We start from the raw sequence: 221,975 nt of genomic DNA on the forward strand, positions 1-221,975 counted from the left end.
TGTATAACGTGTGTAAACAACGATAAGAACCCCGTAGACACATCAATTCAACAAGAAAATAGCGAAAAATAAGGCCCGAGTTAGACCCCTTTGCCACCCCGTAGCTCGAAATCGGTTCCTATACTTATCCTGAATCTTTTTCTTGAGTTTTCTGTTATTATAAGCTTCCAATTGAACCATGAACCTTGGTTCGATGGTCGAATCGAATAACGAAAAAGGGGCGAAAGTCAGCCCTTATTTTGGGAGGCTCTTTGTTTGTTTATTTTGTCACATTTTAAACTTTTCTAGGTGTTTTTGAAAGAAAATTTCACGAGAAAACCAATGGAACCACTTTTAGGGCCTCAAAATTGTGTATAGATTGAGTTATAAGCGTTTCAGACCCTCTCCTATTGACTGGATCCACAATGCGACGATATCAGGAGGACAAATGCTGGCGCGTTTGAGGACATCATTAGCACAGTGCATCCTCGCAACTGTCTGCTTCTAAGCTTCTTTCCTTCGTTTTCTCTTTTCGTTTTTCTAAGTATTAGGAGATAAATAAAAGGGATGCACCGATAATGTTCATATTTGGTCGATGATATAATCTTACATACCTCTCGAGGCCTTAAAAATTACACGGACTCTATCAAGTACAAGGAAAATTATTAATACTTGACATTGATTCCTGATTACCCACTTAATGAGAAAAATTAGCCTTGCAAATGATAAAGGAATACATATGCATACTAATGGCACGGAGTCATTCATGAATGCTATCTTCCACTTCAATGTGCGTGATTTACCTGCTCCGTGAAGCAGGATACCTAACCGTCCCCCAAATTGACATTCAGGAGATGCATAGGGTAGGTCAAAGTTGAAACGTGTGGTGGAAATATGTCGACTATTATTCGAAATATCGATGACCAAAGTGCGAAACCACGTGTCTCAATTGCGGTGTTTTAAAATGTCCACAAATTTTAATTTTTTCGAAGAGAAACAAGCCAATTTCTTTGCTTGAAATTCATACTGAATATCTTGCTAACAGAAAGCAAAAATTAAGGTCACGAAATTACGTTGACTAGATTTCCAAATAAAGAATAAAGTATGACAGTACGTCTGCGACTTCCTGAATGGAAATAGGTGGTTTGGCATTTTGGCCATCGGTAAGAAGCTGTAAGGACCCTCAGCAATTGTCTTTTTTATAGTATACACATTTTTAGGGCAACTTATGATTAATTATTTTCGAACTTTTGAGAGAATTGTAGGTATTCGGTGTTTTATCCGAGGTGTCTGAAAATTTAAACAAAAAATATTCATAACTTCCTTCATAAAAAAACATTGTATTGGGAGAACCCTGTCCAAATGGTGTTCCTCTTTTGCACGGATGTTTTGTATGAATGCATATCAATGATACGAAGAGACTCTTTTCAAAAGTATTTCTCTGACAGTGGACCAGTTTTTTTGTTTGCAATGAACTAAGTGCATTTAGGACACTTTGGAGCGGCTTTAAACAACGGACATTTACATATTCAACATTTTGCACATTGAACTCTTAAAGGAAAATCCCGGATCGTCACTATGGGAAAAAGAGTGTGGAAAGCTCGGAAAATTGTATTCCGTGTTTTCTTTTCAGGGAGCCTTAAAAGCCATTGAGTACTGCGGTGCAATGTAAATTGCATGCTCCCTTTTTGAAGGCGTTTCCTACCTTTCATCATCGTTCACGCAGCACTTTCAGGCTGATCGTGCCGTGAAAGAAAATACGATTCTTTTTTGGATGCGTTTATTAAAATATGGATAACACGTTGCAAAAAGGAATTTATACCATCGCAATGACGCCAACATTCTGAAACTTCTGTGTTTACGATAAAGTAACTGAAAGCAAATCAATGACCGAAATATAAAGGATGGTTATCTGTTATGAGTACCTGATGTTTCAAAACGTTCGTTTTAATTGTAAGAAGTTTAGTTTTGATCAAACGGCTAGAGTGTTTTTGACGCTTGAAAGAAAAACATGCCCAATGATGACGATACGAATGAATAGTGGGCCCCAAAATTAGATCTTCTACGGAGGACAGGTTAGAAGTTTGACCATCGAAAGAAAATATTTCAACAATTATATATGACATTTATTTACAAAAAAAATACACGAGACCACAAAAACAGACCAATTGAATTTTCGGAAGGATGAGCAGAAATTTCAGAGTGAATAATTCGGCTCAAAAACAGGTTAACGGATTTTAAATAATGTCCGTTTCGAAATCGATTAAGCTATCACATTTTATCATGCAAAGACAAAAATAACATATCAGAGATCAACAGAGTATTTTTGTCTGCGGTACATGTTATAGCACTGCTAAAAATAAATCATCCCCTCAGTAATGACGTAGCCAAAGGTAAGGGGGCTTGGGTCATGAGATAGAACGATTTTACTCCTTGATTCTGATCCTCTTCTGATTTCTCTTCTCGTTTTATGACGTCCATGGGTAAGATGATCACAGCGCTACATCGAAAAACTGTTTTCAAGTCGAATAATGTACCTTTACATAGAGGTGTATTTAATACATTCTTGGCTCCAAAAATGCCTAAAAGTATGTTGCAATATTCATGGGTGCGGAACTTCGAAAGCACCACCTCGGGTTTGAACGCCTTCAAACCCGAGTGATACTCTCCGCTTTGCCAGGCAGTTAGTTTAGTTGCCTATTCAAACAAACCCCAACCAAAGTCACTGATTTTACTATGAACAGGCATAGGCACTGCTAGTTGGCGCCACGCATTAAAGAAGAAAACAATTCTTTGCAATCTGAGCTTAACCACCAGTAATTTCTACCTTGGTGCTTTACGTCTGAATTTTTACATTGTCTTACTCAACACAAATTATTTTCATTTACATTCAATTTTGACCTTTTTGCTGATACAAGTATAATTTCATGCAATCCCCTGGCATAAAAATGAACTGAGCTAGAGTACCTATATAAGGACAACAGACATGCCGAAATGTGGAGCTCTAAAGAAGCCCAAAAGAACAGCCAACCTTTGAAAACGAAATTGTTACCACCAATCTGCAGATTCCAATATCAAACTAAGATGGCCAAGAATGTTCATAAATGAGCGTTCTTCCGAAACATAAGTAAATTTGTGCATAAACTAAGTCAAATGCGTGCTTCATTAACAATGGATCATAACAATTGTAACAATGAATGTCTCCGGGGATCGGCAGCCCTTTTGGGCCCCAAGAGCTCCATCACCTAACCTCAATATAAACAACATGTCAGTCTTATCCCTATGTAAGTTACCTAAACAAGGCCGCTCGCATTTAGGGGCTTAGAGGACAAGGTGCATAAGTGCAGTTTTTGCTATTTCGAGAAATGCGTGTTCAGTCACGGAATTACATAGATCCTTATGGCGGAACGAAAGTTCAAACTGACATTTGATGCTTAAAAAATGGAAATTTGGAGCAAACTTTTCATAAAATATCTATTAAGACTAGTTTCACTTGAAATCATTAATATCTCCTTTTTTAAAAAAAAAAAAAAAACTGCACTTGTGCGCGTGAAACTCCAAGCTCCTCGTCTGGCATTTTCCCGTCCGTGCGGTCACATTTTGAGGGGTTTTGCGCCCCTCAAGTGACTTTTTCAGTTTTTCTTCGATGCGAATATAGTCCGTCATCCCCCTCAAAATTCCTCTCGGTGCGTTACTGTCTTAATGGATTGTATTCGATAGTGATTCGATGTATCGTTTGATTCGAAACAATAGAACATAACCTCAAATCAAAATTTTAGGATATTAATCGGAAAAGCCGAAAATAAGAAATTTCGTTGCAATTTCATCACTCTTGCGCCCAATTATTACTCATTCATACTTATGGATCTTCATTATTACTCGTTCATACGAATAGAAAATCTATCACAAAAAAACCCGTTCCGTTAGATCACTCAATTGAAAACTTGAGTAAAATTGATTAAAATTGAAAAATTGACTTTAAGGTGATTCGATGGACGCCATATTTTGTGTCAGAACGGCATGCAATATATCGCATCAATTGGTTGCATTTTTTCAGCTACTCGTCATTTTTCTCCAATTTTAAGATCGCAATTCCGTTGTCAGGAGACTGAAGCATTTACTTACCAATTTGAACAAAGAAATTCAACTTAATAAAAGGCGTGGTTTTTTTAGAGAGAAAAAATCGCATTCGAGTGCAGTTTCGATATCAGTATCGAATGCGATGTTTTCTCTCTGAAAAAACACGCCTTTATTACGTTGAATTTCTATGTTAAAATTGGTAAGTAAGTGCTTTAGTCTCCTGACAACAGAGTTGCGATCTCAAAATTGGAGAAAAATGACGAGTAGCTGAAAAAATGGAACCAATTGATGCGATATATCGCATGCCGTTCTGACACAAAATACGGCGTCCATCGAATCACCTTAAGGGCTATGTTTATGTTTTGAACCAATCTATATCGGTACAATCTCATCCGTTTGATACGTCCGTGTGACACGATCTATTTCATAAACTTTAACAAAAACGGGTAGATTTGTTTCAGCACGGCAATATCGGCTATCGCTTACTTTGCGACCGCTCTCGTTTTGAAACTTTGAGCCGCTTTAGCTCGTATTTGTTGAGTTGGTAGGCTGAATTCCCCTCGTTCCACGGCTGCAGCCGCGAATCGGCGAATGCCAAGTGGATGAGACCAGGAACTATCATAGACGCCCCGGATATGATGAACACCAACTGCCATCGATCAGGTGTTTGCTGAAAGTAGACCGTTCGAATTGAAATTCTAATTAAATCAATACATTGGTAGGGATGGCGATTTTTTCGAGTCGATTTGATTTTCGGTAAAAATCGATTAGATTTTAAAATCGGATGAAAAAAATCCATATTGGAGAAAATCTAAAATCGATTTTACAACACTTAAAAATCCAAGCGCCAAAACATATCTACTACTAAAACTGAACTTAATTGAAATGAAACTGGGGTTTCACAGAACTTAAGCCTTATGTGACACACTAACGTAGGAAATTTTGATTTTTTTTCCTTTTTTAATAATTCGATTTCGGCTCGAAAAATCGATCCGATTTAATCGATTTTCCGGCGCAACAAATCGATTTTTCAAAAAATCGATTAAAAATCGCCATCCCTACACATTGGACATAATTGTTAATGGAGTTGCAGAAACTCGTATCTTGATTTGTTAAAGTTCAAATTTCTCGTCATACTTTATTTTTAAAACGCAAACATACCTCACCTCATTTCTTAGAAACTTTTCTGATTTTTCCCTCCTATGTGAAGAATAAGAAAAAAATACTAAAAACAAGAAGATACAATAGTGCAGCACTATTATGGATCCAAAAAACTCTGCCGTGTGAAGTAAGAACGGCGTAAGAGCCATCAGACGTCACCCAAATTGCCTTCAACAAATCAAGAATTTTCATACGAACTTGTAAATATTTCTCCTCCAATTTTTCATAGGATTTCATGCGTAATTTGATGAAAAAAATTCTGCAAATTTTAAGGAAAAATATTCACATCTTTCCTCAAAAATAAATATTTTCAATAAAGCATTTTGGCAACATTCGAATGCTTATACGGCGATAGATAACCGCACTGCGATACCAAAGTTCCCTCATTTCGTTGAGTTTGTAATGTGATCTCCGGAGAATTAAAATAGTACGTTGCTTGCAGCCAAAACGCACTTTCATCCTCATACGTAAGGGTGAAGAAAAACAGAAACAATGATAAATGAAAAAAGGCGGAATAATTCTCAGAAATTTGCCAAGTTTCGGATTGGCAAACTCACTGAAAGTTCTTTCACTTCGTTGGATATGCAATTTGATCTCCGGGGAATTAAAATAGTTGCTAGGAGTCGCGGCGAACTTCGAACAACAGCCCGATGGGATAACGCGGCAATATCGAGATGGATGGTGGATTAGCGATTGTCTCCACATAGAGAAGAAAAATCACGGCAGTTCTAAGGAATTGTCGTTGAGTAGTTTTCCGTTTAAAAAATAAAGTATGACAGGAAGTCTGCGACGTCACAAACCGAGTTATGTGATTGCCGACTTACACCGTCGAAATATGTCACTTAAAATAAAAATAATTAAATTTAATTTGGAGACAAAATGGTAGAATTGATGTTTGAATTTACGTTATTGCATGAAATTGCAAGTTATTTAAATTTTTTCGTTGTACTGTGGTGCTACGGTGGAAAACACGGAAAGGGGGCTAGAAGTGGTGATGAGAGCTGTGATTGGTCCTAGGACAGGGGTTGAAGTAGAGAGGGGGAGAGAGAGGGGGAGAGAGAGAGAGAGATTGAATGAAGGAGAGAAATTTCCCAGAGTGTTTTTACTTGCTAACGACATGCATCAATGCTTTCATGCAACTCTCTACTTTTCTATCCTAGCGTTAAAGTCTCCAAGGATATGCGTATTTAAAAAAACGCTGGTGCCGTAAGATTATAATGGTGCGTGTTTCGTGTTTAACATTTTACGCGCCTCGGTGTTTACACTGTGACCTTACTACAAATTTTCGAAACCTCGTTACGAGAAATTGGTCTTTTTTCTTGTTGTTCGGCTCAATTTCCTCACTAGCCGAACAATCGTCGTCCATTTAATCCTAACTGCACATAAAAGTAATTTTTGTAACATTGATCCAGGATCAGCCGCCTTTCTTCGTAAAGAAAATCTGTCTCAGAAAAAGAGGGCAAGTACTGAGATTTTGAGGAAAAAATATATAATTTTAGGATTTTATCCTGCTTCACGGTGCTGCTGTGCTTACGGTTTCCATTGAATATAAATGCATAATACTTCAAATGAAAAATACTTCAAAGTATACTCACATTATTGTAGGTCAGATATCCAGCTAGCATAGGAGATAGAAATCCTGGCCATACGTTTACGGTGCCAGAGATACCTTGCAGGATACCTGAGGAATAAGCATAAACAGACGCTCGGTAAGTTGTGCATAGATGAATAGAAAGCATAGTCTGTCATCAAGATTTTGAAGTCATATAAATCAACGAAATGTAGTTGTTATGTTTGTTTCAGATGTAATTGAAAATCTCGCTCAAAACATTTTGAGACGAGGCAGATTTTAGCGTGAGGAAAACCAGGCTATTGAAATCTGCCGCGGTTTCCGTAACAGTAAGTGCAGTGGCAATTTTGCAAGTTGGCGACACCATATTCTCTCCATTCAAATCAATTAAAAATATCGATATTAGGCAAGGCAAGCTGCCTCACCAAGAATCGATTGTTTTACATACATTTAAACGTCGAAAAAACAGTGTTGCTAACTTTCAAGAATCATCACTGAGTAAGTGTATTCTGGGATGAGCCTTGAGACACATAAGAGCATGTGCTGACCATGGCCGTAGTGCGGCAGATACAGGGTCGTTCATAAAATACTCCAATTACTCCAAGGGGTACGTGGGAGTTTTCGATCGCACACGGGAAAAAAACACATTGGATCTAGAGTCCAGACTCTTGAAAACATTGACAAGAAAAAGGACCCTTGATTCAATCAGATTTAAGCATAAATCAAAAGTAAATCCGCTCAAATTAAGAAGCTTGGTTCTTGATTTAAGCTTAAATTTGACCACCAACCAAGCTTCCAAGCTGAACCAAGCTTCTTAATTTGAGCGGATTTCCTTTTGATTTAAGCTTAAATCTGATTGAATCAAGAGTATTTTTTCTTGTCGATGTTTTTAAGAGTCTAGACTCTAGATCCAATGTGTTTTTTTTCTTTTTTTCCAGTGCATCACGGTTTGTTGGAAAAAGCCAAGGGAAAACAGGCTCATCAGCATTATATTTGCATACCAAATTCTGATTTTCTCCTCGGGATTTTTCCCCCTTTCTTTTTTGGCGCCATTTTTATGAAAAGTAATCCCGACCAGCAAAAAAGATTTAGATTAAAATTTGAATATATAAATGAGGCCAATGAGAGGCTCCTTATTTTTTTAAATCAGTACTTGAACTTTGTTGGGACGTGTTGCCTTTGCGTCCCATCCGCGCCGAACTGGCCATTACTATGGAGTTACATCAATTCACCTTCTTAACGAGAGTTTACTCGCTATGTGCAACTTTCTCTCCAATTGAAAAGATTTCCTGATTATTTAGAAAATTCGCGCACGTTGGCCAAAGAAAACCAACTGTTCATACTGCCGTGCTGAGGAAGAGTGCCGTATGAAAATTCGAGAATTGCCGAATTTCCTCAGATAAAACATGTTTTTTTATAGAACGAATATGCGTGTTTTTTCTAGAAATTTTCAGACATTTTATTTATTTGAAATTGCGAACAAAATCGTCTGAAAAAATTGAAGAAAAAAATTCAATCTTTTCCCGGTAAATTAAGGTTTTACCAAAGGAAATTTGGCAACGTCTGAGGGCTCATACGGCGTTCTTTGTTGCAGCATAACACTTGTGTGTTCAAACCGCCTGTGGTCATGGTTGGTCCGGAGCATGATCTTTTGGAGATGACAAAATTACATATCAACAGTGAAACTACCAGACTGCGTGTCTAGTTTGCGGTGTTTAAAAATCTCGGCTCCCATTTTATTTTCTGACGGAGAACAAAGCAATGGACATGTTGCATGTGTGAGGAATTTGCGATTTGACTGTTGATTCTCATGTGAAAGTTCGCGAGAAACACGATGTGGCCACTGGTTTTCTCTGAAATCGACTCCCAAGCTCAAAAAAAGATCTCAAGTTGAAGCCAAAATGGAGGGGATATCCCATGCTATCCTGAGAGTCCCCCTCTACATCAAGACGAACTCTCCATGCAAAGATAGAGAGCAAATACATTGACAGGGCTGCCACTTTATTTGGGGACTCTAAAACTGAAAACACGGCAACCCTGCTAATGTATTTGCTCCCTATCTTTGCATGGAGAGTTTGTCTTGATGTAGAGGTGGACTATCAGGATAGCGTAGGATATCCCTCCATTACAGCCTCAACTTTGAGAGGGTTTTTTGAGCTGGGAGTTGATTTCCGAGAAAATCAGTGGGACCATCGTGTTTCTCGCAAACTTTTACATAAGTATTCACAGTCAAATCGCAAATTCCTCACACATGCTACATCTTCATTACATGCTCTAAAGTTTTCACAGAGTTTTCTTTGTAAGGAGAAGAAGTTTTATCGAAAATTTTCAAAAATTGACGTTGAGTGGTTCTCAATGGAAAAAAGAAAGTATGCCAGGAAGTCCAAAATGTGGCAAACCGAGGTACGTGATCCGGTAGTTTTACCGTCGATATTACATTTATGTAACATCAGAAGTGTTGAATCTTACTCGCAAAATTTGGACTGAGATCTATGTAGCTTGTTATTGGTCCGGATGTTACAGCACCGTGAACCATCGTGGCGACGATCAGGAAAAACACAGCGCACGAAACATTGGTGCTTGAAAACGCTAGGCCAATAAGTAAGAACCCTTGTAGAGTGATACCTAGAACAAATGGATGATTGTCAAACAATTATGAGACCTTCTATGAAGAGCTAATCAATTTACCAATAATCCATATAAACTTGACGATGTAACGAAAGAAATCAGTATTGGTTTGCTTCATCGACATACTAGGCAACGCTGGAATTAAGTTAAAAGTAAGAGAAAAAATGAAAGCTTCAGTTAGTGTCGCAAGCGACGGATAGGTACTGAACGAATTTCATTATAACGCCCGGATGCATGCAAATATGCGGGCTCTATGGATGTCCGTGTTGCATGCGCACGAGAGTGAAGGCGTTTTAACCTCAGACACTAGCGGAGCGAGTCAAGAAGAGGAGTCATACAAATTACAACATTTGGAAACATTTGGCAAACGAGGCTATAATCCCTGTTCGTTAGTCCCACTCGTCCCACGTTGAAATTTAAATTGAAAACAGAACCTTGATAGAACATTCTGAATAAAAAGTAATGTTACTAGATTTTGGTACATTTTATTTTCCATCAAATGAATCTGGCATGGTTTTCTCCATATTCTTGATCAACTCGGTAACAATAGACTTTTTTTGGGGTTTCTTATTCATAGAGCAAGATATGCAAAATTTCATGAAACTTTATTAAATGGAATATCTAAACAAAATTAGGATCAATTTTGAGCTTCTGAAAAAAAAAATCATGAGTCTAACTTCGAAGTTTCTTGTCGAATTCGCAATTAGTTGTTGCGGGTGCCAAACGCAGCTCCTGAAAAATTATTCAAATTTCAAGGAAAATAAAAATTAATTTGTATTTATGCGCACAAATGCGTACCGAAAGCATACAGCGCGCACAGATCATAGAGTACATAGAGTCGTAATGTAATTGGGAGAGCTGGCGCCACTTTTAAGCATTTTCCATGTCCCGAACTCCGAGACTCCTGTGTGACGCCGGGTCACTTTTTCGATACATAATCGATTGTTTGCGATACACAGGTACCCGGTCATCCGATGACAACAACAACAACAACAACGGAGATAGGAATTACCATGTATTCCACACCGCCATTTTGGATCGAAAATGTATCGAAAAAGCGACCCGAACTCGGCGCACACCGGGCTCGGAATTCGTCGAGCAGAACATGGCGCCAGCTCTCCCATTTACATTACGACTCTATGTACTCTATGGCACAGATGCAATATGTGCACGATGGGCACATTGTTTCACCCAACTGTTCCCAGAGGGCAGCACTCTCGTACGAAAAAGAGCGGGAAAATCCATTTCCTGTCAGACATGTTGACTTGACCGGAAAGGAATATATTAGCAGGATATCCGGTCTAATTTGAAATTCCCGCCGTTTTTGGTTAAATTGGGAACGCATGGAATGAACCGGTCTTGACCAATCAAAATGCCTGGTTCAGAATTTGCCGTAAAATTCCAGTCATTTAAAATCCGGAATAAACGGAATGAACTAAGTCAATTCTGGCAATCCGGCAACCTCGACAAGCCGATTTTGTTATTGTTTATCCTTATCAGATTCAGAATTTTCACGTGTGTGTGTGTGCATGACCGTGCATTTGTGCATTTTGCATTTGCAGTATTTCGCGTATTTTGATGAATGCACAACGACTGTATTTAAAAAGTAATCGATCATCTTTCGTCCTAATATGTTCGACCATGGGACTTTCATTTCTCGTGGCTTTTCGTGTGATTTCTCCGCGATTTGTGTTCGGGAGTTCGGTAGCGAGTCAAGTTTCACCAAGTTGTATTCCCGACTTCATTACATCTCTACTCCTTCAAACGTAAGGATTGATTAATTTTCTCTATTTTTGATACATATTGCGCCCATAGCATCCCTTATGATTTTGTCCAATCTGACCTTTCTGGAGGTTCCAATTTCAACCTTTCATGAGCCACTAAAGTGTAGGGTCATCTCAAAGCTGGAGTCCGACAGTTTAGATCAAGCGAACTAAATAAACTATGCCCGGGACAGATGAAAGGCCAGATTAGAGTTGTAACTGATGCAAGTAACTTGGCCTCCAATAGGATCTGCTCTTGATGAGGGATATATGAAGCCTGCAAATCTGAAACCTGTGAAGCGTTGCAAGGTGTGCTAAAATTGTGCAGCCATCTTTCTCCTTCAAGGGAATACTACAGCCTAAAGGCAATGGTCCTTGTCATGAAAGCTATACTGAAATTTAGAAGGTATCTGCCAAGAATGCCATGAAGCCAAAAGACGTCCAGGCTCCTTTACAATGAGAAACACCATGCACAATCTTAGTAACACCTGTATGTAGCTATGAGATAACACAAGACATAGCGCTATCTGCGCCGTGTAATATGTTGATTTTCAATTCTTGTCGTGCTGACATAAATTTCAATAATCAGGCTGCAGATCGCACTTACCAGAAGATTGATTGTTGAACCACTGTCACATGACTGATTGATCAATCCTTATCTTAACAATTCATTTATCAATTGAAAAAGGGCACTGTTTGGTAGGTGGCAGGCTGGTCATTTCATTTGCCTGGTTGTACATTTTGGAGTCATGTCGGGGCAAATTTCTTGATATGACGAGAGAGAGAAAAGAGGCTGGAAAATTGTCAGATGCAGTCTCAGCTTGCTTCTCTTTTGCTTCTCACAGAGGGAAATGAAATGTTTAATCAACTATGGAAACGACCTGATCGATAATTTCACCGGTGTGCGCAACCATTTCGCCATCTGCCTTATTTCACCAAAAGGGAGGTAAATTTCATAAATGGAAAAAAAACTCATCACTTTTTGCCCAGCCCTGCGAAAACCTGAAGTGGCGCCCTTACAATCTAGGCATCAATTCATATTCCTCTTTAAAAAAAGTAACATTGATGCATCAAATTGAAAACAGCATCATCAATATTCGTGTCGAATCTTCTCTAGTGCTTTCAGTTCACTTACTGTTGCGCAATTCAAATAATGTACTTAAATACCTGCAGTACCTATTCGTTTAATGTGAATCCGTGCTGTGGGTTTAATGTGTGGAATTTGCAGAACTGAAATAACTTATGTCACTTACCATCCTTTGGTTATTTCAGTAAAATATCAGTCTTGATAGGTAGGGAATCAGTTACAGTCCATACAGGTACTTCCATAAAGCCATTAGGAACTTTTAAGTTTACTACATATTTGATGTGGTTCCCTTGATCTGGTGTTATTGTAATTACCTCTTGCTTCGATAATCTACAGTCTAACTTCAGCAGTCCATGAAAGCATCTAAAGCCTTGTCAGGTACATACATGACACTACTCAAACGTTACTCAGAGTAAATTACGCACAAACATTCATATTGTGATATGGGTCCGGCTCACGTTAGACAATCTAGAACTTAAGTCTTGTGAACAGTTGCCCTGGCATTGCATGTAAATGGCAAAGGAAGAGATTTTATGTCCTGGTTGTTTTTTTTTTTTTTAAAAAATTTATTGCAAAGAAATCAGCATCAGGCTTTATCTAGAAGTCAATTAAGAAAGGAACAGAGTCTAACAATAACGCACAGGCGCACAGTCAAATGAAAATTGAGCCAATAAAAAGAGGTTTGAGGATTTACTGTCAAGTACAAATTTTAACGATTTTTTTCTTGTTCAAAATACTTTGTCTTGACTTTGAATTTTAAACAGGATAAAAATAACGGGTAGCTAAATTAATTCAAAACTACTCTCAACTAATTTTTTCCTATACCTGCAACTTGATATGTGTCTCTTAAACTTGGCCCAACAAAAAAAAAAATGTCTATCAGCAGATCATTCTAGTTTATTTCGTAGGTAGTCTGAAGGCAGACAAAAGGCAGTCCTAGCTATTCTGTGGAAAATTCCGTGTATGGGTCCCATTAAGGTGATGGAGCTGTTTGAGGAGCAACCATGAATATGACTTTGAGTCTTAAAAATGAGAACCTAGCAAATTATAAGTGCCTCCTATCACAGGCGTAATTAGGATCGTTTTGTTGTAGGTGGCGGGGGGGGAGGGGGGGGGGGGGGGGAGGGGGGGGGGCAGTAGAACACCTTATAGATTGCAATAAGTAGAAAGTCCATTGTAAAATTATTAAAATTCCACTGACAATTTTACGCGTTGTGTATGTTGCCTATAGCTCTATTTGAAGGGGCCCTATTTACCTTTTGAAACTAATTGCAATAAGTTGCAACTTTTCATTGCATTGCGTTTTGCCTATCTTTCTGACACATGGAGCCCACTTTGTTGATCCCTTAAACTTGGCATAATTCGACTAAATATTGTAAAAATATTGCAATTTAATGGTTAAAAAAATCACAATTTTATTGAAATCGAATTTTAATTTAATTTTAATATTTTCGTTGCATTGTGCTACTTGGGCACAGAGGGCTCTAAGGTCAGAAAAGATATTCCACCTAAAAGCGTGTATGAGGGGGCACAGAAAAGCACGTCCCATCAAGAGAGACCCCAGGGGACTCGCCCAGCTCTAAAGGGGAGAGGGGCGGCGCCTCCCCGGAAAGTTCTTGGAAATTGAGAAATTTTAGAGTATTTTTAAGCTGTTCCAAACGAAACACCGGTTATACACCGGTATAAACACCGGAAACGTTAGATAAAGAAGAATGTATCGCGATGTTATCGACGTCGAATCACTGCAATATTATCGGATATAAAATTGCGATTTCATCACATGATCGTGCAACAAAATCGCAATATTATCGAACAAAAAATCGTGAAAAATTGAGGTAAAATTTCGATTTTTTTCGCTTGGGATTTTATAGAGATGCAATTTCGACAAGATCGAGGTTATTCGCTCAGATGTTGATGATCCTAGCGATTATATCGTCAAAACATTGCAAAAAAATCTCAACTTTATTTCTTTACACTGGAAAAAAAAACACATTGGATCTAGAGTCCAGACTCTTAAAAACATTGACAAGAAAAAATACTCTTGATTCAATCAGATTTTTGCTTAAATCAAAAGGACATCCGCTCAAATTAAGAGGCTTGGTTCTTGATGTAAGCAAAAATCCGATTGAATCAAGAGTATTTTTTCTTGTCGCTGTTTTAAAGAGTCTGGACTCTAGATCCAATGTGTTTTTTTTTTGTTTTTTTTCCAGTGTATGTCGCGATTTGTATGCTACTTGAGGAGATGCCATGAACTATACTCGCAAAATCCCGTACTTTTCGTGGAGAGGGCCAGGTAGATTTCTATGGGGGCTACAACTTCCCTTTAGTTTCGCCCATGGCCTATGTCCTCAAAGATAAAAAAGTCCCCGGGCTTATCGGAAAGTCGTCTTCACCGAAGGGCGTGGGTTTATTGACTCATGAAACTATCTGAACATTTATGATCGATTGTTGGCTTGATTGATTTTTTATTCCTTTCGAACGATGGTAGGTACCTACATTAGTGGCGTGTCGTGCTTTGCGATTATCGATTGTTCTGTCATTTAAACCCATGGAACAGGATCGATAAACATGGTGTGCGCAACGAACACTTTAATAGTCGATTCTTTACCGTAGCTTCAAATGGGGAAATATCAATAATCGAAAATTCGCGCTTCGCCATGGTACATACGGATTACTTACACACGAAAGTTGCCAGCTTTCTCACAGCCGTGCGTCCTATCCTTTGACTCTTCAGCAGTTTGTCCGTGTAAATTGCATACCCATAGGCGAACGCCGTTTTGAAAAGGTATGGAAGGCCCGAAAATAATCCATTCTGAAAACAAAAACGATGCTGTAAGAAACGCTTAATTTGTATGGGTAATTCGAGGATTCAAGCTATACCGCCGTGCTAAGGAAGAAAGAACGCCGTATGAGCCTGCAGACATTGCCAAGTCTCCTTCAACAAATCAGAAATTTTCGGGGAAATTAGTTAATACTTTTCTTCCAATTTTTCATGGAATTTTGCTCGTAATATGATCTAAAACGTTCAAAAATTTTAAGAGAAAGAATTCATAAAGTTTTTCGAAAACAAATCTGATCTGAGAGGCAATTCGGCAACATTCGAATGTTCATACGGCGCGCCGCGAAAGTGCCGCGGCACTTGTCCTTAGCACAGCAGTATAGTTTAGTTCAACACAATGTTTGACGCAATCAGCGGCGCAGTCAGGCGTTTTTCATATGGGAGGGGGCAGGGTAAAATACCTTGAAAAAAATATGCGCGAGTGGTTTCAGACTGTATGAGTAATCCCCCAGACTTACACCAGGGTGCTATTCGCGGTAAGAGAATAGTTGTCAAACATTGTAATAATCTAGATTTTGCCGTTTTTGCATTGAGGAGATTCCAATGGTTGGCAAATTCCCTCGTTTTGTCCGTCGAAAAAATTGAAAATAAGTAAATAAGTGAAAAGAACGTAAAGCCTTTAGGTAGGTAAGTCAAAAACCTAGTGAAATTTTTAAAAAATCCTCATTTGGATCGCGTTAAGCAGGAAGCAATCAAGCCACATTAGTTATTGCCTTTAATGGACCACTAGACAAGGTACGAATTAAGCAATCTGATACATGTTCCTTAACCAGAATTTTACGTGCATGATTCGCGCAACGAAAATTACTGAAACCAACTCCTAACGAAGATATTAACATTTTTATTTCACATTGGTTACGAGAAATTTGAACTGCCCGCTTACAAGAAACTCAAAGCCCTACGTGAGTCAAATCGCGCACTACAACGGTTTCAGCAATCTTCTCAATCGAGCAATGTTCATTTCCCACCATGTGTTGTTCAAGCTATAAGCAATTTGCTACAGCTGAGCCAAAGCGTCAAGATTGAGGTTGCCAGATTTTTACATCGCAGAGACTGTCATGATAACGTCTAGCGCGCGATGTGAATCACGTAGAGCGTTGAGTTTTAATGAGCGGGTGATTTGAATTCACGCATCAAGAATCATCAAATATCTTAGTAAGGAGTTAATTTCGGTAATTTTCTATGTGCGCATCGTGTTCTACGTGAAATTTTAGTTACGAAACTTGTATCAGAATGCTTAAGTTTGTACCTTGTCTAGTGGTCCATTGTGGATTAATTGCTTTGTGGATTCTTTTAAATATTTTAAAGCATTTGCTTCCAGCTATGCCGAAAATTCATTAACATTTTCAAAGGAATCTGCGCAAACGTCCTTTTGTCAAAAATGAAATTACCCAATTAAATTTGGCAATAGCTGATATGGTTTGGTTCATCTCTGCTGAACGCGGTACATTTAATCGCCATTTAAATTTTTCTTTACACTTTTCGTGGAAATTTTGTGAAAAGTTTTGACTCGGAAAGGAATGGAAAAGGCCTCAAGGCTCTCTTCCGGTAATGTAAGATGATTTCTGACCGAAGTTCCTGGGTCAGATCTAGCCGACCCTTCTGTTCTAAGCTATTGAATATAGTGGATAAACCTTTTGCTTCTCCAAGCCTCTGCATTTTCGTAGATTCTAACAAATGCACAGACCCCTTTTACCTTCTCTCTGAACATGAAACCGATTTATGATAAAATGTACTTGCGTTTACGCTAAGTAAACTTCGCCAATAAACAACAAATTCAAGTACGCGCGAAGTGCTGGCAATGATATTTATACTCCTCACACGTGATTTGTATGTATAGACACGTGCTATTTCTCATACAGTGTACTCTTATCAGTGATTAATTTACTGGATGAAGCAAGATTGCACCAGCACAAATATTAGCTAGACTGCTCATTTTTTTCTCGGTGGATTTTGCCTTTCAAGAAAAATTACGACTTTTGCGCGTTTTTATCAATGGTGGAATGGCTAGCTTCGAAAGGTCCACATTCACACCTCTCCCATTAAGATACTTTTTTATACATGCATGCCCGTAGTCGCCCCACAGTGGCAGGAGCCTTTGAGAGGAATCGGACATGCAATTTTTCACTACAACTGCAAATTTTGCTGTTTATCCCGTCACATCAAGTCAAGTCTCAGCGGTGTTTTTAGCAGTAAATTTTACGAGAAACCCAAATTATACAACTTGTTAACCGCTATGTTTCGTATTAAGAAGATGAAGGCTTTTAAAGTTTCCACATTATGTCTGATCACTCCAAACTCCAAGGCGATTTTGCAAGTTGGCAACACTGTTTTACTCCATTTAAATGAATGTAAAACTCTCGATTCTCGATGAGTTGCCTTGCCTCGCATGAAAAAACATTAATCGAGAAAAAACAGTATTGTCATCTTGCCAAATTGCCACTGAATCTCTAATATTGATTCGCCTCACTGCAGTCGTGCAGGCAGATCCAGCAATTTGGCAACAGAGGATTTCCTCAATTTAAACCTATGTTAAATAATCGATTCTTGTCGGAGCTCCTGGCCCCTCCAAGCATCGATACATAGCTCTGTTTGCCGGATCTGCAACTCGCCGCTAGTTGAACTGCATTTTTCAATTAAGAACCACGATTTATGGCTCCTCGATAAAAACACTTATCTGCATAGGAAAATTAATAACACTTATGTTGTTTCTATAATGAGCCAAAAATTATAGTTCCTACCCGCTAAATGTGGTCCTATTAATGGGAATTACTAAAAATGGCAAAAATGAGTTTACTCACTAGTTGTATATTAAGCCTGTGCACTTGCTTGAAGTACGAGGGTGCCTGGGTGAGGAGGGTGTAGAAACCCCACATTCCGCCCCATTGCGCCAAAATATTTATCCATAGAGGGCGTGACGTCAGAATAGCCCTCCAGGGAATCGGCGGCTGTAAAATGGAAGAATTATTCAGTGAGACATGGGTGACAGGTCTAAAAAAAATCATATCAGTTTTCCTGAAACACGAATTGATTTCCGGAATCATTTTTCAACATTCTTTTCGTATGAAATATCTTTAAGGGGCCATCTCCAAAACTACCAACCCTGCAGGGTTTTAGCCCTCTCAGCCATTTTTTAGTCTATAGAAATGAAAAACACTTCAAAACTGTCCATGGAAAACAATTGGATTGTCCTATCGACGACCAGTGTAAGAAACCACGTATCTCCGTTGGCGACAACGCAGACTTCCTGTCATACATTCCTTTTTCTTTGGAAAACTAGTCAACGTAATTTCTTGAAAACTTCCTTGATTTTATTTCTTTGTTAGCAAATTATTTTGATGAAAGTTCAAGCTATTAAGTTAGTTTTTTCCTCTTCGAAAAAATTAAATAGGATCGGAAATTGTAACACGGCAAAAGAGAGTCGAAGTTTCACATTTTGGCCGTCGATATTATTTACCGACATTTAAATAGACGAAAGCCAGTGTTGTCAACTTATGAGAATTGCAATCAGCCACGTGAAACATTTCGATGGCTAAAGTGATACAATTGCAACATCATGTATATCTATTGCGGTGTTTCAAAATCTCCGCTCCTAGTTTATTGTTTTGAAGTGGCACAAGTCAACTTCATAGCTTGAAATTAGTACATAATATTTTACCACCAGACAAGAAAAATCAAGTAAGTTTTCAAAATGTACGTTGCTAGTTCTTCATGGGAACAATAAAGTATGAAAGGAAGTCTACAACGTCGCAAATGGAGATCTGTGGTCTGGCACTTCAGCCATCGATATATATGGGAACGTTTAAGTATTTTTTTTGCATATCAGCTGAATTGAAGGCGTTTTGTCTCTCCTCCCAACATAAATCGTCCTCTCTCTTTTTCATTCCTAACTGTTTCGACTGATCTCACGTTATTTCAATTATTGCAACACCAACTGATCATGCCGCAAAACTATTATTTTTATCGAGTTTTAACGAAGCTACCTCTCGATTGCTTTTCACTCAACCGCAATTATTAGCTCTGTGACCTTTTCGAATATCATCATGAACATGACTTGCTATTTTACAGCAACTCGTCGTAAATCCCAAATTCCAATCTGGCTGTTACCAGTCTTAATTGTGACTGCAATCGTTTCAAAATTATTCCTCCTGGGCTATGGAAGGAAAGAACTCTCGTCGTCCGCGGTTTAAGTGACCTGATTACACACCAGCGGGCTGATTATTGAAATCTATAGACAAAACCAAGGAAAAAGAAGACAAAAGGGATAGGGAGGGATCCTATTGGTGCAAGCGGGTAGTTGCGATGGACGAAGATAGACTAACTAACAGTAACTCACGTGAGGCCCTATAGTTTGTCCATCATTTTCTCCCTCAGTCCGTAGGAACCAATTATTTCAACCAATAGGACCGCTCTATACCCCTCATGTCTTCTTTTTTATAGCTTTGTCCATCAATTTCAACAATCAACCCGCAGAAGTTGCTACATTTTACTCAGGAATTTTACGGTTGGATTACATTTTGCATTAAGGAACCACTATCTCTGGCTCTTCCATAAAATCACGTATCTGCATGAGTAAATTAATAGCATATATGTTGTTTTTAAAATGAGCCGGATTTATTGGCTTCTCATTGCTAAATGTAATCCAGTTATTTTCTGCAAAGAAATTGAATTTTTTTAATGACTTTCGCAACCTTGTAAGGAAGATACGTTCTTTTGTTCAAAGAAGGGACGATTGGATCGCATTATACAAAAAGAAATCAATTAAAGTATTTTCAAAATTGTGCGACTTCTTCTATTCATTTAAAAATACTTCATTTATGTAGAATATTAAAATTCACGCCATTATTTTCCTTTAAAATTAATCCTTAAAAATTCTCCCGTTGACTTGTTACCATAATTCTAAAAAATCAAAGAAATCAAAAACAGAGTAATCTATCTCTTTGATCAGTGAACCAGGTCTTACCCGTTTTCTGTCGATAGAGAAATCCGTGCTGGTCAAAATATGGTTCCGCTCATCTTTCGTTATGGTCGGATGCTGCAGCGGCGAATCGTACACGAACCATAGCCACAAAATGCACCATAGGGCCCCCAAAGACCCTGTCACGTAGTAGACGTATTGCCATGGGAAAAAGGATATTATGAGACCACACAGCGGGTATATCAACGCAACGCCCATTGTGTTACCTGGATGAGAGAATATGAATTTTAGTCGTAATCTAATGAGTAGAGACAGCCTGAATATAAATCCTTTAGAATGTCTAAAGAGATAGCTATACCAACAATAACTAAGCGAGAGGGTGCGTAATTTTGTCAACGTGCGCTCAAAATTCAGTCTTAAACTGAAATCTCAGCAATGAGAGAAAAAAACCCATCCGAGCACAGAGTTTCTAGAGGGACTGTTTGAGGGAAAGTGTGTGCTCGGATGAGATTTTCCTCTCTATATAGCGAGATTTCAGTTTTAGACCGAATTTTGAGCAAAATTACCAACTCTCTATACGACTTGTGGTCAATCCGCGTGTTTGTGTACACAAAAATTAAGTATTTTCCCTCTCATACTTTCCATTCTATCGAAATTCATCTTCATTTTTATATGGAATTTAACCTACCTACAGAAAATATTTCAATCATTTCCTGTCAAATGTCAAGAAAATATGTTGGAAAATCTAAATGCGTGGACTCGTTGATTTTTCCATTTCCTCGCCGGTTGAAAATCTGAATTATGATTCCTTTGCGTCAAAGAACAAACTTATTGCTATTATCGTGGACCCTTAATTATTGTAAAAAAGGAAGGAAGAGAGAGGAAGGAAGAGAGGCACTCTCCATCTTTTTTACTATCCTCTACCGCCTACCCCTCTAAAATAAACAGATTTTAAAAAAAAAAAAAAAAAAAAAAAAAAAAAAAAATATTTTTTTTTAAAAAATTGAATAAACAAACTCACCGAGATAAGCGGAGACGAATTTACTTCTCTCATTAGCAGGGATCCATTGAGCCGCCATGTGATGCACCGCAGGCCACATCGTACCCTTTAATCGGGATAAAGAAAAATTCGTTTCAGTTCAAAATGCCTAAAATATTTTCAGAATCTCATCACATGGGAATACTTGGAGTGGTGCCATTTACCTGCAGATGTGGACAGAAAAAACATCACAGTAATTAGCGATCATTTCCTGTCGAATTGGATATATCGACGGCTACTCGCGAAAAATGCACAGCTCAATCGCAATAATAAAAATTTCCAATTATGTTTAGTATTTCTCTCAATGAAAACGAAAATCGAAATGCTTCTCTGTAACATTCTAAAGTTTTTTTTCTTTTTTTAAGAGTGAAGCAAATTCCTCCATAAAATTCAAAAGAATCGGTTGAGGGGCTTGGAGGACCAGGCGCATAGGTGCAGTTTTTAAAAAAATTGAGATATTAACGATTCCAATTAAAACTTGTCTTGACGCATACTCCTAGAAAAATTCGCTTCCAAATTCCAATTTCAAGCATTTTAAAGTCATTGGCGGACTCAGCGAATCGGCAGCATCGGTACTTTCCATTTAAACGTACAGAAATGTATCAATTCTTGTCGGAGCACATCATTTAACATAGGCTTAAATGGAGGAAACCCGGTGTTGCCAAATCGCTTGACCCGCTTCTGCTTAAAGTCAGTTTGAACTCTCTCTCCGCCTTAAGGATCCATGTAATTTCGAAAATTGAACACGTATCTCTTGACGTAGCAAAAGCTGCACGTATGCGCCTTTTCCTTTAAGAACCTTAGTTTTCCTTTTAAACATTAAAACCCAAGTGGAGGAGGAGGCTTACTAACAATAAGTTGCCGCATTTTTTGACTATGCATCACCATGCATGGTTTTACTCGCATTATACTTCAATAATTCAAAAGAATAATCAGCTCACTTCCCATTCAATCACGGTGTCATTTTGAAGATGCCCTCTTGCTGTTTGGATCCAACATCGTTGTAATCTCTACTATTTATCATCGCCCTCGGTCGTTCGTAATCTTAATGACGTTTTCCCAATCAAGATTTGACTCAAAATTAGGGCAACGTCCGACTTGGGTCCCGTGGTCCCGTGTCGGTGATTAAGTAACCGACTTGGGTCCCGGTGGACTTTGCTCCCGATCGAGTTGGGTCCCAATGGACTTGGGTCAGTCCTAACGTTAAAGGAAGATATTAGTAAATTCGGCAACCGTGCCTCGCTTTGGATTCGCCGAGAAGCAACACAATCTTTTTTCTTTTTAATCTTTTATTTTTCTTTCATAGAAAAAACAATACATTTGTTCCTATTCATTTTTATAAATCAGGGAAACAACACGGAGAAAAAAACTTCGTGCGTGGGACCCGAAGTTTAGGTCATACGGATCTCTGAAGTTTTCGGATTGAGCATCTGATCACTATTTGCACAGCACCACCGCTCAACGTTTTTGCATAGTTTATTATGGAAACAGAATTTATAATTGTTAATCACTAATAACTGTTTGCCTTTCGAACTGAACATATGCTCCATAGCTGCTCCGACGCTACGTCAGACTGATTACTGATTACTGATGAAGTGTGTAAACGACACCTACCATCACACGGCCGAATGACTGGGAATCTGATAATACGTGAGACATTTCATCGCTTACGTAGTTGCCAAACTAGCAAACTTCCTGATTCAATGCCGATTACGCGGGACTTAATTAGGTTGGAACATAAATGCATTGGGACCCAAGTCGGATCTCCTTAATTGACCGCGGGACCCAAGTCGGATATTTTTTTGGGGAACGGGACCCAAGTCGGAAACTGCGAAAATTAGGTCATTGGCTGAGTATTTTGGAACCGAGTATTCCTTACCGTGTCAACCCATTTACAATCATATCGATTTTGAAATCTTACTCTAGTGGGAGTGCGCATTAAAGTAGTTGCAGCATGAATTACTGACTTCAAGGTACCAATCCTAGTCCTCATGGAACATATTATGACTACAGGCTACAGCTCAGTTGCAAAACTTCAGTACCATGGGATTTTACAACAATAGATGTTGGCCAGGGCGCTACGATACAGGGTGACCCAGGGTAAAACGGCCAGACTGCAGGAGAGTGTTCTATGGGTCACAAGAAGACTTTTTGTTTTATAAAGTTTTTTTCCCAAAAGTGCCTCTAGTCGAAGCTACCCCCCCCCCCAAAAAAAAAAATTCGAATATTCCCTGGCATAACGGTTGTGAACCAAATCTTATGAAAATTTGTACTTTCTTGTACTTTTATGCTCTGAATTCATAAATGATCTAAAAAAAATCGAAATTCTCAAGAAAAAGAAGGGGTTTGGGGGTATTTCGGTTCCTGCAGTCTAGCCGTTCAACCCTGGATTACCCTGTATATCATCAAGGCAGCTCATGATTTTGGGTTAAAACGAAAATCGTACTCATAGATAATATATAGAAGGACCGAAACAAGAAAGCACATTTGAAAACAACAGGACTGTGGTTCTGGTGTACTTTATTGAGAACGCAGATTGGCATGTTTCCAAATTATCCTTTTTTGCATGCAGAAGTTTCTTCAGTGCAACATCTGGATCAATCGTTGAAAATCTGCGTCTCAAGTTCAAGAAAAAAAATAATTGAATTTTTCCTGCTCACTCCTCTCAAGTATGCCCATGTGATTTAATGCAAGTTCACGTAAATAAGCCTCCTTAACAGCGAGAAAAAATAGATTCATCTCAACATCAAAACGAAACCAAAAAAGCTCCTCGGCAGTTTTTCCGAAAACCGACTTTGCACGACAGATTAAATTTTAATTGAGACAGCGAAAGAGTACTTGCCATGAAGAAAAATCTCTGGTTGTCACGACTAAATATTTTGTATTGTGGCAAGTGCGTGAATTTTCTTCGTTTCCATCAACATTTCACTCACCTTAATAAGCCATTTCTCTCACCCTACCACAACAAGAGACTAATAAGCAGGGGTTTCTTTTCATCATTACGTTCAGATTGCAAACGTACATCTCTCGTCTTTTATAAAAAAAAAAAATAAATAAAAAAAAAAATAAATAAATAAAAAAAAAATTGACATGTTTTCGCTAATTTTTTTATCGACTATCGACTCGTCAATTATTTAGTCATGTTTATCGATATTGATCGACGTATCTGGACGTGGCAATTTTTATCTTTCATTCAAAGAACTTCCGAAATTTAGTTTTGTCTTCTTTACCAATACCTCTAGACATCTTTTTACATTTTCCCTTCTTAATAAAAACTTAATTTGATTTTTCTCAGTGCAATTACAACCTTACTCGAAAAATCCGCTATCGAAACAGAAATTTCACCTTCACGGTCTTATCCTTCTTATCAGCGCACGCACTTCATTTTCATTTTGATTTGCAATTGCTCGAAGGCGAATGGAGGAAACCTCGCATAATTCTGAACAGAGGCTAGGCTCGAATGATGGATTATCGATATTTCCCCATTAGAAGCTATGGTAAAAAATCGATTACTCTAGGGTGTTCGTTGCCAACATCCTGTTTATCGGTGGAGAGGCGTATACGATCGATTATCGATATTTCCCCGTCTGAAACTATGGTGAAAGATCGATTGTCAAGGTTTTCGTTGCGAACACTCAGTTTATCGATCCTTTGCGATAGGTTTGAATGGAAAATCAATCGATTTATCGCTAAGCATGCCACGCCACTGCTGTCTATCGATTCTTTTCCATAAGTTTAAATGACAGAGCTATCGGTATTTCGCAAAGCACGAACATTGAACAGCCTTTGCTGTTTATCGATGATTTTCCATAGGTTTAAATGGCATGTCAATCGATACATCGCAAAGCACGCCACGCCACTGCTGTTGATCGATCCTTTTCCATTAGCTTAAATGACAGAGCAATCGGTTTATCGTGAAGCACGCCACGCCACTGATTCTGGACAAATTTATGTATGAACTTCCCGCCACGGGGCCCTGGCCTATTTTGAGGCCGATCAAAGCTTGGACTCCGCACTGGACAACCGCAGGTATAGCCAACGTGGTAACCGCGAGGATTATTATCGATATTTCCCGTTTGAAAGTATGTTAAAAAATCGATTTTTAAAGTTTTCGTTGCGAACACTGTTTATCGATCCTTTTTCATAGGTTTGCATGGCAGAGCAATCGATGTATCGCAAAGCACGCTACACCACTGCTGTTTATTCACTTTTCCAAAAGTTTACATGGCAGATCAATCGATAAATCGCAAAGCTTACTTACCGCCACGAGGCCCTGGGCTACTCTGAGGCCGACCAAAGCTTGGACTCCGTACTGGGCAACCGTAGGTATAGCCAACGTGGTAAACGCGAGTATAAGACTACCCAGGCCGAACAGAGCTTTGGTGCCCCAATATCGCACCAAAATCCCTGATGGGATACCCGTGGTCCATTGCAGCCAGTAGATGGATCCCAGAATGACACCCTGCTCCTTCGCATTCCAGTTGTACGACATTTCCTGCATCAAAAAATAATTAAAATCAGGATGTCTACTGAACGGAAAAAGTACGGTACACTGAAAAAGCACGGATTTAGGAGGGTCGGTGCGGAAGTACGGGAAATGTACGGATTTTCCGTGGGAAAGTACGGAAATTCGAGGGTGCTCCGTGGAAATGTCCTATTCTAAATGTCCAATTTACAAAATGTCCAACGAGGAATGTCCATTGCAACATTGTCCGCTCTAAAATGTCCAATGCATTTTGTCCATAGTAAGTAAATGACCAGAAAGAGAAATGTCCAATAGTAGATTTTTTCCATGAATCCAAAAACTCCAGGGTGTGAAATATTTCGAAGGAGGTGTTTAAAGTCAGAAATGACGGAGAAGGTCAAAAGAAGGAATGAACGTGTGCGTTTTCACGAAGCTGCTCTAAGACGAAGAACACAGTGGACTTTTCGGGCGTGCTTGCCTAGTCGACGATTGGGCACTACTTTCAGGGCGTTCATGTAGAATGGACGAATTTTACATTTGACAAGTATTTATCATGGACTCCTTGTAAATTGGATATTTTAAAGTGGACATTTTTGTGATAGGCATTTCTTCTTGGACATTTTGTACATTGGACATTTTAAATAGGACATTTCCACCTGTCACCAATTCGAGATTTTCTTGATAAACTCTTAATGAATGTTGCAATTATTTCGAGGCGGAAGCACCCTCTTTTGCCTACCCGCCAAATTGAAGGCGACCCGTGCTCTGTTTTTGACCTAAGTGCCACATTCTGTGACGCTAAACGTTGCTCGCTCGTCAGTATTGTTCGACGTTGGAGACCGATGGCTCACTTTTCAGTTTTCGGTACTAAAGGCTCTTTTTTAATGATCGGGCATACACTATAGTGTTCCTTTAAAAATTGTAGGAAAATAAATGAAATCGGTGAGAAAATAATATTCTTACCTTGTCGATGAAGTGGATGATTTTTGAAAGGGTGATACCCTGGGTAGTGAAGTCCGTCGAATTGTGCGGTTCAAGGGTCGTGTCGTTCTCTGGCGGGATATTTTTATGACCGTGTGATTTTACCATGGCGATTATTGTAAAATTTATGCTGCTCTTTAGCATTGTGTTTATGGCGAACCCGGTGAACACGAAGTACCATAATTTCGTTCGTACTGGAACAAATTCAAATAATTTGAAAAATCCCAAGTTTAAAAAAGGTATATAGCATCTTAGACGCCAAAAATCTGTCTTGCTACCCCTAGATGCTGGCTTTAGGGTTGCCGCAGACAGGGAAAACCGGGAAATGTCAGAAAATTTTAAAAAGTCAGAGAAAAATGGTAAATATCAGGGAAAATGACGAAAATGTCAGGAAAAATTTGTTAGATCACCTTCATTTGCTTTCTAGAATGGGTTAGAGATCTTTAACAAGAAATTTTGCCCGAAAACTATTTTCAATTATGCCCTTAACCTGTCCGTCACATCTTCAATTGTCAAGGAATTTCATCAAAATGTGTCAGGGAAATCAGGGAAATGTAAGGGAATTTCATTTTCTAAATTCTGTGGCAATCCTGTGGCTTAAGCGCCCCCCCCCCCCATTAATTTCAAATCATGCCAATTAAAATTCAACTGTAAGGGCAGTCTGACGCGAGAACGATCTATCATCGATATTTCCCCATTTAAAGCTGTGGTAAAAAATCGATTATTGAGGCCTTTTTATCGATCTTTTTACATAGATTTAAATGGCAGATCAATCTATGTATCACGTAGCACGCGACGCCACTGGGGGATATCACTATTAGTCATTCACTCGACACATTTTTGACATCCTAGACGCTGAAGCAGCACAATATTTTTTCGACGAAGTTTTTTAATCAATTGACGTTGATTTAACTGTCTCTAACGGGTTTTTGTTTTGTAATGTCATGTCCTTTTCACAGGATACATAATCGTATACAAATAAGTATAAATTACGACGTTTGATTTCCTTGTCGTTTACCGTGCCAACATCACCAACCTGGGCGTTAGGTGTTTACATGCGGCGCGACGTCTGCAGTGAGCGCCAAAACAGAAAGTTGCCAAGTTGCACAATCAGGACTATCTTTTAGCTAATTCTCAAACTTTGACGCAAGGCAGAGATAGAAATACAATGAGACACTGGAAAAAAAACACATTGGATCTAGAGTCCAGACTCTTAAAAACATCGACAAGAAAAAGTACTCTTGACTCAATCAGAATCTAGCTTAAATCAAGAACCAAGCGTCCTAATTTAAGCGGATTTCGATTTGATTCAAGCAAAAATCCGATTGAATCAAGAGTATTTTTTCATGTCAACGTTTTCAAGAGTCTGGACTCTAGATCCAATGTTTTTTTTTTTTTTTTTTTTTTTTTTTTTTTTTTTTTTATATTTATTTATTTTTTTTCCCCCATTGAACGCTTAACTTCGTGAAATGATCAAATTAATTTTTCAGCGGCAGTACGTTAGTGCAATGATTGAACGATTCTTCATTATAGCGAAGCACCCCAATCTGGGGTATTTCGATGATTGTTAGTATGTGGGTCATATTTCAATCACACGAACTCACAGGAGCAAATGTTTGTGATTATTTTCACTAAAACAATTTTGAGGGGAAAAGGGAAGGAAAAATCTCACAGGCTATCGCGTTCAGGCCAGTTTTAACGTCGTGAACAGCTCTTTTTGACCGTATGGAGATGCAGCTTAGCTCAAAAGTTTACTCGACACGTCTTTATGAATATTAACTTTTGTGAGCTGATTATTGAAATTGATAGACAAACCGACAGAAAGGAAAATAAAGCAATCCTACTGGATGAAAGGTGTGGTTGTTAAAAACTGAGGGGGAAATGATGGACTAACTATAGGGTCTCTCGTGGGTGGTGTTAGTTAGTAAATTATTACATCACCTCTTCGTCAATTGCAACCACCCGCTTCCACCAGTAGGATCTCTCCATTTTTTCTTCGTCTGGTTTGTCTATCAATTTCAATATCAGCCTGCTGGTTTCCTTATAATTCAAAGGAACTTGTCACCCTTAGCAGAATTGCCGATTGTCTGCAAAACTGAGAAAGTCAGAGAATTCGTCGAGAAAGTTATGGAATTTCTGGATTTACTAATCCCTAAAATTTATCTTCAATATAGTGTATGGATAGTCATTCGTCATCTTTTAACCTTTAACTGAAGGTTTTTATCGATCATTTGATCTCCAAAGAAGAAAATTTGGTCCAAATTTCAGCAAAAATCAGCGTATTTTCAGAAAAGAAAAAAAAGAAGGTGGAAATTTCGTTCGAAGGTCAGGGAAAGTCAGGCAATTAGAAAATTTTGGAGTCGGTGAAAAGCAAAATTAGTCAGGAGAAAATCAAAGCAAATTAAGGGAATTTGAAAATAAAGAAATTATGGCAACCCTGCCCTCGTAGTAATCTTGGTTGCAGGACGTTTTGTCTTAACTTAAGGTCTGGATGTAGGAGAGGCAACTTTGAGAAAGATTGATGAGTTTTGCTCTCTTGTTTACACGGAGACTACCTTTTTGGAGCAGGACAGCTAGGACCAGGCCCGGCAGAAAACGCTCGGGGGCAAATCGTAACACGTCCTCTTGTCTAGACCAGTGGCGTGGCGTGCTTTGCGATATATCGATTGATCTGCCACCTAAACCTATGGAAAAGGATCAATAAACAGGGTGTTCGCAACGAACACCTTAATAATCGATTCTTTATCATAGCCTCAAACGGGGAAATATCGATAGTCGATCATTCACGTCTCACTACTGGTCTAGGCCGAGCCTCGTCCGATGCGTAACGATCCCATGATTAACCTGTTCCGGGCGTGTCGAGACTTTCGTCAAATTGAGTTCTTCTCTGATGAGGTGTTGCGAAGTTTATAGGATCACACAGAGGAAAAGTTTTATTGGGCTCGCATAAACTTCATTCTTTTAATTTACCATAAATAGATTGTTTTTTTCCTTTTTTGGCGCGTATACGTAGTATACCGCCTTTGCGATCGTTTCGAACCCTGCTCGATACAATAACCGAGTCCCTTAGTTCCTTACCGAAAAGTGACTACCGCGAACTTCTGAGATTTTCCAAAGCGTGTAAAAAGTTTATTTATCCATCAATAATTATGATTTAAAGTTGTTTCTCATTCTGGGGCTCATTAGTTTATGTGCAGTGAATACCAAGAGTCTACGTTACTTGGTTTTTTCAAAAAAAGCCTAAGAATGCGACGCGCTGATTTAAAATATGCATATATAAGCAGAATCAAGCGAATTGATTCGAGGATGGCTGAGCAGGTCGGCACTCTCGAAATGAGAATTTAACTCCTCCGTTTTGTTCAAAACGTTGCTTTGACAGATCTGTAACCTCGGTTATACTTTCCAAAAGTTGGTACCCGTGCTCTGATAGTGCAATCTGTGTAAGTGCAATCTGTGATGAGCCTCGAGACTCATTAGACCATAAGCTAAACGTGGCTCATACAGGAATCCACTTACCCCTCTCTTTCCCACGCTCCTGCTCACTGCGTCGGCGTCTCGACGAACAATAGCTAATGACGGTTGCCAAGCGATGCCGGGATCCTCAGCCTCTCGCCCAATTACTTACGCTTCATTAACCATTTCACCGTCACGCTAGGATTCGTCCAATTTTCAAAAAAAATTGTTTCGCGAGTTTTTAGCAATTTTTTCCTTACTCTCCGTTAAAACACGAATTAAAAGAGGTCTCATTCATAAAAATCGGCCAAATAGAAGAGAAGTTACAGTATTCGAAATCCGAAGAAATCAATAAAACTTCTCCAAACAAAAAATAAAATGAAGGGGGGGGGGGGGAATGTATAAATTACAATTTAATATGATTGACCTCAGAATGTGACAAGCAATTCAATTATAAAAAGGAGAAAAAATTGAGTGAAATTACAAAAAATTAGCCTCTTGCAAGGGGCTTCCTTGTATGAGTTTTGACCTGAAGACAAGTAAATCCCGTTATATTATTAAAACGAAATTGACTCCATAGTTTAATGCCTTAGTTTCTTGAATACGATTATTTTAAGCACTCGATTTATATCAGCAATTTTACCCATGAGGTGATTTCCTGAGAGCTGATAATATCACGAATTTCTCATAGAGCCCTTCAAAAATGGCTTGCTTTTTGGGCAGCCGATTCGGCCATCAAACCGGGGTTTAAATGGAAGCTGATAATAACACAAAGCTCTGAGAACAATTTTAAGATGAGTATAGGAACGGTTTGTACATTACGAGGAGAGGCGGGCATTCTGTTCAGCATATCGATACATAAGTATTTTCACACGTAGAATTCAATTTTCACGTCAGGGAGTCGACATATTTTGATTTTTTCGATTTTATACGGGAAATTTATGGTTTTTCGGGATTGAAATTACTTACAATTGTTTCATGAAAAATGAATGCACCCAAAATGACTATAGCATTTTGACTTTCACATACCTACGTGCACTCACTAAATTGATTGGTAAATTCAAAGAGTGGGTACATCGACCTGGTATATCAAGTTTCTGCGATTTTTTACGGCAAATCGGTAGATTTTTGGGATGTGGATTGCTTACTTTCAATTCATGAATGAATAAAGCATGGACATGGTTGAGCTTCTTTGCATGAAAAGACGTTTAAAATAACAAAATCAAGACATATTTAATACAATTGCATTTATATCGAGTCAATTTCTTTTCAATAATATAACGGGATTTATAATACCGGTGATTTGGGTATTTTAGCCCCAAAATACCTTTAAATCGACTTTATCTTCTAGGAATTCGACAGAATTTTTCCTTTCTTCGCTTAAATTTTTCCGTAGCACTTTTCTTCAAGAATCTGATAAGATTTTGCTTGAGGCGGATCAAAAAACTTAAATTTGTTCGAATAGCTTTCTAGATTCACAATACACGGTCTCGTCAAGATGCGTCGTTGACCTTGCAGTGTTGGATCGTGAATTCTCTTGTTGTGCTGCTTGCCTTTTTTGAAATCTCTGTAAATGAAAACTAAAGGGGTTGATATGTGCGAGTTAAAGACGCGCCTTATCAACACATTGTGTTGGAGTTCACTGCTTGTTTTCTCAATACTTTCCCTGACAAATTTCTTCAACCGAGACACCCGGAATTCGCACTGCAGCCATAGAAAAAATAAGAGGTAGGGATCAAGTCCCAACTAAGACATTTCCCCCATCAATTAATCGAAGCGCCGGGTGCAAAAAGGGCATTTCTTGGTTGCGGTGTTTCAGAATCTTCGCTAACGTTTCATCCATTACAATTGAAGCAAAAGCATTGAATTCGTTGAAGATTTTACTGAATTTTCCTCCTAATTTTACAATGCTGAATTCGAAAAATTGCAGAAAAATTCACCCCATAGTTTCCTTTCTAGAATGCAAATCAGCAGTGGAGATTTTGAAACATTCCAACATAATGCCTTTTCTGCACCCAACGCCTCAATTGTGGTAGTGCCCAAATTAATTGCGGTAGTGTCCCGCTGAATTAGATTACTAACCCAAATGTTCCGGTAGAACTCTCTGGACTTAAGGAAGGTGTCGTGGCGAATAGTATAACTAGAAATAAGAGACCATCCACTGTCCTCTCGGCGACAGGTGGACGTTGTTACTTTTGGGGATCCAACACTTTTTTATAGACACTCTTAAGGGAGCAACAGTCATCTTACCTACTAACTAATCTGTCATGTGCGCATAAAATCACCCCAATTCGCCAGGGTGAAAATACAAATTTACTCCCTTTACTGTCGAAAAAATGAACGGAAATGCTCGTAACCTACTATTTAAGACTTTTAAGAGGGTTTTCCCCGAACCATTTTGACATAAATCGCTCAAAAGAAAATTCGGTCAGAAATCGTCATAGTAGTGTATGTTCCTCAATCCTCGGAGGTACATCCACCCCCACCGGCCGCAACGCGGCCCAACCCCTGGCAGGCGCTTCGCGGGCCCTCGATAATTGGTCTATACTTTGCAAGGAGCACTACAATTTCTGAAACATCCGTAAATACACGTATGTACATAGGAAAACTAAGAGCACATACGTTGTTTCTGAACTGAATCAAAAATTGTAGTTCCACATCGGAAATGCCGTCCACTTAATCTAGATAGAGCGGAGCTCGTTCAGGGACTATCTGCTATCGTTAGCTGCAAAAATAATAGAAATCGGCCGAGCGGAACGAATGGTGACGAAAATTAATATTCAAGGGGTCGGAGAGCTTATCGTGATGATAATTCGCAGGGTGTCTACTGTACGGGGAAAGTACGGATACACTGAATTAGCAGGGATTTCAGAAGGTTTGTACGGAAGCACGGAAAAGGTACGAATTTTCGGTAAAAAGGTACGGAAATTCGAGATTTTTGTGACAAACTCTAGAGAGTAGCATTCGTCGTGTGTGATTTCCTAACATAATCTATTTATCAACATCCCGGTTTGATTCCTCGTGTTTTTCGGTTTATTTCTTCGTCACTCCATCATTCCACTTTTCCAATCCGAATATAGTTAAAAATGCGTGTGAGGCAAGGAAAAAGCAAGGATTTTTGAGAATCGCCAAGAAAGGAATTTTCGGGGAAGCAAGGAAAGGGAACTGAAAAAGCAAGGAATTTGGACGGCAGGGTACCAATAGACACCCTAATTCGTTACTCACCGAGAACCATTTTGAGTCCAGCTGATCCGCAACTTCGTAAAAAACATCCAAAACTCGGGAAACTCGACACCGGGACAGACCCAGGAACTGCACGAAAGTATGCTTCCCAGGGCGGGAGGATCTACATGACTGGCTGTGTCATCTCGGATCGCCCCGTGAGTCCAAATCAATTTTCACGTTCGATAAGATAAGGAGCACTAGACGTCTTATCACCATCTCCGCGGGCCTCGATGCGGTTCCGCCAAGCGCCACGATCTACTGATCCCACTTTGCATCCGTCATCCCGCCCGCCAAGCGCCCATCCTACTCGCCCGACAACCTTGCGGGTCGTTTCGAGTCCACTTTACTGCCGCGATAGCGAAGAAGCCAGTAAGTGCATTTCTGTATGAGCCATGATTAGCGCATCCTTTTATTGGTCTCGAGGTTCATCTCAGCATGACAACCTTGCGGGTCGTTTCGAGTTCACTTTACTGCCGCGATAGCGAAGAGAGCAGTAAGTGCATGTCTGTATGAGCCATGATTATCACATGCTTTTATGGGTCTCGAGGTTCATCTCAGCATGACAACCTTGCGGGTTGTTTCGAGTCCACTTTACTGCCGTGATAGCGAAGAGAGCAGTAAGTGCATTTCTGTATGAGCCATGGTTAGCACATGCTTTTATGGGTCTCGAGGTTCATCTCAGCATGACAACCTTGCGGGTTGTTTCGAGTCCACTTGACTGTCGTGTTAGCGAAGAGAGCAGTAAGTGCATTTCTGTATGAGCCATGATTAGCACATCCTTTTATGGGTCTCGAGGTTCATCGCAGCGTGGACTTACTGCTCTCTTCGCTATCGCGGCAGTTTATGCCTCCCGTTCGGCTACCAGCTCTGCCAATTTATTCTCCCAACACTGGAAAAAAAAAAAAAAAAAAAAAAAAAAAAAAAAAAAAAAAAAAAAAAAAAAAAAAAAAAAACAACACACATTGGATTTCAGGAGTCCAGACTCTTGAAAACATTGACAAGAAAAAATACTCTTGATTCAATCGGATTTTTCTTGAATCAAAACGAAATCCGCTTAAATTAAGAGGCTTGGTTCTTGATCAAGAGTACTTTTTCTTGTCGATGTTTTTAAGAGTCTGGACTCTAGATCCAATGTGTTTTTTTCCAATGAAGAGTAAAAGAAATTAGCAAATAAAAAGTGTTGGGCTCATTATTTTGTGGGGACAAGGCTAAATAGTTCAAAATTAGAAATAGAGTAAAACATTTTGAGCTCTAATGAGTATCAGTACATGACTGTACTTATGCAGTCAAGACTGTATCCCCACAGTTTTGTACGATACTCATTAGAGCTAAATATTTTTGACTCTGTTTGACATTTGGTAAGTAACAATGTGGTGAAATAGTGCTGTGTCCATACTATTTTGTGGGGAAAACAATGTCAGGCCAAAAAGTTCAATAATTTCAAATCGAGTAAAAAATTTTGAGCTCTAATATGACTGTACTCAGTCAAGACTGTATTCCCTCAGTTTCGTACGATACTCACTAGAGCACAAATTGTTATACTCTCCCTGGTAAAAATTGGCGATAAGAGCTGCGTTTCAAAATACCATGGGAATTCTTATAGCCGGCTAAAGAAGGCTACGGAAAATCACATAGCTGGCTGTAGAATGCGGAGAAAATCATACGGCCGGGCTATACGAAGGGATAAAAAATTATGCAGCCGGGCTATAGTTCCTATCGCCGGGCTTTACACTTTATCGCCTGGCTGTTGCTTTTTCGCCATCGATTATAAAAGGCTGTAAGAAATTGCTTTGGAAATGCTTGAAAATGCTTTGGAAATCATTAAGTTTGATACGGAATCACCTTAATATTTACAAAACACACATTATATTTTCCTTTAATACATATTTTTTTTCATCAACTAAAATGAGAATAATCCATACAGGATGTGCAAACATTTCAAAATCATGAGTTGAATAACGCTGACTCCGCCAGATTAAATATTAGAGCATAACACAAAGCGGAGCGGCGACGCACTGGCGCCTATAAACCTAACAGGGATACTTCACGCATTGCGCAACGCGTGAAGTATCCCTGTTAGGTTTGTAGGCGCCAATGCGCGTTCCGCGCTGGCTGCCCGCCTGCCGCGCCGCAGCGTGCCACGGCCCACGGCGCTTGAAGCAACTATTTCACACCAAACGTATTGCACAACATCATACGAAACTGAAGGCGCTCTAATATATTAGGAATGGCAGGCACCCATCAAAAGTACGGAGCTTTCCTCGCAAAATAAATCAAGATACTACGGCCCAAAAAGAGAGCAGTATTCCAAAAACTCACTAAGTCCTAGCATCCGTAATTAGTAACGTTTAGCACACACTTTATCGCCTGGCTGTTGCTTAATCGCCATTGGCTGTAAAAGGCTATAAGAAATTGTGTAGCCGGCTATAGAAGCTATTGGAAATCTTACAGCCCGCTGTAGGTCTATGGTATTTTGGAACACAGATTCTACTGCCAATTTTTACCAGGGCTTTTTGACGTTTGGGAACGAATGAGGTGGTGAAATAGTGCTTGGTTCACCCTATTTTGCCGGAAAAACAAGGCGAAAATTTCAAACGGAGTCAAAAATGTTGAGCTTGAAAGAGTACATGACTGAGGGGGTAGAGCCATGTACTGATCTCATTAGAGCTCAAAGATGTTGACTCTATTTGGATTTTTGAACTTTTTGGCATCAATTTCCCCGCAATATAGTGTGAACTCAGAACTATTTCAGCACCTTGTTACTTATAAAAATTTCAAATAGAGTCAGACATTTTGAGCTCTAATTAGTATTAGTACAAGCCTGAAGGGTTACAGTCTAGACTGAGTACAGTCACGTTATGATACTCATTAGAGCTTAGAATTTTTTACTCAATTTAAAATTTTTGAACTTTTTAGTCTTGTTTTCCCTGCAAAATAAAGTGGACCCATCACCATTGTATCCTCTTGTTACATACAGTTCGGACCACATTTTTTAGTGTTTCCTTTTTTCTCGTAAATAATGGGTCCCAAGTCGCATGAGCGTGTCTTCTGGTCCGGACCCTCCGGAGATATTTTTCATTTCTACTGCATTCATTTTGTATGGAAGGAGTCGTTGAATTTGTTGTTTTCATGGGTGACAATTTTACCTTTGCGCCAGCTCAGTCTTTGTGTCTCTAGTATGCCATTGTGGAACTAACATGAAATGTGGATGTGGATGGTTTATTGGTAACTTGGCCATTGCGATTTCCTCCGGTTTCTAATTTTCCTTACTTTTGGAAAATTGTGTTTTTTTTTTACATATTTACATGTATGCATTAACGCACCACAGACGACGACCTCGCACTGTCTTCAGATATACCTCAGCACGATAATAAAAAATAAACTGTCACTCTTGTATGTACTGTGACTCTGAGTTGCATAATGGTATAGGGGCTACTATCGTCATGCGGCATGCATAGCGCTACTGTTGGTGAAGTTAACAGTACATTCTGGTTTTGGTCGCTATCACCCAACCCTAAAATCGTCCCTAAATATCACCCTAGATTGAAATATTACCATTGAGTCGGGTGGTTTTGGGAAATGAATCAAAAAATTTAGAACGTTACTTAAAGTTTTATTACAAAAAAAAAACAAAAAAACAATAAAAACAATTCACTATTTCTTAGCTTTTTCTATTATCACATTTTCTTATCAATGAAAGGCTGCAAACATAATACAACCACCATTAGTTTACGCTTCAGTTTTCGTAGCCTCTGTTTTTAATGTATGCGTTCAGCTTAAATCGTTTCAATTTTGGCCAATTTTCTAACATCGTACCCCACATCAATAGTAAAACCGCGAGCCCACGGTTCAGATCTCGGATCTTACTATAGGTAATTTTTTAAGGGATAACTTATTACTGATCATATCGATATTTCACAAAATTCTGTGTATCTTTGCTTTTCCCTTTCAGAAGATACGCCGAGAATTCCGAAAAAAATCTCGGTATTATGCTCTTTAAAAAGTATGGTAGGAGTGAAATTGTTGAAACTAATGCAATCTAGTCACGCGTTTGCGTGGCTTCACGGCTTACATATCATTCAGCTCTTCGTATTTTTGCAATTTAAATACCGTGAATTTAATTTTGACAAAGCCGAATTTGGACCGTCCTAGATTTGGACAAAACGTAACCTGTAATTAACGTAACTATATCAGACGGTGCCCAATTTTCTCTGATGTTTTATTCTCGAAACAGAAAACCAAGCAGCACTAAAACTTGGAATTTTTAGACTATTTTCTCCATAGTCCATGGTAAACTCTCAAAATGTTTAGAGGCGTTAGGTATAGTTTGGTTCTCTGTTAAAAAACTGGACATGATAGAAAATTGAGCAACGTCAAATGCAAGTAGAGTGAACCCGGTTAAATCCGTAAAATAATAATTTCGTCGGTGGGATGTCATGTCACCCTGGACGGAAAACCCTGGGATTTGGTGCCGGCTCAATTGTTTTATTATATGATATGATGTTTTTACGACCTACTAAGCACGGTGAGCTTTTAAAGTTATACTTTTTGTCCCAATTTTGAGAAAAGCAGTGTTGAAAAAGGTATATTTCGGCATTTCTTTACGTGTTTTTTCATGAAGTTATGATTGAGAATGCGGAGCCTTTTGTTCTGAAGCAGTGAGAAAATTGACATTATGTGGAAACCTTGAGAGCTTATGAGTTTCCTAATACGAAACATAGGTACAGACAAAGAAGACAAAAGAGATATGGAGGGATCTCATTGGTGGAGCGGGTGGTTGCTATGGACAAAGAAGGTAGGTAATAGACTAATGCACGGCAACCCACGAGAGACCCTATAGTTAGTCCATCATTTTCTCCCTTAGCCTATAGGAACCACTCATACCAACCAATACTGCCGTGGTAAGGAAAAACGCCGTATGAACCTTCAGGCGTTGCCAAATTGTCTCTGATAAAACATGAATTCCCTGGTAAACTTATGAATATTTTTCTTCCAATTTTTCAGGGAATTTTGTTTGTATTTTGATCAAAGCCTCCTGAAAATTTCAAGGAAAAATATTCATAATTTTCCTCAAAAATAAACATTTCATCAAAGGAAACTTGGCAACTCTCGAATGTTCATACGTCGTTTTTCCTTAGCGCGGAAGAATAGGATCGCTGTATACTCCCTATGTATTCTTTGTCTATAGCTTTGTCCATCAATTTAAATAATCAGCTCACGAGGGATCGTAAAGAACATCATATCAAATGAAAACGAAAAGCCGGAGGCGTCTCCGTTGCTTTTATGTCAAGGGTCCTTTCAAGAGAAAATTTTCCCTAAAAATCTTCCTCTTTATCATGGTCTGTTGGTTTTTCATTAATCGGTAGTATTCTGACAATTTGGCTTTTAACGATAGGTTGCACAATTTTCATTTTTTCGGCTTTGTCGTCAGTAGATTTGCTTCCGTCGTTCCACGGCTGCAGTTCGGATGTGGCGAAAACGTCGTATATGACTCCTGAGATGACCATTATCGCCGTCGACAAGACGAATACTTTTTGCCATTGCTCCACCGTTTGCTAGAAAAAACACGAAATTATACATTTTTAATACTACGTACGTATTACATACTTTAAGCACTATCATTGGCATTAAGAAATCCAGAGCGCCTTCAATTTATCGTATATGCAACATGGACGTCCCTCGAGCACGAATAGTTGCATCTTAAAAACTACACATTTCTAACAATAATTACATCCTTCAATTACGAGCAGTCACACTCAAGTGTTGGCCTGTTGGCATTAAGAAATCCAAAGCGCCTTCAACTTATCGTATATGCAACAAAGACATCCCTCGAGCACGAACAATTGCATCTCATAAATTATACATTTCCAACTTATTACAATAATTACATCCCTCAATCTCGAGCAGTTGCACTCAAGTGTTGGCCTGTTGGCATCAATAAATCCAAAACGCCTTCAATTTATCGTATATGCAATATGGACATCCCTCGAGCACAAATAGTTGCATTCCAGCGTTTTCATCCACGTCGCCGTCGCCACCCATTAGATATGTTAATCGATGGCATCTTGTTACACGTATCGAAAAGACTCGGGGTATCTCTTCTCTTTTTTCTCTTTTAATGTTAAAAGATCGTATTCGGCAAAAAGTAGCAATGACCTCCGACTTTATGTTTTGCCTCACTTCATCCAGAGGCGGGTCTAGCAATTTGGCAACACCGAATTTCCTCCATTTAAACGTATGCTAAAGCAATCGACTCTTGCTGGAGCACCTGGCCTCTCCAAGAATCGATACATTTCCACAGGTTTAAATGGAGAAAAACAATGTTGCCAATTTGCTGGGTCCGCTAGTGACTTGATGATACATTGCTTAGATTGTTAGTGCGGGGTTGGTAAATTATTCTGTCTCTGAAACCGCCTCTCTTTTTTCACGAAATATCTAGCTGCACGGTTCGTTACAACCCTTTTACGATTTGCTCCTCACAGTGTCAGCGTAAAGCGATCGAATGAGGAATACCTTTGGACTCGACCCTAAAGTATAAGACCTCTTAAATAGCGTATACTTACACTTCCTAATGTGAGATAAGCAACCGCTACCGGAGAAATGAATCCAGGGAACACGCTTATCATCCCACTTATCCCTTGCAGCACACCTGAAACAAAGTATCAATCAGTGTTTGTCCAAAAATATTATGACTTCAATTGAAAGGATCAATGGAGTATCGGATAATAGGTCGATCGCTCATTTGTAACGGTCCACGGTAAACGGATTTATCATCATAAACGGAAGTTATTTTTTTAGCACTCCGGGTTAAGTTTTCCTTCGAAATCTTCAAATCCAATTTTTTCACTCATTGTCAGCTCGACAAAAAAAACTGCTTTTGTGGATCAGAAATTAACCTTAGCGGATCGATTTGAAACAAGTCTGGAAATTAACTCCCGTGGTATAAGCGCTTACAGTTAATTAACATCGGTTCAAGGCAAAAACACAAATGACGTCATTTGTATCATCAAACTTTCATTTGATCTGTTAGTCGAATTAGATTGGAGAAGAGGGGATTAAAAACCGTCGAAAATAATACAGAACGCACTTTTTCGACAATTAAAGAATAGTCTTACTAACCTGCGAAATTTGGACTGAGGTCAACCAAACTGGCCAGAGGCCCGGAAGAAACGGCCCCGTTGACCATGGTGGCTGTCACGAGGAAGAATATTGCGAGGGGTGTGTTGTGGCCTGAATACGCCAAACCCCACACTAACAGCCCTTGAATAATGGTACCTATCGAAACAAAAGAGAATTAAAATACATCAATGGTACCTCCACCCTGTATTCCATGCTTGAAGCATCGCACGTTTCTATAAATTTTCTTTCCGACTATTATTTCTATAAAATCAATAGTTTCAACATGGCATATATGCACGACAACCCTGTTTGATGACATTCTTAATAAAACTCGTATAATCTCGGAATATCATCTTTTCAATTTTCAAGTCCCGTTTAGTTCTTCAATTGCTCACTAATTCGTATGTGGGAAAGCTCTCAAAAAAGAAAATAAATAAATAAATCATAAATACACAATACGGTCTCAATTGACATACACTTTTAAGCCCCTACACCTTTAAACGCTTCACCTGAGATCAGCTTTTTTGGGACCGCGTACATGCGCAAGTTAAATCTGTTGTGTCAATGATTCCATTGCGGAAGGGGACTGTTTTAACGATTTCTCGCCTATGTTTAAAATGTTTTATGTAAGTTAGTAAATACACCATCTTACTTCTTGTAGATAGGGGTCAGCATTTACAAAATCCAAAATAAATTGTTTCTCTACTCTATTTTTCTTGCCTCCACTAAAAAAACTTATCCAAGAGCAATTCTCAAAGCGAAAATTTTGAGAGTGAACTTCCGCGTATCTGTCTATAAATGGCTGTAGATTCCTATCTAAATAATACAAAGGAATAGAAGCCACAAAACTCAAAAAAAAAAAAAAAAAAAAAAAAAAAAAAAAAAAAAAAAAAAAAAAAACTTCCGCGTCCACGGTAGTCATTACCTTGTAAAATTAATGGGTCATTTGTCCATGTGCAAAATGGGCCAAATTAATGAATCGTATTTTCCTCTGTATTCAACTTTCGATTTGCAATCATTAAATCTAGCTCATGCTCTCAGCGCAAGTCGATTCGCGTATTTCGTATATAAATTGTTTACCACCTAGAATTTTGAAAAGGAAATGCTGAAAGCCTTGATTATTGGCCAATGGTAGTGCATTAAAAATCTACTTACTGAACGTTGTTGCTATTTTTCGGACTAGAGTTTTGCTAAATCTACCGCTTCGTAGTAGTTTATCACAGAAAATTGCAAACCCGTATGAAAATCCCCACCGGCATAAATGAGGTAATCCGGAATAAATGCCATTCTGAAAAAAGAATCATGACATTCTAAGTTTTCAAGAGTGCCATCTTATTCTCTTCGGGAATAAGTGATTTGGGAAGAAATCGGACAAACCTTCGAAAAATTGCCATTTCTAAGCGCGAATAAAGTTTGAAGTCACAATTTTCCAGCGTCAATTCAACAGAACTTTTTAGTTCAGTTTTTATGGCAGTTTCGTCGGATTTATTTGCTCTACGCATAAGTAAGGAAAAACAAAAGTATGAAAGAGATATTCAGTTAATTATTTCACGATAAATGGGTTTATGAACATGTATAGTTTATCGTATCAACTTTAAGACATAAAAATTAGATTAAATGTATCACACAATAGTGTCATGAGCAATACCATCAAAAAATGATGGATTCGACTAGAATTTGTCTTTGCGTGATTTCCTTCCCAGTTCTAGATTTTTAACAGAAAATTAAGAGAGAATTCTGACATTGATCCTGACATTCAATTTCATGAGTATGCACTCGTAATAATCTAGGGCAAATGAATAGAAAATTTCAACATAAAGAAAATAGAATCGCTGCTCCTACAGCGCTCATTGTGGTATCCAGGTCCTGTCCACTATGTCAGTCGTAGGTACAATGTTATGCCCATGGTAACAAATAGAGTACCTTTATAGACAGAGTATGGCCATTTCTGTTCCGGTTTTTCATTGGTCGCGAGCGAATAGGCTGACACGATGCTCTTAGGGCCGTAAATAAACAAACAAGATGGCCGTTATCAGCAAGCAAGATTGAGGTTATGCACATCTTACATCCTCCTGTGTTACAGATGAAAGGCAATTTAACAATGTTTTTATGTGTTTTTCGTGTGCTATATTCGTAGATATGCTCGTTTAAATTGTTACTGCCGCATAATTGAAATTTTTGTCAAATTTAGCTTCTCATCGATGTTACGGTGAGCCGCCATCTTGTTTGTTTACTTACGGCCCTAAGAGCATCATGAAGCCTAAAAACTCGTTGACCAATCAAAAAACGGAACAGTTTTCCTGTAGTAAAAATATACGAACGGCCATACTCTGTCTATAAAGGTACTCTAGTAACAAATAGTTCGGTCTTGGTTACAATGCAGCACTTGAAAGGAACTATTTACTACCATAAAAGAAACCCTAGTCAATACCAGAAACGCAGATATAACCTAGAATTGGACTTCATTTTGCATTTTGGAACTATGAATTCTAGCCCGGTTTAAAAACAACGTATTAGGGGAACAACGTTTCCCTATGAACATAAGTGTTTTTCCAGAAGAGCCAGAATTTATAGTTCCAAATTGCAAAGTACAGTCCAATTCACCATGAGTATTGCAAGAGCAACGATTCTTTTGCCTTCTCGAGGGCGGTATGTTGTACATTTTTCTGTTGAAAAATGAAACTTTGATCAGGTGACCTGAAATGTAGTGCAGCTGATTTTGCCGTGTATTCCGTCCAAAATTTAGAAGTTCACACTGGTAAAAAAAACCTCTTGGTTCAAGAGTGCAGTTTCTTGTCGCCGGATTTAAGAGTCTGGACTCTTGTTTCAATGCAAAATCCGCTTGAAACAAGAGTTCAAGACTCTTAAATCCGGCGACAAGAAACTGCACTCGTAAGTCAATGCAATGCGGCATTGGTCCAAGAGTTTTTTTTTACCAGTGCAGAAGAAGTCATCGGTAAGAAGTTGGTTCGTTTTTGATTAAGTTGGGTTCATTATCACTACTTATAGCTTTATGATGATTTATTCTAATGTGTTGCAGGTGTTAATTGTGTGTCGGTCTACTTGCCATTTTAATGTTGATGCCATGAATGACTTTGAGGTACGTTGGAGCCTGGGTCATAAGGGTGAACAACCCCCATATGCCGCCAAACTGCCCGATGACATTCATGTTCACAGCGGTGGACGTCAATATCTCTCGCCATGGAACTGGAGGTAACTGAAAAAAAAGTTTATTTCATAATATTACTTATTTTCATTTAGATTTTCAATGAAACTAGAACTCTCTGCGTTAAAGGCATCGCGTAAAAAGTATTTTTAGTCTCAATTTCCTTGAAAAGTCTGGAAAATTTTCGTTCCTAAAACCTGAAAAACTGAGAAAATTCTGAAATAATAAAAAACTTATCGTCTCATTTTAGGATAGCCCGTGTTTGCAATTTGATAGAGGTTTTCTGCAGCCAATTTTCGTAAAGTTGCCTTACACCAGAGCTTTTTGCCACCAAATGAGCTCATTCTAAGTCTATAATTCGCTCAGAATCCTTCAGCAGATCACATTCTCATATCTCTTCTAATAGTCTGTCACTAGTTCTTTAGTCTCCATTATACAGCTCACGCTAGTAGTTCCATACAACGACGACATCTACAAGAATGCCTTGAGCAACTATTCGTGCGCAACGGATGTGCGTGTCGCATTCAAAAAAGTGAAGGCGCTCCGGTTGGCGTTTGTCCTCCCTTTATTGCTTGAAGTGAGAGCACCTTTTAAAGTATAATCCTCCTCTCTTTCTCATTCTGTCTCTCTTTCTCCTTGTATCTTACCTCTATCTCCCCTTCACTCTCTCTTTCTTCCTTTTCCTCTATTTTACAAAATGACTGTTAGATTTAAAACATCGAAATATTACGGTATTCGGTGTGGCTCATTTTGAATACCTTTACTTATTTCAATGTCCTGACTAAGCATCAGTTGGATCAAGTGTGAAAGATAGGAAACGAACGTTTTTTATAACAAGGGTGTTCTCGTTAGTTGCTTGGAAGAACTCCGTACACACCAGTATACAGTTTGCATATTTTTCCGAATTGTTGTGGCAATAGGGAATCTGAGAGAGAATGAAGTGTATACTCGGTTCCTTCTCTGCACCAATTTGGCCCTCGGTGCAATTAAGAGAAGTCGACCAAGTCATCGAGAAGTCAAACAATTTAATTATTTTTAAAGTAAAATTGACTTTTTCGGTCCGAAATGAGCGAAAATGCGAACAAGACCCCTGCACTTTACCACAATTGGACCGAGTTCATCAGAAAGGAACCAACCCACATTTTTGAAAAAATTGAGATGATAATGTTTTTGAGTTCCTCTAGTTGCATATTCTCTTCTGCCAAAAACTGGAAGTCGGAAACAAATATTAGTGTGTGAAAGTAAAGGGTTAAAGTTTACTTTCCACATTGAGTCTTATGGAGGAATAAAACTTCAAACCTCTTTTTCGTAGTTTCAACTTGATGTGGGTTAGTTCCTTTCGGATGAACTCGGTCCAATTATTAAAATTTTGAAACGGAATATCATCTCTACGAACAATAAAAAGGGAACCCACGGGAGATCCTATATAGTTAATCCATTATTTTCCGCCCTAGTCTATAACAACCATCTATGTCAACCAATAGGATTGCTGCATTTTCCCTATGTCTTCGTTGTCTGCTGATTTGTCCACTTATCTCATTAATCAGCCCGTCGATACTGATACTACTGATTCTTTTATCGTCGGTTCTTACCATCTTCCTCTGATGCGTCATTCCCCCGTTGCTCATGAGGATATACTCCCTCTCCTTGGCCGAGATGGTCGGGTGTTGGGCGGGGGTGTCGTAGACCAACCAGCACCAAAACGCGTACCACACGACCCCTATCGTCGCCGTGATGTGGAACACCCACTCCCAGGACAGTTTGTCCATGATGAACCCGCATAGAGGATAGGTCAGCGCTGCTCCGAAAGAGCTTCCTTAGAATCCGCAGCGGAAACAGAAAAAAGAAAAAATTAATACCTCCACGCTTCGATAACATATCTATTTGCAAATAGCAAAAGCACGCATTTAATCAGATGTCCTACGATCTGATCGCTGAAATTGATAGACAAAGCAAGGGACTAAGAAGATGAAGGAAAATACTGCGATCTTATTCGTGGAAGCAGGTGGTTGCAATAGACGTACTTTCGGCAACCCGTGAGAGAACCTTTAGTTATTCCACAATTTTCACCCGTAGTCTATGAGGACCATCCGTTTCAATCAATAGGATCACCGTATTTTCCCTTGATCTTTCCTGTTTATCGCTTTGTCTATAATTCCAATAATTAGCCCGCAAGCAGATAGTCAAACCTGTTCGTTTACGAGATTTTGTATGTTTTTGATGAAGTAGGTACTCTCAAGCCTCAATGTTTTGAGAGGAACAATGGAGACTTTGCAGGTAACATGAAAACCTTATCTGCTAAAATACATATGTTCCAATAGGAAGTGCCTCTAGATTACGTCATAAGGCGGTACATTTTCTCACATCTAAATTTATTTGTTTACAATTTTTCATATAAGAAAAAAGTTTGAACAATTTTGCAAACATAGCTCACTAAGCACTCCTACAATTAGATGTAGCAGTAAAATGTTTTCGTGCAAATTCTTCATTATTGTTTACGAACTTTCCGTACGTTTTGCTATTCAAATGCCCCTCATATAGTTTTTATCACAGAACTTTTAATATTCTGATCATCTGATCTATGGCAAGAAATGGCAACTCTAATAAGAATTTTAGTGTCCTAAAAGGCCAATCTAAGCGTATAAAAATTTTAGTTCAAGCTCATGCACAAATTTGTTTTCAGTAAGGAAAATTTTGAAAAAAACTGAATGAAAAATGTTCCTTTCTTTTAAGCGAATAATACTATCATAAGTTACATATTTTGTCCTCTTAGGCGCTTGGGAATTCTTGCCTAATGCTCTTAACTTTTTAAACTTGAGAACCGGTTGTTGAAAGCTATTAGAAATACCAACCTAAGTAAGCAGAGACGAATTTACTCCTCTCGTGTTGTGGAATCCATATCGCAGTCATGTGATGCATGGCAGGCCATGAAAACCCCTTCACAAATAAATTTCATTATATAATAAATAGGCGAGCATATTTTAGAAGCAGCATCAAGTGGGTTTCGAGATATCTTCAAGATTATTACTGAAATTCTGTAAATATGTAATAAAAGTTGTGTCTTATTGTAAGATTTTTTCATCATTCGATCTGAATTACAGATGGGCGTATCCACGCTATAAAGAACTGTGTGAATAGAATTTGTATGTAACGTAGTACATTTTTACTCAAAATTCAAAAATTCGCAATTCAAAACGGAAATATTTCAGACCAGCAAAAACTTGCCAGCTCATGTTATCACGCGGCACAAATCCAGAAACCATTTTTCCAAAATCTCAACGGATGTTCTATATTTTTAGGAACCAATCCTTTTTTTGCAAAATATAAAAAAAAACGCATTTCAGGGATCTGGAATGAATCATATGCTCTTCTTCAATTATCCAGCTTGATATTTGAAGAAATAACAGCCTATTCGCCAAACTTTCGTCCTCATGCAGACTCTTCAGCTGTCGATTTCTTTTCCTGAAACAGCGGTTTCTTTTAACAGAATAATCCTGATTTTGTCTTCACTGAATCAGTGAAAACTCTGCAATGTAATTTTTCGATTGTCTCTTTGATCTTTTGTTTTAACTTAATTTGATGATGCATGTTCCTAGACCAAGTAACTGTTTCCAATAGGAAACTAATTAACCAGGAATTAGAAAAATAGAAAAGAACTTAACTTTCTAGTTTCTAGGAAACGAAAAACCAGGAATTGTTACTCGATAACCAACCACAATTTTAATCGCATGTAAGTACGTGTGTTACAATATTGGTTATATTTTAGGTTTTGAAGTAAAAATCAAACTATTTAGTTGAATAGACGCAAATGTATTCCAACTTACGCTGACGATCCCTTGTAAACTTCTAATAGCCACCAAAGCCCCAAAGCTCCATTTTGCGCAGAAGGGTATGAGGTAAGCCATGAGACTTATGCATAAATTGGCCAGCCCAAAGACTTTCTTCGTTCCGTATTTACGTGCCAACATACCGCCCGGGACTTGCGACACCCAGTGCAACCAAAAAAATGCTCCCAAAACATGACCTTGCTGGATCTCGTCCCATTCGAATAAGTTGTCCAGCCTCTGGAAAGAACACATTTTCTTAAATTAGAAACCAGTAAACAACCATTTAAATGCTCCTCTCTCCTTAATTACAGGTTGTGAGCTCATACTGAACGGAAAATACGGAGAGAAGGCAGGTTATGCAATAGATTCTGTAAGAGGTTCTCCGCCTCCTGCCCTCAGCGGGTGGGTATAATATGCAGGTTTATACAGGGTGTTCCTGATTACCCGTAACAAGATTTTTGCTAGATTATATTTTAGCCTGTACAAATTCAGAAACCGCGGTGCTTGATAAGAAACCGACGTCGCAAATCCAATTTCGGTAGTTTTCAAGCCCTCGGGAAGGTTTGAGAATGTACGAACAAGTAATTCAAGGTCTTTATAATACTTTTGAGATTTTTTCGTATGAACAAAAAAATGCGGAAATTTTTGTCTAAAAATAATTCTTCGGTATCAATCTCAGTTGAAAGTGTCTCTTACTCGTTGATGTTTTCAAAAACAAATCAATAAATATACAAAGAAAAAAAATCTTAAATTTTCGATCACCCCTAAAAATACGGATGATATTAGAACTTATGGGAGCTTATAAATGGACTGCATTTTGCAATTCGGACAAACAACTTAATAAGCGATTCTTGACTATAGCTTCTAATGAGGAAATATCGAAAATCGATCATTCACGTCTCGCCACCGATCGATTATTGATGGTTCCAACCACAACCATAATGTATAACCTCAAGTCCAAAGTCTATGAGGAGTTCATTGTGATGGTTCATCGTGATTTTGTCATTAACAAATCATAAATCAATCAACGACTCATTAAACACAAGAAATTTCGGCTGCAAGGAACTTGACGCATTCCACTACTGCAGCATGAATGAAACTAGGTTATGTGTCTGTTTACATTAGAAGTATCGAACAGCAATACACGACGAGTAGCGTATAGCTACTGAATCAGTCCATAGAGAAAAAAAAGGAGGTGTTTGCATCTTGAGGATTTGTACCCACCTACGTCATCAATGTAAACAAGACGCTCGTTGAGGGTTATGTTGACGCTGTAAAAACGGACCATAATGTCCGATTTTTTTACTTAAATCAACTCTTTATTTAATTTCAAGCACTTTTTATAGAATGACTTTTTCCCTTAAATTACACCATTTCCAAGAAAATCGACAGGATAAAAACGTCGCTGTACCCAACGACGTCATCAAAGCTATAGATACTCTATGAAAAATTCCAAGATGCCCGAAATGCAAACACCTCCTTTTTTTTCTCTATGGAATCAGTCTACATATACAGCTCCACAGGGTTCCAATCTGCGAGCACCGCCACCCAGTGGATCGAGTCAATAGGAGAAGTCGGACGTTTAAGGAGAAAGTCGGAAATTTTGATGTTTATTTCGTCACATTTTAAATTTTATGGGGTGATCTCCAAAGAAAATTTCAAGAGGGAACCAATGAGACCACTTTTAAAACCTCAAAGTTTAGTATGACCGGAGTTATGATGCTTTTAAAGTTTCAAAATTTTATCCGACCTCTCCTATTGACTCGTTCCACTGCGTGCGCCAGACCCGCTGAAAAATTACAGAGTTGCCGGCGGTCTGGAAAACCGGGAAAATCAGAAACAATTGGGAAATTTGCGACGACCGGGAAAAGTCGGTCACTCGTGGAAAAAGTCAGGGGATGTCTGACACATCTACTAATCACTAAAAAATATCACTAAACTTTCATCTGTTCACTCTTTTTAGTCATTTTTAAAGTTTGTCATCTTTTAACCAGCTATTGAATGGTTTTTTTCTTTCATAATTTGGTCCCAAAACGAGAAAATTTAATAAGAAAATTTTGGAGTCAGAGGACAGGAATAAAGTAACGGAATTGTCAGGGACTTCGTGAGAATAGTCAGGAAATTTCTGACCCATCTACTAATTACTAAAACACATCACTGATCTTTCAAATGTTATTATCCTCTCTGATCATTTTTAAGGCTTGCCATCTTTTAACCAGCCACAGAATGACTTTTTCCACGATTTGTTCTCTAAACAAGGACATTTGTCCGAAATTTAGCAAAAGTCAGCGTATTAAGAAAAGAAAGAAGAAAAACAATTTTTCAAAGGTCAGAGAAAGTCAGGGATACTCAGAGAATTTAAAGTTGAAGAAAATATGACAACCCTTAAACAGGATTCCTCGGTTACTTGCCTTTAGATCATTCAAATTTGTAGCTAAATCCACCTCCGTAACGTTCAGGCTGCCTTTTAAAGGTCCAGTCAGGAAATGTGTCGTCTCCAGGCCAGAGTGAGTAACATTGTCTTGTTGTGTATCAGTTGCGTTACCCACGTGGGCAAAATTCGTCACTTCTATGCTTTGACGTTTCGGTCTCACCATGCCAACGATGGCAATGTTTATGTTGAGCCGGATCATGTAATTCACCGCGAATCCGCAAAACGCTATGTACCATAGCGTGGTTCGGGCTGCAGAACATACAACAAGAAAACTTTGTTAAAGTAAAATCAGTTTCATGTAGGTAACTGAATCGGTCGATGTTAAAACCGGAACCTTGGTTTCTTCCATAGGGGGATCTGGGGCGTAGGGGGGCGCAACCCCCCCCCCCCCCCCCCCTCTGTTCGCTCGAAAAAGAGGAAGAAGAAAAATGGAAAAAAGAAAAGGGGAAGGAACGAAGGGAAGTAGGAGGAAGGACGCGCATTTTCATGACGAAATTGACTCAAACTGCATTTTAGATGCTTTAAAATTTCGAAATTTTTCAGGGGAAGCCCTACAGACCCCCCCCCCCCCCTCCGTTCGAAGTGTCTGGATCCACCTATGGTTTTTTTCCAAAATTAGAAAAGCAATGCTTAAAATTCGTATACGTCGGATTCTTTAAATTTTATCCATTTTGTTGCAGATTGAATTCGATAGTCTTTCATGCGTCACAAGACTAAATCCTCACCCTGAGAAAGTCACCCTTTTGTCTCATCTTTTCAAATGAAAGAAAGGTTGATAGGGACGCCACGCAAAAATATTGAATGGTATTAGCTGATAGATGGAGTATAACGGAAAGGGACTCATTGTAAGTGATATGGACTTTGAACGAAGACACATGGACCGCGTTTAGCAGAAAGGAACCAAGCCACATCAGCTATTGCCAAATTTAACAGGGCAATTTAATATTTTAGAAGAGAACGTTTGTGCAGATTCCTTTGAGACTTCGTACTATGCCGAAAATTCACTGAAATTTGCTCAAAAACCCGCATAACCGTTTTTATGTAAAAAACTGAATTGCCCAATTAAATTTGGCAATAGCTGAAGTGGCTACGTTACTTTCTGCTTAACACGGTCCAAATGAGTTTGAAGTTTCATCTATTCGTATGGCTCAATGTAAAATGATATAACTTCAAGATAAATTTCACTTATCAAATATTTTTTGCAGACTTTTAATTTTTCGCGGGCGTGGTGTGTTGCTATCCTACCGTGCCTACCGCAAAACTACCGTTCATTACATTTATTTTTGTCGGAAAGTTTGCCTGCTTCCCTTTAACTTTAACGCTACCCCTACGGTTTCGAGTAAACAGAAAATTTTTGAGCAACAGTGAATTAAGAGGAGTTGAATTTTGAATATGAAAATAGACGTTGGATCTTATCACCAACATAGAATCTAATGGAGGAATGAAACTCTTTTTCTCGGTTCAATCATGATGTGACAGTGTTCTTTTCCATGAAACTCGATCCTTGTCTTCTATAATAAACGCACGCGAAGAAATAAAACACGAGATGATATCATAAACATTAAATGCAGTTAGGTCGATTCTGGTTAAAACCGTTTAGTTAATGACGGAGAGGTCTAAACAGAATCAGTCTAACTGAATCAAACGTCGCTCATATATATGTTTTTGTCATCAGCAATGAAAATTAGATCTTTTATCCTAAACGAGTAGAAAGAGTAGACGAGTAGACCCTAAATTTTTACACTTTTACACTTTTATACTTTTATACCTGGCTTATGAAGCTGTTGTTTTTTTTTTTTTTTTTTTTTTTTTTTTTTTTTTAATGAACCTCATATAATTGTCAAGAACCTCTTTTTATAAACCCGTTATTTTGGGTAAAATAAAATACTATTCTATTCTATTCTATTCTATTCTATTCTAATGACGGAGAGGTCTAAACAGAATCAGTCTAACTGAATCGGACGTTGCTCATTTCTTCTCGTGTTTTATTTTTTTAACATATAAATATGCAAAATTCTGATTTGCAATTTTGTAAGTATATGCTCGATAATTTGAAGAAAATTTAGAGGAAGTTCCAGTGCGTTGAATTGTTTAGTTTTTTGAAACCTGAGATGAAATTAGGCAACGCGAAATTCAGTTGAGTTGATTCTGGTTAAATCCATCCATTTGCCAGTCGCTGCAATTGTGATTCGTCTTTTTCCGGACGAAAAAACGTAACTCCATTCCAAGGTTGCAAAATTGACTCGATTAATTTGATTTTTCACAAGAATATACCTGTACAATGTGCAATCTTTGTCCAAATTTTTTCTGATTTTTGTACGAGATCGGAGAAAAAAAATCAATGAAATTTACAGGTAGAAATACCCAAGATTCTCCTGGTAAAAATAAAATGCTGGAAGTTTGGTGACATTAGAATGCAGTTACGCTCTTTCATGAGGAAAACGACGTATTGTGCTCCAAACCGATGCGTCGTTTTCCGCGTGGAGACAAGGAACAAGAAATAATCAACGCGAAGGTCAAACATCATGTCAATCTTGGGTGAAACTGATTTAGTGTCTTATCTCTGCATAACGTAACTACTGAATTATTGATTCGTCGTATTTATTTTTATTCTACAAACCCATTGCATCTGGAAAAAGTTAAACGTCCCTCCCACTGCACACAGGAAAAAAAATTCGCTTCGATCGAGAGTCCAGACTCTTGAAAACATTGACAAGAAAAAAAATACTCTTGATTCAATCGGACTTTTGCTAGAATCAAAAGGAAACCCGCCTTAACTAAGAGACTTGGCTCTCGATTGAAGCGAAAATCCGATTAAATCAAGATTATTTTTTCTCGTCGATGATTCTAAGAGTATGGACTCGAGATCCAAGCGACTTTTTTCCAGTGCATCGAAAAAAGAGAAAATAAACTCACCGAGAACCATTATCAGTTAGTCCTGTTTCGCACTGCATAAAACTAAATTTCACCGATCAACCCCCGAACATCTCAAGAGCGGGAAAAATCACCGAAACTTTCACACACGAAGAAAAATCACTGCAACGATGTTGAAATCAATCCGAGGAGCACTATACTGACGAACTATCCTAACGGTTCCGAACATCAATTTGTGCGTCCAAGTACAATTAAGATAAGATAACTAATAATACCGCTCTCCAAAATGATGTTTGTATCGTTTGGTCGCGTAAAGCCTCATGACTTTTTTTTCTTTTTGCGCTTTCGCACGAGTGCAGTTCGATGCAAAATCCCTGCGGAACGCGGAATCGGATCTGTTTACGCGGGATGAATCGAGTCGGAGGCACGAGGAGCGGAGACGCACGTGGGGCAAACGAGACTGATTTATAACCATCAGCTCGGCCATCGATGATCGCGCCGAGTTCGGAAAGCAATTATTTATCGCGCTTGTTTTTATTTTGACACATTCTATAATTACTCCGTTTGTCGCCCGTTTGAATCGTCGCTGTCCGGCTCGAGAAATTCATTGTTCCCCGAACGAAGGAACCTAACTCCATTCCAAGATCGAAAAATCGGCTCGAAAAATTCGATTTTTTACAGGATATACCCGTGCAATTTTTGTCTGAAATTGTATTGATTCCACCTAAGATTAGAAGGAAAATCAGTGTAATTTTCGGTCGGCAATGCTCATGATTCTCCTGGTAAAAATGACATTTCGGGGAATTTTGTAACACTGAATCGTAGTTAGACTCATTGCAAAATTGTTTCGAAAAATTCAATTTTTTACAAGAATGTACTTGTGTAATTTTTGTCCAAGATTGTATTGATTTCCACCTAAGATCAGAAGAAAAATCAGTGAAATTTTCGGTCGACAATGCTCAAGATTCCTCTGGTAAAAACGAAATTTTCGAGGTTAAATTTGGCAACATTGATATGTAGTTAGACTCTTTCGTGAGAAATTCGTGGTTTGCCGAACGAAGGAACCTAACTCCGTCTGAAGATTGCAAAATTAACTCGAAAAATTGAATTTTTTACAAGAATGTACCCGTGCAATTTTTGTCCAAGATTGTATTGATTTCCACTTAAGTTTAGAAGAAAAATCAGTGAAATTTTCGGTCGGCAATGCTCAAGATGCTCCTGGTAAAAACGAAATTTTCTAGGGAAAATTTGGCAACATTGAAATGTAGTTAGACTCTTTCGTGAGCGAAACGATGAATTTAGTAATCGGGTGAGCAAGTGTCCACCATATACCTAGGTATACTAAAAACTTGAGCTCAATTGTCGCGGCAGTAAGCAATGGTCGACATTAAATGTATCTCTGATTTTTTTCCGTGACTGGTTCATTCTCTTCGTATTTTAGCTCCCTCTCTCTCTCTCATCCGCCTTTTCCTCTTTTTTCCTGTCCGTTCCCTTTCCTTTCACTTTTTGTATACCTCTTTTTATTTTTTTTCTTGCTCAATTTTATCGAGCCTATTTATTGAATCGATCTGGATGTTCCTTTCTCCGAGCTTGTCAACAAATAATATTGATTTTAGGAGTATCACAATTAATTCAGCTGTTGCGAAAATACATGTCCTGCAAAATACCAATTTTCGGTGAGCGTGGGGAAAATTCCTCGAGTAAGTTTAGTCAACGCTTTTCAGCCCAGAGGACTCAAATCTCAGTCGTGCGAACCGCGATCTCATTTGTTTACACTGCCAACTTCAGATCGGTAAACCAGAGATTTAGTTCAACGCTCCGAATTTTTGGTTCATTCGAACTGAAAACTTCAGTCGATTTGGAATTTAATACACGCAAAGCATGGTTTTTCGGTGTTATTAGCCGAATCGGTTGATTTAAGCAATTAACAGCTCAGCTCTCTGAACCGAATAGCCGAGGTTTTTTCTCGTGCGAGAATGAGATGAGTCGAATTTAGTAGAAACACACCGAATCGTATTTTTCTATGTAGAAAAAATTGAGTTTAATTCAAACGATAGTCATGCATTTTCATCTGTCTGAAATTTACATAGAGTACATAGAGCCGTAATATGATTGGGAGAGCATGGCGCCATGTTCTGCTCGACGAGTTCCGAGCCCGGTGTGCGCCGAGTTCGGGTCACTTTTTCGATACATTTTCGATCCAAAATGGCGGTGTGGAATACGTGGTAATTCCTATCTCCTTTGTTGTTGTTGTTGTTGTTGTCATCGGATGGCCGGGTACCCGTGTATCGCAAACAATCGATTATGTATCGAAAAAGTGACTCGGCGTCACACAGGAGTCTCGGAATTCGGGACATGGAAAATGCTTAAAAGTGGCGCCAGCTCTCCCACTTACATTACGACTCTATGTACTCTATGGAAATTTAGTCCAGAAATAATGTTTTGAACGTTAAAAAATTCGCTAAACTTCGTCCTTATATAAGTCTTATCGAGAAATAACTTCAAACCTCTTTTTCCAGTTTCAAAGTTGGTGTAACTTTGTGCGTCTCGTTAAAATCTGTCCTGATTTCTGACTGCTAGTGGGAGCATCACCAAACTCGTATTCAAATTTATTTTTATTTATATAATTAATTAATATCAATATGTTTGTCTTCATCGTCTGAAAAACTGCGTTTCGCAAATGAAAATAGTGCCTGAAAGTCAGCCAGCGGGTTGAAATCCCGTCGTCGAAGCTGAGTTTCCTCCGCAAATTCGCGACAAAACACTCAACCAAAATAAATATTGTGTTTTCAGTTGCCGCATGCACTTGAAATTATTCGTAGCACGATGCGAAAGCGTTCTAGGAGTGGAAAAACTAGTCCCACGTCGGTTTGGAGTTCCTTGTTCATCGGTCATGTTAACTAATGTATTAGTAAAAAATACTAAAATAGCGGAACAGCAGCGTCAAGTGGGATCGTGCTCAAAGATAAGGATTTTTTTATGATAGTCGCTCGCTCCAAACAAGTTCCATGTCTCCGTTTTGACGTCCCATTCGCGTAGAATCGTTGACGTAACTGACATTGAGACGAATCAGAATTTCAAAGTGTCCCTTGCGGGCTCGAACACTCGCAGATAGGTTACGTAGCAAATTGAACGAATTGCGTAAATTATTTTTCCTCGGTTCTTCCGAGACTGCAAATCTATTTCCAAAAATTTCGGCCCCTCTTGGAGAAAAAAAACTTCGGCCTAATGAACTTGACCTAAGGGCATATGGCCTGTCCAAGTGTCGAATGCAGTTACGTGACGTTTTGGAAGCGAAAATCAGTTTCTGTGACTGCACTTCGGAGCCAAAACTGAGGTTACGGTTACGGATTCAGATTCCGGTCACTAAAATTGAAATCGTAACGACTATAACCTACTTTAATACAGATAATCAAAAGCTCATATGTTACCTAAGCTGAAACTGAAAATTTAGACTTATGTTGTACTGTACTTCAGATCATTGTGCACAATACTTATCCAAAGTTGCATTACCAGTACAACCTGTTATACAAGTCACAAAAGCCATGTTTTCACTCAAAACTAAGCCTGTCACCGGAGGTTACTAGTTGTGGCTGCGATGAGCAATGAGCATATGCATTTATTTTGATTGTCTCGGCGCGGCTCATTCGATTCTGACTTTAAAACCATAGTGCGCATGGCTTTTAAACGTGAAAAAATCAGTGCCCCTTCAATATTACTAATATGCAACTTACCCGACCGCTAAGGACGAATAGTTGCATCCTAAAGTTGCGGTATTTTTGCTGTGTACGGAGAAAGCTAGGACGCCTTCAGTATTTCGTGCATGCAACACGGACAACCGTTGAACACGTATAGTTGCATCCAGGCGCTGTCATGCAGATCGGGTCGATCGCGTTGGAAGAAATGGACGTATTTACGCCAAAAGGAACTATGTGCATAGGGTTTGCATGAAACATAGTTCCTTTTAGCATAAATACGTTCAAATGTCGCCTTAGTCCAGGCAAATAGGGAAAAGAGCCTGAAAAAATCCCGGGTAGCAATGTTTTAATTGATTCCCATGTAATTTTTGACGCTATATCCGAATTTTTTTGGGTTCTTACAGTTTGCTTTTACTTAACCAGTCGCAGTTGAAGAGGCCAGTATTTATATCGGTTCATTAGTATTTTCTAGGAAGAAACCTATGCATCTGATGTGCGACATCTTGACCGTTTTGTTACAGATCTTCCAACGCCCGGGGCAGATAGTGGTCACTTAAGTACCCCCAAAGCGTACCAGAGGGCTTTAACCTGGGATTCAATGTTTCATCACAAGGAATTTCGGGTCGGAGGAGTGGATCGCCATCGGGAAGGAGACTCCATTCTACAAAGGCAACTCTCAAGCGTAAGTTAATAATTAAGAGACATTTCTTAGCGTTTGCGCTCTACTTTTGTCCTTTTTAAATGGGACGCAATTTTTTTTCTTTTCTATTATTATTAATCGTAGCTGATTGATGGAGAAGGCCGGTGACATTTTTAAGTTTACGTTGAAGCTTATGGCTCAAAAAAGTTTTTTCCATTAATCACTTGCAAAAAAGTATCAATAATAAAGGCAATTTCATCTGGAATATAAGTTCATTTGAATTGAAGGAAATATGCGCTAAAGTCAAAGCTAATTTATTGTAGGCCAAAAAAACGTCTTCACGTCGAAGAGAAAATAATTTTTTCTGGATCATAGAGAGTATTTTCTTTTCATTTTCAGTTTTTTTATTCATTTTTCTAAATTTGAAAAAAAAAATGAACAGTAAAGAGGTGTATTTTAACAATTTTATTGTTTTTTTTTCTGGAAAAATTTCATTTATCTATAGGAATTCTCTTCAATTGTGAGGAAATTTTCTGTCATTCAAAGAATTGTTTTTTTTCTCGCGTAATAATTTCAGTTTTCCATTAAAAAAAGTTTTTTTTTTTTTTTTTTTTTTTTACATTATCAATCAATCAAACCAATCATTAAAGTCATGATCAACCATTTAAATCAAAATTTTCCGGGTTTACCTCAAGCAATCCGTGTAATATAAGGAAGAAAACATAATTCAAAGGGCGAGTATTTTCTCTCTCGGTTTGGAATCGCAAGGGGCGGTGCCTCGTGGTTCAAGCGTAGCGGTTGTGACTACTTTAACCCTCGCAATAATGGTGTGAAAACTCATTGATGGAATGGTTGTGATAATGATAATATCTCAAGTAATGCACTCTTGAGCCGTGGTCACGCGAACGAAATCAACGCCTTTCGAGTTCCGACAGGTACTCGAACAACTTGACAGATAAAAAATGACGAATTCAAGATGGGGCGCCATAATTTCAAGGGCGCAACGAAACCTACAGGGTGTTTGTCATACGAATAAACTGCGGATGCACTGAAAAAGGAGGGATTTTAAACGGTCGGTACGGAAGTACAGAAAATTGTATAAATTATTTAAAGCCACGATACTTACGACGATTAATCGCCACGAGTGAAAGACGAAAGCCAATGGAGAGCCTTGATTTCGATCCATTGACGTCGATATATCGAAATCAAGGCTCTCCATTGGCTTTCGTCTTTCACTCGCGGCGATTAATCGCCGTGAGGCCTTTACCGGAAAGACTCGAGCCTTTGACGTTTAGTGGTGTACTTACCTTCACTGTCCATTGTCCATTACCTCCATTATCCATTGCGACCACTCACTTCCACCATTAGGATCGCTCTATTAACAGTTTTTTTCTTTGTCTATTGCTTTGTCTATCAATTTCAATTATCAGCCCGCTAATCAAAGATAAAATCTATTAACTTAATTTTGGCTTTGCTCGGGCGAACGTGCAAGGTCTCTTTTCCGCGGAGGGTCATATGGACTGCATTTTGCAATGGACCACTAGACAAGGTACGAATTTAAGCGATCTGATACATGTTTCTTAACCAGCACTTCACGTAGAACACGATTCACACAACGAAAATTACTGAAACCAACTCCCAACGAAGATATTAACGTTTTTATTTCACATTGGTTACGAGGAATTTGAACTGCCCGCTCACAAGAAACTCAAAGCTCTACGTGAGTCAAATCGCGCACTATAACGGTTTCAGCAAGCTTCTCAATCGAGCAATGTTCATTTCCCATCATGAGTCGTTCAAACTGTAAGCAATTTGCTACAGCTGAGCAAAAACGTCAAGATTGAGGTTGCCAGATTTTTATATCGCAGAGACTGTCATGATAACGCTTAGCGCGCAATGTGAATCACGTGGAGCATTGAGTTTTCATGAGCGGGTGGTTTGAAGTCACGCATCAAGAATCATTAAATATCTTCGTAAGGAGTTGATTTCGGTAATTTTCGTTGTGCGCATCGTGTTTTGCGGGAAATTTTAGTTATGAAACATGTATCAGAATGCTGAAATTCGTACCTTGTCTAGTGGTCCATTTGGAACTATAGATTCTGGCCCGGTTTAAAAACAACATATGTGCCATTGGTTTTCCTATGCTACTAAGTGTTTTCTCAGTTGAGCCAAAATTTACAGTTCTAAATTGCAAAATACAGTCCATATTTCGACCACATTTTGCAATTAGGAACTAAAATTTCTTCCTCACCCTTAAAAACACCTATATGCATGCGGAAACGACTAGTACATACGTTGTTTGTAAACCGAGCTCTAAGAAATTGTAGTTCAGTGATCCATTTTATCATCGTCTCGATACACCCGACGAACGCTTCAAGTAGCGGCATCCCCCGGCGAAACCGCGAATCCGAAGCTTTCAAGAGCCCCCGCACCGAGCGCTGACGTGACGTGATCTGACGTCACGCCGCGGGAAAACGGGAGCGCCCGCGCATGGCGGGAACGGGGCGCTGCGCCGCGGCCGGGAAAGCGCCCCTCGCGCGGGGGAGGGGGCGGCGCGGGGGCGGGGGAGGCACAGGTGCTCGATAGATCCGCGGCTCAGGACGTTACACTCGGGCATCGATTCGCGGCGTGATGACGTCACCGGGCCGCGGCGCGGCGGCCGAGCCGGCCACTAAGTCATGGTGACCAGTTAGCGCGTGGTGTCGCCGTGTTTTTCGCCCCCGGGGACCATCGTCAGGATGCCGAACGCCGACCTGGAGCTCGACCAGATCGCCGGCCCGGACATGACCTAAACCCGGTAAGTGACCACCCCCGAACGCCCGTAGCCGTAGAAAGAGAGGGTCGAGAATCTGGCACCCACCGACGTCACAAAGCACTCAAAAGAATTAGCCTAGGTGTTGTACCTGGTCACTTTCTTTCAACATATTCAGCAGTAACTTATATTCTAGGCAGTTTTGTAGTCTAGATTTTTTTCAATAGATTCAGAGTTAATGAGATATTTGCGGTCAAAAGAGGGTTGAGAATCTGGCACCCACCGACGTCACAAAGTACTCAAAAGAATCTAGGTGTTGTACCTGGTCACTTTCTTTTAACATATTCATCAGTAAATTAAATTCTAAGCGGTTTTGTAGCCTAGATTTTATTCAATAGATTCAGAGTTTATGAGATATTTGCGATCAAAGCTGTTCTAAATGACGTCATTTCGCGAATGTTAACTCGCGGTCGCCTTTTGTTCTTACCTGTGCCTGGAGGCACTCCCTCCCAGGACGGTTTTGCTCAACGAGTTGTTGATTGGCGTAGAACACCTGGGAGTATCAATAAAGCCGACTTTTTTAGATATTTCTTGAAACTTTCTCCTCGTGGAGTATCTGCAAAGTGTAGACAATCTTTGTCACCTGAAGTTACACCCTCACGGGACGGTTGCCCTTTGTGGGGTGAAAAGGTGGCCGTGCTTTTTAGAAGTTCCTTGAAACTTACTCTTCGTGATTTCTCCTTGATACTGAGACATGATTTGTAGAAATGACGTATGAGCTGTGCAATGTTGTTCATATTGTACATGTGCACTTATAGTATCTAACAAACCAAGAACGTGCACATGCTTTTCATTTGCGGGGGAAAAGACCTGAACCCGGTCAGTGGCGCCTCTTGATCCTCCCTAAAGTCACTGTCCACAGGGGCGGTTTCCTCTGAGGGATGAAAAATTCTTGAAAATGTACAGAAAATTTTAATAAAGCCGGAAAGCTGAAATTTTGAGGAGCTCCTCACATGAAATCTCCTCGGAATTAAGACATTCTTTTTAGAGACAACACACAGGCTTTGTAGCTCTGCTCAATGTGTTCAATACGATTCTAATTTTTAGCAAACCAGACAAACGCAGATACTCATTATTTTTGGGGAGGAAGCTACCTGAACCCGGTGAATAACGCCTCTTGAGTCTTGATCCACCCTTATGTCTCTCCCTCTCGAAACGGATTCCCTCAACGTAGTAAATAGTACTTGGAAAGGGTCGGAAAAATCAGGAAGGCCAAAGTTTTGAGAAGTTCATTGGAATTTCCTATTTTTGTCAAATCTTCTCCAAACTGCCTCGATTATAAAAAATTGCAGTGAACACGAAAAACGCTATACTGCCGTGCTGAGGAAAACCGCCGTATGAATATTCGATGGTTTTCAAATTTCTTCCGATAAATTGTTCATTTTGAAGAAAGTTATGCATATTTTTCCTTGCATTTTTCAGATGTATTGGATTAAAGTGCGAACAATATTGTACCAAAAATTGAAAGAAAAATATTCACAACTTTCATAGTAAATTTGTACTTTATCAGAGGAAATTTGGCAATGCCTGAAGGTTCATACGGCGTTTTTCCTTAGCACGGCAATGTAGAAGATTTATCGTCGAGGTGCTTTCATTGTGTGTGTGTGGGTCTTAAAATTCAAGCCACGTCTTTTCCTTTGAGAAATGACGAATTCAGATCGATTCTTGAGTCCCTTACATGCAATTGGACGTATTTCTACCAAACAGACCTACGTGGAGGTGAAAAATATGGGGTATGCTCGTTAGTTCTCTTTGCGTAAGAGTGAATGAGAATAATAAAGCGCCAGTGACGTCAGCGGCAACGAAGCCGCTCGCCTCCGCCGCCGCCGTCCACCCGCCGCCGCCGTCCACCCGCCTCCGCATAAACTCATGAGCCCTGTCCACAACGCTCTCTTGCCATGCCCGCGGCTCATGAGTTCCGCATTCAGTTGCCACATAGGTCTGTTTGGTAGAATGTAAAATCCCGCTTTGCCAACTCTTCAAAGAGAATCACGTCCACTTTTACATTGTTTCTTATGCAGCTTCGACGAGCACACCTCATATTTCTCACCTCCACATAGGTCTGTTTGATAGAAATACGTCCAATTTATTCTCAAAATTGACTGAAGAATAAGAATTTTATCGAACAACCAGGGTTCCTCCAGCTTCCGCCTTTCAATGACCATAGGACACTCTCAAATAGGATTTAAATTGAGGCGGTTTCAGTGAGCGTCTGGAAATCCCAGTTTTTTGTAATTTTCTAAACCGTAAAAATTCGATGAAAATTCAAGACATTTTCCCATCAATTTCAGAATTTGCTATTTGTGTCAAAGGTTTTGAATCACTCTGATTGCTACCTCGTTTTCTGTCAGCAGAGCTTCAATTTTTCACTAAACATCGCCCTCTCTTGGACAAAAGATCGACTACATTTCAGCTTTGCAAAATTTCCTCCTGCAAATTATTTTTTTTTACCAGAGAGTTCTTCAGCGATCCTTACCAAAAATTTCTTTTATATTATCCTAATTACAATAAAAAAATCAGAACAATTTTGTGCAGACATTGCAGTTATATTTCTGTAATAAATTGAATTATTCAAGCCAATTGGAATGCAGTTACGTTCCTCCATCTGGCAATACCCACATGTCGCTTGAAAATTATCGCCAGATTTAAAGCACCATCGAATCAAAAATATTATTCATCATTTCATTCCGCCAAAATTTCCCTCCAAATTTTCTCGCACATTTTCATGCCCAATGTTCTCGGAAAGGAAGTCACTCTCCCTTGGTGCAATGTCATAAATCAGCAAAATTGTTTTCAAACAACATTTTTTAAACTTTGCCCAACCATTTCTGTGTAGAAAAAAAAAAGAATTGTGCCCAAAGATTTTGCAACCCTGGAGATGTAGGTACGTTCCTTCGGCCGGAAAACAGAAAAAAACGGAACTTTCACACCAGGGTTTCCGCAAAAGCTCGTAACGAGATATTTTCCAAAGTCTCCTCGAACGTTATGTAACTCCACAATTTTTGGCGGTCCAAGATAATGTGCTCGTGCTAATTTAAAATCAAGGCGTGAGGTTGAAGAGATTGAACGGGGCGAAGTTCAGAAGCCCTAAAAATGACTGCGAAGTGTCAATCCGTGTGAAATGCCCACGGATAGCGAAGTTGCCACGATGAAAGTTCAGGAAATTCCGCCCATCAACGACCGGTATAAAATCGCCCAACATTCTTGTGCAACCTGGCGTCCTCGCAAAATAATAACCTTCAGTGAATTCTCAACCCTTCCTTTGGCCTCAAACCAACTCTTGACCTTAGATTGAAAACTTCAAAGAGCTTTTACCTGCATGGTTAATTACTTCGCCATTCGCCAGACTGAATTGTAAACTTTCAAGTGGAACCGAAAATACCCTCTTACAGACGTTTATGTTGGTAATGTTACATCGAGTAGTCTTTGTTATTCCAAATTGAATCCGAACAAAAACGAGGACATAATTTTTTCCGACCGCAGAATATTTTTTGTTAATTTCAAGCGGTAAAGTTGGCTTGCTTCTATTCGAAAAAATAAAATATTAGCAGACATTTTGAAACAACGCAATGGATGTATGTGGTTTCGAACTTTGGCAATCGATCTATCCACTAGTTGGAGGTATTTCCTTCTAGATATGTGACGGATTCGAACAATAGACAACTTCGTCGCCCCTTCAATATTGTCATCCTTCGAATGAGAACAAAGTTGCTTCGGAGTCAAGCAGTGACATTGCTTCGTCTTATTTTGAAGGCGCATCGTCGACTTGCAGCTACCTTAGTCTCCTCTGCTGGAGCTCGCGCCAAATAGTTTTCTGGCCGACTTTCATAACGAAAGGGAAGATCCGCCATCTTTCCTGTTGTATTTTGCTTCAATCTTAAAATAAAGACTACAAATTCTTTGTTGCACTGTGAAAGTTTGCCTATAAAGTGAGAACTTTAATGAACCGGTGCGCGATGTGGATTAGAGTTTCGGCAGTCACTCTTCATCGTCTAATATACTAAAAATCTCACGATGGGTGGAAAGCTTACAAATCAAGTTTTACTCTCATTCTATATTATATGGGTGGGACAGGGGCCTTTCTTTATAATGCCCTCTTGCAGAATTCAGCATATTGGCAAACTTGTGTTTCTCCATTTAAACCTTTAAAAATGTATCGATTCTTGGAGGAGCCAGGTGCTCAAATCAATTATCTAACATAGCCTTAAATGGAGAATTTGGCTCGCAAATTTTTTATTGCTTCATGTGAAAGTGCCCGAAGAGCTGATTTTGCAGTATTTTTTATAATTTCTTTCGGCGATGGGAAATAGCATATAAATATATTTAAAAGTGAGAAAATCCGCCGCCTAATGACGTCATCTAGCGACATATCGACGGTGAGATTCCCAAACCACGTATCTCGGTTTGCAACGTTGCAGGCTTACTGTCATACTTTATTTTTTGAAAGAAAAACCACTCAACGTACATTCTCTAAAATATCTGTGATTTTTCTGCTCTGTGCGAAGAAAATTCTGTGAAAACTTCACGAAATGATGTTGATTCGCTTTCAGAAAAACAGTAATAATAGGAGCGGAGATTTTTAAACACCGCAAACGAGATACGTGGTTTGGGATTTTCACCGTCGATATCCCATTTAAACGCATGATTTTGATCATTTTGTCATATTTCCTCCAATAATTGTTCAATTTATGAACCAAAGTCATCCTCGTATTCAGCTTACTTGGTAGCGTCCATTCAAACACGGAATTCATCAAATTTCAGACACCTGCAAATTCTCCGAAATCCGGTGTTGCCAAATTGCTGGATCCGTTTCTGTCCACTAATCGTGGAGTATCATTCGTAGGAAACCTTGGGAATCCGCGTTCCGGTGAAGAATGCCCGGTCCGGCGACGAATCCGAAGGTGGGTGATTGAATCAGCGGCGGGAATGAAAGAGTGACGACACGAAAGAGCGTGGCTTGCACAAGCGGGCTATTAATCTCGGCTAATGGTCCCTGTCAGTTCGGCGTGTCGCTTTCCAAGTCGGAGTTTCCTCGCCACCGCTGTCCCCGGAGCCGGATCAAACTTTCAACTCTCTCCACATGAGCTTTGTCCAGCTTATGTTCTCACTTACTCAGGAACGCGCGAGCTATCCCAGTAGCGACTGCACGGTGTTTAGCGACCTAGGAAACCGGGAAATCTCAGGGAACTTTTTTTTGTGTCAAGGAAATCAGGGAAAACGTCAGGGAATCCGCAAAAATTCAGCATGTCAGGGAAACCGGGAAATGTCAGAGAATTTTTGTGTAGTCAAGGAAATCAGGGAAAACGTCAGGGAATCCGCAAAAATTCAGCATGTCAGGGAAACCGGGAAATGTCAGAGAATTTTTTTGTAGTCAAGGAAATCAGGGAAAACGTCAGGAAATCCGCAAAAATTCAGCATGTCAGGGAAACCGGGAAATGTCAGAGAATTTTTTTGTAGTCAAGGAAATCAGGGAAAACGTCAGGGAATCCGCAAAAATTCAGCATGTCAGGGAAACCGGGAAATGTCAGAGAATTTTTTTTTTTAGTCAAGGAAATCAGGGAAAACGTCCGGGAATCCGCAAAAATTTGCCGTGTCAGGGAACCGTCAGGTAATCGAAAAACACGGATTTTTTTTTCTCCAGAGGGCGCGCAAACTATCCTAGTAGCGATTGCAGGGTGTCTAGCGACCTGGGAAACCGGGAAATCTCAGAGAACTTGTGTCAAGGAAATCAGGGAAAACGTCAGGGAATCCGCAAAACTTCAGCATGTCAGGGAAACCGGGAAATGTCAGAGAATTTTTTTTTTTAGTCAAGGAAATCGGGAAAAGTCAGGGAATCCGCAAAAATTCGCCGTGTTAGGGAAACGTCAGTAAATCGAAAAACGCGGATTATGTTTTTTTTCTCCAGAACGCGCGCAAACTATCCCAGTAGCGATTGCAGGGTATCTAACGACCTGGGAAAACAGGAAATGTCAGGGATTTTTGAGCGATTGCAAAAAAACGTGTCTTGAGGTCGACTGGTGGTGATTTACCATCCTTTACCCAAGACTGTTTTCTGAAATTCAGAGAAAATTTTGCCTTTTGACTTACAATCGTTCCTCGAACCAAGTGAAATGAAATCTTGATAAAGCCATTTTCCCCCGATATTATTGTACTATTTCTGAGCAGAGCAGAATTCAAGCATTATGTCAAAGAATCATATTTCCTAGTTTTCTTTTTAACAAAAATCAAACCTAAGAGGAAATTCGACCGCGGTAAATGCAGTTACGCCATGATACTTGTTAAATCCGTCCTTATTATATAATCATCCACTCCCCAGCGTGTTTCCTAACTTCACTCTAACTTTAGAAAGCCAGGAACCCTGACGGAGACAGCTCTTTCCGAAACCACCCGTAGTTAATTATTCAATAATTATCCAACCGCAGTTGTGTACGAGGTCTGTTAGATTAGAAACCGGATTTTGGTCATAACTAGCCCTTAATGCGTCCAAATTAGGTTTTCTTGAGCTTTCCTGGTAGCTGGAAATATACTTAAGAACGCTACGTTCACAGATTTTGTTTATTTTGATCAGTGTTTATTCTGTGTCATCTTGAATACGAGTAAGTCAGTTGCGTTTTGCGATTTTCATCATGCGATCTCTGATAGAGCAAAGATTCAACATTAAATTTTGTTTTAAACTCTGTATACCTTGTACCGAAACTTTTGGTATATGCTAAGTAAAGTTTACCATGATCATTGTATGAGATGTCCCCACTGTTTTGAATGGGTTAAAGGATTCAAAACTGGTCAGGAGTTCGTCAAAGATGAGGAGCATGGGAATCGACCCTCAACAGCAACTGACATTTGTCACGTGGAAGAAATGCGGGCAAAAGTGCTCGAAAACGGTCGTTTCGAGCTTGTTGAACAGAGTAATATTTCTGAAGGCTCTGTACATACAATTTTGATAGAAAATGTAGACACGCATCGAGTTTCAGGTACAATTGCCCCTTGATTGTTGTCCGTTGAACGAAAATCCAACCAAATGTCAATTTCCCTTTAGCTGCTTGAACGTTCTAACAGTGATCCTACATTTTTGGATAGGATCATTTTCGGTGACAATACTTTAGTGTACGGCTACAATATGGAGAAGAAATTCCAATCGTCCTTTTGGGTTGAAAAATGTAGTGCAAGACCGAAAAAAGAGAGACAAGTTCGGTGAAACATAAAAATCGCAAAACACCCTTGAGGTTGCCTTATTTCAAGCCACATACCAACGACACTAATCAGAATTTTTCAAACTCGTGAACGTAACGTTCTTAAGTATATTTTCAGCTATCAGAAAAGCTCAAGAAAACGTAATTTGGACGCATTGTGGGCTAGTTATGACCAAAATCCGGTTTCTAATCTAACAGACCTCGTATTTTATTACCCCCGATTTCCCCTAGTTTTTCTCTAAAAAACCATTTAAGAAGAAATTTGACAACGTAAAATGTAGTTACGCTTATCCCAGTTAAATCCGCCCAGTTATCTAGTTATCTACTCTCCAGCTTGTTCCCTAACTTAGTTACAACTTTAGAGAGCCAGAAAACCTAACTGGAACAGCTTCTTCCAAAACTACCCCTAGTCAATTATTCAATAAATGTCCAACTGCAGTTCCTCCTCATGTAAATTCTCAGCCCCCTAACGTACCTTTACGGCCGTTCAAAAGCCGGCTCCCCATCGATTTTCGATCTCGTTAGCCCGGGGGAGAAGCTCAACCCGTCAACGACTCAACTTGCACGAAAGCTTCGCCGCCAGGTTTGGCGAGGGCTCTTGAATGACGGGTCAACCTCGAGACACTATTTTCGGAAATTTGGCAACAGGTACTCGTAAATCTCATAGCCGTCATAGTATATCGATCAGGCTTCTATGAATCTTTCATAAAGCATCTCAATTAAACCTCACAGTTTCCCGTAAGTAATACGAGACCAGGTCGTTAGGTTAAGTGCATTTACTTCGTTACCGTGAAATGTATATCTACCGTAAGTTGCAGGAAGCTCAAATTTCCCGCACTTACGCACAACCTTATTAGACGTTACCGAAAGCCGTTATAAAAAGTGACAAGGAGGTAAATTTAAAGCATCGTGTAGTAGAATATTTTATGAATATTTTGGTGGACATAATGCCGCCAAATGACAATTTAAACCAAAAGTATGCAGGCTCGAAGTTAACAATTCTGAAAACGTAGTTTTGAAGCGAGAAAAAAAGCTCACCATAGTTCTATTCTTATTTGCTTGAGGCTTTAAACTGGAAGCATTCATGTATATGTAAGAGAGAGCCATCTGCATTGGAAATTTAAGAAAGGACCTATCTGTTTAAGAGACGAATCGGATTTTAGAGCGCAACCACGCATGACGTATTTTCTAAGATGTGCACGATGTTTTACGTTGATTATTAAATCAATTTTTCGACATGACTTAACAAAAGCTGCTCTCCTGAAAAATTCGTATATCCATGTACTTAGATCTTTCTTCCTGTTGACGGCCTCATACTCTCTGGAAAAATGGAGGCGTACGACGAATATTCTGAAAACGAGAAACCGCGGTACGGAGAAAGATTTATGAGACCCCCTCGATGGCACCAATAATTCGCTGATATCAATAAGTGACCCGCTTTTAACACCTAACTGAAAGGGAAATGCCAGCGCTCATGCTTGTGAAAGTCGTTGAAACCCGGAATTCCAGAGCATGACCTAGTTTTTCTGATCATTTTCCTGCCTTCTTAACGATGCAGATCTCTAAAGCGATTATGCAGCAAGAGCGAGGTGTATGCATGACATCGATTTATTCCTGGTCTTTAAATTCCAATCCCTTTGCATGAAGGACAATCGACATAATACCCCCTCTATACACCATGACTCCCCTCTATAATTCTTTCGGTGACCGAACAAAATCCCTTTTCGAATTGAGGCTTGAAAGTTACCTTGCAAGATGGCGCGTTTTTTTTTATTTTTTTTATTTTTAAAAAAAAAAATACGGTTGATGATCTCGATATCCGCGATTTTTGGGGCATTTTGATACGCTCGCAGAAGTGCCTTTATATCGATGGTTAAAGTACGAAATCACGCATCTCCATTGCGGTGTATCAAAAGTTCTTTTTTAGGACACTCACTTTGTCCCCAAATGTCGCAGAGTAACCTACGGTTTCGGTTGATTTAATTAAAGATTTAGTCGATCAACCAAATCCGTTCGGTTGATCTGACCGGAAAGAAGTAACTCACAGTAACTCAACACTGGAAAAAAAAACACATTGGATCTAGAGTCCAGACTCCTGAAAACATTGACAAGAAAAAATACTCTTGATTCAATCAATTTTTGCTTGAATCAAAACGAAATCCGCTTAAATTAAGAGGCTTGGTTCTTGATTTAAGCTATATTCTGATTGAATCAAGAGTACTTTTTCTTGTCGATGTTTTTAAGAGTCTGGACTCTAGATCCAATGTGGTTTTTTTCCAGTGAAATCATCCCTAAACATGGAAATTCTTGACTGTGTCTGTCGATGAGGAAGTTTAAAAAGTTACCCTCATCAAAAATGACATTCGTACCCAGTTAGGTCGAATGCACAGAGTTTAAAACTCATCTATGCAATCGTAGATTCGAAGGTGCTCCAAATTAAACCAACTTTCGTCCCGATCTAGTTTTTCAAAGTGTCGAGTAAACGCGCCCGGGAAACTCTCTCCGCCGCGCGTGCGAAGCGAAAAAAGCTCTTAGCTTCCAATTACCTGCCGCCGTAAAAAACTCACCCTCGGAGCGCAACAACCAAAGCATTCGCTCCTACAATGGAAATGAAAATTAAAGCGAGCGAACTTTCGAAAGTAGAAACTCGAAGCTTAGCGTTGTTTTAACCGAGTTGCTTGCTTCGGGTCCGTGATTGTCGGGAAAGCGGGAAATACGGGCTTCGCGTAAGGTCAGAGGTCGTGCCGCACAGGGGAACAATGAAGTCAAACGTGAGTTTTTTTTATCGAAACTTCAAAGAACTTGGAGGACAAATTGCACAAGTACAGTTTTTGCTACTTATTTCGAGAAATACACGTTGGAAGTTTAAAAATTACATGGATCCAAATGGCGGAAAGAAAGTTGAAACAGACTTTTTGATGCTTAAAAATTGAACCTTCGGAGAAAATTTTTCGCGAATTATGCATTAAGACTACTTTCACTCGAAATCATCGATATCTCAATTTTTTTCGAAAACTGCACTTATGCGGCTTGTCCTCCAATCCCCTCATTGTTTTTTTTCGGTACATATGAATAGACCACTAGACAAAGAACGAATTTAAGGATTCTGACGTATGTTTTCTCTTTCAAATTTTACCTAAAAGACGATTTGCGTAATGAAAATAACTGATATAACCGATTTTACTTAGCATTGGTTACGAACAATTTGAAATTCCCGCTTGTATGAAAAACATGAGTCTACGTGAATCAAATCGCGCACTACAACGATTTTGACAGGGTTCTTAATCGAGCTGTGTTCCTTTCCCACCATGTGCAAAGTATGAACAACGCGCAGTAGCTGAGCCTAAGCGTCGAAGATTGAGGTTGCCGTGTCTTCATATAGCAAAGACAGTCACGGTAATGTGCGATTTAACGCAAGTAGATTATCGTGTTTTCTATAAGCGGGCAGCTTGATTTATGCTCCAAAAAATGTTAATATCTTGATCAGACGTTACTTGTAGTAATTATTATCGTACAAATCGTGTGCTACGTAAAATTTTAGGGAGAAATGGTGTATCATAATACTTAAATTTGTACCTTTTTTGGTGAACCATTCCTAGAAGCGAGGAACTAATGGAACTTTATTAAAACCTCTATGTTTTCTTTTTACAAAGTTATAATTTTTTAAAGTGTCCGCACATCAGTTGCGATTTTGCAAGTTGGCAGCATTATTTTTCCTCCTTCGAAACCCATTAAAAATATCGATTTCAGGTGAGATAAGCTACCTCACCAAGAATCGATTACTTTACTTACATTTTCACAGGAAAATTAGTGTTGCCAATTTGCGAAATAACCTCTTCCGCAGATCTGCCGTGCTAAGGAAGACCGTCATATGAGCCGCCAGGCGTTGCCACATTTCCTCCAATACAAAACAAATTTACTGGGAAAATTGTGAATATTTTTCTTCAAATTGTTCAGAAAATTTTGTTCGCTATTCAATCCCAAATATCTGAAAATCTCAAGGAAAAATATGCATAACTTCCCTCCAAAATACATGTTTTATCCAGGGAAATTTGGCAACTTTCGAATGTTCATACGGCGTTCCTCTTTAGCATGGCAGAGGTCATGTCTAACTTCTCCCAATGGTTTGTTCGACCGTGAACCACAATGATTCTGCCGTGTTACGAAAGAAAGCCGTAAGTGCATTTCTATACGAGTCACGGTTAGCACATGCTCTTATGTATCTCGAGGCTCATCCCAGAATGCACTTACGGCTTTTTTCCGCAACATGGCAGGATCGGCCCCCGGGGGCGCAGGGGCTCCGCTCCAGAATCGCAGAGGGTTGAAGCAACAAGCCCTGACCTGACCCTCGCCTCCCCTCCTCCCCCCGAACCCCTATCCGAAACCGATCTCGCTACTTCGTGTTTATTGTTGCGCACCCTCTAGCCGCAGGGCGCTTCCACCCGGAGTGCAAACTCGATTTCATCGGCGATCGATCGGCTGAAAATTGCAAGATTGAAAAGGGTCAAAAGAAAAAAAATAGATAATTTGGACGTGGGCGGATCCAAGGAAGGGCGTACGCTCTCCCCGTTCGCCCGACAAAAAGGAGGAAGAAAAGGAGAAAGAAGAAAGAAGGAACAAGGAACAAAAAGAGAAAGAAGAGGATTTAGGAAGGAAAGACGCTTACATTTTTAATTATTCACGACAAAGTTGACCCAAATCACATATAGATGCCTCACAAATTCAAAACATTTCCGGAGGGAGGCCCCTTCACCCCCCCCCCCCCTTACGCCTTACGTGGTTCGACAATCTCAACTTTACCATCGAATTGTTCTCTGTTCCCCTCGCTCAGTTTTACAGCCGATGGATGCGCGGAAAGAGGCGAAGTTTATCACGGCGCTCGGGTGCAACTATTCGTGCTCCATGGATGCGCACGTTGCGTCGAATACATTGAAGGCGCCCTAGCTTTCCTTGCCCGTGTCAGAATGCGGGTGTTGCAATGGTGCGCTGGTGACTAATAACAACAGCGGAGGCGAAACTACCGAACCATGACTCTCTAATAATACGGTCATTGATAATCTTTACTCGTTCTTTTTTTCCTGAAAATACTGCTCGACATATCTACGCGAAATTTTTTAAAAATACTGTCAAAAAACGAAGAAAAACAAATGATCGGTTGAGCAAAATCGATAACCAGGCTGTCCACGGAAAGTTAATTGAGAAAGGAGGTTCGCAACGTAGCAAATCCAGTTACGTGGTTTGGTAATTTCAGCTTCAGCATCGAATTGTTCCCTGTTTCCTTTAAACCATCTAGCCCTTTTTCCCCCAGAGATAGATTTTCATTAATATTTCACGGGCACCGTGCAAATTGGACCACATTATGCATTTAGGAACTAAATATTCTTGTTCAATTTAGAATTAACGTATTTACCTTTAGTTTCCCTATACACATAAGGGTTTTTATGGAGGAGCCAGCAATTTTACCTCCCAATTGCAAAATGTAGTTCAATTACATCTGTTATCAAAAAGGTTTTGAACAAAATTTAGCAATGTCCTCCATTGTACTACTCTATAGACATGTAGAGTGTAGAGTAGAAAAAACTACCAAAAACTAATGAAAACAGATAACAAATAAAGAACTAAAAACTAATAAAACAAGCTGAAAAAGACCAATAAAAAACTTTTTTATTTGAAACTTTTGAAAGTTCCCTCGCATCGAGGTCACCAAGCGGTGTAACGATTAAAGAGGAACACGTGCCAAAAGCAGTTGATTAATGAGGGTGAGATCCGAGGGACATAGGTTCAGCTTTGAGTCAAAAAGCGCTCACGGCGACGCGACATCAGCGGCGGAAAAAGGGGTGGCGGGGGAGGTACCTCGCCGGGGTGGTGGACACGGTTAATCGGCATTTAAATCGATTTGGGAGTGCTTATTTGTCAAATTTGGCTCGCCGCCAACTCTGGGACTCAGTCGTGCCAGCTACAAGGGAAAAGGCGGATAATTGAAACTTCGCGAAATCAGGGTGAAATTATCTTCGCGATGGTAACGCGTACCTTATACGATATTCAAGAAAAATTTGAGATGACTAGTCCAGTTCTACTATGCGAGGATTTAGCCGTTAATATCATCGAGTACACATGAATGTTATGGAAATTTGTATATATACAGTTACTTTTTTCAACTTCCTCGTCTGAAAAATTTAATTTTAAACAGTTTCCATGGAAATTTTCTTTCCAATAGATAAACCGTCTCCAAAAATATTTGTAATTTGTGGTCTTAAGACGTGAAGAGTGTAAATAGAAAGTATACTGGCAGTTTCCACTTTCCACCTATTTTTCTTTGAGTAAAAAACCTGTTGGGTCATATTTCGCAAATTTTAATTATGCAGAAAGAGTGAATGATCCAGATTATCCTAGAGCAGGGTTCGGATTAAATAGCCGCTTAATTAAGCGGGGAAGGGTTAAAAGAGGCCCCAAGAGATGCGATATTTTACAAACACTGGAAAAAAGTCTTTTGGATATAGTGTTCAGACTCTTAAAAAATTTGACAAGAAAAAATATTCTCGATTCAATCGGATTTTTGCTTGAATCAAAAGAAATTCCTCTTGAATGAAGAGGCTTCGCTCTCAATAGGACATATTCCTGCTAAACGGAACCATGTGCATTATGACGTGAGCCCTATTATGCATATATTCTTATGGGTCTCAGGGCTCATGTCTTAATGCACATAGTTCCGTTCGGCAGAAATAGTCCCATTCAAGCAAAAATTCGATTGAATCAAGAGTATTTTCATGTCAAATTTTTTGAGAGTCTAGACTCCGGATCCAAGAGCCTTTTATTCAGTGAAAAGTGTTGAATGGAGTCCTTTTTGGCCGGAAAAGACCCTCTCCGGCTACTTTCGACTACAATCCAGGAGGCAATCGCCCTATAGTCCCTCGGGCCAATTCACTCTTGCTGATAGTCGTCAGTAACTAAATCTCTGGTCAAAAGTTATACCTGGAGATTTACTTGGTATGGTTTTATCATATACTCATTTTTGTCATACTTGTATCATAAAGCTATGACGAAAAATAAAAATTTGGTGAGTCCGAGCGTTTGCGAGAGTAATATTATAAGTTTTGAATATTATAAATCCCTGCAGGCTCAAACGAAAAGGCGTGCACGAAAACGGCATCACTGGCAGCTCCACGTCATGTTGAGAGTGATGCATACGTTCACGGCGCCGTGCTACCGTACAGACAACGTCTCGAGTACGAGAGAATGAACGGTCTCAGCCCTGAATAGGACGCGCAAATATTTGCCGTCCGCCCCCTCCCCTCTCCCCCGCACCCCCTCGTGTGACGCCGAAATCGGTCACCTAAGGGGGATGGGGGATGAATATTCAGGGGACCAAGCGGTGCTGCCGCGCCTCCGGGAAAATACAGGAGGTGAAGTAAATTGATCGAATAACTTTTTACGTCAATTTACCCGTCGCGAGAGAGGCGTACACTTGGTATATAGTCATGTGGGGCGCCAAAATACGTCGAGGTCTTTACCCAGGGACCAAGAATTTTATGAAATTTCATCACGATTTTTCGAAAATTCTCATCAAATTTTGTATAACTTCTGCAATGGACTCATTGTCAGTATATTCTATGAAAGGCACACAATTTTAATTTTGAAAACCAAGAGGGGAAATAGATAAAAAAGGCGTCAAATTTCGAACTGAAGTTTTACGGGAAAAAGAGTGTAAGGGGTTAACCTCCAAAATTTTTGTATTACCCCGATGTGCTGGATGATTTGGACGTCCAATGAATTGTGGTAATGTTGCAAAATTTGGGCTAGTAATCTAATTTATTGGGTTACTACCGCAATTTATTGGCACTTTTCAAGTTGGGACTTAACCCATACCCCTTTTTTTCTGTATTATCAAGAATTCTTCTCGAATTCTCGCATAACTTTTGCGGTCTGCACAAGCAGCCCCTGAAAATGAATGAAAAAAGTGGAAAAAGAAATATTACCTTTCAGCAAAAGTCAATGTCATGTGAAACTTCATGACATTTTATTCTGCATTATCTTTACCCTCACCATCTATCTCCAACGAACATTTTCCATTCCTCTGTCTCGTGGCCTATTCGAGCAGACACCAATAATAAGAGACTTGTCAACAGTGCAATGATGTTCCACCCACGGATTAATAACTCTTCATGACACTGTTTTGTTTATTTATGCACGGCAATGGTCTCTCTGTTTTTCTCAGCAACGGAACTTTTTGAGGATCGTCGAAAAGAAGGCTCTTGAACGGAGCTTCAGTGGATGCACCCTTCTAGAATTTAGAGGTGTGAAGATTTGCTTAGAGAATAGGGTATCTACAGAGCATACATCGGCTTCACAAAAATTTAAAAATATAGAACGAATTTCCTATTTTGAAAATACCCTAATGACGAACGGTGTCAAACGCACCAATGGTGTCGCTGTGAAAATCTTGATTTAGCGGTGTTCATTAGGGAACGGAAAAATCTTGGAAAGATCAGTGAACATGTGTGGGAATTTGTTTTAAAACCCGAATTTTTTTATCCGCAATCATATTATTTTTAAATTGGTGAACCAATTTTACACGGCTTCAAAGCATCCGGCAGAAGATTTTTCTCTGCAACCTCATGAGAAAATCTAGTTTTTCCTCAGTGACTTTAAGGGAAACGAGAGAAAACCGTAGCTAGGCTTTAATCGGGGAAATTTCCCCTAAACATTAGGGAATGATAAGAAAAATTAAAAATTTTTGACACCATGTATATGCGCACCGTGCGTTTCAGGGTCAGGAGCCGTTCGTTCTTGAGTTCGAAATTAAAGTTCCGGCTATCAAGGCCGGACCAAAGGCTGCGATAGGATTGCGAGAATGCCTCCTTTATTACCTTTTTAGAGATGCATAGGATTGCGCGATTGTCTCTGGTACTGAAAACTCATATGTTTGCGTGCGCACTACTCTAATATGCGTTTCACGCCGACTGACCGCTGCGTTTGGCGCAATGCGAGAAGTATTCATGCAGTCTTGTAGGCGCTAATATGGGCTTCTGGCGGAACGTACTGTTTGGCGCAATGCGTGAAGTATTCCTAAAGTCTTGCAGGCGCTAATATACGTTTAACGCCAACCGCACTGTGCATGTCTTTGGCGCGATTATTCGAACTACTCTCAGGTTTAGAACTGAAACTCAAAACTAAACTCATGTCTTTCAATCAGAAGGGGATGGTATATATCTGATTAGCTCAAAATTACGGCTCTCCGAGCTGTCAAACCCGGAGATTTTTCTCGGTGACCCTATAGTGAGATTATTTTGCAATCCCTACTGTTGTCTGCCGCTATAATTCGACGGTGTAATCAATTTTTAACAGCCATTAGAGGATTCCGAATCCACGCGCTCGCTACGGAAATGACTTTTGACGATGAGTTCATGTCCGGCCTCAATTAGGGATACGGCAGTTTCCACGTCCCATTCTATCCATATTAATGGGGATGTGCATGAGTGCTCACTAACGGACTCAAAGGTAATAACTAGCGCGATATAATGGGCCACTTAACAAGGTAGAACTGAGCTTGTTATGTCCGAATCAAAATTTTACACCGGAATACACCGAAAGAAATGGCTACCAAAAAAAAAAATTTAAAAAAAAGTCTAAATTAAAGTGGACAGTTTTCTTAGCTTTAAAGAATAATTATTCGGCTTGATTTTTTTTTTATTCGAAGAATTATTTTTGAGAGGCAGACATTTATTTTAATTCAGTTAAAGGCTTTTTCTCACACATTTCAGCTGTTTCCTGGCAAATTATCTATTTTGCAAACCCTAAAATATAACCAAAAATATGCGAACATGAATTGGACTTCATCTGGCAATTCGGAACTATAACTTCTGAACCATGTTTAAAAGCACTTATCTGGATAGAGAAACTAATGGTACATACGATGGTTTTAAACTGAGGCACAATTTATAGTTCCTTATTGCAAAATGCAGTCCAATTTATACACGCGATTTTATACATGATTAAGGGGAAGGGGGATTAACTGCGTTTGGCGCAATGCGAGAAGTATTCATGCAGTCTTGCAGGCGCTAATATGCGTTTAACGCTGAAATGTGCCTTTGGCTCTAGGCGTAATAAATCCGTTCTAAAAATGTTTGGGTGAAATTCTCCGGAGTCAGTATAGCGCCCAAAAACCCCGAGTTGTATGAAAGTGGAGCAGAATTTATTTACCTTGTGGAGTGACTTTACCATCACTAAGTGGAATCTACTCTTTTTGCGGAGTTTCATATGCTTTCATGGTGCTAATTGACCGCGTCAAGCCGAAAGGAACCAAGCCACATCAGCTGTTGCCAGATTTAATTGGGCAACTTAATTTCATACTTGAAAACGGTTGGGCGGATTATTTTCGCAAATTTTAGTAGTACGAAGCAGATTCCTTTAAATTTTCGAAAAAAATCCGCAAAAACACTCTCTTGTAAAAAATTAAAGTGCCCAGTCAAATTTGAGAACAGCTGATGTGGCTTGGTTCCTCTCTGCCAAACGCGGTCCACTTTTACTTCGCATAAAGTCCAAAAAAACATCGCTCGAATATACGGATAGTAGGGTGGGAATTAAAACATGGATAAAAAAGGCTAAAACATTAAAAAAACACTAAAAGGCAGGACGTTTCGAGCTGTTACCAGTTTATTTTCAGCCTTAAAAAACACGAAAAAGTAAATAAAAAATTGACTGGCGACCTGACCCGAGCCGTTATCACGCAACCGACCCAAAAGTTATTAGTGATTATAGTGATGACGGCTGAGGTCAGGTCGCCTCTCAATTTTTTATTTATTTTTTCGTGTTTTTGAAGCTGAAAATGAGCTGGTAAAGGTACGGCAATTAAACAGCTCGAAACGTCCTGCCTTTCAGTGTTTTTTAATGTTTTACACTTGTTTACCCATGTTTTAATTCCCTCCCTATTGTTTCAATTCGCATTCATACTACTTGGGGTTGCTTTATAGACTCCGGCACAGAGTTTCGTTCCTCGATTCTTAACTGTGTAGTGTGTATGCCAAAAGTGTTCAGTGAAACGAGTCCATTAGAAAAGAACAGTGGTGCCACAGTCAGAGAATACCGGGAAATGTCAGGGAATTTAAAAAATTCGGGGAAAACCTGGAAATGTCAGGGGAAATGCCAAAAATGTCAGGGAAAATCGTTGGGTCACCTTTCTTAGCTGTCTGGAATGGGTTTGACGTTTCGAACAACACATTTTATCTAAAAATTATTCCTAGTAATTTCTTACCAACCAGTTGGCATATCTTCAATCGTCAGGGAATGGAGATGTTGCTTGTGTGAGGAATTTGCGATTTGACTGTCGATTTTTGTGTAAAAGTTCGCGAGAAACACGATGGTGCCACTGGTTTTCCCTGAAATCAACTCTCAAGCTCAAAAAAAGCTCTCAAGTTGAGGCCAAAGTGGAGGGGATATCCCACGCTATCCTGAGAGTCCACCTCTACATCAAGGCAAACTCTCCATGCAAATATAGGGAGCAAATACATTGACAAGGCTGCCACTTTATTTGGGGACTCCAAAGATGGAAACACCCCAACCCCGCTAATCTTTGCATGGAGAGTTTGTGTTGATGTAGAGGTGGACTCTCAGAATAGCATGGGATATCCCCTCCATTTTGGCCTCAACTTCAGAGCTTTTTTGAGGCTGGGAGTTGATTTTAGGGAAAAGCAGTGGCACCATCGTGTTTCTCGCGAACTTTTACATAATAATCATCAGTCAAATCGCAAATTCCTTACACATGCAACGTCTCCATTAACTGCGTTTGGCGCAATGCGAGAAGTATTCATGCAGTCCTGTAGGCGCTAACATGCATTTGACGCCGATCGCACTGTTTAGCGCAATGCGTGAAGTATTCCTACAGTCTTGCACGCGCTAATCTTAATATTTAATTTGAAAAATAGAATGAAATTGTGAATCAACCACTGTACTAATTGCGAGGGGCGTTGGTTCATTTGAAAGGTGTTGTTCTCAATGCTTCGGGAAAACTATAAATTATTTTCTGGGGTTCGTCCCCGATTTTTAAATCCCTAAAAACTCATAAATTGGATGAGGGGAAGTGGGGTTTTTTTGTTTTTTGTTTTTCGGAAAAGTTTTGTTGCTACGCATCTTACTTTACTGTTTGCTGTCTTTTTATCAGCTGTTTTCATTCAACAATCATCATTAAGTGAGGTTACTTCCAACACTCAACTGCCATCAACTTACATTTTTCTTTTCCCGCGTTTTTTTTTTTTTTTTTTCACGGTTTTTCATGATTGGTTCCATCTTTTTCCTATTGCCAATTTTTCCTCATTAAGGCAATAACCTCCAAGTTTTTTTTCTCAGAACTTTTCACGCTGTTTCTTTTCAATGTGTATAAATATGTTTATTATTAATTTCCATTTTCATTTCATCCCTTTTTCTTCTGATTTATTTTTTTTAATTTAAATATTGAACTTTTCAGTTATGATTTGTTTAAAATAATAATAATTTTTACTAATTTTAATTTTAAATTTAACAGTTGTTATGAGTGAAATTTTCAATGACCGAGGCGGTCGTCCTCCAAAACATGGTCGCGTTTTCCAGAATTCTTCGCATGTTCGTTTAGTGAAGCAAGAACTTAACTCTGTTATTAGTATAGAAAATCAAAGTTTCATTTCTTCATTTCGGAAGTATAAAATTGATGATCAGAACTTTGATGAAAATTTTGTTACCAAATTTTCAGTCGGTTCAATGAATATAATTTGTCATCATTGTGATGCTCGCCATTTTCAGGGTGAAATGTCCAATGGTCATTTTAATAACTGCTGCCAAAATGGCTTAATTTCTTTACCGAGTATTCGGACAAATACCGATTTGAAATCATTATTTTTATATTCTCCAAATTTCATAAAGCATATCAGAAATTATAATAGTGCTGTTGCTTTTGCCTCTTTCTCTGCAAATCGAATTGATATTCCGGGTGATGGACCTTATTGCTTTAAAGTTCAAGGATCCATATATAGGTAAGTTTATTTAATATTTACCGTTACGTAACGTACTTTTTTCAGTTTCTCAGTCCGTCCCTCCCTCCTTCCCACCCCTTAACGCATCCGGAATGCGTTTAAATCTTTCCTCCTCTGTTAATTACTATTTGGACTTTGTCTATTCCGTTTTGTTTTTAAACATTTTAAAAATAAACAGTTCAAACCCCAAATCGTGATTGGCTCCATCTTTTTCCTATTTCCAATTTTTCCTCATCAAGTCAATAACCTCCAATTTTTCTTTCTCACAACATTCATGTGGAACAGTAAGATGAAGAAACTGGAACAAGAAAAAACTTCTGAAACAGAAAATACGGAAAACGGAAAGAAAAATGAACAGGAACAAGAAGAAGAAAAAGCGGAAGAATTGGATGAAGATAAAAAGGGAGCAGAAAATGAAGAAGAAAAAGAGGGAGCAGAAAATGAAGAAGAAAAAGAAGAAAAGAAAAAAGGAGGAACGAAAAAGAGAAGAGTTGAAGGAAAAATTGGGAAAAAAGCAGGGTAGAAATCGAAAAAGAAGAAGCAACAATTAAAGAAAAACAGAGTAAAGTATTTAGAAGATAAAAAACCGATACTTAAAACTTAGTTTAAAAACAAATGTAAAACCTAAAAAATAATTTTGAATGAAGATTAAAACAAAATTTTAGTTTAAAGTTTACTAAATAAAATTACAATTTTTGAAAACATTTGTTATATTTATTCTCTCAAAGAAATAATTAGACCCGATTCAAAGACAAAACAGAAAATTAAATGAAAATAAATAATAAAAAAAAAAAAAAACATGTGAAAGTGAAAAGTGTACAGGCAAAATAAGGGGCTGCGAAGCAGCCCCATAAGCCCCTAGTCTTAATATTTAATTTGAAAAATAGAATGAAATTGTGAATCAACCACTGTACTAATTGCGAGGGGCGTTGGTTCATTTGAAAGGTGTTGTTCTCAATGCTTCGGGAAAACTATAAATTATTTTCTGGGGTTCGTCCCCGATTTTTAAATCCCTAAAAACTCATAAATTGGATGAGGGGAAGTGGGGGTTTTTTGTTTTTTGTTTTTCGGAAAAGTTTTGTTGCTACGCATCTTACTTTACTGTTTGCTGTCTTTTTATCAGCTGTTTTCGTTCAACAATCATCATTAAGTGAGGTTACTTCCAACACTCAACTGCCATCAACTTACATTTTTCTTTTCCCGCGTTTTTTTTTTTACGGTTTTTCATGATTGGTTCCATCTTTTTATCTTTTTCCTATTGCCAATTTTTCCTCATTAAGGCAATAACCTCCAAGTTTTTTTTCTCATTTCCGATCAGAATTTTTCACGCTGTTTCTTTTCAATGTGTATAAATATGTTTATTATTAATTTCCATTTTCATTTCATCCCTTTTTCTTCTGATTTATTTTTTTTAATTTAAATATTGAACTTTTCAGTTATGATTTTGTTAAAATAATAATAATTTTTACTAATTTTAATTTTAAATTTAACAGTTGTTATGGGTGAAATTTTCAATGACCGAGGCGGTCGTCCTCCAAAACATGGTCGCGTTTTCCAGAATTCTTCGCATGTTCGTTTAGTGAAGCAAGAACTTAACTCTGTTATTAGTATAGAAAATCAAAGTTTCATTTCTTCATTTCGGAAGTATAAAATTGATGATCAGAACTTTGATGAAAATTTTGTTACCAAATTTTCAGTCGGTTCAATGAATATAATTTGTCATCATTGTGATGCTCGCCATTTTCAGGGTGAAATGTCCAATGGTCATTTTAATAACTGCTGCCAAAATGGCTTAATTTCTTTACCGAGTATTTGGACAAATACCGATTTGAAATCATTATTTTTATATTCTCCAAATTTCATAAAGCATATCAGAAATTATAATAGTGCTGTTGCTTTTGCCTCTTTCTCTGCAAATCGAATTGATATTCCGGGTGATGGACCTTATTGCTTTAAAGTTCAAGGATCCATATATAGGTAAGTTTATTTAATATTTACCGTTACGTAACGTACTTTTTTCAGTTTCTCAGTCCGTCCCTCCCTCCTTCCCACCCCTTAACGCATCCGGAATGCAGCTGCATTCCGGATACTGCATTTAAATATTTCCTCCTCTGTTAGTTACTATTTGGACTTTGTCTATTCCGTTTTGTTTTTTAAACATTTTAAAAATAAACAGTTCAGAGAAAATAATAAGACTTAAAATTCTGTTTAATAGTGTTGTTATTATTTTATTACTCATCTCTAAATTTTATTTTTTAATTTTAGATACATTTCTGACCTTTTGCCCCCCAATGAAGAATCTCCAGTTTACGGACAGCTGTATATAGTTGATACGTCTACATCTTTGAATGTTCGTATTAAAAGAAAAAATTAAATGAAATTAAATAAGTTTAAACGATTGGATATGAAAGCTTGGAATACTGATAAAAATGTTACATGACAAAAAAAAAAAAAAAAAAAAAAAAAACATTAGTAAATCATATTTTAACATTTGCCAGATTGACATAATCCTGTGAAACGAAGCTACCAATGAAATTGAACACGAAGACTTGGGAAAAACCATTTTTATCAAACAAGTTAAGCTAGGAACATACATGGGTAATAAACAACTGACTTATATGTGGAATAGTAAGATAACGAAACAAGAAAAAGATAACATACAAGCAAATACGGAAACCAGAAAGCAGACTGAACATGGAAAAAACGAAGAAGAAAAAGCGGAAAAATTAGATGAAGTTAAAACAGGAGCAGAAAAAGAAGAAGAACCAGAAGGAACAGCTACTGAAGAAGAAAAAGAAGAAGCAAAAAAAGAAAAGACAAAAGGAGGAAAGAAGAAGAGCAAAGTTGTAGGAAATATAGGAAGAAAAGCAGGACAGAAATGGCAAAAGAAGAATCAACAATTTAATCGAAAAAAAAGCAAAGTATTTAAAAAATAAAAAAAGATCTTCTTTAAAATTAGTTAGAAAACAAATGTAAAACCTAAAAAATAATTTTGTATGAAGATTAAAACAAAATTTTAGTTTAAAGTTTACTAAATAAAATTACAATTTTTGAAAACATTTGTTATATTTATTCTCTCAAAGAAATAATTAGACCCAATTCAAAGACAAAACAGAAAATTAAATGAAAATAAATAAATAAAAAAAAAAAAACATGTGAAAGTGAAAAGTGTACAGGAAAAATAAGGGGCTGCGAAGCAGCCCCATAAGCCCCTAGTCTTAATATTTAATTTGAAAAATAGAATGAAATTGTGAATTAACCACTGTACTAATTGCGAGGGGCGTTGGTTCATTTGAAAGGTGTTGTTCTCAATGCTTCGGGAAAACTATAAATTATTTTCTGGGGTTCGTCCCCGATTTTTAAATCCCTAAAAACTCATAAATTGGATGAGGGGAAGTAGGGTTTGAAAAATAGAATGAAATTGTGAATTAACCACTGTACTAATTGCGAGGGGCGTTGGTTCATTTGAAAGGTGTTGTTCTCAATGCTTCGGGAAAACTATAAATTATTTTCTGGGGTTCGTCCCCGATTTTTAAATCCCTAAAAACTCATAAATTGGATGAGGGGAAGTAGGGTTTTTTTGTTTTTTGTTTTTCGGAAAAGTTTTGTTGCTACGCATCTTACTTTACTATTTGTTGTCTTTTTATCAGCTGTTTTCATTCAACAATCATCATTAATGAGGTTACCTCCAACACTCAACTGCCATCAACTTACATTTTTCTTTTCCCGCGTTTTTTTTTTTTTTTTTTTTTTTACGGTTTTTCATGATTGGCTCCTTTATCCAACTTCAACCAAATACTGTGTCTGTAGATTGTTGTTATTTCACTCAATAAAAAAAAAAAAATCTTTTTCCTATTTCCAATTTTTCCTCATCAAGTCAATAACCTCCAATTTTTCTTTCTCATTTCCAATCAGAACGTTCCACGCTGTTAGTTATTTCCTTTGCAATGTGCATTAATATGTATATTGTTTTACGCTATTAGTTATTTTCTTTTCATCCTTTTTCTTCTGATTTATTTTTTTTAAAATTTGTAAATGAACTTCGTCAGTTATGATTTTGTTAAAAGAATAATAATTTTTAAACGTCTAATTTTAATTTTAAATTTAACAGTTGTTATGAGTGAAATAATCAATAACCGAGGCGGTCGTCCTCCAAAACGTGGTGGCGTTTTCCAGAATTCTTCGCATCTTCGTTTGGTGAAGCAAGAACTTAACTCTATCATTAGTATAGAAAATCAAAGTTTCATTTCTTCACTTCGGAAGTATAAAATTGATGATCAGAACTTTGATGAAAATTTTGTTATCCAATTTTCAGTCGGTTCAACGAATATAATTTGTCATCATTGTGATGCTCGCCATTTTCATGGTGAAATGTCAAATGGTCATTTTAATAACTGCTGCCAAAATGGCACAATTTCTTTACCCAGTATTCGGACAAATACCGATTTGAAATCTTTATTTTTATATTCTTCGAATTTCATAAAGCATATCCGAAATTATAATAGTGCTGTTGCTTTTGCCTCTTTCTCTGCAAATCGAATTGATATTCCGGGTGATGGACCTTATTAAAGGTTTAAAAAAAATTTCAATTTAAAGTTTACAAAATAAACTTACAATTTTTGAAAAAATTTGCTATATTTATTACTTCAAAGAAAAAATTAGGACCAATTCTAAGACAAACCAGAAAATTAAATGAAAATAAATAAATAAATAAATTAATAAAAAAAAAGACATGTGAAAGGGAAAGGTGTACATGAAAAATAAGGGGCTGCGAAGCAGCCCTCATGAGCCCCTAGTATGCGTTTAACGCTGAAACGTGCCTTTGGCTCTACACGTAATTAATCCGTCCTAAAAAATTTTCGATTTTTCAATGCTCGCTTACTTTCGCTGAAACAATAAACACGGGACTTTGGCGCCCGGGAGGAAAACCCCGCGCTCAACACGGCGACAGTCGCGATTGTTTTGACGTCTCGTATTGCCACCCTCAAGTTTACTCCACCACCACCGTCGTCGTCGCCTTCGCCGTCGGCGTGAAATGACGTGGCCGACCGATAGACGTGTTTCCGTGATCCCCGTCTCGCGTGTTCCCTGGCTCGTAGCGAGCGGCGCGGCTATTGACAATGACTGCAGTTGCATGCCACGCCGGGTCACCGTGGTCACATTCCCAGTCGAACACGAAATCCACAGGATATTGAACCAGGAGGATCCTCACTTTTCAGTTCCTCCGATTCCTATACCATTTTGATATTGTTGATTCTAGAGTCCCTTTAAGCTGAGAGTACAGACAAAACGAATCCATTTCTGATTGGTTCCCTTATTTTAGGCCTCCATAGTGTCACAGACGGGAATAAAGATCGCATTTTCACCAATTGCAATAATTATAAACGGGAATGGACCGGGAAATTAGAGGCGCGGCAAGGAACATACGGAATAAGAGGAGGAACGGAGATTACGAAAAACGTTCAATTCGTGTAATCTATATTCCCGTTTGTGACATAACGCTCTCTACAAAGGAACTCTAGTAGATCCAAGCCACCATGAGTACTATTCTCAGGGTTGCTGGCGAGTGGCAAGGCATGAATGATCGATTATCGATATTTCCCCATTTGAAGCTATGGAGAAGAATCCATTATTGAGGTGTTCGTTGCTAACACCCAGTTTATCGATTTAAACAATCAGGCTGCAGATCTTTCGACTGCTACCCTTCCTACGGGCCGATTATTGAAATTTTGTGTTTGTCGATCGGAATTAGGTTAAACGGCGGATCGGCTATGTCTTATCGCTGCTTTGTCGTGCCTTTGTCAGGTGGAATTCACGACAAGCTAAAGGCACCCTTGAGTTCTGACCAATCACGATCCGCCGTTGAACTTATACGTCCGCCCGACCAACACAAAATTTCAATAATCGGCCCGCAGGTCATTTTGCCATCTTTTGTCAGCCGTAAAATAAGAAATTTCTCCATCAATAAAACATACTCAGATAGAAATTTTCCAGTTGAGTTCGGTAATAATATTTCAAGTTAGATTATTTTTTTCTCTCTCTCTCCTTTTCTTTTTTAAGAAAAAAGAAGAAGAGAGAAGAGAAAACCCGTTATCGTCCTCAGTCAGTAAATTGTTTTTTAATCAAGTAAAAAGAAGAGTGTATAACCACAAATCTTTATAATACAATTATCGTTCAATAATCCAGGCTAGCTTCTCGCTATTCGATCTAATCCAATCAGTACAATCAACTTTTCCCCGAGAGCTCTCCATGTCATTATAACCCGTTCAATGGAATTATGCAACGGTCACAACCGCTGGTTGTATGCAAGTCTCCCACAGCTACGTTAAATTTTTAAACAGGAATGCATAATGCAACGGGAAATCGAACGCCGTTTATTAATGAAAGAGCCGAAGCGCCTTATTTTTTCGAGCCTCGGTTCGTTTCAACCACAACGAATCCCACAAGGGATGATTAGTTTTTGACGCTTGGACTCTCTCAAAAACAAACATTTCTATTGAAACTTGGTCGAGAAGTTTGCTTTTTTTTTTTGTTTGACCGTGTCATCACGATGTAGCACTCGTAGCCGCGTCAACCTCTCACCCACCGCTCTGCCGTGCTAAGGAAAAACAACGTATGAACATTCGAGAGTTGCCAAATTTCCTTCGATGAAATGTTAATTTTTGAGAAAAGTTATGGATATTTTTCCTTGAAATTTTCGGAAACTTTAGGTGAAATTGCGAACAAAATTACATGAAAAATTTGAAGAAAAATATTCACGAATTTTCCCGATAGTTCGTGATTTGCCGAAGGAAATTTGGCAACGCCTGAGGGTTCATACGGTGTTTTTCCTTAGGACGGCAGCGCTGACCTCTTCTTTCCGCAGGGCCGTCAAAACAAACACGTCAACGTTCTTGTCCGGTCGTCAAGAAGCGCAGGAGACGACGATTTGTCACGGCGGTGCATCTATTGGATTCTGCATAATTTATCGCCCTCCGAGGATTTTCCGTCTGGGGTCCGATTATCTGCGGGTGTCCCCCGTTCGGCCGCGGTTTCATAGGCAGTGCGCGACGCAAAGTTGGACGCGCGAAGTCAATAGACCGTATTCGATAACGGTTCGATGTATCGTTTGGTTCAAAACAATAGAACATAACCTCAAACCAAACTTTAAGGATTTAAGTTGGAAAAGCTGAAAATGAGAAATTTCGTGACAATTTCACTTTGTATTGGCATTTGGTACTCAAAAGAATATAAAATCTGTTACAAAAGACCCGCTCTCTCAGATTTCTGAATTTACTTTTGAGGCTAAGTTTATGTTTTGAACCAATCGATATCGATACAATCTCACCCGTTTGATGTATCGAATACGATCTTCTGAGACGGGGTGCCATATTGGCGGATCCATCAATATGACAACACTATTTTCCTTTAAACCTACGGAAATATATCGATTCTTGGAGGGGCCCGGTACTCCGACAAGAATCGATATATTTCCATCCGTTTAAATGGAGGATTGCCAGTGTTGCCAAATTGCCGGATCTGCCTCTGCAGGGTGCTATGATTTTGAATCTTCCGTTGACGTAGACATTTGGCGCCAATCACCTCATCAATGAGAAGCAGGTTTAAGGTGGATATTCAGCTTTTGCGCAAGGGCTTTTCATTTTGAATAGAATCGAGATACGTCGCAGGCAAATAGTGAAATTATGCATTTTGTCAATTTCCCAGGCAAATATTCAAACATTCTTTCTTAGATTGTAATTTTTGATTACTCTCTTAATTTTGGACAAAATAATTCATTGCTCCTTTAAGATAGAATTCTCTGTAAAAAGCATCATAGAATAGTAATTTAAACGATTTTTAGCTCCTGAACGATTATTTATCTTCACATTTTCAGCAGTTCATAAAATACAGAATTTTTATCACTTTAACATTTAAATACATGAGAAGCATTTTTAAGAGGAAGGAATAAGGAGATTTCGTAGATTTGATGAGTTTTTCCTTCCAAAATATTGAAAAAATTGAGCTCTTCGCCATAAAATTACAAAATTTCGTCAACTGTCAAAATTTGACTATTTGCCCAGGCATTTAATATAATGCTTGATTCGACTAATTGCCTGCGACCCAGCGATATCAATAGGTCGCAGTACTTTTGACTTTGTTTTAGGACTTTGGAAGATAATTTTTGGCGCGAACTTTCCTCAATTTTTATCTCTTGACTGAAATTTCGTTTTTCTGAAAATAATCCACCTGAACGTCAAAATTTGAAATATATCAATCGCACCCAGAATACTTTGCACAAAAACGGAAGATCCAGCTTAAATCATCGCACTCGATAATCGCGCGACCAGCTCGCGTCACGGGCTGTCCGTGGAACCGTAGCTTTCCGTTTTCCCGCCGTTTGCGCGTCGTGACGTCACACGTTGGCTCGCGCCCAAGAGGCGTCGTGGCGCCTTGCGGTTCCGGGTCCGTCGCACCGCCGGAAACTCCAGCGCAGCACCTCGAGTTTTCCCGGCGTCGCTTGAGTTTGACCGTCTGATAAGCGGGCCGACAAATTCTTGAGAAGTTGGGATTTTCCTTGTTTTTAAACAAGGTTTCGTCAAGTCCGGTATTTTCGGAAATGGTCCTGACTTTTTAAGGGGGGGTTCGGAAGTTCTGAAAAAGTGCGGAAATTCCGCAAGAGGTCCGGAATTGTTTTCATTTTTGTCTCAATTTGAGCGAGAAATTCAAATTTTTGAAATTTTGTCAGGGTGCCTACAAGTCCGGAATTTCCGGAAAGTCCAGAAATTGTACTGATTTTTTAAGGACGATCCGGAAGTTCTAAAAAAGTGTGGAAATCCCGCGAGAAGGTCCGGAATTTTTGTTATTTTTGTCGCAATTTGAGCGACAAATTCAAATTTTTTAAATTTATCGAATTTCGTCAAATGGAGGTACTGAAAAAGTACTGAATTTGTCTGTTAGGGAGGACTGAATTTCTTCGGAATGTACTGAAAAAGAACTGTGAAAGTACTGATTTTCGGCCTGCCTGTTTTAGTAGACACCCTGTTTTCGAATTTCGTCAATTGGAGATACTAAAAGAGTACTGAATTTTCCTGTTGAGGGTTTCTGAATTTTTGGGGATGTACTGAAGAAGTACTGTAAAAGTGCTGATTTTTTGCCAGCCTGTTTTAGTAGACACCCTGTTAAATTTCCCCTCTGACAAGTGAAATGCGAAAGGAACTCTGCAAAGTCGCAAACCGAGACACGCAGTTAGGTAGTTTCATCCTCGTTACGTTTCTGTTTACATCAGAAATATCGAGCAGCTAGTATGGGTCTAGCTAAGTATTTTTGCCGGGGCAAAAATTAGAGCGAACGTTAGGCTGGGGGACTTGCGAAAAATTTTTGTAATTTGACATGTTTTGCGGGAGTATTTTGAGCTATTCGTATCGAAATTTTCCTGAGATTCAATTTTAAAGTTGACAGAAGTATCACGCCTTTTTTTCGCAAAACCCCTTTCATTTTCTGAAAGAGGTCGAGTAGATTTTTGGGAGGCTAGCCTTCTCTGCTTTCAGACACTTAGCAAGGAATTTGTTGGTCGTTTTTCTTCCAATTTCTTCCTCTCTTCCTACTCCCCACTTCTCTTTTCTTGTTCTTTTTTTGTTGTAGTGGAGACTAAATCCCCTCAAGTCCCCCCCTGTCTTCATGCCTGCCCCCCTCTCCTAATTCCGCAAACAATAACGATGTATTATTCAATCAAATGGGCGATTGGACATTCAAGAAGAAATGAACCAAGCCACATCAACTATTGCCAGATTTAATTGGGCAATTTACTTTTTTACCTGAAAACGGTTGTGCGGATATCTGTGTAAATTCCAGTGAATTTTCTGCATAGTACGAAACAGATTTCTTAAAATTTCCAAGGGAATCCACACAAACGTTCCCTAGTAAGAAAGTAGATTGCCCAGTTAAATTTGGTAATAGCCGATGTGGCTTGGTTCCTTTCTGCTAAACGCAGTCCAAATGGCGTATATAGCTATTGTCGATGAAGCAGTGTACATCCTACAGTTAAATAATTTGTCTACACCGAATCTGACTCCCTCGAACCGAACCCTACCCCCTCGAATTTCACAGCACGGCACACAGTAGAGCGAGTAAAATGAAGAAGTCGGACATCATGCTGAAAAAAAATAATTTGAGTAAGTTAAGTAATTTGTCTTGATTACAACAAACATAAGTCCAAATTATGAACTCTGGAAGTTTCGAAGTATTTCTATTGGTCTCCTCGATTCCCTCAAGAAATACCCCTTACAGTTGGACCGCGCGTTAAGCAGAAAGGAACCAAACCACATTAGCTATTGCCAAATTCTATCGGGCAATTTAATGTTTTGTATGAGAACAGTCGTGCGGATTTTTGTAAAAATTTCAGTGAATTTTCTGCATAGTACGAAGCAAATTCCATAACATTTTCAAATGAATCCGCACAAACGTTCTCTTGTACAATATTAAATTGCTCGGTCAAAAATGGCAACAGCTGATGTGGCTTGGTTCCTTTCCTTTTTGGTGCTAAACACGGTCCAATTTATAACGTGACGACGCGAACATCAAAAGCTTTCCGGGTAAAACATTTCATATTTGAGCCGAATCGACTTTTTTTCTCTTTTTTTTTAAGTTTATAGGTAATGTAAGTTCATTCTTTAAAATACAAATATACAATGAACTGAATCCACTGTGCGGCGTTGTTCAACGCGAACACGTCCAGCATCGATTCTCGAAATCTCATAGATTTCCAACCGTCACGTCGCGTGGGTCAACGTGAAAAACCGTTCCCTTCCAGCGTGAATCGTTGCGGCTTTCGCGATTTTCGGTGTTGGAAGTGTTGCGTAACGTACACGTGGACCCACGTCACGACGTCACGGACGAGCGTCCGTTCGCGTGAGTTTTTGGCGAGAATCGCTCGCCGGGTGATGTGCCTTGCTCGAGTCCGGTGTCTCTTTTGGATTCGTATCCATGTCTTAATCCGTGTTTAGACAACTCGTTTCGGAATCCGCCTTGGAATGGACTGATTATTTGAGTTTTACAGTGTATCTCTGGAAAAAAAACTTGGAGTGTTAAAAATGAGGTAATTGCAAATCAAAATGATAGTTGGTCTCCTCATAAAAAATATCTAATTCCTATTCTGAGGATTATTTCTTCCTATTCCTTTTCCTTTCTATTTCTATTTCCTTTTCTATTTTTTCGCTTTTTCCTATTTCTGTAAATTTAATTTAAATAGTAATATAGTAACTGAATGGTTAAAAATTGATTTCATGGTTGTTTTTATTATAATTATGATTAAAATCACCGTTAAAAATTGGTGTTTGTTTCAGTGTGAAGGTGTGAAGCGGGGTTTGGCGATCCAGGAGGAAGCATGGCGACTCCGGCAGCGACGGACAACTCGTCGGTGCCCTCGCTCCAGCTCCAACCGAAATTCTGCTTTCGCAGCCTCCAAGGTCTGTTCCCACAAACCGTCATCAAATTCCACATTAGCTATTCACTTATACTGTCCCTAAATATCAATTGGACCGCATTTAGCAAGAAGGAGCCAGCGCGATCACAGCGTTTTCAAAATCGTGCAAGTTCTTCTTCCCTTTCAAAAATACTCAATATAAGTACAGTATAAAAATTTACAGGATTCTTGTCCTTTAAAATTGGATTTTTTTTTTTTTTTTTTTTTTTTTTTTTTTTTTTTTTTTTTTTTTGTAGGAATCAACGGCAATTTGATATTTTTAGAGATTTTCCGATAATTTTGAAGAAGCAACATTTTTACAACTCTGTCATTGCGCTGTTTCCTTTTTGCTAAATGCCTCTCCAATTGATTGTCTTTTGCTATTGTACAGAAAAAGTGACTTCAGTCCACTTGGAGGGGAAAAAAGTCGATTCTTTCTGTTTCCCTTTGTTTTTATAATAGTGGAGTTTTTAGGCTAGATAACCGAACTCTGAATCGTATAATTTTCAGGCGGTCAATCGTCCGTAAAAACCAGAAAATATCTGAAAATTCAATGCCATCAGAAAAGTCAAAATTGAATTTTAGTAGACACTCTGAACCGAAGTGTTTGTCAGCTAATCTATAACTTGGATTCCTAACCGAAGATTCCGGTCATAGAAACTGAAGTGCGGTTTCGATGACCGAAAACTCATAGATCTTCTAAATGAACCGAAGCTCGGTCCTCACATGATCGAAGTTTGTTTTTCTGTGTGTCGAATTAAGTAAAAAATCCTGGTCTCGAGTTTTAGATGGTACCCTAAAGAAATAGTCAAGGGGGGTGCAGTTCAATTTTGTGCCAACTCGAGGTTTCAAAATGATTGATGAACTGGAAATTCTGAACCCGGAATATGACAGATTAAAACTTGAAATGCAGGTAAACGTCCAAGGTGAATAGGATCTTGCTGCTTAAACACAGAAAATTTAATTACTGAGACTAGAACTTAGAGAAGTGCTCTACGTACCTTTTAGGGCAAAAAATGCCCGAAAATGTCAACCCAGCCCGAAGTTATGGCGCTTTGAAGTTTGTATGAGAAGAAACGTCTGCCGCATTGCCATATAGTCCTTCCCTCTGCAAACCGTGGCAATCCTCCGATCCTCACAAGTTGGCAACATTGTTTTCCCTGGATTTAAATCTATCATAAACAGTCGATTGTAGGAAAGGCAGCCTGCTTCGCACAGAATCGATATAAGTCGATAGTTTTACATGGGCCAAACAAACTTTCGAAAATCGACAGTGCTTCAAAATCGACACTTTACAAGGTTTTCCATTACATTCATCGATTTCTTCGGAATGTTTCGTCTTTAAAGATAAGTGAATGGGTCATAAGCTTTTATCACATATGACGGGCAGTCTTCAGCTCCTAATTAACAACACTGAACCGCATTGTATGGAAGAAAATATGCTGCTTTTATGCGGTAAATTATACTTTTTACAATGACGAAATTTAAGTGGTGATTGTATGTAAATAGGGAATAGAACGTTTAACGTTTTAAAGAATTAGAAATTCAGTTTGTAGTGCTCTATTTGTTAGGATTTCAAACGCACATGTAGTCTCAATGAGACGTTTTGATAAACGAGAATTTCGGGCGAATATCATCAGAATACTGCCGTGTTAAGGAAGAACGCCATATGAGCATTCAGGGGTTGCAAAATTTCCCATGGCAAATCACTAATTTTCAGGAAAATTTTTGAATGTTTGTCATACATTTCTCAGATAATTTTGTTTGTAGTGTGATCTAAATTGTCTGAAAATTTCAAGTAAAAATATTCATAATTTCCCTTAAAAATAAAAATTTTATCGAAGGAAATCTGGCAAATCTCGAATGTTCATACGGCGTTCTTCCTTTGCACGGCAGAATATTAAACTTGTTCGCATCATACTTCTCATGACCAAATGGTTTTTGCAATGCCCTCTGAAAATTCTGTTAATAGTTAAATAAGAATACCCACTCTGAAGGGAATGCCTACCTGTAATGGAAAAGAGACCTTAGCCAGTAAAAACTGAAAATTGATTTATTAATATTAGAATGTAGAAGAGTGACCTGCCAAAATTGTAGTATCAATAACTTACGGAGGAGAAGGCACCGCGGCGCAGCGGTCAAGAAGATTGATCATGACGCTTGGGCGACGAAAGCTAAAATGCCTTCATTGTTTTGTTTATGCAATGAGCACATCCGTCAAGCACGAATAGTTGTATCAAGAATCTCATATGTATCGGCACGGCGTTTGAGGTTTGTTTTCCCTTTTGTTTAGGAAAACGACTCTCCGTCCATTTTAGAAGCCTGTTTGAGTGTTATTTGTTCGCCGAATCAAAAATTTACTGTACAACCTTGCTTTCATCCGAGTTACACGTTGAGTAACCAGTGCAAATGTGTGTTTCCCTGGCTGATGAGAGCAAGGTGAAAGAAAACATGGTTGTCACTACCGCGGTGGATAAAGTCATGGATAAACCGATTTTTTGAAACCGCGATATTTTGGTTATTATCGAACTTAGAAATAGTTGCCGTTTGGACAGATCTTTTCATCGTCAGCTAATCCACAAAAATCAAGCATATTAAAACACGAGTCTGTGAATAGCGCAACTGACCCTTTGAAAACAAAACTCAATGGAAATGCTCGATAGTTTGAACAAAATCCTGCCTAGAGTCAATTTTTTGCATTCGCCTTGCCATTACCCTTAATGTCAGCCAAATTTTGTACAATCCTACATGCTGCAGTATCCAAAAAAAGAGATACCTTTTGTGGGAGCTCTTTCTCTGCAAAACTTACAGTTGCCCTCACCATAAGCTTTCATTTGAGCCATATTTCATTGAACCGCTCCAATATCCATGTAAAAGGGGAGGTCGATTTTTGCGAAGGCTGTTTCCAGACATTTAGAACAGCATAAACTTGTCACGAGAGTCGTATAAACTATCCGAATACCACAACTTACGCGGAACGTTTTCAGGCCCGTGGCACTTCGGTAACTTAAAACCATACTGTCTTGTTAAGGAAAAGCGCCATATGAAGCCCGTGGCACTTCGGTAACTTAAAACCATACTGTCGTGTTAAGGAAAAGCGCCATATGAACATTCAAGGGTTGCCAAATTTTCTCCGATAAAATGTTTATTTTTGATGAAATTTATGAATATTTTTCCTTGAAATTTTCAGGAAATATAGGCGAAAGTGTGAACAAAATAATCTGAAAATTGGAGGGAAAATATTTATAAGTTGACGTAGAAATTCGTGTTTTATCAAAAGAAATTTGGCGACGCCTGAAGGTCCATACGACGTTTTACCGTAGCACGGCAGCAGCTGTGCTGTGGAAGTATGTTGTATGAGCCTTCAGACGTTGCCACATCCCCTTTGATGAAAAACGAATTTTCAGGAAAATTTGTGAATATTTTTCTCTCAATTTTTTAGAGAATTAAATTCGCAATTGATTCTAAGTAGTCTGAAAATTTGAAGAGAAAATACTCATAAGTTTTCTCAAAAATCAAGTTCTATCGGGGGCAATGCGGCAACGCTTGAATGTTCATACTGCGTTTTTGCTCAGCACAGCAGTACACAAAAAGGGGCCACGTCGCGTCGTCACGTTTTATGGCTCGGGGAATAATAAAACATGGCGGAGCAGCATGAGCATTTCTGGATCTCTCGCGCCAGTTCCTCTGCAACGGTAAACTTTTGACCTTTCGCATGCTGTTTGACGCATGAGTTTTTGCATCCCTCGAAACGGAAGAGGTCAGTGGCGAAGCGCGAATGATCGATTATCGATATTTCCCCCATTTGAAGCTATGGTAAATAATCGATTATTAGAGTGTTCGTCACACATCCTCTTTATCGATCTTTTTAGGTATAAATGGCAGATCAGTCGAAACTTTGCAAAGCACGCCACGCCATTGGAAGAGGTTCTCCTAGCCAGGATCGAACGTTTATAAAGTAGCGTGGAAATTGACCTACATAATATCTCAATTCATCCCTGTTTCGTCCATAGGGAATACGTCGGAAGTTGACCGATCACACGACCCTTGCCGAAAAAAAGGAGGGTTGATTTTGAGTTTGTATTCCCATAATTGCAATTCGAGTGAATAACTGGTCGAAATAAACTCCTTAGAATTTCCGCATTTTGGACTGCGTCCCTCAGTTTTTCAATATAATCTAATCTTGAGTGTTCATCCGTGTACTTCTTATCGCAGTGGCGTTTTCTGACTGAAAATTTGAAAAATAATGATATTAAAGAACTAAATGATATGAAAACGAACTAAGAGCCAAAAATTTTAAATCTAATCCAATCATGAGTGTTCATCCGTGTACTTCTTACCGCAGTGGCGTTTTCTGGCCGATAATTTGATAAAAATAATAATATTCAGGAACCAAATGATATGAAAACGAGCTAAAGGCCAAAAATCATGCAGCGTTTTCAACTATTTACATTATTCACTGAAATATTTTTGACTTCCAGCTCGTTTTTACATCATTGACCATGTTCATAACAGCGTAGCTAGACAAATTTGGGATTAAAATGTAATAAAATCCCGGTCTTTTATTGAAAATGAGATCGAGTTAACTTATTTTCCTTCTTCTCCCCCTGTTTCTTCTCTTATTATTCCTTGTTTCCCACGTTCCATTTTTTTCCGTTTCCTTTTTTCTTTTTTTTGAAAATCGCACTGAGGACACCACGGCATCGCCCAAAATCGATCGCCGCGTCAACATCCGCGGTGTAGAGCACGGTCGCGCCCGGCATCTCAAACCCAGTGGCGTGGCCTGAATTGCGATGTATCGATTTTTCTGCCATTTAAACCTTTGGTAAAGAATCGATTATTAAGATGTTCAATGCAAACACCCTGTTTATCGGTCCTTTTCCATAGGTCTAAGTGGCATAACAATCGATACATCGCAAAGCACGCCACGCCACTGCTCAAACCGAAACACGACCGCGCGTCACGTCACGCACGCGGTGGCGCCGCCGACGTCACGTACGCATCTCGGAACGTATTGTCCGCTGCTGTGACGTCCAGTCGTCGGAGCAATCCATTAGTGTGGCGTACTTCACGATATATCGATTGATCTGTCCTTAAACCTATGGAAAATAATCGATAAACAGGGTGTTCGCAACGTACACCTTAATAATCGATTCTTTACCGTAGCTTCAAATGGGGAATTATCGATAATCGATTCAATCCGTCCCGCGAAATAATAGCCGTCTCATTGATTGAATCGTCTATCTGTCTCGCAGTCACGCGACTCCACTCCACAAAAACCCATATTTATTGTCCCCCCGCACCCCCCTCATACCCCCGCGGCGGGGGAGGGGTAGGACTGGTGTCGCGTTTCTTTCAATACTTCTCGGCTGACCGCGTTAATTGATAACACTGCCGCCGGTTTTGCTACCCGATGAGATTTTAATTTTGGACTCGTAGAGTGCCCTCGACTTGGGGGCCTTCCCTGCGGACCGATTAATGAAACTGATGGAGAAAGCGATAGACAAAGAAGACATTTGGAGGATGGAGCGATCCTATTGGTTGACATGGTTGGTTCTTATAGACTAAGGAAGAAAATGATGGATGTCGGGTCTTTACTGGGTTGCCGTTAGTTAGTCCATTACCTACCTCCTATGTCCATTGCCACCACCTGCTTCCACCCATAGGATCCCTCAAAATCCCTTTTGTCGTCTTTGTCTATAGCTTTGTCTATCAATTTCAATAATCGGTCCGCAGGCCGCTGAGAGGCCCAACCCGACGAGCACTGCACGACCTCGAAGGACCACTCTGCCGTGCAACGCAAAAACGCCGTGAACGCAATTTTAATTTTTTTGGAAACAATGTATCATAGCAGAAAAACTTGTGTACTTCAGGACAATGTTTTTGCAGATCTCTTTCAAGAACTTAACCTGAAAATGTCAGGTGCATGGGTAAAACATTTTTTTTTTTTTTTTTTTTTTACAAAGTGTTAATTTCCAGAAAACGCGCACTGGAAAAAAAACACATTGGATCTAGAGTCCAGACTCTTGAAAACATTGTCAAGAAAAAATACTCTTGATTCAATCAGATTTAAGCTTAAATCAAAAGGAAATCCGCTCAAATTAAGAGGCTTGGTTCTTGATTTAAGCAAAAATCCGATTGAATCAAGAGTATTTTCTCTTTTCGATGTTTTTAAGTGTCTGAACTCTAGATCCAATGTGTTTTTTTTTTCCAGTGCGGGGAAATTTTGATGGATTTACGGCTTTTTTGCTTAGCACGGCAGCACTTTGCAAGGATACTATCTAAAAGCGCAAAAATGCATGAACCCCAAAGCGCTTTTAAATACAAGTACAGTTTGTCTTCTTTGTCTATAGATTTGTCTATAGATTTCAAGAATCAGCCTGCTGGGGCTCATTTGAAAGTAGAGATACTTGCTTACGCCAGGAGGACGACGAAAATTCGAAACGGCGCCGTTTTCATGTCACTACCCTCCCGTGAAGTTACGTCAGAATCGAACAGTTGTTCCACGTCTTTGTGACGTCACCCTCAAAGAGTCTATTGAGTTTGAGTGAGATCCGAGGAGCTTCGCTCAACTTGACTTGCGGTGGGGTCGCGGTGTCCTGAATATTCAAAAACTTCCCTGGCTTTGTGCTCAGACTTAATGAGTCGGGGCGGGGAGTCGCGCAGAACAAGGAAATATCGAGGGGTGGGGGAGGGAGTTCAGTGACGTCATGAAATATTTTGTCAGCAGGTTTATGCCCCACCCCTGTTCCCACCCCCGCCCCCGTCCGTTCGTTCGTAGTATCAATTATCACCACTCCAATCGATCACGCTACTTTTCTCGATGACAGATCGTCATTTCCCAGACGAAAGAACATATCTCCCTTTCAGGGCTGAAATATGGACTCAAACTGCTCAAATTTTTATAAAAATTTGACCGGGCAGTTTTTACCCTAAAATTGGCAAATTTGTGCGTCTTATCAGGAGGGAAAGTCGGTGAAATTTTCAGTGGGAAACGCCCGAAAGTTTTCCCGTAAAAATACATACTTTGAGAGTGGAAATTTAGCACCTATAAAATGCACTTACGTTCTTCCGCCTGAGAACGAGAAAATGGCATCGGTCGTGCTAGGTCGGGTTTCCTCTTAGGCCCGAAATATGAAGAAGACGTTTTAATGAAATTATACTTGTCTCGGAGCTTTTATTCTGGAAAAATTTCAAGGAAAATTCCGTGGGCATATTCCTGTATTTGAATGAGTCGATGTTAAAACCTAACTTATCCAAATTCAAAATTGTTCTTTCAAAAGTCTGCGCTTCCTTTAGAAGGGCCCTACAGGGCAGTATAGTATTCCATTAGCTTCTAGCCATAGCTTCTGTGCATCGTGTGTCGCAAAGTTTTAAAAAAAGGAATAAATGAACAGTAAAACCCGACAACTTGCACTTAAAGAAGTTCTCGTCGCAAGCATGCGACGATTCTTTAATTCGCCGCCATGAGTAGTTGCGAATTGATTCAAGCTGAATTTCTGTGGGGCTCTATTAACTTGTACCAACCCTGATAAGTCGGTAAAATTTAGGGAATTTTGCTGCGAAATGGGCCTGTTGCAAACTTTTGCTAGAGCAAAACTAAGAGTTGTTCCTTACAGATAATGCTTCAAAAATCACGATGAGCGCATCGGCAAAGTCTGAAATGCACTCATAACTTCACAATCTGCCCAAGAAATTTGCGGTTTTTTGAGCTTCCCGCTTCGAAAACGATACTACGGTACAGGTGAACATTTCGTTAGAGGAGTCGTTCCATTGGCGGCAATACTCATCATGGCCGACGCCAGTCCGCCGAAACACCTGTGATGGGACGAGATAACATCTGAACAGGATTAAACCAGATAACAATCGGCGTTTTTACGTTCATATTTTCCTCGCCCGCCTTAATTGATCTTGAACTCTCCTCGAATTACTCGCGGAACTGCGCAAGCGTCGGCCATGATGAATATTGCCGACGATGGAGGGACTCATCTAAAAAAATGTTCACCTGTGCAGTAGTATCGTTTTTGAAGCGGGAAGCTCAAAATAACGCAAATTTCTTACGCAGATTGTGAATTTATGAGTGCATTTCAGACTTTGTCGATGCGCTCATCGTGATTTTTGAGGCATCATCTATAGGGAACAACTCTTCATTCTGCTCTAGCAAAAGTTTGCAACAGGCCCATTATAGTTCCTACAGCCAAAACATTGCATTTTTTCACACTTAAGACACTTCGCGCTAAGAATTGTTAGTGATCAGCATTTTCATCAGAAAACGATTGGGGGGGGGGGGGGGGGGTAAAAAATAAAAAACCATACACTACGAAGCCAGGGAAAACTTGGGGATTGTTCAAAATATCTAAAAAGTCAAGGAATGTTTAAATCCAAGTAAATTTGCCACCCTCCAAAGAGCGATGATCACGATAGCTCGTGATTCCGCTCGATTTTGCCGACGGCGCACCTAGAATCGAGTCAATCGGAGATAGGTCGGACATGAAATTTTTTACTAAAACTGCAAATTTTGATATTTATTTTGTCACATTTTAAATTCCAAGGGCTACCTTGACAAGAACATTTCACGAGAAACCAATAGAACCACTTTTAGAATCTCAAAGTTTTGTATAAACGGAGTTATAAGCGTTTGAAGTTTCCAAATTTTGTCCCATCGACTCGATCCACTGTGCGGCGGTCCCGAAAATTGCACCATTTGACAACTCGGTCTCTTACGGAAGATGGAATCAAAAGGAAACCATTTTCTTGATATTTCTATGTATATTAAATGATAAGATTCAGAAGAAGGTTAAGTGTGTAAGTGCCGATAAAGTCAGGCGAGTAATTTTATTGCACTGCATGATAGTCTACTTTTTATTTGTACATTATTCATCATTAATTTACTAATTTCTTTTTTTTCAAGTTGATTAAATACTCAATCCGCCGTATCTTGGTGCAACGACGACGTATTAATGCGACGAGCGACTTATTTTGTTATCGTAAATGGAAAAAATTGAAGGCGCCCCGGCTTTTTCTATGGCAAGGTCTGGATGCAACTATTCGTGTTCTCTGGATGTCCATGTTGCTTACCAAAAAATTGAAGGCGCTCTAGGTTTCTTAATCAGAATGCATGGCTGCGGGGCGCGAGCGTTAGTTCTCAAGGGTTATGTAAGTTGCACTTACAATCCTTTTTACCTCAGAGTTCAAATAACTCGTGTTGCATCACGGCAACGTTGCCAAATGGTGCCAATTTTCCACCGAAAACATTCCTACAAAGACATCGTGAGTGTTATTCTCGCAAATTACAACCGTTAACATTTTGCACAATTTGACAGCGCTGCCGTGGTGCTACACGACTCGTCAGGGTGTCTACAAGTCCGGAATTGGAATGTCCGGAAATAGTACTGATTTTTCAAGGGCGGTCCGGAAGTACTGAAAAAGTGCGGAAATTCCGCAAGAGGCCCGGAATTATTTTAATTTTTGTCGCAATTTGAGCAGGAAATCCAAATTTTTCGAATTTCTTCAGTTGAAAGTATTGAAAAAGTACTGAATTTTTCGGAAATGTACTGAAAAAGCACTTTAAAAGTACTGATTTTTGGCCAGCCTATTTTAGTAGACACCCTGCTTGTCCAAATTTTGAATATTCAATACTAAACACGATTGTGAATGCACTGTAGACAACCCGCAAAACCAACAACGGTCGCAGCCATGTTACGCCGAAGAAATCCAGAACGCGCGCCTACAATGTCTTGTGTATGCAACACGGACATCCAAAGAACACGTAAAGTTGCATCCAGACCTAGCCGTTGAGAAAGCCGCAGAGCGTTTAATTTTTTTCGCTCGTGATGTCAAAATATGTCACTCATTGAATTCATACGTCGTTTGCTCGACGATCAAAAGAGAGAAAATAGAGAAATGAGTAACTAACGTGGAACGTGAAAGAAAATAAGAAAAAAAGTAGCTTTAATTAGGCAGCACCATTCTTGATTCAAGAAAAAATTATCTTTGTGGCTTAAAGTTTTTTTCCAGTATATTCTCAGTCTGAGTGTCCATTACTTTCATCGGAAGACGCAATTCGAAAGGGGTTAACGGCGTGTTATTGCGTTTAAAGAAAACTTCGCCCAAGTTCAAAGACACTCGAACCAAGGCGAGAGATGAACAGGCAGATGATTGATGACCCCCGAACAACCCCCATCGCTGCCGGTCATTTATCCCCCTTCAGAATTCAGCGCCCAAGTATATCAATTTGTGGGGATGATCAAATCAAAGATACCGTCGGGAATCTGACAGAGGGGTTTAGCGTGACGTCATTCAACCGAACAACTCGACAGAGAATCGATGCTTTAACGAATTAGCGGTATTTTTCGAGACGTGATACTTTAAGCCACCTCTCACTGGTAGCCTCTTATTGTAAACGTTTTCGGAGGAATCGTCAATATTAATGAAAGAAGAAAAGTGGGATATTTCAGGGTGTCTACGCAAGTCCGGAAATAGTACTGATTTTTAAGGGCGGTGCGGAAGTACCGAAAAAGCGCGGACATTCCGAAAAGAGGTCCGGAATTTTCTCCATTTTTTTTTTTTGTCATTGTCGTCGCAATTTAAGCGAGAAATTCAAATTTTTCGAATTTCGTCAAATGGAGGTTTTGAAAAAGTACCGAACTTTTCTGTTGAGGAGGTACTGAATTTCTCGGTAATGTACTGAAAAAGTACTGTTAAAGTACTGATTTTTGGTCAGCCTCTTTCAGTAGACACCCTGTATGTTTTCCATGCTCTGTGCATGAAGCAGAAGCGATTCTTGAATGTTGGCAACACTGTCTTTCTTCCATTTAAATCCATGTCGAGTCTTGGTGAGACAACTTACCTCACCTAAAATCGATATTTTTAATGGATTTAAATTGAGGAAAAACTGTTCCAACTTGCAAAATCACCACGAGCATCGATGTAGCCGCCTTTTGATTTCAGGATGCTGATCCGATATAAATGGTCAACAAGCGGCTTGTCATTTTTACAAAATTTCTTTCTACAAGTCAGAAAGAATTACTTATGACTTTTTGGGTACATAAATATTTCGAGCTGGAGATATCATCACGCGCAGCTCAATCTACAATACCCCCCCTCCCCCTCCTGAAAAATTTTCGGCTGCCTTGCTTTGACCAAAATGACGTCACTGTCCGTAACTATGTCTCCATGAGCATACCCAACCCGAAAATTTAGGTTGCGCTATCTCTCTCTGAAAATCATACGAGAGTCGAGGGCACGCGGTCTAAAACGAACGTGAATGCGACGCTTTGTGCAGATGAAGTGGATTCGATATTCAGTCCGACTGCAGTCTGTTTGAACTTGTTCCAATTTCCCCTTCAGATGTGCACAGATCACCGAGCAGAACCGTCCTGCATGATTGAGGCAGGGGTAACGAACAAAACACCGGGGTTGGAGCTAGAAAAACATCCATCACGATTATTGCGATTCGCAGATCTCCCCTTGTATTATTTTTCCAGGTGTAAAAGCTCAGCTTTTCCGAGAAGAAGGTTCGAAGACTGAACATATGGATGTACTTCTGTCGAACAGAACTATGTGAATTATGACGTGAGCTCTGTTATGCATATATTCTTATGGGTCTCAGGGCTCATGTCTTAATGCACATAGTTCCGTTTGACAGAAATACGTCCATATGATCGTTCGGTGCTCTTTATCGATCAAACCATCTGGATTGTTAAGCCGAACATTCGGTTCGTGAGATCGGATCGGACGCTTTGATGGTCGTTGATGGACACGTTGAATGGTGAAGTTCGGTCACACGAATCGAACGTTTAATCTCATGAACCGAAATCTCATTCAATACGTACCTAGGTCATTTTGCAAGGGGGCCTAGCCGCCCCTCCCCCCTCTACCACCGGGGGTCTGGGGGTTATTGAATACTACTCAGCTCAGAAGGGGATCCGAGGGGGCCTCCCGTGGAAAATTTATGAAGTTTTGAATACATTTGGACGCATAGTGAGGCTTCCGTAACGCAGATTTTGCATCCATTTCTGCGGAAAAATTACGGTTTTTTTTATACTTTCAGCACAAAATATTTTCTAAGTGCTGCATTTAAATGATCCAGAGAATTTTTGTAATTTTAACTCTATTTGGACGCATTTTTAAGTTTTCATGACGGAAATTTTAGAAAATACTACTTGAAAGGACACGGTATTTTCACTTAAGACTCGACATTATAAACGATAAATATCCTCGACAAAGATTTCTCTCCACCATCCAGAATTTCGAGGGGGGGGGGAGGGGCAGATGATACTATTTTCGATTCTAAGGGGGCCTGGCCCTTTTGCCCTCACCCTCTTTGCACGCCCATGTTTCATTCTGACAAACCGAATAGTTCGATCAATATGAAACCCCGACCGTTCAGCTCAAACGATATAACTATTTCCTTCAGTATACCCGCAAAACGATGACGTCGTTTTGCGGAATTTTCTCCAACTTTCCTTTTCGCGTGTGAAGGAATGGCGAATTTCCGCAGAAAAGTATTGCCTATGTAACTGGAAATTTTGAACTGGGTACGTGTCTTCTTTCAGATATGGTGCCAGCGCGGGTGGTGCTGTACATGCTGTCGTTCTCGGGGTTTCTGGTGAGTTTCATGATGCGCACGGACATCAACATAGCCATCGTGGCCATGGTCAAGCTCCCCTCGACGCCGACCAACAGCACCGAGGCCCAGGAGAAGTACTGCTTCGTCCCGCCCACCTCCAACGTATCCGAACAACCGGACGTCAACATCACCTCCTTATCGGTAAGAAGTCGTCCATAAAAGTTTCTCCCGTTTTCCTAGCTCCGAAGCAAAACAGAAAGACACAACCCTCTTCCCTCTCAAAAAAAATCCTGAAAATGAAAGAAAATCAAGAACATAACGCAGGTAATCTGAGTTTAATCATAAAACTCAAAGGATCAAAGAGGATAATGGAACGAAAGATAGCATTCCAAGAAATATCATAATAAAATAAAATTTAATTTCAAAGTATGAAAAATTTAATACAATAAACAAGTGCATCTCATGTTGTATATCTTATGGTTTACTGGCCGTGCATTTTCTCTCGTGAAAAATGCAAAACTGTGAAAATTATTTTGAACCATAAAAATGGCGTTGCTGTTCATCTCTAAAATCGAGTCTCATGGAAGAATGGAACTCAAAACCACCCTCTCTCTGTTCGATCTCAAAGTACGCAACTTGTTCATTACTGTCAAACTCGATCAGTGGCGTGGCGTGCTTTGCGACGTATCGATTGATCAGCCAATTAAACCCATCGAAAAAAAATCGATAAACAGGATGTTCGCTACGAACACCTTAAAAATCGATTCTTTACCACAGCCTCAAATGGGGAAATATCGATGATCGATCATTCACGGCTCGTCACTGAACTCGATCCATTTTCATGTTTTCCAGGAGGAGGGTGAATTCGACTGGAATCCAACAACGCAGTCGGCCATCCTCGGGTCATTCTACTGGTGCTACATCTTGTCACAGATAATCGGTGGTGTTCTGACGCAACAGTTCGGCACTAAAACCGTGTTTGGGTTCTCGCAATTGGTCACAGCTGTCTGCTCCTTGCTCATCCCACAAGCTGCTGTCTTTCATTACTCCGCGCTCATAGTCTTGCGCTCAATACAAGGCTTTGCCTCGGTAAGTTCAAGTTGAAAGCGCTTCGATGTCAACCTAAATTTTCGATATAATTTTATCGAGAATGGAGCAGCAGGGTCGGATTTACCTAATTGCCGCCCATGGGCCGCCTATATTTTGCCGCCCCCTTCTCATTCTTTCCGAAACATCAACAAAAACTATCAAGTGAACGTGCCAGAGGGGGAGGGGTGCATAACACGCGTTTACTCGTGTTGGACACATTTTTTGGAAAGCCCTGTCAACACTATTAGCAAAAGTTCACGAAACATTGCGCGGCAGTTAAGTTCCGTAAACCTATCTCTGTGTGGACAAGGCCTTCCATTTACAAGTATTGAACGAAACAAATATGAGAGAACAATCATAAGGTGGTTTAATAATTTTAACTTCCGGCGCGCTGCGCTGACCGTATGGGTGACTGTATTTGGTAATGCGCGAAGTATGCATGCAGTCTTGTAGGCGCCATGCGTTTCACGCCGACCGCTGCTGACCGCACACTGTTTGATGCAATGCGTGAAGTATTCATGCAGTCTTGTAGGCGCTAATATGTGGTACACGCTGACCGCCGCGCCGCGCCGAGGGCTTCTCCTTTTCATCTCAAGTCCTCGTCATCATTGCTCTCCACACGCCACGCCGTTCCAAGCCAAATTGCGTGTTTGGTTTCTCTCTTAACTCGACTAATTAAAGGCGCTGCATTTTATATCACCGAAAGACGTCAAAATTAGAAATTACTATACTCTCAGGAAATGAAAAATTTTGTCGCGTTTTCTAGTTTGTAATTTTTTTTTTTTTCTGAATCCGACTTTTTTTTAAACCTACATTTAAAAAAAATTCAAATTTGCCGCCATGGGTCGCGATCATGATTGATTTAAAAGACCAACACTTACTTTAAGTTCTTTAATGATCTTGAATTTTCCAATCAAACAGAGAATCCTTGGTTAAAAACCACTTCTACCATAATAGGCATAAATCTATATGGTTAACCCCGCAGATTCCCGGCCCGGATTTCCTCTAAATCCGGCCCTGCAATTGTATGTGTGAGGAATTTGCGTTTTGACTATTGATACGTATGTAAAAGTTCGCGAGAAACACCATGGTGCCACTGGTTTTCTCTGAAATCGACTCCCAAGCTCAAAAAAGCTCTCAAGTTGAGGCCAAAATGGAGGGGATATCTCACGCTATGTTGAAAGTCTACCTCTATGTTAAGTCGAAGTCTCCATGCAAAGATAGGGATCAAATACATTAGCGGGGTTGCCGTGTTTTCAGTTTTAGAGGCCCCAAATAAAGTGGTAGCTCTGTCAATGTATTTGCTCCCTATCTTTGCATGGAGACTTCGACTTAACATAGAGGTAGACTTCCAACATAGCGTGGGATATCCCCTCCATTTTGGCCTCAACTCGAGAGCTTTTTTTGAGCTTGGGAGTTGATTTCAGAGAAAACCAGTGGCACCATCGTGTTTCTCGCAAATTCCTCACACATGCAACATCTCCATTCTTGCCTCAAGTGACAGTGACTGCTCGTGGATGCTTCTTGCTTTGGGAAGGCCGTCGATGACAACAGGATTGAAAAGATGCACATGTACACTAATTTGCCTACGCTGTAATTTGAAGGCTTTTCAACGGCTAGACACTGTGCTCCTTGTGACATTAGTTTGTACTCTATAAAGAGTGCGTTTACCGAGCATACGAAGGAGCACCAAGTCTGTCCCTATAAGTGCCTTCGTATTATAGGGTAGGCAATTCGGGGTACCATGATGCAAGAATAGTTATCTCCTTGATCTTGCTTTGTAACGGACAGCCTTCCACAACAAGTGCCGCATATTGCCGTCTTGTAAGAAAACTTTTGCATCATGACTCATCGTCTTGAATACCACTTAAAACCTCCGTCAAAAGCAGAAGTAAGTGACTTTTTTTCTTAAATAAAAAAAAAGGGAGCTATCAGTGATATCTAGTAAAACCGACTTCGAAGTAATCTTGACAAAGAAATGAACCTTTTTCAGACTTCAGTTACCTGTAGGAGAGCCGCAATACGTATGATTAGTATGATGTAGATTTTGTACCGCACATCCTTTTCAGACATTTTATCCCTCCATTCTTTCATCTTTTCCGTCTCTTAATTTTGTGCCATTTTCCTCCAGCTGTTGTTGATCTCGATGTAACTTGAAATAGACGTCTCTGCCAAACGGAACTATGTGCATTAAGACATGAGCCGTGAGACCCCTAAGAATATATGCATAACTAGGCTCATGTCGTAATGCACATAGTTCCGTTCGGCAGAAATACGTCCAAATAACTATTCTCATCCTGAAAAAGTGCGGTTCTTGCTCTGTCTTCCTTCCAAAGTCCAGCTTTTGATCATTTACTTAATATTGGTACATTGTGTATCGAACCGCCAATTTAAACATTGCTTGCAACATTCACTATATTATTTTCTTTGGCGTATGTTTTTTTCCATTTTCCTTCTTTCAACATCTCATCAGGCACCTGGCTCCTTCTCTTCCCTTTCAGAGTTTCAAGCCTTAAATTTTCAATGTTCAGCTCTGCACATAAAATGTCAACTTCTTGTGAAGTGTTCTTCCTCTTGTATAGTTTTAAAATTGTTAACCCTTTTTTGTTGAAATTACATAAATGTCATCCCGCTACCTTCATTCAGTGAGGCTTCAATCTTTCTCAAATGCAGCAAGAACAGATTTCTATTTGAGCCAAGATTTGATGTATGTGTAGGTATACCCTTTTTATACATTCTACATACAGTACTTTTAATTGTTCATATAGCTCTGACGAAAATTGTTCTTTTTGTAGGGTTTAACGTGGCCTGCAATGTACGCTTTAGTTGGCCACTGGATTCCGTCCAATGAGAGAAGCAGATTTATGTCATCATTCCAAGGTGAGATTGAACATTTTTCTCTGATCTCCGCATAGAGAGGGGGTAGTATGTCAAATTATTACAAGCAAAAAGAAAAAAATTTTCCAACTTGTCAGTGCCCCCTCTGAAAAGTTCCCGTCTTTTTTCCCCATTATAGATAACTGAAGTTTATACTTTTTTGGCCAGCAACAGTGCAATAAGAAATAATATCTCAGTTGCTGCGTTTCAAAATTTTCACTCCCTCCTCCTACTATTTAAAGAGTTTTACTGCACATTTTCGCACACTTTTTAAGATAATTTTGAAAAGTAGAAGAAAAATCATGTGAAACTTTGTGCAGTTACATTTATCATTCATCATTCCGTACAGCACTCTGCAGTGTTGCAAGCCAAGATATCGCTGTCCAAAGTGAAAAGCAAAGTATCTCCATTGTAATATCTCAAAATTTCTGCTCTTCGTTAATTTTTTTTTTTATAGAAGAACAAGCCAACTTTATAGTTTGAAATTTATACAGAATATTCTACCAAGAGAGGAAAAACCAAGAAAGTTTTCAAGATGTTATGTTGACTAGTTTCCTGCAGAAAAAATGGAATATGACAGGAAATCAAAGTTGCAAATAGAAACATGTGGTTTCACAGTTTAACCAGCGATTTGTGGTTTTGTAATTTCATCAATTGATCGTAACCATCGATCTTGGGAAACTTTATTTATTCAAAATTTCCCTGTGAGATTTTAGGATTTTGATGAGTATTTAGTAACCGCCTAACCATATGCCTAAATAAATTATTGTGACATCTCTGTGTTCAACAGCCTCTAGCTCAGAAGCTTTTGCTTTCTAAAATTCATGTGTCAAACATTTATTTTTCAATGTTAAGTCTTTTTCTGTCCGCACCAAAAATTATCTAAATTTTACATAATTGTTGCTTCATTCATTGTGATGTTTTAATGTGGGATGTTAATTTCCGGCATACAGACATTTTTTAATCATGAATTACCCAGACTTTATGGAACTGAAGTGTTTCATTTGTTCAGAAACTGCTTGATATTGCTAACTTATTTAAGAAATTAGGAATCTATTTATCTGAGATAAAAGCTCAATCTCAATTGAACTTGTCGTTTTATCCCCAAATTTTCGCTTGCGTCTGGGCTTAGTTTTGTTCTCATGAGTCGTTAAACATTGTTTATGGCGGATTTTTCTTTCTTTTAACTTTCTGAAACATTTTTGACCTGTGCTCACATATTAGGTTAGTCAAAACTAAGCTTCTTTATATGTGTTTGACACCAAAGTGAAAGAGATAGTCATCATAAAATGTGCGAGAAGTGAGACCATAAATTCATCACCTTCTTTTTAAGTATATAATTACAATCACTCTACCAAATTTTTGATCGCAAGACTTTAATACAAGAGCTTTGCTTCCAATGTTTATGTAAAAAATCGGATTTTAAATAATGTAAAAAAATAATCTTTTGCACCAGAAAATGTTCAAAATTTCCACTTTTTTCACTAAATTTGTCCTCAGATTATGTTTTTTCCAACCTAAAATTGAATTTTACTCATTTTAAATTTGTGTCACCCAAAATCAGGTTTCAAAAGTAGCCCCAAGCCTTAAATTTTTTTTCCCAGAAAGCTTGAATAAATTAACTGAGGTAAAAACGCTTGACGCTTATATCTGCTTGTCTTATTTATTATCTCAAGCCAAATCCTGCGTATCAAAAATGGCATGAAAATATGATTTGTAATTGTCAAAAACTGGAATGAAAGAGAAAAAAAGGGGGAAACTCATCCTAATCCTTAGTTTTGTATCATCTTATTTTAACAGAAGAATTTTTTTTCCTTTCTCTATACTTTTAAATAACGCAGGGTATAATGGATATGTATGTTTACCAATAAAATCTTAACAAACCTTTCTTTGATTGTTAAAAGGGGAGACCTAAGTTTATGGACAATAAAAAATTTCAAAAACCGCAATCTTCAATTTTAACGCAGAGCTCAAACTAACCGCTAGAACATTTGAAAAACTGATCAGAAAAACATAGTCTTCATCTCAATCCACAAAACAACTCTGAGTTTTATCAGTTTTTTTAGAGTAAGACCAGGAAGAGCTGACCAAGAGTGACTTCCTACGTTTGAAAGCCAAAAAAGCAGTACCTATTAATTGTTTATGGAAATTAACATCTAGGTAGTGGAGTGGTAATAGGTAGCCTGGATGTCAGGTTTTAGTTTCGGGATTGGGCTGACGTACCCGCTGTGTGGCTTCCTGATCGCGCATTATGGTTGGCGCATTGTTTTCTACACAACTGGCTCAATTGGACTTAGTTGGTGCGTAGTCTGGTGGCTTCTGGCGTTCGACTTGCCGCGCAAACATCCTCGCATCACCCGATCTGAGTTGGCGTACATTCAGAGGACTATCGGCAACACTGTCATTGGTAGAAAGGTATTTTGCTTGAATTTTCCAATGTTGTTTTAAGTTTGAATGAACCTAGGCACATAACAGTTTTGGTTTCAACAATTTTTACTGTTGTTAAATTTCTGCTTGGAGCAAACAAATATTAGGCAGAAGTCCTAACACATTCCTTTTAAATCATCATCTATTTTTTTTTTATAAATTATGTTCTGTAGTATCCTGTGCCTCAAAATGTACCTTAAATCTGGTATAGCTTATCTCACTGATGCTAATTTAATCCAAGAGATCAATAAATGGTTAGGCATCATATGATTCCATGATCTTACCGGAGAAGTAGCAATTCAAACTTTTTAAAGAAATTACTGAAGTTAGTAGAAAAGTGCTTCTTTTTCCTGTGTAGAATATTACTCATTTATGCTCTACTGTCTTTGTATTCTCAGGAAATGAAAGTTCCATGGATGTCCATTTTAACATCTCCGCCCGCCTGGGCCATTGGTGTCACTACTTTTGGCAGAATTTGGGTTCATTATGTTTTCATCATTTGTGGACCATTGTATATGAAGACTGTTCTGGGCTTCAGTATACAAAAGGTACAAATTTTAATCATGAAGTAGTGATCTCATCTCATCTTGCTCGGCAATTTTTTCAAATGATTCGGATGAAATACTTATGTAGTGTTTAATCGAGAAAAGAAAATTACCTTAGTCCTAGTATACCTAATGAACTGATGTGGAGGTTGCAGATTTTTTCATTAAAAGCATACTTTCTGCGAACATCATACCTGTACACTTGCAATGCATGTCTAATAAATTCAAAGGTTAGTGTCTTCCATAAGTGTAATTTTGTTTGATACATCAGCGGTGAATTCGCAGTGGTGTGTACCTTGTTTGGGGTGTTTTAAAAACTCCTCTTCAATAGAAAGAAAACAAATCAACACTGCTGCTTGAAATGTTCACCAAATATTCTTTTTGCAGAGAAAGAAAATAAGGGAAATGACTTTAAGTTTTTTTCCATTCACAAAGTATAGTATGACAGGTGGTCTGCAACGTTGCAAACTAAGATATGCATTTCTGCAGTTTCACCACCAATATGCGCTCCAGGAAAAATAGTTTTTGTCAGCCACTGATAACTGAGGCAACTGTGACAGCTCGAACTAGAGTAATAAAACATTTCTCCAGGATGCTCTGTTAAGGGATTTTAAACTTCAAATTTTGGAAAAATGCATTCATTAGTACATGAAGTGATATTCTTTTAAAAATTATGTAGAACGCCATTAGTTACTGGTGGCCCAACATTTTATGTGTCTTCTAATAAAGTTGTAACTTGGAGTAAGATAATAATCAGAAAATTTGCTATCATCAGTGTGAAGTGAGGGAGTTTTGGTAACGCTAGTATCCTTATTAGCAGTAATCTACAGCATATTACTCGCTTTTTACGGTTTCTTCTCGTGAAATGCATTTTTCTCTGAAACCAATTTATAGAAGCAATACTTATTTATGGATCTGGAAAAATTTTTAGTGTACTTATATATTCAATGAGCCTTGTTTGTCCTAATATATTTTTCCTCATTTACAGAATGGTCTTTTAAGTGGAGTCCCCTTTTTGTGCAGTTACTTATCATCAGTCATATTTTGTTACCTAGCAGATTACCTTGTCGTTCATGAGATATTATCCTTAACCAATGTGCGCAAATTGTTCACCGCTGTGTGTAAGTTTCTCTTCAAATGACATTAAATTTGGTTTAAAAATGATTTCAAATAAAGATTAGAAAAACTCCATTGGGAATCTACACAAGGAACAAGGTTGCCCTAAAGTGCAATTATATGGTAAAATGATTGCTACTATATCAGAGTGTTCTGTGTGCATGTACACAACTTCTTCACAACTCCGTGTTATTGCAATTTAATGCAAAAAAATTAAAATAAGTTGCAAATTTTTTTGTTTCATCACAAATTTCTCACCTCCCTCCCACTCGGAACTCATTTTATTGATCCTCTTAAATCGATTTATTTGATCCAATGATGTAAAAATATCGCAATTGTATATGATAAAAAGATAAGAAGAAAAACAGGCAATCTTATTGCATTTACATGAAAAATCGTTTCAATATTTTCATCGCACTATGCTCATTAGATAGCCCTGTAAGGAGGTCATCTCACGCCACAATTTGCATATTATCTTAGTTTTAATAAATTTTAAATTGAGAATGAGTGTAAGTTATGTGGTAAAACATATCTGTGGCATGACATACCTTAAGCAGCTTCCTAAAATTGATAAATACAATTTGGAAAAAGTTGCGAAGGTTTTTTTTGTGCAGAGAGCAGTCAGATCCTATTGCAATGAACTTAAAAGATGGATTCTGAGCATCAAAATTGATTGAAAACTTCTACTCTAATCACAAATTGATTTCTTTGATTGGCTTATTTTTCAGCTCAAATCATTCCAGGCCTCTTGTTACTTGCAATCGGTTACCTGGGTTGTGAAATCAATTTGGTTCTTGTCACTTGGTTCATAGCTGTTACTCTAATCACTGCAGCTTACGCCGGAGCAATGGCAAACGTCGTCGATATCGCTCCTAACCTAGCGGGTAATAATTGCTTAAGTTTCTTCCAAAATGCCTCCTCAACATTTTGCACCATCATTAAGGCCTAAAAGCTGAGGATTTTAGATTATAATAAGATAAATTTGTCGATGAATTAATGTGACAAATTTTTAAAAAAATTTGAAAATGCGTACTTTTGCCCCCATTTAATGGGGCAAAAGTATGCAGGTGAAATTTGTTTTTAAAAAACATCTCCCGCTTTCCAAATCCCTGTTACATCCCGGAAAACGTCTGAAACTGGTCTCAAAGGGTTCCAGTAGTGCCTAACCACTTTTACTGTGAAAAAAAAAATAATAATTCAGTCTCCACAAGCTCCCAAATAATTTTCGAAGTAATTTTTTTTTTAAAGAGGAAAAGAACAAAGTTTAACTGCCCAAATTGAACAAAGGAACATTATAATTTATTAAGATACTGAGTTGCCTACATCCTCTATGTTGAAGTTCCTATACACCACCACCCCCCCCCAACTACGCCCCACTTTTGGGCGCGTACTTTTGCCCCATTCTGGCTGCGTACTCTTGCCTCATTTGTGAACATTGGACAACATTAACCAAAACTTTGACCCCAAGGCCCAAGGTGTGAAAACAACTACGGATTATTAAAGCCAACACTGTAACACTTTGATATGGTGCCTGTCCGATTTTTTCCATCAACTATTCTATTCACAACAGACAATACAAGTACTAAAAAAATCGATCTTTTTCGCATGAAAAGTGAATAATTCTGTCAAAACACATCTGCTTCGCACAAAACTTTGTCAACAGGTGAAACTCAATGTTGCCAACTACAAACACTGTATATTGCCATCATAAATTCAAACAAAGCGCGCGAAAAAATTGCGGTGCGTACTTTTACCCCGTGCGTACTCTTACCCCCACCTATCTTACTCAGAAGTATTTTAATTTTTGATTCTAACATTGATTACATGTTTTTTTTTTTTTTTTTTTTTTTTTTTTTTTTAATCAAAATCACAGTTACTCTCTAAATCTAGTTGAACTTAATAACTCAGAAATTCACCTCTCACTTATAATGATGCGGATTGTTTGTCCCTTTTGTTAAGAATCATTATATTGGTACTTTTGACAAATAACAGGTTAAACTTCCTCCGTCTTTGGTTTTAGGTCCAATTCTCGCATTTGCACAAACAATACATATGTCTGCCAGCTTCTTATCACCTTTGGCTGCTGGTTTTATTTTAGAAGAAGATGTAAGTTGGTGATGTTATTTCTCTCTCATTCGAAGATCCTAGCCACCCTTTACAAGTATTTCTATCCCTATTAAAATTAATCTTATCTCAGGGAACAAGTTTACTGGTGCATTACTTTTTTCTGTCCCAACTGTGCCACAAACGCAGTAAGAAATGCTCAGAAAACATTAATGGATTCTCCCCTCAAAGCAGCTACCCTCACTCTTTAACTCATTTGCGTACTAGCATTCTTTTACTCATTGCACCCAGCAGTACAAGCAATCAGAAAATGAGGGAATTTGAAAATTTTGGAATCAAAGAAAAGAAAAAAAAGTCAGGAAAAGCTAAGGAATCCAAAATGAAGATATTGTGAAAACCCTGCTATTAAAACTAAAAGGAGGTTTTTCTTCAAACAGTGTATGTTTACCACAAATTTCGAACTGAACCAGACTCTAAAAATACTTTTGGGTATTTTTTGCGCCAAAATGTTTATAAAAAATTACTCTGTACAGTGATGCCCATCTCCCAGCCGTGAATTTTTGTCACTCAGGACCCTTTTTCAATTGATGGTCATTAGTTTAGAAATTTTAGAAAATTTTTTACCTCAACTTCAAGTCTGTAATGTATGAGACTTTAATTCATCTTCATTATTGTTCGCAGACAAGTTTGGTTGCTTGGCGCAAAGTATTTGGAACGGCTGCTGTAGTTGCAATTGGAACGTACTCAATGTTCCAGTTGTGCGGAACAGCTGAAGTACAAAGCTGGAACTACCCAGATGGTAAAATCCCAGCCAAGACTGCACCGGAAGATCTTCACCCCCTCAGTGCCAAACCCCTAGAAAAAAATAATTGTGAAAGTGCCGTAGAGAGTTGAGCAACGTCTCGGTAAAGTCTGTTTGAGTTACTTTTCATTCCCTTTATTTTGTTACCTATTATTTTTTCTTCATTGCTAAGGATGTAATCTCTATTTAAGACTTATTTTTGTACTCTAGTTGAATTTAGTCAAGTATAGTCATTATATTTTCTACCTTATGAATTTGTTAATATTTTATTTTGATTGGAGTTTAAGAGTAGATAAAATTATTTATATTAGGTCAATTTCTGATCATTTGTAGCAATTTTGACAACTGAAACATCTACAAATTAGATAAGATTGTATGATCATCTAAAAGAGTGTAAACACAAGTTGGACGAATTCAACCGGAATCGGCTGAACCATATTTCACATTGCCTAATTTTCTCTCATGTTTTATTTTTTTTACAGAAAACATAACACCTAAACGCCATTAAAATTTATGTGAATGACCCTAGATTATGGAGATTATACTTGCAAAATTTCAGTTTTTTCTGGTTTTCTGTTCAATAGATAAAAAATCAGAGAAAATCAGACCTCTGTTATAGTTAGACTGATTTCGGTAAAATCGTCCAGTTAATTGACTGAAAAACGGCTTATATCTAAAAGGACCAACATTTTTTCAAAGATCAAAATTCTTGATTGTTTCATTATCTCAAAGAGAAAGATATGCTAATGAAATTGAATTTTTGTGAGCCTCAAAATGATAATGATTATAAGCTTTCAAGTTTTTATTGGGAGAAAAGTCGTTTCAAATTGACAAAGTTGTTGGTCAAAAAATACAGTAAGCCATCAACTGGCGTGTCATACGCTGAGACGGACATTTTACTCTTACAACTTCTAAAAATCAAAAAGAACAAAAGTTGTACATTTTTTCTAACTCTTTCAATGACAGTCAACTCAAACAAGTAAAGTGCTCAACCATATTAATATATATTTTAAGTTCTTTTCAGTGCAAAGACTTTTTAATTACAAAGTCAGCGCATCTTACTGTATAAATTTAAACACCCTCTACCGAAGAATCAAACCATTTCCATATCACCAGACTTTTTTCAGTGAGATATAAGTAAGTAAGACAGTGAAACTGCAAAAATGTATAGCAAAGTTTTCAAATCTCCATTTTATTTTTCAATAGGCAACGTAACCAACCTTTTGACTTGAAATTCTCACAGAATACCCTTCACATAGAATTAAGAAAAGGTGTTCAGTAGCTCTCCATGTAGAAAATCAAGTATGACGGAAAGGCCCCAACACCATAAACAAAGATATGTATTTCTACAGTTTTATTATGGATTTGCAGCTCACAAAACAATTACAGTCACAGAGATACAACACTCTAATTGGCTCAGTTAATCAGCCGACATTTGCATAGAAACAATCAAATCAGCAATTTTGTAAATTTTCAGTCGTTTTTGGCAATAATATTTTACTCCATTTTAATGATTCTTTGGTATTAAATTTTGATTGTCGTTTCATTAGTCTCATACTATAGTTGTGGTTCAAGTTACAAAAATATATTGGAAGTAGGTACCTATCTAATCAGTTAAATTTTCTAACTCTGCCTTGTAATTTTTAGTCACAGTTTGATAAGTTTCTTTCGCCATCATTGTGGTAGCATTGGTCAGTCATGTCCACAGTTTAATTTCGGACGGATATTTGACTTTTACGTACCCTACTGCTCGAAATTTGTGGAGAAGTCCTGTATTTTTAAGAGACGAATACCTCTTTTCGAAAAAGTGAAATTATTTCTTGAAGAATAAAAATTTGCTGGTTCAAAATGTAAGTAACTGTAGAGAGGTCAAGTTATCCTCGTCCTTAAAATTCCATTGGAAGTCTTAAAGAAGACTATCCTCTTATGATGTTTGAGCCATTCAGGATGCGTCACAAGTATGTAGACAAGTCTCAAGAAAAAATGACACAGCATTAAACAAGAAAGAACTTGGCAATAAACTAAATGGGGACCTTGATTGGGTTGTCACAGATCCACGTCAAGTTATCAATTGAAATGTTGAAATTTACTTTCTTGAGGAAGCTATTATTTTCCTGTAAAGCAGTGTAAAAGATTAAGGTGCCTTTTTTTTAGAGCTAGTCGCAAATTTTAGCATACTGCTGAATTCCTCTTGCCAAAATTTCTAGAGGAAGATGAAATGTGAGGATTCTTGGATTGAATTTTCTTCTTCAACAATCTTCCCCCTTTTTCCGTCATTATTCCAACAATTTACACTCAAGTTTTAATTGATTGTAAAGTGGAATTCGTTTACAAAAATCTTAAAATTTTTGGATGAATGATTTCAAATTAGATTGATTTTGACAGAAACGCACCAAGTCACAACAAGTTTTAACGAGGAAAAGAGTCATGAAGTTTTATTTCTAACGCTTAGGACTAAGTCCAATAGCTACTTTCACGTTCAAAATATGCTTTCTCGGTCATACATTTTTGACAGGAGAGAATTTTTGACTAATTGAATGGGCCATTATTAGAACTGATTTTTACGTATTTTACAATGGTGAACTGTTTTTTCTCTAGATTTAAGATTTAGTACAGATATCATGTGTTAGAAGAAGAAGGAAATATGAGGGAAACTAAACTATAGTTAGTCCCCTAACAAGTGGGTTGATTTTGATGCCTAATTCGTCAATTATGGTTTATTCTAGAGCAGGAAGTTTCGATTCACTATTTATGATAGGAGTTTTAGATGTTAATTTCTCACTTATAAGTCGACTTTGAATGTTGCCAATATGTTCAATGCGTTCTGCGTGAAATTTTGATAGAATAATTATATGCGGCTTGGCGCGTTTCTATTCATTTTGGTCTGATTGACCTCTTTGCAGTCAACTTGTTTGTACAGTAAATTTTCATTAGAGTTAAAAGTTAGGATTTTGTATATTCCTTTGATGCCCTCTTTAAGTTTTTAAGAATATTTTGGGATGTTTCTTTCCATCCTCCTCCAGAACACTGGTTTAAGTTTGAGTTGAAATTTGTTTCAACAAATTTGTAACTCATAAAATTTGCCTTATATATAGTTACATAGAATGAATCAACCCAATTTTGTTTAAATTTTTAATCGTAAGTTTGTCAAGTTGAAAAGTATGCCATCTACATATTTTGGCATCAAGTCCATTTTTCTTTTTCTTTTGAAGCTCTTAAGACTTTAAAATACTCTGAAGACTTGTAATCTGTAACAATTTGTAAATATTTTTTGAGTTAAAGATGTAGAAAAAATTGTAGAAATGGACTCTTCAGTCAAAATTTTTTTACTGTCATCTTATTTACTGAAACTCGTAGCCATCAAGTGTACTCATCAGACATGTATTCATTAGTTGAGAAGGATCTCTGTATTTTTGACCTCAGCAAAGGTTAAAATATCAGAAGTTATCAATGTCCAGGGAATTGCATTTAGAGGCAATTCAATGAGCATTTATCTCAAGCAATGCATTTAAAATCGTTGGATTGCTTACATTTGTACGATAACGTTCTGTCTCGAAAAATTATTTAGAAGGATGTCCTTATAAATGTCTTTCTAACTGGGGTAGTGCCGTTTTGGGGGGCTAGTGGGAGCAACTCAATACTGTCCGTTGTTCAGAAGGTCATTTTTGATCGAAAATTGATGCTTATCAATAACTAATTATCAAAACCCTATGGATTGCAAAAGAGCTAAATGGGTCTTTTTACAAGGCATCAACTAAAACACTACAGAACTCCTTATACATTTTATGAGGAGGATGAATCACACGACAGAAAGCCTAGAAATCAACTCTCAAATAAGATATAAGTGTTCAGGTTAGGTTAACCAATGTTAATGAACATTGGTGAATAAGGAGAATACTAATGATGCCATTTGCATAATGTAACTTCCATTTGATCAATGTTCATTTTTGTAGATGTACAATTTTACTCACTTGGAAGTTGAAATAGTTGTATCCCGTGTTTTGCCTCATCCAACTTTGCTACTCCGCGTTAAAGTCTCTGAGCGAAAAAGAGACCATTTTCTCCTTCATTGTTGTAGGTACACAATTTTACTTGGAAATCGAAATGGTTGTATCTCGTTTTTCGCCATATCGGACTTTTTTACTCTGCGTTAAAGTCTGAGTCTGTTGATACTTAGTTGAGGAGTTGATCTCGTAGCTTACCATTGTGTGAATTATTTTGTACATATATAAGAATATGAAGGTAAAATAAGTTATACTTTTTCCTAGTTAAAACCTTATCTAGTAGCTCATAGACAGTCAGTCAGTTTTCAAGCTCCTACAGATGACTCAAAACTCAACAACATTTAAAATCCACAAAACACTCAGAAATTTTGAATGTGTTACTTTTCTCAATTCTCTCATTTTGCGTGAGGAAAGAGGAAATAGGTTTTGAATTATCCGATTTTATACTCCTGTTAAAAGTACAGAGATTTTTCTTGAAAGAAAATTTTTTATGTGTTTCTTTATTTAAAATGTAATTGTTTCCAATCGTATGATTTTGTATAATAAAATCAATGCCCCATGAATTTGAGAAAGTAACTGTTGAACACCTCAGGAAAAAGACAAAATGGCACTAAATTTCAATGCAAATCAATGAGTGATGAAGAAAAATTAGCAAAAGAAGAAATGTAAGAAAATAAAAGCAAAGAAAATGAATAAATATTATGAGTAAGTATACTGGCTTTTTGTCGTCCTTTCTTTGCTGCATGCTTTGGAATCTAATCATACATGATCTAAGTCTAAGGGTTGAAATACTTGTGCAGAATGACGTAAAAGCTTTGCATTGGTGCTCAGCGTATGCAACTATCAGGAGGCCAAGAAATAAGAAAAAAATAAGGTAGATATTTTGGGGGAAAATCCAGGGAGAATCTTTGTATTGTTATTAACCACTAGGTTTACTATTGCTCATCAGTAATTTCGCCTTTTTCATCAAATTATGCTGTACGATTCTTTCCTCCTAATTTTTCCTACATCTTTCCTTATCTATCAAGAATATCAATTTTCAGCTTGGAACTTCTTTTACGCATTTCAAGTTATTAGTTTATACATCCTTCCTTCAATAATTTTTGTTTTTTTGTCAATTTCAACTTCTTTTTTGTTTATATTTTATTTTATTACCATCATAGCTTTTCTTTTTAATTTGAGTTTCCTAATATTTTCAGATTGTATTTATGTCACCCCCCTGAACAATTTTATACCCCAACAGCCCTCTGACCCTGTAAATTTCACCTCTGGTAAGCTTTTTTTATGTTTTTTTTTCTTTCTCTCCTATTCTCTATCTCTTTCTTCGTTTCTATTTTTATTTTACATCACAGAGAATTTTAATTTCCAAACTGGGAGTCAAGGAAAAGTTTGCAGGAAGATACAACTGAAGGGATGAAGTACATAAAGAAATGCATACAATTAAATTCATTCATCAAGTCTGCAGAAAAAAATGTTTCAGCTGGAAATGAATATACTTCTTTAACTTCCAGCTTTTTTTGGATAACTTCTCTTGGTCTTATTATATTCTACCAAAACAAAAAATCGATAATAAGAAGAATATACACCATAATGATAAACCAGATTGGAGATAGTAATTTAATAATAGCAACAATAATTTAAATTCATGAATATTTTAACACATCAATTTTGAAGGCATTCCCGATTTTCCTGTTATAAGGAGTTTCAGAAATTTTCCGAGATCCTTTTAAGGTCTCTCCTGATTTATGAAGATCCACTGAACCCGGATTGGTCCTCCACTTATCTCTGACAACCCCCTGTCCGATTTTTCTGGGCCAAAAGCGTTTCTGGACTGCTCCCACTTCCAAGGAAATTTAAAAAAATTTCCGCGTTTGTGATATATCGATTCTCATGTTATTCAAGCTAAAATCCCCGAAAATGGCCTCAGAAATTCGTTATCCTCTACTTCTTTCTGGAAACCCCGATGGAAAACTCGATCTCCGAGAAAAATAGACTTTTCCAGCAAAATGGAGGGTGATAAAAAAATTTGGAGATAATAGTCGGATTCAGCATCTTAGAATGCATACGAATCCCTTTCTCAAGGATCAAGTAGAATTAATTAAATCAAAATTGAACACGATCACTCGAGAAGAAAGCATACAAGAAGGTATACTTCTAAACAAAAGGAAGTTTGCTCTACCTTCTTTTGCCGTACATTAAGAGTGCCAAATAAGCGAATTGACACTACTTTAAAAAGACAAAGGTCCACTTAATTGTTGGACCAAAGAGGTACTCTGAAAAGCGAAATTTCTGCAGAAGAAAGGGGCGAAGTACCTGATCAATCAAATAGGAAGAATTCCAGTGTACGAAAGTCATTACTGTGGGAGCCAGACAGAGGTAAAGATCTCGCCGCATGACATGACCCTGAAAAAAATGTATGATGTGCACAAAGCAGAAGTGTCGAAGCCAGTCTCTTTGTCATTGTGTAGGAGAGTACCCGTCATAAAATTTAACCTCCGGCGGAAGCCATTTAAAAAGGACACGCGCCAAAAGTGCGACACGTACCTTTGCGCTATGAGGTCTGCAAGTACCGAGTAAGACAGAGAAAAGGCGACTGAAGAACACAAGTTGCAATTTTCGCTTGCTGAAGAGGCCAGAAATCAAATGAATACAGATCTCAAAGCCAAAGGTAGGTAGTGCTTCTATAGTCCAGTCAATCTGCGACTGAGCACAGGGGAGAATTTCATGAGCGCGGCGCACTATGCTCCAAAACTCAAGAATAGGAAGAAATAAGTCGGATAATGAATGAAAGATCACGAAAGTTTCGTAACTGATGTTTTCTGAGTCGCTAATTTCGAATTTGATGTCAAATTGCCTACATTTTAACACCCTGACCTATTAATTGTAGGCAAGTTTATGGCACGCTGCGGCGCTGCGTGCTGCCGCTGCGCTGCCAGCTCGAAATGTACACTGACGCCTACAAACCTGAAGGGATACTTCAAGCATTGCGCAATGCGTGAAGTAGCCCTTTAGGTTTGTAGGCGTCTGTGCGCGTTCCGCGCCGCACACTGTGGTATTTGACCGAAAAACCTGGCCAAAACCTCAATTTTAAATTTTTTTTTATTGGAAAACCAATGTGATATTCGAAATCTACACTGTTTTTTACCCTGGTAGACATGTATGCGCTATTTTTTGAGTGGCTCAATTTCCCGCAAAGAGACAACGAAGTTACCTATTTCTCAGCGATTATTTTGATAGTTTTCGGCGCGCTACTCGTCGATTAGTTTACTTCAACTGTGCGATCATAAGAGGGAAGTTCGGCAATATGCAACACATTCTTAGGGGTATATTCTACACAAGTAACCACAGTATTTTCGAAATTTCCTTTTTTAGTGATTTTCACAGGAGGTTGAAAAGTGATGTAAAAGTAAACGTTTTTTTCGAAATTCAGAGGCCGATTTCTTTTTGCTCTCAACTGTTCTCAAGCGGTTTAAGGCAGAATGATATAGTCCGAAGTGAGTATTTTCAGGATTTAGAGATGACAGACTGAGGAAATTGAAATTTTTGACTTTAAAGTTGGACTTTTGAGCGATTTTCACAAACACGAATGGGAAAAATTATGTCAATACTAACGACTGAAATTGTATGGGTTAGGAAGGAACCCATCAAAATGAATCATTTTCACAGGTGCTTTCTGTCCTTACAATGGTTCTTATTATGATAAAACTCATTTTCATCTTATAATTTATCCTCAAATCATCATATGGAGGCCCCTGCACTTTCATACTAGCAATAATTTTGATTCAAAACTGTCAAAAATCTGATATCCAGAATGATTCATATTAATTTTTTTGAGAAATGTACAATTACTCCTCAATGTGAGAGATCGGCTGTTTCGTCAAAAATTTTGAAGTGACTTACGCTGTTTTTTTTTTAAAAAAAACATTAATGAGGTAACAGAAAGTCCTTATTCCGAAAAGTAGACCATAGGTGAAGGAGAAACTCGTCTAAATGCACAGCTTTAGTCAGATACTTTGGGTCCTTTTAAAGGCTTTTTGGAGTACCCTCTTTAAACTCTCCGCAAATTGTCATAAGATGTGTTAGGTGGTTCAATTGTGCATATTATCACTTAAGAAGAAGTACTGATTGTAAAATATTTTTAAAACTCGGCGATATCTGGTGATAAATAGTTTTGGCCAGCTTTTCAGGTCCAATACCACAATGTGCGCCGCGGCGCTCCCGACGAGAGCGGGTGGCGAACGATTTCTTGGAAGGAGAGCTCCCCGGCCGAAAAAATCGCAAATCGTGTAATTTTTCTTTTAATTTTCAATTTTGAAAATTACACCCTGGTCGTGTGAAGTAGTAAGTGAACTCTCAACGCCAGATGAATGAAGGCAGGTCGTGCGCCATGCATGCGCGCCACGGACGGACGGCGCGGCGCAGGGCGGCTCATGAAATTCTCCCCTGTGCTCTGTCGGTCAATCTGTGATTTTATTTTGCAAAAATCTGAGGAGAAAAAAATAAGACGGATTCCTCTAATTTCGGTCGCTGAATCCGAAATTTGCCCACTAAAATTTGGCCCGGAATGGCCGCCGTTTTGGAAAAATAGCGCAAAATCACGTCCCCCTCCCCCCAAAAAAAAAATCTCGCTTATTTTGGGGTTTTCGACAAAATAAATTGTTTTATTTTAAAAGTACGTAAAATTTCCTATCCAACGGTCTTTAGATTTTTGAAATCGGGCAATTAGGGCAAAAGTTATGGGCAATTGCGTTCGGGGTAGTTTTATGGGTTTATGAATTTTTCGTAAAATTTGCTGCGTAAAATCGCTGTAATGTTTTTTTTTTTTTTTTTTTTTTTTTTTTTTTTTTTTTTTTTTAATAATGTAACTTTATGTTTTATTATTGTACTCATGTATTATTGTTTAAAATTATACATGAAAGTACAATCATGTGAGAAATGTCACAATCGTTACATCGATTTATGGAGAGTGTCATAAAAGTAATTATATATCCCTCTGTTTCTGCATTGTAAAAAAGCGAACCTATGCGATTCTGCTTGCTATAAAGTAGCATTGAACGAAAATAAAAACTAATTCTGCTGAGCTCACATAACTCATAAGCTCTGAAGAAATCATCCTGAGAATATCAAATTAACATTTGAAAGGCTACAATTAAATTAATACTTTAAATAATGTTATTTTAACCACTTTTGTAATACCTCATTGAAATCCCTCTCCGAGTCAGAGGCCCCCCCTCCCCGAACCCCAGATCAGAGCACCCCCCCCCCCCCATCACTGTTTAATACAATAGGACACTAAGTCGCAACAGCCGATTAAACTACATGGCAGAAGTACGCATCCATGAGGTAGGGGGAGAAGAAAACCAGTACATGCAAAGACGAAAAGTGAGGTAATAACTACTTGTTAAAAAGATGCATTAGTGCATTTCTCCGCGTGAAAAAAGTTCCTCCGTTATATGAGTGATGAGTTTTTTTTTTTTTTGTCCCAAAGAAATAATCTCCGTTTGAAATCCCTCTAAATCATAGAAACCCTCCAAGGCTCCGCACAGAAACAATCACCCATACAAACGTTTAACACAATAGGACTAAAGTCACAACATCCGATTAAACAATGGTCAGAAAGCTCATCATGAGGCCGAAGTCGAGGTCGCCAAGATCCACAGGGAACCGTAACTCTCCGTGTTGTCCGTAATTCAGTCATAATCACCCACCGTGTCGTGAATCTTTGTCTAGCAGTAGCAATTTGTTCTTGAGTTGCGTTCGAATTTTGAAAAATCTGAGCCATTGGAATCAGGTCTGGGTATTTTAAGAACACTTTTACGTCTTTTTTTACCTTTGCCGAATGTTGCCGAAGTTGTGTCACAACAGGTAAAAGAGTGCAGAAATAGAATATTCTCAACTAACGTTTCTTTATCGAGGCTAACTCGGCTGTCAATAGTCACTGGAGTTTTTGATCTGCCTGGTTTCATGAAGAAAACGTTGTTAACGTTCATAGAATGAGCCGTTATTAGAATGAGGAGGTCAACGTCTTCTCCAACAATTACAGAGGAACTCAATTGCTTTGGATGCAGTTCCCAAGTAGCATTTTTCAACGGAAAAATCGCGATTTGTTGCGATTTTGTCGGCGATAAAATCGTTAAGATCATCAACATCTGAGCGATTATCCTCGATCTTGTTGCAATAAAATCGCGATTTTATCGCTCGGTAATTTATCGCGATATTATCACGCTATCCTGAGAGTCCACGTCTACATCAAGACAAACTCTTCATTCGAAGATAGGGAGCAAATACATTAGCAGGGTCGCCGTGTCATCAGTTTTAGAGTCCCCAAATAAAGTGGCAGCCCTGTCAATGTATCAGCTCCCTATCTTTGCATGGAGAGTTTGTCTTGATGTAGAGGTGGACTCTCAGGATAGCGTGGGATATCTCCTCCATTTTGGCCTCAACTTGAGAGCTTTTTTTGAGCCTCGGGGTTGATTTCAGAGAAAACCAGTGGCACCATCGTGTTTGTCGCGAACTTGTACATAAGAATCAATAGTCAAATCGCAAATTCCTCTCACATGCAACATCTCCATCAGGGTGATATAATAGAAAAAAGTGCACTTTGAATGAACGGCGCGGGGGGGGGGGGGGGAAGGTGGAGGATTTTTTCATGGCTGAGGGTCACTGGTATCAAGGGGCACCTGTGTAAACCATTCTGATTTTTTTTCACTTCCAACGGCATTACAGCGTTTTTACGCAGCAAATTTTACAAAAAATTCATAAACCCATAAAACTACCCCAAACGCGATCGCTTACAACTTTTGCCCTAATCGCCGGATTTAAGAAATCTGAAAGCCATTTGATCGGAAATTTTACGTTCTTTTAAAATTTAGAGTCGGATTCAGCGACCAAAATTACATGGGAATGCGTCTTACTTTTTTCTCCTCAGATTTTTGCAAAGTAGACCCCTTTCTTGGCACAGATTGACTGGATTAATGGTGTTTATGTCATTGTTAGTGTGAAGGTGTGAAGCGGGGTTTGGCGATCCAGGAGGAAGCATGGCGACTCCGGGAGCGACGGACGACTCGTCGATGCCGTCACTCCAGCTTCAACCAAAATTCTGCTTTCGCAGCCTCCAAGGTTTGTTCGCACATACCATCATCAAAGTCCACCACAGCTATTTCTTTATACTTATCCTAAATTTCAATCAATGGGTCAGGTGCGCTGGTCACAGAATTGTGTTTTGATGCTAGATTCTTGCAGATAAGCTAAAAATATCTGTCCAAACCGCAACATTCTACGTTCAATATTAACCGAGATAAGTATCGCACTTTGAAAGGTTGGGTTTTTGACGTCATCCACCGCGGTCGCCGTATCTTGGTGCAACGACGACGTATTAATGCAATGAGTGACTTATTTTGTTATCGTAAGCGGAAAAAATCGAAGGCGCCCCGGCTTTTTCCATGGCAAGGTTTGGCTGCAACTATTCGTGTTCTCCGGACGTCCGTGTTGAATACTCAAAAAATTGCAGGCGCTCTACCTTTCATAACCAGAATGTACGGCTGCGGGACGCGAGTGTTAAAGTTCTCAAGGGTTACGCACGTTGTATTTACAATCGCGTTTACCTCGGGGTTCGAATAACTCGTGTTGCATCACGGCAACGTTGCCAAATGGTGCAAATTTTCCAATAACAACATTCCAACAAAGACATCGTGAATTTTAGTCTCGCAAAATTACTACCGCCAACATTTCCGCAGTTTGCACAATTTGGCAACGCTGCCGTGATATTGAATGCGACGCTTTGTGCAGATGAAGTGGATTCGATATTCAGTCCGACTGCAGTCTTTTTAAACTTTTTCCAATTTCCCACTTCAGATGTACACAGATCACTGAGCAGAACCGTCCTGCATGATTGAGACAGGGGTAACGAACATCCATCACGATTATCGCGATTTGCAAATCTCCCGTTGTATCATTTTTTTTAGTTTAAAACTCAGCTTTACTGAGAAAAACGTCCGAAAACGAAACATATTATCGTTCGGTGCTCTATGTCGATCAAACTATCCGGATCGTCAAACCGAACATTCAGTTCGTTAGATCGTATCGGACGCTTTGATTGAACCGACATGAAAGAAGTTATTGGTCACAAAAATCGAACGTTTAATCTTGTGAACCGAAATTTCATTCTGACAAACCACATAGTTCGATTGATATGGAACCCTAAACGTTCAGCTCCCACGATCGGGCTATTTTTTTTCAGTATACCTCATCGTTTTGCGGAATTTTCTCCAATTCTCCTTTTCGCGTGTGAAGGAATAGCGAATTTGCGTGAAAAAATATTGCCTATACAGGGTGATCCAGGGTTAAACGGTCAGACTGTAGGAGCGTGTTCCATGGGTCAAAGTCAGACTTTTTTGTTGTTTAAAGTTTTTTTTACAACGGTGCCCCCCGTCGGAGCAATCCCCCCCCCCCCAAAAAAAAAAAATCGGAAGGTAAATCGTTTTTCCTGAACTCTGGCAACGGTTGTGAACCAAATCTCATGAAAATGTGTACTTTCCTGTACTTTTATGCCCTAAATTTATATACGATTTAAAATAATTCGAAATCTCAATTTAAAGGGGGGGGGGGGTATTTCGGCTCCTGCAGTCTGGCCGTTTAACCCTGGATTACCCACACCCTGTATAATTGGAAATTTTGAACTGTGTGCGTGGTTTGTTGCAGATATGGTGCCAGCGCGGGTGGTGCTGTACATGCTGTCGTTCTCGGGGTTTCTGGTGAGTTTCATGTTGCGCACGGACATCAACATAGCCATCGTGGCCATGGTCAAGCTCCCCTCGACGCCGACCAACAGCACCGAGGCTCAGGAGAAGTACTGCTTCGTCCCGCCCACCTCCAACGTATCCGAACAACCGGACGTCAACATCACCTCCTTATCGGTAAGGAATCGTCCGTAGAAGAATCTCCCGTTTTCCCAAGTTCCTAACTCCGAAACAAAACAAAAAAATGTAACCTTCTTTCCTCCATAAAAAAAATCCAACAAATGAAAGAAGGGACCATTCGTAAAGTGCATGACACAAAAAATTGGATTTTTACTCCGCTCTCAACTCTTAACGCTACCGTAACGCAGATCTATAAGCCTCCCTTAAAAAATACGTAATGCTCTTTTGAAACTTCCCATAAATACGAAAATCACTGATGAGCCTCAGTTCTCTCCTCACTTTTTTCTGCATATTTGCGGGCAAAAATTAATGCAAAAATGCAAAATAAACGGCCCGAGTTACAGGGCCGGATTTCCCTACTTGCCGCCCATGGGCCGCCTGTATTTAGCCGCCCCTTCTCATTCGTTTCGAAACATCGATACAAACCGTCAAGTGAACGTGCCGGAGGAGGAGGAGTGCATGAGACGCGTTTACTCGTGTTAGGCACATTTTTTGTGAAAGCCCTGTCAACATTAACAAAAGTTCACGGAACTTTGCGCGAAAATTAAGTTCCGTAAACCTATCTCTGTGTGGACGAGGCCTTTCATTTATAAGAACAGAACGAAAAAATTAGGAAAGATTAAACAAGAATCTATCTGGTTTAATGATGTTAATTTCCGCCACCGCGCCAACCGCACTGTGCTTGACGCAATGCGTGAAGTATCCCTACAGTCTTGTAGGCGCTATGCGTTTCACGCCGACCGCTGCTGACCGCACAACGTTTGACGCAATGCGTGAAGTATCCATGCAGTCTTGTAGGCACTATGAGTTTCACGCCAACCGCTACTGACCGCGCTACGTTGAACGCAGTGCGTGAAATATTCATGGAGTCTTGTAGGTGCTAATATGTGTTTCATGCTGACCGGCGCGCCGAGGGCTTCTCCTTTCCATCTTGAGTCCGCGTCATCATTGCTCTCTGCGCCGCGCCGCTCCAGGCCAAATTACGTGTTTGATTTCTCTCTCAACTAGACTAATGAAAGGCTCTGTCTCTTGTATCACCGAAAGACGAACAAATTAGAAATTACTTACTACACTTGAACTCTCAGGAAATGGGAGATTTTTCCGCCTTTTCTCGTTTGTAATTTTTCTTCTGAATCAGATTTTTTTCTTGATACCTACATTTGAAATATTACAACATATGCCGCCATGGTTCGCGGCCCATGTGGCCACCCCCTTAAGCTGGCCCTGCCCGAGTATTGTTTTATCATAAAATTCAAAGGATTGAAGAGGACAATATGGAACGAAAGATAAAATTCCAAGAAATATGACAATAAAATAAAATTTAATTACCAAAAATGAAAAAATTAATCCAATAAACAAGTGCATCTCATGTTGTACATTTTATGGTTTGAAAATTATTTTGAATTATAAAAGTGGCGTTGCTGTTCATCTCTAAAATCGAGTCTCGAGGAGGAACGGAACTCAAAACCACCCTCTCTCTGTTCGATCTCAAGGTACGCAACTTGTTCCTTCCTATTAAACTCGATCCATTTTCATGTTTTCCAGGAGGAGGGTGAGTTTGACTGGAAGCCAAAAACGCAATCGGCCATTCTCGGGTCACTCTACTGGTGGTACTTCTTGTCGCAGATAATCGGTGGTGTTCTGACGCATCAGTTCGGCACTAAAATCGTGTTCGGGTTCTCGCAGTTGGTCACAGCTGTCTGCTCCTTGCTCATCCCACAAGCTGCTGTCTTTCATTACTCCGCGCTCATAGTCTTGCGCTCAATACAAGGCTTTGTCTCGGTAAGTTCAGCGCGTTTCGATGTCAACCTAAATTGAAGAGTTTGCCCGTAGGATTACGTAGCAAACTGCCCGTAGGAGGACGTATTATACATAAAATTGCTCTTTGTTTTGAAAATCAATCATTACTTGGTTCGAGCGACCAAAGGCTCAGATCCTTAAAAGTTCCCTTGTATAATAGGGTATGCAAATCGGGGCACCATGATGCTTGAATAGTTATCTCATCGATCTTGTTTTGTCATGGACCCTCTTGCCTACCAAACTCCGCACTTCTCTATCATTATTCTCTTGAATATCACTTGAAACCTCCTTTAAAGGCAGGAAGTAAGTGACTTTTTTTCTTAAATAGAAAAAAGAAGCCATCATTGATATCGAATAATACCGATTTCAAAGTAATCTTGGCCAAGAAATCGACCTTTTTCAGACTTTGGTCACCTGTAGGATAGCTGCAATATAAGTATGATGTACATTTTGTACTGTATATATTTTTCTGACATTTTATCCCTCCATTTTTTCATCTTTTCTTACTCCTACTTCGCATCATTTTCCTTCAGCTGTTGTTGATCTCGATGTAACTTGAAATAAGAGTTCTTATCCTAAAAACGTGCAGTTCTTGCTCTGAATCCTTTCAAAAGTGCAGTTTTTGATCATTTACTTAATATTGGTACATACATTGTGTATCGAACCGCCAATTTTAACTAAGCTTGCAACATCCACTCCATTCTCTTTCTTGGCGTATGTTTTTTTTTCCATTTTTCTTCTTTCAACATCTCATCAGGCATCTGGCTCCTCCTCTTCTCTTTCAGAGTTTCAGACCTTAAATTTTCAATTTTCAGCCCTGCTCAATCAATTTCAACTTCTCGTGAGGTATAGTTTTAAAATTGTTAACCTTTTTTTGTTGAAATCACATAAATGTCATCCCGCTACCTTCATTCCGTGAGGCCTCAATCTTTCTCAAATGCAGCAAGAACAGATTTCTATTTGAGCCAAGATTTGATATATGTATAGGTATACCCCAGCTTCTATACATTTTTACATACATTACTTTTAAACGTTCTCATGGCTCTGACGAAAGTTTTTCTTTTTGTAGGGTTTAACATGGCCTGCAATGTACGCTTTAATTGGCCACTGGATTCCGTCCAATGAGAGAAGCAGATTCATGTCATCAATACAAGGTGAGTTTGAACAATTTTTTCCCGTCTCCTCACAGAGAGGGAGTAGTATGTCAAAATATTATACGCCAAAGAAAAAACTTTCTTACTTGTCAATGCCCCCTCTGAAAAATTCACGTCTTATTTCCCCATAACAGGTAACTGCTTCCTCGGCATGGAACAGTGCTACATTAAGAAATTATTCTCAGCTGCTGCGTTTCAAAATTTTTACTTTCTTTTTGTCCTTTTTAATGAGTTTTACTGTTCATTTTTGTACGAAACTTTCTAAGATGACTTTGAAAAGTAGATGAAAAATCATGTGAAACTTTGCGCAGTTACATTAATCATTCATCATTCCATACAGTATTCTGCAATGTCGCAAGCCAAGATATCGGTGGCCAAAGTGAGAAGCAACGTTTGTTCATTGTGATACCTTGAAATTTCTGCTCCTATCTTTTTTTTTATAGAAGAAACAAACCAACTTTATAGTTTGAAATTTATACAGAATATTCTACCAAGAGAAGAAAAATCAAAAAAGTTTTCAAAACTAGTTGAAAACTTTACTAGTTGACGTGAAAACTAGTTTCACGTTGACTAGTTTTCCACAGAATAAATGGAGTAAGACAGGAAATCAAAGTTGCAAATAGTAACAAGTAGTTTTACAGTTTGGCCAATGATATGTGGTTTTGTATTTTCACCGATTGATCGTCACCGTCGATCTTGGGAAACTTCATTCATTCAAAATTACTCTGTGAGATTTCAAGATTTTGATGAGTATTTAGTAACCATCCAACCATATGCCTAAATAAATTATTGTGACATCTCTTCAACAGCCTTTAGTTCAGAAGCTCTTGCTCTCTAAAATTCAAGTGTCAAAAATTTACTTTTTTGATGTTGAACATCAACATTTGAAATACTAATCAGGGAAACAGAGTCTTCAGCTCAATCCACAAAACTACCCTAAGTGAATCAGGTTTTCTTAGAGTAAGACCAGAAAGAGCTGACCAAGATTGACTTCCTACGTTTGAAAGCCACAAAAGCAGTACCTATTAATTGTTTATGGAAATTAAAAACTAGGTAGTAGAGTGGTAATAGGTAGCCTGGATGTTAGGGATGTCTTTAGGGATTGGGCTGACGTACCCGCTGTGTGGCTTCCTGATCGCGCATTATGGTTGGCGCATCGTTTTCTACACGACCGGCTCAATTGGACTTTGTTGGTGCGTAGTCTGGTGGCTTCTGGCGTTTGATCTGCCGCACAAACATCCTCGCATCACCCGATCTGAGTTGGCGTACATTCAGAGGACTATTGGCAATACTGTCATTGGTAGAAAGGTATTGTGCTTAAATTTTTCGATGTTGTTCTAAGTTTGAATGAACCTAGGTTCAAAAGTTTTGGTTTCAACAATTTTTGCTGGTGTTAAATCTCTGCTGAAAGCAAACAAATATTAGGTAGAAGACCTAACACATTACTGTCATCTAACCATCTATTTTTTTAAACAAATTATGTTCCGTAGTATCCTGTGCCTCAAAATGTACCTTAAATCTGGTATAGCTTATCTCTATAAAAAAGTGATATATTGCGCTAAATTAAATTAAATCAAGACGCGTTTCGGGGTCAAGATGGCCCCATCATCAGCTGGCAGCAAACACAGCAAGTTCACTGCGGGCTGATGATGGGGCCTTCTCGACCCCGAAATGCGTCCCGATTTAATTAATTTAGCGCAAGTGAGTACGCCATTTTTATCACTTTTTTACAAAAATTGTTTTGTGACTGTCCCCTACAAAAGTTTCTATAGCTTATCTCTGTAATGCTAGTTTAATCCAAGAGATCATTGAATGGATTAGGCATCAAATGATTCCATGATCTTACCGAAAAAGCAGCAATTCAAACTTTTTAAAGAAATTACTGAAGTTAGTAGAGAAGTGCTTCTTTTTTCTGTGTAGAATATTGCTCTCTTATGCTCTCCTGTCTTTGTATTCTCAGGAAATGAAAGTTCCATGGATGTCCATTTTAACATCTGCGCCTGCCTGGGCCATTGGTGTCACTACTTTTGGTAGAATTTGGGTTTATTATGTTTTCATCATTTATGGACCATTGTATATGAAGACTGTTCTGGGCTTCAGTATACAAAAGGTACAAATTTTAATCATGAAATAATGATCTCATCTCATCTTTCTCGGCAATTTTTTCAAATGATTTGGATGAAATTTTTATGTAGTGTTTAACCGAGAAAAGAAAATTATCTTAGTCCTAGTATACCTAATGAACTAATGTGGAGGTCGGAGATTTTTTCATCAAAAGCATACTTTTTGCAAACATCAAATCAGCACACTTGCAATGCATGTTTGATAAATTCAAAGAATTCTTCGATAATTCTTCCATACGTGTAATTTTGTTTGATACATCAGCGGTGAATTCGCAGTGGTGTGTACCTTGTTTGGGGTGTTTTAAAAACTCTGCTTCAATGCAAAGAAAACAAATCAGCGCTGCTGCTTGAACTGTTCACCAAATATTCTATTTGCAGAGGGAAAAAATCAGGGAAATGACTACAAGTTTTTCTCCATTCACAAAATATAGTATGACAGGTCGTCTGCAACGTTGCAAACTAAGATATGCATTCCTGCAGTTTTACCATCAATATGCGCTCCAGGTAAAATAATGTTTGTCAGTCACTGATAACTGAGGCAACTGTGACAGCTCGAATTAGAACAAAAAAACATTTTTCTGGGATGCTCTGTTAAGTTTAAAATCCTTAAATTTTGGAGAAATGCATTCATTAATACATAAAGTGATATTCTTTTAAAAATTGTGTAGAACGCCATTAGTTACTGGTGGCTCAACATTTTAAGTGTCTCCTGATAAAGTTGTAGCTTGAAGTAAGGTAAAAAACCAGAAAATTTGCGACCATCAGTTTGAAATTAGGGAGTTTTTGGCAATGTTAGCATTCTTATTAGCAATAATCTTCAGTTGCTTTTTCCAGTTTATTCTCATAAAATGCATCTTTCTCTGAAATCAATTTACAGAAGCAATATTAATGAGTCTAGAACATTTTTAGCGTACTTATATATTTAATGAACCACGTTTGTCCTAATATATTTTTCCTCATTTACAGAATGGTCTATTAAGTGGAGTCCCCTTTTTGTGCAGTTACTTATTATCAGTCATATTTTGTTACCTAGCAGATTACCTTATTGTTCATGGGATATTATCCTTAACCAATGTGCGCAAATTGTTCACTGCTGTATGTAAGTATCTCTTCCAATGACATTAAACTTGTTTTAAAAATGATTTCAATTAAAGATAAAAGAACTTCGTCGGACATCTACACAAGTAACACAGCTTGCCATGAAGTGCAATTACATGGTAAAATGATTGATTTTTTTTTTTTTTTTTTTTTTTTTTTTTTTTTTTTTTTTTTTTTTTTTTTTTTTTTTTTTTCATTACAAATTACTCACCTCCCTCACACGCGGGACTATTGATCCTTTTAATCCGATATTTTTTTCTCTAATGATGTAAAATTATCGAAATTTTATATAAAAAGAAAAAAAGGCAATTTTATTACATTAATATGAAAAATCGTTTCAATATTTTCATTGCACTGTGCTCGTTAGATTGCCCTGTTTGGAGGTCATCTCACACCACAATTTGCATATTATCCTAGATATAATATAATATAAATTGAGAATGAGTGTAAGTTATGTGGTTGAACACTATCCGTCACATGACATACCTTGAGCAGCTTCCTAAAATTGATAAATACAATTTGAAAGAAGTTGCAAAGGTTTTTTTTGTGCAACGAGCAGTCAGATCAAATTGCAACGAACTTTAAAGACATATTCTTGGCATCAAAATTGATCAAAAATTCTTACTTTAATCACAATTTGATTTCTTTGATTTGCTCATTTTGCAGCTCAGATCATTCCAGGCCTCTTGTTACTTGCAATCGGTTACCTGGGTTGTGAAATCAATTTGGTTCTTGTTAGTTGGTTCATAGCCGTTACTGTAATTACTGCAGCTTTCGCTGGAGCAATGGCAAACGCAGTTGATATCGCTCCTAACCTAGCAGGTAATGATTGCTTCATTTTCTTCCAAAATGCCTCTTCGACCTTTGGTATCATCATTAAAGTCTAAAAACTGTGGGTTTTGGGTTTTAATAAGATAAATTTGTCGATGAATTAGGAAAAATCAAGATTATTTTGATCATTAGGTAGTTATAAGTAAAAGGCCTTATCTTGTCAGCTTTGTGAAATCCTAGTGTATGACTAAGCATATATCATGCAGGCATAAATTAAATTGCTTTATTTTGATGATAAGTACACAGAATTATTTTTATTTTTGGCTGTAACATTGTTCACATTTTTTTTTTTATCAAAAACAGTTGCTCTCTAAATCTTAGTTGAACTCAATAACTCTCAGAAATTCATGAAGATAGACTGTTTTTGAGGCACTATTTAAATGTATCAATTGAAGAAGTAGGTAAAAGGTGAGTAATCCTAAAACTGATGTGGTTTATGTAATAACGTTCTGTATTTTACAAGAATCAATGGTTTATTTTTAAATTGACCCTCTCTATCATAATGACATTTAACCGCTTGTCAAGTATCACTATATTGGTACTTTTGTCAAATAAAAAGTTTAACTTCCTCCGTCTTTGGTTTTAGGTCCAGTTCTCGCATTTGCACAAACAATACATATGTCTGCCAGCTTCTTATCACCTTTGACTGCCGGTGTTATTTTAGAAGAGGATGTAAGTTGGTGATGTTATTTCTTTCTCATTCGTAGATCCTAGCCGTCGTTTACTAGTATTTCTATCCCTATTAAAATTAATCTTATCTCAGGGAACAAGTTTACTGGTGCATCAATTTTTTCTGTCCCAACTGTGCCACAAACACAGTAAGAAGTGCTCAGAAAACATTAATGGATTCTCCCCTCAAAGCAGCTACCCTCACTCTTTAACCCATTTGCGTACTAGGATTCTTTTACCCATTGCACCTAGCTGTACAAGTAATCAGAAAGTCTAGGAATTTGAAAATTTTGGAATCAAAGAAAAGCAAAAAAAGTGAAGAAAAGCTAAGGAATCCAAAATGGTATTGTGGAAACTCTGCTATTGAAACTTAAAGCAGCTTTTTCTTCAAACATTGTATTTTTACCACAGATTTCAAACTATCATTAAACCAAACTCTAAAAATACTTTTGGTCATTTTTTGGGCCAAAATGTTTATAAAAATTTACTCTATGCAATGATGCCAATCTCCCAGCCGTGAGTTTTTGTCACTCAGGTCCCTTTCCAATGGATGGTCATTAGTTCAGAAATTTTTGAGAAATTTTTACCTCAACTTCAAGTCCGCTATGTATGAGACTTTAATTCACCTTCATTATTGTTCGCAGACAAGTTTGGTTGCTTGGCGCAAAGTATTTGGAACGGCTGCCGTTGTTGCCATTGGAACGTACTCAATGTTCCAGTTGTGCGGAACAGCTGAAGTACAAAGCTGGAACTACCCAGATGGTAAAATCCCAGCCAAGACTGCACCGGAAGATCTTCAACTTCTCAGTGCCAAACCCCTAGAAAAAAATAATTTCGAAAGTGCCGCAGAGAGTTGAGCAGCGTCTCGGTAAAGTCTGTTTGAGTTACTTTTCATTCCCTTTATTTTGTTACCTATTATTTTTTCTTCATTGCTAAGGATGTAATCTCTATTTAAGACTTATTTTTGTACTCTAGTTGAATTTAGTCAAGTATAGTCATTATATTTTCTACCTTATGAATTTGTTAATATTTTATTTTGATTGCAGTTTAAGAGTAGATAAAATCTTACTCTATAGTATAAAATCATAAGCGCTCCGCGTCACACTGAGGGTGTCATGCTAAAAATATCATAAACCGGTTCCTCCTCAACTCCCCGCCCCCCTCCCGCCGCACACGCTCACATGCTTCCTGCCGTCTCCAGAAGTCCAAAGTCCAAACCGGGTTTTCCTCCACTCCCCGCTTTCGTGCTTTCCGCCGTCTCCTGCTCCCCTCTGGCTCGGAGCCCTCCACCACCTGTGCCCCTCCAGCTACCGTTGCCGCTACCCCTGTGACTCTTAATTACCTCCCTCCGTTACCCTGCCCATCAATCACCACTGTCGTTTTGGCAGTATTTTGTCCGTTCAGTTATCTCGGCGATTTTGCCGAAGCAAGAACTCTCACAATTCCTTAGTCTACCTCTCCCTCTTACACTTCGCCATCTAATCCAACTTCCTTTTTTACCTATCCAACCTTTCTTACCTTTTTTTTTTCTTTTTTTTTTTTTTCTTTTTTTTTTTAGCGGGAATTAGTTCCAGGGCCTTCTCGTTTTAAGTTTAAATATACAGGTTCAGCCTCATTGTACTTGTTAAACGTTTTGAACCCATTTCCGAAAATTATTTTTTCAACTGAAACTAACGAAGTGAACAATTAAGTAATGAGAGCTTTTCTCTCCCCAAATTAAATGTGTCTGTTGAGATTTAGTCGAGGAGTTGATTTCGTAGCTTACCATTGTGTGAATTATTTTCTACATATGTAAGAATATGAAGGTAAAATAAGTTATGCTTTTTCCTAGTTAAGACCTTATCTAGTAGCTCTTTGACAGTCAGTCAGTTTTCAAGCTCCTACGGATGACTCAAAACTCAATAACATTTAAAATCCACAAAACACTCAGAAATTCTGAATGTGTTATTTTTCTCAATTCTCTCATTTTGCATGAGGAAAGAGGAAATAGGTTTTGAATTATCCAAGTTTATACTCCTGTTAAAACCACAGAGATATTTCTCGAAAGAAAATTTTTTATGTGTTTCTTTATTTAAGATGTAATTGTTTCCAATTGTATGATTTTGTATAAGAAAAACAATGCCCCGTGAATTTGAGAAAGTAACTGTTGAACACCTCAGGAAAAGACAAAATGGCACTAAATTTCAATGCAAATCAATGAGTGATGAAGAAAAATTAGCGAAAGAAGAAATGTAAGAAAATAAAAGCAAAGGAAATGAATAAATATTATGAGTAAGTATACTGGCTTTTTATTGTCCTTTCTTTGTTGCATGCTTTTGAACCTAATCATACATCATCTAATTGTAAGTCTAGGGGTTGAAACACTTAGTGCAGAAATGATGTAAAAGCGTTGCAGGGGTACTCAGTTCATGCAACTATTAGGAGGCCAAGAAATTAGGAAAAAATAAGGTAGATATTTTGGAGGAAAATTCAAGGAGATTCTTTGTATCTTTTAGTTTCAAACTAAGTAGAAAGTTGCACGATCTCAGCAGCATTGCAAAGCTTGTATGTTGTTTCTACAGAGGATGGCTCTTTGTGATGATGGCTCCTCTTCATCTAAACTGATTTTTTCAAATAATTTTTAAACCTTGATTTTAGGGGTTTTTCTTGCATACAAAGTGAATTTAGATGATGTATTAAGTTGCTTTTTTTTTGTTTGTTAGTTAACCCATCATAATAATTAAAAATTTAGTCAGGAATTTTAAAAGTTGAGACTTTCCTTCCCATAAATAAGTGAGTTACCTATTATACAATCAGTTTTTCCAACAAAATTCAACGGACACTTTTTCTATTTTCAATGAATTTCTGACTTACAAATGCATATCATATCTTGATATTTATTTGAATAATCCTCTCCTCCCTCTCTAATCATTCCTCATTTGGATAATGGGTTTAAAAACATCGTGAGAAACGCAGATAAAAATTTCTTATACCCCTTGGTTGGACACATGAATTTTTTATTTTTGTTATTAACCACTAGGTTTATTATTGCTCACCAGTAATTTCGCCTTTTTCCTCGAATTATGCTGTAAGATTCTTTCCTTCTAATTTTTCCTACATCTTTCCTTATCTATCAAGAATATCATTTTTCAGCTCGAAACTTCAATTACACACATCAAGTTACTATTTTATACAACCGTCCTTCAATAATTTTTGTTTGTTTGTCAATTTCAACTTCTTTTTTGTTTATATTTTATTTTGTTACTGTCATACCTATTATTTTTAATTTGAGTCTCCTAATACTTTCAGATTGTATTTATGTCACCCTCCTGAACAATTTTATACCCCAACAACCCTCTGGCCATGTGAATTTCACCTCTGGTAAGCTTTTTTTATGTTTTTTTTTTTTCTTTCTCTCCTATTCTCTATATCTCTTTCTTTGTTCCTATTTTTATTTTATTTCACAGAGAATTCTAATTTCCAAATTGGGAGTCAAGGATCAATTTGCATGAAGATACAACTGAAGGAATGAAGTACATAAAGGAATGCATACAATTAAATTCATACATCAAGTCTGCAGAAAAAAATGTCTCAGCTGAAAATAAATAATTATCTTCACATCAATTTTGAAGGCATTCCCGATTTTCCTGTTTTAAGGAGTTTCAGGAATTGTCGAGATTCTCTTAAGGTCTCTCCTGATGTATGAAGATCCACTGAACCCGAATTGGACCTGCACTTATCTCTGACAACCCCCATTTTCTAGAAGGTCCGATTTTTCTGGACCAAAAGCTTTTCCGGACTGCTCTCACTTCCGGGGAAATTTAAAAAAATTTCCGCGTGTGAGATATATCGATTCTCTCGTAATTCAAGTTGAAACCCCCAAAAATGGCCTCAGAAATTCGTTATCACCCACCTTTTTCTGGAAACCCCGATTTTCCAGGAAAATTGTCACCAAAATACCAAAAAACTCGATCTCCGAGAAAAATCGACTTTTCCGGCAAAATGTAGGGTGATGAAAAAATTTGGAGGTATTATTCGAATTCAGCATCTTAAAGTGCATAAAAATCCCTTTATCATGGATTAAAACAAATTAATTAAATGAAAATTGCACGTCCGACAAAAATAAGTCAATTTTGCTCATTTGCCCAGAAAAAAGTGTCTTTTCTAGGAGACTGAGAGGTGATATAGAAGATTGGATGCCATTTTCAGACTCAGTAACTCAAAATTCATAGGCGAAGATAGGTGTGGACCGCGTTTGGTTCGGCACCGATTTATTACGAATTTTCAACGATTAAGGCGCGCAGTGTAGTGAACAATTTGTTCTGAGGCTGCGCGGAGCCGGCTTCAGAACGAGTCTGGGTTCCCTAACTTTTTGAGGCGAGATCGTGATCGAAAAAAAAATACTAAGAGATGAATGAGTTGATTGAAAAGAAGTTTTACATAAGAGGCGGAAGGCCAAGAAAATTAACTGATGAATGGCTGGAAGAGCCTCAATAAGAAACTAAACGAAATTATACGAATTTTAAAGTGACCTTTTAATGAGAGCAAAGAAAACCTAACTAAAACGCGGCACCTCTGGAAACCAGAGGGAAAAGTCTCTACTGGGAATCCAGTAGGAAAACCGAAAATAAAAAAAACCTACTTAAGAGAAAATAAAGCACTGCTGGGAACCAGCAGGAAAAACTTATAATGTAAAAATACTTACTTAGCTGCTGGAATCCAGCAGGAGAGAGAGAGAGCTTGAGCCGAGAGGTGAGTGACTACTGGAAGCCAGTAGTTATGGCAAGAGATCGAATACCTACTAATTGGACATGGACCCAGAGGGGACCCTAGTTAGAGCCATGCCAATCCAATTAATGAGAGACGTGAAAATAAAGCAGAAAAAACCAACTAGAAAACAAATGATAAAAAAGCTGGGCAAAGCAAAGGCAAAAGTTACATACCCTAATCAGGGTGAGAAAATAAAAATGTTGCATAAATGTAAATAAAAATTTAGCAATGCGTGAAGCATTCTTACAGTCTTGAAGGCGCTAATATGCGTCGCGCAGCGATCGCACTCTGTTTGACGCAATGCGTGAAGTATTCCTGCAGTCTTGTAGGAGCTAATGTGCGTCCACCAGCGGCTGCACTATGTTTGGCGATTTTAGAAACGATGATACAGCATTAGATTTGAAAGAAAGTGTAGGAATAGAGTCCAGATAATCAGTTTGAAGAATGGCTGCGTAAAATTGATGCAACGGTTCATGCAGAGTGCAGGCAAAAGTATTCAAGTAATGAGTCCATCGATACTTGGATGATAACAAGAGGTAGATTTTACCTAATTTTTAGATTGACCAGGAAAGAAATGTAAACCGATCGACGCGACTGTGCAAGTCCGCAACCTCGCATCTCGTTTGCGGTGTTTGAAAATCTCCAATTTTATTTTTTTAAAGAAGGACAAATCAACATCATCGGTAGAAATTTTCAAATAATTTTCCTCGCACAGTGAAGAAAAATCACGGCAGTCCTCAAGAATTGCCGTTGAGTAGTTTTCCATGTACAGAATGAAGTATGACAGGAAGTTTACATATACAATGTCGCAAACCGAGATACGTGGTCTGGTATTTTCACCATCGATACGTCGCAAACCGAGATTTGTGGTTGCAGACTTACACCGTCGATATGCGATGTAACATGGGCCCTGTCATGCATGTATTTTTATGGGCCACCGGGGTCCCTCCCAACCCCATAGCCCCCTTTCTCTGGGGATCTTTTCCACCAGCGAGCTTTTCCCAATGGAGCCTCTATGTGCGTCAGAGATTTCAGATCTAAGTACATCATCCTACGTTAAATTTTGCGTGATTTTCTCTGAAACGAGCTCCCAAGCTCAATTAGATGCTCAAGCTACAATTTAGAAGTAATTACCCAATGAAAACCCTATGAGGCCAAGACAAATAGGTTCTCTCATAGCTAGGAACATCGCACCTCACACGCTCAGCAACTCCTGATGGCATTTATGGGGTTTGGCGTTTCCACTTCTCATTTCCAGCACAGCGCCACTTACTTAGTGGTTTTTACCTGGGAGTGTGCGAGAACTTGATACTCAGAGGTTTGCTGATCACGATTCAGTGGTGAGACATGAATGATCGATCATCGACATTTCCCCATTTGAAGCTGTGGTAAAAGATCGATTATTTAGGTGTTCGTTGCGAACACCCTGTTTATCGATCCTTTTCCATAGGTTTAAATGGTAGATCAATCGATGTATCGCAAAGCATGCCACACCACTGTCATCATCGATGCAATGTATGCAATCAGCGTCGCGTCGGTCTCTTTCATCGGTGTTCTCCACTATCCAGGTATATTCCAACCACCGTAGGAACGCTGAATAAGCCGGATTGCGTGTCGGGTGGCCCGGGTGCTACACCATCGTGCTAAGGAAAAACGCCGTACGAGCCTCGAGGTGTTGCCAAATTTCCTTTTACAAATCTTTAATTTTCAGGAAAATTGGTGAATATTTTTCTTTCGAATTCTCATATAATTTTGTTTGTAATTCGATCTAAAGTATCTGAAAATGTCAAGGAAAAATATTTTCAACGTTCCTCAAAATTTAACATTTTATCGGAGGAAATTTTGCAACTCTCGAATGTTCATATGGCGTTCTTCCTTAGCACAACAGTACAATTACACGCCGACTCTTGTGAGGAAACCGCCCGTGGGGAAGTCTCAGCCGTGATTAACTTTTTCTAGGAGTTCTGTTTGCAAAATCTCAAGGATATCGTTGCTTTTTTAATCTACCTTTGCTTTGGCCAGAAGTCGATGGGAAAAATTTTTAAACAAAAAAATTATGCTGAACTCAGCTCGTGAAAATTTCCGAGAACACGTAAAACAAGAGTTCCTCGGCGAATTGATAGAGCTCGAGTAGTTTTGAGCGGAGCTGTAATCTGCCTGATCTCGCTGTATCCAAAAAATTTTCACCTTAGGTGGTTAACTCTTAACTCTAAAGTGCAACGATCGCGATTAGTATCACCATTCGATCGGGAGTATTGCTAGATTACTGTTTATCGGTGGCATTTTTATTGCATCGTCATCGGAACGAAGAATCGCGTCGTATTGCGATTATTTACTGTCGTGAAATCAACAGTCTATAGAGGTGATGTCACGGGTGAAATATCTTCGAAAAAAAATCGAATGCATTCTCATTAATTTTAACGATCGCTGCGATTTCGTCGCTATGCGTAGTAGCATTAAAATCGCTACTTAATTCCAGTAAAATACACATTTTTCTTTGAAGAATGCTAATTAGGGACGGAATAGGGACTAACTGGACTGCCGTTTGTAATAAAAAAAACCACTTCTTCTGGCTCAATTTAAGAACAATATATGTAGGTATACCCATTCCAAGTAGCAGTGATCGCGATAAATAGCGATTCTATCGGTTGATTATTGCGATTACATCGGTGGCAATTTATCGCAATATTATCGAATAAAAAATTGCAATTTATGGCGATGGAATCGCTATGCATCGCAATTTTTTTTTTTTCAATAAAATCGCGATCAATTTTCATCGATAAAATCGAGATTAAATCGCCATCTATCGCGATTTTTGTTGCGATAAATTACCGGGCAATAAAATCGAGATTTTATTGCAACAAGATCGAGAATAATCGCTCAGATGTTGATGATTCTATCGATTTTATCGCCGACAAAATCGCAACAAATCGCGATTTTTCCGTTGCAAAATGCTACTAGGGATGTGCCATTAATATTCCCATGGCAATAGGCGCTAGTCTTTCCTTGCTGCATAATCTAATCTAGTCCAATTGCGTTTTCGCTGTGCGGAGTGATTCACTGATACAGTTTAAAACAAAGAGGGCCCATGGAGCTCAAGAAATGTCAAGCAGATAGTGTTTTACGGTTAAAAAAAGGGGTTTTTAAAATTGATACTGAACTTTCGTCAAAATATCATTTTCCAAATATTATAATAATTAGCAAAGAAGGCAGAAGGGGGGCTGGTAATGAGCGACTCAAAACTTTTCCCAGGGGCCCGACCCCCCGTGCCCCCTAGCCCATCTGCTTCCTTGTTCCATAACCGCAAATTATAGCAGTGCCCACTTTAATTTTTTCTCAACGAAAAATCACGAGGTCAAATATGACCGTAAAATGCGCAGCGCAAGATCAAAGTACTTTCACCTGCGATTCTCAACCGTTTAACGAATCGTTTATTTTTCCTCTCGATAAATATTTTCCCGTCGCTTCGTTAGTTCTCCACCAGCGGAAGACATTTTATTTTCGCACGTCACCGGACGAGCTGCTGCGTTGGAACAATGGTCGTCGCTCACGGTTGACCCGCGGCGAGGAGTTGGGCAAGAATTTGTTGACTCCGCAAGTTCGGTTTGTTTCAAAAATACTGGAACTTTTACGTTTTGATCGGGTTCTGAAGCTCAAAATTCGCGAATTCGAGCTGGTGTTGAATTTTTCCGATCCCGCAGTCTTAGCTCGGATTACCCGAAATCACTTGGATTCATGTAACCGAGACTCGGTGTTACGAGCCAGTCGGGTTTTATTGAAAGCTAGAGGCATTGCACATGTTGAAAAATAAAAATTGAGAGGAAGGGAGAAAAGTCTCTTAAAAAATTATCTAAAAAATAGTGAATGCACCCAAAGGGATAGTATTGTGAAGAGAACGGGGGGGAGGGGGGGGGGGCTTCTATTTCTCCAGAAATCTACCTTGGTTCCCGTCAGAATACGTTTTTCGCAATACTTTCGTGGCATCCAGCTGTCATCTTTGAAATTGTATTTCAATCGATTTTTCGATAAGATTAGTTCAAAATCGATCCTCAGAAATTTCAATTTTCCCAAAGGATTCCCACATAGCCCTTTTAAGTCAGAAAAGTCCCCCGCCCCCCTGGGGTTAGAGAATCTCTCAGTTTTTGAGAAAATAAGTTAATTACCGGATGAACCTTTGCAACTTTGCAAATGCAAGTAAGCCCCTTTGGTTCTCGCTCTTTTAAATAGGCTGGACGTTGCTTGATGTAAACGAGTTTGATGTCATTAAGCCAACACAAATCGCTCTACTGAAATTTTGTCTCTTCGGACTGAGGTCCCTTTTCTCTAGCGAGGTCTTCATCGAAGTAGACTGCCTCACCCAAAACCAAAGCTGTATCCAGGACTGGTGGTAGGGGGTCGGTGGCGGCGGAGATCATAAGTAGAGTTAATGGGGTGTGGGACCTCTCATATATTTTACGTACCCTTCGGGGGTATCTAAGGGGGCGATTTCCCTCTTTGCCCCCCCTCGCTGTAGCCCTGTCCAAAATCGATTATTTATGATGATTTTAAATGGAAGAAAAACAGTGTTGCAAATTTAGGAGAATCGCCCTTGCAAGACTTTAACTCCTCAGTCGAGTCAAGGGAATAAACAATCTGAAGCGCGATCAATAAAATCAATAGATCAATGCCCCTGTGCTTCTAAAATCCATCTCTTTCTATTCTCAGAAGCAAAGAACAATCGAGCGACGCTCTGTCGCAAATCACGCACCTTTTTCCCCGTAAATATTGAACATCCAAGCTGTCTTGGAATCATCATCGCCGGTTTTCCTCTGTGAAGTAATTGGTTAGTCAGTGGCGTGAAGAGGAGCACTTCTCTCGAAACACACCAAAGGGCCTTGATGTGAAATCGCCATTGTGATAGTTTTCCTCAAAAAGTCGAAACACCGCGTTGAGTGTCAAAGTCTGAGCTGAAACATCAATTTAACTCAAAACGACCGTCAATACTTTCAAGACTTTCATCAAACTTTACAACGGAATATGATGAGAATAATCCACTTAAATTCAATGATTAAAAACCATGGGCGCGGAACTAAAAATTTCATCGTGGACACAGAAAGGTACCCTATCAAGAGAGGTTTCGGGGGCAGAGGAAAACCATTGTACGAGTAATTAAGAGGTTTTTGGGGCGCCCCACTAGTTTTAAGTAGGTTTGAGGGAGGCCTATCAGGGAAAATTCTGAACATTAAGACTGCTTAGAAGCAAGTTTAAAATTTTCCTACCGAAAAATGTATTACAATACACTTTTAAAGATGACACAAATATTGGTTCACGGCGTTAATCGCCGGATTATTCTTTGAGGAAGTGTTTGTTAGGTAGTGTTTTTCTCGTTTTCTTTTCTCTCTTTGAGGAAGTTAAGAAGACCTCTGGGATGGACAGGGAATCCGGCTGCCTCTTGGCTACGCCAATGTTAGAAACAATTACCTCGATATAAAAAATATACAAATAAAAATAGATCAGCAAGGAGAATGATTCATTGACGTAAAAATAACATTTCAATAAAAGCAGATCTACGGTTTCAATCAGATTTTTTGCTAAAACCGTTCAACATGATAGAAAACGTTCCTCGTTTCTCGCCAAACAGTTTGAAACACTTGTACACCTCTTGAAAGACGTAATACACGATACAGAGTAAGGAACACATAAAATGTGTTAGGTAAGATCGTCAACAGTCCAGCAAGAAAAAATGAGATGCCCATGCATATCCAAGATTCCACCTACCTCAGGTCGCGACACTATCATTTTAAGTCATCGTTAAAATCCTCTATTGAGTTCCAACCTATGTTCTCTCCACCGTTTTGCGGCCAAAAACATGGTCAAATGGGAAATAGACGAGAAACGGTCAAATACTGCGTGCTGCACTGCTGCAGCATTCGATCGCGCGCTGTAGCCAGGGGCCATTAGTGTAGCCCTCCTGGCTGCGGACCTGTTTCCCGCCGCGACTTTTTGAAATTCTCCGCGTGTTTTCGTATTGTAGAAATTCCCGCGCGCGCGCAAATCCAGAGACTCACTGAGAAAAAACTATGGCTTATAAACCTATTAGAGGTAAATATGGAACACCACTAATAGTAGTACCTCTACATATAATAATAGCACATATACCTTAGTTATGGTACCTGTACCTCAATTAGGTACAGAGACCTTAGTATGGTTCACAGACCGAGAATCATTAGTTTATTTACGACTATTATAGGTGTTCCATATTTACCTCTAATAGGTTTATAAACCATAGTTTTTTCTCAGTGTGCGCCGCTTCCTGATTGGTCCACCAGTTTTGGGTAGAGTCCCTTTATACTGAGAGTCAAGACAATGCGAATCCATTTCTGATTGGTTAACCGGATTTTAGGCCTTCACAGTGTCACAAACGGGAATAAAGATTACATTTTCACCAATTGCAAAGATTATAATCTGGAATGGACCGAGGAATTTCGGGTTCGACAAGGAACAAACGGAATGAAAGAAGGAACGGAGAGAGGAATTTCAGAATGAGCCGATCAAAGATTACGAAAAACGTTCAATTTCTGTAATCTTTATTCCCGTTTGAGACTCCATGAGGGGTGTTGTCTTGACTCTCAGTATAAAGGGACTCTAGTTTTGGGATTCTCACGGTGCCCTCAGCCCAAATTATACCAATCTAACCCAGAATTTTTTTTATTTTAGACAAGGGAGAACGATTTTCGCGGGGAAAATGTGTAAATACCGATCATAAATCAAATGCGATAGTAGATCAATTTATCGTTTGGTTCAAAACAATAGAACATGACCTGAAACGAAAATTTAAGGATTTAAGTTGGAAAAGCTGAAAATGAGAAAATCCTATCAATCTCACTTTTCATTGTCATTTTGCTCTCTTAAAATTCAAAAATCTTTCACAAAAAACCCGTTCCCTCAAATTACTCAATTGACTTTTGAGGCTATGTTTACATGTTGAACCCATCCATATCGATACGATCTCACCTGTTTCATGTATCGAATACGATCCAAGCTCATGAACATACATTATAATACGTGAAAGCACGTATAAGCCTTTGGCCCTTCTAAAGTACCTTGTATAGGGAGAGCAGTCACAGGGACACTACAAGATTAATATTTTTGATTGGCTCAGCCATCTTCGGCTGCATGTAGCTGTTTATGGTTCTAGTATTACGGCAGACCATTGGAGCAGAAGCAAGTTAAAATGACTGAAATTTTAGTCTTTTTCGTACCTATACCTCTTTTGAGAAGCTTACATATTTAGATTCCGGAAATTCGCCAAGACAGAGAAGCTATTGCGATTTTGGTTTTAATTCTTACTATACCTGGCCTCTGGCGAACCCGTCAATGTATGTGTATGTATGAGCCGCTTTTACGGCGCACTAGGGCGATCTGCGACGCCTATTCTCCACAGGAATCTGTCATGGTAGAGATCCTCCGGACCCGTCAATAACAGAAGAATTTAAATACGGCACGGTCAGTCCCGGTACTTTTGTGCTGTAGCAGTTGGTTTTGAGGCGTCTCTCTTAATTCCTGTGTTGGCTAGTATTTTTGATGGAATAGCGTAAAAAGAGCGTAAAAAATAGAGGGAGGAAGGGAGAGGGGAGCTTGGATTGGCGGGTGTTGCGGAACGCGTTGCTCGTTCCGTCCTATACTCGCAATGTTTTTCCATGGCGCTTAGTTCCGTTTGACAGAACGCGCTATCCGGGATTCTAAAATCTTCAAAAGGAACTCAAATTGGCGCTTAGTTCCGTTTAACAGAAATGCGTCCGATTGTAAAGCTGGATTACCTACATATAATAGCAGCACGAACTAATGATTAGGATGAAAATGTCATCGATAACACTGTGTATGTGACAGAACGCGCTATCCGGGATTCTAAAATCTTCAAAAGGAACTCAAATTGGCGCTTAGTTCCGTTTAACAGAAATGCGTCCGATTATAAAGCTGGATTACCTACATATAATAGCAGCACGAACTAATGATTAGGATGAAAATGCCATCGATAACATCTGTGTATAGGCTCGTAATTTGATCGTGTCTCAAAAACCGTGATCGTGAGTTACACACTATAATCTTAAGATGCACGAAGGGAGAAATGTCCCCATTTCTTCTGTAAATTTGGCCGAAGGTCGTGGATTGAAATTTATTTTGACCGCGAGCAACTATTTTAACTCTCCGGAGATCAAATTGTATACCCAATGAATTGAAGGAATTTAGTGATCGCGTTGATCTGAAGCCCAGGGGTTTAGTTAGGAGTTTAGTTAGTTAAACCACGGTGCGGCGCCAGGCCCCGCACCGTGGTTTGAAGTCCGTTTTGACTTTGAGCAACTATTTTAACTCCCAGGAGATCAAATTGCATACCCGCGGGATTGAAGGAACTTTATGTGATTGCTGTCCTCTGCAGCTTAAGAGTTTAACTTAGGCGCGACTCCAGGCGTCGAAGTTGAAAGTTCGTCTTGTGTTTTAAAATGTTCAAAAAGAAACAAAGTCGGTTGTCAGACGGCTCTAGGAGCAATCAAGTAACACGTCAATATTATTCAACCTTTGTTTTTTTTGGCAGTCTTCGTCCAGTCTTGCGGTCGCACGTGACTTACGCTGTGTCATCGACCGTAAACTTTCAGCCGGAAGAAGATCCATCCAAAGATCCTTGGCGCCACTAGCGGGGGAAGCCGTGCTGCGTTAACAAATTATGCATTTTCGGTCGGTGACCCAGGAACCGTGTTTAAGTCGACTCATTACACGATAGTTTCTTCCAGACTTACTGGATTGAGTCGGTTGTTTGCATAATTTTTGACTCGGGCTCTTTCTTTTATCTTTCGAAAGCTTTTTTTTGGATTCATAAGAAATGAATCTGATGATAGTTCTTATATTTAAGTCTAAAATGCTGAGACGAGAAATAGGAGCAGTGAGGAACTATTTAAATGAACTACTCGACATTTACAGGTGTGATCCAAAACAATAAAAAACTTTGAAATTCCCACCCATTCAATGGGGTTGGTTCCATTTTATTTTGTTCAGTTCTGTTCTGCACCGTTGTACAAGTCCTGTTCTTCTCCGTTTCTCTGTTTTTTCTTTTCAAATTTTAAAGTCGTTGAATATCCTTTAATTTTAAGAAATGGCCGGTATGTACTTAAGAGTTCTTGAATTTTATACCTCTACTAGAAAAATCAACGCTGTTGCTTGACATTTTCACAGAAATTTCTTTATCTAGACAGGAAAATCAGAGCAATTTTCAAGAAATGACGTTTATTATTTTTCCCATTAGTAAAATCAAAGTTGAATATGGCGGGAAAGCGTAAGCGCGTTCCTGCACCTCTGCATTTGCCTCTTAGCGTGGAGCCTACAGATCCTAAAAACTAGAAAACCTCCCATCCATTTTTCAAGGCCTTCAAATTTTTCTTGCACACCCTAAAAGGAACTTAACATTTTTTTGAAAATCTTCTCGAGATCCTTGAAAGTCTTGATCCCTCGGAAAGTTCATGTAACCCTGGTAAAGCCGATCAGCATGATATCATGTTGAAACAATATGATATCATGCCTAATCGGTACGATATTATGCAGCTCCTTACATGATATTAATATGACAACATTCTGGTAGGGAAAACTAGCATGATTTCAGTATAGTACCAGCATGATATCATACTGATATGCTGATATTATACTGATACCGTATTAAGGTGATTCGATGGACGCCATATTTTGTGTCAGAACGGCATGCGATATATCGCATCAATTGGTTCCATTTTTTCAGCTACTCGTCATTTTTCTCCAATTTTGAGATCGCAATTCTATTGTCAGGAGACTTAAGCACTCACTTACCAATTTTAAGAAAGAAATTCAACGTAATGAAGGCGTGGTTTTTTTAGAGAGAAAATATCGCATTCGAGTGCAGTTTCGATATCAGTATCGAATGCGATGTTTTCTCTCTAAAAAAACCACGCCTTTATTACGTTGAATTTCTTTGTTAAAATTGGTAAGTGAGTGCTTTAGTCTCCTAACAACAGAATTGCGATCTCAAAATTGGAGGAAAATGACGAGTATCTGAAAAAATGGAACCATTTGATGCGATATATCGCATGCCGTTCTGAAACAAAATATGGCGTCCATCGAATCACCTTAACATCATATCATATAGGAGAGTCGGCTAATTTCCACTATGATAACTTTGTTGACCGACTCCACCAGGGAAGTCCGGTTTTGATTTTAAAAATCTCTAATTTATCTGATATCAGCTTTTCACTAGTATCATCTTCAAAAACCGCAATTTCTCTCCCCCCCCCCTCCCCTGTAGGCGCCCTCTCGATCTGAGGTCCATCGGCCGGACCCACGACCGGCGGCGCGGCGAGTCGGCGACCACCTCGAAGGCGGGTGACAGAATTTTGTTTTTCCGAAGCGACGATTTCAGCTCTCGAATTGCCCAATCTGCGTGCGCTTTGTCCGCCGGTTTTTAGGTCAGCAATTCACCGGTTGTTTGGAATTGACGTTGCGGCCGTTTCAGCCGGCATCAGCAGAAAAAATAACGTCCGCCGCCCAGTGTCTTGTCTTTCTCTCTCTTTTCCTAACCTCCTTCCGCCAGCGCAGTTGACAGGCGGCAACGCTCCCTATTTTATTATCACTTTTGTAAATATTTCGTAACAATGGTGTCGTAAACGATTTCCCGAGTTTATGTATTTTTGTGGGTGTGCGGTTATGGTGTTCGTGTTTTTCAGCCACATGCGCAAATTTTAAGGATCCTTTGCTAACTTGAAGGTGCGTACCTACCGTTGAAATACCTACTTACCTTTCCTGGTTTCAATTTATTGAATTAAGAACCAAAAATTTTACGGTTTGTCGTTGACATGTTTACAAAATACCGAAATAAAAGGGATCTAAGTGCATCGTATCATTTCGAAGATTTTCCAGGAAGGTTTTTCAAGAAAGTTGGACCCTCTTGTATTTTTTCGCAATTTGTATGCAACCCGTCTAACACTCATTCATACACTTGCCACCAATAATATGATAATATGTAATGCAATGTTGCAGTACCTATACATTCTTCGGTGTTTCCCCTTTCGCTTCTCCTTTGTAGTGCACAATTATTTTATCGATTTACAGTAAATTACCTGGAGCTGTGGACATTATTTTATTAATAGGTCATTTGTCATGATTATATCATGAAAAAATTTAAATAATAAAAAAAAAACATCGGTTCATTATCACAACTTTCTCTCCGTCATCTGACGGTTTTACAAAACGACAGACAATAATGTTTCGACCTCCTTCAAAGTTTTCCCCCGAGGACGCTGACTTTTCTTTGAATCTTTTTCGAAAAGTCGACTACCCATGCAATTTTTTAAATACATGTTTATGAAATCATTTATCTAGATCAGGAAATTAGTAAAAGGTAATTTTTTTTTCTCAAAATGAGCTAAACGAGCTGATTCCTCTCATTACGAAGTTTATGTTAGGACTCGGTTACGTCATTTTTCTTCGAACGAAGAATGAGGTCAGTGTGCTGTGCCCTATCCTGCCGCTTTGAAGAAATATACCGCGTGAACGACGTCGACGTTATCTCATTTCCTCAACAAAGTGTGAATTTTTAGTAAAATTGGAAATTTTTTTGGCGCTCGAAAATCGGCAAGAAACACATTTAAAACTTTCCTCAAGAATGAATGTTTTATCAGGGGAACTTTTGCGACATTTGAATGGTCATACGTCGATCTTGCACAGGACGGCAGTGTAGGAGGACACCGAGTCTGACCAACGCATCAACTTAAACAGACCTTGGGGGGGGGGGGGGGGGGGGGGCACACAGTACGCATTTTCGCAGGGGAACCAACGTTTTCGCATTTTTTTTAAATTACTTAATTTCTCAGAGATTCCCATATCTTTTCCGCTTCCTCTCTCTCTCTTTTTTCCCTTCAACTTCGTCTTCTTTTTCTTCTTGAATTTTTTTCCTCTTCATCCTACTCTTTTTCTTCTTACTCTTCTTCCTCTTTATCCTCTTTTTTTCCTAATTCCTCCTCCTCCTCTTCTTCTTTTGCTTACTCTTCCTTTTCATACTTCTCTCTTCCTTCTTCCTCTTCATACTTCTCTCTTCCTTCTTCTTCTTCCTCCTCTCCTCCCTCTCTTCTTTTTCTTCCCTTCATTCATTAGTCTGAGGGAGGGGGGGATTTGACAATTCACCCTCACGATGGTTCTGAGCTTAAAGTAACTACGTGAAGCGTGCGCACGGGAAAACGCCTTCAAATAGCAGGATAGGCAAAATTGACTACCGGAGAGTACGAATAGTTATCTCATCAAATTTGCCACTCCCCATGCAGGCTTTCCTTCAAGGTGTGCAGCTGTGAGTTGCATTATTGCTCTGCTCTACTCTCCTCTCTCGAAATTTAGTTAAGTTTGGTCTGCACGCATGACGAAACAACTATGTATAAACATTAATCATGGGTTCCGAATAAGTTTTTCACACAAATTCAGTCTGAATCGCATTAAGCATCACGCGGAAAGAACCAACTTTTCTGTTTCAATTTTTAAAGCATCTTGTTGAACAAGAAATTAATAGCTCATTGCGTTATTGTCTGAAAAATAAACCAACAAATTTATTTCCCTCGTTTAAGCAGCTCGTAACGCAAGCAGAGGAAGGGATTAGAGTCAACAACATTGTGCGTCACGAAAAGGAGGAGCTTAAAGGGATATTGTCAGGTAACAATCCTTTGAAAAATACTGTAATTTTTTGGGCCTCATATCGTTCCAAAACCTGCACAAATGAGAAGGGCACGGGGGCGTTCTCGTTTGTATTACCATATCCATGAAGGGCGGGGCCGCGGGGGGTCCGAGTTTGCGTTAAGGGTGCATCGTAAGGTTTAGGGGTTTCAAGGAAAATGAAAAAAGTGCGTTATAAAATAATTGAATGTCCCGTAAGAGCTCGCGAGTTTTTACTCCTCTGTTTCCTCAACCACTCCCTCTAAAATATCTATTATGTCTAATAGGCGGTGTTAAAAGCACGTACCTCGATTGCGACGTCTCAAAGTCTCCATCTTATGAAACACAAACGGGTGGACTTTAATTTTTGATATTTTTGCCGTATAAACCAGCAAAACCCAGTGAAAAGTCCAAGGAATAATCTGCATAATTTTTTTCGAAAAAATAAAATGCGAGCACAATCGGCTACGTCTCAAATTGAGATACGTGTTTTTTGACTCAAGAGCCGCTGTGATACGTAGCACTGGAATTCGAATTCTCCTCCCTTTCGCTCCCCCGTAATGCACCCGTAACACGGGTCCCCTTAAAAAACCTCCCCTTCAGGAAAAAATTACGAAACGCTCAGTTCGCCGACCAACCAAGTAACGTTTTGCAGTGAACTTTAATCAAACATTGCCACTTTGCGTTAATTTTTCATGCCAGGTTTTCGAAAAATGTGTGCTACTCATCCACTTTGGCGTTACTTAACCTAAGTAGCATAGATGGTAAAAATATTGCAATTCCACTGAGTGTTGTGTATGTTGCCTAGCTCCTATTTGAAGGGGCCCCATTTACTGACACTTATTGCAATAAAATTGAGACGAGTTGCAATTTTTCATCGCATCGCATATTGCGTATCTTTCCGACACATGGAGCTCATTTTGTTGATTGTTTAAAATTGACATAAATCGACTACATGTTGTAAAAATATTGCACTTTAATGGTAAAAAAAATTACAATTTTTTTGAAATCAACGTGCAATTTAATTTCAATCATTTCGTTGCACTGTGCTACTTGGGATACAATCCTTAACTTCCACCGTGTAACGCACCCGGAATATAGGTTCAGATAATCCTACCCTACCCCCTCTAAAGCGTTACCTATTTTTCGAGCGGCCTCATTTCAGCATTGTTTTGTGTGTCGTGAAAGTGAGGCAATCAGAGGGGATTCCGCATGAAACCATCTGCGTTGCAAAAAATTTCACGGGATTATTTTCTTGTTATTCTTCTTATTCAGACCTGAAGATCTCCAAATTAAAACGATCGGTTAGAAATCCGAAGCTGGTCGAGATTTTGCGCACGATCGCATTTCGGTATCTATGACTTGTGTCTGAAGCTATGAACTCATTGATGCTCTGATGCACGAGTTGATGATCTAATTTTGAGAATTTGAGCGCCAGCTCGTATGACAACTTTTCGGCGGTTTTCGAATGAGCCCACGTAGTCTCAAAGAATTTCTCAGGAAACCGCGACTGCTTTGAAATGCTCGATCATATTATTGGAATATAAACACGAAACAATTTGAAGCGTGGTTTGATACCATATGCCCTATTTTTGACATAGTTAGCGCCAATAAGGCTTAACAATTCTCAAACAATTTTCACCTACCATATTTTCGGAATTTTTTGGTTGGTTCAGTCGATATAAGTTAACTGTGCGCAATTCGTTCCAGCTTTAATTCTCGTTTTCCCCATCGGATTCAAGCAAAATTCAGTAACCATCAGACATTGCCTAATTGTATCCCATGTTTTATTTTTTTTAGAAGAAACTAAGCACTTTGATTCTACCTTGATACTATTAAAGTTTATTTTTGATAGTCGAGGGTTGATTCACAGAAAATCTCAAGGCACTATCTCATTCAGTTCTTCGTTAAAAAATTATACGCGAGGAAATTAGGCACTGTAAATCGCAGCTGGACCGATTCTGGTTGAATTCAATCTATCCAATTCACTCCTCAAGTGTTCCGCTCTTTTCTCTATGTAGTTTTAGGTGTGTGGAAAGTTCGATCTTGTCGAAAGTTTTGCACGTAAACTCCCGAAACTGCAAGCATTGAATACTGCCGTGGATAGGTGCAAATACCTTGGGGGGAGGGGGGATTAGCACCCTCTTTGCTGGGGGATGAATCGGCAGGTGGGTTATCGTGACTCAAAAAATCGATGTTCTTCTAATGCGCGCTAAGTGAGAAATAAAAAACGGAAAAGATGATGCGGTGTTTTGGTAACGGGAAATTTTGTTTGTAAATAAATGCGAGAACTCGGCTGTTAAAAATTCCGCTAATTTTATCAGGAGCGCTGAGACTGAGGAAAAAAACTTCAAAAAGCTGAGAAAACTCTAAACTTGTTGCTGTATTTAGGAATTGAAGTAAGAATCTTTGGTGAGATTCCGAGGAAAGAGTGAAAAATTGCGAAGATTTTGCGAAGATTTTCGTGGAAGTAAATGTGTTTTTTAAACTCTGTTGTGCTTATCCATTTCTCCATTCCATACTTCCCTTCCTATCTTTAAGCAAGGGGAAGGAATGGGCTAAATCCTAGAGTAGGGTGAGAGGTATTTACTGGGAGAGGCAAAACGTTCAGAGTTGCGGAAAAGATCTTAAATTGTTCAAAATTGACCGAAAGTGGCCAAAATAAAGCTCGAATCAAAAATACATGAAGGATAGGGCAAATTTCCTCCCTACCCTCCTCGCCCAGATCATGGCCCATCCTCTTTCCCGCCGTCCTTTTTGGTGTTTCATTACGTTCAAATTGAAAATCCCGCAAAAGTATGAAGCACACATGGATTGCATTTTGCCAAAAGGAACCGAGAGCATTCCACTGTCGCTAAGATTATGCTTCTCTTTTTACCTTGCAAATATAAACTGATCATCTAAACTATTCTTATATTTACTCCTAATCAAGTATAGATTCAATACGAAAATTACCTTGATCAATTGCATTTTTTGCACGATTCCAGTACTTTAATTGCAAAGAATATAAATTTCACAATCTTAGCAACATTGGAATGATCTTGGTTCCTTTTTGCAAAATGCAATCCACATGATCACCTCTAAAAGTGCGACTAGTTCAACGCGGGAGTCGAGTTTTGCCTAATGTTTTAAATGAAGGGGAATCACTCTTTTGTATACTCAAAACCTTGTTCTCCTTCAATATAGGGATTAGGCAGAAAGAGCACCGGCCCGAGAAACAAGTCGCATCCTCAGAGCTGATATCAGGCCACCCATGTAAAAAAGACCCAGACCCTTGGGCCTCTGGATGAAAAATTACTAGAATAGTAGTTATAGTGCGGCATATTGATGATGCATGAAATATTTCAATTTATCAGTAATCTGAATGCTTTCTTTCTGTTTAATTTGTTTCAGATGATGAACTCAAACTCTGCTGATGGAGAGGCAACAGAGATAAGGTTCAAACGCATTATCACCCCTGACTACACAGCTCATCTCTCCTTTGAAAACAAATCCTGTAAGTTTCGATACTCATTTTTTTCCTCTGCAGGATAGACACCTTGTATATCTAAAAATATTGATCCCTCCCTCTCCCTTATTTGTAACATAATCTCGATCACTATGTAGAATTTTTCAGTGGTATGCCCTGTAAAAACTTAGTAATTCAAAGAGTTGAAAACTACACATCTCTAGAATACATTCTTGAAAAATTAGAATTCTCGACATCTAAATCAAAGTCACAAATGCAAGTCAATTGATCTCAGGAGCTAAGTTTTACTTATTTACGTAAGAAATGAATAGTAAAAAATTACATTATTGGTAGGTAATCAGATTTTTTGCAAAGTTTATGAATCATAAAAAATCAAAATCATATCCATAAAATGATCAGAGAGACAATGAAAAGAAAAAGAATCAACAGGACAACAGGGAGAGGAAGCTAGAAAACGAAAGTTTTTTTCTATAGCCATGAGCCAGGTATATTTTAGCTTTAGTTTGTTTGGGGAAAAAAGGAGAAAAAAAAAATTATTATGAATAATATTATCAAATTAGTCATTAATGCCTGAGAAACTGGAGTAACATCCCATGTTGGTCTTTAATTGTTATTTTCTAGTTTCATCCCTGTCTTTTTGCCTCTCTTTTTTTCAGTGTTTCTTCGTTGTGTTGTAGGACTGCCATAGCTAGTATGCATGCATACAGCATGCACCCAGAATTTATGTATTCAATGCTCAAAGTAACTTTTTCCTTTGATTTCAACAGGTAATCTATGGCGGAGCCCAGATTACGAATGTCGTCAAATTATTCAATCAAAAACAAACTGCAGGAGATCTGCCTGTCTTTTCGTTCTTATCACCATATGTATATTATCGGCTCTAACAGCTAGTATATTTTACTACATTAGTTCTATAAATGGTAAGTTTTTTGTAAAAATTAACGTTTTATGTAAGATGCATCACATTTGAGAGGGCCTTAGTTTTTCATGATCAAACTGAGTTAATCACCAAACTAATTTGCTTTCTTAGATATTTTGAACAAGATTTATTTATTTGAAGGGCCTGCATTCCCGCAATGCAGAAGGACCCACGGCCATAAGATTCCCACTTCCCAGCTGGAATTTTTAAAAAAAAAAAAAAAAATTAAATATAATCCCTTAATCAAGCCCGGGGGTATTGAGGGGGGCCTAGAAATACAGTCCGCGGGCGGGCCGGCGCCTAGTGAGTTACGCCATTGGGTAGAAATTTTATCTCTAATACAACTAGACACACAGAATTACTTTTTTATCAAGTCTCCGATTTCAATCTCTAGATGTACCTCTGTTTTAAATCTCCAAATTTGATTGAATTTATTTAGTTCCTGCTCTCTCTTTTTCCAGAATTTCCTGATGACAATTCAACTATCAGAGAACTCTACAGAAGTTTGCATAATTCTATAGGCTCACCTTCCCTGACGGTTGGAAGCACTGAAGAGCTCAATAAAAATTATTATAAGTCGGAGTATTCCCCTAATTCCTTGGATCTTTCCCCTCCAAAAGGAAAGAATCTAGTCGTAAGTAAAAAGCTTTCTCATGAAAAAATAGGCATCAAAGTTGATCCTGAAACTGCGACAGGTCGCAACTCAGTGAGTTTACTAAGAGAAAAAAGACATGCCGTAATTAATGAGACAGAGTTATCAACCACGATAGACTCCTTGAAAAAATTATGCAATGATGTCGGAGAATGTCAGGAAAAACTGCTCAATTTGACCACACTGATCGAAAATTTTAAAGATGATTTTGAAAAAATCACAGCTTATCTAGAGTATTTGAAAAACAGCAAAAAAAATAGCACGCATGGCCTCGATGTTACGCACCCACCCGAGGATTTGCCCCATGGAAGTCACATAACAACTGTGGCTGAGACCTCAGAATTAATTGACAACCTGACGCACATTTTAACGGATGATCTAGACTTCACCTCCCCATCAAGTGTCTCACCTTCCACAAGCAAGCTAACAACTGAAAATCCTATCAATGAAAAGCCAACTTATAATACTAATGAGCCAATTGAGAATCCTGATACAACAGAGGCAAACACCGAAACACCAAATTCCACTGAAAAACCATTTTCAACCAAAGCCCCCAATGAAGTAAACGAACCAAGTGAAAGTCCTATTACAACAGTCACCCGCCAAGTGCATGAAGTTAGTGAAAATCCAACAACTACTGCCATTCATGAAACCCACAAACCAAGTGAAGCTCCCATCACAACAGTGGAAGATGTTGCAGAAACAGTTCCGGAAAAATATGAGCCTGCTACTGTAGAACCCGAGCCTGTGACACAAACAAATTATAGCCAGGGGATGATCAGCGAGCCTCGACCCGAAGACCAGCCTGGTAATACGGACTCTGATGTAGCCTTCATTCACTCTGTAGAAAACGAGCTGAATAAAGAAATAGTCACAACACCGTTTGAGGATGATAAAGTTATTTTTACTCCTGCTCCGGACGTCACACCCCAAAAAATTGATCCGAACGAATCTGCATCCCCTGCGAATCTTATAGAAGATGATAAATACCTACCGTCTACCCCCAAGTACCAGGGCACAACTCCACCTTCGAAGCCCAGCCTCCATGGCCACTCCAACAATTCACAAATAACGGATGAAGTACTACACAACCCAATTCATTCGCTGGAGACTAGCCAACAAGTTTACTACTCCCCGCCCAAATTGGTCTGCAGGCCAGACGGGTCATTCTGTTACTATCCGCAACAAGCGCTTCCTTGCTGTAATGCTGGATTTTCTCAGCCGATTCCTCATCATGCGCCACAAGAACATGTTCTGAATGTCCACACCCCGCAAGAAATTCATTTCCCAACAGCCATAGCGTCACCCAACCCTTACCACAGTCCATCAGGCTACCAGGGATCTCAAATTCCAGGAAAAACTTGTGTTCAGTGTGCTGCATCCTACGCACCAAGTGCACCTGCATCTTATGCACCAAGTGCTCCTGCGTCTTATGCACCGAGTGCGCCTGCTCACAGCCCCATGGGTGGGTATGCAGGGCCATCACCATACTGGAGTATCTTTTCGAATTACTACAATCCGCCTCCTGCTTTTGGGTATGCTCTTCCATATGCTGGGAATGTATATGCATCACCTCCAATTTCGGGAATATCGGAATATGGTGTCCCTGAATTTCAAGACCTTCCCTATCTGAGGAATGTGCATGGATCAAATGCAACCGGTCGTGCCTCGAGCTTCCTTCTAAGTAAGTCAAAGTCTGGTATTTATTGTATGGATGTTGCAGTTTAATTTGATCATTCGAATTGAAACGGTTTTTTGCCAATTAATAGAGGCATCACCTTTACAAAATCGACAAATGTAGAAGGAAAAGTATCTCTCATCTGTCGCCAATAGCAGCAGTTTGATAAAAGTATGATAGATGGAACGTACTTTTTTCATAATACTGACTTTTAAATTGAATAATATTCTTCCTCTCGCTTTTATTCAGTGTGTAAAAGTCCTTCTTTCATTAATCGGAAAATAATCGGTCCAACTATACCACGAGATAATCAGTGAATTAATTTATTGATCCATACATTTTTATTTTGATAGTCTTGAATTTTCAAACGGTGCATTAAGCCAAATATTTGAGCTTCAATAATGATGACATTTTTTAATTAAGTTGATTGTTAATTGTTTTTACCATTTAGTAGCTCAAGTTACATCCACTTTTTTTTATCTTAGTCATTCTTCAGCACTCTGAATCTTAGGGAGCAATAGAAACTGGTGCTCAAGCTTTTTACTTCGAATATTTTTTTCCTTTCATCCTGCTGAAATAGTATTATCTTCGAATGGAAATTTTCAATATTTCCTATTGTACCCATCTACCCATTGTATGTATTTTATTCCAAAATTAACTAAATTTTAACTGTATTCTCAGGTGGTGTGATGTGCTCACCGTTTGAGCAAGCATGTGCAGATGGTTCCAGTTGTCTGTCAACTATCAAATGGTGTGATGGTGAGGCCAACTGTCCAGATGCCAGCGATGAAGCTCAGTGTTCATGCAAACAACGTATTGATAGGACAAAACTGTGCGACGGATATTTTGATTGTCCATATGGAGAAGATGAGCTGAGCTGCTTTGGTAAGCTTTTAAATGGAAGGAAGGAAGTTAATAATGATGTAAGCACCAAACTCTCACAAGGCGTAGACACGCTAAGATAGTAAAAATGAGAGCTTTTAAGTTTTTGCTGCTAACATCATGTTTTCCTTCCGTTCCTCAATATCATTATTGTCAATTTTCTAGTAGTATCTGTCTCTTTAATTAAACAAAAATTAAAATTTAATATATCATTGAAAAATTTTCCTTGCTAAATATCTAAAAAAAGTGTGTCTAACGGCTGTTGTTTCAAAACGGTTTCTTCTTATCTGTAGATTCAACGACAGAAGATGTCACTGAAAATAAGGAAAAGGCTCCTCAAAACGGCTATTTCATTTTGGTTTTCAACATTTTAGGCACGTTCCAGAACGGTTAGGCGTTCAATGAAAATTTTGTGATTTTAAAGGGGGAATATTTTTTAAATACCTATCAAACATCTCACGGTACTCCATGGCTCAAAAAAATCAAGTGTGGTGTTTTAAACTGAACTCCAATATTCTATTATTTAATTTTTATTCCTTGGAATGTGTTCTACCTGAAATAATAATCTCAATTTTTACTAAAATTTCACACAACACCTTCCTTCTATGAATATATTTGTCCCTTTTATTTTAGATCAGTGGCTGTTTAAATTTTAAAGCAATTGTCCTCCAATCAAAATAATTCAATTCTAGCTTTAGATGTTCAATAAAATTCAAACTTTATTAATTACATTCTATACTTGTAATCGAACTCGAAAATTTTGTTATAAAATTCTGCCAAAAAATTTCCAGTTCCCACACACAATTTTTTACAAAAAATGATGGATATATATTAAAAATTGTGGTAACCTTGATTTTTCCAGGCTGCGCAAGGAATGAATTCAGTTGTGATGACTGGAACAAAATGAATCCGAGAGGAACTTGTGTCCCAATAGAAAAGCGTTGTGACATTGTGAGAGACTGCTTGAATGGCAAAGATGAACAAGAGTGCTCTATTCTTACTGAGACTGTAGAGCAAGATCAGGTGAGTCAAAATTATGCTTGACGCAATTCCATTCATCATCTCAGATCCGTAAAGATTGAAGAATTTCCAGACTATACGGATAATAAATCAGCAAACTTTGAAAAAAACATCGGTTAAAGAAAATCAAAGATGAATGAAAATAATCATTTGTCAAATTTTGAATTATTTGATGGAACACTTGCATAATTGTCATTTACGATGCCAACTTGTGTAAACCTTGAATGAATTTCCTGTTGATGGAAGTTATAGGTGAAAGTTTGTTACAATTTTGTCATTTTTAAAGTTACCACTTATGGTAACCCTGAGCTTTATTGCTAAAATCTTTGACCAAAAATCCGAGTCTCAATAAGTCGAGATTCTATCGGTAGATAAAATGCATTATTTTTCTAAGCCTGAGATTTTGAGATCTTCCAACAAAATGACAGGTTTATTAATATCATTTTTAGTGTTATAAGTAACAAAACAGTTGAGATAAAATTGCAATTTTATCCCAAGAAAACGGTGATTTTATGGACAGGAAAACATCGCAATTCCAATGCAATGATTCTAAATGTTGATGATTTCAGTAATATTAGTGGGATTAAATTGCAAAAAAATTGCAACTTTCTTTCTCTAAGTTGCAAGTTTTTCATACCCCACTCTAATGTAGACTTCAGTCAGTGGTTCTGCTTTAAGGTCCATGGCTACATTTCTTTAAATCAAATTTGTAATATTCAATCTTAAAAATTTGCTTCATGCTCAGTAATATGTTTTATTTGCTTTTTTCTTTTATTTTTCTTGCTTCTATAAGCACCTAATTCAATTGTACCATTTTTTACAGGACTTTCTGGTTTCCTACTCAAAAGGTTTTCTTCACCGCAATTACAGAGGTCACTGGTATCCTGTTTGCCCTTGGAATGTGTACAGCCGCTGGGCAGTTGAGGCATGTCAGTTAGAAGTAGGATCTCATGTGAAGTAAGAGGATTTTATTAATCAGGAAATAATTCAATAAAAGTTCAGTTTCAATTAAATGAGTTTTTAAATTCAAGTAAAGTTATTACAGTGTTAAGTTTTCCTATTAAAAATTATTTCATAACTGGAAGTCTACAACATCACAAATCAGAAATCACTTCCTCGAGTAATAGCAAGAGAATTTCCTCCCAAAGGTTTTTTAATTGTATTTAAATTAATACATTAACTAGTGCCCTCCACAGCATGAGTAAATTGCAACATTTTTCCAAAATAACGAAAATGAAATCATGAAGAAAAATATATAGGCAGGAGTAGATTCGTAAAAATGAAAAAGGAGGTAGTACTCTCCCTTTTAATGTGTATTTTAATTTATTTTGTAGGAACATTGAGAAAGCGAATCTTGCCAAAGTTGAGAACTACAAAGGCCAATTTATCGTCGAGAATGCTGAACAGCCAAACGGCCGCAGTTACATAGTAGCAAATTGTGTGCCCCGGAATTCAGCCATCTACGTCAAATGCCCTCCTCCTCAGTGTGGAACTCGCTCTGTTGGCCGCATTCTTGGAGAATCACTAAATCGACTGAAGAAACACATCAACTGGCGACAGGCCCTCAACGAAGTTGATAGTGATTTGAACTCAGACGACTCAGAAAAAGACGAAGTTATTGATGAAGTCGAAGACCTAGTTTTAGAGAACGATGTCTCTGGTATCGTTAAAGATGAGTCTTTTATGAAGTCGCGTCTGCCAGGAATAAAACCAGGTGCTCGGAACAAGTCAAATGAGTTTGCTGTCGATCATTTTCTTAATTTGCTCGATACGGTTGATGACCTTGTTTTGGAAGACATAGAGTCTGAACTGGAAGATTCGGACACGGTGCTCCCTGGGCAGGAAACGCTAAAACGTATGGTTCGTGAAGAAGAAGCACGAGTTGTTGGTGGTAGTCCCAGCGATCCCGGTGCCTGGCCATGGTTGGTGCTGATGAACAGGGATGGCTATTTCCATTGCGGCGGTGTCATCATTGATGAGTCGTGGATTTTAACCGCTGCACACTGCATGCAAGAGTATGTATTTGAAAAAAATTTAACAAGATAATGATCATAATATCATTCCTTTTATACCATAAAAAAAATTATCAGTCCAAATTTTAATATGGGTCCATACCAGTAAAAGGCAACTTACACTTGATGCTTTTGTAGTTGAACAATGGATATGCAAACATTGAAGAAGAACATAAAAAGCCAAAAAACGCTTAATTCAAAGCTTCAAAAGCTTATAAACTTACCAAATTGAAGGCAGTTAAAACAGGTTTCTCCTTTCATCCACAATTTAACACTCTTAACAACTCTTTATGTACTATTCAAAGTAACTATTTCAAAGGCGTGAAATGTGAAGTATATTTTTATAATGTGACCAACAATTGAGAACGTTTAAATATGTGTTGGCTGTTTTGTGATATAACACTGACTAAGTATTTTGTCACTCAAAATATCTGATGGTCACAAATTAATCCCATGATCATTTATTTAGTGCAGCCACTTTATTCAAAAGGAAAACTTGAAGGAAACTTAATTTGGCTCTTGTTCTCTGTTTTCAAATATTCTTTGGTGGAACCATATCCTTTTATTGATTACTTCTTAAAAACTAATAGAATACTCAAAAGTTTCTCCCTGTACTCTTATTAATTAAAAATCTTTGTACTGTTCCAGTTATGAAACTCATTACTTTGAAATTCAAGCTGGTGTTCTTAGAAGATTTTCATTTTCACCGCAAAGACAGATTCGTTATGTGACAAATGTCATTGTCTATGAAAACTACAACAGAGTCGATATGCGGAATGATCTGGCACTCTTGAAACTAGACCGGCCTCTGATCTTCAACCGTTGGGTCAGACAAATCTGTTTCCCTCTCAATAAGCCACCCTTTGGACCAAAAACGGGTGAAATTTGTTCTGCTGTTGGCTGGGGAGCCTTACATGAACATGGTCCTGATCGTGAGTACAAAAATAATTACGTTTGAATGATAGAGCTGTTACTATTTACATTATATTGCCATCGGCAGAAAAAGGAGCATGCTTAAAACAACTCAAAATTGCGAACCACACTGTCTAGAGGCGTGATCTCTAAATATTTTGGCATGGAAACGTTTAAGAATATCCAACTAGACCATAATTGTGATGGTTTTAGATTTCCAGTTCATAAGGAAAAAAAAATTGAGACAGACAAGTGATATTTGTTTGAATTCAAAATGTATGTACACTGTTCAGAAAAGTGTTCTCTAAAAACAATTTTTTAGAAACGCCCATGAATATCTAACCAGACCATAGTTTTGGTTTGAGATTTCAAGTTAGGAACAAAAAATTTTGAGATGGACGAGTGAATTTTGTTTAAACTTGATGTGTACTCTGTTTAAAAGAGTGTTTTTTAAATTTAGTATGGAAGTGTCCAAAAATATAAAACCAGACCATAGTTATGATGGTTTATGGTTCCGAGTTCTAAAACAATATTTGTCAGAGAAATGTGTTTAAAATTTATCTGTCACTGTTTGAAAGGGTGCTCTTTAAAAGTTTGGTATGGCATTGCATAAAAATATCAAAGCAGACCAAAGTTAAGGTTCCAAGTACAAAATATTGAGAAAAATGAGTGAAGTTTGTTGATCGGAATTTTAATTTGCCATGTCTGGGAGGAACATTGTCGGATTAAAATGCAAATTTATGCCCAGCATGGATATAAAAATTAATGGTACTATATAAAATTTTTGTTCTGAAACCAGAGACCAGTTAGTTTTCCAATGAAAACTAAAATTTCAATTTTTGATCCACCTTAAAAGAGATTGCTACTCTGAAAAGTGTCCTTTTGTGCATTCTAATCTCGCTCCCAACTTCTGAAACGTCTCAGCGTATATTCTAATCAAACTAAGGCTTGTTGCTTCTTTAGGGGTATTTATTCACCAAATTATAAATTACAAATGGATAGATATAATATTCTTTGAATAGGGTTGTCTCTTTTATTCTTTATGTCTTGCTAGTTTTTATGCTCTTATTTTGTGTCATTATTTGTTCCAATCCTGTAGCTGATCATGTTCGTGAAGTCCGAGTCCCTATATTACCATTCTGCAAGCACCAAGCTGATCGGGAAGGACGAGAAATCTGCGCAGGGTATGAGGAAGGAGGTGTAGACACTTGTCAAGGAGATAGTGGTGGACCCTTACTGTGCAGGCAAGTCAAAATCGAAATAGATTCATCTTATCTTTATACTCGGAGCTTATAGTGTATCTTTCTCTTAACTGAATACGTTTTTGTCAGAAATTAAAAAAATATGATTAGTTTGTATCATAATCTATCTCTTTTTGAAACTGAATGAATTTTAAAGGACAGTTTTGAATCCAGTAAAATCAGAGTCAATTGATCCTTGTTGAAAATTTATTATTTCATAAAAATTTTCATTTTAGGGGATCGAAATTTGTGAAGAAATATTCTAAAAATTGACCGCCTGAGTTGAATAGTACATAACTTTATTGCAGTGTCTCAAACATTCCGCATTCTATTTATTATATGGTAAAAAGACTTAACAGTCTTTTAAACTGAAATTTTTACTATTTACGCTCCACCTTTCAAACAAAATTCTAGGCAGTTTTTAAAAGAAAAATAGGGAAAAAATGTAAAGCAGTTATTCTTTAACAAAAATAAAATGTGAATCAATTAATGCAACATCGCAAATAGATTGCTTTTCCTAACTTTAACCCTGAAAATATACTCATACTCAGCATGACCACTTGCAAGAGGAAAGATCCCAGTGGATTAACACATATTCTTTAGGAGAACATTTTTTCTCAAGTTATGTAAAAAAATCAAAATTTGAGGTTTTTAAGGAAAGTTTCCGCTGGCATCTTAAAAAACAGCTTGTCAGCAGGGTTCGCTCATCTAAGAATCATGATTCAATATTAATTCGTTTATTAATTGGACAATTTTGAGTATTGCAGGTGTAAAATTCAAAATTCTGTTCTCAAAATTTGGTTATTGAATTGCGAAGTTTGAATCATCATTTTTTTGGTTTCTTTTGGCGTACTAGATCATTTATGGTGCCAAAATTTTTCCGAAGCAAAGATGTCATCAATCTAATCTTGAGTCCAAAGTTTTAAGGTCTTTTTACGTACAAAACCGGTCACATTCTTGGAAAATTTTCGCTCATTGTTTGATTTCGTCTTTTAAGGTTTGGAACCTCTGCTGAACGATGGTACGTTGCTGGAGTGGTCAGTCATGGAGAAGGGTGTGCTCGCCCAGGTGAACCGGGAGTATACACGAGAGTAGCACTATTCCTAACCTGGATTGTCACAAATGCTGGTAAGAGACCTTAAATTACGTATCCTTAACTTCAACAAATTCGGTGAGATTAATCTGTGACACAAATTTTTTTAAGAAACGATATGAATTTACTTTTGTTTAGAGTTTTTTAAGTTAGAATAATTCCTTTTTATGCACCTTATAAAACTGATTAATGTTCAAGAATGCGAAAGATTTTACTTTCCGGTCAAAATAAGAGAACAAATCCAAAAAAATAATTTAGTTAGGGCTTTTTAGAGCCTTATATAACCATTTGCAAATTTCAATCTCATGGTAAACAACTGGATTCAAAATTGAAATTTGCTCGATTAATGTGAAAAACTTATTACTAAGATTGGTGCTGCAAATCTTTTGTTTTATTCCCCAAACAGTAAAAATCACAACATGCATTACAAACTGCAATCTTTACTTGCTGTTATGTCACTTCACTTCAACTTAATTTGAGGAAAAAAATATACAGCATCTCTTCCAAATTAGTGTAAAATGATTTACTGACAAGTCGAGACTTTAGTTTCCAGTCTTTTCCTTACAGTTTAACATTGAATCCATAAAGTTGCCTGACTGCTCTGCAATAAGAAATGTTCAAAGTTATTTTCCTCATCTATGATGTCCTTGGTCTATTCATTAAAATTTTAAATTTTGTGTCTTTTCTTCCAGATGACGAGCGTCCTATGCCAGCTAAGATACCGCGACAACAGTGTCCGGGAAAACAATGCAGCACAGGTCAGTGTATCCCCTTGAAGCATGTGTGTGATGGTATCGTCGATTGTCTGAACATAGAGGATGAGATGGACTGTGGCAATGACATTCTCTTACGGAAACAGCTGGCCAAAGCTCGTATGAGTGTTAGCAGCTCAGAGGATGAAGCCAGCGCAGAGAGAGATGCTAATGAATGCGGCGCTGGAGAAATGAATGCTCATAAGTTATCCTGCCTCCTTGGAGTCTCCCTGAAGAAAAATGAAACCTTAGCATCTGCTGACAATTCAACGCAAACCATCAAACCAGTATCATCAGACCAGAAAATAGACGTCACACTAACAACGCTTCCCACCAGCTTGTCAAACACCTCTAAGTCAGAAAAATCGAACTTTACTGAGATGAAAGTGGGAGCAGGTTTGACTACAGTTGCACCTCAAAAAGACACAACAAGCAAAGTTGAAGGAACAACAGCAAGTCCCTCTTCAACCAAAGTCCCCTCAAATTTTTCTGAAGTGACAACAACTGAAGAACATGAGTCAAATGAGCGCAGCGCAACCAAAGCAGAAACCAGAAAAACAGAAAATGAGGAAGGAACAGTGCCCACCACGTACTCGCCGAAAGGTATTTCTGCATCAACAACTACGAGTGCTCCAAAAACGAGCACTTCAGAAACACAAACTACACGCCCTGAAGTAGAGGTATCTACCACGCTTCGAACAACAGAAAAACCAACTACAATGTTCACAACAGAAGCACCAACTTCATCCTCCACAGTGGGGAAGTTATCTACTCATCCCACTGAAGTCAGCTCAACGGTAGGTTCGACTTCGTCTGTCTATCAATCAAGCTCGACGGCAGCTCCAAAAAAAACTGAGTTCAGCACAACAGAAATGCCAGACTCCACAACTGAAATGAAACAATCTTCATCAACCTCTACAGGCCCAGAGTCAAGGAATTCGGAATCGCAAAGTGAAGTTAGTATCACAAAAAACGATGGTGAAACCTCTACATCGTCAACCGAGTTGAACCCTACAGGTAAAGGGAAAACAGCAGATGATCAAAACACTCCAGCTAGTGGAAGCTCAGTCATCAATGAAGGAATATCTGACCCTCCTAAAGTATCAGATGCACCAGAAAAATCTACGGAACCATCGGTGAATATTACTCCAGTCTCTAAAGCAGAATCAAAATCAGCTGAAACAGAAATGGTCACTGAAAAGACTGTCCCAGGTAGCACTACACATGACTCTAATTCAGAATCAAAATCAATAACAAAAATTGCAGAAACTTTGCCTCAAGATAAAGCAACTACAGTTTCATCCAAAAAAGTAGAAACTTCAACTGTATCCTTCAGTGATCCCGTGCCAATAACAGCACCACCCACCAAATCAAGCTCTGATAAACAGACTGAAAAAATTTCTTATTCTGATATAAACTCTGAAGGGCCAGCTCGCAGTTCTGAAGAAGAAACTCAATCAACCGAGCCGCCAATAATTCTTTCCCCCTCACACCCATCAATGGTCGATAAACCGACCGAAGACAGTGGACCTCTAGACTCGGATGAAAACGAGAACCTACGTACAACAACCTCAGAACCGAACACTGAGCTGACTGATGTTACCAGTAGTTTAAAGGACACGGATCCATCAGGTGTCAGAGGAACAAATTCTTTCAAGAACTCCCGCAAAGGAAAGATGCTTCGAGAACCTTTTAAGAAATACAGCATAGACATAATGGTACCGAAAAAATTTCAGTGTAAAACTGTGGAGCAGTATATTACTGGTGCAAAACGCTGTGACGGTTTTCCTGATTGCTTCGATAAAACAGACGAACAACTATGCTCCTGCAAAGATTATCTGTTGAATTTCGATCCCTCAGCAATTTGTGATGGTATTTTGCACTGTGCCGATTACACTGATGAGTCAAACTGCAACAGCACATGTTCAGAAAAGGACTTTGATTGTCCCAAAAGCAAGACTTGTATTCCTGCAGAACTGAGGTGTGATGATATTCAGGACTGCTTGTTCAATGAGGATGAGGAAAATTGCTACTCTCTAAATTCCACCACCTCTGCAGAAAACGTCATCGAGGCTCGTAAGCTCTCCGCAATATCCTCTGGACTGGTTATCAACGACTTCGAGAATATCTGGCATCCAATCTGCTTAGAGGATTCTGATGATGAAGCTTTTGATGTGAATATGGCAAATCGCACTTGCTCTGAACTCGGCTTTGACGGATATGACAGTGTGCAACGAAATCCAGTTGAAGGAGATAACAAATGTTTAGGTCTGAGCGTCAAGTGCTCCCAGAGACTTGGAATGAATTCTTATCCTTGGCTTGCTGATATCTACTCAAATGGAGTGTGGAACTGTACTGCTATTTTGATTGGCGATCAGTGGTTACTGGCGGACACATCGTGTGATTTTGATTTTGAAGAAGAAATAGTTGTTGCGGTTCTTGGACGAAGTAATCAGCGGTCTCCTATGCTCTCACCTTATCAACAAGTTATAGATATCGACTTTTTAACCAATGAACCCAAGAGTAAAGCTGCTGTATTGCACCTTAAAACTCCAATCAAGCCGAGTGCTGACGTCAAACCTCTTCTGTTATCAGCCTCAAACTACGAGGATACTACCTTTGACATGAAATGTGTAGCAGCAATGCACAATGAATCAAATTCTAGTTCACTGGTTTTTCTCAAACCAGCCCAAGAACCAGAATGTTACGGGCATACATGTTTTCATGCACCTGGATGTGAAGTTGATCAACAGTATCTTCACATAGGCGATATTGCCTGTTTTGGAGAGAAAGGTTGGTATATTGCTGCAAGAGTAAAACACAGCGTTCCGTGTGATTCCGATTTGTTGAAACTTGAAAATGGTCAAGTAATTCATGAAAATATCCCTTCGCTTCTAGAAAGTGTAAGCGTTCAAAATTCATCATCATTAGATTGCGATGGTTTTCGATGCGAATTCGGGAACTGTATTGCATGGCACAAAGTGTTTGATGGCACTCCAGATTGTGAAACAAAATCGGATGAGAGCGAGAATGCTCAAGCCTTGAAAAGAGAATTCTGCCAATCAAATTCCTCTTCAACAGCTTGTGAGAAATGTGCTGCAAATGAACTAGACTGTGGAGATGGGTCATGCATCCCTATTTCCAGCATCTGTGATGGCACTGAGCAATGCTCCAACGGGAGAGATGAGCCTGCTAGCTGCGCTGAATTCAAATGTGTCGATTTTCTGAAGCTGAAAGATCCCTCTCTGGTCTGCAATAATCGAAGGAATTGTCATGACAAAACTGACGAACTGGACTGCCCTAACTTGTGCAACCTTGAGACTTCTTATAAATGTGCCAACTCAACTATATGTCTGCCGCTTGATTTTGTTTGTGATGATGCCCAAGACTGTCCATATGGTGATGATGAGTCGTATTGCCTGTCATTTTATGCCAACTCAAACGGGAACGAAGGAATTATTCGAAGGAGATCGTTCGGCGTTTGGCATCCTGAGTGCTTGAAATATCCATTCAAGACCAACAAATTTGACAAAATTTGTAATAATCTAGGATTCCGAAAACACACAAAAGCAACGGCGATTAAGACTCATGGGATCGAATCCGACTCTTATGGAATAGTAATTTTGAATGATAAAATATCCTTCCCCTTGAGGGGTAATAGACCACCAATAACAATGAACAACAATATCAACTGTCAAACTGCCCAAATAACATGCGAGTAGTATCTCTGAGTGGTTGGGAGTATTCCGCTTGATACCATTCTTCAGAATGATTGGTCCGTTCTAAAGTCAAATCAAATCAACTTAAAAGCCTGCAAAAAAAGCACAGAATCTTATTTTGCAGCCAGCAGCTGTGTTTCTAAAATGAAAAATAATAGTGCTCTGTGTTTACACGTCCGATGATAATTTTGTTTCATTATCCAAACCTCTCTCTGCAGGATTACGATTAATGCCTTTTAGTTATTTTTTAAAAGATAACCCGACACAATAATTTCCTTGAGCACCTTAAATCGTTATTGATTCCCACACACTTTCATTAAGTGCCATGGATTTGTAGTAAAATTATTATTTTAAAAAAAAAAAACATGTTCATGGAAAATGCCAGCTTTTTTCATGCTGCCCACTTGCCTTAAATTCTTAACATGTGAATTTCTTCTTTGATTGAATGATGATGCACTTGCAGCAATTTATATCAAGTGAGAATAATAAGCTTGCGAGGACCATGTTTTTTTATTTTTTTATTTTTTTTTTGTGAAAAGTATGAGTAAAATTGTATTTCAAAAATAAAAAAAATCCTCTCTATTCTGCAAGACAAAGATTTTTATAAATAATAGCCTACCATCCAATATATGCTACCTCCTCTACAAATATTTGAAAGCTCCTGAACAATTTTAGTGTACTTATCAAAAGCAGAAAAAGTAACAAAACATCCAGTAACTTTAGAAATAAATGACTATGTCTTCTTCACGTTTACAGAAACAAACAAGGTTGGAACCTTTGTTTGCAAAGATAACATAATTCAGTTGTTCAGTTATTATATTCTATTAGATTATTTTGTATCTACCATCCTAAGAATTTAATATATATATGTTTAACTTTCGAAAATATGGCAGGAGGTTATATTGGACAAGGAGGAAAAGTTAATGAACAGAAAAATTTACGGAGGAGAGCTTTAAGAAAAAGTCTTCCTTGTTTCTGTTCATAATTCTGTGATTTATTGTTACAGTGAAACCTCGCTAAGTCGGAACGCATCGGGCCGACGAAAATTTTCCGACTTAGCGGGGTTTCCGACTTAAAGGGAATCCCTCTTTTTCCGATTTAAATTTTCGAATTTCGCGCTCTAGTTTGGACAAAACGTTTTTAGATGCTTTTCGCTTGCACGGGGGCGTCAGTTTAGAGTGTAATGCAACTGTTAAGCTCAATTCAGTCAATTACTTGCGTTAAATATTTATTTGAAGAGTCAGCACAAAAATGTTGGAACTCGTTAACGTTACGTCCTTGGATGAGCGAAAATCCTTACGGACGAGCGCCGCCCAGAGACAGGGAGTATAGAAGGCGACTGGATAGGGAAGAATTGAATGAAACAGAAGTTGGAGCCGTGGCCGTGAGCAAGCAGTTGCGTACGTTGGCGCGAGAGTGCGCGGCGAGCGGAATCCCATACCGCTGCGCTGATTGGCTATTCCCTCTCCCCTCTTCTTTCGTGTTAAGGAGGGAGGGAGTGTGGCAAGATCGCTTGCTCGCTCTCTTCTCAATTGCAGCCGTTCTGGCGGTGAGGAGCGCACGTCCATTGGTAGCTATCGAAGAAGAATTCTCGCTTAATAAAAAAGGAATTTTTTTTTTTTTTTCATGAAAAAAATCGACCATTTTACGAGTAGAAAAGGTTATTTTTTGAGGTCGGGACTGAAAAAAAATCCGAGATAACGGGAATCCGAGTTACGGGAATCCGACTTAACCCGAATTTCTTAGCATTGTTTTATATGGGCGACGAACGGGACCGCACGAAAATTCCGACATAACGGGGTTTCCGACTTAAACGATCTCCGACTTAGCGAGGTTTCACTGTACATCTTTTAAATTTTATTTTATTTTTTTTTCTCATTTTCTTTTTCTATTTATGTTTAACAATATTCCACATCCATGAAATGTCTATTTTCATTTCACTATTTTTGCTGCTTGTGTGAGATGATTGCATTTCACATGACAAAATCATATTTTTTTCCTTCTTTTATTACATTTGGAAAAAATATTGTTACCTATCCATTATTGATACATAACTCAGTGTTTGTTATTTAGACGAAAGTGTATCTTTGCTGTTGTAAGATTATCCTTAAGGCGAATCTATCCACATAATTTTCTGCCTATAGGCGAGCTCATCAAAATAATTTTTTGCCTAATGATCAGTTTCAATATCAGCTCCTACCATCTCTTCCGCATTTTCAGGACACTTTGTCGGCAGAAGAGTATCTCTCCATTCAATATTGACACACATTGATTGATAACTGACTAATGGCCACAGACACTACACACATCTAGTCAAAGACTCAATCTTGGAGAGTTTCGTTACGTTTTTGATAAAAGAGGCACTTGAGAAAAATGATAAGCTTTATTTCGCGAGGCACTTGAGTGGGAAGAAATTGAGCCCAAAATTAAAATCAAAGAAGAGTTTATATTAGCCCATCACTATGAAATCTTTTATCAGTTACTTTCATCTTCTGTAACACTTAGATGTTATCAAAATTTTGTTTCCACATCAGCGTACACAGTTTACCCACCCAGTGTTCTTACTTACAGTTCCTTTAAACTTTGTTTTTTTTTTTGAACTACCAAAAAAGTATGCCTCTTAAATATATTTGCCTTTTTGCTAGCTTCGTTGTCATTCAGGTAAATGTGTATTTTAACGTTTTAATTTTAAGATTCTCTTCTATGTGGGTGGAGTTCTTTAAAAGGAGAGGGACCACTGGCTCCATTCGAAAATATTTTTCATTCTGAATAGGCTCATCTTTTAACTAATATTCTTTTTGAATGTTTTGAAAACACTTGAACTTCAAAAAGCAAATAGTTCCGATCATTTGCATTGTTTTAAAGAAACATTGTACCTTTTTAATGTTTTGATTGTCCCCCTTGAAAATTTTAGGGTTGGATCTCAGTGCCTCATTTATTAATGGAGTAATTTTAATGGCATCTTGTTGTTAAAATCCTACTTCATGTAAGCTCTATAATCGTATTCCTTGTTGTAGGAAAACTTTTATTGTTGTCCCTGAAACTTAACATAAATTTTCATGTAGTGAAGAAAAATTACGAAAAACTCTATGAAATGATTCTATATTTCTATGATTTAATCATTGAAAATGAAATGTGAGAGAAAATTTTGAAGGGTTACTGCAGGATTCTCTTGCATTACTGGAAAAATACCTTTGGTATTGACCTTAACATAGGTTTTTCATTAAAATTTTGCAGAAGAATTGAAAGATTAGTTACGCAGATTGACCATCAGATCAATATTATTTGCGTATAATAAACCGTTAAGAATCTGTTTATATCAAATTCAATTGGATTTCTTTGATCCATTGTTAAACATAAAATGAGAACGTTGAAGTAGTTTTTGCAAAGCCTTTGTATTTAATTCCTTTTATATAGAATTTTCCTATTTTATTTTCATAGTTTTCTTGTAAATATTTGTTTTGTTAATAATAAAAATGTTACTTTAAACAAAACTCTGCCCCTGATAATGTTTTTTCTCCTACTGTTTTCGCCAATTTTTGCTTCAAATCACAAAATACGTAATTCCTTTGTAAGGAATATTTACATTTCTATTTTTACAAACTTTTATATTATCATTGACTGAATTTAAAGTGGTCTTAGATATTTTGGTGAATTAAGTCCATCTGCTGAGAATTCTGAAAGTATGTACACGGAAAAAATTAAAGTGTTGATTTAACAATTCAATTGCTATAAAAAGTGACTGCAACGTTTCAACATAGATTTTGCAACAAAAAAAATGCTACTTTAACCGCTATTGTAAGCTAATTTAACTACAGGGGTGGTTAAAGTAGTATTTTTGTGTTGTAAAATCTACATTGAAACATTGTAGTCACTTTTTTTAGCAATTGAATTGTTAAATCAGCAATTTAATTTTTTCCGTGTAGAACTCTATCTGATAAATTCATTAATTACAGTGGGAAATAGTATTTCAAAAGAAAAATTGAGGCTTCTCTCGTCAAAAAACCTTCCCCAATTTTCCCAATGGAATCGAAGGTCTGAGCCGTAGTTTTCAATCAAGGCTCCTCTCCAGGATTAGCCATTCCCAGATATTGAGGGCTTTTATTCTCCTGAAGGAATTTATGAAGAAAATTCATCATTGAACTACATTAAAGATGGCAATACACCAGCTAATGAAACTGATCTCTTTCTAGGCTGGATATGTAATAATGATATTTCATGGCGTATCTCAGGCCTGGTTTAGCCATGCCAAAACTGCATAGTAAGAAAATTCAAAATAATTATGTCACATTCTATCAGTAAAAAGTACTCAACTTGCCTCTAAGACCTGATCAAGGGAAATAAAAAGCAAAGTGAGTACCGTCTAGAAGATTGTAAAACAAAATGCAAGAGAAATTCAAAATGTACCTCTTGCATGACTAAGATTCAGAACAAGTTTATTTAGGTATGCCTTTTGAGAAAACACCGACATGCAGTCTTTTCTCTACATATTTTTGACTTAATATGAATACTCTTAATTCTGAAAAAGATATATCCGTTAGTGATGATCCAAAACTTCTCAAAAACTGAAAACAATGCATAAAAATTATTTTCTCATTACTTAATTGTGAGAGGTGAAAGGTTTTGGATGGCCTAGTTTTGCAAAGGGCCATTTGACCAAGTGAATAATTGTCAACGTCCAGCGAAGTTTCCTCCTCTATTTCTGTAACTGAGCAATTCATCAATTGGAAAAATCATTCCCAAACAGGGCAAATGCACAATAAAATATATGTAATTTAACGCTCTAGCTGAAGCGTATAAATGTTCCTAGAACATTTTTTAAAAAAGCACTCTTTCCCAAGTTTTCAAATGAATATCTTTAGTCACTATCATTTATTTATTGTTTTAAAATGTCTTTACTTTATAATTTTAACAAAATCTTAGCGGAAAGAATGTATTCTCGGTGAAACTGAGGAGGCATCCTCTTTACCTATCTAATTTTCAGAAGGACTTGTTAAAATTACTTATTAAAAACGTTTTATAGATTCGATTACAATTAATATGCCAACCAAAATTTCTCATTACTTAATTTTTAATTTGTTGTGCCATTTGCTGTTTAGTTTTGAGCAGAAACCTTAGGTAATCTAAGGCAACTTAAAAAAATTTTGCATTTTCTCCTCGTCCCTCAATCAACTCTCCTCCTAAAACTGATGGTTGTAAGGCCTGAAAAATAACAATTTCCCTTTTTGTTCTAAAATAATTGGACAGAAATGGTCAAACAAATAATTTATTCTCTTCTATCTTTATGAGCAAAATTAGACTATTTTTTCTACGTGACACACAGGAAAGTGGACCCACCCTTCTGCGATTTCCTTCCCATTCCCCCAAGTATTTAAAGTCTTACTTTTGACTGTCTTGTAAATTTTCTGAGGGGCCACATGGACTTCTGAAAATTTATGTCAGCTAAGAACAGCAAATGTGTATGCCAATTTTATTTAGATCATGCTCTTTTACATGCACTTCAATTCAATAAAAGCTTCTCAAGCATAACATTTTTAAACTTTTCTCATTCTTTCTAGGCTGACCTGAAAAACTATCTTGCCCTCATTCATCATGGCCAAGACAGTGAACATTTGAGACAAAACCTAGTCAAACCATCTGAAAACAATTTGGGAGGATTTAACAACGAGGACAGTAACAACCTCAATAGCGTCGGAGATGATCGAATCCCCTTCGACATTAGCGGAAGGAAACCGGAAGCAAAAGAAGTGGGGCATGATAGGCAAATTAGTTATGAGAACTTAGCTTTGGAGGTTGTCAAAGATGTCCTCCTCAATCATCCTAACGCTCGATTTGACTTCCAAGAGTGCCTAAATGCAATGGCTAACATAGTCGAGGAAGAACGATTGGTCAGGACAATAAAAAATTTAACAATGGATGCAGTAAGTATAATTTCCAATGCATCAGCAATGATCGTGGAGTGCCAGGAAAAAAACAGCTTCTCCACATGCCTTGTAACTGCTGTCAATGAATTAGGAGCAGCTTTCATAGGGGTCTCTGAGGACATTGAGCGTGCTGTGATGGCAACAATGGTTCTTACTCAGAAGTTGTACGAGCAGATCAAGCTCTGTATCGGGCAAAATGATTTGCCGATTTCTGCTATTGTTACTTCATTGCTGCGCATGACTCATGCTAGTGATAGCACTCACCTGAAGGACAATGCTTCCAATGAAATTCCCAGAGTTCCTCAGGAACCGTCTGAAAGTCAAGCACACAAATGGTATCCCTTTTTAAGGGAACATCGCCAGTTCAATAACCTCTAATTTTATCTGAAAAAAGTCATTGTTTTTAAGTTTTATAATAAAAATGTATTTTTTTAAATTCCTAGTTTTTTTTAGTATTTGATATCATACTCCTGATATTTTTTTTTAAAAAAAAAATTAAAAATATTAAAATTATAATTTAAGTTTTTAAAATTTGAATCTGAAAAATTTTAAATTTTATTCCAAAAAAGCTGAACAACATTTTTAAAAAAAAAAGCTCATCCATATATTTTGTGTGCATACTTCAATTTCAGGGAAGATTTTCTCAAAGGTTGAAGGCCAGAAGGAAGTTACTTGCATTGCTTCCTAAATGCTACCTACCTCATATTCTACCGTGCCAAGGAAGAACGCCGTATCAACATTCGTGCGTTGCCAAATTTCTTTTTGTAAAATACAAATTTTCAAAAAAAAGTTCAAAAAATTTTAATGAAGATTTCAAGTAGAAATATTCATTAATTGTCTCAAAAATTAATTGTTTAGGAGGGGAAATTTGGCAACTCCCTGATGTTCATACAGTGTTTTTCCTTAGCACGGCAGAAATGAGCTATGTTTACAGTTTACAGTTAGCCTTTTCACATTTCCAAAATTTGCATTGCTACTGCAATAAAGAGCAGTAGTTAAAGAAGTGCACCTGTTCTGCACAAAGTTTGAATAATATCTTGCATAAACTTGCGGCTCCATCGCTTTTTTAGCCAATTGCGCCATGTAAAATCAATTATCAAGTGCATCTGCTGAAAATTCAACGATAGGAAAAGTCCGCAAATTCAAAATACCCGCCAGAAATCACGCGCGTTTTGAAGATAACGTAATCTGCGCATGATAAGCATTAGATAAAGGTAAACACGTTTCTGCGCAGATTCACAGGTGGTTCACGTACACACACGTCAGCTGATTCGCTGATTACATCAACAAATCAGTTTAACCTCAATCGTGCGTGAAACACATTATCAGTTCTTTTCCGGGTATCAGGAGGAAGAACGTGCGGAAACTTTCATCCGAGAAAGTTGTGAGATGTCTCAACGGACGCGTTTCCATTTCTTTGCAAGTTGTTTAATTTTTGTGACCGGACGTTGAGTACCTATTTATCATCTATTGAAGTCATATTTTCGACTTACTCTGGTCTCTTAGTTGTCCTCATCACCTGATTGTTGTGGTATTTCGTAATAATGTGATCGTCCCCAAATATTACTTAATTCGTAGTTTGTTAATTGTGCCAGTGCTTTCCCTCGGATATTAGGACGTTCGTGACCTAGGTATATTGTGTCAGTTCTTCAAGTGCAAAAGCAGAGATGGGATCTATCACAATTAACAAGGATCTCTTAAGGGAGCGACAGTCCTGTACTTTTAATGTTCTTGAGCTTACACACTTGTGGGATGGAGGACCTGAAAAAACGAAGGAGCGAAAAGAATTGGGTAAGTCCGTTATTTTAACAGCGATTTCATCTTCTACCGAGAGGTATGTGGATGAAATCTTAGGCGCAGTTGAACTGAATGCGACTCTCCACGTTCAGTCATACCTTCATATTCAATGCAGATAAGGCAGGTTTAAATCTACTTTGACTCGATGGAACCAAAAGGTTTCTGAATGTCTTTTATATTACCCATCTACCATGGAGTATATTCCTGCGAATTGACAATTGAATTGCAAAAGTGCCATTGATAGATTTCTTACGAGTAAGAAGGCAGGTGATCAGAGACTTTTGGTTATGGCTAGGGAATCCAGCAGCGCATCCAACAAAATTGCTGGCTGCCTTGATGTGTAACAATCCATAATCCCTGATTGACTGTTATCATATATTGACAGTGTAAGTCTGCAATCTCAAATCCTGGTTTGCGACGTCGCAGACTTTCTGTCGTACTTTATTTTTCAAACGGAAAACTACTCCATGGCAATTCTTTAAAACTGCCGTGATTTTTCTTTCCTGTATGAAGAAAATTCTGCAAAAACCTTAAGGAATAATTTCAATTTGTTCTCCTTTAAAGAAATTATATAGTGGCGCAGATTTTCAAACACGACAAACAAGGTACGTTGTTGCGAGCCTTTGTTGTCGCTATACACTCTGTGAAGAATCTCCGAATAGAGCACTAATCACTAAATCACAGCGGCGGTTGCGGTGCTCATGTCAATCCTCAATTACTATTATCCAATGGCAACTCAGCCACTTGCGAAGGGATAACAAACAACTGTCAATTTATCTAGCACAATTTCTAATTCAGTACCAATAAGTATTGGCATAATGGCATCAAAAAACAGCAGTGTCATCTCTTTAGTTTTCAGTGTTTTCTAATATGTGGCATTAAATATACGATAATAAATATGATTAGGTATCATGCTAAATTTGGATCCATGCATAAAATATGAGAAATCTTAATTACTGAGACTTTGATGCCTCAAATATTACAGTCGCAGATAATTTTGTCCAAAGTCTTTAAAAATGCCAAAACAAAAATTGGCGACACTGTACTATTCCCAAAATCGTGAAATCACCCTAAAGAGGTGTCCGCTATTTGAATGACCTTATCTCTTTATGTACTCATAATGTCTTGCATTTCCTTTCATGCCCCTGCATGTGTACATCTATCGCCTGGTTTTACTTATATTGATTCACAGCTCTGGTGTGAGTTATAGCCTTAAATTAAAGCATAAAACCGAGTTCCCTATTCGAATAGGTTATCGCCTCAGAATTCACCTTAGGAGATAAAAATATCTCTCTTTTTCTTGTCCTTCCTATTATCACTTTTTAACTTAAGGAAAATTATGCTTATTCAGTCTCGAAAATGAATAATTCTGTTCTAATCTTGCTTCCTTTTTTTTCAAGTTGCTATCTAATTATTATATGCAAATTCACTTATTTATATATAGGTAAGTGTAGATGAAAGGGAGATTGTGTGAGTGTGGTTTTTTTAGAAAAAAATTATTTCCAACAACTTAGGTATCTAGATACCTGTCTTTTAAAGTTCAGTTACTGCCTCCATATTTATGATTATTTTATCAGTCCTTACCAGAAATTTCTCGCACCTCATCAAGAAGAGTCCAGGGCCGGATTTTCCTACTTGCCGCCCCTTTCTCATTCGTTTTGAAACATCAATAAAAACCATCAAGTGAACGTGCCAGCCGGGGGAAGAGTGCATAAAACGTGTTTACTCGTGTTGAGCACATTTTTTGGGAAAGCCCTGTCAACACCACTAGCAAAAGGTCACGGAACTTTGCGCGAAAGTCAAGTTTCGTAAACCCATCTCTAATGGACAAGGCCTTCCATTCATAAGAAATGAACGAAACAATTATGAAAGAACAAACACAAAATTTGGTTTAATGATTTTAACTTCCGCCGCCGCGCCGACCGCACCGTGTTTGGCGCAATGCGTGAAGTATTCACGCAGTCTTGTAGGCGCTATGCGTTTCACGCTGACCACAATAACCGCACTGTGTTTGATGCAATGCGTGAAGTATTCGTGCAGTCTTGCAGGCGCTAATATGTGTTACATGCCGATTGCGTCGCCGAGGGCTTCTTCTTTTCATCTCAAGTCCTCATCATCATTTCTCCCTATGTCGCACCGTTCCAGGCCAAATTGTCTGTTTGGTTTCTCTCTTAACTCGACTAATTAAAGGTGCTGTCTCTTGTATCACTGAAAGACGATAAAATTAGAAATTACTATACTCTCAGGAAATGAGAGGTTTTGTAGCCTTTTCTCGTTTGTATTTTTTTTTCTAAATCCGATATTATTTTTTATACCTATCTTTAAAAAAATTGCAAAATTTGCCGCCCCCTAGATTTCCCGCCGTGGGCCGCGGCCCATGTGGCCACCCCCTTCATCCGGCCCTGGAAGAGGCTACAAAAATTTCATGTAGGTAGTCATAATAATAATCATTTTTTTTTTTTTTTTTTTATTTCAAAAATTTAAAATTCAAGCTGCAATTTTGAAGAACCACTAATACTGAACTAATCAGACTACTGACTGGTTAATCAGTCATTGATTATTGCTCTTCTGTCACGTTTCCGTTTTCGAAACTGTAGTAATCGGTATGGTGTTTACAAAAATAATCGAGGGGCTTGGAGAACTAGGCGCTCAAGTGCAGTTTTTCCTATTTCAAGAAATACCTGTTCGAAGTTTAGATTTACATGGATCCTATTGGCGGAAAGGAAGTTTAAATTGACTTTTTGTTACTTAAAAATTGGAATTGGGGAGCGAATTTTTCACAGAATATACAAAAAGACTAGGTCGTTTTACTTAAAATCATTAATATCTCAATTTTTTCAAAAACTGCACTTATGCGCCGTGTCCTTCAAGCCCCTTAATTCTATCATGCCCTTTCAGTAATTAATTTTGGTTGCTAAAGTCGAAAAATGCGTATCTACATTGCTATGTTTCTTAATCTCCGAAGTTTTATATTTCAAGAGAAAACCAACCAGAATATATCTTTGAAATTTCCTTTGAATTTGTATGAATGAATGAAGAAAATTCACAGAAAATTTTATGGAAAACTGTTGGTTTCTTTTTTAAAAAAAATAAAACTTGAAGGGAAATACAATGCCACAATCGGAGATGTACACTTTCCGACTTCAGACAGTTTTTACCGCCGGGTTTTCCGTCTTTTCGAGTATCTATTTCCCAAGCTATGTGACATCTATGTAGGCGCGAGGTATTTTTCACCGCGGTTTTACTTAACCGCGACCCCTCCAGTTCCAATAACCGCGGTTCATCAAGCCCAAACATCATATCGATAGCCAAAGTGCAAAACCACGTATCTCCATTGCGGTGTTTCAAAATTTCGGCTCCTACTTAATTTTACCGAGAGAAATACGCCAACTTTACAGCTTGAAATCCATGCAGAATACTCCGCTAACAGAAAAGAAATTATCGCGATTTTCAAGAAGTTTTCAAAAAAAAATATAACATGACAGGGAGTCTGCGACGTCGCAAACGGAGATACGTGGTTTCGAACTTTGGTCATCGATATTAATGTATTGTAGATATTAACGATAGTAATGTAGGTATACTGCCGTGCTAAGGGAAAACGCCGAATGAACATTTGAGAGTTGCCAAATTTCCCTCGACAAAACACGTATTTTTGACGATATTTATGAATATTTTTCTCATAAATTTCAGATAATTTAGATTAAATTGCGTACAAAATAGTCTGGAAATTTTGGGGAAAAATATTCACAATTTTCCCAGTAAATTCGGTTTTTATCGGAGAAAACTTGGCAACTTCTGAAGGCTCATACGGCATTCTTCCTTAGCATGCCAGTATACATACAGAGCATCCATCGACGAACGCAACGAGTACTGTCTTTTGACAGCAGCACCCTAAAATCAAAGACAGGTTCGAGAAAAAATATTCATAAGTGTGCTGAATGAAGTCATCAGTTTTCTTTCCATGTAGTGACAATCGAAACGCGCTTCAGCATGACCCGATAAAAATGTACGCGACCTACATGATTGATCGTTGTTTTGAAATATGACTGCTGTTGACCATTTATACAACAGTTTGGAACGGAGATGAATCAGTTTTAAGTATCACTGCGTCATCGTGCGAATTAGATCTTTTCTGGTTCAGATAACAGCAAAAAATGACGCCAAACTTACTATCTAAAAAGGGGAAGGGAAGCTGTGCGCATTTATCTCCGCTATTTTTCCACCATTTTTATCAGTATTCCTCTTCCTCTGCTTTTTCTCCTTCTATTTTTCTAGAGGTACAGATTGTTCTAGGCCTCCGCGATTTCCTGCTGAAGCTTTGGCTGTTTATGTAAAAAATCGACACAGCGCGCTGTTCAAAATTTTGTCAAATTTTTACATTATTTTTGTATGTGTGCCAAAGTCGTGTTAGGTATTCCGTAAAATTGAACATCTAACAATCTTTGAGAGAGAAAAAAGCCTTAGTCTCCACAATTTTAAGGGCACTTTCAGTACTTCTACGATTTGGTCACAACCGCGGGTGGTCGTCGCGCAGTCGAGAACAATATGCACCCCTTAAATTTTTTTTCTCTTTCTTTTCCTATCCACCCAATTCCGTTCAGGCTCCTCTTCCCGTTTAAGGAACGTCAATAAGTTGATCTTAAGAAGATTAAGAAGAAGACTTACTTTTCTTAAGAAGTGCTTAAGAGAAATAAGTAGATTTATTTTTCAAAAAAATCTGCTATATCGTATACGTCTTTTGATATGCAGCCTAGCCCTATCACAGACGCAGAAATAAGAGGGAAACTATACTTATCTCAGGTTGCGACGTTGCGGATTTCCTTCTACATTTTATTGTGACGAAGGAAAGCAACCGTCCTCAGGTCGCGGAATTTTGCTTGATCTCTCTCACGCCCTGAAGATATTCCTTAGATTTCATGCAAAAAAATAGAATTAGTTCCCTTTCGAAAGATACAGAAAAAATTGAAATTTTCAAACGTCACAAACGAGCTCTTTACTTAGTTGCATTAATGCATTATTAATGTGCAAGTGCCACACACTAGATGCGTGCAAGACTTAATCATTCAAGTACATGGTTGCTGGCGGTCTCGGAAATCAGGGAACTTCTGACACATCCACTGATCACCAGACCATATCACTGATCTTCCGACTGTTTACCTTTTCTGGTCATTTTCATGGCTTGTTGTTTTTTAACCAGCTAATAAATGCCTTTTTCCATTATTAGATCTCTGAACAACGAAATTTTGTCCAAAATTTAGCGAAAATCGGCGTATTTCTAAAAGAAAAACTAGTGGAAATTTTACTCGAAAGTCAGAAAAAGTCAGGGAATTTTTGTAGAAATTATAGCAACGTAAAAACTGCACAGACACAGTCATGATAAAGAGGCAAAGTTATGAGCTCTCGAACTGGCAGTGCATGTCCTCTGAAGCACAATTCCACTTCAGCTTTACAGGGAAAAATTAAAGGGGAAAAAATCCGCAATAATTGTGACCAGTTTAAAAGCCTGACGAATATATCGTCTGACACCTGAGTGGGAAGGTAAACAAGAGCTATTCGTACCTGCCTGGAGATAATGACCCAGTTTTCTTTATTCGTTTTTTTGTCAACTCGCCGGTTTTTGTCGCCGTCGACAGCAAAGTCCTATCCTCGACATTGATATTCGCGAAGAATTTTCGACTCCTGACTTTCCTGTATAATCATAATTGGACTGTATCGTGCAATATAGGACGATTATACCATTGCTATACTGCCAAGATAGTGCAAGTCTTTGAATGGTCTTGTAATAATTGTTCCCAATCCTTCAAAAGTCAAGGAATTTTGAAATCTAAGGAAACTCGCCTTCCTATCTTGAGGAAACTTAGCGTCGTATAAAACGTGGTTTTTCGCACAAATCTTCAGTTTTGAAGCAATTTTCAAAAGTGTTGACCCTTTTTCCCCATGCTTCAAGAACGTGAGGCAAATCGCACATTTTACCGGGAAATCGGGCATTTTGCTAAGAAATTGCACGTTTAGCGGTAAGGCAAATTGAGCTACATTTTGCAATTAGGAACTGAAATTTCTGGTTCATCCATGTGAAACACCTATGCATATAGGGAAACTAATGGTGCAAACGTTGTTTCTAAACTGAGCCAGAAACTTTAGTCCCTAATTGCAAGATGTAGTCTGATTTTAGGAATGTGCTGTGGGGCAAAGTCGCCAAATTGCGGCAAGTGGTCGGCGTTTTGAAACTTTCTGAACCCCTAAATAAACGTAGCAAACTTAAAACTTTCCGTGAAAGATATAACGCAAATGAAGAAAACAGGAAGGAATTTCTAAAGATCTCACTATCTGTGAGTCGTATTTAAACGGGAAAGTATTCTGAGGAAAATGTATCGAAAGAGGAAATCTGAGGAAATCCGTAAGTTCGACCGGAACAAGCGGCCGTTTTTATCGCTACCTAGAGGGACTTATCTCTTCGTGCACTTGTCCATCCGCGGACACGAAATTCTCTTGTTATGATTCAAGTCGCACGGTGTAGCAATACAAGTATTAAAAATCTCGCCAAGGCCACGAGTGAGAAACGAGTTTTTCGTTTGTCGCGCATTGTCGGTTGTGTGATAAAATGTGGATTTGCAACACGAGTTGAAATGGAGAAATTCTTATTTTAAGCACTATCTGACAACAATGTTGCGCGTCACCGTACAGTAGAACGAGATTTTGGGGGAGATCATACGGTACAATCCAACCATCATTATTTTCATACCCTGGCTCACAGTAAGTGTCCAAATGGTATTGCATGATAAGGCGCGGTAGGATTTGGTGTCCTAAAAAGGGTCTCATCATATTTTCCGCGAAAATAGCCAAAATTAGCTAATTTTTCAATGCACTCGTTGAAATTGAACTATAAGAAGCAAGTTGTCTGGTTTTCCTTTTTAAATGTATTGTTAAGGACATCACAAGAAATGACAGATGGATGTATTTATGCTAAAAGGAACTGTACAAAGTATACAAATCCTTTTAACATAAATTTGTTCATATTAAAAAAAAAAAAAAAAAAAAAAAAAAAAAAAAAAAAAACAGGTAACTTTTTGGTTACAGGTAAATTACAGCAAATCCATCGAAAACTTAGCAATTTTTAGGCATTTTCTAGAAAAAACAAGAAAACCAACTTCAAACACCAAGTGTTAACCTTACTATGCAGTAGAACTTCAAAACTCAGCTTTAGGATCTTAAATTATTAATAATAGAAGAAGGAAGATTTTCCATTTACACATTTTTTAAGCACTTTAAATTTTGATCCGAAAAATTTAAAAATATTGCTATCGAGTCACGTGATTTTCGACATCGTTCATCTGGAGGTTCTCTCGAGTTTCAAGTACGAAATTAATTGTTTGAGTTCCTTGAGGCAAAGCTGTGGTAATCTTCATTGCCTTTATGGTGCGGCAATCGACATTGTCATTCCGAGTAAAGATGTCCAACCATGTTGTAAAATTGCCCCGTGCGTTCCAAAAATTTTCAACAGCGGTCAATGTGAACTGCGAATTTTCAGTGTGAGCTGGTAGCCCCGTCGGTACAGGAAAATTGATGATCAGTGCCCAGTTTGATGTTCTGACGGCGCGGATTTTACACTCGATAAGTTCGCGTTGTCGAATCTACGGATTTTTGCATTTCAGATTTGCAAGTTTAGTAAAATTTCAATGTTCTCTGACTTTATGGACACTATTTCATGACTGCGCTAATTTTTCCGGTTACCTTCATAAAAGAAGGAAATATCTGACAATCTGTAATTTCCTCAACTCTTTTCTGTGATTTCCCATAGCTTCACCATAAAAAAGAAACAAAAAAAGGGATAAAAACTAAGTATATCCGTCGAACTTCGCTGACTTTTATCCTAATCTTCCTTGTTTGTACAAAAAATGAAAATCCCTGCCTACGCATGTCAACATTCCCTGACTTCTCTCCGATTTATCCCAGATTACCCGCTGCAAAAAAAAAAATCTCTTCATATACCAATATTTCCCGATGAAAATGAATATATATCATTTGTAGAGCATGAAATTCACCACGGTTGTATCAGAAACACTGCTGTATGACGCCTTTCATCAGTGAACTTTGCTGATGAATGCAACGGCAAGTTGACCCCAACGCCTGGATGCAACTATACGTGCTCATTCAATGTCCGTGTTGCATATTCAATCAATTGAAGGCGTTTCAGCTTTTTGTGGTGTGTGTCATGCTCGCGCACGCGGTTCCAGGCAGGGCTGGATTTAGGGGATGGCCACATGGACCGCGGCCCATGGCGGCAAATTTAGGGGGCAGCAAATTTTGATTTTTTTTTCAAATGTTGGTATCAAGAAAAAAATTTGATTCAGAAAAAAAAATTACAAACGAGAAAAGGCGAAAAAATCTCTTATTTCCTGAGAGTTAAAGTAGGCATAGTAATTTCTAATTTGTTTGTCTCTCGGTAATACAAGAGACAGCGCCTTTCATTAGTCTAGTTGAGAGAGAAACCAAACACGCAATTTGGCATGGAGCGGCGCGGCGCAGAGAGCAATGATGACGAGTACTTGAGATGGAAAGGAGAAGCCCTCGGCGCGCCGGTCAGCATGATACACATATTAGCGCCTACAAGACTTCATGAATACTTCATGCATTGCGTCAAACGTAATGCGGTCAGCAGCGGTTGGCGTAAAACTCACAGTGCCTACACGGCTGCATGAATACTTCACGCATTGCGTCAAAAACAGTGCGGTCAGCAGCGGTCGGCGTGAAAGGCATAGCGCCTACGAGACTGTATGGATACTTCACGCATTGCGCCAAACCCAGTGCGGTTGGCGCGGAGGCGGAAACAAAAATCATGAAACCTCATTCATGTTTATTCTTTCATAACTTTTACGTTCTTTTCTTAAAAATGAAAGGCCTCGTCCACACAGAGCTAGGTTTACGGAATTTAATTTTCGCGAAATGTTCCGTGAACTTTTGCTAGTGTTGACAAGGCTCTCACAAAAAATGTGTCCAACACGAGTAAACGCGTCTTATTCACTCCTCCTCCTCCGGCACGTTCACTTGTTGGTTTGTATCGATGTTTCAAAACGAATGAGAAGGGGCGGCAAAATACAGGCGGCCCATGGGCTGCAAGTAGGTTAATCCGGCCCTGGTTCCAGGCCCGTATTGCAGTGGCGTGGCGTGAATTATCGATTTTCGATACATCCCCATTTGAATCCGTGGTAAAAAATTGATTATTAAGGTGTTCGCTGCGAACACCCTGTTTATCGATCCTTTTCCATAGGTTTAAATGGCATAACAATCGATGTATCGCAATTCACGCTACGCCACTGCCGTATTGAGACGTTGACACTGCAAAACGGACGTAAAAGCAAGGGGTAATGACAACAACAGGCTTCTTTCAGCTCTTCCTTCTCGTTTAAGTTCTTCTTTCATCATCAATGTTCTGCTGGAGACTTGAAACCGTGCACGGGACGGGAACTCTTTTGCAAGAGCAGGCGGGAAAGCGCCTTCATTTTCCGACACGCAACACGCATATCCACCGAACACGAATAGTTGCATCAAGGCGCTTCTATCAGTTTTGTGGCGTGCGGAACCCACCAAAAACTAACCTGTTTTCTAAATAACGCTTTGATCTTCGGTAAAGTTTTAGCATCTTCATGGCGTCTACAAGTTCACTCTTGGAGAGCATTTGAGCCTTGTTTGAATCTTGCTAGAATATTTAAAAAAATATTTCTCATTTCAATCATTATTTCCAGAATATTTCTGGCAAAATTTCAAAAATATTTTTTAAAAGAACATTTTCGTCGATTTCAATCTCACTTAAAAATCTTATTGAAACATTTTTTCTCATTGGATATCAGCCGAAAATTGTGTCATAAGATAGATAAAAACAAGGTGGATAAATAGTGCTGGGTCCACACCATTTCGCGGGGAAAACAAAGCCAAGAAGTTCCAAAAACTTCACTCGATACAGTTCGAAAAAGTTCACTCGATAGATTAAAACTAGAATTGCTTTATTTGTGTCGTTGGTTTTTACTTTTAATTATTACTTTTTTAAATTTTTATTCATTTATTTTTAAGCATCCGAAGTCTCGTTTCAGAAAAATTACTCAACTGGAGACATACCGGACCACAAATGCTGAAATTCCCTGATTTTCAGAAAAAATAAAACCCTTGTTCACCATGAATAGACAACTTCGTTCGAATCCAAAAAATTTCTAACATAGGTAGACCAAAATTCTTTTTCTCTCCCAGATTTTCTCGGTTTTTTAATGCTCCTCTCTAAATTTTCTTGCAATCCCAGTAAGAGATTAAAAGTAACTTTAAGGGAAGAGGATGGTCAGCGATGTGCTGATGCAACTTGACCGATTGCAGGGATATGCAACGTTCACAAACGCGTGAGTTTATGATGACTCTCCTCCCAAGCAATAAAAACCAAGCTTTCTATTGACAATTACGGACTCATTAAGCAGTCATGAGGTCACGTGACAACGGAATAAAATGCGGAAGCATGAGCGGTTAAACAAATATTAAATGCAGTCTAATGAACGACTAGACAAGGTTAGAAACCGAGCGTAGGTAACGATCTATGCTGTCTCATCAGACGTTCACGTATGACGTGCGAATGAGAAAATAGGGATTCGATTTTGGTTTTTGGCATTTTAAATTTCCCACTCGTCTAAAAACCTAAGTCTTGGTGATTCAAACCAGCCGCTTTAATATGCTTTATCAACACAAGATAATCTTTTCGCACTGAAAAAAATTGTCGGCGTTTTTACCAAGGTCGATTGGTACCTTTACCATCTCACTTTCTTTACCAATTATTGGTAATTTTACCAAGACAGGCTGTTAAGCTTACCTAAAAACCGGTATTTGTACTGTTTTTTCAGGTAAGAATACCACTTTTATTGGTAATCAATTCCCGGTAACTTTGCCATTTTATCTCGGTAATTCTACCATAGTCGATAAAAAATATTGGCGTTTTTACCCAGGTCCAGTAAAATTACCGAGAAAGTTCAATAATTTTATCGAGATTTCTCGGTAAAATTACCAATTCCATAAATGGTAATTTTACCAAGAAAAAACTGGAACCCTGAATTCTTGATAATTTTACCCTTTTCTTAGTAAATACACCGAGATTTTTTTTTCAGTGTTGTCAAAAATCGGAGTTAGTCTCGAAAAAATCCATGTTCCATTTTACACAGATTGACCACTCTCTGTGCTCGGTTACGGAATTTTATTTGAGCCAAAAAAATGTTTTTAATGATGGATATTTGAGTTTGAGACCATTCGGACTCATTTGAGACCCAAGTTAATTTTCCGACCGCTCATAAGACTTCATGTAAATGACCGCCTATTATTATGTGCTCGGTGAATGGAAGGGTTGAAGCCTTCGATCTTATAAACTAGCGACCGTATGGATTCGCTTCCAACAGTTTTCCACCCCTACTTTCCAGTTTTTAAGTAATGAAAAATGCTGTTGTCTGAAATTTTCTGAATTTTATTTATGAATGGAAATCGCATAAAGCTGCGAACGAGGACATTTCGACGGTGAAACTACCAAACCACGTATCTCGGTTTGCGACGTCGCAGACTTCCTGTCATACTTTATTTTTTAAATGAAAAACTATTTAACGTCCAGTCTTGAAAATTTCTGTGATTTTTCCTCTTCGCGCGGAGAAAATTCTGTGAAAATTTCAAGGAATGATATTGATTTGGTCTACTTCCAAAAAATAAAATGTGAGCGTAGATTTTTAAACACCGCAAACGAGATACGTGGTTTGGTACTTTCACCGTCGATTTTCGATCTCTACATTGAATACCTAACTATCGGTGCATGGATACATAACATGTGATAAATGTTTAAAAAGAAAGTGCCATTCTATGACGTCATAGAGAAGTGAATGTTCGCCCTTTTAAATCTATTTTTCTCCAATGTGCCATGTATCAGATTTTTTTTATTATTATTATAAAATTCTATTAATTAATTCAGCTCATTTACACTGTTATAAATTTGAATATTTTGTTTATTCTTACTAAAGATAAATCCGACTGTTTAAAGTGAGTCACACATGAACCTGATCATTGTGAACATCGCGCTGTTTTCTTGAACAAATCATTATCATGTCATTCTGACGTTGCTGTGATGCCAGTATGCTCGGTGGACACCACAGTGACGTCATAATGAGCCGCTTTTACTAGTGCGACTCAACTGACTCGTGGATTGAGTCATGTGAGACTTCAGCCGACTGGCAATTAAAGTAATCCAGAGTTAAATCACTTGAAATGAGGGGCCTGGAAGACAAGACGCATAAGTACAGTTTTTGCTTTTTCGAGGAATACGTGTTTGAAATTTGTAAATTAGGTATGTGGATCCTTATGGCGAAAAAGAAGTTCAACCTGACTTTTTGATCCTTAAAACTGAGAATTTTGGAATGAATTTTTCACAGAATGTGCATTAAGACTAGTTTTTTTTTTAAAATCATTATTAACTTAATTTTTTCAAAAACTGCATGTATGCGCCCTATCTTCCAAGCCCCTCAAATGCCGTCAAATTAGACTCGGAAATAGAATAAAAGTTCACTCGATTTCATATTTAATTTAGGAACAGAATGTGTATAATTTTTTTAAAGAATCAAACATTCTCATAAGAGCAGTAAAATTCTGTCCTTTAAGGTGATTCGTCAAGCTCAAATGACGTGGTCGAAGTGGAGTGCGATATGTCGCATCGATTAGGTAAAAAATCTCGGCAGATTTTGAATTTTTAGCAAAAAAAAGGACGATAGCCCCTGCGCATGAGCCTAAAGAATCATTCTAAACCCAAAAATCGTCAAAATTCAGAGAAATGAAAGCAGAATAGTGTTTGGAAAAAAACCTCGCATTCGATACAGAAATCGATGGCTGAATTGAATGCGAGGTTTTTTCCAAACACTATTCTGCTTTCATATCTCGGAATTTTGTTGATTTTTGGGTTTAGAATGATTCTTTAGGCTCATGCGCAGGAGCTATCTTCCTTTTTTTCGCTAAAAATTCAAAATCGACCGAGATTTTTGACCTAATCGATGCGATATATCGCATCGATCACCTTAATTCTACATGAAGAAATTTTCCTGCGAATCTGCGCGAGGTGACGCGAACGGGCGAATCGTTTGCCTTAGAATCGCAAAAGTCGAGAGGCGAGTGGCGAGATGCGTGAATCGTGGCCTCAAGGTAGCCGAAAGCTGGCCCGGCTCAACTGGAAAAAAATATTCGGAAGGTGAAGGTCACCTCCAGTTTGTTCAGCATGCGCGCACCATCCTTGGTCCTAGGACCTAGCAATCTCATCGGTGCTCCCAAATTTATGCCCGCAGCCATAATGGATTTTAGTCTAGAGATTCAACGTCTCTATTACGTGAAACATGTTGTTAGTCAACGGGTCCAACATTCAAAAAAGTTAAATTGACGATTCAAAGAATTTCAGCTGGTGACTCCTCGCGCCTCAAAGACGACGAGAGGCGAATTGGACTACATTTTGCAATTAGGAACTAAAAATTCCACCCTGGTTTAAAAGCAACGTATGTGCCATTAGTTTCCCTATGCACATAAGTGTTTTTTCAGATGAGCCAGAATTTATAGCTCCAAATTGCTAAATGCAGTCAAATTCATAAGTCGTCGTTTCCCTCACGAAAGAACGTAACTACATTTAAATGTTGCCACATTTCCCCTCGCAAATTTCATTTTCACCAGGAGAATCTTGGGCATTTCTAACCGAAAATTTCACTGGTTTTTCCTCTGATCTCATGACAAAGTCAAAACAATTATGGACGAACACTGCAGAGGTACACTCTTTTAAAAAATCGAATTGTTTGAATCAAATTTGCTACTTTGGAATGCATTTACGTTCCTTCGTCCAGGGAACGACGGTGTGAATCTAGCCATCTCGAATGGGGGGGGGGGGGGGGGGGTGCGAACTCTAGGGGTGCGCCCTTCTGGATCGTTGAAATCGGTAGGCGAAGCGATAGACAAAAAGAGAATGGAGCGACCCTATTACTTTTTTTTTTTTTTAGGTTTGATAACCGATCTTTATTAACATATGCTTAATCTTGCTTAATCTTTATTAACATACTTATGCTTAATCTTTATTAACATATGCTTAGTCTTTATTAACATATGCTTAGACCCTATACTTGAAACGATTGGTTGTTATGAACTTAGGCGGAAAATTATGGACTAGCTATAGGATCTCTCGTGGGTTGCTGTTAGTTAGCCTATCACTTAAGTACCTCCTTTTCTCTGTATGCAATCGCTCGTTTCCACCAATAGAATCGATCCATTTCCTCTCAGTCTTCTTTGTCTAACGCTTTGTCTATACATTTCAAAAATCAGCGCGCTGGGTAGATTCGCCCTAAGAAGTGGGTGTACGTGAATGATATTAGAAAAAGCTCACGAGCGTTGAATTATCGCTCTCCTGACAAGTGGGCGTACCTTAATCCTCACGTGAGCCCTGTAATATGCTTAATTCCATGCTTTCTGGGGCTCATGCGGAAATCGAGATATGGTTGGTTGGTAGATACGTATATTTGGTGCTTTCCCATACGTCAGACGGTATGAACTTATAAAGATGTGCATGTGCCGTTGACTGTCGTCAAGAAGCGTTTACGTGTAAAAGACGCACTGCAAGCGCGAGAAGAACACAGCATCACATACTTAACGTCAATCTCAATTTTTAATTAATTACCGACTTACGTAAACGATAATACGCGATCATTACCGCCGTCGGTGCGTGTGCTGTGTGTTTTGTAACGTTCGGCCCCTCCTCCTAGCGCAGAACAACACTGCCGTGCTAAGGAAGAACGTCGTATAAACGTTCGAGAGTTGCCAGATCTATTACATTAAAATGCTTTGTTTTGAGGAGTGTTATGAATTTTTTTTTTATGTATATTTTTAGGTGATTTATAGATCTGATCACGAATAAAATTCCCCAAAAACTTGAAGGAAAATATTAACAAATTTCTCAGATAATCAATATTTTGTTGGAGGGAATTTGGCAACGTCTGAAGGCGCATACGACGTTTTTCCTTAGCACGGCAGAACAGAGGAGTTTCCCTTCCCATGGGGATAAATGAACGCATTTGTGGAAGAGGGTATGTAGTTGTCACACGGGTGCTTTATGGGAAGCCCCCCGAGGGAATTTTTCCCTCCACAGACTCAAAGTCGAAAAGATCGATGGATCGTCGGAATATCACCGAAGGTTTATTTGCGGCGCCGTTTCTCATTCCTGACGAGAATTCCTTCACTTTCCCGAAAATTTCCTGACACGAGGGAATTTTTTCCTCTGGAGTGAGGAAATTTTTCCTTGCAAGCTTCAAACACCTGGATCGCATTTAGCAAAGAGGAAACAGCGCGATTACAGTGTCGTAAACATGTTGCTTCTTCATAATTATCTAAAAAAATCTCCAGAACAGCAAATCGTTTCTGCTTCCCAGCAAAAGTCTTAATTTTAAAGGAAAAAAATTGTGTAAATTCTAATACCGTACATACATTGAGTATTGTCAAAAGGAAAGAAAAAGTTGCACTATTTGGAAAACACTGTAATCGCGCTGGTTTTTTTTTTTTGCTAAATGCGATCCACTTGTGCTTGACAAATTTCTTCCGCGCACTAGATGAAAAAAGAAAATTGCGCAGTAGCTGTCAGCAATGCTCAAAACGTCTCGCAAAAAGTAGAAAAAGATCTACAGATTGTCGGCATTTTCCCCGAAAATTTTTTAGGTGTCGTTTTCTAGGAAAATTTCCTCACTTTCAAAAATTCCCTCGCCGATCTCGCAATCCGCAGATCGCATGATCGGGCAGATTTTGCCCTTGGGGGGGGGGGGGGGGGGGGTGTTAAAAAAATCGGTCCAAATGTTTAACGCAATACTTGAATGACCCCATATCGACGGTGAATCCTAATATCGGCAAGTGTAGTGTTCGGCAGATTCGGCAATGTTCTGTAAACAAACCCCACCCACCGTGCCTGTTTCGATTTTTTAAAATTGGTTACAGGACATTTCGTCAACGAGTTTTTGTCCGCGCACCTGTTTCTTCCAGTAATTTACGTCCACGCGTTTTTTCGGCACGGGAGTTTTGGTCCACGTGCCAGTTGAGACCCAAAGTTAATTGGCCCACATGTAAATACAAACGACAATTGATCACGACGTTTTTGGATGAAAATGTATAATGTCTTGGAAGAATGGGGGTTTGCTTGTTTTTTTGTTTTGTCTGTTTGGTCCAACGGAGAATAATATATAGTTGAGAGTTTTGGTAAGAATGGGGGAGCGTCAATTCCATGAGACAAAATTCACGAGAACTCTCTACACGTACCTCTTTGGTGTAACAGGACTTAATTATCTTTCAAGAAATTCCCACCTTGTTATACCTGGACCGGATAAACCTCTGTATTTGCCTCAGCTAAAGGCTCTTAGATTTTTCCTGTGTACGATAAGTATCATGATTTATTTTGCGAGGAAAGATCTCTACTTTTAAAGGATGCCTGTTATTCTTAATACGCTTAATTTCGTATAATACTGTGCAACACCCCTGTTGTGAAATAGTTGCTTCAGACGCCGCCGCGCCGCACGGCGGGCGGGCGGCCAGCGCGAAACGCGCACTGGCGCCTACAAACCTAAGTGGATACGTCAAGCATTGCGCAATGCGTGAAGTATCCACTTAGGTTTGTAGGCGCCAGGTGAGCCTCTCGCGCTGGCAGCACGCCGCGCCGCGCCGCTCCGCTCTGTTCGGCTTTAATTTCTCATTTCCATATTGTCAATATAATTTTACATACCGACTAAAATATAACGCTTGGACCAAGTCACTGTCGCTTATTTTACGTGTGGGCGTAAACTACTGGACAAAAAAGGTGCGCGGACAAAAAATCGTTGACAAAATGTCCTGAAACCTTTAAATTATGACCCAAGTTTTTAGCCTCTGTGAGAGTCCTTGCGGGGGGACTAGGAATGGAGATTTGGCATCACGTCTACCACATCATATATGTAAGCCGTGTCGAATAGCCAGTTTGATAAATTTTGAAAATCGTTTCCTATTTTATTTGTTGCAGAGAAATTCTTCTTAGACGACCCAGAGCTGCAAGAAAAAATTCCTTCCGAGTACCTAAGTCACAAAGAGAAATACCAAGAAGCTCTCAGGAGATCATGTCTGCTCTTCAAGAAGATAAAAGAATGGTCGGATACGACAGGCTGTGGAAGCCAAATGGACACTTTCCAGTAAGTAGGATTATTGTTTCTTCACTGAGGGCCGTGTAACTATAGTTGGCATCAAAGTATAAGTAAGAAGAGTTGTCTCAAAGTGTTTCATCGCAAACTTGACGGCTTTAACCGAAACCAGCCCAACTGTATTTTCGGGGTTCGGAAGACAAGTGGGATAAGTGCAATTTTTGCTATTTCAAGAACTACGAGTTTTAAGTTTCAAAAATTACATGGTGTCATATGGCAAAAAGAAAGCTTAAACTCACTTTTTAATGCCTCAAAATTTGATTTAAATGTTGAATGTTTCATAGAATATACTTCAAGACTATTTTTATTTGAAATCATTAATTACCCAATTTTTTCAAAAACTGCACTTATCCAACTTGCCCTCCTACCTTCTCATTTCATGTTGCCTGATTTCCCCTCATTTTTTATTTCTTTTACAAAAAAACTAAGCTACGTAATATGTTACAACTTTTTGTGAATTTCCTTTAAGATATATAAAATATAACTCATGAATTCCAAGCCAGAATGTTGCTTAGTTTTCTGTCAAGAAAATAAGTAAATGGAGTCTTACAAAATTTCAATAAAACTATGAGTTATCAAAATTACCATTCTACCTGCGGTCATAATTTTTTTTTTCTTCCATTCTCCACTGTTTTATCATAGTACTTACTTATGTTTTGTTACCTATATTTTTCTTTTTTGTTCACAGAAACATCCTTGGTGGAATGTTAGGCAGTGCTATACTTCCGGACGGAGTTCCTTTCGCTCTAAATTATGTGATGTTCCTACCTACTGTCATGGGTCAAGGTACCATGCAGCAGCAAGCATATTGGGTGTCTCGAGCATGGAATTGTGAAATTATGTGCACTTATGCTCAGGTAAATGAAGCACTTTTCTTGAGGCAAAAATAACTTAAACCATACAGAATTTTCCTGGAAATTGCGTTTTTTAAAGTGTAACCTTCAGTTGTCCAAACTCCAAAACTTTAGGTTGGTCTGACACTTTTGAGCATTTTTATCCCAATTTGTTCAAAGTACTCTCTTCTATATACTGGTATCAATAACTCAGCTTTAAGTAAGTTTTTGTGGATGGAAATCCGTTTTTAAGTCCGGTTGTCTGCTGGGGCTTACCTCAGCAGAAATATCTTCAATTTTTAAATTGGGAAAGCTCATATGCATAGAAATGTTGATGAATTATTATATACAGAGTTCATATTTGCAGTGTTTTTTCTCGCTACTTTTTTCCTCATTGATGATCACTTTATATTTTTCATTTTATATTTTTCAGACTGAGCTAGGACATGGAACTTTTATTCGAGGTTTGGAGACAACCGCCACTTATGATCCCAGCACAGAAGAATTTGTTTTTAATAGCCCAACTTTAACGTCTTATAAATGGTGGCCTGGTGGTTGTAAGTTTCTCTTTTGCCTTTTGCCACTAATTCTTTAATACTTAGGTTTTCAAAGTGCCAGTTAGTTCAACAAATCATTTTGAAAGACTTAATTCTATTTTTAAAAAATAAGTAAATAAAAAAAACAAAAAAAAACTTGATAGAAAGGTGACATGTTTTAAGGAGAATAAAATTATGAAAAAAGTAAAATTAAACTCTACTCACCCTCGCTAACAAGGTGTCTGAGAAATACATTATTTTTTGGAAAATTTTGAATACTTAATAAAAATAGTTGAAAGAGGTAGATGTTAAATCCATGTACTTTAATGGTCTGATGGTGCATAATTAAGATTCTAATGCATTGACTATCATCTTGATAGTCAAATGCATGTCTCAGGACTCAGAATTTTACTTAATTTTGTAATGTTAAACTGATTTGATTATAATTTTTTTTTTACAGTGGGACATACGTGTAATTATGCTGTTGTTGTTGCACAACTGTATACCAAAGGACAGTGTCATGGTATTCATCCTTTCATCGTTCAATTGAGGGATGAAGAAACACACATGCCTTTACCAGGTGAATTACCGAGTGACTCTATTTACCTAGCACATATTGCCGATGACAGGAACACGTATCTCCATGTTTAATGGTGCTGACTGCCTGTCATACTTGATTTTTTAAATGGGAAATACTTGACATCATTTCTTGAAAATTTTCCGGACATTTTCTTTCGTTGTGAAAAATGATCCTTGAAAATTTCAAGGAATATTGTTCTCCTCTGATCAATAGTCAACTTTGTCTACAGATACAGAAAATCTAGAAAGTCGGGATTTAAATTAAAAATTTGGTTTAACCAGAATTAATGTTTAAAAACTCATATTTAAAGGGCTAACTTAAATTGACTCTCTCAAGTATATAATTGCTTGATAATAATTGTTGCCTTGATCCCTTTGGCAACTTGAATCCAGTTGTCAGAAAAATGTGCACGTTTTTTTCCAAATTTCCTCAGACACCGTGATTTTCTTTGATTAATTTCCATTCCCTTCGTTTTTCTAAGACAGTTGTGTTCTATGAAATTCAGTTTTATAGATTTACTGGGATTATTTATTTTGATGAGAATTAATGATATTCATTTAAGATAGTTTACAGTACTGTTAGGATACTGTACTATAAGTCAAGTTACTAAAACTATAAAATCTACTGTAGGATTTTTGCTTGAAATTAGTCCATCTTATCATGTTCCGTTTTCCTTTTTTCAGGTATCAAAATCGGAGAAATAGGATCAAAATTAGGAATGAATACAATTAATAATGGTTATCTAGGTTTTGAAAATGTACGAATTCCTCGTGAAAACATGTTAATGAAGAATTCTAAAGTTTTACCTGTAAGTTTACTTGTTTCTATTTAAGCCTTCATCATAGTAGAGTTAGCACTTGGCAAGCACAAAAATTAAATCCAAGCATCAAAAGAAATGTGATGATCTGTAATTATTGTTTTCAGATTTACTAGAACTTTAATGCAGCCTATGATTTTTTTTACTCTGGATTTTTGTGCTCATTTTGTCTCAGAGTCTAAGCCAAATAAGTTCACAGACTCTTAGAGCGTGCCCGAAAATCCGCCATTTTGATTCTTGTATTTACTTTCAATGCTGAACTGAAGACAGCTGACTTTCTGTTGCACTCTGCAAATAAAACTAATTTGGCGTGGACTCCATTCAATAATTCAATTAATCAACAATTCAAACTATTGATTAAAATTGTTACAATAAAATTACTTTTAACTTGCTATGCTTCTGAAGCACTCACCTCCCCATAATCTTTGCCCAGCGATTATGTTGCAAACTGCCATCTACCAAATTATTCATCCCTGTTGTCTTGTTTTTTGAGAAGTTATCTCAAAAAGAAATATTTTTCATCGTTTCTACTCTCTATTTCAGGATGGAACTTATGTCAACTCGCCTAGCGATAAATTAACATATGGTACTATGATTTTTGTTCGAGTGGCACTTGTTCGAGGGATTGCTGCAGCCTACCTCTCAAAAGCATTGACTATTGCAACGAGATATAGTGCACTTCGGAAACAGGGTGAAATCAAACCAGGGTAATTCTTACTGTTTCTTCTCTTATTAATCTATTTGAGAATATAACAATGAATTTTCCTAGCAATTTTTTTTCTATGTTCCTTTTCTGTTGTAGAAAAAATTTTTGGAATGCACTTGAATGAAAGTCGTTGATAATCTACATTTTTGGAGAAGGCAAAAGAAAAATTCTTAATCTATTGATGAATTTGTAAGAATTGAAAATCTCCACTCCAATTTTATTTTTTTGAAAGAAAACAGACCAATATCATTCCTTGAAGTTTTCACAGACTTTTCTTTGCACGGAAATGAATAGTCAGGAAGTTTTTAAAAATTATCATTGAGTAGTTCTCCATTTAGAAAATAAGGTATGACAGGAAGTCTGCAATGTTGCAAACTGAGGTACGTGGTCTAGTAGTTTCGCCATTGATATTACAAAATATGTGTTTTTCTTACATTTAATACAGTTTCATGAATTGTTTTGTAGTGCTGGGGAAACTCAAATTTTAGAATACAGAACACAACAGCACAAACTTTTCCCTCCCATGGCGATGTGCTTTGCAATGAGGTGCTCAGCTGATTGGTTGTGGGACATATACAACTCAGTCACAGCCGAGTTAGATCGAGGAGACTTGGAGCGATTGCCCGAAGTAAGATGTGTTTTTTTTCCTCTTCTTTTTTCACATACAAGAGGAAACAATGCGTCAGCTTAATTTCTCCATTGTATATCACTCTATGTTTGCTCTCTCTGAATCAGGTCATAATTTTTAACTCTTTCATTCCCAGGCTAGATTTTGCAAGCGCATGCTTCACAACTGAAATGGGTTTTTTGTGCAAAAAAATTGGAGCGTACCCTGACATGAAGTGTTTAAAGTTGCAGTTTAGATCTTTTGTGGTATATGGAACTACAAATTTGAATACTTTTGAGCGAAGGTTGCTGATTAAGGGGGAAATGCTGCGGGAAGAATACAAATTTTGCTAAACGTAGGTGCTGTGTTAGTGGTATTGAGAAGGTGAAATTCAGGGCTTTGTTTCAATAAGTTTTGATGTAATTAATTCTTCAAATTGCGGAATTTTTCACCAATCCCATAGGAACCTCACCTTTTCAATGCATATATTGTATTGAAGGCTCAAAATTAATGTGCAGTTCAATGAAGGAAATTTCTGATCCAACTTCCTCCGTTCAAGTTTATTTCCATTGAAAAGAAACTTGGGAATTTCCACACTCACAGCAACGCTGGGAAAAAGTCATGCTCTTTTCAAGAATTATTTAGGGTCATTTCTGGAGGCAGTGAGAGTGTCAAATTTTAAAATTCGCCTATGTTCCTTTGATGAGTTTGCATCAGCACGTCCTCAACTCTTTCCGTGCACCGCTCCCTTGTTTGAATGAAAACCCGCAGTAATTACTAAAGGAGATATTGCACTTTGAAAAAGACAGTGTGTAACATTGTACAGTACGGCAGTACATCTTATGGTCTCTTCCACCCTGCATTCATCAACTAGTGATGCACACTTACACTGATTACTCAACTTAAAGTATGAAAGCAAACAAGAAAAAGAAACCAATATATGCACTATGGCAGTGGATGTCACCATATGCTATGGTTTTTTAAAAGCAAAATCTTCGTTAATATTGTATGTAAATACTTGGTTTTTGGACAGATTATATTATTTTGTGCTGATCTATAATCAGAAATCATCTAAACTCGATTCTGTGACAAGCGCAACTTACCCGCTACAAGCTCCAAAGTGCATAAAAGTAAAAAGACAAGGTAGCAGTAGACCGGATCTTCCAAGATTTAATCAAGCGGTTTCAAAATATTTAAAACAATAAGCACTAAGACCAGAACCTATGGAAAAGATACACCCAATTTGAATCACATTTTAACTTGGTGTTATTTTCATTTTCAGCTCCACGCAATGGCCTGTTGTTTAAAAGCAGTTTGCACGAAGGATTCAGCAAAAGCAATAGAAGTTTGTCGTCTAGCTACCGGAGGCCACGGTTACATGAACTCCAGTAATTTCCCCTCTACCTATGGCATGGTCACTGCTGCTGAAACATATGAGGGAGAAAACACAGTCCTACTACTGCAGACCGCAAGGCTAGTCAACATTTGTTTTTTATCCATCATTTGAATTAAGAAATACAAAAAGGGCGGGAGTCCAAAAACTCATTAACCCTGGCATTGGCGTGACATTTGACGTCTAAATTCTATCCAACTTTTCTCTGATAAAAATTAGTCCCTTTCCTTTAGTGTCATTAGCTTCCTGTATTTTATTTTCATTGCTTTAAAATGTGTAAATCAGGTTCGACATTAAACGGTACTACATTAATTATTTAACCATCATAAAATGTGACATATTTTTTAACGTATTCTTTTTGTCGATACAGATTCCTTGTGAAAGCATGGCAACAAGCTCGCAGTGGCGGCAATCTAACAGAAACCGTAGAGTATTTAAAGACTATGCCTTTGCAGCCCTTATCATTATGGGTGAACAGCCTCCAACACCTAGGAATTGCTTTCAAAAGGGTGGCAGCTGGGTAAGTTTGATTGTTGTGTGGTTTTATTTTAGTTTTAAAGCAGTAGGACTTAGATTTTACGACCCTCTTGTTCCCATTGCTGCTATCATGTTATTAAATTTTTCCTTGTTGACAAGCAAAACATTTATGGGGGGGGAAAAAAAGTTTTAATTTTTTATGATCGACAACATTTTGGGAAAGGTGGCTGCAGATGATGCTCCTATCAGAAAGAGCGAGCTAAATTTTTAGGGTTTGGATAAACCTTTGGTTATCCAATCAACCTAATTGCCTCATTCTGCCGGATAAACTAGATTCCATTTTATTTCATTTATATTAAGAAATATCCACTTTTACAAATAGGAGAAATATTCTTTATGAAAAAGTACATAATCATGTTGGTGTATATCATCGCTACTAAAACTTTTTTTCGAACTTCCTCAATTTGTCCTGATTTGATAAATCTTTGAATCATAGATTAAGACAAAAATACCTCTATTTAAAGTTGTTGAATGACCACAAAAATTTGCTTATTTCAGTTTTTACCTTTAGTCAGTGCACTAAATTTTAAATAAAATTCTCATTTTCATTTTTATCTTCACTTTTCAGGAATATTGAAACCTGCGCAACTTCCATTGAAAGAAGAATTCTAGTAGGTGTAGCCCCTGAGGATGCTTGGAACGAAGTTTCAATCCAACTTGCCAAAGCTGCTGAGGTTAGTTCCTTTGCTTTCTCAGAATCTTATCTGACCATAATGAAGGAACCTGATTTAATTTTTCCCCATTCAGCAAACTTTCTCCCGAACCAATGAGTTTTTACTTTCTAACTGCTCAACCCTTTGATATTATATTATTTTTTGGAGTCACCCTTCCTGCCTTCCCCTCTAAAAAATTCTAACGCAATGAGGGAATCAAGCCTTATGACAGGGAGTCGTCGTGCAAGCTTAAAAAAATTCCGGCAGAAATGAGCTGCCACTGAGCTCTGGCAGAAAAAATTGATCCAAGGATTATGAATAGTTTATAACTTTACCTACAGTATGCACCACTTTATTCTAGCTCTTTACTTTTTGTCGACCAAAACTCGTAAAATTCAAGTAATTTTGTGAAAATTTAAATGCAAAGGGCTCAAGTTCCTAAATACTCTTATTGGATATTCTGGCATGTTAAGTTTTTCTCTATATACATGCAGATTTGAACTAATGCTCAAGAGATTTTGTCAGTATTACCTGATGGTTGTGAGTTTTTGTTTCACTTGATACCTCTTTGAAGATTTTATTCAGGCTTTTATGATTTCGACAGATTTTTAAAATTTACTCTCACCTCCTTATATCAACAATTGTAATTTCATATTTTTGTTTCATGTTTCTTCAGACACACTGCAGAGCATTTATGATGCAAATATTCATCAATTTTGCCACAAGTGCGCAAGTGTCTCCAGAGCTCAAGAAGGTCCTGATCGAACTTTGTGAACTGTATGGCACATATTTTCTTCTTGATAATCTTGGCGATTTCTTCATGGTAATTTTTTGCATTTTTACTCAAAACTTTTATATTCACTTACCTACTGAAGCCAATATGAATTTTTCATTTTGTCACCACAAATTTCAGCCTCTTTTCCCCTGTCATAAAAGCTGTTTTGAGCTTTTTTAAGTTCAGTTACAAATTTCTCGCTAAAATTCATCTCGGGACTTTCATCATGCAGTAGCCCAATTGCAATAATTTTTTAATCCCACAGATTTAGAAGAAAATACGTTGCGCAGGGAAAGGAGAACCTTCTAAGCAAACCAGGCATCGTCCAAACTTTGCCAACAAGTTCTCAGTTTTCTAGAAAATTTATACCATCAACTTCCACATAATTCTCAACTCCATATGTTTCCTCCAGCTTGATGTATTTGTAAAACTAATTGTGAATGACTTCTGCGTTCTTTTTTTCTTTACTCAAAAAATCTTGAGCTTTCACACTTTGGACAAACTCTGATGTGACTTACCACCCTCTCTTCCTGTACTGTTATATAAGTACAGAGATAAGTCCTGACAAAAGTTTCTACATCCTTTATTAATGAAAACAGCGCTCACTGAAAATTGACACTGTATGCTTGACCTACTTTTAACCGAGGCTTTTAATCCTAAACTTCAAGTTTTCAATACCCCCAAGTTTAATAGTACCCCTCATCATTGCCGATTTTTTTTTCAGTATGCGGGACTACGTTCTTCTGATGTTCCAAGCATACAAGAGTGGATGGAAACGTTACTTCACAAGATACGACCAAACGCTGTGGGAATCGTGGATGGTTTTGACATATCAGATGCTGTGCTTAGGTCTGCGCTAGGAGCCTACGACGGCAATGTTTATGAGCGGCTTTTTGCGGAAGCAAATAAAAGTCCTTTGAACGCCGAACCAGTCGATGAATCTTTCCACAAGTACTTGAAACCATTCCTCAAGTCTAATTTATAGACTCATCCAATCTCTTGTTCCAGTGAAGCTCATTGACATTCACTCATGCTCCGTTCGTACTGTGCACTGGTTTTACAGTCTTCAGTGAAAAGACTAAATGCCTTTTTGAAAAATTTGGAAGGAAGCATAAATTTCTCTTTTCTTGTTGGAAGATCTATTTTTAGCTTGAATGAACAGCGGCAGTCAGACATACTAGGAAGTGGATACAGATTAGTGGCTCACCAAGATAATGGGAACAGTTTCCATTTTGCAGAGTACTCTCAAATTGAAGAGAACAGACTCACAAAGTTTAATTTAGATCTTTCTGAAGAAAATTTAACTCCGGGTGGCTTTTCTCAGAGTATTAGAGTATGCTGTATGACAGAGATTTTTCATGTATTCTTGGCTAACCATATTCTTTTTTCTAGTTTGGTTCATTTTTACAACTTCTTAGAATTTTGTTTTGTTTTTTAAATTTTATTTTGTTTTACTCTATTTATATACCCCTCCCCTCCCAAAGCATCAGTGTCCTGCCCTCTTCAGGCGCCATGCACCTAATGATTTAAAGTTGAACTTATTTTTATCGGGCTGCATTATGTTGATGAAATTACCTTTCTCCCGATCACTTTTTATCCGGTTTTCAGACGATAGCTATTTCGATGTTAATCATCATCATCAGGTCACTTCGACTTCGGTAAACGCTAACAGTCACATCTTATATTGTTAAAATTTACTAAAATTTACTAAAATTTATTTGGGTGCACCCACGAGTTTTTTAAAGTGTTTTATAGTAAATTTTAGTAAATTTTAACAATATAAGATGTGACTGTTAGTGTTTACGGAAGTCGAAGTCGAAGTGACCTGATGATGATGATTAACATCGAAATAGCTATCGTCTGAAAACCGGATAAAAAGTGATCGGGAGAAAGGTAATTTCATTAACATGCACCTAATGCTCAGAAAAATCAGGCTGTGGCATCTAAAAATTGGGGAAGCTGGACCATGGTAGCGCTTAAAAAAGTTTCAGCACCATGTCGACTATTCGAACTCCCAATTTCATGTGCCATGATGCATATGAAAAAAGTTAATTTGGCTTCTGAAAATTGTAGATGGCTCCCTACAAGCTGGGCTTCCCGGCCAATGTGGCTCCAAAATTTTTAGAGGGAAGGCAGAACACTGCAAACCATGAACTCACTGGCTTAAGTTTTCTCTTAACGTCTTGCACCATTAGATCCATGATTTTGCGATGGTTGTAGGAAGGTTATTTCATATTTTATTGTTTCCTCATTGTGGAAATTAATTCAAGTCCATGGGTTTAGCCATATTTGAAAGGAATCAAAATTTGTAACAGAACATATTAAATGTAAATTTTCAATTTTAAAAGACATGCAGTAACTGTTAAAACCACACGTTGACTGGAACAGTCTGACATTTTGAGATTATTGCGCTAAAAGCCTCTTTTAAAAAAACTGAGCAACAAAGAAGACTAAGATATTTTTTTTTGACATCGAAATATTTACTGCATGGATTAGGTTTTTTGTAAAAAAACTAACTTGGCAATTCTGATGTATTGTTCAGTATGCAGACAAAATGATGGGATCAATGAAAAACGATACCTATTTGGGTTTAGGTAGGTTTATGTGTGGAATGATTAAAAAAAGTCAAAATCTAGTGGAGAGCAATTCATGATATATCATAAAGTAGGTACCAAATAAAGAATAATGAATGGATTTTGGTGCAAGGGACCTATTTAATTTTTTTTATCCTGTCATAGATTGGTCTCCTTGGAAACTGATCAACCTGTATAATTGTTTTCAGCATGTTAAAGTCCCTCATCCTTAGTTAATCCTAGTTAAAATTTATCAACTTTACTTTGTTGATAAATAATTTTTTCGTCAATTTCAATACAAGTTTAAAATATGCTTTTATCCCCATGAGAACTGTAAAATAAAACCGCAAAGAATAGATGTGAGGAAAATTGAGGCAGCCCCAGCTTCTCGCTGAATTTGTGTGGGAATTGCACAAATTTGAACAGTATCATGCTAAAATGTGGACTGTTACATTCCATGCAAGAAGCAACTCCGACGATTTTAATGATTTAGCTCTGAAAGCATCAATTCAATCCTTGGCATTCCAAATTTTCTGTCACAGGTTTATTTGGAATCGAAAGCCAATCTTTGAAAATTTTCTTCTGTGCAAGAAGAATACTCTGAAACTTTCACACCATTAAGTCAATTTATTTTCCTCTTGAAAAATGTAATCAATGTTAAAACGCCGCTATTGACTCACCATCAATTTTTTAAGGCTTGTCCATTAAGTCAATTCGTTTAAACTTTCCAATTTTAGAATCGTTGTTTTATCAATTGTAATTTTTTGTGTGTATAATTATCTAGATTTAATTGAAGCCCTGGATAGTTCTCGCCTCATTTCAGCCTGCTATGTTAGGTATTGAAAAATTTAGTCTAGTAAAGTCCATGCTAAATAAGTTTACGCACTTTTAGTGCTTGACAGGAGATCCACCATCTTAATTATTGTGTTTACTTTCAATACTAAACTGAAGACAGCTGTTCTTCTGTCCCACTGTAAAAGTGTGCAACTTTATTTTGCATGGACTCTATTTTACAGTAGGTTCAGCGGCGATTCTTGAAAGTTGACAACTCTGTTTTTCCTCTATTTAAATTGCTCTAAAACAATCTGTTCTTGGTGAGGCAGCTTGCCTCACACAAAATCGACATTTTTTATGGATTTAAAGGGAAGGGAAACAGTATTGCCACTTGCAAAATCGCCTCTCAGAAGGTTTGAAACCAGTGTGAGATGAGTTCCATTGGCCAAAGTTCATCATGTGATTTAAAGGCTCCCCACTGCATTTAAATTCTGTTTCAAAAGTTACCCGTTATTTTCGAAAATCAAATAATTCTTGTCTGTTGTATAGATATCTTTTGTTGTGGGAGAATATAAAAAAATGTGCTTACAGCCCTCTCTTTTCAATCCAAAGACTGAATAAAAAATTGGCAAATGTTGCTTTTTTTCTTATCAATTACCAGTTAATGTGAATATGTTACGGAGTTAAAAATCAAAATGTATGTTTCTGTTACCTCTAAAATTCAATCATTTTCTTTTTTCGTTTGTTAACTACCATCTATACAGGTATTGTGCAATAAATCAATCTTTTTCCCTCTTTCTTTTGGTAATCGGGAGAAATTTCTTTTTAGCTTAGAGACATTACAGGAGCACAACGAATTTACTGAATACATTTTCAAGATTACTGTCAATCAGAGCTTTATCCTACTTATGTACGTAATACTCATTTTATATTTTTATTACGTTTGTTTTGCAATAAATCTACTTTTATTTTTAATAATTTACTGTTTTTCTTTTTAATTTTTGCAGACAAAACACCAAAAAGGAATCCCTCAAAATGTTGTACTCGGTCAAGCTCTCAATTATTTTTGGACTAGGTCATTTGTACGCATACTCAGGAAATTGATCATTTATAATCAATGCCAATATCTAAAGACCGTCAATTTTTGAGCAAAACTGACCAAATTTTTCAAACCCTTGATATTACTAGATACCTACGGTGAAATTATTGTCAAAAATTGATCACTTCTATGTGTTTGAAGGGTTGACATGAAAAGTCAAGAGATTTTGATAATTTTGGTTAGGAAAACCTGGAAGAGCCAGGGATTTTTTCTCTGGCGAATCTGTTAACAGTATGAATCAGCAATAAAACAAATCAACTCTTTTCTTTTTTGTTTTTTATTTTCAATATTTACCAGTCTAAGAACTTACATTCTACTTACAAGAATCGGTACCTTAGTTAATTTAAAGGGTACTGACTTGAACGATTAAACTATATTGCACTGTTTCACTGTCCGGCTTCCACACCGGGTCCTTTCAATTCTTCCTTTGTTTGACTCTGAAACGAAGCGGAGAAAGTGAAAAATGATATAATACTTTCACAAAAGTACATTAAAAAATGTAATTCTATTCATAAAAACAACAGAAAAAGGACTAGTATTCAAAACATAGAAACTATCATTGTTTTCATAAAAATCGTGACAACGATTTCATTTTTTAGGTTTATTTTTACCTGGCTAGGTAGTATTATCATCTATATTACAAGGGTTATGTAAATGTTATTAACACAACGTTAAATACACTGAGCTCTTTGATTGAGAGACAACTTTTGATCTTTTAGTAATTTTTTTAAAACCCTTAATTTGCTTCCTTAAAGTTTCATGGTTCAGGTGTGGTGCATTTTTGATCATATAGCGCAAGAGAAAACTGGGATGAAGAGTCAGGGTTATGCAAATTTCAGACTCTAGTTTTTCACTTAGGAAATTGCAATATTTTATCAATTCGGCCACTTTTCCCTGATGAAGAGCTTGTAGTATAAGTTACAACTTTTAGAGTGGCGCAGGACTCTTGAAATACATTCTTGGACTTCAATTAACTAATGAAAACAAAAAATTTTATTTACCACTTTAAAAATTGGACCACTAAATCGGCAATTGAAACACAATTGCAGAAAGTAATATTTTTGTTTCTTTTCTGCTAAATTTGTCCCTCAGTCTTTGGAGTATAAGTCCTACCCTTTAAGCATTTGAAGACTCGGGACCATATTCATAGTCATTCCTTAAACATCTGCTTTCCTTAGGAGGCCTCTATATTGCTTAAATTTTGATTGAGAAAGGTTTAAGGAAATCCTTAACACAGCATTATGAAAAGGACAATTGTCACAGAACTTAAGAGGAATGCATCAGTTTGAAATTAAAGATAGATCCTTACAAGAGATTACTATCATTTAAAACCGCAAAATATATGAGATACCAAAAAAAAAATACTGCAGATTTTGAAAACTTCAAGGCGTAGGTACCTACCTTAAAGTCTGTCAGTTTTTTCTCTTTCCGTACATTATAAAGGTTGCATTGGCAAATTTGTGTAATCCTTTGCAGCTTTTACAACATGGTTTTTCCGTATCATAGCTTTAACATATTTAAAAATATGTAGCAATTTTAAAAATCTAGTGACAAAGGTACTCAGAAAAGTTTTATAACTGGAAGGCATCAAAAATCAGATGGTAATAACGGATGAAATAAGTGTTTAATAATGTTGTACCTGCAATAAGAATTGCTGCCGCAATTCACAAGAGCACACAAGTTTGATAGAACTATGTAGAGCACCAACAATTATTTGACTGACAAGTGGGATTTTGGAGGAATGAGTCTTTGATGGAAATTTAACAGCAGCACTAGTGTCGACCATAGCTTCGGCAATCTTGAAACATCCTTCTCCTAGAACTTGGTACACTTCAATGACAACACCATGCTGTAACACCATCAATTACATGATTTAATAGTGCATGAATGGAATTATTTCAGACAAGATGAAGTAGAAAAATGTTTGAAACTAGAGGCAGAAGTATAATTTTTGGTCCTAGGTTGTTTGATAATGACTCCTTGAGATCTGGTTTCTATGCAATAAAATTAGAGAAAATGAGTGTGGGTAATTAAAATTTTGGGGGATATTTTTTTTGGCCATTGATGGTAAAATATGTATAATCTATAATACCTATCAAACTTTCCATCTTATTTGATTGACATGACGAATTATCTATTATTATTATTCCCTGGAACTTCCGGTTGTTGCTTTTCGCTTTTCAAAAAAATCCTCAGATCATTTCATACTTGATATGATTATACTTATTGATTTTTATTTTTTAATCAGAAATAAATTATGAGCAGAGGTTTATTTACTTTTTAACTTATTTACATTTTCCACAGAAATCATTTCCATCAACATAAAGAACAGTCTTCAGAAAACGAGCAAAGGTTTTAAAACGGCTGAATAAAATTTGTTTTATTATACATGTACTAGCTACATATACTAACAGCAGACGAGAATAAATTAAAACAACTGATCATGTAAAACAAACTTTTAGCTGATAACTTAAAGTTCCTGAAAGATGAGCGGAAAAATTTTAAAATTTGATTATTTCCCCTCCATCCTCTGTACAGATATTGCAACTGTTATGCATCATATTTTCTTTGGGAGACCGTTCAGCATTTCTGACTGAGAACACCACTGATTTTCCTTTGAGGAAAATTTTGGGGGAGATTTCACTTTTATAGTTCTGTAATGAAATTAATTTTTTGGGTCAATTTTGAAAAGGAATTAAATTGTGTTCCTTCTAGAAAACGGCAATATGTCTGTCCTTTCAGTTGCTATGCCCGCAAAACTGAAGAACATAGCAATGGGCGGCTCATTTTAACCAGCTCCAAAAGCTGTGCTAGCTAATGGTGATGGTCTTCCTGCTGTTGCTGTGTGTTGACTTAGTCATTATTCTGACAGCTTAAAGAAAACCAATAGGAAATGTATTTATTTAAACTTACGGATAGTAGATACTTCAGAAATTCCTCGCTGCAATGCCCTTTGTAAATACAGGAACATGAAAAATTAAGATCACTGACAGGCTTCACTGGCGAATAAGCATATTCTTCTTGATCTAAAAAACCCCACGTCAAAAATAGCTGCGTTCTGCAGAAAAAAAAAATTCCTTATCACATGTGTGCAAAAAAACATTTAATTTGAGAAAAAGAAAGAAAAACATTGGCTTTACATCCAGTTCACATAAAATAAGTTTGAATGCTTTTGGACTGCCTTGGAAGATCTGCCGACTACAGTTGACTATTGAGAATAAATACAAGAATCAAGATGTCAGATCCTCCATCTCACTCTTAAATTTCCAAACTTATATAGCATATACTCCACAAAAGGAGTGCAGCCTGTGGATTGATTATTGAATCTACATCAATTCGAGAAGACAAGACATGACCCTATCTTAACCATACAATAAAATGCATTTTGAAGTCTGCCGCTCTGAGCTTTCAATAATCCGCCTGCTGTAAGACCGTCATTCAATAAGTGAATTTCATTTGCACATGGGCGCTATAATTCCTGCAAAGTTAAAAAATCAGAAAAATATTGTGTAAGGTATACAATTAAGCCAGCTTCTATACTTTTCGAGTCCAAGATATTTCAGAAGAACTGCTATCAGAGCAAACAGCATGATGTAACAAACCTCGAGTAGCAAAAAAAGATTTGGTAGAAGATGGCCATTTCTCATCACAAGAACAGGTGTTTTTTTTCACATTTTATCATCTTAGTTTCCCCTCAATTTCAAGAGGAAGAAAAATCAGTAAATTTGCATACTTACTTTGGAGTCAAAGTGTGACTGGATAGAACCAACTCATGAACGTAGAGCTCAAACTGACAGACGTCATTTTGCGCAATGAGGAACGGATTTTCTTCACTTTTACTATCAGAGACAACATGATTTGTTGACTCCAATTGCTTTGAGATTCCCACTGATGTTGCAGTGGCATTAAATGTAGGATTTTCCATAAATTTGGCATCATCACTTTTTTGGACGACTTCATCTTCAAAGAAAAGAAAAATGCATTTGGATTATTATAGATTAGCACAGTTAATTGAAAAAAAGCATTGTGAAGCCACTACCCTTATAGTTGTCTAATGGGCTATAGAACTTTTAATTTTACCCAGAAGAACTCTAAGAAAATGAGTTTTTCTAGACCCACTTCCTCTCTGCATGGGTGCAAAATTTCATAGATATCACTCCAAAAGAGCTGCTGTATCCACTGTTGAGTAATCCACAAGCAAGTGAGTTTTAACTTCAAATAAAAGGTATCAGGGCACATTTCCCTTTTGAAATACTGCAGGACTCGTCATTATTAAGCCAAAAATCAACTGAAACTTAATACAGCAAATAAAGGGACTAAGATAAGGCATCAAATTGTCGAGTTACCGCTAAGTTTTGTTTTGATGCATGAATCAAAGAATACCTGTATTCGTTATTTCACCACACCAGGGAGGGGGGGGGGGATAGTTACGAAAATTCAGAAAAATTTATTTACTATTTGTTGCAAAGGGTGACTTTTCCTCCAAATAGTACATCAATAACACAGGTTTTTCAAGAACAGGCAAAATAATGTGAACGTCCATGAAAATTTCATGATGTCCTAATAAAAACGCAGAGTAAACATTGGTGGCCATTGTTCTCTAATCTCCTCATTTTTAGAACAGTATATTCACCTTAATCTAGGAATTTGTCTGCTGCTTGTCTATCTGCCTAGAATTTGAGGAGAAAATTAGATTAGCTACATTTTGCAAGACCTCTTTTATTCAAAACTTAAAAAATCTTCAAACCTGCGATAACTAGGAAAATTGCTTAAGAATGAAAATCCTACCTTCTTCTATTAAACTAGTACTGCCATCTTTGACTCCTACAACAACCGTTACTTCCTTTTTATTCTCCGCTGCTCGTGATTTGTCAGGAAAATCTTGGGAGTCAGTTTGCTGTTCATGAGACCGAAGCGTTTTGGTAACTTGAAATTGTTCTATTTTGGCCAAATGCTCTTTTAGCATAACTTCCACTGCGCTGACGGAACCATCAATGTGAGTCTCTTCTCTCTCCTTGATCAGCTGTGATGAGAGTTTTTCAACCTGCAGACAAACAGTGCAAACATTTTGAACCATTTTAGGAGTAAAGTTCCAAAGACATGTATCTTCATATGCCATGCAGCAAATTGACCAACAATTTAATTTTTTGGAGAGAAACCAACGATTATTTACCTTCAAAATTTGCAGAAATTTTTTTTGCTGTACGACATTTGAACGACTTCAACTGCAACCAGTATAAACACATTTAACATTTCCTAATTTTCTCTTTTGCTATATTATTTTGACCATTCCTTGGAATTGCACCTCGAGTTGAAGCCACCGAGGTGAAGCTTATTTAGGTGAAACTGCCACTAGGTGCGTGACATGTCGCTGCTGTTAATTGTGATTAGTTGTGTGCAGTGAAATGAGAGGAAAACGTTTAAAACGCAACAAGATAAAAAATCTTGGAACTCCATCAGTATCAACTCTAATTACCAACGCAAAAAGACTACTAATGAAAGAAAAATACCTCGTCTTTATAAATTGAATTGAGATTACACTGAATCTTGAGCATCTGCCGACACCTCTCAAGTTCACACAATTTCTCCGCAAGTTCCGCACGTAAAAGTTCTTCATTGCCATTTCTGAGGACAGAAAAATACACACTATTAGTAAGCGCAAGACTGCTGACTTGAATAATCCATGGGCTTGATATAGGTAATATTCAAAATTGTACGGAAGTTTAAAAAATACAGAAAAAACTAGATATTAGCTTTTTATACAGGAAAATACTTAGCAAATGGTAATATTAAATGGCTAATAAAGTTTACATACCCTAAGTTGGGAAGATCTTTGGATTCAGTCTTTGAAGCTAGTTTTTCATTATCGTTTCCAGCAGATGAGGGAATACAATCAGCTGCATTTGGTTGAAGTTCTTGTCCATTTTTATCTACTTCCATTTTACTTTTCTTCCTTTTTGTGCTATTTTTATTACAGATAGTGCCAGATGATTTTTCTTTCGGAATTTTTGAATAACTTGCATCACCGAATGAAACACTTTCAACTTGGTCCGTGTCCATGGGTTCACCAAGCCTATGGTCTGAAAAAAAACTTGATTAGAAAGCGATGAAATTGATGCAGCAGAGCCACCAACAAATGTAAAGTTCCAATTAGAAGATCAGAGACAGCCATTGCCAAATTTAGAAAAACCAAATTGATTTGCAAGATTTTCCAACAAGAAAACACCCAAAAAGGTCTGATCAAACTGGAGTTATGACGGTTTGAGGTTGGCAGTTAAGAAAAATAGTTTCGAGAGAGAAGTATTTGAAATGCTAGTCTTTCATGTCCTGGGCACGGAATTGCTGGATTTATAATCTAACTTTTTATCCTCTATTAACACAAAAATTTATTAAACCACTAGTAACTTGTTCTCTAAGACATTAGCGATTTTTCCTCCACAGACTGACGTATGGTTTGCCATTCCGTCACGATTCCTCTGAACCACAAATCCTTGATGCAGTGCTTAGTACTCACATGAATGGTGTCGTAAAATACTGAGAGCAATGAGATTCAATTGAAATATTTACCTGAGAGACCTTCATCCGTATCAAGAATGGCAGAACTGGACGAGGAGAGATCAAGAGCATTGGAGAAGTCTGAGGAAATATCTTGTTTGCTATGTTTTGAGCTTACTGATACCTCCTCGTGAGATAGTGCATCATACTTGTGCTTGCGCTGATTTTTTCTCTGGGATGGTGCACTGAACTTAATCGTTGTTGATTCTTTCACTGGGAAAGGATCACAAGACATCTGACATTCAGCATCCCTGGTCTAGGAAAAAATAGGTGGGTAAATAAGTATACAGCAAAAAAAAAAAAGAATTCCTGTTCTTTTTATGGTAGCTAGTAGAGCTTTTTCAAAATTATTAAACATTAATCAACACCTTTAAAGTACTTAAAAATTAATTAATGCTGGCATCATGATCATTGTTTGAGTCTTCATTTCTGTAAGATTACGGAATCCGAAGGGGGATCATTTAAGTCATTGTGGCCAGACAGGTCTGAAAAGTTAGCACATTTTCCCATTTAAAACCATGTAAAATATCCACATTTTATCACACAATCTGGTGACCTTGATTTAAGTATTGTTACGCTTTCTTGACCTCTCCCTTCACTGTAAACACATCTACAATAATAACTCTCTTTTCAAATTATGTGCTACTGCGAGGAGGTATTTCTTGCTTGAATCTGTAGTTCAATGAAATTTAGCTATTTTACCTTATTTATAATATTAGTGAAACTAAAAAACTCATCGATATTGGTTTGCAACTGAAAATTTTCTACCACATATTACTCTTTTCAATCTAACTTTTCTCTTTTTCTTTTAATCGACTGATGATCGTCACTGCATGGAGTTTTTTTAGATATTTCTTTGTTCCTTCAATAATATCCTATAAAACTTATATGAAAAAAATAAATCTATAGAAATTGATTGATTGAATAAAATTGAATCAGAAATTTTGAAATATTGTAAATGAGAGAAAGATTCTCATAATTTTACCATTATGTGAGACAGAGACGGCAGAATTTAAATTTTTGAAAAGCAAGCTTTAGATTTAACATTTTAAATGATAGTCAAAATTGGAACACTCACCTGCTTTATTACCGCTCTGATATGCTCAGTTTTATGAGATTCATGATCTGCCGCTAAACTCAACAATTTTTTATTGTGATCTCGAAGAGTGTTTCTCTCACCCTGTCATAAAAGAAGAAAAGGAGCAATGAAAAAAGTGCACAATGCAGATTAATACAATATTGATATAATGCAGATGAAGCAAATCCTGATGCAGGACAAAATTATACATGATAATTCAAAAGTCTCGCACCATCCCTGTATGAGCCTGAGGGGTTTTTTCTCTTTTTTTAGAGAGGAATCTCCTAAATTTGTGTACATACTCCATGCATTCATCTAATTTTCTTCGTAAACATATTTAGAGGAATGAATTGCTTCCCATTGAAATTTTGATGGCTAGAGTGTAAAACCAGTATTTCTATTGCGGTATTTAAAAATTTCCTCTCTTCTATTATTTTTTGAAGAGGAAATATCCAACTTTCTGCGGAATATTGTGCTAACAAAGAAGAAAAATTGCTGAAGTTTTCAAAAAATTACTACGATTAGTTTTCTATAGAAGGAATAAAGTATGACAGGACATCTATAATGTCACAGACAAAGATACATGGTTTTGCACTTTGGTTATCCATTAGCATTTTCTTGCTTCTCATTAGAGCTCATTTTGCGACTCTAGTTATCATTTTTGGATGTTCCGCTTTGATTCCCAACAGGATAATGTGGAATGGTGTGGTGCTATTTCATCATCCTAGTACTTACAGAATTCAGGTCACATTTATTGTGTTTTTGTATCTTCTCATTATCTCATCATTGCCAGACCTCTTAAATTCATCTGATAAATAAAAACGCATCTTAACTTGATCGCTGAAATTTTCAGTCATGAAAATTTCAAGGGTTCAAAGCTACCCACAAGAACATAAGATTTTGGGTAGCAAGATGAAACATTTACAAAAATTGAGAAAGCTATATGAGGTTAAATAACTCATTCTCACTTGCAGATCCCGAATTTGCTCCTCAAGCACTTTCACCTGCTCTTTGTTCGTGCTATTTTGTTGCAGCATTTGATATCTTTTCTTTTCAAACGAGAGCGAACTCTTCAGTTCATCTGTAAAAAAAGGAGAAAATGAAAAATTCTTGAAAATCAGTCGATGCCAATTTTTTTTTTTTTTTTTATTGATATCCTTTCCAGAGACCGATATTATGCAAACAAAATTTAGCCTCACTGACAAAATTTTTGAACCCTTTTCTTGGTTCCAATACCAACAGATAATGAATGTTTCATCTAAGAGATTCCTCAGACTCACAGATTCCATAAAAAATTAAGAATGCTACGAGCTCCTCAAAGAAACACAGAAGATGATTCAATCAGGGATCATCCCTCAGTTACGTAACATTAGATTTGCAATCTCTCAACCCCTCAAATTTTAAATATTTTAAGAAAAATCTTGTTAAATTTACTGGAAAGAGTGGGGCAGCTGTTAACATGGCAAAGTATAGGGCTTCTTTGCCATGCTAAGAAAAAACAACGTATGAAATTTTGAGAGTTGCCAAATTTTCTCTGATAAAATTGTTATTTTTGAGGACTGTCATGAATATTTTCTCTTGAAAATTTCAGGTAGATTAAATCTGATTGCAAATAAAATTCTCTGAAGAATTCGAAAAAAAATACTCTCAAAATTCATATTTTATTGAAGACAATTTGGCAACATCTGGCATTTTGGCTCATATGACGTTCTTTCTCGGTACGACAGTACAACAACTAGTGCATAACAAGGTGACCATTTTCTGCTAAGATCTTTCTTCGTTAAGCATCAATTCATCAAAATTCTCAGAGGAAACCGACACAAAACATCTCGAAAAAAATCTTCGAAATCATTTCAAAAAGCTTCCTTCCTCTTTATTCCCACATGACTTAGCACTATGCTTGCAAAAACTTCTGTAGCATTACATAAGGTAGAGTTGGCCCCTAAGTAAAACTTACTATTTTCCTCGGATAGTCTGTTCATGGTTTCCTTCATCGATTGACTTTCTTGATTCAAATTGTCAACACAGGTTAATAAAGTTGTCAGCTGAGCATTTTGCCATTTCATCATTCTCTTCATTCGAATGACTTCAACATTGACTAGAAGTTTACTAGAAATATCACAGACACTTTCTGCCGAATCTGAGCGCATTCCAGGATCACCATCAAATACTGTCAACTGACTTCCACCTCTGAGGCCTTCCAAGTCCTGGGGAAACAATCAGTAAATTACTTACATTCCAAATAAATATTCTCATTAATAAAAGAAGTATAATTTTAACATTTCTGACTTCATGCTTCCTCAATAGGAACAAGATGGCTAAAGTCGAAAAACACGTACCTCAGATAGCAAAATTTGTGAGTCTCCACTCATAATCGATTTTTTTAAGGGAAAACTAACCAACAGTTTCTACGGAAATTTCCTTGACTTTTTCTAAAAAACTCACACAGAATTGCATGGAAACATTTCGATAAGTTTTTCATAGAGAAACAAAAGTTCTTTAGAGATCTGTAACATTACAATTGAGATACTCATTTTCTGCATTTAGCCACTGATATGTGACCTCGAACATATAAATTGTAAGTTGTACAATCCTAGCAACATTGGAATGCTCTTGGTTCCGGTTTGCAAAATACGATCCAATTAATCTAAAAATATTGCAGTGTTATAGTAAAATATTGCTATTTCATTTCAATATTTTTGATGTATGGGGCTATTTGGGAGGTACCACACATACCTCCATCGACACACCCCAATCTATATGGGTACCTACCGTCATACTGAACACATGAGCCAAAAAGTAAATAAAATGAAGAGGTACATAAAAACAGTACTACGTTAGGTGATGATCAAACTCAATTCTACTCACTTCGTCGATTGTGAAAAGAGGTTGTCCATTCATTTTTTCCTCCAAGGCTGTACTCATCATTGACTCCGCTTGATTCCTTGACAAATGACAAAAATTGATGCTAATATCATAATGGATTGCAACATGCACATGGGCAGAACAAGGAAGGAGGTGTATAATCCAATGGATGCCTTCCAGGAAATGTGAGGGATTATGCTAAGTATGTGTATAACATATGTTTCATCTTTGATATTATAATTGGATTAATTTTTCCGTGAAAATAGCTCAAAATTGCTCCTCAGACGACTACACTATTCATAATTTTCCCAGGGATGGTCCCTCAACCCCCTTTGAAGCTACGGAAATCCTCTATTTGTCTCATTGATTAGGTGCCCTTCTGCGTTCTGCCTGGGATGCAGTGACTCCATAAAGCAAAGGCAAGCAACACTAATGAAAAAGGATGCTCACTGACTAATTTAAACCCAGTTTTTTTTTTTTTTTTTAACTCTAAGAGAGGTTTCTGTAACTGAGAGCTATTCCAAAACAAATTAAAATGCAAAGTCGAGAATTGATATTTTCTATTTTTTAAAAAAAAAGGTCTTGCGTAGGTTCAATGGTCACTGATAATTTTAAAATGAGGATTCATTTGACTAGTGTATCCACTTTCTTTTACGCCTGTCACATTGACTTATGACAACAATTTCCAAGACATCACTAATAAATACAAAATCGAGGGGATCTACGAAGAGTGAACAGCTGAACACCCCTGAAAAGGCACTTTTGATTAAAAATATCTTGAACATTGAAAACCTTCACTTATAATTAGTTCTCATGAGCATAGAATAGGTACGTAAGAATTAAATTAAGAGATGCCATTTTAAATCATCATCAAATATTTTATACTCTTAATTTGGCAGAACTATTTTAATAACTAAACGACTCTGGATTCATTATTTGAACTCTTATCTTCGGCCTCTAGCCATCTAAGACAAAAGTAATTAATCAAATTATATTACCCAGAAATTGTAAAAAACCAAAATGAATTCAGGAAGGAGTGCTTTTATTTCTTTTCATAAATATTCCCTATGAATGATCAAAAATGTTTAATTGCCGTACAAAAAAACATACATGGCATCAAAAGGAAAAGGAAAATTTGAAGAATTCAGAACTCTAAAAAGTTACTAAAATACAGCGAATTCCAAGATTTTAAGGCAGCAAACTCCACAGAATTAAAAAATTCGACATACCGTTGATCAGATGGCCCAGTGGATGATTTCGGCCTTTTGGAGGGCAAAGAGTGAACGGATTCCTTGGATGGCGACACACCTCGTGAAGTGGGGGGCTTTGGTGTTGCTTGAAATGAAGAGAGTGATATCAGCTGCTGTTTCAGCACTTTGACCTAGGTATAAAAAAATATTTGAAATATAATTAGCAAGTCAATGTAGTTTTGTACTCTTTTGCAATAATGGCGTAGTCTCTACTTGCTTTGCAAGTTTGTAGAGAGGCACAATGTTAATGGCACTGAGGCATTGACAGTTTTGCTTACCTTATTTGATAAGATTTTATTGGAAGTTTCTAACTCTCGCAAACGGCACTCTCTGCCGGGATCTTGAGAGGGCGACCTTTCATCGTCCTTTGAGTCCTTCCTTCCATACCACTGCAGAGACGCATTTAATCTGCAGAAGAAAAAAGGTTTGTGCTAGAGTAGAGAGATATATACATAAACACGGAAATTAAAAATACAAACACTTATACCTAAAGCTCAAATAACTAAACTTTGCAACGGTGTATCACTTAAACTATACTTATACTCTGGGTAAAGTTTCCTATTGAAACTTATCTTATCATGAAACTGTATCTAGCCCCATGAGCATATCTTTCAGTGGTTATTAAGTTCTTTATCAAATAAGAGACTTAACAAAATGGGCATTTTTATAGGTCTGTGATATATAAACTATGCAAAATTATATTGACAGAATTAGTAGTGATTCCATATCAACATAAATATCGACGGTCTAAGTCGGCAATCACATAACTCGTTTGCGGTGTTTGAAAATCTCCGCCTCTATTTTATTTTTTTAAAGGAGAACAAATCGACATCATTCGTTGAAGTTTTTGCAGAATTTTCTTCGCATAGAGAAGAAAAATCACCGCAGTCCTAAAGAATTGCCGTTGAGTAGTTTTTCGTTTAAAAAATAAAGTATGACAGGAAGTCTGCGACGTTGCAAACCGAGTTATGTGCTTGCCGACTTACACCATCGATATGCATTCCATTGTAACGCTAACTGTTGATAAAATATAAAATAATGTCATAAAATACCTGATTCAGCTGTTTTTTCAAAAAAAAGATCCTAATTGAAAATATGAAGAATTATATAGGTAGCTTTAGCTATTATAAGTGCAAACTTTGCACGCTGTATTTCCAAAACCAGATGTACTTATACTCAAGCTGAAACCTTTTCTGGAGGCTTGTCTCATCATAAGGTTTCATTGAAGCCACATATCGACGGTGAAAGTCGGCAATCACATAACTCGGTTTGCGACGTCGCAGACTTCCTGTCATACTTTATTTTTTAAATGGAAAACTACTCAACGGCAATTCTTTAAAACTGTCATGAGTTTTCTTCTCAATGCAAAGAAAATTCTGCAAAAACTTCAAGAAAGAATATCAATTTGTTCTCCTTTAAAAAAATGACGTAGAGGCGGAGATTTTCAGACACCGCAAACGAGTTATGTGATTGCCGACTTTCACCGTCGATATGAATTAAATCCCTAAGCTCCCGGAAAGGGGCCAAAAAAGGGCCTTTTTTAAGAGGCTCTTTCTTTATGAGAAAAGCTCTAGCTATCCCTTGATAATAGGTATATACATTAGGTTTACACACTTACTTTTTGATTAATTTTAACTGCTGATTTATTGTTTTTTTCAGCAGGAGATTTTCTTCATTTGCATGGTGGTACCTTTCTTCATAGTCAGCCTCAACATCCTTCGAAAATGGCATTTTTTCATTTGCGTCTCTCAAATTAGAATCTCCGCTGCCTAGTGTAAAGAAGCCTCACGTGGGGAGATGATCAGAGCCAGAAAAATATGAAGTCCTCAGTTGTCCACTGTTAAGCAATGCCAATTGCTACTAGCCTCCAACCATATTCCCGTGCACCTGGTAAATCTCTGAAAAGGATTTATAATAAATAATTTAATGTTAATAAATATACCATTTCTTTAAAAAATTCTGATTTCTTTGAGTATAAAAGTTAATGAGCTTCGAGTTTTTTTTTCCCCCTTTGAAAGCGGGGATAAAATCAAGTTCCGGCAACTACTGCTCGCATGTGCCAGGAACGGGCGGCCAGTCCCACCCCCCGGCAGCCGCAATCAGCTGACAGGGGGTTCGAGA

General features: G+C 38.0%; 7 protein-coding genes across 17 annotated transcripts; 4 read left to right on the top strand and 3 right to left on the bottom strand.

Annotated features, from left to right (window-relative positions):
- Positions 1-2,083: 2,083 nt before the first annotated feature.
- LOC109038629 (sialin) lies at positions 2,084-33,467 on the bottom strand. Its single transcript, XM_019053740.2, has 10 exons — positions 33,189-33,467; positions 26,493-26,704; positions 25,326-25,559; positions 21,047-21,131; positions 20,071-20,291; positions 17,909-18,055; positions 14,948-15,080; positions 9,260-9,415; positions 6,816-6,901; positions 2,084-4,729 (listed from the first exon to the last, which is right to left on the bottom strand). Exons 1-10 carry the CDS (start codon positions 33,196-33,198, stop codon positions 4,535-4,537), a joined length of 1,479 nt encoding a protein of 492 aa, XP_018909285.2. The 5' UTR covers positions 33,199-33,467; the 3' UTR covers positions 2,084-4,534.
- A 3,723-nt stretch (positions 33,468-37,190) lies between these two features.
- On the bottom strand, positions 37,191-53,046 carry LOC109038628 (sialin). The gene is made up of 10 exons (XM_019053738.2): positions 52,651-53,046; positions 49,712-49,983; positions 47,298-47,537; positions 46,326-46,410; positions 45,066-45,289; positions 43,375-43,524; positions 41,463-41,595; positions 40,308-40,463; positions 39,752-39,837; positions 37,191-38,743 (listed from the first exon to the last, which is right to left on the bottom strand). The coding sequence occupies exons 1-10, from the start codon at positions 52,658-52,660 to the stop codon at positions 38,504-38,506; spliced, it is 1,596 nt and encodes a 531-aa protein (XP_018909283.2). The 5' UTR covers positions 52,661-53,046; the 3' UTR covers positions 37,191-38,503.
- Positions 53,047-56,821: 3,775 nt separating this feature from the next.
- Positions 56,822-138,837, top strand: MFS17 (Major Facilitator Superfamily Transporter 17). Of its 11 annotated transcripts, none has more exons than XR_011900136.1 (13): positions 59,538-59,743; positions 91,271-91,393; positions 103,947-104,161; positions 104,813-105,049; positions 107,845-107,929; positions 110,121-110,341; positions 110,752-110,901; positions 111,887-112,019; positions 112,743-112,898; positions 114,035-114,120; positions 136,122-136,345; positions 137,589-137,748; positions 138,766-138,837. XR_011900136.1 is itself a non-coding variant. In XM_019053745.2 (11 exons), exons 2-11 carry the CDS (start codon positions 91,312-91,314, stop codon positions 114,970-114,972), a joined length of 1,578 nt encoding a protein of 525 aa, XP_018909290.2. In that variant the 5' UTR covers positions 56,822-56,988; positions 91,271-91,311; the 3' UTR covers positions 114,973-119,598. The 11 variants fall into 11 exon arrangements, 4 of the variants coding, with proteins under 4 accessions (XP_018909290.2, XP_072158166.1, XP_018909289.2 ...); XR_011900140.1 differs by lacking the exons at positions 59,538-59,743; positions 91,271-91,393; positions 103,947-104,161; ... (5 more) ...; positions 112,743-112,898; positions 114,035-114,120 and adding exons at positions 114,968-119,589; positions 120,084-120,155; positions 125,881-126,003; ... (6 more) ...; positions 134,644-134,799; positions 135,395-135,480 and having other exon boundaries at positions 136,122-137,748; XR_011900135.1 differs by having other exon boundaries at positions 136,122-137,748.
- An 11,893-nt stretch (positions 138,838-150,730) lies between these two features.
- ndl (serine protease nudel) lies at positions 150,731-171,632 on the top strand. The gene is made up of 12 exons (XM_019053741.2): positions 150,731-150,987; positions 156,313-156,415; positions 157,156-157,308; positions 157,769-159,643; positions 160,319-160,522; positions 161,382-161,542; positions 162,363-162,496; positions 162,874-163,554; positions 164,200-164,483; positions 165,563-165,707; positions 166,702-166,832; positions 167,490-171,632. Exons 2-12 carry the CDS (start codon positions 156,313-156,315, stop codon positions 171,269-171,271), a joined length of 7,653 nt encoding a protein of 2,550 aa, XP_018909286.2. The 5' UTR covers positions 150,731-150,987; the 3' UTR covers positions 171,272-171,632.
- Positions 171,633-173,176: 1,544 nt separating this feature from the next.
- On the top strand, positions 173,177-177,628 carry LOC140224920 (uncharacterized). Its single transcript, XM_072302068.1, has 2 exons — positions 173,177-173,929; positions 176,827-177,628. Exons 1-2 carry the CDS (start codon positions 173,882-173,884, stop codon positions 177,568-177,570), a joined length of 792 nt encoding a protein of 263 aa, XP_072158169.1. The 5' UTR covers positions 173,177-173,881; the 3' UTR covers positions 177,571-177,628.
- Positions 177,629-178,481: 853 nt separating this feature from the next.
- ACOX1 (acyl-CoA oxidase 1) lies at positions 178,482-207,985 on the top strand. Its single transcript, XM_019053802.2, has 13 exons — positions 178,482-178,983; positions 196,049-196,214; positions 196,912-197,080; positions 197,490-197,613; positions 198,053-198,172; positions 198,856-198,980; positions 199,533-199,696; positions 200,161-200,323; positions 201,585-201,775; positions 202,066-202,215; positions 202,801-202,906; positions 203,562-203,708; positions 204,385-207,985. Exons 1-13 carry the CDS (start codon positions 178,860-178,862, stop codon positions 204,643-204,645), a joined length of 2,010 nt encoding a protein of 669 aa, XP_018909347.2. The 5' UTR covers positions 178,482-178,859; the 3' UTR covers positions 204,646-207,985.
- Positions 207,986-208,365: 380 nt separating this feature from the next.
- Positions 208,366-221,683, bottom strand: LOC109038661 (uncharacterized). The gene is made up of 15 exons (XM_019053803.2): positions 221,473-221,683; positions 220,133-220,262; positions 219,834-219,985; positions 218,608-218,683; positions 217,697-217,946; positions 216,708-216,820; positions 215,740-215,841; positions 214,674-214,917; positions 213,922-214,186; positions 213,617-213,731; positions 212,895-213,150; positions 211,844-212,066; positions 211,020-211,164; positions 209,746-209,955; positions 208,366-208,543 (listed from the first exon to the last, which is right to left on the bottom strand). The coding sequence occupies exons 1-15, from the start codon at positions 221,583-221,585 to the stop codon at positions 208,493-208,495; spliced, it is 2,445 nt and encodes an 814-aa protein (XP_018909348.2). The 5' UTR covers positions 221,586-221,683; the 3' UTR covers positions 208,366-208,492.
- Positions 221,684-221,975: the final 292 nt, after the last annotated feature.

The sequence above is a fragment of the Bemisia tabaci genome, chromosome 6 (assembly GCF_918797505.1).
Source record: "Bemisia tabaci chromosome 6, PGI_BMITA_v3".
Lineage (NCBI taxonomy): Eukaryota > Metazoa > Arthropoda > Insecta > Hemiptera > Aleyrodidae > Bemisia > Bemisia tabaci.

Coding starts and splice junctions, on each gene's coding strand:
- LOC109038661 (XM_019053803.2), bottom strand. CDS start 221,585: ATGCCATTTTCGAAGGATGTTGAGGCTGACTATGAAGAAAGGTACCAC. Junction 217,947..218,607: donor CTCTTTTCACAATCGACGAA/GTGAGTAGAATT, acceptor TTGTTTCCCCAG/GACTTGGAAGGCCTCAGAGG. Junction 214,187..214,673: donor TACGGATGAAGGTCTCTCAG/GTAAATATTTCA, acceptor GTTTTTTTTCAG/ACCATAGGCTTGGTGAACCC.
- MFS17 (XM_019053745.2), top strand. CDS start 91,312: ATGGCGACTCCGGCAGCGACGGACAACTCGTCGGTGCCCTCGCTCCAG. Junction 112,020..112,742: donor CAAATTGTTCACCGCTGTGT/GTAAGTTTCTCT, acceptor CTTATTTTTCAG/CTCAAATCATTCCAGGCCTC. Junction 112,899..114,034: donor TATCGCTCCTAACCTAGCGG/GTAATAATTGCT, acceptor CTTTGGTTTTAG/GTCCAATTCTCGCATTTGCA.
- ndl (XM_019053741.2), top strand. CDS start 156,313: ATGATGAACTCAAACTCTGCTGATGGAGAGGCAACAGAGATAAGGTTC. Junction 157,309..157,768: donor CTACATTAGTTCTATAAATG/GTAAGTTTTTTG, acceptor CTCTTTTTCCAG/AATTTCCTGATGACAATTCA. Junction 161,543..162,362: donor AGACTGTAGAGCAAGATCAG/GTGAGTCAAAAT, acceptor CATTTTTTACAG/GACTTTCTGGTTTCCTACTC.
- LOC109038628 (XM_019053738.2), bottom strand. Junction 46,411..47,297: donor GTTTACAAGGGATCGTCAGC/GTAAGTTGGAAT, acceptor TTATTTGTGAAG/GGGTTTTCATGGCCTGCCAT. Junction 41,596..43,374: donor ATGGCATCAACATTAAAATG/GCAAGTAGACCG, acceptor TTCTTTTTTCAG/AATGGCATTTATTCCGGATT.
- LOC109038629 (XM_019053740.2), bottom strand. Junction 25,560..26,492: donor TCATCCACTTCATCGACAAG/GTAAGAATATTA, acceptor TTTTTGATGCAG/GAAATGTCGTACAACTGGAA. Junction 21,132..25,325: donor TAGCCCAGGGCCTCGTGGCG/GTAAGTAAGCTT, acceptor TCCCGATTAAAG/GGTACGATGTGGCCTGCGGT.
- ACOX1 (XM_019053802.2), top strand. CDS start 178,860: ATGGGATCTATCACAATTAACAAGGATCTCTTAAGGGAGCGACAGTCC. Junction 199,697..200,160: donor CAGGGTGAAATCAAACCAGG/GTAATTCTTACT, acceptor ATTGTTTTGTAG/TGCTGGGGAAACTCAAATTT. Junction 200,324..201,584: donor ACTTGGAGCGATTGCCCGAA/GTAAGATGTGTT, acceptor TTTCATTTTCAG/CTCCACGCAATGGCCTGTTG.
- LOC140224920 (XM_072302068.1), top strand. CDS start 173,882: ATGCCTCTTAAATATATTTGCCTTTTTGCTAGCTTCGTTGTCATTCAG. Junction 173,930..176,826: donor CTAGCTTCGTTGTCATTCAG/GTAAATGTGTAT, acceptor CATTCTTTCTAG/GCTGACCTGAAAAACTATCT.